The sequence below is a fragment of the Caretta caretta genome, chromosome 1 (genome assembly GCF_965140235.1).
Source record: "Caretta caretta isolate rCarCar2 chromosome 1, rCarCar1.hap1, whole genome shotgun sequence".
Classification (NCBI taxonomy): Eukaryota; Metazoa; Chordata; order Testudines; family Cheloniidae; genus Caretta; species Caretta caretta.
The window spans coordinates 121,017,712-121,297,030 of NC_134206.1; the positions used below are offsets into that span (position 1 = coordinate 121,017,712).

Genomic DNA, 279,319 nt, shown 5'->3' on the forward strand with positions numbered 1-279,319 from the left:
AGACTAAGCTTGATAAGTTTATGGAAGGGATGATATGATGGGATAGCCTAATTTTGGCAATTAATTGATCTTCAACTATTAGTGGTAGATTCGCCCAATGCCCTGTGATGGGATATTAGATGGGGTGGGATATGAGTTACTACAGAGAATTCTTTCCTGGGTGTCTGGCTGGTGAGCCTTGCCCACACACTCAGGGTTTAGCTGATCGCCGTATTTGGGGTTGGGAAGGAATTTTCCTCCTGGGCAGATTGGCAGAGGCCCTGGGGGGTTTTCGCCTTCCTCTGCAGTGTAGGGTACGGGTCGCTTGCTGGAGGATTCTCTGCACCTTGAAGTCTTTAAACCATGATTTGAGGACTTAAATAGCTCAGACATAGGTTAGGGGTTTGTTACAGGAGTGGGTAGGTGAGATTCTCTGGCCTGCGTTGTGCAGGAGGTCAGACTAGACTATCATAATGGTTCCTTCTGACCTTAAAGTCTATGATTCTATGATTTTACTCTAATCCTTTGCACTATATATGGGTAAATTGCTCCAGTTTAATTTAAATCATTTTAAAGATTATCTCATTAAATTGTGCAAATCCCTGTGTGGATGCTGTTATTTTGGTCCAAGAGCTGATTATTTCAGTTTAATAAACCTGTTTCCAATCATCTTAAGCTGTACAGTACTGTAAAAGGCTGTTCTTATTATTAGGAATAAGAGTGTCCACAGAGGGATTTGCGCTTGTTTAACGCTATGAGTTTAAAGTCGCACCTCAGGGTATGCTGGTGTTATTTTCCAGTGTGGATAAGGCAGAGACTGTCTATAGTTTGTGTATTGTATAGTGCTGAATATATTTTTAGTCTTGGAGAAATAATACATACATGAAGTTATATAACAACGTGCAAAAAATCGATCTAGTGTATATATACAGAGAGAGAGAGAGAGATCCCATGCTTCAGTATAATTTTCTATCATAGAAAAGTTCCTCTGTGGTCTAGTACACAATATTATAGAGAATTTGTGTTATTCACCCTTATCAGTCAGTAGTCTACTCTCCAGCATTCACTACTCACACAGAATCAGTTATCACAACCTGGGTTTTTAGTTTAAATATAATTATAAAAATAAATCAAAGATGGCAGAAATATATGTAACACAAAAATACTTGAGAAAATAAAATGTAATGATATAATTCCTCATGGCTGGGAAAGGCATTTAATCTACATGTGAATAACAATATTATGGCCTGGCTAAGGTATAATGGAAATGCAGAGTAGCTCCAAGTGTTTAAAAATCATGGAAATGTAGGGCTCGAAGAGGTAATCTTAGCACAGTGGGCTGGACAATAGCTGTTTGTCTAAAGTGTACATGAAAACTTCCAATGATGGGGATTCCACAAGTTCCCTTAGAAGCCTGTTCCAGTGCTTAACTATTCTACTGTCTAACCTAAATCTCCTTTGCTGCAGACTAAGCTGATTACTTCTTGTCCTACCTTCAGTGGACATGGAGAACAATTCATCACTGTCCTCCGTATAACAGCCCTTAATGAAATCTTTTTCATGTGCCCCCTCAGTTGTCTTTTCTCAAGACTAAACATACCCAGTTTTTTTCACTTTTCTTCAGGTCGGGTTTTTTTAAACTGCCTATCATTTTTGTTGCCCTCCTCTGGACTGTCTCCAATTTCTCCACATCTTTCTTAAAGTGTGGTGCCCAGAAGCAATAGGCCTCTGCTGAAGTATTGTGTCCAGTTCTGAATAGAGCAGAACAATTACCTCCCATGTCTTAAATACAACACTCCTGTTAATACACCCCAAAATGATACTTTCTCACAACTTTTAGAGTAGCAGCCGTGTTAGTCTGTATTCGCAAAAAGAAAAGGAGGACTTGTGGCACCTTAGAGACTAACCAATTTATTTGAGCATAAGCTTTCGTGAGCTACAGCTCACTTCATCGGATGCGTTCAGTGGAAAATACAGTGGGGAGATATATATACACAGAGAACATGAAACCATGGGTGTTTACCATACACACTGTAACAAGAGAGTGATCACTTAAGGTGAGCTATTACCAGCAGGAGAGAGGGGGTGTGGGGAGGGAGAAAACCTTTTGTAGTGATAATCAAGGTGGGCCATTTCCAGAAGTTGACAAGAACGTCTGAGGAACAGTGGGAGGTGGAGGGGGGGAATAAACATAGGGAAATAGTTTTGCTTTGTGTAATGACCCATCCACTCCCAGTCTTTATTCAAGCCTAAGTTAATTGTATCCAGTTTGCAAATTAATTCCAATTCAGCAGTCTCTCATTGGAATCTGTTTCTGAAGTTTTATTGTTGAAGAATTGCAACTTTTAGATCTGTAATTGAGTGACCAAAGAGATTGAAGTGTTCTCCAACTGGTTTTTGAATGTTATAATTCTTGACGTCTGATTTGTGTCCATTTATTCTTTTACGTAGAGACTGTCCAGTTTGACCAATGTACATGGCAGAGGGGCATTGCTGGCACATGATGGCATATATCACATTGGTAGATGTGCAGGTGAACGAGCCTCTGATTGTGTGGCTGATGTGATTAGGCCCTAAGATGGTGTCCCCTGAATAGATATGTGGACACAGTTGGCAACGGGCTTTGTTGCAAGGATAGGTTCCTGGGTTAGTGGTTCTGTTGTGGAGTGTGTGGTTGCTGGTAAGTATTTGCTTCAGGTTGGGGGGCTGTCTGTAAGCAAGGACTGGCCTATCTCCCAAGATCTGTGAGAGTGATGGGTCATCCTTCAGGATAGGCTGTAGATCCTTGATGATGCGTTGGAGAGGTTTTAGTTGGGGGCTGAAGGTGACGGCTAGTGGCGTTCTGTTATTTTGTTTGTTGGGCCTGTCCTGTAGTAGTTGACTTCTGGGTACTCTTCTGGCTCTGTCAATCTGTTTCTTCACTTCAGCAGGTGGGTACTGTAGTTGTAAGAATGCTTGATAGAGATCTTGTAGGTGTTTGTCTCTGTCTGAGGGGCTGGAGCAAATGCAGTTGTATCGTAGAGCTTGGCTGTAGACAATGGATCGTGTAGTGTGGTCTGGATGAAAGCTGGAGGCATGTAGGTAGGAATAGCGGTTAGTAGGTTTCCGGTATAGGGTGGTGTTTATGTGACCATCGCTTATTAGCACCATAGTGTCCAGGAAGTGGATCTCTTGTGTGGACTGGTCCAGGCTGAGGTTGATGGTGGGATGGAAATTGTTGAAATCACGGTAGAATTCCTCAAGGGCTTCTTTTCCATGGGTCCAGAGGATGAAGATGTCATCAATGTAGCACAAGTAGAGTAGGGGCATTAGGGGACGAGAGCTGAGGAAGCGTTGTTCTAAGTCAGCCATAAAAATGTTGGCATACTGTGGGGCCATGCGGGTGCCCATAGCAGTGCCGCTGATTTGAAGGTATACATTGTCCCCAAATGTGAAATAGTTATGGGTGAGGACAAAGTCACAAAGTTCAGTCACCAGGTTTCCTGTGACATTATCGGGGATACTGTTCCTGACGGCTTGTAGTCCATCTTTGTGTGGAATGTTGGTGTAGAGGGCTTTTAAATCCATAGTGGCCAGGATGGTGTTTTCAGGAAGATCACCGATGGATTGTAGTTTCCTCAGGAAGTCAGTGGTGTCTCGAAGATAGCTGGGAGTGCTGGTAGCGTAGGGCCTGAGGAGGGAGTCTACATAGCCAGACAATCCTGCTGTCAGGGTGCCAATGCCCTGAGATGATGTGCCAGCAATGTTCCTCAGCCATGTACATTGGTCAAACTGGACAGTCTCTACGTAAAAGAATAAATGGACGCAAATCAGACATCAAGAATTATAACATTTAAACCAGTTGGAGAACACTTCAATTTCTTTGGTCACTCGATTACAGATCTAAAAGTTGCAATTCTTCAACAAAAAAAACTTCAAAAACAGACTCCAACGAGAGACTGCTGACTTGGAATTAATTTATAAACTGGATACAATTAACTTAGGCTTGAATAGAGACTGGGAGTGGATGGGTCATTACACAAAGTAAAACTATTTCCCCATGTTTATTCCCCCCTCCACCTCCCACTGTTCCTCAGACATTCTTGTCAACTGCTGGAAATGGCCCACCTTGATTATCACTACAAAAGGTTTTCTTCCTCCCCACACCCCCGCTCTCCTGCTGGTAATAGCTCACCTTAAGTGATCACTCTCTTGTTACAGTGTGTATGGTAAACACCCATTGTTTCATGTTCTCTGTGTATATAAATCTCCCCCTGTATTTTCCACTGAATGCATCCGATGAAGTGAGCTGTAGCTCACGAAAGCTTATGCTCAAATAAATTTGTTAGTCTCTAAGGTGCCACAAGTCCTCCTTTTCTTTCTCACAACTGTATCACATTGTTGACTCATATTCAGTTTGTGATCCACTATAAAGCCCAGATCCTTTTCTTCAATAGTACTGACTAGCTAGTCATTTCCCATTTTTTGTAGTTGTGCGTTTGATTTTTTCATTCTTAAGTGTAGTTCTTTGAACTTGTCTTTCCTGAATTTCATATTGTTGAATTCAGACATTTCTCCAATTAGTCAAGCTTATTTTGAATTCTAATCTAGCAACTCCTCCCATCTTAGTGTCATCCGTGAATTTCATAAACTTGCTCTCCACTCTATTATCCTAGTCATTAATGAAAATATTGAATAGTACTGGACCCATGACAGACCACTGCAGGACCCCACGCTAGATAAACCCCCCAGTTTGACAGCAAACCATTAATAACTGCTCTTTGAGTCTGATCTTTCAATCAGTTTTGCACCCATTTTATCATAATTTCATCTAGACCACATTTCCCTAGTTTGCTTATGAGAATGTCATGCGGGACTGTGTCAAAAACCATACTAAAATCAAGATCTATCACATCTACAGCTACAGGAAATTAGGTTGGTTTAACCTATTCTTTCCCTATTTTGGTTTGCATTCCTTCCCCCTTGTTGTCAATATTAATTGTGTTAAGCATCTGGTTACAAATCAGCATTTTAGTGAAGACTGAAGTAAAATAGGGATTAAACACCTCAGCCTTCTCAATGTTCACTGTTATTAGCTCTTCTTCCTCCTAAGTAGTGATCTACACTTTCTTTCATGTATCAGAGGGGTAGCCGTGTTAGTCTGGATCTCTAAAAGGGGCAAAGAGTCCTGTGGCATCCGACGAAGTGGGTATTCACTCATGAAAGCTTATGCTCCAATATGTCTATTAGTCTATAAGGTGCCACAGGACCCTTTGCCACTTTTCTTCGTCTGTCTCTTGTGCCTAATGTATGTATAGAACCTTTCTTATTGCCTTTTATGTTTTAAATAAAACAACCTGATTGCTAATCTCCCATAAAGGCTTCTTTCATTACCAATGAATGTCTTTTGGATGAGATTCTGCCTCTAGTTGTTTTCAGAAATTTATCACCTCCATCCTGGCTGGCATGCCAGGAGCACTGGCATATTTTGATGACATTGTCATACACAGCTTCTCTGTATCCGTTTACAAGCAATGCTGCCAGTGTGTATTTCAATGTCCTTGACAACACTGTCTCAACCTGCAGAATTGTAGCTTTATTGGTTCCCCAAAATGAACCAGTTCGTTTCCATGTTTCAGATTGTGGACTACAGCTCTTGTTTCCCAGTGTCTAGGATGTTCTGAATCTTTGCACCCCAGAGAACACAGTTCAATTCCTTTGTTTCCTTGGAATGATGAAACTTTAACTTTATTTTATTCTGTTTTACTATCTGTTAACATACCCAGTAACTTATGACCATCACTGAAGCACATTCTTTAAGTCTCGGGCCCTTTCTGACACACAAACAATCCAAACTGTCACTACCTATTATCATTTATGCCATGGATACCCCTACTTGAATCCAATGTTCCATCTATTTATTTGCGTATGGGTGTGGAATGAGTGACCGTGAGAGCTTAACATTTAAAACTTACTAAATATGCTCAATTTATCTCACTCCCATTCTCTCCCCCTCATTTTCTACTCCCATTGTAATTCATCTACATGCTCCTTCCTTCCTTCCTTCCCTCTCCCTCCTTCCTCTCCATTGACTAAGTCTCTTTCCTCATTTGTTCTATATCTTGCATTCATTATGGTCTCATCTTCATCACTTGCTCTCTCTTTCACTGTCTCATTACCTTTCCCTCCATCGCTAACCCCCCATTCTAGTACTATTGATTTGCTTATGGTAGTGCCTACAATGTGCTAAGCATCTTCTAGACCTTCAAGCAGGGACATTCCTTGCTCTGGGTTGCTCCCAGCCTAAGGGCAGATAGATAGGTAGACACAGGCTAGGGGAAGGGGAAAAACAAGTAGGGAATTTTTATAACAGTCAACTAGGCTCACCCTGTGTGTGAGATACAGAGATAGACTGAATAGACAGAATAAAAAAAGGCTAATGCAGTGCCAATCTTTAAAAAAGGGAAGAAGGAGGATCCTGGGAACTACAGGCCAGTCAGCCTCACCTCAGTCCCTGGAAAAATCATGGAGCAGGTCCTCAAAGAATCAATCCTGAAGCACTTGCATGAGAGGAAAGTGATCAGGAACAGCCAGCATGGATTCACCAAGGGAAGGTCATGCCTGACTAATCTAATCGCCTTTTATGATGAGATTACTGGTTCTGTGGATGAAGGGAAAGCAGTGGATGTATTGTTTCTTGACTTTAGCAAAGCTTTTGACACGGTCTCCCACAGTATTCTTGTCAGCAAGTTAAGGAAGTATGGGCTGGATGAATGCACTATAAGGTGGGTAGAAAGCTGGCTAGATTGTCGGGCTCAACGGGTAGTGATCAATGGCTCCATGTCTAGTTGGCAGCCGGTATCAAGTGGAGTGCCCCAAGGGTCGGTCCTGGGGCCGGTTTTGTTCAATATCTTCATAAATGATCTGGAGGATGGTGTGGATTGCACTCTCAGCAAATTTGTGGATGATACTAAACTGGGAGGAGTGGTAGATACGCTGGAGGGCAGGGATAGGATACAGAAGGACCTAGACAAATTGGAGGATTGGGCCAAAAGAAATCTGATGAGGTTCAATAAGGATAAGTGCAGGGTCCTGCACTTAGGACGGAAGAACCCAATGCACAGCTACAGACTAGGGACCGAATGGCTAGGCAGCAGTTCTGCAGAAAAGGACCTAGGGGTGACAGTGGACGAGAAGCTGGATATGAGTCAGCAGTGTGCCCTTGTTGCCAAGAAGGCCAATGGCATTTTGGGATGTATAAGTAGGGGCATAGCGAGCAGATCGAGGGATGTGATCGTTCCCCTCTATTCGACATTGGTGAGGCCTCATCTGGAGTACTGTGTCCAGTTTTGGGCCCCACACTTCAAGAAGGATGTGGATAAATTGGAGAGAGTCCAGCGAAGGGCAACAAAAATGATTAGGGGTCTGGAACACATGACTTATGAGGAGAGGCTGAGGGAGCTGGGATTGTTTAGCCTGCAGAAGAGAAGAATGAGGGGGGATTTGATAGCTGCTTTCAACTACCTGAAAGGGGGTTCCAAAGAGGATGGCTCTAGACTGTTCTCAATGGTATCAGATGACAGAACGAGGAGTAATGGTCTCAAGTTGCAGTGGGGGAGGTTTAGATTGGATATTAGGAAAAACTTTTTCACTAAGAGGGTGGTGAAACACTGGAATGCGTTACCTAGGGAGGTGGTAGAATCTCCTTCCTTAGAGGTTTTTAAGGTCAGGCTTGACAAAGCCCTGGCTGGGATGATTTAACTGGGAATTGGTCCTGCTTCGAGCAGGGGGTTCATAGAATCATAGAATCATAGAATATAAGGGTTGGAAGGGACCCCAGAAGGTCATCTAGTCCAACCCCCTGCTCGAAGCAGGACCAATTCCCAGTTAAATCATCAATGGGTTGGACTAGATGACCTTCTGGGGTCCCTTCCAACCCTGATATTCTATGATTCTATGATTCTATGACACAGGGGGAGAGAGAGAGAGATGATAATGAGAGAGATGACTCATTACTTTGACTCTCCTCAGTGAAGAGATGGGGAGCCCAATGCCTCTTCCCTCCTTCCCCAGTTGAGAACCAAAAGCACCAGGAGTAGTTGGGGAAGGAAGAGTCCAGGAGACCTCCCATCCACTCCAAGAACTGGTTGTGGCTAGAGTGATTAAGTGAAGGGGAGTGGTGGAAGAACATAATGTTGGACCCCCTTCTCTGTTTGATCAGGTGGCCAGGAAAAGTCTCTATACACCTCTCAACTCAGATGTCTCCTGCTGAGTGATGGGACTGTCTCCAGTGGAGCCAGCCTTTATCTGTGTGTGAGATGTCCACCAGCAAGGTGCATGGTTGTGCAAGCATGTAGCTCAGAAGGAACAGTGCCTGGCTCATCTGCAATATATTCTTCCTGAGTAGAGCTGAACTAATACTTGCTTGTTAAGTTTGTGCCAAAACAAAATATCTGAAGAAAAAAAATTGGGTTCAATTTGAACTGATATCATTTTTATTGTTTTTGTTGAACTAAAAATTTGAAAAATATTAATTTTGAATTGACCAAAATGTTTTGGGTTGATTCAAAACAATTTTTTTCAAACTTTTCATTTTGTTTCAGCCCTTTTTGGGTGCTTTTCACCCTTTTTGAGAGGTTTTTTTAAAATTTGCAAACAAAATACATTTTTGAAATGAAAAAGTGTAAATGAAATGTTTCAAAGTGGAAAAGTTGAAACAAAATGTTTTTAAAAAGTAAAGAAACATTTTGAGTTAAAAAGCCAGCGTTACTTTTGGCCCAAACTCTTTGTCAAGTTTGACCCAAATTTGTGAATAGTTTCTTGAGTTTTGAAAAATTGTATTTTTCAGCAAAAACTCTGTTTTCTGAAATAATTGAATAATTTTGCCCAGCTCTAGTTCTGAGGCCAATCACATCATGAGAAAATGGGGAAAAAATATTCAGAAAGTAGAAGAAAATGGCACATCTATTATAGCACAGGGGTTCTCAAACTGGGGGTCAGGACCCCTGAGGAGGTCCCGAGGTTATTACATGGGGGCTCGTGAGCTGTCAGCCTCCATCCCAAACCCTGTTTTGCCTCCAGCATTTATAATGGTGTTAAATATATTAAAAAGTGTTTTTAATTTATAAGGGGGGGTTGCACTCAGAGGCTTGCTATGTGAAAGGGGTCACCAGTACAAAAGTTTGAGAACCACTGTATATAGCAGACCCTTTCATTATCGGGGGAGATGGATCTCTGCCTGCCATTTTCCTTGTGGTACCATGTATGTTACAACAGAACACTTCCCAATAAAGGGTAGTATAGTATCATTATGTATATGCTAATGCCTGGGAATTTAGAACTCTTTTTTTCAGGAAGTTCTTGATGAGAGAGGACTGTCTATGTGAGGAAGGAATAAAGCCTGACTACTGCATTCTTTTGGTTCTCTCTTGATGCTCACACACTAAAAAATGTATTATTTTGGTGCTAAGACAGGCGTTAGGATGGTATTTTTAAACTATCACTAGAAATAACTTATAAAGTAAACAGAGAATGGATGCTGCTGTAATGTAGCCTGGCTTCCTTCTCAGTCTTACTGAATGCAATCTGTTCTTGTGAGTGTATGTGTCTGAGTCAACAGGAAGTGTGACACTGGACAGTGCCTTGCAGGATGTGTCAACATTAAACTTCCTGTTGAAACTCACCTCTTCATAGCATACTAATTCGTAGACAGTGTCTGAAGTTTTATTATACAAAAATCTGTATCTTTAATTCATAAAATAGTAATGGCCTGATATTTGTGCCATGTGCCATGCTTGGCATACATAAAGCACTAGACTATATGCTAAGTCCTGTTTTCTTTACTTGAAATATTGGCAGAGAAATTGCTAAAGAACAAAATAAGAAATTTTTGAAATTTTGGGAGCAGGGAAGAAAGCGGAGTGTCCTTTCACTGTGGTTAAAAAATGTTCTTCCCTAAAAAAGAAAAAAGCAAACAGCTACAGGAAAAAAGCAGTCTATGACCAGCTTTAGCTACACAGAAATATGCTAAAAAATTTGGGTTGCAAAGTAAAACATTCAAAAATCAGGACAAACTAAAGTTATGGTTGCTAGTGAAGCCTTAACTCTGCTCCTTAGGTAAATGCATTATAATATATTTTTGAATTATAAGATAAATGATTTTGCCATTGATATTATAAACTCTTTTTCTACAGGACTCCTGCCTTGTTCAGTGCACAGGTCGGATGAGTCAGTTGTTCAATATTTATTTTTATTCTCTGTTCAATGAGTAAACCCCTGTTTCACTCACTGCCCACCATTTTGAGCTTTGCTTCATTCACTAGACAGCATCTGGGGAACCTTTTCCTTGAGAGGAGACTGGAAGAGCTTGGCTTGTTTAGTCTCCCAAATGGAGGCTGAGAGGGGATATTGATTGCTTTCTATAAATGCATTGTGGGGTAAATACCAGGGATGGTGAAGAGTTATTTAAGCTAAAGGACAATGTTGGCACAAGAACAAATGGATATAAACTAACCAGGAACAAAGTCAGGCTGCTAGATGTTAGATTTCTAACCATCAGAGGGGTGAGGTTCTGGAACAGTCTCCCACTAAGAGTTGTGGAGGCAAATACTTAATTAGTGTCAAGAGAGAGCTGGACAAATTTATGACAATTATATGACGGGGTTGCTTGTGATAGTAGGGGGAAAGGCCCAGCAACCCTGGGGCTTACTTCCAGTTTATGTTTTATGTTCCTAAACACTTATGCTTCAGGGTTTCAGCTGGCCACCTGCAGGGGTGAGGAAGGGATTTTTTTTTATCTCCTTCCTCTGAAGCATCAGGTATGGCCACAGCTGGAGATGGGACATTGGATGGGGAGACCCAGGGCTCTGAGGTGGCTCTGAGCATTCTTTCTTTCAGGTGCTGAACTGACTGGCTGAACTAACTGATTGCCATTTGTAGGGTCAAAAAGGAATTTCTCCGCAAGTCAGATTGCAAGTGACCTTTGTTTTTTCACCTTCTTCTGCAGTGTTTGGGTATGGGTCATTTGCCAGGATTATCTAGGTATATCTCACATCATCATGTCGCTGCCTCTGTGGAGTCCTCAGGCATTAGTGCACCTCAGTCCTTCCTGTTTTCTGCCTCTGACATATAATAGTTTCGTCTCCTGTGGCTGTAATACTTTGGTGTAATTTTGGTTGTTGGTTTAGTGTGTGAGTGCTGGGTGGTGTTAGTGGCCTGTAATATACAGGAGGTTGCGAGATGATTTGGTGATACCTTCTGGCCTTAGATTTTATGACACTATGACTCATTCTCTGCACAAGTTCAATGGTGTACTGTGAATGAAGCAGGGATGTATAGTGAAGTAGGACATGTTCATGTTTGCCTGGTGTGCAGTAGGGTGACCAGATGTCCTGATTTTATAGGGACAGTCCCGATATTTGGGGCTTTTTCTTATATAGGCTCCTATTACCCTCCACCCCCTGTCCCGATCTGTCACATTTCCTGTCTGGTCACCCTAGTGTGCAGTGAATGTCTTATTTGCTGGTCTTAGAGAGTTTTACCTAGGAATTGACAGCCAGAATCTCCCAGTTGATCTTAACTGTCACCATGGAACATAGGGTGAGCTCAAGTTAGCATCTCACCAGGAGGTACCCCAGTACTCTTTCACTGAATTGGAAAAGTCTTGCAAGTTCAAGGTAGCTAATATCTTTTATTCAACCAACTTCTGTAGGTGGAGAGTACAAACTTCCACCAAGAGAAGGTGGTCCAGTGAAAGGGATTACCTCACCTACCTTTTCTCTCTCATACCCTGACTACAACAACAGTGCAAACTCAAATCATGCTAAGAAATATTTTCTTTTTTGTTTAGTGTAGCCATGTCCAAAATTTAGGGGTTTTGACAGTCTACAAGTATGGAAAATTAAAGCACATTTAAATGCTTACTTAAATTTTTTTCACATCCTGCAATCACTGTATGTATAGCTATGTAGGTGTAACCCACAACCTCCTGAGTGTGGTGTTCTGTCCCATCTAATGGCACTGAGACCACTTAGAGAGAGAGATGAATGAGTCTGCTCCACAGCCTTAGCTAGGGGAGGGATAGCTCAGTGGTTTAAGCATTGGGCTGCTAAACCCAGGGTTGTGAGTTCAATCCTTGAGGGGGCCATTTAGGGAACTGGGGCAAAAATTGGGGATTGGTCCTGCTTTGAGCAGGGGATTGGACTAGATGACCTCCTGAGGTCCCTTCCAACCCTGATATTCTATGATTCTAACAGCCAGTTGCATGCACTAACTCCAAAGGCCCCAGGTTTGACCCTGCCAGCAGATGACTGGGGTTTGTCAGCCTTTCCGGGGGGGGGCTCATCCAGGATATCAACTGGGAAGTCTCTGACGCTCTGGGTGCGTTTCCTCAGCTAGGGAAAGTATGCAATCCCCACACCTCCTTGGTGTGGTGTTCTGTCCCATCTAGTGGCACAGAGACTGTTTAGAGAGAGAGATTAATGAGTCTGCTCTACAGCCTTAGCTAATAGCCATATGGTTAGCTCATACAGTAGAAGCTCATGTCTTTAGCTCCAGAGGTCAAAGGTTTGATCCCGTCAGCTGATGACTGGGGTCTCTCGGAGTTACATAGGTATGATTGTAGTTTTGACTACTTTTTGGTACAGTGCAGAGAAAATGACCTCAATAAACTTTCATTTTAGATCTTTGAAGAGAGACTTCCATTACTGAAGGCTGCAAAAGCAAAGCAGAAGAATGGACAGAATGTGTTTTTGTGCCTCTAGATCAGCGGTGGGCAACCTGCGGTCCGCTTGCGGCCCATCAGGGTAATCTGTTTGCCGGCCACGAGACATTTTGTTGACATTGACCATCCACAGGCTCCCAGTGGCTGTGGTTTGCGGTTCCAGCATGTCCCTGCAGCCCGCCACTTCCCACAGCTCCCACTGGCCGGGAACAGCAAACCGTGGCCACTGGGAGCTGCGGGAGGCCGTGCCTGCAGATGGTCAATGTCAGCAAAATGTCTTGTGGCCTGCAATCAGATTACCCTGCTGGGCCCCAGGTTGCCCACCACTGCTCTAGATCACAGGTTGCACTTTCAAGAATAATAAAGAATGGCTGAAACAGAAACAACATTTTTTCCCACTGAAAAACCTTATATTATGGTAATCCCAGTATCTAAAATAATCCACAGAACATTCAGTACTTATTTCTTTTATTGACATAATAGGAAACTTTTTCACGGCTGAGCACCTCTTCTGCCCCCAAGGGAACAGCTGTATCATCACGAATGACTTAGCATGTTCAGTCTAGTCTTTAAACTCTCAATTCCAAATATATGAAGAAAAATATAAACATAGTTTCCAACTAAGAGACTGGTAGTGTACATATTTGAACTGTACACTTTATAAGGAGATTCTCTTTTCCACCTTTGTTTACTAAGCAACCATGACCAGGGGTAACAAAAGCTACTGTGTCTTTGTTGGCTTTTATATTTATATCTATTAAAGTGTCGGTGCTTGTGGCCCTTTTGTTCCCTTTGATGTGTTACTAAGTAAATAAATGCGTTCTAATACTAGCAAGACACAGTGGATAAGGTAATATCTTTTATTGGACCTACTTCTGCTGGTGAGAGAGACAAACTTTTGAGCCACACAGAGCTCTTCTTCCTTTGTACGGCTCAAAAGCTTCTCTCTCTCACCAACTGAAGTTGGTCTAATAAAAGATGATATTCACCCACCTTCAGGGATGGCGAGTTATATGGGTCCGTGATGCCCGGGCTCCACCAAATACAGGACTCAGGGGGCCCGGCTCCACCAATGTTCGGGGCCAAGTCTCTTCCCCCAGCCCTGCCTGCTGCCCCCACACACCTTCCCTGAACGTCCCTGCCTGTCCTGGGCAGCAGGAGGCTGCCCCCTGCAGCTCTGCGCTGTGCTCCCTTGCCATCCGCTGCTGGCTATGAGGGAGGGGCGCCAGGGGCTGGCTGAGACTCCGAGGCAGGGGGCTTATCCTGGCTGGAGCTCCTAAGCAGCAGCCTGGGGAGGGCTTGGATGAGTGTTGTGCTGGGGTGGGGGGCAGAGGAGGGGCCCCCCATCCCTGGACCTCACTGCTGCCGGTGGGGAAAGGGCTAGGCAAAGTCCTCCTCTCTGGACCCCCACCCCAGCACAGCCTGCCTGCTGCACCCCAAACTCCTCATCCCTGGCCCAGCCCCACACCCTGTCCTACACCCCAACCCCCTGTCCCCACCCAGAGCCCGCACCCAGCACCTAAACTCCCTCCCAGAGCCTGCACCCTCCCACACCCAAACTCTCTCACAGAGCCTGCACCCCAAACCCCCTCCTGCATCCAACCTCCCTCCCAGAGCCCCTTAAGCAGGTGTGTGGGGGGTGGGACAGGACTTGGACTCATTCTAGGCACCACAAAAAAATTATACCAACCTTCTGCCCCTGCCCACCTTGTCTCTCTAATATCCTGAGACCGACACTAATACAATCAGCGATGATGACTTGTGCCGGGAGCGTGGAAGGAGGGGTGGGAAGCAAATTCAGTTTAATCTGGAACCCCAATAAAAGAAAGTTCTTCCCAGTTCGGGTGTTAAAGTCCCTGGTGCTTTTCGAACCGTCTAACCAAGAACCTCTTGTCCCGCCGGCGATCCATGAACAAAGAAATAGATCAAACGCGGTGCGTCCTGTAAATTACCAGCGCTCGTTGGAAGTCAGCTTGAGCAAGCAAAATACATCAGGGCACCCAGCTGGCCATGTAAACAGGCCCCCAGGAGTACACCCGGGCCCCCTGCACGGAGAGCGGGTGACACACAGGCACGTTCCGACTGGGTTACCCCGCTACCCGGGCAAGGGGCTGGTCGGTGGCGGGGGCGTGGCGCTAGCCTGAGGCATCAGCCCCGCCCCCGCTCCCCTTGGCCCCGCCTTAGCAACCCAGCTGTCTCCAGCGTCAACACTGGGGCGGCCGCGTCTTAGAACCCGCCGCGTTCGTCACAATGGGATGGAAGCGGCGGCGGAGCGGCCGCAGCCAGGTGAGGGGAGCCTGCAGGGGCCGAGCCAGCGGGGCGCCGGCAGGGGGCGCCGCCGCCGTGGCCGGGATGGAATGTCACGTTTCCACGTGGTGAGGGGAGCGGCCGGGCCAGCGAGCCCTGAGGGGTTAAACCCATATCTCCTTCCCCCCACCCACCCTGCCTGCAGCTGGAGCCCTCTCCCTGACCCCAGGACAGGGGTGCAGCTCCCAGGGGCCCCAGCGAGTTAAATGTTTATTGTCATTATTTTCCCCACCAGTACCCCTAAAGCCCCAGGCCCCTGAGCGCCATTGCTGGGCAACCCTTAAAACACCCAGGTTCCCGTGGAAAGAGAGAGGTGAGGGTAGGGTGGTGTAGCCCCAGTCATGCCTGGTTTGCAATGGGAGCTGTGGTCGTGGGTGCTCAGAAAATCAAGCTATGGAACCATAAATTCCCCTACTCCCGAGGGCATGTGTTTTCCTTCCCTCCTGCATTATCATTGGCTGTATTTCATGATACACCGGTTAGTTCAGTTTTGTGGCTTTCACACTTCTGCATGGCTCTTGACTTCTAAAAATCCCCAAAGTTACTTGCTGTAGATAGGTTTCAGAGTAGCAGCCGTGTTAGTCTGTATTCGCAAAAAGAAAAGGAGTACTTGGCCCACCTTGATTATCACTTCAAAAGGTTTTCTCTCCCCCCACCCCACTCTCCTGCTGTAATAGCTCATCTTAAGTGATCACTCTCCTTACAATGTGTATGATAAACATCCATTTTTGCATGGTCTGTATATAAATCTCCTCACTGTATTTTCCACTGAATGCATCCGATGAAGTGAGCTGTAGCTCACGAAAGCTTATGCTCAAATAAGTTTGTTAGTCTCTAAGGTGCCACAAGTCCTCCTTTTCTTTTTGCTGTAGATAACTCCCCATGGCATGGGTAGGTGTCAGATCTTTGACAACCCTTTCTGTGTTCTCCCTCGCCTCATAATCCTCCGACCCAGAGGTGGGCAAACTACGGCCCACGGGCTACATCCGGTCTGCGGGACTGTCCCGCCCGGTCCTTGAGCTCCCAGCTGGGGAGGCTAGCCCCCAGCCCCTCTCCCGCTGTCCCCCTTCCCCCCGCAGCCTCAGCGCGCCATGCTGCCAGTGTTCTGGGTGGCGGGACTGCGCAGCGGCTTGGCTGGCTCTGGCCGAGCAGCGCAGCTGCCCGTCCTGCTGCTCTGAGCGGCGTGGTAAGGGGGCAGGGAGTGGGTTGGATGGGGGGCGGACAGGGGGTGGTTGGATAGGACGTGGGAGTCCCGGGGGGCCTGTCAGGGAGCAGGCGTGTGGATAGGGGTAGGGGCAGTCAGGGGACAGGGAGCGGGGGGTGGGGTCCGGGGGGATGGTTGGGGCGGGGGTCTCGGCAGCGAGAAGTCAGGGGACAAGGAGCGGGGGAGGGGGTTTGGATGGGTCGGGGGTTCTGAGGGGGGCAGTCGGGGCAGGAAGTGGGAGGGGTCAGATAGGGGGCGGGGCCAGGCTGTTCAGGGCGGTACAGCCTTTCCTACCGGCCCTCCATACAGTTCTGAAACCCCGATGTGTTCCTTGGGCCAAAAAGTTTGCTCATCCCTGCTCCAAGCCCTTCCAGTCTCTCATCCTCCCCTAACTCCTCCCTCCACATGAAACAGCCTTCTGTCTTAGCTCTGTGAATACATGTTCCTTGCCAAGGTTTCACAATTTGTTGGGCTCTCATCAGTTCTATTCCAATTTTGAAATTCCTCAGGCTTTCCCGTGCTGTTCTTGTATTTATCAAATAGTCCAGTTTTCCCGGCGCAGATTAAAAACTCAAGATGCACAGTAAGTGAGGGTGCAGAAAACCTTTCTGTATTGGGCAGAGTGAAAGGATAAAGGTGAACTTTTATTGAATTTATAAAAATCTGTTTTGGTTCCGATTTTGGGCTCAGGGTTAGCTGGTTGCCTTTCCTTATATTTGAGGTTAATTTGATATTTATGTTGAAGCCGTTTCATATTCTTGTCAAGGAACCTTTTTTTTTTTCCCCTTCCATAAAATTCATTTTACATACAGATGCTGTTCAGACGGGGTGATCAGGAGTGGAATTTCTATTATAAAATGAAGGAAAATCTATAGTCAAACTATGGGAAGCTACAAAAAGGAGATGGCTTCTGGGATCCACAATTCAAATGCAGAAGACTGTGCAAAATACTGCTCAGTTTAGTTGTTAACATGAAGCTGCTAGGATAACAAACCTTTTAGTTTGTCTATTTCTGGTTAGAAATCACACAGACACATTGTCTTTGGTTGCCCAATAAAAGGCATTCTCTTTGAGTGTTATATTGACCCTGCTACTAATGTGTAATTTTATTAAGATAAAATAAAATTATTCTGTACATATAGTACACATTATATACATAACATATATTATCAGGTTGCAAAGAGGACTCCTTGCCTTTTTTCTTACCAGGGCCCATAAGAACTAAGGTTGTATCTGTGTTTAGTGTTGTTAGTGTCTTCCTAGATTATAATAGTTGATAGATTAATATACAAGAGATTAAAAATAACACTGTTGATTCTGCAAAGAGAAAGAGGGAGGAATAGTTATTCTTTTGTTACAGATTAGTTATATTGTAATTTATCCTGTCTCTGCAGTAATGCCCATGGTGACAGCAGTTAGGCAGGTGGCCTGCTACTGATTCATAAATATCTCTTCTTCATTCATTTTATTAAAAAAAAAAAATCAAATGAAACTTAAAAATCTTGAAGCCTCAAAATTGCACACTCAACCAGTATATGCAATCCTGTAGTCCTGTTACTTTCACATGTCTGACCCGCTACCTTTTTGTTCTATTCCCACCTGTTGTGTCTTTTCCACATTTAGGTCCTGACACTGCAGTCACACACATGTGTAATGTTATCTAATGGGACTATATGCATGATTAAAGTTATGCATGTATTTCTAAGATTGACCTTCTAGATGATAAATTCTTTGTGGTACAAACTGTTTTTTATTTTATACTTGTAATTGCCTAGAACAATAAGGTCTCAGTTGTGATTGGGCCTCTGAGTGGTACTATACTGAATAGCAAAAAGAAAAGGAGTACTTGTGGCACCTTAGAGACTTCTCTAAGGTGCCACAAGTACTCCTTTTCTTTTTGCGAATACAGACTAACATGGCTGCTGCTCTGTATACTGAATAGTGTTTGTTTGGTTTTAATTCTGCAGGTTTTTAAGAGGAAAACAAAGAAGGCCCCCAAATCAAGGAGTCCAGAATGATCGGAAATCTGTGTAAAAGAGTTGCCTGGAGTGACCGTGAGTATCTTAAGAAGTAGACATATTTTGCATGTATTCTTGGATAATTTACAATAGAAAGCTTCTGATGTGCATGTTATGATTGCCTATTATTTCTCCCAGTATTTGGAGTTAAGTCTCTTGTGGGTTCGAAGGGTTGCTTTCTGGCAGAGGGACATGATAGCTGGTAAACATATGGAATTGAAGGTGACTTTCCATAGTTAAGCACACTTTTCAGTAGAATGAGAAAAAGGTAGAGAGATAAATATAAAATATGCCTTGCAAAAGGAATGGTGAGACAAGTGATGGTGGGAGGGAATAAACAATTTTTTGGTAAGTTTAAACACTCATGTTTTTTTCTCTTTATAGAGGTTACCTTTGATATGAAACACAAAAGAGAGCAAGAAAAGTCAGATTCCGACATTGCCCACAAGGGGAAGTCAAAAGAGAAGGAAAGGAGACTGAAAAGCACTTTGTGGGACTTGGATGTACAGCCTCTCATCTCATCCTCTCAATGGCTTCAGTGTCATGGACTCAAGAGAAACAAACTATCCCTCTCTCAGATTTTATCACAAATTGGATTTCAGCACAGGGAAGGTAGGAGAGTAGCCAATGGTAAAAGCTAAAAGTTGACTTGGAATAGTCCAGAGCTTCATGCTCCTTTTTAGCAGCACAGTATATGGGGTGGAGCCTTTAAAATTGTTTCTTTTTTTTTGGTGCTATCTTAGAAAAGAGAAAGGGAAGTCACATTCCGCATCTTCACTTTAGCTTGGGAATATATCCCACATGGCTTCTCATCTCTTGAGGAGAGGGGGAGAGAGAGAGAGAGAGAGAGAGTATTTTTTTAAATCTGCACCATCATGTTCCTCACTTTAATTGTGATCTCAGTCTAGCTACATTTGTGAAATAACTTTAGATACTGAATGTTCCAGAATCCATACATGCAAACCTTTCCCCTGGAGCCCGAAAATGTAACTGCCACAAGAACCCTGTCCTTCGTGGACTGAAAACACAAAGATCCTCCTGAGCTCCATGCCATAAATTATTACTGTATTGTGCTTCCAGTTGAACATTTTGGTAATTTTTAGACAGGTAATTAATACCAGATTTAAACTCGGACTGTTTTTCTTGCAAAATCAAGCTCTGCAATATCAAAGACAAATTTGTAATTCGCAGTTGTGTAGCAGTTGGAGGAGAGAGTTTGTGAGGAGAAATAATAATTATAAACCATTTACATAATAAGGCTTTACAAAGTGCAGTAAGGCATTCCGTGACATGAAGAACTTACAGTTTAAGAAGTAGTAGTTGTAATGTATTAATAATTGTTTTATGCTGTTTAATTTAAGAATGCAGCTGGCTTTGACCCGTGGGTAATTGAGAGTCTAGCACTGCACATCCAGCAATACTGTATTCTCCTCTGCCAGGAGCCTTGCTTTCATTACTAGAAGGCTAGATAGAGGTTGCATACTCACTCCTCTCTGGATTAAGGAGGTAGATGATGCTGAGAGGAGTGAATACTTCTTATAGCACGGTTTTACCAGCAAAAAGCCAGTGAGTTAGCAGAGGAGCATGCTGCATAGAATAGCTGCTCCATGGCTCTTAAATATTCCCATGCTCTATGTTTTCCTGTCAGTGGAGTCCCAGCTATGCAGAGCTACTGCCAAGAAACTTTTGTTGCCATCAAGGGAGCAGAGAACATGCTTTTCCTTCTTCAGGGTATGTCTATGCTGCAACTGAAGATGTGATTGGCAGCTCGGGTAGGCATATCTGTGCTAGCTTTAATCTAGCTAGCATGACAAAAACAGCAGCATAAATAGAGTGGCACCAGCCTCACACAGGATGTACAAGCCCCTCTAGGGACGTACTCGCATTGCTAGCACATGCTGAAGTTTTTGCTGCCGCATCTTTGTTGTTGTTTTTAGTGCACTAGTTAGATAAAAGCTAGTGCTGCAGTTATGTTACCTGTACTGCAAATTGCATACCTTCAGTTGCAGTGTAGACATGCCTTCAGCTGCATTCACTTTTGCTCCTTTTCATATATGTCACGGGAGGGCATCATCCATCCACGATTTGTTTCTCTTTTGACTGACAAATATTTGCACTTGCTTTTAAGATGTAAATGGAAAATACAAAAGTTAAATTGCAGAAATCTAAAGTCCCAAGAAGTTTTCTACCAGTAACCAGGATGGTATGTTTTTTTATTCCCCATTAGATATAACTAGACATGGTTCTAGGAGATGAGAATAATTTCTACAACTCAACGTAAATAGAACCTTTTTAAAGCTCACTAACATCACATGGATAGAACAAATCCTCCCTTCCAGCTGCATGAACCTAAAGTCAGATAGTAACTTTTTTTAGGATCTATCCTGCATCATGTATCACTTGTTGGAAAAAATTCCCCCTTTTATCCAAAGAACCTTACTGTCTCCTCTGTAGAGGCATTATTGAATTGGGTTTGTAGGTTGCTGTAAAAATGTTATTTGGCTGACCAAAAGAAAAGAGTTTAGTGACAGTGCCATTTATCCTCTCTTCTGTTGTATATGATTTAGAAAAACAGTTCATAATGAAAATAATCCGTATAACTGGCAACCGTTTATAATCTTGAATGTAGATTATGTGTCCAGCTTGGGGAAATTTGTGGCTTCTCGGTATGCAGACGGTCTGTTTCCTCAATACTTGAAAGCACAAGACGGCAGAGTATATAATGTAAGTGCAACTGACTTGTGGTTCAACAGAGTAATAACTTTCCCCTTATTTAAAAGATAATATCAGTGTAACAAAATGTGACTGAAATGTCTCCTCTTCTAAAGAAATGCTGCAAGGAAACTGTATTTCCAAAATGGGAACTTTATCTTTTGATGATTTTATTTCTGTAGCGCCAAATGATTAATGATCTAGAAGTTGGGTTTCTTTTCTGAGGGCTAGTGATACTCCAAGCTTCATATGGGCTAGTGTATAGCTTTCAAGAGAAGGCTGAAATTTCTAAGTAACAGATTTACCCTATAATGTAAGGGAGAAGGTTTAAAAAGGAATAGGACTAAACTGAGTTTAATAGAGTGGTTACCAGTAAAACAAATGGCGGTACTCAAATGAAGAGATATAATTTAGTACCAACAGGACACAAAGGATTTAGTATAGTCTGTGAATAGCTTGATGGAACTCTCCCCAGACTTGTGCTCTAAGGAGCATGTTAGTAGTAGCTGCTATCTGTCCCATTATTTGAAAAGATGGATTCTGATTGAAGAGATCTCTGCATCAGCGAATAATAAAAAAGCTTATTCATAAGAGTAAAGACTTCAAAAAACAAATAGCATATCATCTGATATCCAGACTCCCTCTCCAGTTCCCAGGCATCCAGAACAGGCATCAGGTTAAACCTGGAGAAAAATACAATTTCAGGGAGTCTTATTCCATCATCTTTTCTGCAATCAGTTCAGTTTCTAACATCTAATCCTGTGTTAGCCCATCTGGCTGCTGTATGTTCCTGAGAAATGTTTTTCAGAACTACTGAGGCAAATCAGATAACATCAATAGATCGTGTAAGATCGGAACCAGACAAAGAAGGTTTGCAGAATGACACTCTAAGGGAGAGCTGAAAGTTTCTACTTCTGATGGAATTTTATTTGGAAAACTTCTAGTCTCCAAGCCTGTATGTTCACTGTTGGAAAACTTGTGGGAGATGGGGAAGTGGCATGCAAATGACTGTGCATAAATTAGCATAGAGTCAAATATAGTAAAAATCTTAAATGAATCAATCTGTAGCACAGAATCTCCATGGATAGAAATTCCATGCTTGAATAATGAGTAGGAATATACTACCGACCCCCTGACCAGGATGGTGATGGTGACTGTGAAATGCTCAGGGAATTTAGAGAGGCTACAAGCACAGAAAATCCAGTAATAATGGGGGATTTCAACTGTCTCCACATTGACCGGGTACATGTCATCTCAGGATGGGATGCAGAGATAAAATTTTTTAGACCCCATTAAAGACTGCTTCTTGGAGCAGCTGGTCTTGGAACTCATAAGGGGAGAGGCAATTCTTGATTTAGTCTTAAATGGCGCACAGGATCTGGTCCAATAAATCTAGCTGAACTGCTCAGTAATAGCGACCATAATGTAATCAAATGTAACATCCTTATAGTGGGAAAAATACCAAAGAAACCCATCAAGTAGCATTTAACTTTCAAAAGGGTAACTACACAAAAATGAGGAAGCTAGTTAAATGGAGATTAAAAGGAACAGTCACAGGAGTGAAATGCCTGTAAGCCACATGGAAACTATTTAAAAACACCATAATAGACGCTCAAACTAAATGTATACCCCAAATAAAATAAAAACAGTAAGAGGACAAAAAAAATGCCACTATGGCTAAACAGTAGAGTAAAAAAGGTGATTAGAAACAAAAAGGCATCTTTCAAAAATTGGAAGTCAGTTCCTAGTGAGGAAAATAAAAAGGCACATAAACTCTGGCAAGCAAAGTGTAGAATTAGGCAGCCAAAAAAGAATGTGAAAAGCAGCTAGGAAAAGACTCAAAAAAATAAGAGCAAAAAAATTTTTTTTAAGTACATCAGAAGCAGGAAGCCTGCCAAACAGTCAGTGGGGACACTGGACAATTGAGATGCCAGAGGAGTACACGAGGAAGGCAAGACCATTGCACAGAAGATGAACAAATTCTTTGCATTGGACTTCACTGCATAGGATGTGCGGGAGATTCCCAAACCCAAGCCATTCTTTTTTGGTGACAAATCTGAGGAAATGCCCCAGACTGAAGTGTCAATAGAAGAGGTTTTTGGAACAAATTGATAAATTTAAAGAGAAATAAGCCACCAGGACTAGATGGAATTAACCCCGAAATTCTGAAGGACCTCAAATATGAAATTGCTGAACTCCTAATGTGGTGTGTAACCTATTGCTTAAATTAGCTTCTGTACCAGATGACTGGAGGATAGCTAATGTGATGCCAGTTTTTAAAAGAAGGCTCTAGAGGTGATCCTGGCAATTACAGGCTAGTAAGCTTAACTTCAGTATTAGGCAGATTGGTTGAAAATATAGTAAAGAACAGAATTATCAGACACATAGATGAACATGGTTTTTTGGGGAAGCGTCAATATGTTTTTTTAATGGGAAATTATATCTCACCAATCTGTTGTCCCTCAAAGAATTCTAATAAATATGTAGACAAGGGTGATCCAGTGGATATAGTGAACTTGGATTTTCAGAAAGCCTTTGACAAAGTCCCTCAGCAAAGGCTCTTAAGCAGAGTAAGTAGTCATGGGCTAAGAGGGAAGGTCTTCTCATGGATCAGTAATTGGTTAAAAGACATCAAATAAAGGGTAGGAATAAATGATCAGTTTTAACAATAGAAAGAGGTAAATAGTGGGGTCCACCAAGGATCTGTACTGGAACCAGTGCTGTTCAACATATTCATAAATGATCTGGAAAAGGGGGTAAACAGTTATTTGGCAAAGTTTTGCAGATGATACAAAATTACTCAAGATAGTTAAGTCCAAAGCTGACCGAGAGGAGTTACAAGGGGATCTCACAAAACTGAGTGACTGGGCAAGAAAATTGGCAGATAAAATTCAATGTGGAGTCAAAGTAATCCACATTGAAAAATATAATCCCGACTACACTTACAAAATGATGGGGTCTAAATTAGCTGTTACCACCCAAGAAAGAGATCTTGGAGTCATTGTGGATAGTTCTGTCACAACATCTGCTCTTTATTTACCCCTTCACGTAACACAGGATCCAGGGTAACCCAACTAAATTAAATAGACAGCAGGTTTAAAACAAATAAAAGGAAGTACTTCTTTGCATGATGCACAGTCAACTTGTGGAACTTGTTGCTAGGGGATGTTATGAAGACCAAAAGTGTAACTGGGTTCAAAAAAGAATTAGATAAGTTCATGGAGGATAGGTCCATCAATGGCTGTTAGCCAAGATGGTCAGGGATGCCCCATGGTCTGTATATCCCTAAACCTTTGACTGCCAGAAGCTGGGATTTGATGACAGGGGATGGATCACTTGCTGATTGCCCTGTTCTGTTCATTCCCTCTGAAGCATCTGGCACTGACTGTTGTCGGTAAACAAGGTATTGGGCTAGATGGACCATTGGTCGATACCGTGTGGCCGTTCTTATGTACATGAGTCCGGGTAATGCCTATAACTTTGCCTAGAACCCTGGGGTGAATGTTATAAGGTCTAGAGAAGGTCTTAGGTATATTTCTCTTTTGTTTTATAATTATTTTTCTTTCTGGGGGTAGGCCTTGGCTTTGCTTAATTTACTGATGGGGCTGAGGCTTATGGGAAGTTAGGTTTTGTTTTTAATTTGCATTTGTGCCTGACATTTGTACCAAATACCTAAATACAAATATTTAGGCCCAATAGATACTGAATGTTGGACATCCTGAACAGAAATACAAAGAAACATTTTTAATTTCCTTTCAGCTGCTGTTTAAGGACAAGATTGAGATTACACTGCCCCAGGAAAGAACCGTACATCCCCTTATTGCCTGCACAGCATTTTAAGAGCAAGTCACAATCTTGTCCTAACTTAATAACTAGTTTCCAAGTGCCCCCAATTTATCCATCCATCTGCTCTGCAGTCCTTTCCCACCCCCAACACCCCCATTTCTTTTAAGTCGCTTACATTGCTCTGATCTTGTCACAAGCAAGTCATGCAAACTAGTTGGCACTGCCCTATGCTTGTTTAAATATTGCGGAATGCAATTAGGATAAAGTGCAGTGGCTTTTCCATTATATGTGAGAGACTCAGAGGCATTTGTCAAGTATTTGCTGCTGAAATAGTGGAAGAAAAATGGGTTGTTTCCATTGCTACCTTGGCTGGCATATCTGGCACATGGATCAGTCATTGCAGCTTTGCTGGACTTGGGACTGCTTTGAGTTATTTGTTTCAATCTTCATTTTCATTCTCTCTTGTATTTAAATAAAGCTGACAGCCAAAAAAGAGCTAATTCTTCATTTTGTGGACTGTCTAACTGGAGCTATTGAGCTGTACAAGCAGAGAATGGAATGGGTAACCAGTGAAAGTCGGCAGATATTTGGAGTGATTCTGGAATCGTGCATCACCATTGTTCTGGACTTTGGCACTGTGTGTAGAACTGAATTTGACCTGTGCCGTGATGCGCTTTCTATGGTCCTCTCACAGCAAGTGGCCCAGCTTGCCAAGTTTAACCTCATTCGGTAAGGGAAATGGTGTTTATTTTCTACTTTTTGTTAATGAGATGAAGAGAAGTACTGTAGAGTATAGATCTGTATTCTGATGATATGCTTACTGCAGTAGCAATGGTCATTTTTATTATTTGTATTATGGTAGTGCCTAAAGGCTCCCACCAAGTTCAGTGCCTCATTATGTTAGGCACCGTATGTCTGTACTGTTCCTACCACAAAACAATACAGATTGGGAGAAAGGAAGTATTGCTAGCTGCATTTTACAGGTGGGCCACTATGCCACAGAGAAATAAACTGATTTCCGCAGTGTCACACAGTAAATCACACAGTAGCAGAGGTGGGAAATGAAACCAGATGTCTCGAGTCCCAGTCCAGTGTCTTAACAAAGAGACTGTGTTCCTTTCCGAATATGAGTAAATTAATTCATACTCAGTGACAAATAGGCCCAGGTTTTCAAATTCATGTGCATGTGCAAACCTTTATTTATCCAAGCATATAGATGTTTGCACACACAAATCAGGATTTACATTTACGTAAGGATGGGAGTTTGTGTGCATGCAAGTCATGTGTACGCAAAGGTTTGTGAGCAATTTAATGCATACTGTTTTGAAAACTGGCTTCAGAAAATCTACTAAAAATTAGAATGTGACTCCTAAAGTCATTTTGCCCATGATTTATGCCACAGATCTGATTCTTGTGCCCTGAAGTGCTTAATTCCCCACCTCCCAATACACTTGAGGTTTGAAGATCAGAAGCGAGCTTACATGGCCTTTGAAAAACACACACAACACTTTTTTAAAGGTTTCAGAGTAGCAGCCGTGTTAGTCTGTATTCGCAAAAAGAAAAGGAGGACTTGTGGCACCTTAGAGACTAACAAATTTATTTGAGCATAAACTTTCGTGAGCTACGAAAGCTTATGCTCAAATAAATTTGTTAGTCTCTAAGGTGCCACAAGTCCTCCTTTTCTTTTTACTTTGTTAAAGGTGATCTGCAAAGTTATATCAACACTGAGGCACAAGAAAGTTAAGTATTTGCTGAATTTATCAGGCTGTGGTGAAGGATTTAGCACAAAAATACATTTTATCTTTTTTTAAAATTTCTGTGACAGTACAGTACTACTTTCCCAGATTTGCTAGAAGTTCTCCAGAATAATGCTTTCTGGAATGTCACAGAGACTAGAGCCACCTGTGTTTTTTTTTCTTTTCTTCTTTCTTTGTATACATGCACATGAGCACATGCTTTGCACTTCTGTAATGCCTTCAAGACAAAAACTTCAAAGCTTTTAAAATACTGATGAACTCTCCATCCCAACTTTCTGGTTTGGTAGGTAGGTAAGTATTAATCCCATTTTACAGATGACACAGTGGCTAAAAATCACTCATTAGTCACAAAGATGACACAGCAAGTCAGGGGTAGAGGGAGAAATAAAACCTAGGTTTTATGACACTCAGTCATGTGCTTTAAGTACTAGACCATTCTGTCTCCCCAGTTTTTAGAGAACATGGTCATTTGTTTTCGCTTGGCAACAGTGTTAAAATTATTTATTTCTTACTCTTGGAATATTTCTGTTCCCTCCCCACCACATCCCACCAGCCTGTATAGTCAGCTACTTCTAAGATAGGTCTTTTATATTGCTTCTTGCATGTTTAAGGGCAAATATGCTCTAGAAATTGTTCTTAAAGCAGCTATATTGCTTTAGTTATCTTAATTCTGTTTCGGAAACAACTGCCTTAGAAACTAATTTTCAGACTTGTGGTGCCTTATGAGGGTTTTATTTTACCTCTTTATCTTATTGCTAGTCTGGTTTTAGAAATGTGTATTTCAACTACTGTCCTATTAATGGAATACTACAACCTCAAGAGTTGGTGGTTTATTATTGTTAAAGGTCTAATACAGTAGATATATTTTGAGCTCTGCTGTAGTGTGTTGCCAGTGGCTCCTCATTACTTGTGAATAATCACTGATATTATTTTCAGCACTGCACGAGATCTTGTGAAGTGGCAACAGAAAGCCGTTCCTGTGTCTGAATATTCGGTAGAGTCTGCTGTTAAATGGCTCTGGAAGTTGGACCATATGCCAGCCATCAGCCACACCAGCTCCACTGAGGCTCTGTTGGAAGCCATACGTGATGAGACAGTAAGTTTATACATCTCTTCTGAAGTCTCCAGTAAACCCAAGAATATCCAGTGGGAGAATTGGATTGCAAGTTTTATCCTAATGAACTGTGGAGGGCTAAAGAGAGAACTTGTGGCTATCTAGAAGGTATTTCTTTCCGGTAGAGTTACAGCCCATATTTACCAATACCATATGTAAATGTATCAGGTTCTGAAAGCAGAAGCTTGTTTTTGTTTTTCCGTGGAGCATGAAAGGTAAATGTGTTCTGAAGTCATGATGGGTAAGATAAATATTTTCCCTCCAGTGTCTTCACCAGATATACTTTTCAAAATAATTTTTAATGAAAATGTTAATATTAAATATTACTCTAGAAAAGGACATAATTTTTATTCTGTATTGCTGACTGAAATATGCAAGAAAATAAAAAAATATATGTGAAGACTGTTTTAACTTAGCACTAGCTGACTCCAGGAATTCTTTAAAGTCTCCCATGACATCCAAATTGTAGCCTCACCAAGTGATTGAGCAACTCTCTTACAGTAGTAGTGCACAAAGCATACCAAGTATTTTTGCAGTTAAATTCTGTTTATTTTTATAGGGCCATATTTCTTTACTCATTAAAGGAAAGGCAAGGATATAAAAATATATACCATAATTTTAGCCAGCCACTCCATTCCTGTGGCAGAAAAGACACATTGGGCCAAAGTTATTGCTGGAGAAAATTGGTACAACTCATTTAAAGCTAAATTCAATAGTAAATTGTTGGCCCTCTGTGTTTGGACTGAGTTATCCATTTACACAGGAGATGTGCAGAGGGCCAGTGCAAGGTTCCACTTAATCCTTTCTTTGAGAAGTTATTTTAAGTGGGTTGTGAGGTGGTGCTTTGGCCTCGTGGTTCTCTACCCAGGGTGGATGTCACCCTGGATGAGTCTTGACTCCTGTGTAATTTGATATTAAAATTAAACTGGGTGAGGAGTTAATTTGTCCAAGGGTGACATTTTCTTATGTGTGATTTTTTAGCAATGTGACAGTCACTGCTTTTTGGGGAAAACATTACCAATTTGCAGTATGGTCTGACTGAAAAAAATCAGGCTTATCAGGCCTTGTAGGTCTGGGTCTGAAGAAAATGTTAAACAATCCAGCCAACTGGTAGAGAGCCTCACACATAAGCCTTATTATTATTTTTGAAGACACTGGTGGGATAGTGCACCATCCAGGAGAGTCCTTCTGGCTGTTGGTCATCATGGAACAGAGTTTAATTACAACCATTACCTTAGCAATGAAAATTCATTTAGTGTGTGTTCAGGGACGTGTAGCGTAGCGTAAGCTGGTGGAGTCCCCATGTGGCTCCAGGCAAAAGCCACACCTTCATTGTAGAGTCATAGAGTCACTCCTGGAGGCTGGCTTCGTTAATAAAAAAAATAATTCCACATTAAACTTACAGTAGCTAAACTGTTTCCCCAGACTTGGCTGCTCCTGTGGTTTCTTTACTTAGCCTAAACCTTCATCAGGGCCGGATTAACCTTTTGTTAGCCCAGCACCAAACATATTTGTGGGCCCTCATGGCAGGGTTGGTCCCCAGAGTAGGGCTGCCAACTTTCTAATGGCACAAAACTGAACACCCCTACCCTGCCCCTTCCCGGAGGCCCTGCCCCCGCTCGCTCATCCCCCCCCCTCCGTCGCTCACTCTCCCCCACCCTTATTCACTTTCACCGGGCTGGAGCAGAGGGTTGGAGTGCGGGTGGGGGATGAGGGCTCTGGGGTGGGGGTGTTGGCTCCAGGTGGGGCCAGAAATGAGGGGTTCAACATGTGGGAGAGGGTTCTGGGCTGGGGGTGTGGGCTCTGGGATGGGGCCAGGGATGAGGAGGGGGCTCATGGCTGGAGCAGGGGGTTGGGGTGTGTGTGTGGGGTGATGCGGAGTGTGGGCTCTGGGAGGGAGTATCGGTGCGGGAGAGGGCTCTGGGCTGGGGCAGGAGGTTCAGGGTGCAGGAGGGGGTGTGGGGTTCCTGCGGCGCTTAATGCGGCTCCCAGGAAGCAGCTGTCAGGTCCCTGTGGCCACTAGACGCATGAGCGGCCAGTGAGGCTCCGTGTGCTAACTCATGCCTGCTGGTGCCTCCCTTGCAGCTCCCAATGGTCACAGTTCCCGGCCAATGGGAGCTGCAGAGTCAGCACTGGGTCGGGGGCAGTGTGTGGAGCCTCCCTGGCTGCCCATGCGTCTAGGGGCTGCAGGGACCTGGTGGTCGCTTCTGGGAACCATGTGCAGATTGGGCAGGCAGGGAGCCCCAGACTTTGAATGGGCCGGTTGGCAGTGCCTACTGGAGTCACCAGGGTACCTTTTTGACCGGGCATTCTCGTCGAAAACTGGATGCCTGGCAACCCTACCCCAGAGCGAGGCAGGGGCCAGGGGCAAGAGCATAGCTGGGTGGGGTGGGCGTGTTGGTCCCCGAGTGAGGCAGAGGTCGGAGGCAAGCGCACAGTGGGGTGAGGTGAAGGGTTGGTCCCTGGACTGAGGCAGGGGTCGGGGCAAGCACACCAGGGTGGAGGGGAGGGGCAGGAGTGGACAGGATCCCCCCCTTGGGTGGCACGGAGCCGGTACCTACCTCTGTCCGCCAGAGCTGGGTCCTTGGGAGCCAGGTCTCTTTCTCTCCAGCTGAGCTGCAGCTCCTCCAGGCAGCAGCAGCTGCTTTTCCTGCCCTCCTGATGGGGAGGCTGATTGCAGTTACTCCTGCAACCAGACTGCTGACCAGACACTGCCAGGTCTGCTTTTTGACTGGACTTTCCGGTCGAAAACCGAACAGCAGGCAACAGGGGCCCCATAACTTTTAAAAGTGGGAGGGCATAGCCTTTTTTCCTGCCTTAAGAGCGAGTGATGGGGAGGAGGGGGCAGAGAGGACTGAGTGGCAGGCGGGGCCTGGGGGAAGAGGCTGAGTGGGGCAGGGCCATGGGGCAGAGCGCAGGTGGGACTAAGGTGGGAGGGGCGGAGTGCAGGCAAGGCCGCGGGGTGGTGGGGGGGCATGGTCCAGGCACCAGTGCCCCCCCACTCCCCCCCGATTTCCAGGTTGTTTCCAGCGCTCCTGCTTGGCAACCATAATTGGCACCTTCTGCATGTGGGCCCGGAGCAATGGCGCCATTGTAAACCTGGTATTGTCCTTCATCTCAGGCATAGTTACTCCCTAACGCTCCTTTCCTCTGGACCTACCTGTCTCAAATCCTAGGTCACTCTCCCAGAGGGCTATTCCTCCCTCCCTTACACTCAGGGTGGAACCTAATGAATCACACCTACCCCAATGGGTCAGCAGTATTTAATCTGCAGTTCCCAACACCTACTAACTGCGTGGGGTAGCTGGAGAATCCTGCCTCCTCTGTGCATGCAGTAAAAGTTGGAGTAAAAATGCCCATGTGTTAGTCTATTAGCTCATCTGGGATTCAGGGCACTGAGATGAAGACCCATTAAGATTGTGTCTATACATTGAGCTGTGGCTGTAATTCCTAGTTCAAAGAGACAGACCTGTGCTAACTCAGATTAAGCTTGCGTGCTAAAAGTAGTGTAACGGTGGCAGTGCAACTGGTGGGACAGGCTTGCCACCCAAGTACAAACAGCGGTTCAAGATGCTAGGTATCTACTCAGGGTGGGTAGCCTCCCGTTGCTTTGCTGCTGAGACTACACTCTATTTTTAGTATGCTAGCTCAACCAGAGCTAGCACAGGTATGTCTCCTTGAACTGGGAATTACAGCCCCCCACTCAAAGTGTACACATACGCTTTAGAAGGCAAAAATTGAAATACTCACTGGGTCTAATGGAGGACTGAATCTGCTTTACTGTAAGACTGTACCTCACAGCAGCATGAAGGCACGGACGTGGTTCCTTAATACCTTCTCATGCTCAACCAGTTTTATCTTCTCTTATTTTCCTTAGTGGGTGCTCCAGAGCTCCCTACTGTGTACGTGGAGAGTGGCTTCTTTTAAAAGTGATCATTTACCACTACTTACAGTGCCTAAGGTACTGCAGTTATTGCCATATTCTGTCTCAGATACTCGGCTGTGATAGCTGTGGGACTGATTCTCTTATCACTTCGACCAGTTTTATGCTAGTGTAACTCCACTGGCTCCGGTGGAATTACCTCTGATTTACATCAGTATAAGTGAGCCCTGGTCTACACTAGGACTTTAGGTCGAATTTAGCAGCGTTAAATCGATTTAAACCTGCACCCGTCCACACAATGAAGCCCTTTATTTCGACTTAAAGGGCTCTTAAAATCGATTTCCTTACTCCACCCCTGACAAGTGGATTAGCGCTTAAATCGACGTTGCCGGCTCGAATTTGGGGTACTGTGGACACAATTCGATGGTATTGGCCTCCGGGAGCTATCCCAGAGTGCTCCATTCTGACCGCTCTGGACAGCACTCTCAACTCAGATGCACTGGCCAGGTAGACAGGAAAAGAACCGCGAACTTTTGAATCTCATTTCCTGTTTGGCCAGCGTGGCAAGCTGCAGGTGACCATGCAGAGCTCATCAGCACAGGTGACCATGATGGAGTCCCAGAATCGCAAAAGAGCTCCAGCATGGACCGAACGGGAGGTACGGGATCTGATCGCTGTTTGGGGAGAGGAATCCGTGCTATCAGAACTCCGTTCCAGTTTTCGAAATGCCAAAACCTTTCTGAAAATCTCCCAGGGCATGAAGGACAGAGGCCATAACAGGGACCCGAAGCAGTGCCGCGTGAAACTGAAGGAGCTGAGGCAAGCCTACCAGAAAACCAGAGAGGCGAACAGCCGCTCTGGGTCAGAGCCCCAAACATGCCGCTTCTATGATGAGCTGCATGCCATTTTAGGGGGTTCAGCCACCACTACCCCAGCCGTGTTGTTTGACTCCTTCAATGGAGATGGAGGCAATACAGAAGTAGGTTTTGGGGACGAAGAAGATGATGATGAGGAGGAGGTTGTAGATAGCTCACAGCAAGCAAGCGGAGAAACCGGTTTTCCCGACAGCCAGGAACTGTTTCTCACCCTAGACCTGGAGCCAGTACCCCCCGAACCCACCCAAGGCTGCCTCCTGGACTCAGCAGGCGGAGAAGGGACCTCTGGTGAGTGTACCTTTTAAAATGCTATACATGGTTTAAAAGCAAGCATGTGAAAGGATTACTTTGCCCTGGCATTTGCGGTTCTCCTAGATGTAGTCCTAAAGCCTTTGCAAAAGGTTTCTGGGGAGGGCAGCCTTATTTCGTCCTTCATGGTAGGACACTTTACCACTCCAGGCCAGTAACACGTATTCGGGAATCACTGTAGAACAAAGCATTGCAGTGTATGTTTGCTGGCATTCAACCAAAATCCGTTCACGCAGTGGGAGGAGGCAAAATGCGACCTTGTAACGAAAGCACATGTGCTATGTATGTAATGTTAACAGCAAGGTTTACCCTGAAAGAGTGTAGCGACTGTTTTATAAAATGTGTCTTTTTAAATACCGCTGTCCCTTTTTTTTTCTCCACCAGCTGCATGTGTTTCAATGATCACAGGATCTTCTCCTTCCCAGAGGCTAGTGAAGCTTAGAAAGAAAAAAAAACGCACTCGCGATGAAATGTTCTCCGAGCTCATGCTGTCCTCCCACACTGACAGAGCACAGACGAATGCGTGGAGGCAAATAATGTCAGAGTGCAGGAAAGCACAAAATGACCGGGAGGAGAGGTGGAGGGTTGAAGAGAGTAAGTGGCGGGCTGAAGACAGGGCTGAAGCTCAAATGTGGCGGCAGCGTGATGAGAGGAGGCAGGATTCAATGCTGAGGCTGCTGCAGGACCAAACCAGTATGCTCCAGTGTATGGTTGAGCTGCAGCAAAGGCAGCTGGAGCACAGACTGCCACTGCTGCCCCTCTGTAACCAACCGCCCTCCTCCCCAAGTTCCATAGTCTCCACACCCAGACGCCCAAGAACGCGGTGGGGGGGCCTCCGGCCAACCAGCCACTCCACCACAGAGGATTGCCCCAAAAAAAGAAGGCTGTCATTCAATAAATTTTAAAGTTGTAAACTTTTAAAGTGCTGTGCTTAAAGTGCTGTGTGGCATTTTCCTTCCCTCTTCCACCACCCCTCCTGGGATACCTTGGTAGTCATCTCCCTGTTTGTGTGATGAATGAATAACGAATGCATGACTGTGAAGCAGCAATGACTTTATTGGCTCTGCAAGCAATGATTAAAGGGAGGAGGGGAGGGTGGTTAGCTTACAGGGAAGTAGAGTGAACCAAGGGGCGGGGGGTTTCATCAAGGAGAAACAAACAGAACTTTCACACCGTAGCCTGGCCAGTCATGAAACTGGTTTTCAAAGCTTCTCTGATGCGTACCGCGCCCTCCTGTGCTCTTCTAACCGCCCTGGTGTCTGGCTGCGCGTAACCAGCAGCTAGGCGATTTGCCTCAACCTCCCACCCCGCCATAAACGTCTCCCCCTTACTCTCACAGATATTGTGGAGCACACAGCAAGCAGTAATAACAGTGGGAATATTGGTTTCGCTGAGGTCTAAGCGAGTCAGTAAACTGCGCCAGCGCGCCTTTAAACGTCCAAATGCACATTCTACCACCATTCTGCACTTGCTCAGCCTGTAGTTGAACAGCTCCTGACTACTGTCCAGGCTGCCTGTGTACGGCTTCATGAGCCATGGCATTAAGGGGTAGGCTGGGTCCCCAAGGATACATATAGGCATTTCAACATCCCCAACAGTTATTTTCTGGGCTGGGAATAAAGTCCCTTCCTGCAGCTTTTGAAACAGACCAGAGTTCCTGAAGATGCGAGCGTCATGTACCTTTCCCGGCCATCCCACGTTGATGTTGGTGAAACGTCCCTTGTGATCCACCAGAGCTTGCAGCACTATCGAAAAGTACCCCTTGCGGTTTATGTACTCGGCGGCTTGGTGCTCCGGTGCCAAGATAGGGATATGGGTTCCGTCTATAGCCCCACCACAGTTAGGGAATCCCATTGCAGCAAAGCCATCCACTATGACCTGCACATTTCCCAGGGTCACTACCCTTGATATCAGCAGATCTTTGATTGCGTGGGCTACTTGCATCACAGCAGCCCCCAAATTGATTCCCAACTGACCGGTAGCTGTCTGGCGTTGCAAGCTTCCACAGGGCTATCGCCACTCACTTCTCAACTGTGAGGGCTGCTCTCATCTTGGTATTCATGCGCTTCAGGGCAGGGGAAAGCAAGTCACAAAGTTCCATGAAAGTGCCCCTACGCATGCGAAAGTTTCGCAGCCACTGGGAATCGTCCCAGACCTGCAACACTATGCGGTCCCACCAGTCTGTGCTTGTTTCCCGAGCCCAGAATCGGCGTTCCACAGCATGAACCTGCCCCATTAGCACCATGATGCATGCATTGTCAGGGCCCATGCTTTCAGAGAAATCTGTGTCCATGTCCTGATCACTCACGGGACCGCGCTGACGTCACCTCCTCGCCCGGTATCGCGTTGCCATATTCTGGTGCTGCATATACTGCTGGATAATGCGTGTGGTGGTTAATGTGCTCCTAATTGCCAAAGTGAGCTGAGCGGGCTCCATGCTTGCCGTGGTATGGCGTCTGCACAGGTAACTCAGGAAAAAAGGCGCGAAATGATTGTCTGCCCTTGCTTTCACGGGGGGGGGAGGGAGGGAACGGGGGGCTGACGATATGTACCCAGAACCACCCGCGACAATGTTTTAGCCCCATCAGGCATTGGGATCTCAACCCAGAATTCCAATGGGCAGCGGAGACTGCGGGAACTGTGGGATAGCTACCCACAGTGCAACGCTCCGGAAGTCGACGCTTGCCTCGGTACTGTGGAAGCGCTCCGCCGAGTTAATGCACTTAATGCACTTAGAGCATTTTCTGTGGGGACACACACACTCGAATATATAAAACCGATTTCTAAAAAACCGACTTCTATAAATTCGACCTAATTTCGTAGTGTAGACATATCCTGAGAAGGAGAACCCAGCCTCTATTAGCCTTGTGACCCTTGTAATGAGTCAACTCTACTGGTTTTTCTTTCCTCATGTCAGCACAGTGCATTGCTAGGGTAAATCCAAAGCAGCTATATGCAAAATAAGTCTTCCTATTGTTGTTTTCTGTTTAATAACATGCATAATGTATCTACCATAGGTTGAAGCTGTTTATTACTTTACTGTGGGTGATTTTCCAAAGGATATGAAGCAGCTACTCTTACAGAAGGTTTCTAACAGCCCATACCCAATCCACACAGTATCTTTTAATGCAAAGGAGGAAGAAACCATCCTTTTCCTAAAGGAGATGAGCCAACTGACCTCTGGAAGGTATGGGGAATACTACTAGTACTACTACCTGATTTCAGTACTTTTAAAGGACTGTACAGATAGAAACATGTGAATCCTTGCAACATGCCTGGGAGATAAGTGAGTATTCCCATTTGACTGATGATAAACCTGAGACAAAGAGATTAAGTAATTTCCTCAAGATCACAGAGGAAATCTTTGTAAGAGCTGGGGTTAAAACTCAGGAGTTTCTGTGCTCAGACCAAACCTCCTTCCACACCCGTGTTCACAGTCTCTCTTTAAGTCAGCTCACTATCTAAATAAGAAAAAATCTGTCAGCTCCTCCTATCCTTGGCTTGCAGAAAAAAAAACAGTAGGGAAAAGAGATGGATACAAAAATATGCTGAAACAGATGATTGATTGATTTATACTGTCTTGCAGTAACACCTGTGGGAAACAATAGGGAATTCAGAACCCTGTTGTATTAGGTATTGTACAAACGCATAGTAAAAAGACAGCCTCTGTCCCAGATAATTCACAGTTAAAGTTGTGACAAGACACAGCAGGTGGATGAAACAATGAAATGGGTGGAGTGGGGTTGGAGGAAGAGGTAACCATAAAGCAAACATCTTACTAACTTAATTACAATTCATAGCTTTATGCAGAGGCTGCAATGGTCATAGTTAGTTGTGCTAGAGATGTGTCGAAAAATTAATACGGCAAAATACAAAATGTCCAATAAGTTCTTGGAACGTACCAGTGACAATTTCTTGTTTCACAAGGTGGAGGAAGTAACTAGGAGGACAGCCATTGTAAACTTGATTCCAACTAAAAGGGAGGAATTGGTTGCTAATCTGAAGGTTAAAGGCAATTTGGGTGAAAGCGATCATCAAATGATCGATTTCATGATTCTAAGGAAAGGAAGGAGTGAGAGCAGCAGAATAAGGACAATAGACTTTCTTTAAAAAGCAGACTTTAACAAACTCTGGGAATTGGTAGGTAAGGTCCTATGGGAAGAAAATCTAAGGGAAAAAACCATTCAGGAGAGCTCACAGCAATGCTTAAATTACAGGAGAAAAGTTGTGTGTCACTGAATGTCAAGTGGCTTGCTTTCATTTAAACAGTAGTGAGAAGTAAGGGGGCTATAAGACAGAAGTGAGGTAGCCCCTAAAAGTAGTAAGGGGTCCCATTGTCCGAAGCTACCCTGTAATTCAAGCCTTGGCTGGCAGTTTCTCAAAGAGACAATATTAAATGTGCAACAGCAAACTATCCTGTTGCGAAAGAAAGATAGGAAAAATAGTAAGATGCCAAAATCGCTCCCTGAGGAGCTCTTGAATAACCTGAAAATCAAAAAGGAATCCTCAAAAAGTGGAAAGGTGGACAAATAGCTAAGGATGAGTACAAAATAATAGCACAGGCAAGTAGGGACAAAATCAGAAAGGCTAAAGTGCAAAATGAGCAGAACATTGGCCAGTTGTAATAACATGTTTGTGTCCCATACTGAAAATGTCCAAACCACGAGGTTATACAATATTTGCCTTCTCCACCCTTTGCAACCTTGGCTTGACCGTGTCCCCATTGCCTCATCTGTAATGTATTATTTTGGATTTCTTCATCCAAGGTGAACCCACATGCTGTACATCACAACAGCGTAAATAGGTACCATGCCTCTTGGAACAACATGAGGTAGCTGGGGCTTTCCAGACTCTCCCACCCTTCCTTACCAGTATCTGAGGATGAGTGACATGTTCCTTTAAGATGTAACCTGCCAGGATAGGTTCCAACAAACCTACGAACTGGATGCTATACACTGTTAATGCTTTACTTAGTCCTGTGGCTACTGGTACTGCTAGTACTATAGGAAGGATCCATGTGCACTTTTTCTCAGCATAATAGATCCCTGAATAGCACCTTATTTGTTATCAACCCAGGCACTTCCCCACCTTGAATTTCCTTTAGTCCTACCTGTAGCTCCTTTGTGAGAAAGCTGCCATACCACAAACAGGTAATCACCTTTGATACATTAGGATGGTTCATGATTTTTTGCATTTCATTGATTGCTGCTTCCACTTCCCTAAACAACTGTCCTGTTATTCTAGCATCCTGTAACTCTTTAAATCCTCCCCTATATCCTCATTCTATTGTTTATTTAACTTTTTAACAGACTTTGTAATTGAGCTCATTTTCTGATTTTCTTCCCACAATACTCTGATATGCATATGATTCCATGCTGATGTTCCCAATGCCTCAACTCCTTGTACTATTCCTGTATCTCTTTTATCTCTTTCCCTCCTCAGGCCACCAAATTTCCTCCAATTCCACCCCATCCATTGATTGTCTGAAATTTTGCACTACGTTTACTACCCTTTGCATATAGAAGCACACAGATTTTTCATGACAGAGCTGCTGTGGGAATGTAAAATTGTTTAAATTCAATACTACAGGTATCATTTGGTACTGTACATTATTATACATAATCTGATATTCACAACTTATCATTAGTCCATTGTCAGGTCCTGCTTTCATTTCTGGGCATGGTTCAGTGTGGGAAGTTTAGGTTGGATATTAGGAAAAACTTTTTCACTAGGAGGGTGGTGAAACACTGGAATGCGTTACCTAGGGAGGTGGTAGAATCTCCTTCCTTAGAAGTTTTTAAGGTCAGGCTTGATAAAGCCCTGGCTGGGATGATTTAATTGGGGATTGGTCCTGCTTTGAGCAGGGGTTTGGACTAGATGACCTCCTCAGGTCCCTTCCAACCCTGATATTCTATGATTCTATGATTCATCTTGCTTCAATTCTGGAATAGGAAGCATTGTTACACCAGTATGTTCAGAAGCAGTGGTGGTTGTCTCCCCATTCTTAGTCACATTCAGAGAGAATGTCAAAGCCTCAGTCACTTTCCTGGCATGGTAGGTGGACTCATGGGCAGTAGTTCGTTGGATGATATGCTAGAGTAACTGTAATATTTCCCGCATGTGTTAACTGCATGTTATAACCGGTTAGGTTAGCCATTACCATCCCATTTAAACACATGGCCCCTTTGGGTCCCCCAGTCCAAGTCCCTGCTCCTGAGAGTTGCTTGCGCTGCAGGATCTTCCATCTTGGCTGCAGTTCTGTCTGTACCAGAGCTTTGTAGGCTTTTCTTCATGATTACCTGGAAACCATAAGGCTAGGGTGGCTTTCTCCCCCTTGTGCACTGTCACCACCTTGTTCCTCTGCTCTATCATGAATACTACGGACCCCAATGCAGTGCATAATATACTTCCCATCGTGATCAACACCTGAAAGAGAAAGAAATTATTGTCCCTTCCTCTTTTTATATCAATAGATTCCTTCTGTTCTTCCCTCTGTATGGTTTCAGCTGCATAGCATACAACCATTGTTTCACCACCCCTTTTCATCCTTTTCCCTGACGAGGTATATGGATGGACTAGCCTTGTCCATTACATAGCAGGGACTCTCCCAACTGGCTTTTGGAAAGGGCCTTTTATTTGAGACATACTGCACAAGGAACTGATCTCTCACTTCATATGCCTTGCCAGAGACTTGGTCGTCAATTATTGTTTCATTTTTTTGTTGGGCCTCTCCCAGGCTTCGTGCCACCATCTTGTGTACCTCTTGTATGTGCCATACCAATTCCTTAACCTATTACTCTGTTATACTGTATTATGTCCATCCCTGGGGTAATGAATATCTCATCTCCCTTCTAGTCATAGTCTCAAAAGGGGTAACCTTCATAGCCTTCGCTATGCTTCTCCTTATGACCTTTAAAACAAGGTGTAGTTTAACATTCCAGTCTTTCCCTGAGCCGCTTACCACCTTTTCAGCATTGTTTTTATCAGTCTAGTTGGCTCGTTCCACAGTTCCAGACTCTGTGGGTGGCATGGTATATTGGAATTTCTGATCACATTGGAGTATCTCACAAACCTTCCTAGTCACCTTTCCTGTGAATGCTGGACCATTATCACTATCCACAGCCTTAGGAAGACCCCACCTAGAGAATACCTGCTCTGTTAGCACCTGAGCTGTGGTGATGGCTGTACAGTGTTGAGTCAGAATAGCTTCTGTACACCTAGTAAAAGCATCTACAGTTATTCCCTCTAGCAGTTGTAGATGATTCTCTTGTATAATCCACCTGTATTCTTTCCAATAGGCCTGTCAGAACTTAGAGCTTTAACAGTCTCCTCCTTTTTCTCCCCACTGGGTTACTTCTGGCACAGGTTAGACATGCTGCCCCATACTCCTCTATATCTTTTCCTGCTGTGGGCCTCCATCACACAGTAAACACTCGCTCTTTAGTGCTAAGTTAATTTAAATGTCCACCTGCTGTGCGTCTATTCTCATGAACTCCTCACTTAATCCAACTGGGACCTCCCCTGAATTTCGAGCCACAAGTAGTCCATCCCTGTGGTTTTAGTTTCCATTCATATAATACACCAGTTCCCCCACCTAATAATTTTAAGGGGTCTTGTATTTCCTCATTTTCCTTTTGTAGAACCTGTAGATCAAAATCTTTTTTCTGTCTCTGTTTCATGGCTGTAGTTGTCACTGCCTCTACCACAGTAGTGGCTGTCTCTCCTGGCCATATAACTCCACTTTTGAGTGCTTCCTTTACTGCCCTATCTGCTTCATCATGCCATCTTTTAATTTTTCCACTCTTGGCTTGTGCCTTACCCTTCATTACCCAGACCTCCATCAATCCCTTGTCTTGTGTCACCTGATCCAACCACTTTCACAAGCCTACATGCTTAATGCTCCTGCCATTACTCTTCTTCCACTCATTTTTTTTGCTCTCAAATGGAAGAAAAGCAGTAAGTGCATTACACACAGAACTCAAATCAGAGCATATAATTCCCTGGACACCAGCACTCCCCATCTTCAGGCCTCTTATAACCTGAACCAGTGCAGCAACATCAGCATATTGTGCTGAGGGAGTTTGTCTTGAAAAGAGGTCATGTTGGTCCTCTCCTGCATAAATCAAAGCTAAACCAGTAACTGGCTTTCCTGCCACATAGTAGGAGGATGTAAATGGGGAGTAATCCCCAATTTCATCAGGACCCAAAGCAGCAGCAGTCTTTGCTAGAAAAATCCCAGTCAGATTGTTTCCTGTTTCAGGGCTTGGCACACATTCATCACACTCCCCTGTGATTGTAAGCCTTTCTTTGAAGGGGAGTGGGGGCTGGATTATGCAGTTGGACTTCCTCTGTGCTGTCCCCCAAGAAGTGGGGACATTCTAGTGCTGGACTTTCCTGTCCTTAATCTTTCCTTTTGCTAAAAATACTAGAGGGCCATTAACTGAACACACACTAACCTTGCTTCCACCCATAATATAACAAAATTTCTGGAAAGGCCAACAATAATTCATAGCCAATATGGATTTTTCAAGAATAAATTTTACCAAACCAACCTAATTTCCTTCTTTGATAGGGTTACTGGCCTAGTGGATATGGGGGAAGCAGTAGACATGATATATCTTGATTTTAGGAAGGCTTTTGACTCAGTTCCACCTGGCATTCTCATAAGCAAACTAGGGAAATGTGTTCTGATGAAATTACTGTAAAGTGGGTGAAAAACTGGTTGGAAGACCAGACTCAAAGAGTAGCTATCAGTGGTTGGCTGTCAAACTGGGAGGAAATATCTAGAGGGGTGCCAAAGGGGTCTGTCATGAGTCCGGTACTATTCAATATTTTAATCAGTGATTTGGATAATGGAGAGGAGAGTATGCTTACAAATTTTTTGGAAGACACCAGGCTGGAAGGGGTTTTTAGCACCTTGGAAAACAGGATTAGAATTCAAAACGACCTTGATAAAGTGGAGAAATGGTCTGAAATCAACAAGATAAAATCCAGTAAAGACAAATGCAAAGTACTGCACTTAAAAAGGAAAAATCAAATGCGGAACTACAAAATGGGGAATAATTGGCTAGGTAGTAGTACTGCAGAAAAGGATCTGGGGATTATAGTGGATCACAAATTGCATATGAGCCAACATATGCATATGAGCCAACATAGCCAAAAAAGGCTAATATTCTGGGGTTTATTAATAGGAGTGTCATATGTAAGATACGGGAGGGAGGTAATTGTCCCACTCTGTTCAGCACAGGTGAGGCCTCAGCTCGAGTACTGTGTCTGATTCTGGGCATTGCACTTCAAGAAAGATGTGGACAAACTGGAGAGAGTCCAGAGGAGATTAACAAAAATGATAAAAGGTTTAGAAAACCTGACTTGTGAGAAAAGGTTAAAAAAATGGGCATGTTTAGTCTTGAGGAAAGAAGACTGAGGAGGGACCTGATAATGGTCTTCAAATACGTTAAGGGCTGTTTAAAAGAGGACAGTGATCAATTGTTCTCCATGTCCCTTGAAGGTAGGGCAAGAAGTAATCTGCTTAATCAGCAGCAAAGGAGATTGAGGTTAGATACTAGGAAAAACTTTCTAACTGTAAAGATAGTCAAGTATTGGATTAGGCTTCCGAAGAAGGTTGTGGAGTCCCCATCACTGGACATTTTTAAGAACAGGTTGGACAAACACCTGTCAGGGATAGTCTAGGTATACGTGGTGCCTCAGTGCAGAGGGCTGGCTAGATGGCTTGTAACACACAAAAGGAAGTGTCAGAACTGTTGCAATGTTACCTAATTTAAGGCAGGTCTTGGGACAACAAGAAGCAGAGGTGATGTTGTCCATCAGCTGTTATAGAGGGGAGCTTCTGCACTGTATCATGCCTCCCCAGAGTCTGTTTTGCCCCTCTGGACATATGGGAGTGGGGCAACCTGCCCCATCCTTCTGGGGAGCAGTTAGGTGACCAGCTCCACAGGGAGAAGAGGCAGGTATCAGCCTTCAGATACTGGGCAGGGTTTTTCCCTCAGCTGACTGAGGTTGAATGTGGAGAGGGTGGAAAGAGGGCCCATTGGGTGGGCAATGGCAGTGACATGCAGATTGGCTGTGTCCTGAACAGTGGCTGTAGGGTTGGATCAGCATGCAGCATCAGTTAAGAGCTAGTAGTATGCTTGATGCATTGAAATAGGTAACAAAATGATACAGAACATTTATGATAGTGTCTTCATATTGAAGAATGGTATGCCCTCTTCTGAAGTACCCCAATTTCTGGCCTCTTCACTGTATGGATATACAGTAACAGAAATCAATGAGTTCTACAGAAGGGCAACAAATATGCTCAGAGGTACATAATGAAGGGATAAACTAGGGATGTATTTACATAATTTACTTAGCGATGAAAACCCTTTTTATATTACAGATTCCATGCGTTTGCTGAGAGAACTGACCACATAGATATCATTGGACCTATACCAAAGAGTGAAGAGGATGGAGAAAGTCTAGCCACCCAGAATTCAAGAAAATTGAAGGGAAAGGTGCCTTTAGGTAAAAATAATAAAAGGATGTTCTTTCTTAAAACCTTCAGAATAACATTGTAATTAAGGAAATGTAGCCAAGTGTTAATAAAAATAAGCATGAGCAGTGCTCCCACTTCACCATCTGGGAGAGGGGGCAGTTCAAATGGCTGGCCTCTGGGTGGGAAAGGGTGGATACCATGTACGTGGTCAGAGGGGGAAGGAAGAAGGAAGAAATGGACAGAGCTTTGTGTGTATGAGAGAGATACAGAGAAAAGAACAAAATTGTTTTGTCTGGAAAGAGGGAAGGGTGTTTCTGTATGTATGCTCGGGGTGTGGTGGGAGCATTTCAGTAGATGTTGCATATCTGAAATTACTTCTATGCTACTGTTTCTAAAGATGAATGATGAGTAGCTTCAATCACCCAAATGTGCAGTAATTTCTTTGAAATGCATTGTGTGGTATGTCTTATTGCTATTATGGACTAGAATTTACAAGTTAAAAAGGAAGGCAATTAGCCTTATGCAATTACTAAGCATTATAGCCATGGTTATGACATCACTGACAACCAATCAGAAAACTCCAGTTGTGTTTAGATTCTAAATCCTTTCAGAGCAGAAAATATATTGCTGTGATTACTCTTTTCTTCCATGTCTGATGTCTCGTGTTTCATGGTGCCTTCTTGAATGATGCAGAGGGCAATAATAATAAAAATGCTGATTAGCCTCTAATGTGTTTTGAAAGTGTTTCTTGCATATGGGGAATAAACTACAAAAGCAAATAATTGGAAACTGAGGCCATGTCTACACCAGCGAGCTTACAGTGGCACAGCTGTACTGTTGCAGCTGCACTGCTGTAAGATAGCTTGAGTAGCTGCTCTGTGTCGATGGGAGAGAGCTCTCCTGTCGACATAACAAAACCACCTCCACGTACGGCAGTAGCTATATTGGTAGGAGAAGCTGTCCCGCCTGGCCACGCCTCCGCCTAGGAGCCAGAGGGGCATGTTGCCACTCCTCCCACACCCTAACTGCCTCCCGGAGCCCACACCCCAACCCCCTGCCCTAGCCCTGAGTCCCCTCCCACACCCAAACTCCCTCCCAGAGCCGCACCCCCTCCTGCACCCCAACCCCCAGTCCTGAGCCCCCTCCTGCACTCCAAACCAATTGGCCCCAGCCTGGAGCCCCCTCCTGCACCCCAAACCCCTCATCCTCAGCTCCACCCCAGAGCCCTCACCCCCTCACACACCCTAACCCTCACCTCAGTTTGAAGCCCCCTCCTGCACCCTGAACTCCTCATTTCTGGCCCCACCCTGGAGCCCACACCCCCAGCCAGAGCCCATACCCCCTCCCACAGCGCAACCCCCTGTCTCAGCCTGGAGCCCCCTCCCACACCCTGAACCCCTCATTTCTGGCCCCACCCTGGAGCCTGCACCCCCAGCCAGAGCCCTCACCTCTTCCCCCACTGCAGGCCCCTGCCCCAGCCCGGTGAAAGTGAGTGAGTGAGGGTGCGGGAGAGCGACTGACGGGGGGGTGGGGTGGAGTGAGTAGGGGCGGGGCCTCAGAGAAGGGACAGGGCCGGGCTGGGGCCTTGAGGAAGGGGTGGGGCAGGGAGTGGGGCAAGGGTGTTTAGTTTTGTGCAATTAGAAAGTTGGAAACCCTGTCCAAACCCCACTTCCTATGCTATGGAGAGAACCTCCATGGAGCCCGGCTCCATGGTAGTGGCATCAGCTGCAGAATTCACCTGCATAGCATCCCACTGGCCTTCCCCCCCAGTGGAAAGGAGATCAGGGTTTGCTTCTCTGTTATCTAACGTTCCAGGTATGTAGGCAAAGGCATCTCCAGTACTACCCTGTGTACCAGGTTAATTTTTGAAGGGCTGCCTTTAAACAGCAGCACTTTAAAGAATGCTACTGTGTTCTTCTGCCACACAGTGGCGGAGGCAGGGGTCTGCAGGAAGAAGTTAAATTCCCCATCTTGGCTTGTATGCAAAATAAGTTTGAGCAACTTAAAATGTCTAATTTTCTTGCATTTGTCTATTCTCCCTTTGTAAAGTCTGATCTGAGTCAAGCGATCACAGAATTAATTACTATTCCAGTCTCTTCTGTGACTTAATTTTCTTTCTTGGACTTTTAGAAATGTTGGTGCTGGTTTGCCAGTTTTTTGTTTTTGTTTAGTTTTGCTGGTGGTTGTAAGCTAGTTTGGTATCTTGGTTGTGAAATCAGGTGGGTTTGGAGTAGCTTTTGAAACAGGCTACAGGATGGGTATAGCTGCTGGGAGGTAAGACTGGAACAGAATGAGGTTTTTTTTGAGTGTGTGTGAGGATGTTCAGCGATTGGGAGGCGGAAAGGGGTGCTTGTTGCGGTGTTGTATGTTAGTTGTAGTTTGTTTATATGTGTAACACACACACACATGGTTTGATTCTGTACAGCAAAGTGGGCATGCATTCTACCAAGTTAAAATGATCCATTCGCAATTTAAATTTTTAGTTATTATTTCTTGCTCTTTTTCAGACTTTTAGCTATTACTACTTCAGATTGTAAGCCCTCTGGGCAGGAAATCCATCTTTATTTGTATTATGAAGTACATATCTGGTATTATAATAGGTAATACATAATTAGTAACAGGTTTTAAATGTCTGGAACCCAATTCTAAAATTCTGTTAATAATTTTGAAACATTACTTATTGTAAGGGTTTGAACACAGTTAAATAACTATTTTACTCTTCTAACATTGAGTCAGTCATACAATTTTAAATGTTAGCTAGGCACAAAGTAGAAGCTTATTGTGTAAAGGAAATAAGGGGCTTGATTTACCGCTGTGTTACTCTTGCTTAATGCTGGTGTAATTCTACTGAAATCAGTGGAGTTACATAGGCACAAAATTAGTGCAACACAGTGCTGAATCAGGCAGAAGAAAACAAACTTTAAGCTCAACTTTCATTCTTGCTGCTAGTGGAGAGTAAATATAAAAGCTGTAAGCATATTTATCCAGCATGTTGCCTGTTTCCATTGTAACCCCATGGACATCACTGAGTTCTTTTCCCTTTATGAAATGGAACTGTTGAGTTCTTCAGGTAGATCCAAGGAGACAGTTAAACTGACAAGCAGTTCAGTTGGAGTGGGTCAGTGCTTGATTTCCCCCCCAAGTAGATATACTACTTCCATGCTTGAAAATTGGGTAATTGCAATAAAAGTAGACACCAGCAGCAGTGCTGTTGAGGGCTGTTAATATTTAGTGGAAAAACGAATATTAGGACGAGGTCAACAGGAGAGCCGGCATCGGAGAGGAGGGCAGGAGAAAGGAAGGATGAGGAATAGGACAGTATGATTTGAGATCACTTGGGACACTGTATATATAAAGGATATTGATGTTTAATTTATTTTATTTGTGTGTGTGTGCGCGTGTCGGGGGGAAGAGGGAAAGGGAGAAGGGATTCTCTGGGGCCTCAAGGAGCAGTTTTTCTCTCCTGTGGCTTCTCAGGTGGAGGAAGATGACTGTGGGTGTGAGGATGTGCCAGATGTGGTGGGTGGGGCAGAAAAAAGGGAGAGATGATCCCGTCAGTTGGAGAAAAAGAGGTTGCTGTGGATGATGCTGGAGCAATCTCTGGAGAGGTTGGTCTGCTATGGGGGACTAGACCCGGGTAGGACCTGCTTTGACATCTTGTCCTTGGTTTTGTAAATCCGGGTTGTTGCCTGGGTAAAAAAAATATTGTGTTGCTTGACTGTGGTAAAATGCATTTATCATCTAAAGGATTTGTCACCAAATCCATCGGCTATCAAACAGGTATGTGATTTGATTTCACAATGCTGTGGCGTAAATTAAAGTGAAACATGTCAATAAATGTTTTATTGTGTAATATTGAATTCAATACATGTCCCATACTGGATACATTATCAGTATATATAGTAAGTTTTCAAAACATTTAAATTAGAAAGACCTGGAGAAACCAGCAGAACATTTAAAATGCTTCTATTTTTCAACTTTTCAGCAGAAACTTTAAAACCTTCACAAAATTAAACCTGGATCCCTTTTAGTAGGAGATGATGATTTGGGAAGGAAATATTTTTTTCTGAATTGCATTTGTCAGCACAACCTTTTGTTCAATACCTCGATAATACATATATGATTGATTTATATTTGGTGATTTTACTTCCACATCACTGTAGCTGGTACATGTTTAATAGCATGGTAGTTGTAGTTGATTGCAAATTTATAGTGCATTTATGTTCTTATGTAACTCTGCTACAGTTTTGTCAACTGTCATGTTTTAAGTGTGGTGTTTTTTAAAAAATAAAATAAAACTGAATCAAGTGTTTTGGTCAGAATATTTTTCTTGATCTTCTAAGGTCAATGAGAAACTTTTGACTTTATTCTTCCTTTTCAGTTTTATGCTGTGGAATGTGCCATTTTGCTTGAACTTTTTATGATTTTGGAGAGATTGATTTTCATGTTAACTTGTAAAAAGAAAAGGAGGACTTGTGGCACCTTAGAGACTAACCAATTTATTTGAGCATAAGCTTTCGTGAGCTACAGCTCACTTCATCGGATTGGCTAAAACAGAACTCTTGAAATACAAGAGGATACCAGGAGATGGCAGTGTACAGTAACACATTATAAAAGATTATGAGGAAAATTAACTGCATTTCACATTTAAAACTGTGTTGCTGTATTTACAAAATATATATGTATTGTTCATTTAAGGCAATTCTACAATGTTTATTGTACAGGCAAAATGAGCGGGTTTTGTTTGGTGTAGGTTAACTGAGGGTTTATTTTAGTAGAGATGGGCTTGAGTATATTATCAAGTATGGCATATCCTGTGATTGCTTTGGGTACATACACTGGATTGGATCAGCAGATGTTAAGATATAGTTGGACTAATTCAGTGTTGTAATATGTAATTCAGCATTAGGCTACTAATCTGGTTTTACAGAAAGGAGCACTTATGATTCAATCCTTTTACATCTTATTGTTCTAGTATGCCATTCTTCCAGCTGATCCATATTACAGTATTAAGTTCTCATAGACTACGCTACCTAATTTATTCACAGCATTGTGTAGACTTCTTAAAACAGAAGTACATGCTGTCTCCATTTTCCATCTTTGAACTTGCAGTTTTTGTATACTTTAATTCTATTAAAGACCAATTTTAAACTTTTAATCAAGGGCAGAGTATCTCTTGAATTTTTTAAATGGTCTTAGATATACTGTAACTTTGGGGTTTGTACTGAATAATCTATTTCATTGACACCTGTCTCCCTAATTGAAACCAATTTTACAAATTACTTAGGTGTCATTAGTGCCCTCATAATTAAGGTTTTGGTTAGTTATAGCGGGAAGGCAAATGTGTATTGCTAAAATCACATCACTTACTCTTAGGGGACTGTTAAAGTTGTAAGTACATCTGCTCAGTAGTTTTAGGAATTTGAAGCAACTGAAAATGTCAGCTTTTCTAGATTTCGGGCTTGGGCTTTCTCATGCAAAGGCTGGTTTTAATTAAAAAAAAAAGAAAAGAAAAAGAAAGAACAGATGGCTGGATTTCCCCCTTCTGCATTAAAATCCATAGGGGAATTCTATGAGAATTTCCTTGTGGAGTTTCCCCATGCTGGGAAGGAGGATTTGCCCCTCACCATGGGATAGACTATAACCAAAACGCACCACCCCAAACCCAGAAGGCTGTGTACCTCTGTTTTAGGGCCCAGAGGCCTAACCCCAGGCAGCGCATCTCAAGTGAAGCTTTGTTGCTGGTGCCTCTCTGCTCATGTATATTCCTTGAACTCCTTTTAAAGAGAAAAAAGAAAAGGAGTACTTGTGGCACCTTAGAGACTAACCAATTTATTTGAGCATAAGCTTTCGTGAGCTACAGCTCACTTCATCAGCTGTAGCTCACGAAAGCTTATGCTCAAATAAATTGGTTAGTCTCTAAGGTGCCACAAGTACTCCTTTTCTTTTTGTGAATACAGACTAACACAGCTGTTACTCTGAAACCTTTTAAAGAGAGGAGTTCCCACTGCAAAGGGACCCTATTTACAAGGTAATAAAACGGTACCTACACAGGCAACCCCATTGACTTTAGGATTGTTGAGCAGGTGTAGCGGTGAAAGAAGAATTTGTCTGAAAGCATTAAGGTCTGTGCATTATTCCTCCCACAGTAGCTGGTGTCAGAGAAGATGTCTTCATGATCTGGAAGGAGTCAGAGGAGGCCAGAAATGCGCTGATACAACTTCAGAATATTTTATCCGAGTCTCACCAGCCTATATCTGGCAAAGGTATTGTTTATAGTTCTTTCTAGAAAGATATCATTGTGCTCATGCTTAATTTGTTTCATTTGTGGGCAATTTTGATAAACTGCCAATTTAGGGATGATGTTTCTTTTTAAGACCATTTATTATATGCAGAGCCGTAATCTATCATTACGGTTGCATACGCTTACCTTTATAAGCCTCTATTTACAGTTGCTTTTAACTTCATTAAACTTTAACAGTTCTGGGTGAATTTTTCCATGCTTGCTTTTTGCCTTTTGGAAAGTTTCAGCAAAAACTATTCAGTTGTCTCTGAGAACAAGACTAGGAAAAACAGGTAATTTTACTAATGTTAATTTTTTCAGCTGTTTTTCTGAGGAGCTCAATCAGCTCTACGGCTTGAGGGTGGGACTTGAAACTTGGCAGGGGATAACTGTGCAGTTCAGATGCCCCACAAAAATTCATCCACATTTGACCAAATTATAAACCTCTGAAAATTGTAATTTGCTTAGGCCTTGTCTTCACTGCAGAATTAACTTGAGTTGTAACTCGAGAGATGCTCCTTACTCAGGCCTCATCCACACACTAAAACCCTTCCCTGGAATGTGGTTGTGACCCAGGAACCTCTTAGTGTCAATTGGAAAAGGACATAGTGTGTGTGGGGGGAGAGGGGCACAGGACTCGCCTGTGAAGGAGAAGTGTGAATGAAGGAATGAAAATGAAGGAGTGTGGTTTCATGCAGTCAGATCCCTATAGCTATAATTACTCCGTGATTCCGCTCAGAATTCTGGTCAACATTCTCAAAAATAGTTGCCTAAAGTTAGCCTCCTAAATCCATACTTAGGCAATGAAATTGCTGGCCTCATTTGTAAAGTCCTGGGCATCCCGCAGCTCCAGCTGGCTTCAGTAGGGTTTGTTGGATGGTCTACACTTTTGAAAATCAGACTCTTTATTTAGGTATCTAAATGGGGAGTTAGGAGTCCGAGGTTGGCCTTAGGTTTGTAAATTTTGGCCCACCTATCCTTATATCAGTCTTCTTTTGTAATAGCTTACAGAAACTCTTTGGTGAATTATGTTAAGTACAACTAGTTATGTATATTTTCAAATCAGCAACCAAAACTGATCCTCCAGTGCCTGAGCCAAAACCTGAGGATTATATAAATTCTAAGGAGTGGTTGCAGAAGAATGGCTTGAAAGCTCAGAAGCTGACGTTGTATGAAGCACTTGCTGACTGTACTTTTCGGCACGCTGACGGGGTGGTTGACATAAAAGCCAAACCAGAGGATGAATCTTTACAAACTGATGCTGTAAGTACTGCTAAGATTCCCTCGAATGTTGTGTCCTTTTCAGCTTCTTTCTGCTTTTCAGACTTACAATGAAACTTTATAGATGAGCCTTTTATACAGCATGTGGTCTGTTTGTAACCCCATTCTTATTTGGAGGATTATAATAAAAGCTTGTTAATAGAACAGGATGAAGAGGTTCATAAGTGAAATGGAGTGGAAGTGACCCTCTCTTTGCCCTGAAAGGACAGCTTTGCCTATCCTCCCCCATTCATCATGTAATCTGCTGCGAAGGATGGAGGGATGGTTTCAGCAACAACTTGTTTTTCCTCATCTTTCTGACTCCGTGGAATGGGGCAAAGGAATGTTTGTCAGTTTCTTCTCTATTCCACATAGTCTAGGAGATGTAGAGGCCCCAGGTGCTCTCATAGTACTGGGTTTTAAAGCAAAGTGTGAAGGGTTGGATTATTCTGTGTTTTGCTTGCTCTTCCCCAGCTCCACTAGAACACTTTTCTCTATACTTCTTCTCCTGTTCTTTCTAGCTAAGAGCAGGCCAAGGAGGACAGGGAAACAGTTTCTACTGATTTCATATAAGGAGCTAATGTCCTCAGCAGGTTTATAATCTGTGGCTACTTCTGCAGCTATGCAGTTGCAGCAGGCGTAGATCCCTGCCTTTTAAGTGTATTTTCCAAATGTTGTTACAGCATATTGCAAAGATCACATTTTAAAATATATCATTCATAATTCCTTGCTCCTGTAGGAGACGAATAAGAAAATAATCCATGCAAAATACTGTGATAAATTTGTGCACACTTACTGGAAAGATGGGTCTGTGGTTCATGTGTATGTCTCTACTGAGAAGTACAGGCAGTATGAAGAGAGAATGAAGAATGCGCTTGGACTAATGGAAAGAAGGTTAGTTTGGTTTCAAATGAAATCTGTTCAGATCTGTACTCTAATGCAGAAATGTTTAAAGTTTACAGCCATGGTAGACAGAAGCGGCTAGTAAACATGCAATAAAAATTATAAAGAAGTTGGACCTTTATGGGTAGGACCTCTTAGTATTCATTTACTAGGAAAGACTGATGGATGGATTGAACACAGTTTTGTAACCTTGCATTCTTCTGTTCGAGTGGAAGGAAAAATAGTCCATTTTCTGCAACCAGGAGTGTATGAATGCCTGTTATTGATCACTGAGGAGCATTGATGTAGGAAGTTGAAAAATTGTCTTTTAGTAAAAGGTACCAAGGTACTTTTAGAATTTACAATGAAAGTAGATTGGCATTTACTCCATTTATCTATGAGCTGGAAGTTTCTTGTTCAAATCAGATGCTACAATAATAAATATTAAGTAAGATAGATCATAATTCAAAATTGTTTGCACATATATAGCACCTTCCATCTGAGAATCACAAGTATCTCCTTGTAGAGGAGCCAGCAACAATTGTAATCCCTGTGTACTTCCGAGGACAGATTGCTCCCAGTTAGTACCCACTCCAAAAAAGAGGGTGGAGAGGGGGTTAGGCTATGGCCCTCTGGGACATTTTGGGAATCACTTAATTAGTAATGGATTCTGTCCAACACCTGTCCTGTAATCTTGGGTGCCTTAATAGTATGCAGCTATGACTCAGAGCCTGGTTACTCTTTGCAGCGTGCCCCCAACAGCGCGTCTAGTCCCAGCTCTCCCCAAATCCATCTCCCCGAGTTCTTAACTACCAGACACTTGGACTTTTCCCCTCTGATATGTCACCCCTGAAGGAGTGAAAACTGACCCCTGTTATCAGTTCACTTTGACACACACACTCCAGGCAGTTTGCACAACAGAGACCTGTTTGGAGTAGAATGAAACAGAAGGTTTATTTAATAGAAAAATCAGAGATTCAAAGACAAAATTGTGAGGAAAAGCAAACACATACAAGTCACACAGAAAATAAACATAAAGGTCAATCTCAGGCTTACTACTTCTATATTAGCTAAATTCCCTTTTCTAGTATAAGTTACCTACTGACTCTGAACAGTTTCACAGTGTGCCCCTGTCATAGAGAGGGATCCAGTGTTCCATGGACAGCACCCTGCGTAGATGCTGGCTCTCAGTTTTTGGATGTCCTTCACTTCAAACCCCCTCTCTTTTGAGGATTTGCAGATTTTTTTTTCTTTCTCTCAGATTCTGGTGATACATGATGGAGGAAATTCCCTTCTCTCTTAGTTTTCCAAGACTGGGGTTTTCATTTCAATTTCAAGTTGTTTCAATGTTTCCCAATTAATTCCAATATTTTCTTTTGCTGGCTGGGCAATGCATGGGTACTTGAAATTAGTTTTGTATGAACAACTGGTATGGACAGTGTCCTTCCTGCCTGATTGCTTCATCCCTCTGTTGTGATGTGTTCATAGAATCATAGAATATCAGGGTTGGAAGGGACCTCAGGAGGTCATCTAGTCCAACCCCCTGCTCAAAGCAGGACCAATCCCCAACTAAATCATCCCAGCCAGGGCTTTGTTGTGTTGCTGTGGTTGTACCACAGTTACAATGTTCTCAACATATATACATACTTATATTCATAGCCATAACTTGTAAACACCTCTCCTAATGACTATCAATGTCAGAACACTACAGGCTTTCATAGAAGACCTTTTTTTGACATATATTTATACACAATAACATTGTATACAACCATTTGATTCAATTGCTTATTATTTGGTGTTCAGATCCTTTGTACCCCCATTGGGGTGTCTGGACCCTGATTGTCACACCCTCCTCTCCACCCTAACTAGATCTGCTGGCTGGCCATTGAGAGGAGAACATGGTGCTCAATCCTAGGGGTGGCTCAGCAGTGGAGCTCCCCAGGAGCTCCAAGAGGCCTTTTGCTTCTCTCAAGCATAATCATTCCCAGAGCGTCTGCTGATGCAGTGCGGCTCTGCCTCACCCAGAGCTCAGGCATGCAATTAATAGGCATAACCTGGCTCTTATAATATTTGTCTGTTAGGAATTGCTCTCATTGTAACAGAAACAATTATGTTCAAGCATTTCTCTTTATAGTTTTTTATGTTTCTTCCCACCAATGGTATCAGTGCCTGAATATATTTAGCAACATCCAGGGTTTTGTTATTTTTCCTTGGTTTATCCTATCTTCTTCTTCTTCCGGTTTAAATTCACATGCCAGTGAAAGCAGGAAAGATTTGAGAGTCCAGGATTTTATATTTCAAATCCGAGAACATCAGCATAAATTTTGTATTTTAAATGGCTTGTCCATTTGTCGTGAAACCTTGGTAGAGTACATCACATGTTTTTGTGAAATACTTCATGAGAAAATGTCATTCAGCTGCAAATGTGACATGATTCTTTTATTTTTTTATGGCATCATTCTCTTTTAACTTGTATAGAGGTGAGTAATCTTTATCTCAGAGCCGCTGTACTGTTCGTTAATATCCCACACTGCAATACACGCAGGTAGTTACAGCTCTCCAGAGGAACCTAAAGTGGAACTGGTTCGGGGCTCTGAATCAGGACAATAATTCTGTTCAGGAAAGCACTCAAGCACACATTTAACTTTTAAGCCTGTGCTTAAATCCAGTTAATTAAAAATTAAGCATGTGGTTAAGGCTCCTGTTCAGTAAGGAATTTAAACATGAGCCGAACATTAAAGTTGTTTTAAGCGCTTAGGTTTCTTACTAAATCAGGGCCCTAAGTGTTTCCGTGAATGGGGATGGATTTTATCACGTGTTTAAGTGCTTTCCTGAATTGGGTCTGGAGTAAAGTCACTGAGCAGTAGGAACAGCTTGGTCGCTCACAGGGACAGATGGTTCAATCTAGCAGATTATTTAGGCTTTAATGTTACCATATTGCTTTATGCTGCCTGCCTGTCTCCAAAAGATTATTGAGATGTTGCCTTTCACACCATGTCCAGGTGACTTTTTTTCCCCTCCCCCCAGGGTTAAATGGCTCCAGCGAGGGAGCAGAGGACTCTTTGGGAATGTGCTTGAAGATCACATCTATATTCTCATTGATACATCTCAGTCTATGAGGGACAAACTTCCACTTGTGAAGGAGAAAATATTTCAGCTCATTCAGGTTAGATAAAATGGGGACTCCCGAAACTTGGTATGTGTAGCAGTACTAGCACTTAGAGCTGATTGAAGCTTTTTTTCCCTCCACATTGTTTTCAGTTAAAATTGGTAGCCATTTTTAAAGAAATGGAACGTTTTGCAAAAACATGTGATTTTCCTGAAAATGCTGTCAGTTCAGGTGCCCAATCTCGGCCAGCAGCAGCAGCAGAGAGGAGCAGTTGTAGAGAAGTCCTGCTTCGCTCTAGGCTGGAGCATGCCCTCTGCGGATGGAATCTTTGGAGATTTTAGCAACACTCTCTACTGAGCACGTGTGAATTGTGATTTTTCCAAAGGCTTGTAACTAGAGCTGGGTGACATTTTGGGGAAAAATAATATATTCACCAAAAAATGCATTTTTGGGTTAACCAGAATAGTTTGTGAATTTGTGTTGAGTTCACTGAATAGTTTTGACTGAACTGAAAGAAAAAAACATTTTGGTAATGTTGAAATGAAACATTTCATTTAAACCTGTAAAATTTCTTTTGGACTTTCAAGGCATTTTGACAAAAGCAAAATTTTTTAGTAAAAGTCACAAGCAGGACGTGGGCAATAAACAATACATCGCAGAAGTCTGAGCCCCGTGGTGTGAGGCTGCCGTTGTGGAGGTCACGTAAAATCACGGAATCCATGACTGACTTGTCATTTCACTTTACCCATGTTTAATTCCCCCCTGTGCCTGATGAGAAAAGGGATTAGAACTTGGGTCTCCCACATCCTAGGTAAATGCCCTAAATACCAGACTATAGAGTCATTCTCACTCTCTTTCCCTGGCCCAATGGCTATTTATTGTCATTCAAAGTGGCAATTCATAGTCATTCATGACAAAATTATAAGCAACTGAAGGATCTTATAATGGGAAATGTCAGGGAAACTTAATAATAGGTGATGCTACTATCTCCCACCTAACATATATGTATAAAGAATACTTGTCATTATTTATTGGGATTATACTACCAATTATACATGAATGAAAACTACTCTTGTTGATGTTTCTCTCCCAGCGTAACATGGGTTGGTCTTTTTTTTTCTTTTAATATTGAGAAAAATGCAACTGACTATCTCTTACAGGAACAACTGAGACACAAAAGCAGATTTAACTTTGTGAAATTTGATGCTCAAGCAGTAGCTTGGCAAGAGAAACTTGCTGAAGTTAATGAAGAGAATTTGCAAGATGCTTGGCTTTGGATAAAAGAACTGGAGGTAAAATAGAGAGAAACATATCAAGAAGCATGTATGAGCTAAGTTACATTTACATCCCCTATTGGTATAATATTATTCAGTTAATTGAGTTAATTTAACTAATAATGTGGCAAGTGTGACCATGAGGCGTTCTAGAAGGCACTCATATTCAGTAGTTATATAGAGTTTGTATTTGATTTTAGTGGAGCTGAGAGACAGAGTGTTGGAGCCTCAGATCAGGGATAGTCTTTTAACAGTGTTTTATATTGTTTATTTATTATATAACAGGAAAAGCATGTGTTTATGATACTAAAATTCTTTATATCTCCTAGTCCAGTGATTTATTTGTGGAGTTCCTGGGAGTGAGGAGTGGGCAAGGTGAAGAAGCCACATAAGGATTTTGAAGCTGTGAACTAATATAAAGAGAATGTCTTAATATATTTTGTAAATGGCAAGAAATCACAGAATAATATAGAGGGGAGGGGGAACATTGCTAAGCTCTGGGTAGGGAGTTACTGAATGTTTAGAATCAGGGAACAGATAGTTTAATGAGTATGAAATTGAATTTTCTGGGCTTCCTCCAGTCCCTGGAAATAAAGCACTGCTTTACTTAAGCCAGGTATGCAGTACAATATCATGCAAGACTGGGAATACCTTGAAAAGGCATCCATTTGGCATAATTTCAGCCAGTCAATGAGGAACATCCATTTTCTTTGTTATTCAGTAGAGCTGGCTAAGTGGGTGTCTTTATGAATTTCCTGTCATGCACTCAGCTCTACATCTTTTTGTTCTTGTGCAATTCCCTGTGCTTTTCAAACTACTGCCACGCATGACATCTGTTGCTGACCTGCAGTATATTTAAAAGAGCATGTGTGTAAGTCTTAAGATCAGAAGGTGGCTTTAAGAAGAAAGTTAAAGAGAACAGCAAATCACTAGGAATATTAATCAAAACAAATTCTTTGATATCATGTAATGCACTTGGATCCCCTTGGGGGGGTGTTTAAAAGGAGACAGGCCTGTAAAACAGTAACAGTTCTTGGAAAATTCCCTTACAAGTGGCAACACTTATATGGGATGATAACAGTATCATATACGAGGTATGTCAAATTTGCTAAAACTAACAGATAAAAATATCAGTGATGTGTTGAATACAGTACTGCTTCAGAGTTCTTGAGATGATGGAAAACTAGATGGGACAACTTCAAGTGTTTTCTTCACATCACTTGGATTACCAAGCAAATCTGTTTTTCCATGATGTGCTAGAGCATATTTTGTTTATTTCAAATTAGGTCAAAAACAAAAGAACCAAAAGATGAACAATTTAAACATGATGTATTTAGGATTGACATGCCCCTAATATTAGTGGCTGTGTATACTGCTCCCAAAAAAACTACATATACATATACTGGAGCACTACATATACTCCAATGGGAGCTGCGGCAAGTGGTGAGCTGCAGGGACACGGTGGGTGCTGCTTCCCGCAGCTCCCATTGGCTGGGAATGGTGAACCGCGGCCACTGGGAGCTGCAGGGGGCTGTGGCTGTGGATGGTCAACGTCAGTAAAATGTCTCACTGCCCGCAATCAGATTACCCTGATGGGCTGCATGCGGCCCGCAGGCCACAGGTTGGCCACCACTGACCTGAGTGTTGGTGGGATCCTCCAGTTCTGCAGGTACTGCGAAAGCCAAAGACCCTAAGTGGGCCATTTCTGAGAGGAGTGGCAATGGGGTACTGACTGAGCCAGTTAAACATCCTGCACTGAGCAGCTCAGCACATAGCACAGCCACATCGGTACCGGCAACTACAGCGGCACTACCGAAAACGTCCTCTTCGGTACCGATGCTCACAGTCTCGCAAGAATTCCTTTTCCATAAAGACTTGCTAGTCTTTGCAACACCGGCATCTCCCCTTCTAGGTACCGACGTTATTCCGGCATACTCGGTACTGTGTCAGTTTTCACCACCATCCGGATTGGTCCCACCCTTTTCCAGTGAGGAGGGTGATGATGAGAAAGGGGACATTTACTCCTCACACCACTCTTCACCCATTTTGGCAACCACAAGACCCGGTCCACCAGAACAACCCGGATATCATCCTGATGCAATGGCTTTATTGGGATCCATGGGCTGTGTACCGGCAACAATGTTCTAGGTCTCCTAGCATTCACAGGGAGAGACTGGGATGCTCCCCATCAGCCTTGGTAGGTGGTCCCTCTGAGCCTTTGGAGAAGACTTTTGAAGAGCATGAGGAGATTTTGGATTAGGAAGTTGTTGGGCTGGTGCCAAATTATGTTGAATTGCTGTGACTGATACGAATGAATGTGGCAAGCATGAGTGGTATGGCTTGGTATGTCTGAACTTGCTAGAGGATTCTGGGAGCAGGATTCTCTTAGCATTAGATAAATGATGTAAAATCACTGAAGGTGCTGGAACTGCACTGAAATGGTTAATAATGGCTCGATCTGTATGTATATTTCTACACCAAACTTTGGAATAGCAGCAGGGACAAGCTCACAAAGTAAAGAAAATGTAATATCCTGTGATCAGTGGGCTTGGCACAAGCTGACCTGGGTCAAAGTGACTACTTCTGATGGCATCACTCTGAGAGCTTAAGTGAATGATTGATGAGAAGGTAAATAATGATTGAGCTTTGGTCTGTGTCGGTGTCTGCTTCGCAGTCCCTTCCGAAATATTAATTAGAGTATACCAGTAATAAATGCTCACAAGGCATATTTCTGGGACGTGTGACTCTTTTGAGAGCAAAAGATATAAATGCTAAGCAAAGTAAATTAATTAGATTAGTTCCCCAATTAATATCTGAAGAGATTCGAGACTGTGAGACAAAGTCCCCAGGGTAACCTAGACTCCGCTTTGAGGGACCTTTGTGGAATTCTAGAACCAGAAGGGCTCAGGGTGACCTAGGCCCTGCTTTGGGAATGTTTGACAGACCAAGTACCTGAGAGGGAAAAGAAGAGAAGAGAAGAAGTCTCCATCTAGAATTGGTAGATATATCTGCTTTGTTTGACAATTAGGATACTGTGCAGAGATAACATAGTTACTGAGGATGTATGCATGGGGAGCTGAGGCTTATAGGAAAAGATGTGTACTGTGTAACCTTAACTGCTTGTGTGATTCTTCCTCAAATAAATTACTGTGCATGAAGCATATTGGTTTCTGAATTCTCATTGGTACTGGTAACATCCGCCCAGCCATGGGCAATTAAAAGATGTGTTTCAACAGAAGTCACCCCACCAACCAATATCTCTTCATCTTCTCCAGACAAAGCCATCATGCCTCCACTACCTACAACAGCTAATAACTTTAAACCATTCTAGGGGCTATTTAAAAGGATTGCTGACTCGCTCAGGACACCCTTGGAAGAAGTTGCAGAGTCTCAACACAAGCTGTTGGACACTTTGCAAACATCAACCCCATCAGAGATTGCGCTTTGAGGCACTCAGATGAGACATAAATGAGGCACTCCTAGATCCAGCAAAAACCATCTGGCAGACTAGACTACCCAACAATACCGCCCACTTGTAAGAGAGCGGAGAAGAATGACTAAGTTCCCTCTCATGATCTGGATTTTTTGTTTTCACATGCCTCACCGAATTTCTTTGTGGTAGAGTCCATAAATGAATGGCGCAGACAACACCACTTCAGAACCACCCCGTATGACTAAGACTGGCAGTGGTTAGACCTCTTTGGGCACAAGGCCTATTCGTCAGTGACTCTGCAATTCAGAATCGCCAGCTACGATGCACTAATGGCCAAATACAATCACACAAATTATTCTAAGATGTCTGAGTTTATTGATTGCATCCTTGATAACAACAAAAAAACAAAACAACCCAAAACAATTCAAAGCACTCATCTTGGAGGGTCACCTTCTTGCATGGATAGCCTTTCAAGCTTTGTTGCATGCATCAGACACAGTGGCATGATCCATTGCTATAGCCAGAGTTATGCAACAGGCTTCTTGTCTCCACCTCTCTGGGTTTCTGAAAAGTGTAATCTATGGTTGATCTTCCCTTTGAGGGCTTGAAATTGTTCGCAGCCAAGACTGATGAATCCCTCCACGCCCTAAAAAATACTAGGAGAACACTTCGTCTTTAGGCATTCACACATCTGCACCAAGAAGGAAGCCAGGGAAATACCACTCAGCACAACGAACAGGGCCTGCACCATACATCCAACCACAGAGACAATATGACCCACAAAAATGTAGACCGGGGTAGGCAAACTTTTTGGCCCGAGGGCCATATCTGGGTAGGGAAATTGCGTGCAGGGCCATGAATGTAGGGCTGAGGAAGGGGGTTGGGGTGTGGGAGGGAGTGCAGGGTGTGGAGGGGGTGGGATGGGCACACATTTTGGCCCGAGGGCAGGGGGTTAGGGTGCAGGAGGGGTGCTGGGTGCAGGGAGGCTTGGAGAGGTGTGGGGTGCAGGAGGGGGCTCAGGGCAGGTGGTTGGGGTGCAGGAGGGGTGCTGCAGGGGGCTCAGGGCAGGGGGTTGGGGTGCAGGGTGCAGAAGGGGTGCGGGGTGCAGCAGAGGGTTGGGGTGCAGGCCCGTGGGACATAGTTTGCCCACTCCTGATGTAGACAGAGGCCTACATAGACGCAGACCACTCCCAACTCAGCCATCAACATCCCAACAACCCTCCTGGAAACTGCAATTTTGAGTGTTTGGTCAAGGGCCTGAGACGCCTCCCCCATTTCCAAGTGCTGAAACCATCAACAACCGTCCATCCTTTCAGTGGTCCTCAGTCCCCATTCCACCCAGTATGACAGACCATCACCTCGGACAAATTGGGTATTAGAAATTTTCAACACTGGTTACTCAATTCAGTTTACCTCCTTCCCTCCTCACTGCTCTGCCTCCCTGTTCCTCAGGGACCCTTCTCACAAGCACCTTCTACAACAGGAAATAGAATCAGTATTGACACAATATAAAGGGAAGGGTTTTTATTCCCATTACTTCTTAACCCAGAAAAAGACTTGGGGATGGAGGCCCATTCTCGACCTAAGGAAACTCAACAAGTTCGTGAAGGTTCAGTGGTTCAGGATGGTCATGCTAGCAATGATAATCCCAGCACTGTAACAGGAGGACTGGTTCTCAGCCCTTGACCTCCAAGATGTATATTTTCATATCACCATACACCCATCACACAGGAGATTCCTCGTATTTGTTCTGGGACAAGATCACTACCAGTACAAAGTACTGCCTTTTGGCGTCTCTACAGCTCCCTGGGTGTTCTCCAAGGTTCTCGTATTGGTGGCAACCCACCTCTGCAAGCAAGAGGTCACGATATTTCCCTTCTTGGACGACTGTCTACTCCAAGTCCTCTCCTGGGAAGACACCTTTGAAACTACTCAAAAGATGATGGCTCTCTTCTCACAGCTAGAACTACAAATAAATATGCAAAAATCAATGTTGGCACCTGAACAAAAACTAGAATTCATTGGGGCCCACCTTGATGCACTGGAGCCCAAAGCCTCATTACCACTACACAGATTTGTCACCCAAGTTAATCTGTTTGTCATGTACAAAACAGTCTACAGATATCAGCCAGGACTTGCCTGCAATTATTAGATCATATGGCAGCAACCACGTTTGTTGTAAGGTGTGTCAGGCTACATATGCATTGTCAGTGCTGGCTCAGGATGGTATACATTCTGCACAGACATAGCCTGAACAAGAGTCTTACGATGTCACTCACAGTCAAAAACTCTACACTGGTGGACTCAACCCCACAACGAGTTCCCTTCACACAACCCCCTCTGTCAATGATACTTACAACAGATGTTTCTCCCCTTGGAGTAAACATTACGCATCAACTTACAGGAACTACAAGCAGTCTGCAATGTATGCTCACGCTTTTTACCGCTGATCAGGAACAAGACCATAAAGGTACTGATGGACAACATTGCTTGCATGTTTTATATAAACCTTCAAGAGGAAGCAAAATCACCAAAGCACTGAGATTATGGAGCTGCATCCATCACAATATCCACATATCAGCTACTTATCTGCTAGGATGTCAGAACACCAGAGTGGATACGCTAAGCGGAAAATTCTCTCAGGACCATGAGTGGGAAATAAACACCACGGTCCTACAAAATATATTCAGACACTGGGGTTTCCTGACTATAGACCTTTTTGTGACAGCCCAGAATGCCAAGTGTCCACAATTTTGCTCAAGAACGGGATTGGGGCCCTGATCTTGGGGCAGTGCTTTCCTCATCAAAAAGGATGTGCCTCTGCTGTACGTGTTTTCCCGTAGCTCCCCCTATCCAGGGTGATATACAAGATAAAGACAGAACAATCCAGAATCATCTTGATAGCTCCCATGTGGCCCAGACAAACTTGGTTCCCTTACCAGATGAAGATGGTGGTATGCCCACCACTCACTGTTTGCCCTCTTTCACGTCTTCTGTCTCAGGACGCAGGTCAGGTTCACCACCCAAACTTGGAGATCCTCCACCTGAAGGCATGGCTCTTCGATGGTTCCAGGACAATGAAATGAGCTGTTCGGAAGATGTAAGGGACATACAATTAAACAGCAGAAGGTAGACTACACATTATACTTACCTGCACAAATGGAAGAGATTCCACATATGGTGTCAGAACAAGCAAACCATGGATATTACCTCCCCCTTACCATTGGTACTAGATTACATACTGGAGCTAAAGAAATCAGGTCTATCCTCAAGCTCACTAGAGTACACCTTGCAGCCATCACAGCTTTCTGTCATGAAGTTGACAGGTACTCAGTCTTCATCCATCCTATTACTAAATGATTCCTCAGGAGTATTCGGAACCTCTATCCTGAAATATAAGCCCCCACCCAACCCTGGGACCTTAACCTAGTACTATGCTGTCTTACTGGTCCCCCGTTTGAACCCTTGGTGACATGTTCTCTTGTGCACCTATCGATGAAGGTGGCCTTTCTTGTCGCCATCACAACCTCCCAACAAGTAGGAGAACTAGGGGCTCTCGTGGCATACCCCCCATATACAATCCTTTACAAAGACAAGGTTACTTTAAGACCACATCCTAAATTTCTACCTAAAATGCTTTCCTCATTCCACTTGAACCAACCTGTCTACCGTCCATCATTCTTCCCTAAACCTCATGAGAACAAACTAGGCAATGGTCCATACTCTAGATGTTAGACGGGCATCAGCATTCTATCTTGAAAGGACAAAACCCTTCAGAATGTCACCAAAGCTATTCCTTTCCGTTATGGAAAGACTGAAGGACCTGCCATATCCAAGCAGAGGCTCTCAAAATGGATTTTTGGGTGCATTCACCTTTGCTACTGCCAACATGATCTGCAACCCACCCACCCCCCAGGCAATCGCACATTCCACCAGATCGCTCTCCAATTCAATAGCCTTCCTAAACAATGTACCCATCATAGACATCTGTAAAGCAGCCACTAGGGCGTCAGCCCACACGTTCATGGAGCACTACCCAACTGAACAACGAGTTGACCTCGAATGCTCTGTTAGGACTCTGTCTTATCCTCATTTGCAAAGCTCCTTTCTTCCACCAAGGGACACTGCTGTATAGTCACTAAAGTGGAGCATCCACAGGGATAGCACTCGAAGAAGAAGAAGAAGAGACGGTTACTCACCTTGTGCAGTAACTGAGATTCTTCAAGATGGGTGTCCCTGTGGATGATCCACTACTCACCCTCCTCCTCTCTACTTTGGAGTTCAGAGATGCACTCTATGGTGGAGAAGAAACTGAGGGCGGTTTGGTTGCACAACGCTATGTAGCTTCCAGGAGTGGCTTAAGACTGGGAGAGAGCATGTGCGGCCCAAACGGGCATTGTTACTGAAAGTCTCCGATTGCAGGCATAGGGACGCAGATTCGCCTAAAGTGGAGCACCCATAGGGACACCCATTTTGAAGAACCTCAGTTACTGCACAAGGTAAGAAACCCTCTCTTCCAGTCCCTTGATATCTAAGTTATACTTATTTGCACAGCCATTGAATACTGAATTAGTGCAAATTTTACTATTACCACTTCCATCAAATTTCTGACCAGCTGACGCTCAACATGTAATTTACACCGTGTCACTGCTTTATCATGAATTTGCTCCTGTAATTGCTAGAAAAGAGCTGATGGTCTATTTTTAGCAGTGTAACAGTATTTTGTGTATCCCCCCCCCCCTCATTTGGGTTTTTAGGTTGGCAGTTCCACAAATACGCTCAAAGCACTTCAAATTGCGCTTGCTGATAGTGACATTCAAGCCATTTATCTTCTGACTGATGGGAGACCTGACCAGGTATTTGTGAAACAAGAAAACAGAGATGGGGTAGTGTGATGATTCGGTGGTAGTAGTAGGATGCCGAAGCACAGCTTTAGGGATGAATAAAATATCCAGGAGGCTCAAGCTTGTGAGGTTGTCTGTTGCAAAGTTGATACAATTAATCTCTAAACTAGTGGTAGTGGGGTTTATATCCTTTACTCTCTTACGGCAACCCTGTTTTATCTGATTTATGGCATCTAATTTAATTCTATAGGAAGCTTTTTTAATCAGCTGGTGGTTGGCTAAAAGGCTGAAGGGATAGCTTAAAATCTAAGATTAAATAGTAAAACTTGTATATGAGGTAATATTAAGAGAAAAATTCTCATGAATTAAAAAAATGCAGAAAAATTGCAAATCCAACAGTATATTTGGATTTAAAGATTCCCCTTCAGTGTTACAACTGAAACATTGCAGTCTTGTGTGTTGCATGAGAACCAGAAAGTGAAAGACTAATAAGAAGATAAAGAGATGGCCCTCCAACTACAATACTTCCTTCCACCCCCAAATAACAAGTTATTCTGGGGGAGCAGGTGCAAAAAAGTAGGCATGTAGATCCTCTTCCATCCATTTGCTGGAAGTACATAAGGGCTATCCCATCTCTGGCAAATTGATGTTGTAGTAAATATTGTAGGCAGAAAATTAGCTGTTGACTTAAATTTATCATAGATTTTTTTTCAAGTATCTGTTCTATTGTAAACTGTTGTCTGTATAATGTAAAACATCTCTTATTGATAACATTGGGTCAGATTCTCATTTCACAAGGTATAGTTCTGGAATAACTTCAAACTCTTGGTTTATATAAGTGGAAGTAAGATCAAAATTTGTGCCAATATGTTTATAGCAGATGAAGTTGTGTTATTTTAGCACAAAATGGCCTGAGGTTTGAGAAGATATAATGCAGCAAACAAAAACTGAAAGGAAAGCACCTCTAGTTCAGCTACAAGTGCTATAAAAGAGACAAAAATGAAAATTTAAGTTATAGTTCATGGTGAAAACTGGCCAATATGCTGATAGAGGCATTTTAAAAATAATTCATTTACCGGGGAAAATTCAGCTCAGTTGCAACATCTGGCATTCAGCAAAGTCTAGATATTACTTAGATTAAAAGTTGAGTTGAATGATACCTGAAGTGTATTGCTCAAGCTCACATGATAAATCAGTGATTCAGGTAGTGTTATAAACCAGGATCCTCTTGGATCTTTAGGGAAAAGTGCAAATATTTTTCTTTTTCTTTGTGCCTTGAACAGAAGGGATTGGTCCTACAAGCAGTGCCATGGCTAGTGAAATTCTGTACAGTGTTTGTTAAATAGTTGTTTATCTGCAGCATATTTAACACTATTTATTATATTTTATTTTTTTATTTTTACAGCCACCAAAAACAATTCTGACCCAAATCCTACTTCGTCATAAAGTTCCTATTCATACCATATCTTTCAACTGTGATGATACAGAGGCCAATAAATTTTTGCATGAACTGTCAACTGAAACAGGAGGACGATTTCATTACTATAATATTTATATGACGGATCCTGAAGCTCCAGAGCCTATTGTGGTGAGTATTTCAAACTAAATATGAGAGTATGAATCTTCATGGCATGTTACGGCACAACAGAGCTTACATATATGCAGTTTGATAAGTATGTGACTTAGGAAAGAGGCTAATCACTTAATCACAGTCAGGCTGAAGTGATCTTAAAGCTCCAGGCCTGCCATTGCTCAGTGATAGAATTTTATTAGGTCGTAACAAACCTAAATCACAAATATCATTTAATGTATATGTGATGTTCCCCTCTGGTGTTTTCTGGACCGGTGATCTGCTAGGCCTCCCTAATCCTTGACTCTGGGAGCCAGCCTTACCCTGCTCTGCTGTGAGAGCCCCCACTCCTGGGCTGTTCACGCACAGCCTCTGGCATGTAAGCTGCTCCCAGCTACCTGCAAGCGAATGACACTAGCCAATATCTCTGGTCCCAGACACAACCCTAGGAACCTCCGTCTTGCAGTGTCCAGTAATGCCTGCTGGATGCTGCAAGTTTATATAAGTTAGTCAATTTAACAAAGAAATTGATATGTATCAGGCTTGTTCTCCCAAGGGAAGTCTCTGACATACTGCAAAGCAAACGCACTGCTTCAGGTAGAATAAACAAACAGATTTATTAAATATAAAGATAGATTTTAAGTGATTATAAGTCAAAGCATAACAAGTCAGAGTGGTTACCAAAATAAAATAAAATATAAGCACGCAGTCTGAACTCTCAACCCTGTTAGACTGGGCAGCAACTAGATTAAGCAGTTTTTCTCACCGCACTGAATAGTGCAGCCCTTAATCTACAGGTTTGTTCCTTAAACCTGGGCCAGTCTCCTCTGTTGGAGTCTTGACTTCTCAGTGTCCTGGTTGTTTGCAGCATAGGTGGGGCAGGAGAAGGGCCCAGTATGTGTTCACTCTGCCTGTTTTATACTCTCAGTCCATGTGCTTGTAGAACACAAGTCCAGGCATGTCTGTGTGGCATTGCTGAGTCTCTTCAAGCAAGGTTGAGCAATTGTCCTGTTGGGGCCTCCTGCAGGTGAGTCATTGTAGCTCCCTTGCTGGACAATGGCTGTTGATGGGTTGTTTGACACCCTGCCCGGGCGTTGGTTTCTTTCCTTGCTGTTGCCTCTGGGGAGCTAATATCTGGCTGATTCCCCAATTTACAGAATGCTTTAGTGACCACCATACAACACAATTCTCATAACTTCATATGCATTAATGATACACATATATGGATAGAGAAATGTTTTTCAGCAGATCATAATCTTTCCCCTGATACCTTACAAGGCATGCTTTATATGTGAGATCACGATTATATGAAAATGAAGAATATGGGGCTTACAATATGTTCCCCCAAGGTACAGAATGTTACAGTATATTTATATGGGTGTTGTTAGTTTAAAAACACATGGAGGTCAAATTCTGCCCGGAAAAAGCAGGTGTGATTCCTGGTGTCGCAAATGGGAGTTATGCTTACACCTGAACTGAAATTGATCTATGATTTTTACTTCAACAATAAATGTCCTGTTAATTAATGCAAGCATATATAGCTAAAGAGAGTTTCATGCCTAACGTTATGACATATAGTTGCCACTGGAGGGAGAGGGTACAGGAGGGAATAAAACCATATCCATAAGCACTAAATTTACAAAAACAGCACAGACCTACCAAGTGTAATTAATAAGCTCAATCTAAAAATCCCCAGTAGTAAATTTCTTCATGGACTTCCAGAAATAATCATGTTTTTTTTTAAGTATTCTTGTTTTGAATTAAAGCATACAACCAATTAATTAGTTCCCCAAACACAAGGAAAAGTGGAATAAGAACTAGCATAATTAGGAACAAGAGAGTAGTATGAAATTTTGAACATCACAAACCATAATTCAGAGAAGCAAGACTAGAAATAATGCAGTTTAAAATATTCCATAGGCTGTACTAGATGCCCTTATAGCTCAGCTGGTGTGGATTGTGTGAATCCAGAATGTGTTGGAAAGGTTGGAAGGATGAAGCTTGTATCATTCGCATGCTGTGCTCTTGCACTAGTGGGGCAATATTGGAGCCATCTTTGGAATTCACTCTGTATCCCATCTCTGGTCCAGAAGAGCCCAAATCTATTCACCTTCCAGGCATGTTTTGAGGTGCAGCTTTTTATCCCAAGTTTTGGAGATGCAGGGACATGATAAAGATGGGATTTTGGGTGTGGTGGGTATAGGGTGACCAGACAGCAAGTGTGAAAAATCGGGACAGGGGGTGGGGGGTAATAGGAGCCTATATAAGAAAAAGCCCCAAATAGCGGGACTGTCCCTATAAAATCGGGACATCTGATCAGCCTAGGTGGGTATTACTTCGGTTTCATTTTAATCTCCTGTAGGTTATTTACTTATTTTCTTTGTCTTAAAGTTGAGGAAAACTGCTGGTTTTGTCTCTTATATTACTGTACTTGTAATTAAATCAAAGGCACCTTAAGATAAGTATGAGTGCTTTCCCCCCCATGTACATTAGTTATAAACATAAACAATAATAATATTAAGGACTGTCTAATAATACTAATGACTGGTTAAGAGAATAGTACATAGTACAACCAATTTTTTTTAAAGCTGTCAATAGAGCTGATGCAAAATGTTCCTGAAGAAATGGAACAATGTACTATTGCCATCAGTAAATAATGGGCATATGACTATAGCAGCACTTTTCTCCAGTGATCATTTAGGATAGATTCTCCACTGCTTTGTACCTGTTGTAGTTACTTACCCCTGTGTAAAGTTGGTGTAAAATGCTACCATTCTGCACTGGTAATGTTTTACATCCAGTTTCCACTGACTCTGCACAGGTGAGATTACTACAACAGGCACAACACAGTGTGGAATTAGGCCCTTAATATATTAGGGTATTTGGGGCATTTAAAATATTATCAAACATGAACCTGATGTTTAGATGCGGGTGCAAAGTGTCAGGATGGGCATGAACGGGGTCAATAAAGTGCAGGTTTTCTATTTTTCCCTGTACCTCTTTTTGTTATCTTGTGGGTGCAGTATATGGTTTTCCTGACATGTTTAATGCTGATACAATCTCTTCATTTAAGTTCAAAGCCTTATTTATACTGAAAAAAGAAAAGGAGGACTTGTGGCACCTTAGAGATTAACAAATTTATTTGAGCATAAGCTTTCGTGAGCTACAGCTCACTTCATCGGATTTATATGGCTAGTCCTTACTCTCAGTCGTAGGTGTAACGCTGGCGTGAGATCAGAATCAGGCCTGTTTGATTGATATGCTGCTGTAATTGTTTGAAAAATAAAAAAAATGTATCTTTAATGTGTAACAGTAAAAGGGAAACCATGTCAGTTACTGGAGCTTAGCTGTAATATAATACCACCACTAAACATGGACAAGGGAAGCAAAAGGTATGTAACTAAAAACTTGGAGCAACAGGGCTATTCATGTCTTTTTTTGGAGTATGTAAAATTTTTCAAAGAGATAACTGGTTTGTGAGGTAATTGCAGTCATCTTCTTAAGAAAATTACAAAGCTTACATTGTCTTGCCAAATACACTTTAGTGCTATTTTTTGCCATCAGCGTGCTTGTCCTTTGCTAAAGGATATTTCTCTGTGGGAACATGAAATTACTGCCATCATCATTTCCCTCCCTTTTAATTTTATGCTAATAGTCAGTCTATGTTTGGTGTGGGACCAAAGCAAACTTTGTTTTAGAAATGAGGGAAACTCCGAGGAAAAAATCCAAACAATCCAAAATGTTATTCCCTTTTTCTACACCAAAAACTTATTTATTGAATTGTTTCTGTAAATGAATGAAGCATGTCTTAAGTGTAATTATAGTAACACATTCGATTTTCATTTTGGCAGAGTGAAGATATATACCTTTTAAAAAGAGAAATTGAACAGGGGGAAAGAGATCTTGAGAAAGTGCAAACCTTTCACACTGAATGTCTGATGATGAACTGGTGTAATGGAGAAAAAGATGGTGAAAATAAGTATGTTCTCAAACTGCCTTTATGCCTCAGAGTGCTCTATAGGTTACTCAAGCTACCCGTTAAATTTCTTGTCTTGTCTTCATTTTGCATTTTTCACCTCTAACATTCTCCTTAAGATATTTTCCTTTTGCAAAGAAAGGTTGAAAAATCTTTAATTAATACTATTGTAAGAATCTTTATGAAAAAAACAAGTCTGGAAGAAAAAGATGTTAAAATGTATTGCTTGGAATTGGAACAAAATGGTGTGTGAGCCAAGGTGGCAGCAGTAACACGGACTAGTTCAGATAGTGTAAAAAGAAAAGGAGTACTTGTGGCACCTTAGAGACTAACCAATTTATTTGAGCATGAGCTTTCGTGAGCTACAGCTCACTTCATCTAACACGGCTGTTCCTCTGAGACCACTAATTACACAGTTTCCATTTTATAGAAATTCAGAGGCCTTAGATCGCCAGGTATATCAAACCTTACAGGAGCACTAAATAAACAAAAAGGAGGAAATTATTTCACCTAATGCCTACTTCATTTGCGTACAACAAATAAAAAAACAAAAAAAATACATCTCAAAAAAGGATTTAAACAATGAAAACAATCTCCTGCCTTCAAAAAATGATCTGAATTCAAACAAAAGTTCATGATTTATTGTTATAGAGGATGTGCAGAATGATTTAAGATGCATGGTAGGAGCATGGTAGGTCAGCAGCTCGGTATAAAAAAAATATGTAAAGTGTTTATTTTAGGGCTTCTTCTTGTTGTTGTTGTTAACATTAGTAGAGACATTTATATCACTTATTATTTATAGGGTGGCTCACTCTCCTCCCTCCACCCTTGAGAATTCAAAGCAGCTATACTAGAATAGTCTGGTCTCAGTAAAGGATAGAGTATTTACATGTGTATCAGGGTTTTTTACGTGAACCTGTGAAAGTAAAACTAACAATTTTTAACCTATTTGTGAAATCAAGACCGTGGTAAAATAATGTGAATCATTTTGCAGTCTTGCAGAGCATTTGAAATCGGTATTTAAGTGCCATATACATTTAAACTTAACGTTTAAAAAGTGGTTCCTTACGAATGCATTTATACTCTTGAAGGTTATTCACTTGCTTGTTTCTTGTCTTTATCACTCATAAACAGGCATCACAAGCAGACTCTTACTGCATCCTCTGTAACCACACACATTCAGGAGCTGAACACCTCTCCTACCAGTAGGCCATACTGTGCCTCAGAAGAGCCATTGCTGACTTCACACCAGCGTACAGTAGATGTATGGCAAACTCGTTGTGACAGTCCAGTCAGAAGGAAGTCAGCACTGTATGCAGGTAACTATCTAAAATGAAGTGTGGATATTATTCAACAGAATTTATTCATCCACTGTGAAGTGATTCTGTCGATGATAAAATAAAAATTCCTTATCTCTGTTGCAAATAAAACATTTGATTATTTAAACAAAACATTATATTAAAACTCTAATTTATCTTCCATCGTTTTTGCATTTTGTTCATCTTGGACATTTACCCTAGACTGGTCAATGTCCAGTCATTTTCACTTTCTGGTACAGTGCTTTGACGGTTGGCTTACATACCCTGCAGGGGAATGCCTAATTTAAACTATTTTGATTTAAATTTTAAAAATACAGTGTAAGCAGTTCAGTTAATAGTCGGCATTTAACCCCTCTCTCTTCTTCATGCAAATAAGTGAATCATTGTTTGTGGTTATTATGAAGAGCTCACGTGTGTGTTTTATTAGCTACAGCATTAATTTTTAAAAAAACAAACCCTTGGGAAAGTACAGAGAAACAATTAGTGCTGAAGTATTGTTACCTGTGATGGCTTCTCTAAGACAGTTCGTTTAAGAACATGGGATGAAAACCAAATAAGTGTTTTCAAGAATTGCAGGCAGCCATTTGATATGTAGATTAGTTGTCCTTTTCTCTCTGTCTGAATACCTGCAGAGCAAACAAAGACTAGTCTGCTCAGGACCCTGGGCCATCGAGCGAGGTCTTATGAAGAAAGACCAGACGAGAGGATATCTCCTGAAAGAAAGGGTTGTTTGCTCAGAAATAGCTTTAAATCTGCAACTGTGTTTAAAGGCAAGTTATCACAACTGGGGGAATTTCAGTCAATTATTCTAATTTGTTTAGATCTGGTGGTAGCACATTTGAGATAGAGCTGAATTGTTGATGAGCTTGTAAACTGCAGTAAAAAGAATTCTGACTGGGTTTCACTGACCTGGTCAAGGAAGCATTTTCAGCAGGACGGTAAATTTGAGATATTAAAATATGATGGATACTGATTGAAAAATTGAATAAAATTTCACACATCTGTAAATAGCATTCAGTTTAGCATCATCTGCAAGGGAAAGAATGGTCTGTTTTTTTGGACGGGCCTCAAGATCCTTGCACACTGTCGATACGCTGTCTCTTTGGCAGGGTCATTTTCCATGAAGGTAGTGCAGAATACTTTCATTGAAGACTGCTGAAGGCACATCTGAATCACAGTTGTTTTTCCTGAACAGGGTGCACATCTAAGATATGCTCACTGTAATCAAAGAAACATGAAAATTGTATATTAGCTTAATGAGATGCCAGTGACACTAAGTTATGTTACTTGTGGCCTGAGTTGAGGAATAAGCTTGGTGAATCTTCCTTCTTGGGTAAAGGCTATAAATCTAAACAAAGGTTAAAATAATTTTGAAATGATAAAATTAGGGTTTGTCTACATTGACACTTTTGTAGCTAAAACTTGTTGCTTGAGGGTGTGAAACACCCCGTGAATGACAAAAGTTGTAGCGACGAAAAGCGCTGGTGTGGACAGCGCTTCACTGGTGGGAGCTGTGCTCCCGGCGATGAAGCTACTGGCCCCTCATCGGAGGTGATTTTATTTTGCCACCGGGAGAAATAGTGGCCACACAGTGCACCTTACAATGGCATGGCTGCACTTTGTAAGGTGCACAGTGTAGACACCTTGCACAGTGTAGACATAGCCCTAGTGCTTATCTACCTTTACATTTTTTGTTTTTATTAGTTCTTGTGAAGTGTGAGTGTTCAAGCACCACGACTGAAACACAAGAGAGATTAATTCTCATGAATAAATTTAGTAGCTGGAATAAGCATTATTATACAGCCTTAGTAGCACTTCTAATAGGCTCAGATAGAGCTTATGCTAATTACTTCATGGGGTGTGTGTGTGTGTGTGTTTGTGCAAAATCATTATATGATGCCTTTGTAAGTTTGTAAATGTTTTTCCACAGAGCTGAATACACAAAAGGTGGCAAAAAGAACATCTAAAGAGTATGTACATGTGTCACACACAAGTGGTAGTGGTTTATATTTATTTTCCGTAACTACTATATTACCAAATATGTTTCTGTCTGATATTACCTCTCACAATCTCTTATTTTTAGTTCTCTAGATACGTCTTCAGCTCATTGGCTAAAGACTCATGGTTTGGTTGCTAGACGACTCACCATAATGGATGCCTTAGCCCCTACAGCTGTTCCTCACAGTACTAAATACATCCCGGTTTTAGACAAACATGTTCTTTCTAAAGTATTTGATGAGGTAAAACTCTTATGCTGTTTCAGGGGAAGCTTAAAATTTACCATTGTTTTTATTTTTTATTTTATTTTTTTTATTATTCGTCTAGATAAATATTGAATAATTATGTCCTCAAGTGTCCACGGCAGAGTGTGGGTTATTCACAGTAAATGTACTGTATACATTTGGAAATATTTATTAACAACAGATATTGATAAAATAAAATTATTAATTCTGTTTCCTGCAGGGTGACAAGATAATAGAGCTTAATGCTATTTGCATTTGCATTTCTTGCCTATATACCAGTTGGTGACAGTGTGCAGCCACCAGGGGTTCAAAAATTGTTCATAGGCCATAGTCATTAATGATATTTGTTAAATCACTGGAGTTCTGAATTTTGGGCTCAGTTAGTCAGCTAGTAAACTGGTGAAGCTTTCCTGGATCACTAAGTTCTCAGAGCTACATGTTCTCTAGAGTGCTTTTATAAAAGAACAGAATGAAATGACCTAGGGTCCCATCTTGAGAGGTGCTGAGTCCCTCTTGTGAGGTTCTGAGGGTTAACAATTCCCACTGAATTATTTGTCATGAAATATGAACCTATGCCCTCCTCAAAGGGCAATCCATGTTGTGGAAGATTACCCCTGGAGGAATTCTTGTATTGGTGTATTCTCTATACATGCTGAGAATTTGTGCAGATCATTCTAAATAATATGTTTTTCAAAAATAACACAGCAGTGGAAAAGCTGGAGAACATGAGCTTAAACTGAATAATGAAGAGGTAAAGGCTTTGTGAATGGGATATGATGTAGACCTGAGTGAGATATTCATAACAAAATGTGAACCTGCACACAATTTAAGATTTTTTTTTAATTTCAGTTTTAAATTCCAACTTGGGTGCATTTTTAAAGTAATTTTTGCTGTGATATTCAGATTTTTAAAGCAAAAATAGGCTCACTATTTTAGTGAAAATAGCCAAAAATATCAAGCTTGTTTCTGATAGTAAAAAAAAAAAGGGGGAGGGACAGTTTTTTAAAAGAAAGATGTCTTTTTGCATAAAAACCTTGCATAAGTGTGCACATTTTCATATTTCATACGTGAAAATAGTCTGTTTGCCAAAACCGAATAAAGAAAAACTTGTGTGAACCTGCACAATACAGTGAATTTGGGTATGAAATGTCACATAACAGAAACTGTGAATTTCCACAATTCTAATGGGCTATTTCCTGGCAATTGTCACTACTCCCTATGCCCTTTTCTGGAGAGCCCTACCAGCTGTTCTCTTCAGGTCTCCCCAAGAGTCTCCGAAGCACTCCCTTCATCTTTCCAGAATAATCTTGAAAATTTGTTGTAACTACTGCTTGCAAGAAGCACCTTGTAAAAACTAAAAGCCTTCTAGAATAGTTTGAGCCACCTTTCTGCAAATGCTGTTTTAGAGAAGTATTTTATCTAGATATTATTGGGCCAAATTAATCCATAGGGGTGAATTTAGGCCATTTAGGCCATTATATTTGAAATGAATATAGTGGTATAGCTGTTAGCAAGCAATGCAATATTTGTAGGCATTTTTGGGTTCAAGGACATAATTACAGATAGAGCTGGGCAAATTTTTTTCTTATGAGAAAAAAATAGTTTATTTGCTGAAAAATGCATTTTTGGTCGACACAAAACTGTTTGCGAATCTGACCTGACAGTTTTGTTTGGGGGAAGGTTTTTCAGGGTCAGTTTGAGGGAAGTAAGAGTGTGTTTGTTCTACTTTGTATAAATACTTAAATATTCAGTGGGCCAAAGTGAGAGTGACTCTATAGTTGGTGATTAAAGTACTCACTTGGGGAAAGAGGGGTATGAGATGTGGATTCAAATTCCTCCTTTTAGTCAGGTGGAGGGAAGATTTGAATCCACATCTCCTAGGTCAGTGCCTTACTCACCAGACTATAGAGTCACTCTCACTTTGGCCCACTGAATATTTAAAGTAGTTAAATAAAGTGGAACAGCTTCAACAGGAGAGATTGAGAGCAACCTACCCAGAGTAGTCTATAGCCTGGAAGTAGATGCTTACCTGGCAGGCTGTGATTTGAATTCAAGTCCCTGCTTCAGATTTGGGATTTGAAACTGGCTCTCCCACATAACATTTTCCTAACCACCGAACTAAAGGTTATAAAGGGAAACATATATACCCGACCTGAAACAGACTTTTTCAATTTGTTGACAAATTCCAAACCTTTTTGGAAATGAACTGATTTTCCCTGATCTTTCAGTTTGCTGGCAGAACCAAAAAAATGAATTATTTGCCCAGCTTCTAGTTAGAACCAGTTATAAATTAACACTCCTGTCCTGCCAACTATTTTTACAGAGAACTTCCCCACTGATTTCATTAAGACATCCAATGAATAGCTTAATGGTAGGTTATGGCCTGAAATGCTGGAACCTGCATTATTGCAGGTCACAAATATGCTGTATGTAAAGGAAGGAAAGGAATTGAAACTACTAAGTGGAGTCAACAGAATTACCTTTATCAGCCCTGGAACCCATTCTCCTTTGGAACCCATGCTAACACTTGAAGGAAAAGCTGAGAATAGGGTGTGACTTTAATTATAAATAGGGCCCTACCAAATTCACAGCCTTGAAAAATGCATCATGGACTATAAAATCTGATCTCCCTGTGAAATCTGGCTATTGTAGGGGAGAGTGAGCTCCAGCTGCTAGTCCCAGCTGGGCTGGGAAGGGGCAAGACTTCCTATTCTCCCGCAGGGGCTGCTCCCAGGGCCAAGTCAGACTCACAGCTGGGAACCTCTCCTGGCTGGAGGAAGCTGTGAGACTGCTGGCTTGGGAGCCCAGCTCTGAAGGCAGTGCTGAGATAAGGGTGGCAATCCCGCGACCCTCCACTGCTCTTTTGGGTCGGGACTCCATGGTTACAACACTGTCAAATTTCAGACGTAAACATCTGAAACCATTAAATTGACTATTTAAAAAAACCTATAATTGTGAAGTTGACCCAAATGGACCATGAATTTGGTAGGGCCCTAATTATAAAGCTTGAGCAGGAATTGTGAGGTTGCGTTAAGAATCTTTCTTGCTCCTATACTTTGAAAGGCTCCATTCAGAATCATAAATATGTACACAATTGTTGGTATTCTTTCTCCTCAGATCTTGGTTTTGTTGGGGTAGAATGCTCCTTTGGTTTCTTAGAGGACAACATTTTTATTTTCATCCTCTACAAACATTAATGCACTAGCATCAGATTTATTTTGGAAATAGAGAAGCAAGCAAAAAGGTTACCATGGCAACTCTTCATTAACATCATGCTCATGTGCTCTTTCATTTTTGTGTGCCCTGGCAGTTTCACCTGAGCTATTTCAAAGAGATTAATTCATTACACGATCCATCAGTTTCATATCCAGAATAAAAGGTGTTCTGGCTGTTTAGCATAATGTGCAGTCCCCCTCTAGTAGTTCTGGAGGAATACTTCTCTGTAGATTCTTTTGTGTATCTGCTTTGAAGATTGTGGTGTCTTTAATAAGTTTAATGCCATAATAATGTATGTATTTTTGCCTATCCTTTGAGTGCCACTCAGACTATTATACCCATTCTTTGTGAAGTTATATTGAATTTTAATGTATTGTACTGTTCGGATAAAGGGTGGTGCTGGGGGGACACATTTCATTGAAAAGGGAGCCTACGTGGAGAAAATCCTGCCAGCCTCTTACCCCTTTTATATAAAGGGAACTGCAGCTTGAGCAAAACTGCTGATCTCAACTGTGGCAGTATGGGATTGGAAAACAGGTGAGGTCTCAAATAAGCAGGTCCCAGGCTGTTTAGGGCTTGAACTGCATCTGGAAATCCAGAGGCAGGCATTTCTCATTGAGTATTTCCCCATGTGCAAAGACTGATCTCATCTGTTTGGACAAAATACTCCGTTTATGAACAACTGAGCGCCACTTTCTCACTAGCTTTATCTTCTGAATGGATTTAAGGTGTACTCCATTGTGAAGTGCTTTGCTGTAGTCTATTAATAAGGTGACACAAATACATAAATCTCAGTGGAGAGGTCGTTCTCAAAAAGAAAAGGTAGTAACCTTGCAGATGGAGAAAAAGCCACCTGACTACTGCTGAAAGATGATCATCTAGCAATAACTGGGAATCCAGCCAGACTCCCATGATCCAGACACAAGTAACACATGGCAGAGACATACTTTCAGTTAGAGGCACTTTTTTTTTTATTGCATCTTCTGATCATTTTCTCTAACCCATCAACAGTACGTCAGTTTCATCAGGATTGAACTTCGGCCAGCTCTCTGTCATCCATGCTCCAAACTCAGCCGGACATTGGGAAAGAGATTTAAATGCACCATTTGAGACAAAAGACGTTTTGCAGAATCTGTGTTGGTACATTGAACACAGTAGTACCTTCCTCCTGTACCCCATGTTTCCTTGTGGTACTGTGCACTGGAGTTTTTCCAGAATTACCCTGGAATAGTTTAGTTGTTTGAAGGGTTGTGGGAAGATGGGTTGGGTAATGTTTTTGTTTGGGGGTTGGGAAGTTGTGGGAGGTCTCACTCCCCTCTTTTCTTTAAGATCCCTTATTAGGGTGTCTGGCTGTGCTGTTTTTGTAATGAAGTGTGCTTCTGTAGATCCTGTCATACACCTAGAGCCAAATTTTCAAAGATGTTTAGACACCTAAAAATGTAGATAGATGCCTTGTGCAATTTTCAAAAGTGCCTATGCAGGTGAGGCGCCTAGCTCCCATTGAAATCAATGACATTGGTTTCAGTGGGAGGTTAAGCATCTAACCTACTTTGATTTTTTGAAATCACAATGGGTACCTATCTGCATCTTTAGGAACCTAACTATTTTGGGGAATCTGCCCCTAGAGTATAAGATATGACATTTAAAATGTTTAAATAAGTAAATTCCCTATTTGCATGTTATGTGTAGAAATAGATGGCAATAAGCTGGTGTTGTATGCAGAAGTATAATACAATGATGTATTAAAACAATACAATATATAATATGTTCATGTTGTAGATCCTGTTTGCATCCTTTCTGTTCTACCCTTTATCTATTAGATTAAGACTAGAGAGAGTGCTGCTCATTCCATTTAGAAGTTAAATAGCGAGTTAGCTAGCTTAATTTCCCTTGCCTCATAAGAATTCATTTGTAGGGTTCCAGCATTTATTTAAAGGGGTCACAGTAGCTATAAGATTTGTGTACACGTAGTACAAGAAAATGATATCTTAATTCAGAAACAAATGTTATGTTTCAACCTCATTACCTTTGATCAGTATCAGTCTCATGGGTCTCCAAACACTTGGTCACTCACATCAAGTGCTTGGCTTTTTCTTTATGAAATCCTTTGAGATTTGCCTTGTATACATAAGGTTGGGGTATTCCAATATTCTGGTTGATAAAGAATAACACAATAAATGAAGTCTTTGTCCTTTTTTGTGTTGTAGGTGTTACCCCTGGCCCATGTTAGCAATGACAAGAAGCGGATCTCACTAATTAATCCTCAGGCAGTGAATCTTGATGCCTATAAAGAGAAACTGGAACAAGCAATTAAATCCTATGAAAGGTAAGTCTGCTCTTCAGATTTTCTCCATGCTGACAGACTAATTCCGTTTTTTCATATGATGAATTGGGTTCATTTTACATCTCTGACTGCCTTACCTATGCTTTGCTCACTAATCCATCTCCTCAAAGATGTATTTTAACATTCTGTACAACTGAGCATTTTCAAACAACCACCATTGTCTAAAAATGTATCCTGCCAGAGAAATGTTTTCTTCTTTTCTAAAGTGCGGCATTAAAAGTAAATGAGCAGTCAGGGACACCATAAATATTACACTGCACACATAATACATTATTCTTTTTAAGTAACAAAACTTCATTTTAATCTCAGCTATATTCTCAAAATGTTAAATGTAAAACAAAACCCTTTCTGAAATAGAAACAACATACAAATATAGCCAAGGTAATAAACAACAGGTGCCTAACATTAAGCTCCTAGATCCATATTTAGGTGCCTAAATAATTGTCCTGAGTTTCGCTATTGACTGCTTGGCACTCTTGAAAATCAGACCACTTTTTTAGGCTGACTATGGGTTTAGGAGCATAACTTTAGGCATTTGTGTTATAAGATATTGGCCCTTATTTTTATGGTTTTTTTTTTCCCCCCAGAAGAGTTGTGTTATGCTTATTGTTTTCAGAATCAGATAGGAAGTAAACATTGAAAGGATATTATAAATCTTAACTATTTCTTTCTTGGCTTTTAAGTTTGTGGTTTTTGAAAATTATGTGATGATTAGTAATCTTAGCAGGGTTTTATGGACAAAAATCTTTAATAAACTATATGTCTAGTCAAATTTTATTCTAATAAAATGTACAGATTTAATGACTAATACATTTATAACAGGTGAGTCTTCCTTTCTTGACTAATTGCTGTGTTGGCTTCCCAAGTTTTAGGACTTGTCTACGCTACAGAGTTTTGCCAACAATAGGCAGCTTTTGTCGACAAAACAGTAGATGCGTGTACACTATGATGTGACTCTTGGCAGCAAAAATGCCCTGCTTTGGCAACACAATAAAACCACCCCGACAAGAGGCGTAAGGCTTTTTGAGCAAAAGTTTTGTCGATAAAGTGCCAGTATTGACACCACGCTTAATTTTATTGCTTTAATGGCCTCCAGGAGGTGTCCCACAATGTCCATCCTGACTGCTGTGGTAAGCAGTTTGAACTCCGCTGACCTGCAGCCAGGTAAACAACCATCTGCCCCTCCCCCTTTAAAGCCCCAGGAATTTTTGCAGTTCCATTTCCTGTTTGTTCGGCGTGGAGAGGTCTCATTGCATCTTATCAGGTGACCATGGCAGCAAACGTTCTCCCACTTGGACCACTGCGGAGCTGTTGGATCTGCTCAGTATTTGGGGAGAGGAGGCTGTGCAGTCCCAGCTGTACTTCAGCTGTAGGAATTTTGATATCTATGGGTAGATTTCTGAGGCTTGTGTGAAAAGGGCTATGATCGGGACATGGTGCAATGCAGAGAGAAGATAAAGGAGCTGAGGCAGGTGTACCATAAGGCGAGGGAGGCAAAATGTCACTCTGGTGCTGCACCCAAGACCTGCCGGTTCTATAAGGAGCTGGACGCTATCCTTGGCGGCGACCCTACCTCCACTGCCAAGAGCCCCATGAATACTTCGGCGGGCCTGGAGGCAGCGGAAAGAAGACCTAACCCAGAGGATGAAGTTATTGATGAAGAGGTGGAGTTAGACGATGATGAGGAGCTCCCGGCAGGGTCGCCTGGTGGGGCAGGCAGCCAGGAACTGTTTACCACTCCAGAGGTTTCTAGCCAGTCTAAACAGTTGCTCTCCAGCGAGCAAGAAGCAGGAGAGGAGACGCCTGGTAAGTGGATGTCGTTTGTGTAGTGCTGAGGTGGGTTCAGGGTATAGAAATGCATAAGGCTTGATGTGTTTCTGTGTGCTAGACATTTCCCTTGTAATATAGTGCAACAGGATGTTGATGCACGCGGAGATCTCATGGGAATCCTCCAGAGAGATCTCTAGGAGGTACTCGGCAATCCTCTGCTAAAGGTTTCTTGGCAGAGCAGTTTTGTTCCTTCCCCCATTGTAGGAAACTTTCCTGCTCCATTCAGCAATCACTTGTGCAGGTACCAGAGTGGCACATGGGCGAGCAGCACAGGGACCAGGATAGAAACCACAAGTGTGTGGTAGATGTGCCATCGCTTCCCTGTTTACCCTGGTACCTCCTTTCCCACCATGCATATTGTGTGTGTGTGCATGCATGTGTGTTGTTTTTTCTGAAATAATCTTTATTTGTGTCCTACAAATTGAGATAGCAGGCACTATCAAGCCACACACAGGTAGTTTAATCATTTGCTTACTGGAATTTAAGGCCCAAATTTCACAATTGCTTCCTATGAAAACTAGATGTAATGTAACATTGCAGTATCAATCACAGAGATGTACATTACTGGTTTTCATTTTCAAAGTGTTGCCTCAAAGCCTCCCTGATTTGACTAGCCCCCCCTACCCGGGCCCCTCTGATAACCCTGGTATCTGGCTGCTCAAAATCAGCAGCGAGGTGGTCTGCCTCAGCACTACACCCCTGACCAAACCTTTCACCGTTAGCTACACAAATATTATGCAACATACAACACAGGACAATGATCATGGGTATAATACCCTCACTGAAGTCTAACCTGCCATAAAGGCATTGCCAGCGCGCCTTTAATCTGCCAAAGGCACATTCCACGGTCATCCGGCACCTACTCAGCCTGTTGTTGCACAGCTTCTTACTGCTATCCAGGTTTCCTGAGTGAGGTTTCATGAGCCGTGGTTGTAAGGAGTATGTTGGCTCTCCCAGGATCACTATGGGCATTTAAACATCCCCCACTGTAATCTTCTGGTCTGGAAAGAAAGTCCCCGCTTGCAGCTTTCTGTACAGGCCGGTGTTCCTGACGATGTGTGTGTCATGCACTTTCCTGGACCACTCTGCATTGATGTCAGTGAAACACCGATGGTCATCCACAAGCACCTGCAACACCATGGATAAGTATCCCTTCCTGTTGATGTACTCCGTCGCAAGGTGGTCTGGTGCCAAAATTGGAATGTGTGTGCCATCTATAGCCCCTCCAGTTAGGGAAACCCATTTCTGCAAAGTCATCCACTATTTCACACGCATTTCCCAGAGTCACAGTCCTTCGTAGCAGGATGCAATTAATTGCCCTGCACACTTGCATTAACACAGCCCCAATGGTCGATTTTCCAACTCAAGTCTGATTCGCGACCCATCAATAGCAGTCTGGAGTCGCAAGCTTCCACACTGCGATTGACAAACGCTTCTCTACCGATAGGGCAGCTCTTATTCTGGTATCCTTGCACCGCAGTGCTGGGGCGAGCGCCGCACACGGTTTCAGGAAGGTGGCTTTCTGCATGTGCAAGTTCTGTAGCCACTGCTCATCATCCCAGACCTGCATGACAATACGATCCCACCATTCAGTGCTTCTTTCCCAAGACCAAAAACAACAGTCCACCTTGTGCAGCTGTTCTGTGAATGTCAAAATAAATTTAAAGTTGCTCCTATCCATATCACACAGCATGTCAGGCAACTGGGAGTCTTGTTCAGTTAGGAACTTCGTGATTAACAACACTGCCCTCCACGATGTGTTAATGACAGTTATCAGAGCATAGGAGAGCAGTGCAAGCTCAATCCCTTCACTCGAAAATGCCGGGATGCACAGCAAACAAGGACCGTTGAAAAATGCCACAAAAGATGAAGTGAGCTGTAGCTCACGAAAGCTTGTGCTCAAATAAATTGGTTAGTCTCTGAGGTGCCTTTTCTTTTTGCGAATACAGACTTACATGGCTGCTACTCTGAAAGAAAGCTGGAAGCCCATGGAATGCTGGGATAGAAAACCATACATCATGGGACACTGAGCTTCTCCTGTCAGCACAGCTACCGCCTCTCAGGGAGGTGGACTTATTAAGCTGACGGGAGAGCTCTCTTCCGTTGGTTTAAAGTGTCTTCACCAGACGCACTACAGTGGCACAGCTGCATCAGTGCAGCTGCATCGATGTAAATTTGTAGGGTAGACCTGCCCTGTCTTTCATGGTCTTAAAATAAAAACTGATTTGGAAACTGTTTAACTTGTATAATATTTATGGAAATCAATTAAGATATATTTGTTTTTATTTTGCACTCAATAGATTGAATGTTAATAGGTCTAGGGGGCCTGATCCAATGTTCATTGAAGTCAATGGGAATTTTGTCCTTGTTTTTAATGATGGAAAAACTATTTCCATCTTGTTCAGTACTGTGGAATGTTGTTGGAAAATAACCCTGGTTGACTTTAGTGGAGTTGTAAGGATGAGAAAAATGTCTTCTGATAAAATATTATGTGTGTTTTACTGAAGAGCTAGAACACAGGACTGACTTTTAAAGTTCTATGCCTGGTCCCTCTGAAACTTATTGACATGAGTGATCTTTACTGATGCTAGTCCCATTGACTGAAGTGAGTCAGGATTACTAGCATCAATAAGGGCTTGTAGGGCTGGGTCCAATGTTTTTACAAATATGTGTCAAAAATAAAACTGCTTGAAGGCATTAGTTGTTATGAGCATTAATTCTAATGAAAATTTCAAAATGAACGTTTTAGCTGTTTTTCCTTTAGAAGTGAGTGAAAAATTATTCAAAACCAAAAATATTGTTTCTTCTGAGGTCATGAGACAAACTAACATGGCTACCACTCTGAAACCTTTGAACAAAACATTATGGTTGTTCTTTCAAAAGTTTACAGCTGAACATTGACTTAATATAGCTTTGAAACTTTACTATGCAGAAGAAAAATACTGCTTTCCTTTTTTTTTTTTTTTTAGTACTTTATGTTTAACACAGTATGGTACTCTATTTACTTTTTTTGGGGGGGTGGGGGTGGGGGTGGGGGGGTCTGTGCTGCCTGATTGCATACTTCCAGTTCCAAATGAGATGTGTGGTTGGTCAGTTCATAACTCTGGTGTTCGTAACTCTGAGGTTCTACTGTATATGCCTTTCCATGGTGAACTCCATGGTGCAAAATTCCATAAGCAATTTTGTAGATCCTTTATGATGTGCTAGAGAGGTTTTAGTTGGGGGTTGTAGGTGATGGCTAGTAGCGTTCTGTTACTTTCTTCGTTGGGCCTGTCCTGTAGTAAGGGACAAGAGCTGAGGAAGTGTTGTTCTAAGTCAGCCATAAAAATGTTAAAAAAATGTTTAAAAAAATGTTAAAAAAAATAATCAAAAAGGCTGACAAAGGAGGTGCTGTTGTCATCATGAATAGGTTGGAATATGAACAAGAGGCTGCTCGGCAGCTCTCCAACACGAGTTTCTACAAGCCATTACCCTATGATCCCACTGAGAGTTACCAAAAGCAACTACAGCATTTGCTCAAGAAACTTCCTAAAAAAGCACAAGATCAAATCCGCACAGACACACCCCTGGAACCCCGACCTGGGATATTCTATCTACTACCCAAGATCCATAAACCTGGAAATCCTGGGCGCCCCATCATCTCAGGCATTGGCACCCTGACAGCAGGATTGTCTGGCTATGTAGACTCCCTCCTCAGGCCCTACACTACCAGCACTCCCAGCTACCTTCGAGACACCACTGACTTCCTGAGGAAACTTCAATCCATCGGTGATCTTCCTGATAACACCATCCTGGCCACTATGGATGTAGAAGCCCTCTACACCAACATTCCACACAAAGATGGACTACAAGCCGTCAGGAACACTATCCCCGATAATGTCACGGCTAACCTGGTGGCTGAACTTTGTGACTTTGTCCTTACCCATAACTATTTCACATTTGGGGACAATGTATACCTTCAGATCAGCGGCACTGCTATGGGTACCCGCATGGCCCCACAGTATGCCAACATTTTTATGGCTGATTTAGAACAACGCTTCCTCAGCTCTCGTCCCCTAAAGCCCCTACTCTACTTGCGCTATATTGATGACATCTTCATCATCTGGACCCATGGAAAAGAAGCCCTTGAGGAATTCCACCATGATTTCAACAATTTCCATCCCACCACCAACCTCAGCCTGGTCCAGTCCACACAAGAGATCCACTTCCTGGACACTACAGTGCTAATAAACAATGGCCACATAAACACCACCCTATACCGGAAACCTACTGACCGCTATTCCTACCTGCATGCCTCCAGCTTTCACCCTGACCACACCACACGATCCATCGTCTACAGCCAAGCTCTGCGATACAACCGCATTTGCTCCAACCCCTCAGACAGAGACAAACACCTACAAGATCTCTGTCAAGCTTTCTTACAACTACAATATCCACCTGAAGAAGTAAAGAAACAGATTGATAGAGCCAGAAGAGTTCCCAGAAGTTACCTACTACAGGACAGGCCTAACAAAGAAAATAACAGAACGCCACTAGCCGTCACTTTCAGCCCCCAACTAAAACCCCTCCAACGCATTATTAAGGATCTACAACCTATCCTAAAGGATGACCCAACACTCTCACAAATCTTGGGAGACAGGCCAGTCCTTGCCTACAGACAGCCCCGCAACCTGAAGCAAATACTCACCAACAACCACATACCACACAACAGAACCACTAACCCAGGAACTTATTCTTGCAACAAAGCCCGTTGCCAATTGTGCCCACATATCTATTCAGGGGACACCATCACAGGGCCTAATAACATCAGCCACACTATCAGAGGCTCGTTCACCTGCACATCCACCAATGTGATATATGCCATCATGTGCCAGTAATGCCCCTCTGCCATTTACATTGGTCAAACTGGACAGTCTGTACATAAAAGAATAAATGGACACAAATCAGATGTCAAGAATTATAACATTCATAAACCAGTTGGAGAACACTTCAATCTCTCTGGTCACGCAATCACAGACATGAAGGTCGCTATCTTAAAACAAAAAAACTTCAAATCCAGACTCCAGCGAGAAACTGCTGAATTGGAATTCATTTGCAAATTGGATACTATTAATTTAGGCTTAAATAGAGACTGGGAGTGGCTAAGTCATTATGCAAGGTAGCCTATTTCCCCTTGTTTTTTCCTACCCCCCCCCCCCCAGATGTTCTGGTTTAACTTGGATTTAAACTTGGAGAGTGGTCAGTTTGGATGAGCTATTACCAGCAGGAGAGTGAGTTTGTGTGTGTATGGGGGTGGGGGGTGTGTGAGAAAACCTGGATTTGTGCTGGAAATGGCCCACCTTGATTATCATGCACATTGTAGGGAGAGTGGTCACTTTGGATGAGCTATTACCAGCAGGATAGTGAGTTTGTGTGTGTGGTTTTTGGGAGGCGGGTGAGGGGGTGAGAGAACCTGGATTTGTGCAGGAAATGGCCCAACTTGATTATCATGCACATTGTGTAAAGAGTTGTCACTTTGGATGGGCTATCGCCAGCAGGAGAGTGAATTTGTGTGGGGGGGTGGAGGGTGAGAAAACCTGGATTTGTGCTGGAAATGGCCCAACCTGATGATCACTTTAGATAAGCTATTACCAGCAGGACAGTGGGGTGGGAGGAGGTATTGTTTCATATTCTCTGTGTGTATATAAAGTCTGCTGCAGTTTCCACGGTATGCATCCGATGAAGTGAGCTGTAGCTCACGAAAGCTCATGCTCAAATAAATTGGTTAGTCTCTAAGGTGCCACAAGTACTCCTTTTCTTTTTGCGAATACAGACTAACATGGCTGTTACTCTGAAACCCATAAAAATGTTGGCATACTGTGGGGCCACGTGGGTACCCCCAGCACCCCTACTCTTCTTGAGCTACATTGATGACCTCTTCATTGTCTGGACCCAGGGGAAGGAGGTCCTTGAGGAATTCCACCAAGATTTCAACGATTTCTGCCCCCACCATCAACCTCAGCCTGGACCAGTCCACACAAGAGATCCATTTCCTGGACACGACAGTGCAAATAAGTGATGGTCACATAAACACCACCCTATACCGGAAACCTACTGACCGCTGTACTTACCAACATGCCTCCGGCTTTCATCCACACCACACCACACGATCCATTGTCTACAGCCAAGCTCTAAGATACAACCACATTTGCTCCAATTCCTCAGTGAGAGACAAACACCTACAGGATCTCTAGCAATCATTCTTAAAACTACAATACCCACATGTTGAAGTGAAGAAACAGATTGACAGAGCCAGAAGGGTACCCAGAAGTCACCTACTACAGGACAGGCCCAACAAAGAAAGTAGCAGAATGCCACTAGCTGTCACCTACAGCCCCCAACTAAAACCTCTCCAACGCATCATCAAGGATCTACAACCTATCCTGAAGGATGACCCCTCACTCTCACAGATCTTGGGAGACAGGCCAGTCCTCAGTTACAGACAGCCCCCCAACCTGAAGCAAATACTCACCAGCAACTACACACAACATAATAAAAACACTAACCCAGGAACCAATCCTGCAACAAACCCTGGTGCCAACTCTGCACGCATATCTATTCAAGGGACACCATCATAGGACCACATTAGCCACGCCATGAGGGGCTCGTTCACCTGCACATCTACCAGTGTGATATATGCCATCATGTGCCAGCAATGCCCCTCTGCGATGTACATTGGCCAAACCGGACAGTCTCTACGTAAAAGAATAAATGGATACAAATCAGACATCAAGAACTGTAACATTCAAAAATCAGTAGGAGAGCACTTAAATCTCCCTGGACACTCAATAACAGACTTAAAAGTGGCAATTTTCAACAAAAAAACTTCAAAAACAGACTTCAACGAGAAACTGCAGAACTGGAATTAATTTGAAAACTGGACACCATCAAATTAGGCCTGAATAAAGACTAGGGGTGGCTGGGTCACTACAAAAAGTAATTTTCCCTCTGCTGATACTCACACCTTCTTGTCAAGTGTTGGAGATGGCCAATGTCCACCTTGATTGCATTGGTCTCGTTAGCACTGCAAAAGAAATTTTCCCTCTCTTGATATTCACCCCTTCTTGTCAACTGTTGAGAATAGGCCACTTTCATCTTAATTGAATTGGCTTCATTAGCACTGACCCCTCACTTGGTAAGGGAACTCCCATCTTTTCATGTGCTGTGTATATATATACTGCTTACTGTATTTTTCACTGCATGCATCTGATGAAGTGGGTTTTAGCCTATGAAAGCTTATGCCCAAATAAATTTGTTAGTCTCTACGGTGCCACAGGGACTCCTCGTTGCTTTGTTCAAAGTTACTAGAGTTACAAAGATTTCAGAGTTATGAACAATCTCCATTCCCGAGGTGTTCGTAACTCAGAGGTTCTACTGTATGTACCAATTTTTAGTAAAAGCAGTTTTCTAAACTCCCAAATTCTCAAACTATAAATCCTTGAAACTAAGATTATAAAATAGAAACACTGGTATAATTAAACTATAGCATTGCAGTTGCAAGGCTGCAATGAAGATTTTAACAGTTTCAGCAAATGTCATTGAGGATGGGGGTGGGGTACATGTGAAAGGTGAAATCATTCCTTGCCTAGATGCCAAGTTTCGACCTGTAGTGGATGTAAGTGACAAATTATAACTCCACATTTCCATCTGAAACACCAATTTAATCATGTCTTTTTTGCTATGAATACAGTATTACATTTCTGATAATTGAATCTGCAAGGTTTACTAAGGTTCAGCTTACTGAATAGTCGCAAATTTGTTTTGATATCTATAAATTAGACAATATGTTAGTACATGCTAATTTCAAGAATAGAAGAAACCATCACAATAACCTCACCATACATAGATTTACTATTAGCATAAAATTGAGAGGTAGGAAAGTGATGGCAATAATTTAATGTTCCCACAGAGAAATATACTTCAGCAAAGGAGAAAAAAGCTGGGATCTACAAAGCATGTGTGGTCTTGAATAGTTACAAACATTTGCAAATTAGCTAGTTATGAATGTGCAGCGTTTAGAAGTGTGAAATAGACAGCTGAGCATGCCAAGAATGCAGAATATGAATGTACTAGTAATTTACATTCTGAAGGAGCTGGTTCTTGATTTCCTTGGCAGATGAACTGAATCAGTCAGAAACCCATGTTCAGAATCTAATTTTATATAGGCTGTTGGGGATTTTTTTAAGTGCAACAGTTAATTCACCAAGATTGGAAAAGGACACGTATTTGGAAAGGTTTGAGTCGTCTCTGGAATGAACTGATGCCAGCTCAGACATTTGTAAACAATAATATAGCAGAGTTCACTTTTCTATATGATGGCACCTAGGACCCCCCAGAGATTTGCTTCTGCACTGTGAAATAAAAGAGAGAGTTATGTGATGCCTTACTTGTTGGGATGTTGACATTTAGGGATAAAATTGGCTAGTAGAAACTTGTAATCTATGTCTTTAAAAAAAAAAAAAAAAGAAAGAAAGACCAATCATCTGCAACAAAGGAAAAAAACCTGAAGTGTTTTTAAAATGACAGCACTTGAGTGCTTTTGGGTAGGCAGTTCTGTTTTCACCACAGCAGCTTTCCTTAATGGGCAGAGTGGAATGAAGTAGAAATTTAAATGGTGTGATTGCATTTGATTTTTAAGTGGGGGAAAAAAATCATTAACATTGCTTCTCCAGTGCCTTCATTCTGAAGCTGTTAACTTGTCGGGGGCAGCTCTTGGCTGACATTAAATCAGCACTATTGCTTAGTTTAGATTACTGGGTGCTGGACAGAACTCTCCACTGAAATTCCTGCAGGAAACAGTAGTGATTGCCACTAATTTCTCAGTGACCCTGAAATAATCATGTTGCTACCAGATGGACGATGCTGTTTTCTTATATCCTTTTGCAGATGATAAATTCATAGTGGAATGATAAGAACACTGTTTGTGCTTTCAGAATACAAATCATGGTAGATATCTTTTAGAACTGTGTGTTCTGGTTTATTCATTGATATTATGATAATCAGACACACACTGACCGCATTCCCTCAGGAATTGTTTTCTTTTATTTAATAGGCGCCTAAATCTAATTATTTGGAGAGCACTATCTCAAGAGGAAAGAGACAAGTAAGTTTTCACCTTCTTCCTGTCTCAATAATTTAATTTTTGAAACATTTATTAATGGAATGGGAGCTACGGTGCTTAGCACCTTTTGAGAATCGGGTCATAAATATTTTACACACTTTTTTGGCTGCTCTTGTCATGGCCAGTTTATTTTATTTTCAAGTATTTTCTGTCTACACCTTACTGGTAAATAATTTTATGTGTGACACAGGGTAACATGTAAGCCTCAGGTTTTGGTTTGCCACCCACTGAGTTACAAAGTGAGAGGATTCCTTTCCCCCCTTGCTGTTCACTTTTGTAAAAGAGAATAGGCACTTCCCCTTAACAGTGTTACTCTATGCTCAGTGCGAGTGGCACGGGTTTGGGAGGGCTGGGACATCATCTTCTTTGGCATCAGCATAAACCCTTCTCTACTTAGCCAGTGAGTAGCAGTCCAAGGATTGGTTTGTGAGGGAATAAGCTATACTGATTATGAGTACCTTTACACTGGTATAACTGCACCTACAATGGGGTTTGTAGCACTTCAATCAGATCGGGTTTTAAATTGATATAGTTAGAATGGTACAAAAATTGTATGTAGAACAGCCCTAAGAGCAGTGAAGTTAGCACCTATTTACTTCACAGGGGCAGTGTGCTCCTTAATTACTTAACATATGTAAAGTGAAAATGAAAAACATTACAACGTATAATTGTAAACGGTTGTAATGTTTTTAAAGGTTTGAGCAGGAGGAGCCAATCTCGTACATGGAACACAAAGAAACTTTGCTACAGGCTTTAGAAAATCTGGGTTGGCCTGTTTCTTATGATGATGTGACACTTTTGGAAGATGAGATTTTGGCAGGGTTAACATACGTCCAACAAGCCTCTGATCTTCAGGAAGCTGCCAAAAAGGAAATTCACAGAACCTCTGTATCGCACATCAACCACAGTAAAATGGTAGGTTGTACTAGCAGGGCAATCAAACATTTTCTTTCAAATATTCTTCAGTGTGTGCTCCTAGGATAATTTCACCTGTCACTTAGCTACATGATAGGTTGGCACTAACCATAACTCTGTACAAACTGGGGAAGAACATGCAGACTGAGTTGCTAATCATGCTTCTAAAAAGAGATGAAGCTGTAGTGATCTCCTGCTATTTTGTAGAAAAGTTTGTTTCCCTATTGTAACTAGATCAGTAAGGGGTTGTGTCACCACCTGCCCTGCAACTCCGGGATCTTAAATGCTGTGCTGCTTTGGCTCACAGTCCAGACACCAACAGCCAACAGACAAGCATACAGGCCACACCCTGGCTTCCACTGCCCAATTACTTTTTGCAGAGTGACCCCAGTCCCTCCCCAGTCACGAATTTTCCCCAAACTGTCTGCCCTGTAGTGCCCAACCCTCTTGCTGAACATTCACAGAAGTTAAGTTCGCTGTTCCTTAAAGAGACAGTACCCAGCAGTTTACTAGCTTAACTTGGGTTAAGGTGATCACTCTATTTGAATCAAAGCACTAAATTGGTTTATAGTAAAAGTAAAAAAGTTTATTAACCAAAAAGGTTTAAGTGATACCAAGTATAAGAAATAAAGTTAGAAAGGATTACACGCTACAAACTTGAAAATCAGCTTTTAAGACTAAAACCTGATATAACAAACTAGTCTCTCTTGTTCAAAGAAGTGTTTCTCATCAAGTCTCTTTTCCAGCATGGCTGACCAGGCATTCTGGCCAGGATCTTTCACAGAGCTCAGAATGCTTGTTTCCGTTGTCTCTTCAGGTGAAGGATAACTTAGGGTTTTTCTTCCTCTCTCTTTATATTCCATTAAATCTTTGAAATGTATACTTTGAAGGATATCCCCAGATAAAGTTCCTTTGCCCTGCCGGGTATAGATGGTAGGCTGGGTGTAGACTCCAAGCTGGTTCCTTCCCCACTGCTGATTTTGACAAAGCAAATGATCTCTTCCTGCAACCTCCAATACAATAGAGTAGTCTGTTGAATTTGTCCACACCTGGTTTGAGGTGTTGGCCTCTTTCCTTTGTCTAGAGCCGGCGTGGGCAAACTTTTTGGCCCGAGGGCCACATCGGGGTATGAAAATTGTATGGTGGCCCATGAATGCTCACGAAATTGGGGGTAAGAGTGCAGGGGGGGGTGCGGGCTCCGGCTGGAGGTGGAGGCTCTGGGGTGGGGCCAGAAATAGAGAGTTCAGGGTGTGTGAGGGGGCTCTGGGTTGGGATGCAGGGGGGGGGGGGTGAGGGCTCTGGGGTGGGGCTGGGGATGAGGAGTTTGGGGTGTAGGAGGCTGCTCTGGGCTGGGACCAAGGGGTTCAGAGGGCAGGAGGGGGATCAGGGCTGGGGTTGTGGGGAGGGGCTCAGGGGTGCAGGCTGCTGGCGGTGCTTACCGCAAATGGCTTCCAGGAGCCGTGTGGTGCGGTCCCCAACCCTGCTCCCTGGCTGCAGCTCTCCAGCGGGAGCTTGAGGGCCGGCTTAAAACATCCTGTGGGATGGATCTGGCCTGCGGGCCATAGTTTGCCCACTCCTGGTCTAGAGAAAACCCATTTGTCAACTCCACCGACACGCTTGATCTAAACACATTTTAGTCACATATTTCCAGCACACCTGTAAAGTTCTTTGTGGGTTAAACATACATATATCACATGAAAATTTTAATGATCATTGAGTTATTAGTTTTCCAGTGAGATATTACATGCTACCTTTTGGGTAAATATAATAACTGTGTGCCATCTGGCATTGGGGAGTTCTTAGAGTCACACCTATACATGCAAATATATGCAAACACACATACCTCATGTTTCTTTTAATTAACAAAAGGTAGATTTGTTTCCTCTGAAAAAGAATACTTAAATGTAATCATTTAGGGTGAAATTCATGTCCCTGCATCATACTAAGCCTGAGTAGTTAGATTTTGTGCAGGGAACTCCATCGGGGTTGGACTGGATAGACTCCACCACCAGCCCAATCTGTTGGCTATCTGCCACCGTTATTCCAATCTATGAGGCTGAAATAGTGGCCATTGCACCTCCACATTTCCATTCGGGGTGCTTTTGGGCCATGTAAGTGCAGCAAATTTGAGCCCTTCTCTGGGTATGTCTACACTGCATTGTAAACCCAGTGCTGTGGGATCTGGGCTTGTGGACATGGTGTTTCCAAGCCCAGGCTGGAGAATCTACACTGCACGGTAAATCTGGGCTTACAGTTACTGGACCTGGGTCTCACAGCCATGCTAACACGTCCATTCTGCACTACACAGTCCTTCTGGCTCAGGCCTGTACCTTTCACTGCGTCCACATTGTAAAATGAAAGGGATTGGACCTGAGTCTCAGAGTGATTTAGGCCCTGACCCATCTCCCTAGCAGGGTTGTAGGACCTGGTCCTGAGTGCTTGCTGACCTGAGTGAGACTGCTTTGTGAGTAAATGGAAGCAGGGCTTTGGCTTAAACCTGAGTCAGAGCCAAAGCTTAGTATTCAGTGTAAAGATATCCTCTTTGTCCCCTGGCAGTTTCTCTGCCTGTGATCCTCCTAAACACAAGGCTAATAGAGAGCTTAAGTGGGCTTTGTGCAGGCCCTCCAGTCTTTGGGTGAGTTTCATTATTGCATACTAATGAGATTCCTGTAGGACATTTCTATGTCTTTATGTACATATAACATATTCTTTACATGTTTTTTCGGTAAGCTAAAACTTCCATTGCTTTGTAGATTGTTGGCAATTGCAATAACTTTATGGTCACCACTTCTCTATTCCAGCTCTTTAGAGGGCAGTTTGTAGAAGGCAAGTTCTGGGCTTGCAACTATTCTGAAGAGTTGAGTGTGTGGGGGGGGCATGGTTTTGGTGTGGTATGCAGGTGAAATACTAGCTGGCAAACTTGGTATATCACTTCCTTGTAAGTACCTGTGGGTGGCTGCAGCTACAGTATAGAATACAAGTATCTGAACTTGTTCTGTAGGAAGAGTCCAACCTTAAGGTTCATGATTTTACTCTTTCACTATCCCAACCCATGCTGAGGCACAGCGCCAGCCCTCACAAAAGAGGCACAGTGTCAAGCCTTCAGCTCTCCAACAGTTTTACAGTGGTGGAGGGAAGTAGATTTGGACTCCAAATCAATACTCCCTCCCTGTACAAATTAATCAGCCCCAAATGCAGGTCACATACATACAAAAGTTTACCATAAATCAATGAACATTTATTTCTAAGAAACAGCAGTTATGAGTAACTTGCCAACAGATTCCATTTTGGTTTGACAATATTATTAACAGATAATATTTGCCACTTAACAGTATCCCTAAAAAAGAATGCTGAAATTGAGATAACAAAAGTACAAAATTACCTATGGGTCAGAGTTAAGGACGTAGTAGAATGTTACATTTCTTTAGGCTTAACAAGAACAGTTTGTTTATTTGTTTGAGTGTAATATTTATGATATGCTTACATATTCTCTTTCTTGTTTTTGTTTTGTAAGTTTGTGATAGATAAATACATTTTTGGCCTTAGTCTTAAATATTTGTTGTTGGGGGGTTTTGTTTGTTTCTTTGTTTTGTTTTTGGAATATGGAAATTTTTTTTAGTATTTTCTTACAAAATGTCTTGAAGTCAATATGTGCATGTGTGTGTGTCTGTGTGTATGGTGGGTTTTCTTTTGTTTTTTGTTTTGTTTGAATTTAGAATTTCTTTACAAATATAAATATTTTTTAATTTTTATAAAAATGCATAAACAGCTTTTTAAAATAATTGTCAAGGCTAAACTGATTATCATTCTGATTACTTCTTGGAAAAGAATTTTCCTTCTCTAATTAAGATTTTTAAATGGATTACAATTTTAATTGATCTAATGCTTTAGATTCAAAATAACTTGTGTGATGAAATATTTATTGATCCAAGACAGCTACTTAATTTAGCAACAATTACATAGTATGAAATCTAAGGATAAACTTAAGGATGTGGCTGAACATCGAGAGACACTAGTGATCACAATTTTTAGAATGGCTACAGAAAACATTTTCCTAAGTTTCTCTCATTTTCATAGTAACTACAGTGCAAGGGCTTGGTGCTGCAAGGTGCTTAGTCCCAGATTGGAAATTAGGAACCTAAATACCTTTGAAGATCTGGTCCTTAGTGTTTTCACTTCCCTTTGGATTCAGTGCGCAACACCTCACAGTATCAGTATAAATCAGTATAATTCTACCGCTGCATAGTTTGGTTTCTAACATAACCAATACATGGTTCACATTAGTATTCTGTTAATAAAAAGCAGCACTATTTCCTGTGCTGGAGAGCTGATAGTTTTCAGATATGCAAATCCGGACAGTTGGGTTGTACAGTTTCACCCAGCAGCACATCAAGAATCTCATCTAGAATCTTAGGAACAGGTATTGCTCAATCTCTCTCTGTCTCTAGCAGATAAACCAGTTCAGCTTTTCACCTCCAAAAGTTTTCTGAATGCAGTTATGAGGGAGATTTTCAAAGATATGAAGGTAGTTAGATTTTCAAAGATATGAAAGCACCTATTTCCTATTGAAAGTCCATGGGAGTTGGACACCTAACTGCAATTTGTGGCTTCAAAAATCAAATTGCTTTTAGCAAGTGGAGGATGACAAGGGAGAAGAAGTTTGTATTTGTTGGGTTTGTCGTGGCTCCCACTTCCAAAGAAAATGGTGATTTTTTTTTTTTACTTTATTTTCCTGTCCAAAGATATAAGGAATAGCTGATGAGGCAAATTCTGCCCTTGGAGGTGCACATGTGGTTCTCTTTGATTTCAGTGGGAGCCATGTTGGTGTATCCACAGGTACAGTATGACTTCTTTAAATACTGCTTTTTAAATAAAAAACTCAGAGATTGACTTTAGCCTCACTGGTTGTGATGTTTCTGCTCTCTTTGACAATCACAATGCCTGTTGAAAGTGGCAGGTGAAAGATATTGAGATGAATGACAATCTTGATTGCCTGACAGAGAATGCTCAGTGTGTCAAATGCTGTTTGAAACTTGACAGCTCAAAGATTCGATGTGTTGCCAGTGCTGTGAGCAACCCATTCAGAAAGAAACATAAAGTGCACTGAAATATCTCTAAATGACTCAGTCCTCTACAAAGGTTCATGCTTACTTCAGATTTCCACTTCAAAAGGATCCTTGTGCAGTGCATTTGAACACAATTAAAGGTATAACAACAAGGTGCACGACATGTCAGCCTCAGAGTAGAATTTTGCTCTCTCCCAGTAGGAACATAAATATACTTACTACCATTAGTGCCAGCATGAATACAAAAAAGTCCTCAAAGAGCAGTAACTTGTCCTTAATGAGAGGTTGTAATCGGGATTCTCAAGCTGCATCTTCTTACAGTGTGCTTCTGTGTTTGTAGCTTTTGACAGTCCAAGAGCATTTACTTACTTACCTTTTCAGTGTATTGAAATTCATTTATCAAAAACTCTTCATGTTTTTCTTAAAACCACACACATAAAAACATAACTAAATTTGATAGAATTTTGATTAAAAGAAAATGCCCCAAGCCGAAGAAGAAAGACAGATCAATCTACCTTCTTGGGCAAGAGCCTGAAGGTGAAATTCACTCGTGCAGAGGGCCCACAAAAGGCCCTGTACACTACTTAAACTCTTAACATAGGACTTCAGTGGAACTTAAGTAATGAATAGGACATTGGATGTGCCTTATGCATTGGGGTACATTTTATCCTAAATTAATAGATAGACCTTGTAATGTGCCTGCATGGAGCTGTTGCTGGCATGCAGGATAGCATGGGTACCTCTAGCCCTTCCCCAGGACCTAGTAGGGATGTTAGAAACCCTGGTTCTGGGTTTCTCCGGGTGTGTGTGAGTCTGGTGCCAATGAGAGAGTTGCCGGTGCTGACTCTTTCCACTTTGGTGGCATACCAGGCAGCGACAGACCTCCTTTGCCTTTCGGTCCCAATCTCTCCCTTGGCCCAGGACTTTGTCCAGGCTGCATCAACTATAGCCCCTTTGACTGATTGAGCCATGGAACTCTCGGGTCTGTTGGCACTGCACCCCATTGTTTTCTTCCACAGATTGTGGAAGTGGGATTGGTCCTGGGATCAGTACAGGGGACTTTGGTACCAGGAACCTCCTCGGCACCACTGCAGTTGGCACCACAAATGCTTCTTGTGGCAGCTTTCACCGCCCTTGACATTGGTACCATCAGACACTCTGGTACCGCTGGTCACTTCAGGACTGATACCTTTTCCAACACCAGCATACTTTGTACCAATGATACTGCTTCCATCAGCAATGCCGTTTCCTACCTCATTCTGGGCGACGGACAAGTCAGACTGCCTACTTGCTGCCTCTGGTCTTGCTCTGCCCTTGTCTCCAGGATCCAAAGGCTTCTCTACATCTGAGTCAGTGTCATCCTCCTGCTCTCCATCGCCTGACCAGCGTCAAGGGCCATTGATGGACCATTATGGGTACCAGGATTGGTGCACATCTCATGATTGCGACAGAGGTCCCTGGCCTGGTGCCTCCTGGCTGCCAATACCTAATCTGTATCGTGGAGGTCTCACTCAAAGGCAAGATCACCAGCCAAGTCTGTGGTAGTGACGGTCCATTTGCTGCAGGCCCAGGCACCGGTGGTCCTTCTCCCTGCAGAGCCTCCAGAGTCATCCTGCCTGGGTCTGTCAGCCATGGAACAGGATCTGGCTTCGAATCAGTTAAGGGCCTCGTCTTCATCCCCGAACAATGCTGTGCTTGACTGGCTTATCCTCCCCTTTCTTACTGGAGGATTTTAAGGCGTATCTAGACTTTTTGTGGCATGTAGCTGCTTCCCTTGGAACCAAAGCAGAGTTCTTCCAAGAGAACACCCACAAATTTATGGATATTTTACAGCCATCTACTGCCCCTGGGAGAGTCACCCTCCCTATAAAATATGCACGCCTTGAACTGGCTAAAGCCCTCAGGAGCATGGCAGCTTCAGTACTGCCTGTGGCTAAGAACTTGGAAAAGTGCTCTTTCATTCCCATTTAGGGATTTGCAGGGTTTTACTTCCATCCATCCCCAAATTACCTAGTCATAACTGTGGTGAGCAACTGAGTCAGGCAGGGCAGGTTTAAGTCCACCCCCAAGGATAGGGACTTCAAATGATTGGACCCCAGGGGCGGGAAGGTTTATATCTCCTCTTCCTTACAGATGTGAATTGCTAACTAGCAAGTCTTGATGTCCATGTATAACTTTAACTGGACAGCTGTGTCAAGGTTTGCAGACCAGCTGACCAAGGCCTCATGGGAGGAGTTTTGAGTGTTTGTTACTGAGGGCTGCTTGGTGGCTACAGTGTCCTTAAAGACCACACTCAATGTCACAGACACGGTGATGGCTTTTGTGGTCACCACTAGAAGGGGTTCCTGGCTGCAGAATACAGGTATTGCTTCTGATGTCCAGCAAGCCATTGAGGATTTGCCCTTCAACGGCCATACACTGTTCTCCGACAAAACTGATGAGACGCTGCACCCCTTCAAGGACCCAAGGGCTACCCTTGGAGGTGTACATGCTGCCAGTGGAGAGGCACCACTCTGCTGTCTAACAGCATCAGCAGTACCCGCAGCACATATTTGGCCAGCCTTTCCCTCCTCTGACGCAACGAGACTACCCCAGAAAGAGGGACAGGTCCCACAGGAGAAAGCAGACAGGCTCAGGGTTCGGCCGGCCTACGTTCCCTCCCGCAACGCCTTCCAAGCGCCCGTTTTGACTCCTTGGTCCAGAGCACTGTTCCAGGCATTGCGCCTCACTCGTCATCTCCCACTCCGGGACAGGCTGGCCTACTTTCACAATGCTTGGGGCTCAGTCACTACCAACAGCTGGGTCCTAAGCACCATCAGATCAGATTATGCCATCCAGTTCCTCTCCAGGCCTCCTTCTTACTGTCCCTCCCTGTCCCTCTTCAGGGACCTCTCTCACGAGACATTGCTTCTTGAACAGGTCTGCTCTCTTCTGGCTTTGGGAATAGTGGAGAAGGTTCTGCAGGAACATTAGGGTCACAGTTTCTACTCCCGGTACTTCCTGGTACCCAGATCCAAGGGAGGGATAAGACCTATCCTCAACCTTTGTGACCTCAACAAATATATCGGGTACATGAGGTTCTGAATGGTCACTCTATACACTGTCGTCCCCACGTTGTCTCAGAATAATTGGTTTGCTGCTGTGGACCTACAGGAAGCCTACTTTCATGTGGCGATTTTACTGAGCCACAGAAAGTTGCTGTCATGGCTGAATGCCAGAGTCAGTACACGGTGCTTTCATTCAGCCTCTCTTCTGCCCCTGGGGTTTTTACCAAATGCATGTTTCGGAAATTTACTAAAGTTGAAAGTACTGAAGTGTGGTAAACGTTGATTTTTTTTAAACACACCTATACTGTTGGTGTATGTTGACACAGCAAGGGGAAATTGATAAAGATACCTGACCTTTGTACATAGCTAGGCAATTGTTAGCCAACGAGACTAATTCAGTTTCCATAGCAGACTCAGGTTTAAAATCAGACTGAAGGGGATAAAGGAAATCTGATGACTTTAGGTGAAGTCAGAATAAACTCTCACTATAACCTTCCCGGTAACCTTCCTTCTACAAGGAAGGATATAGACTGGTTGACAATTGATGAAACTCTTGCTGTCAAGAGAGGGTTTCTTGATTATGGGTCGAATGGTCTCTCTCATTTAAAGGATGCAAGAACTATATACTTTGAGACATTGTGGTGCAGGGGTAGAACCAAATGAACATTGAAGTGTAAGACTTTAAAACGTGTTTAAGGAGTAAGGCATCTACAAGTTTCAGAATCGCATAAGCTTTAGTTCAGTCTTGTTTAGTTGTGCTTTTCTTGTATTTACTTTGATTCCCCCCCTCTATTTTCTGTATTTAAATACGCCTTCTTTTGTTTATGCAAATTGGAATTGTGGACTGCTGCGTGTTCTCAGAGGAAGGAAATCCATTTCTGCTCTCAGAAGAGGCAGATGGGAGTCTGAGGTACCAGACTGAGTGCTCTAGCAAGGGCATTGATGGTGGTGGAAGAGGGGCATGCCAGAAAGATTTGGAGAAGCCACTAGCTATGAGTATAGAAACAGCCTAAAGACCAGGGGTAGTGTTGCATGCCAGGGATGTTGACACAATATGATTCACTTTAAATGGTTGTAGGCTGGAATGAATCTAAAGCTGTTGTGTATTCTATTTTTTTTTTATGTTCAACAGTACATTCAATTAGCAGTATCTTTGCATACACCCCTGAAAACAGGGTCTGGTTTGTTGACAGTGGAGACTAAGGATAAAATTTAAAGTTAAAAATGCTCTAGTGCAGTAATGCACAAACTTTTCCAGTCATGCCCCCCTTTATCATTCACGGAACTTGTCCCTCCCTTACTTTTGTGCTGCTTCAGGTGGTGGCGCTGCTTTCAGAGCTGGGCAGCTGGAGAGCGGTAGCTACTGGCTGGGGTGTTCATGCTGTTTGTGGGGCAGGAGGAATATTTTTTTAAATCCTGCTCCCATCCCGCCCCGCAATACCCATTCTATTTTTATCCTGCCTCTGCTATTATGGCAGCGGGTCCTGTGGGACCCAGGTTTTTTGCACCCCTTGAGTACCTCTTGTGCGTCCCCCAGTTTGTGCACCACTGCTCTAGCGCAATAGTCTTGAGAGGCATCATGCCATGTTGTCAACATTTTTTTGTTTATACCTCAAGTTCCTCAAAGCTTTATTTGTACTCATAAACTCGCAGAGCTTTGCTAAGACAACTTGCAGCATTATGAGCCAGATTGTCCACTCATGTAAAATTACACAATTTTATTGACCTCAGTGAGTCTATGCTGATTTACACCATCTTAAAATCTGGCCCTATGATTTTAACCTTAATGCTAAGCTGTCAGTAAGACAAAGAAATATCTCATGAGAATATACAAAGTTACAGCTTTCTGAAATGTCATTGAACATACAAATACAGAGTACATACCAGCTTTAGATTCACTGCAGTGTAACAGACATCTTCACTGAATCATAACATACCTCCTGTATGTAGAACTCTAGAGATACAGGAGCTCTGTGAATGGGCATAGGATGATTGCCACTTGGGAGCAGAAACTGAATGCTTGTGCAGCTATAAGAAAAATTCTCACTGGGAGTCTGCTGAGAATCACTTCACTGGTCTCTATGACCTTCTAAAATAAGCAGCATATATATGCTTTTAGTATCTTGATCAATCATAATCAGCATATGCTGGCATGTTTTTGGGAAGATTTGGATTGACAGCCAGTATAACCTATTTGCCAAGCCACCCTGGGTAGTTCTACACAGAGGTAAGAGAGTCCAAGCCCCACCAGCCTGAGTAATCTGACCCAAGCCAGTTGCAGGCTTTTTATCCCTATGAAGATGAACCCATTATGACATTGTTCTTTTATAATGTGGATAATTTGTAATAGCTGTATTGTTCATGTTCTTAAATTTGCATGGATTAATTAAGCATTCTCTTAAAGTAAGCAAAGAGCTTTTGACTCTGACTACCCACACAAACCCCTCTTCCTAGTGCGTACCTCCAAGGGGGGACAGGGCTGGGTCTGTGCCTTCCTCCTCCCACAGGTCCCCTGTGGTGACAGCTCCCATTCCCTGCCTTCTTTCTTTCTTGACTCCAGGCCTGATTCTCCTGCTCCATATTCCCTCTCCACTCCCAGCTCACTGGATCCCTGATTTCCCCATCTCCCCAACTTGCCCAGCCTTCTACCTGCCCCCATCTCTTCCTTGCCACCAATCCCCTTTGCTGTCTCTCTCTCTAGCGTATTGTTGGGGCCTGCTGCTGGGCTCAGCACTTCACTGGCAGATGCCAGGCTCCGATGCCCCAATCTGGAGAAACCCCTTCATTCCCAGTGGGAAGTGAGAGGAGCTGCCCAGTGCACTGGCCAGCTGCTTGGTGGAGATCAGCTCAAGCCTGCCACATCCCATTCCAACCAGCCCTCCTCCAGCAGTGGGCTGGGGAGAGAGATGGGAAAGGGGGTTGAGGATCAGGGAGCTGGCGCTGAAAGAGGGGTCAGGGATTGAGGGGGTCGTGGATCTAGTGAGTTGGGAGTAGAGTGGGGTGGGTATGTATGTTGAGGACTGGGGGACCTACAACACAGACAAAAGGTAGAGAATGAGAGCTGTCACCCCTGGGGACTTGGGGCATGAGAGTTGCAAAGATCCAGACCTGCCACTTTTAGGAGCTCTGCACTGGGGAGAGAGGTCTGTGGGGTGGGGTCAGAGTGGAAGTGGGGACAAATGGGGGCAAGGGCAGGCTCCCACAAGCCCCCCGGCACAGATTAACAGTTAGTTGGTTTTGTTCTAATCCCAGTGCAAAGAGGACTACACAGAGTGAACTAACGAATTAATATTGCGTGGCAGGAGGGTCCACAAGGTTGCTGAAATTACCAATCTTCTACCATGACTGTGCTGTGAATTATACCTGATCTTACTATGACAAAATCACATTCCCTGCTGACAGCTTAGCCTATGAGAATGGTGCATCTGAAACAGGCAAAGCCCATTAGGTGAAATTCACAGTGCAGGGGGTTCTTATAAGGCTCTATTGGTATATCCACACAGGAATAAAAGCCCTGCAGCCTGGCCATGTCTGGCCCAGGTCAGATGACTCAGATTTGCAGAGCTAAGGCTGCAGGACTAGAAATTGCTGTGTAGACATTTGAGATCAGGCTGGAGCCCGAGGTCTGGGACCCTCCACCCTCGCAGGATTTCAGATCTTGGGCTCCAGCTCAAGCCTGAATGTCTGCACCATGATATTTCATCCCTGGAGCCCAAGCCCTGCAATCCTGAGTCAGCTGACCTGGGCGAGTCACAGGTTTTTTATCCCTGTGTAGACATACTCTATGAACCATTTAGGTTCTTTAACATAGGTTTCAGTAGAGCATAGGACATTATGACACAGGACACAGTAGAGTACTTGAGAGATTTCCTGGAGAGATCAAGAATGTTTTTTAAAAGTGCTTTAATATTTTTCCTATGAAAGATGTTTCCATGCTCATTGTTGAGGTTAGAACCGCTGTTTTAAAATTCAAAATGAGAACTTTTTAAAATGCAAACAATTTCTCCTAAGTGAGTTATCTACTTTTTCCTGTAAAATCCACATCAGCTTCAAAAAGTGCTTTACTATTTGATGGAGCTGCTGACATTGGAAGATCAGCAGCAGACTTCTAAATTTTAATAGATCCTTACATTCTTTAGGCTGAGCTGTACTGTTAATATTCGATTAAATTCAACTGTAAATGAATAGGAAATCCTGATTGAGAGCCTTTAGGCACAACAAGAATAAATGCTTTAAAAAAAAGAGGAGAAATCATCTTCAAGTTCATACTTTATTTTTCTGCTTTTTCATTGCTTTATTTTTATGAGTGAGGGAAGTTATCATTTTAAATGAAACATTGATATAATGTGATTGGGCTGGATGCAGGAGTCACTGGAAGAGGTCCTGTTGCCTGAGTTATACAGGAGGTCAGGCTTGATGATCATAATGGTCCCTTCTGGTTTTAATAATCTATATGATGAAGTAATCTGGTTCCAACCAATGTGGGTGTTGTGAGGGTACCTGCACAGCTGTGAATTATCGGTATTTTCATAGTTGAAATGTCTTTTCCTTGTAAAGTATTTCAGGTAGTAGCACACTCTTCCTGATGCATAGTGAATGTATGAATAATGCCATTTTCTTGGTTAAAACTACAGGTTTACATTTACAAATAGCCCTCTGTTCAGAGATATATGGAACATAAGCCTCCTTCTCCCATTGAAGTCAGTGGGAGTTTTGCCTTTGACTTCAGTAGGAGCAGCAGCTGGCCTATTATCACTATTCTGTGGAGATTAGAAAATACAGTACAAGGTAATCCCCATATGTTTCATGTTGAGTTGGTTGGCTTTTTTCACAGTATAACTTTAAGATACAAAGAGCTCTTTGTATTAATTATGTTTAAATTGAATTGGCTATATATAATAACATAGGCCAATAACTTAATGAAAGAATGGTGCAGTATGAATCTCAAAGCTATTTCAGAGAGCAGTTTTTCCATAATTCAGAATTAATTTGGTAAAATGTATTGTGTCCTCACTTGTCTCTCGCTCTTCATTTTTGCCTTGGATGATAATCCTGGCATAGGAGAGATTTATGATTTGTAAAATAGCTATCAAAATTGTTATAATTTTTTAACGGACTGCCCAGAAGTAGGCTAGAGCTTTTTCTTGAAACAAGTTGTTTTGGCCTCACACATTGGGGGCACATCAACTCAAGGCACTGAGACTCTATACTGTGATAGATTATTGTGTTTTATAGAACATTTCTATGCTGTTTGAGCTCCCAAAATCCTGTTCCACCATACATAATGCTTAGCTTAAAAACTGAGCTGGGACTTGATGGGGGCAGTTTCTTCTTTGGGTATTCTGAAGGCCTGGTCAGGAGTGTGGATGTGATGTCCTCAGGATGTTACAAAAGAACTGTTAATGGCAATAGCACTGTCAGCAGTATGCAAATGTGTAGCGGCAATAAACTGCAATAATACATGCCTCACTTCATATTTTCACATTTGTGTTAAGTGTTTGGGAGGTTAGGAACAAGAAGTTTCTACCTTACCTCTTTTGCGTTAGTGCTCATGATGAAGTGACACTTGGGTTTGAACAGATATTTACATCTCAGAAGACATAAGCTTGGCTTTAAGGAATAAGGAATATATATTACTCTAATAGGAGGATCACAATCCGTTTCCTACAAATGTTGTTTTGAGAATGTAACATAGTTATCAGACTCTTGGATCTTGTTTTAAAAAACTTTTCAGATCTTCAAAAACAGACTTAGATTTATGTATTTTATTTTTATCTGGAAATATTAAACTGATAACGTAGCTGTTTGGATTATTATTTCATCTCGTTCCACATGAATGAATAGTTGACCAGTAGCAGAAACATGTTCATGTTTCATTTGCTCATTCTGAGTAATGTTTCTGCTGTTTTGAAGTATCAGTGTACGTTGCTAACCATGATATGATTAACATTGTGCAATCACTTATCCTGAGTCAACCTGCTGTAGGGGTCTAATGAGAGCACCATTTTCAGTAATTGCTAATCTGCAACTGAAAAGCTTTACGAGTGAGCGGCAGAAATGCAGATGTAATCAGAATTCCATTTATGCAATGCAAAGAAGTATAAAGCCTCTAGTCTTTAAACTGTTCAAAGGGTTGCTGTTTTTTTCCTAATTGTGACTTCAGTCCACTAAATGGATGTAAATAATTTTAACTGCCAGTTGAAATATATGATGGTAACTATCAACAGTTCTTAAATAGCTTGTGTAGTACAGAATGAAAATTGCCATAGTAGGAAGTACTGTGAATGATGGACAATCAAAACATTCTTTAAAGTCTGTTCAGCAAATAGACAAATAGTCTGATACTTTCTTGCTAAAATTTAAAATACAAACCTTTATTTTTAAGCATGGCTAAGTACCTTGACAGCTACTTAAAAGTAGTAGTAATCCTTTTTGGATGTCCTTGGTACAGCAGCTTTCTGTGTAAGCCTGCAACTGAATTAATGGTGTGGGTTATCCTCACTCTGTGCTTTGACCTTCTGTTGGTGTTGTATTCATGCTGCTGCTGTGTTGGTATCTGTGAAAGTATGCCTTATTTAAAGGGGATGAATTAGACGTCTGCATAGAACTATAGGAATATTGAAAACCTCTAGCTATGTTGGCTGTAGGTCATTTGGGGAAATGAGCAGACACATTTTATTACTTTAGTTTACAAGGCAAAAATGAATAAACCGTACGAAAGAAGATTACAGAGTACGAGCTCTATTGCAAGTTAGGTGAATTGTAGGGCTGGTGACCATTTTTTGGGCCAAATGCATTGAAAAGAAAGTTGATCCATTTAAATTTATCTTGGTTACATGGTGTAACTATTTGGGGGAATCTGTCTATGTACAATTTACTAAGTCTGTTTGAGATGATGAACCCCCTGTATGCGCCACGGGTGGGACTTGGACAGTCAGACCTAGTGGTTGGAGCAGGAGTTAGGGTTGGGAGTCGAGTCAGGGTCAGAGCCAAAATCAGGAGTCAGGAGTTGAGCTGGCAGTGAGAGCTGAAATTGGGTCAGAGCTAAAGTCAGAGTTGAAGGCTATATGCTAGAGCCAAGGGTTGGGGCCAGAGTTGGAGACCAGGGGCAGGGATCATGAACGAGGCAGGAACCAGCAGCAGGTGAGATCACATAATGGAGGCAGGGTCTATAGCAGCAGCAAGCTAGGGTCCACCTTTTTGTACAGACAACTTCCTGTGTCTTTCTGGTTTAATTAGTGTACCCAGCCCAATCAGGGACTCCGGAGCGCCACTAATTGTGTCCTTGTGGACGGTACCTTTACTGGAGTGTAAGGCCTTAAGGTTCCCAATTCTCCAGTTACCGCTACAGCTGTTGGATGGTGTTTGCGGATGCTGCAGTGGCCTTTGAGCCCATGGGCCTGGTTCAGGACCAGCAAATCCTTACAGTATGCTTAAACCGTTATGTTTATTTGTAGTGTGCTCTTGCCTTACACTATTTGTGCTAAGGAGACAGGGAAATGGCCCTTTCATGGCTGTCTATGAATAGGTTAATTGTTAAAGAGTATTGGCACCTGAATAAATTTAAAACACACAAGTAACTGCATCCTAGATTAAAAAAAAGTTTTTTCCAACTTCTCTGTGTGTGGGTGGGTGGGAGTGGGAAGGTGCTGAGGTTTGAGAGAATGGAATTTTTCCAGAAGCAGGAGGAAGAAACCATATAAAAACTAGCATATAAAAACTTAGAGGGACTCAGAGAGGCAAAGGAAACTTGGGAGCAGGAGAGAGGAACAAAGAGACATACTTTCTGGAGGAGATAAAGAGCAGACTCCATGTTCCAGAGGAGAAGCCATGAGGAGAGGGGTACAGAAGAGGAGACTTGGAATCTTGAAAGGACACTGACCCAAATCCTGAAGAAGACTTGAGTGGTGAAAAAGCAGACAGAGAATGGCATATAGGTATTTAGTGAGGGGGCGTGGCCTCCCTCCAGGCCTGACAGGGAGGAACTAACACCCCTCCCAGTGCACGGAGCCTGGCCAGCCACACTGCCCCATTGGAAGCAGAGGGGCAGGACAGGAAGTATAACAGGCAACTCCTGCGGCTCAATTTGTCTGGAGCTGGCGAAGGAGATAGATGCCTCCTACCCGCGGGAGACCTCTGCAGCACTGAGGACCTGAAGGGACTGCCAGAGCTGCCAAGGACACCAAAGAGCTGCTGGGACTGCTGCTAACTGGGTACCCCGGGGAGACACAGGACACCCATGAAGTGAAGGTATCCAATGAGGGGATCATAGGAACTAGCCCAGTGCTGTGGCCAGAATACTGGTCGATGTGTTGCGGTGGGATCCCTGCCAACCCAGTGATGGAGCCCTCTGCCACTGTTAGGGCCCTGGGCTGAGACCCAATGGAGTAGGGTACGCCTGGGTCTCCCTACTCCCTGCTGCCAACTGCACCACTGGGGTGGCAGACTCCTCACCTTAGGCCAAGAGGCCTGTGTTGTCGGCTGTCTGCCTGAGTTAGGACATCAGGCGAAAGATTTTTTGGTGCTCCGCCTCCCTGAGGGCCTGAGCCCCTAGACTGGTTGGTGTTAGGCCCTGCCTAGAGGGTTAGGGCCTCTGAGGCTGTTAATTCTCCTTTTAGCCAGTCTTTGCAGAGACGCAACAGCAAGGGGGCATGGCCTCCCTCCGGCCCTGATGGGGAGGGATGGACATGACCTTCTACAATGTGTTTTATCATTTTGTCTAGACCTGTTTATTTCTAGTGATGTCTAAAGTAAAGACTGATTGGTTTTTGGAACTTTCTGCAAAGTCTATTATGTACTTCAACTATTGCATGTCCCTGGAGAGGGAAACTGTGAAGCAGAGAGTCCACTAGGTTGAAGCTCTGGGAAAAGGTTGTATTTAAGCTACTGGGGAGTTTGGAGGAGCCAACACAAGTCTCAGGGCCCAGGCAGTTGGACAGCAGGGTCTCAGCTCTCGCAAGGGGCTGCTAGACAGAGAATATGCACCCTCAGTGTGTGCCTGGAAACCGAGAGACAGTGCCCTGTTAGCCTCCTCAAACTCAAGAAGCGTAAAGCACATGGGTCCAGCATGTTGGTGAGTATCTAGAAGGTGGCACTAACACATGACACATGGAAAACAAAGGTTTCAGAGTAGCAGCCGTGTTAGTCTGTATCTGCAAAAAGAAAAGGAGGACTTGTGGGCACCTTAGAGACTAACCAATTTATTTGAGCATAAGCTTTCGTGAGCTACAGCTCACTTCATCGGAATGCATCCGATGAAGTGAGCTGTAGCTCACGAAAGCTTATGCTCAAATAAATTGGTTAGTCTCTAGGGTGCCACAAGTATTCCTTTTCTTTTTATGGAAAACAAAGTGTTAGCACAGGTGCTAGCTCATCAATACAGCAAACATATTTTACTTAGTGGTAAAAATCTTGATCTCATCTAATGTTATGCAGGCAAGAATGAATATGAAAAAACAACACAAGCATTGTAGAGACAAAATTAGAAAATCCAAGGCACAAAACAGGATCAAACTAACAAGAGATATAAAGGGTAATAAGAAAACATTTTGCAAATACCTTAGAAGCAAGAGGAAGACCAAGGACAGGGTAGGCTCATTACTCAATGAGGAGCTAAAGACACTAACAGAAATTGCAACAGTGGCCAAAGTATTAAATGCCTCATTTAATTTTTCACCAAAAACATTAGCAGTGATTGGATGACTAACATAGTGAACATCAGTGTAAATGGGGTAGGATCTGAGGCTGAAATAGGGAAAGAACAAGTTAAGAATTACTTAGATGAGTTAGATGTCTTCAAGTTGGCAGGATCTGACGAAATACATCCTAGAATACTTAAGGAACTAGCTGAAGAGATCACTGAGCCATTCACGATCACCTCTCTGAGAGCTCTTTGAGGACAGGTGAGATCCTAGAGGAAAAAGGCAGATATAGTACCGAACTGTAAAAAGGGGAATAAGGACAACCCAGGGAATTATAGTCCGTCATCTTAATTTCAGTATCTGGAAAGATAGCGGAGCAAATAATCAAACAATCGATTTGTAAGCACCTAGATGATAATAAGGTGATAAGTAACATGGATTTGTCAAGAACAAACCATGTCAAACCAACCAAATATTGCTCTGTAATAACAAGGTAACAAGCCTTGTGGATGGGGGGAAGCAGTAGATGTGATATATCTTGGCTTTTGATACTATCTCACATGATCTTCTCATAAACAAAGTAGGGAAATATAGCTTAGATGATACAGGGCATATCAAGTGGGGTCCTACAGGCAGGGCTGTACTTAGGCATATGCAGCATAGGCGGCTGCGTAGGTAACCTGAAAATTTGGGGCACCCGTGGGTCTTAGTGTCCACCCTCCCGCCTCTTCCTCTCCCTGTTCTGACCCTTCCTGCAGGCTCCCACCACAGCTGGCTGCCGCAGCCTGGTGAGTCTTCCTCCAGAGGGGATCTAGTATTTAAAAAGAAAAGGAGTACTTGTGGCACCTTAGAGACCTTAGAGATTGTGTTTCTGACTGCTCTCTAGTAACAGGGTAAAATTAGAAAGCAGGCTTTTAATGAAAAGTGTGCCTGTTTGGTTTTAGAGACTAACCAATTTATTTGAGCATGAGCTTTCGTGAGCTACAGCTCACTTCATCGGATGCATAGAACATAGAATCATAGAATCATAGAATATCAGGGTTGGAAGGGACCCCTGAAGGTCATCTAGTCCAACCCTCTGCTCGAAGCAGGACCAATTCCCAGTTAAATCATCCCAGCCAGGGCTTTGTCAAGCCTGACCTTAAAAACCTCTAAGGAAGGAGATTCTACCACCTCCCTAGGTAACGCATTCCAGTGTTTCACCACCCTCTTAGTGAAAAAGTTTTTCCTAATATCCAATCTAAACCTCCCCCTCTGCAACTTGAGACCATTACTCCTCGTTCTGTCATCTGCTACCATTGAGAACAGTCTAGAGCCATCCTCTTTGGAACCCCCTTTCAGGTAGTTGAAAGCAGCTATCAAATCCCCCCTCATTCTTCTCTTCTGCAGGCTAAACAATCCCAGCTCCCTCAGCCTCTCCTCATAAGTCATGTGTTCTAGACCCCTAATCATTTTTGTTGCCCTTCGCTGGACTCTCTCCAGTTTATCCACATCCTTCTTGTAGTGTGGGGCCCAAAACTGGACACAGTACTCCAGATGAGGCCTCACCAATGTCGAATAGAACAGAACATATAGTAAGAAGATATATATACATATAGAGAACATGAAAAGGTGGAAGTTGCCATACCAACTCTGAGGCTAATTAATTAAGATGAGCTATTATCAGCAGGAAGAAAAAAAACTTTTGTAGTGATAATCAAGATGGTCCATTTCAGACAGTTGACAAGAAGGTGTGAAGCTGTAGCTCACGAAAGCTTATGCTCAAATAAATTGGTTAGTCTCTAAGGTGCCACAAGTACTCCTTTTCTTTTTACTCTGAAACTTAGTATTTAAAAGTGAAAAAGCCTTCCAGCCTGCCAGACCTATTAGCACAACACTGAAGCTGGTAAAGAGCCATTCAAGTGGTAATGAAACCATTTAACAGGCTTTTACCAACTCCCAGGTATATACTGACAGTTCCTGAATTTTCTGACGAAAATAGTTGTGCATTACTGTAATATTTACTCAGAACATGTTAGTCTACAGGTCCTTAGTTTAAAATTTGCTTTAAAAATATTTCATTAGTGTGTTGCTGAAGATTATAAAATCACATCTCTAAAAAGTCCATGCATAGATTTTTAGATGCACAATATGAGTATTCATCTTTAGCCTTAAATGCTTGGATCTTCAGACATATAGTTTTTTAAATAAATCCTTCAAAAGACCACCTTTATCTAAAATACACCTGCGAGCCCAGGCAGCCATCAGGCATAGGGGCACCAGTTTAATAATGCTGCATAGGGCCCCATAAATCCTAAGAACGGCCCTGCCCGCAGGGATCTGTCCTGGGTCCAGTTCTGTTCAATGTCTTCATAAATGATTTGGATAATGGCATAGGGGGTACACTTATAAAGTCTGGGAGGTGTTGGAAGCGCTTTAGAGGACTGGATTAGAACTCAAAATGATCTTGAGAAACTGGAGAAATAGTGTAAAATAAATAGGATGAAATTCAATAAGGACAAATCCAAGTATTATACTTAGGAAGGAATAATCAATTGCACAAATACAAAATGAGAAGTGACCTCTTAGGAAGGAGTACTACAGAAAATGATCCAGGGATTATAGTGGATCACAACTTTAAATAATCAACAATGTACTACTGGTGAAAAAAAAAAAAAAAAGTGAACATCATTCTGGGATGTATTAGCAGGAGTGTTGTAAGTAAGGTGACCAGATAGAAAGTGTGAAAAATTAGGAGTGATAACCCCTCTCCTCTGTCTTCTAAACTAGCCTTTGTTATCGTATTTTGCAGGCAGACAATTAAGGTAAGTTCTTTTGTGATAGACTATATCTGAAAAATAAAAATGTTTATAAAGCTCATTTTGTATTGTGTTTCTGACTGCTCTCTAGTAACAGGGTAAAATTAGAAAGCAGGCTTTTAATGAAAAGTGTGCCTGTTTGGGTTTTTTTCAGCATTACTTTACAGGAAAGAATTGAGTGGGGAAGTGTTAATAACAATTACAGGAAAACCCTCAGTGAGCAATTCAACAAAAAATCATGCCTGTCTTCTGCACCACCACTGTTTTCCAGGGCACTGTTGGCATTAATGCCAAATGTACTGCTATAAGGGGAGGGGCGGAAACTAATCAGGTCATGCGATGAAGGAGGAAGCTAATGGTCTCCCTTCTCAGCAGTATTTTGTAGGAATGTGTGGATTATATTTCTGTGCATAAATACAGTGTATAAAAACAGTGTAAATCTGTGGGAACCTACATAGAAGCATGCTGATTTCAAACAGTATATTTTTGTGACTTTGGAAAAGGGAACTTGCATATTATTATTTGCCAGATGTGCTGATGAATAAGTGCTTTAAGAATTATTAGGCAGGAGAGATTTTGATTTATATTTTATAATCTCTCACTTCCTCATGATTAGTGTTCAGATGCATTAGCTTTAGAAGTATGGAGAGAAGTATACAGTGCAATTCAAAAAAAAAAAGGAGTACTTGTGGCACCTTAGAGACTAACCAATTTATTTGAGCATGAGCTTTCGTGAGCTACAGCTCAAGTGAGCTGTAGCTCACGAAAGCTCATGCTCAAATAAATTGGTTAGTCTCTAAGGTGCCACAAGTACTCCTTTTCTTTTTGCGAATACAGACTAACACGGCTGTTCCTCTGAAACCAGTGCAATTCAAGAGAGACTTCCCTAGTGTAGTAAATGTAGATGAATTTTTATTGCCAATTATTAAAATTTACCTGTAAAATAATTGATTTGGATTACATGATTTCCAGTATCCAAGAGAACTGTTTTTTTTTCTGTTGCCTGTGAATATTGTTTTCATAACTTCTTCAGGAGACAAAAAACTGAATGTTTGATTTGAATGCTAGCAGATAGGAGAACACTAGTGATCCCTCATGGCAGTAGTGGGGATATGCAGGAGCAAACAGACCGATTGCTGAGCCTGCGGGAAAGGGAGAACTGCTCCAGGCAGATGGTGAGGTTTTGGGGTGACTGGATCAAGCATTGACACTCCCAAAGTCCTGAAGAACAAGGACCAGAGATCCCCATGTTTTTTCATAGATGCCATTCCTCATAACATCTTTCCCCCAATCTGTCTGTCTTGGGGGAGAGAGACCTTGGTGTGAGGAAACTGAGAAACTAACTCCCCATCTTCTCTCCAGGAAACAGCTGCCTTAAAGGGGGTGACTCCTAAACCTCACAAAATGATCTATAATTGCATAAAAACCCTAATCTCAAAAGAAGATTAATATTGTAAAATTGAGAACTCCGAATTCAGGAAATGCCATTTTAGCGAGAGTTTGATCAATAATTCTTTTTATCCTCCTCATTCAGTGTAGGGCCCGAGACCTTATTTACAGTACACCATTCAAACCCTGCACTGCATCCAGAATAATTTCATTCCCTATGAGCTTTTTATGGTGCTGCTCATCATAGCCTATTAGTGCTTCACAAGCATATTCACAATCCCTGTGACATAAGATGACGGTATTAGCCTCATTTTACAAATAGGGAATTGAGGCACAAATTGATTGAGAACAAAATTTTTAAGTGTCCACTAATTTTGGGAGCCAAATTTGAGATGCCAAAGGTCTTTAATTTTTCAGAGTACTTTGCATTTTATAGATGTTTATATATTCAAAGCACAGCTCCCATTGAATTCAATTGCAGCTGCATTTATCAGACAGAAATTTATCAGACAGAAATTTCTGTGTTCCCATTAATTTATTCCTAACACCGCCTAAAGTAAAACAGTTAAGTTACCACTGTTTTGGGTTCTGAAAACCCCGGGTAACAGATCTGGTGAGCCATTGCCAGGAGTGGTAGAGAGGAAGGGAATGATTAATACAAGTGGTTGGTTTGTTTGTTTTACAATGGGGGTGGGGGGCAGTGGAACAGGGTCGCAGCCTGTGAGTTGATTTATGGTCACATTCTGTTATTGATTTAGGGTTCAGGCTGAAATGTCTGGTTGTGTAAAAGGATATGTCAGAAAGACAGGGAACATCTGGAAAGAAATAAAAGCTGGAAATGGATTTGGATAACAGCTTGGCAGATTTCATGCAGGAGCATGATAATGTTTTTTTTGGAAGCCTGGGAGCTCTACCAGTCCTGGAGTGTTCTTGCGGTTCTGTAAGCAGATGGAAGTGATAAAGCAATTAAAGGCAGAAATAAAAAGTTAAAAAAATAAAATTAAGAAAGACAAAGAAATATCCAGCCTGAGGGAAGCTCAGATAGTGGCACTGCAGAAGCAGTGAGCGAGAGGGTAACAGGCTGGAGCAGAAAGCATCTGGATTAAAACAACAAAAAATTGGGAGTGAATCTGCTGTTTGAGCCTTACTAAAGGATTCCCAGGATAAGACCCAGGCAGATCATGGGGAAAGTAAGAGACAAAGTTGTGCTCTCAGAGCCATGTTGAGAGAACAGAAAGGAATAGTGGTTGTGATTCGTGGGAGTCATCGCCTAAGAAGGAGGGGTGAGTCAGAGGTGGATCTCTGCTTGTATCCTTCTCATTATGAGGATGAGAAGGATGGTACCTGTGAGCTTCCTTTTCCCTTGGACTCTTCTGGGCAGTCCCCGTATGGTCCCTTGCTTGAAACACTAGAAGAGCTGCAGGTGCCCATAGCCCCCACGGTAAGAAAGAGTGATCCCCAAGAAGGTAACCAAGGAGGAGAAGAATGGGTAGAGGTTAGGCCCTTCACCCCTGAGCTGGGTAGAGTGGCAAGAAAATTGGTTGGTCTGTTAACCCAGAGCACAGCCTTGGGATGGCTGGCAAGTAATCCACTGAACTTGTTGTGTATGTGTGTCTGCAGATCTTAATATTAAAAATATACAGTCTGCAAGGAGGGGAGCGTTGCCCCTGAATTTGACATTTCTGCATGTACCCCAGAACTTGACAGTACTGAAGTCAGTCATTTTGTATGTGCAGCCATTGCTAGATAAAAACCAAACATCACACAGCTAGAAATAAACTTCAGCCTTTTTAAAACAAGGTCAAATAGCTGCATATTTGCAGTTTATTAAAATAAAAAATATATATAAAAAATCTTAATTTTAAACATCCCGAATGTATTATAACTAAAAATACTGAAAATATTTTAAAATAATAATTTATAAAAATAACCCAATAAAATTATTATATTGACCCACTAAATCACTATAAATTATATATTTTATTAAAATTAACTATAAAAATTAAATAAAAATAAATATCTCAAAGCAGTCCACAAAACCTTTTCTTAAAAAAACACCTATCATCTAAACTCCCCATTGGCTAAACAAACAAAAGCCCCTAAAAATCCAGCTAGCAATTACTCAAAATCATCTTAAACTAAGTAACTATATCTAAAATATCTTAAACCTATACATACTTAATATCTAATAAATTATAGTTTTAAATAAAAGCACGCTTATTTGTATTAATCATTTATCAAACAAAAATTGCTGTATTCCCATTAATTTGTTCCTAACACCTCCTAAAATAAAACAACTAAATTACCACTGTTTTGGGTTCTAAAAACCCCAGGTAAAAGGCCCATCTCAAAGAACCTCAGTTACAGGGGAGTAACCGTCATTTTTCCCTAACTTTATTCTTGGAAATAAATGAACTGTTTTTTGTTGAGATTTTCCAAAATACTTCATCTGGAGGCAGACAAGCAGCATGGAAAGTTTCAGCTGGATAATTAAAGATAAACAGTACTGTGAGCAGCTGAAAACAGAATCTTACAATACAAAGTGCTAGTTAGGCTTAATGATGGGCATTGTTGCCAGCTCTGTCTATCATATAGTTCACCATATTCACTGAAGCCTCCCAGTAGTTACAATCATCCAGTTTATTGTTGATTAGCAACAGTATTAATACTGTACATCTATTCCATAGCATGAAATTACATGAATGCTTAATTCATTCAAAACGATAGACCTATGCTGATCGGGTTATCATTATCTTCCCAATTACAGAAACTTACAGAAGAGAATGTAAAGGCACAGTCTAAGAAAAGACAGAAAGGAAAAGTGTTTGAGACTCTCAAAGGCCAAAAGGTGATTGCAAGATCTGACATCACAGGATTTTATTTTCCAGGTAAATTGTTTTTGTGTGTATTTCAAATGTTTTTTTAAATCTTTAGAAAGATTACTGAATAAAGAGTAAAATTTACCTAATCTTTTTCACCTGGTTTAGTTTTAATTTGTTTTACTGTATATATTGTTGGATTTTTCATCTTTTCTCACCATAATGCTTCTAGTAAGGTACAGAAAACTCTGCAGGCATCCTACTGATAGGTCTGTTTATTTAAGAAGAAAGTGGTGGGAAATGTTTTGGAATAAAATGGTGTATTTTTTTAATTGGAAGACAGTGTCAATCTATTCCTTTTTCTTTCTAGGCTGGCTTATTTCCATTTAGGATTTAGCAAAGGCTGAGCCATTCGCTATATTCAGCATATTCACTAGATGTTTCTGTTGTTTTGTTGAGTTCAAAGTCAGAATATTTGTAGTATGAATTTGTGTCCAATGATATGGTATAGGGGAAAAAAATCCAACTAATCCACATGCCTTTTTTGTATGATTAACAAAGTATTCTAGGACAAAAAGGACAGAAGTACTTGTGGCACCGTAGAGACTAACACATTTATTTGAGCATAAGCTTTTGTGGGCTACAGCCCACTTCATCAGATGCATAGAACAGAACATATAGTAAGAAGATATATATACATATAGAGAACATGAAAAGGTGGAAGTTGCCATACCAACTCTGAGGCTAATTAATTAAGATGAGCTATTATCAGCAGGAAGAAAAAAAACTTTTGTAGTGATAATCAAGATGGTCCATTTCAGACAGTTGACAAGAAGGTGTGAGGATACTTAATATGGGGAAATAAATTCAATTTGTGTTATGACCCAGCCACTCCCAGTCTCTATTCAAGCCCAAGTTAATGGTATCTAGTTTGCAAATTAATTCCAGTTCAGCAGTTTCTTGTTGGAGTCTGTTTTTGAAGCTTTTCTGTTGCAAAATTGCCACCTTTAAGTGACCAGAGAGGTTGAAGTATTCTCCTACTGGTTTTTGAATGTTATGATTCCTGATGTCAGATTTGTGTCCATTTATTCTTTTGCGTAGAGACTGGCCGGTTTGGTCAATGTACATGGCAGAGGGGCATTGCTGGCACATGATGGCATATATCACATTGGTAGATTTGCAGGTGAACGAATCCCTGATGGTGTGGCTGATGTGATTAGGTCCTATGATGGTGTCACTTGAATAGATGTGTGGACAGAGTTGGCATCGGGCTTTGTTGCAAGGATAGGTTCCTGGGTTAGCATTTTTGGTGTGTGGTTGCTGGTGAGTATTTGCTCCAGGTTATGGGGCTGTCTGAAAGTGAGGACTGGTCTTCCTCTCAAGATCTGTGAGAGTGAGGGATCATCTTTCAGGATAGGATGTAGATCTTTGATGATGCGCTGGAGAGGTTTTAGTTGGGGGCTGAAGGTGTTTCTGACATCAGAGAACATCTCACAGATAATTTGACATCATTGGCAGTCTGCTCTCAGGAGAGGCACAAGAACTGAACAGCTGGGGTGTTGAGGATCGAAGTGCATTGGCAAAACCTTTTGGGGACGCTTGCTCTGTGCCTCTTTACACTACATCTAGCTTGTCAGCCAGTGCTGTTAGTTGCTCACATTCATGAACACTGAATCAATTAAAACTAAAACAAATTAAGGATATTCCCACAAAGACACTTATTGTTAGGACTGTTTCATGTACAGATAAAATATGGAGAAAAATTCATTGCGTCTGTTAGCTTGGCTTATTTTTTCTGTACTTTGATTGTCTGATAAGTTTTCAATTTAACAATCACAGGCTGAATTCTTTAATTTTACAGTTGGATCAGAAAATCATTTTGCGATTTATCTAGCTTTGTAACGTTAGTCAGTGTTGAGAATGGTCTGATGCTGCTGTGTATTCTTTGTCTAGTCACATAGTTGAAAGTTTCTCTATCCTATACCCAAATGCTAATTCAGTAAAACATCAAATGAGTGAAAGATAATGGCCTAAAATGGGGAGAGAATTTTTTCCTACCCTAACATGAATAAGACTATACAGTATAAATTTACTGAGATATTCATTTACTTTTTTTCTCAGAATGCTATAATTCAAAAGGTAAGATAGATATTGCAGTTGGTACAGTAATAATGGTACAGTAATAACAGTGTACTGAATCTCTTTAGAATTTGGTATGCTACTTTTCACATATTGGACCAGATTTTCAGTGACGACTACAATGGATGTGTTTGCAAAAGTGTTCTTAGAAAATCCTGCCATAGCTTGAACTACACAGCTGTTGTGCACAGAATTTGGGTAACTGCCTGCCTAGCTGCTCATTGCACACTCTTTTGAATATTTGACCCTTTCATTAAATGAAATAATAAATGCATGAGTGTCTCTTGCATCATGTGCCAGACCCCAAGTGACAGACACTATACCCAGTGAGAAGTCTGTTGCATCATTTTACCCCATGCAGATAATTTATAATAGTTATAGGATCTCAAAGTGGGTATTATAATCACCATTTTATAAATGAGCCTTTCTGTGTTTATTTCCTAAGTGTTGCTGTCAAGGTCACATGGGAAGTCAGCACCTTTATGAGTAGAACTTAGTTCTAACTTCCAGTCACCTGTTCTAATCACTAGGCAATTCTGCTTCTCTAAAAATAATTATATTTACCTTTTCAGTAAAATTAATAATAATTTTAGTATCTCTGAACCAGCCACACAAAAAAGCAAACTTTATTTGTAATGGGAATGAACTATTTGCACATTCATCAAGGCTCCGATTCAGCAAGGTATTTAAGCATGCACCTAACTTTAAGCATGTGAGTAGTCCCATTGAAATAATTTGTGCTTCTCACGGTGTTGATGTTAGGCTTATAGTTTAGTATTTTGCTGAATCAGAGTCCAAAGTAAAAGGGTTCTTATGGCTTCTACTAAGTTTAGAATCTTTCTTTTCTTAGTAGTTATTCTGTACTTGCATTGTTTTAAAATAGTAGTAATGTTGTTGTTGTTGTTTTTTAAATGCATCTTCTAAGCTTTTCCTTTCTGTGGGTCACCCAGTGTATGTTGTCTTCTCTATTTCTGCCTCTGACCCTGTCCTCCAAACACCAGTCTGTAGGGAGCTTTCTTCTGATGATGAGTTTTGTGAGATTGGGGGTTTGTTTGAAGTCCAGAAGAGGGGGTTTGTGAAAGATTTCTTTAAGGATGTGGTCCTCATTGAGTACGGGTTGTAACTGTTGCATGATATCCTGTACGGATTCCAGTGTGGGGTGGTAAGTGTCAACAAGGAGTATGTGGTTAGAGGTTGTTTTTTTTTTATTGCAGCTGGTGGAGTGTCCTTGTTTGGTGAAGGTGGTTTTAAGTGTGTTAAGTGTGTATCCAAGACGTTTTCCTTGGCGCATATTCTGTGATATTTGAGGGCCTGACTGTAGATAACAGATCTTTTGGTGTGTTTGGGGTGGTTATTGGACCTGTGAAGGTAGGTACGACGATCCATGGGTTTCTTGTATATAGTAGTCTGTAGGGTTCTGTTGTTGAAGGTGATCATGGTGTCCATGAAGTTGATGCTGGTACGGGAGTGTTCTAGAGAGAGATTGATGGGTGGGTGGTGGTTGTTGAAGTTGTGATGGAAATCTATGAGGAAGTTTAGGTCGTCTGTCCAGAAGATGAAAATATCATAGATGTGTATCACATAGATCATTGCTTTAATGGTGCATTTGTCCAGAAACTCTTCATCAAGGTGTCCTGTGAAGATGTTGGAATGTTGGGGAACTATCCTAATACCCATGGCTGTACCAATGGTTTGGACAAAGTGTTTGTTGCTGAAAGTAAAATTGCTATGGCTGAGGAGGATGAAATAGATGAGTTTGGGATGGATGTGTGTGTTTGGGATGGATATCTGAGTGTTGTCCATTATCTTGTAAATATTTGAGGCAGGCATCAGTGCCATCATTGTGAAGGGATGTTGGTGTATAGGGAGGTGACATCTAAGGTGGCAAGGGTGGTGTTCTGAGGGAGGTGGTTAATGTTACAGAGTTTCTGGAGGAAGTTGTTGTGTCCTGGAGGAAGCTGGCACTTTGTGGGTAAGTCATTTGAGGATGGTTTCTATGAGTCCTGATATTCCTTCAATAAGAGTGCTATGGCCTGATATGATGGGTCTGCCCGGGTTCACTTGTTTGTATGTTTTGGGAAGGATGTAGAAGGTCCTGAAGTGGCGGGAAGAGGAGTTGTGGGGGATGAGGTTGTAGAGTTTCTTTTGGAGTTATTTGGGCAAAGATTTGATGATATCCTTAATTCCGAGGTGAATTGAGGTGTGGGATCTTCTTTGAGTTATTTATAGTAAGTGGTGTTGGTTGGTTTTGTTGATGTAGTCATCACAGCTGAGAACTACAGTGACACCACTCTGTCTGCTGGTTTGATCGCTATCTGGTGGTTGGATTTCAGGGACTGTATAGCTGTCATCTTGGTGGTGGAGCGACTGTAGTGGATTTCAGAGTCCGTTTTTTTCCCAAAAGCAATCAATGTAATGGTCAAGTGTGTTGTTTCGTCTATTGTGGGGTGTCCAGTCAGATTATTCTTTTTTCTTATGACTTGGTGGGGAGGCGGTGGTTGTGGGTGGTGGAGTCAGTGAAAGAATTCTTTAAGTTCTCCATGTGTTAGTATTGTATCAGATTCTGTGGTGGAGCAGAAGTTTAGTTCCTTGGAGAGTAGAGATAATTCAGCTCTGGTAAAAGGTACTCTGGATATATTGATAATGTTGGGGTGTCATGGTTTATCCTGGAGTTTAAGTTCAGTGGGTTGTGAAGTTGTTGTAGCTGGTTCCACTTTTTCTTTTTGTGTTTAATGGCTGTCAGCAGGTTTTGATAGTTGCATTGTGTTTCTTACATGACCTCCAGGTCGTTTTCCTGATTTTTTTTTCTTTTTTGCATAATTATTTTGCAGAACTCAGGCTTTATATTATAAATTCTTCGAGGGCAGTGACTTTCTTTTTGTTGTATCTTGTAAGGTACAATGTACACTGTCAGTGCCTAGTGCAAATATTATAGATTCTACTGCAGAAAATATGGGGACATGTTACAGCCTACAGGATTTTTAGCATTCTTGCATATTGGCAAACATACTAAATGTAATTTTAATATTGTATTTTTCATGTTTTTATCTTAGGAACTGTGATAAAGAGTATCAGTTCCTCCCAGGCTCTTGTTGACTTCAGCCATGGAGAGACACAGATTGTACCAATAAAGTTCATTATACCTGTTGGGGGTGCTATGCCTTGTCCATCACTGCAGGTGAAAAACTATTACTTCTGAAGGCAGCATATGTGCATCACTAACTTTGTTCTGCCGTTCACATATGAGCACGATGATAAGTTATAGTTTGGTCATTTCTGTATTTTGGATAAATTTGTAAATGTTAAAGAAGATTCTGCATTCATAGTGAAATTTCCTTTGGTTCCATGCTATTTCCAGTATTTCTTGTGGTTGTCACTTGTTATTACATGATATGTGATAAGAGTTTAGAATCTTTGCTCTTTCCCTCTATAATAGTATTTTTTGGCAGTTCACTCTGCATAAGTGGTCTTACTGTTTCCCAACAATACACATAATTAATTTACATTCACAGCATTGGAACCTAACAGAGCCTTTTACTCACACTATAACATACAGCAGGCTCTAGCCATTCATTTTTCATAGTATGTGCTTAATCCAACAACAACAAAAAAACCTTTTACCACCCCCAAAGAACAATAATGAAAAAAAAATCATATTCCATTTCTGTATTTGTTAGCTAGCTAATTGTCTATTATCACAATTCTTCTTTCAAATCGGGCTTATTTTAGCAGAGACAGGGATGATGGGTACAAAAAGCAATGGTCTACCTTGCCTTGGTTACAATTAAAACCAGGGGCTTGAATCTTTCCTGTATAATGTAAGGAAATACTGCTGATATTAACAGTATGTCCCTGTCTTCTGTGTGGAGAATCCAATTCTGGAAGTGTCCTGTAAGATTTAATAGAAAATTATAATCTTTCTATAGGGTTTAAAAATCATTTTATATAATTCAATTAAAATTATGTCCCTGTTATAGAATTCCATATGGTGTTTCAAAAATGTAAACAAAATATAATTCTCTATTAAATTCTAAGGAATAAAAGGTTGGAATAATTTCTTTAGCAGCCTGTTAACTTGATCCCTCTGAAATTCTGTAGGACATTTCCATAGGATGCTGATGTGAGGTGCTAATCCAGTGGGAATTGAGGGTAGTCAGCACATGGCATGATTAGTACCTTTATATTTTCCTCTAGAGTTCCATTTTAAGCCATTGGAATGGATTAGCATGTTGTTTTGTACAGTAAAACCATCATTTAAAACTGGTGTGCTATGAAGCTCTTGCAACCTAACTCTTTTCTGGTACACAGGTAGGAGACTATGTATTCGCCAGAACTGGGACACACACAGGAAATGATTATTATATGCCTGCTGTTGTCATAGCAACACCAAAAAGAGTTGAAGCAGATGATAAACTCTACACAGTTTTGAAGTACAACAATAGGAAAGTAAGTATCCTGTGAAAGGATATGAAGTTTGCCATGGCATTATTATAATTCTGTTTTTGATGAGGCAGAAATAACTTGCCTGCCTAAAGAGCACATTGTTCCATTCACCCTCCCAGCTGACCAAAATCAAATCTAATTTTAGAGCCAGGTAATGGGCCAACATAATGGACAAACTGATGAAGAGTGTAGAATAATTTATCCTTAAATCAAACATTACTCTATTCTCCATAATCTATTTATTGGCTTTCACAGGCTCCTTACTGCAAATGTGGAGAATAAGGATTGTTTTTGATGGGATAAAATAAAACTATTTTTAGTGTGTTTTGTTACCTTTGTTTGTTGGAGATTATTATGGTAATTTTATCTTTTTTCTCATTGTGTATTATAAAGAAATTGTACTTACCATTAGGAAATTGTCATCTTGGTTTTTCAGATGCTGCTTATGGTTGTACCAAAATGTCTGTTTTCTTTATGTGTTCCTTTATTCTTAACTGCTGCTTCTGAGGTTTAGAAGTTACTGATCTAAGCTGAATTTGATTGTGTTATTGCAGAAACACTGTATACGAAGTGGGCTTATTAAAATCAGCCAAACAAAGTATGCCTGTTCCTGCCGTTATATAAGAATGGCCCATATGGTGGATTGCCTGCTGTGAGTATGCTTGAGCTGATATATGTAAACTTTTGGTTATATGCATTCTAAAATATAGGGGGACAGAGAAGCATATTTTGTATTCACTATTGCTTTAGATTTTCCATATCTAGTACAATTACAAGTAGCTTTTAAAACTAGATCAGGGTTCATCCAGGTCGGGTGGTCCTGGACACATCACCAAGTGTGTCTGAGCCACTAAGTGTTTGGATGTGAAAGTTGTTAGCTGTCTACTTCATGCTTTTGTTCACTGGCATGGAGCTGCACTGTATCAGTCTTGGAAGGACTGGTGGGAGGTGCTAGTTTGGTTCTTTTTAACTGGAAGTTCTAAGTAAGGAAATGCTGGAAGATGGATTGGAGATAGTGCTAGTGATGGGGCTGATTTTTATTTTAAGATGTGTTTTGTGATATAAACTTGTGCTTCAAATTATGAAATGTATTTAGAGTACTTAGTGTCTTATTGGACTTAAGTCTGGGGAATGGCTTGGAGAGGGTGAACTTATGTAGACCTCGACTGATGTTTGCTGGTTTGAAAAGAACATGAACTTATATTGGTTTCCAGGTAAATCCGATGAAGTGAGCTGTAGCTCACGAAAGCTTATGCTCAGATAAATTTGTTAGTCTCTAAGGGGCCACAAGTACTCCTTTTCTTTTAGGTAAATTTGGGTTTCTGTTTGGCCTTTACACAGCCTGAGCCATGAACCCATTTGAAGTATCCCTGAGAAGTGATAGATTTCAGAGTTCATTAGCAGGCTGTGTGTTGTGTGGTAGAAACCCTGTTCTGGGCTTTAAGCATTGAGGCAGTGGCTCCTACTCTCCCCTCTCCAAAGAAGAGGGAACATGAAATCCCTATGGAATATAATAAACCTGATCAATGAAGCAGGAGAGATTCATTCTTTTTTATGGTTTCAGATATGTTTGGGGGAAAGTGGTGACCCCCAACAAAATCCAGCCAGAGAAAGAGGAGAAACCAGATAAATCAAAGTGTTAATACTTCCCACCCAAAACCAGAACAGAATTTGTCATCCCCCTTCGTTCCTCCTTTGAAGAAGTTATTTAGGGTGGAGTGGGAAACACCCAAAGAAAAGACTCACTGAGCAATCCCTCATATTATATAGGGTTCTAGAACCCAAAGATTCCATCTTTATCTCCTCTTTGGTCAAAGCCATGGTGATGTTGCTGATAAAGAACATGGTACAGTAAAAGCTGTGTTTTCCAGCACTGTATAAACTGGAAAACTCTAGAAACCGGCATTTTGTGGTGCCGAATCTGAGCGGTGCTCACCTTGGTGGCTCCCCACAAGAAGCGACATATTCCTGCTGTTCCGCCCACAGGCGCTGCCCCTGCAGCTCCCATTGGCCACAGTCAATGGTTATAGTAATCAATAACACTTAACTCTTGTATAGCATTTTTCATTCATAGATGTCAAAGCACTTTACAGAAGAGGTTAATATAATTATCCCCATTTACAGATGGGGAAACTGGCACAGAAAGGTGAAGTGACTTTCTAAAAGTCATCCAGCTGGCCAATGACAGAGCCAAGAATAGAATCTAGGTCTTCTGAGTTCCAGTCCAGTGTCCTAACTACTAAGCCACACTGCCTCTGTCAAGGTTCCTCCCCCACTCTGAACGCTAGGGTACAGATGTGGGGACCTGCATGAAAACCTCCTAAGCTTATCTTTACCAGCTTAGGTCAAAACTTCCCCAAGGTACAAAATATTCCATTCCTTTGTCCTTGGATTGGCTGCTACCACCACCAAACAAATACTGGTTACTGGGGAAGAGCTGTTTGGAAACGTCTTTCCCCCCAAATACTTCCCAAAACCTTGCCCCCCACTTCCTGGACAAGGTTTGATAAAAAGCCTCACCAATTTGCCTAGGTGACTACAGACCCAGACCCTTGGATCTTAAGAACAATGAACAATCCTCCCAACACTTGCACCCCCCTCCCTTTCCTGGGAAATGTTGGATAAAAAGCCTCACCAATTTGCATAGGTGACCACAGACCCAAACCCTTGGATCTGAGAACAATGAAAAAGCATTCAGTTTTCTTACAAGAAGACTTTTAATAGAAGTAGGAGTAAATAGAAGTAAAGAAATCCCCTCTGTAAGATCAGGATGGTAGATACCTTACAGGGTAATTAGATTCAAAACATAGAGAATCCCTCTAGGCAAAACCTTAAGTTACAAAAAAGATACACAGACAGAAATAGTTATTCTATTCAGCACAATTCTTTTCTCAGCCATTTAAAGAAATCATAATCTAACACATACCTAGCTAGATTACTTACTAAAAGTTCTAAGACTCCATTCCTGGTCTATCCCTGGCAGAAACCAGCATACCGACAGCCACAGACCCTTTGTTTCTCTCCCTCCTCCCAGCTTTTGAAAGTATCTTGTCTCCTCATTGGTCATTTTGGTCAGGTGCCAGCGAGGTTACCTTTAGCTTCTTAACCCTTTACAGGTGAGAGGAGTTTTCCTCTGGCCAGGAGGCATTTTAAAGGGGTTTACCCTTCCCTTTATATTTATGACAGCCTCCCTTAAGGCTGGTTGTTTGTCATGGATAAAATAAAGAAGATCACGGATTCCACTCAAGATTCTTATGGAATTCTGTTTTGTCTTTCCCCATAAACATCATTAATTCCATCTTTCTCTCCTTCACATCCACTCAGTCATTCACTCTGAGTTGGCTGGTCTCAGTCATCAAGCCAGCCAGCCACAACCACTCCTAAGCACCTCCATATTTTTGCTACTCACCACTCCTGTTTGCTTTGCTGTATTGAATTTTGCTTTTTAGATGAGGATGGGAAGAGAAGGGAAAATTATGTGCTGGCAATAATATTTGTTGTTGTCTTTCCTCTTCTTTCATGCTACTCATCTGTCCATCCCTCCTAAATAATCTACATTTTTATATACATATTCATAATTCTGCTGCATTTTTAGTCTGTTTTATGAACAGGTTGGAGCCTGGCTAGATCTGTCTCTTGTGGTTGAGTTTTTTCCTCCTTTTTCTTGGTAATGTAATACCTAGCTCTTAATACAGCGCTTTTCATCAGTAGATCTCAAAGTGATTTACAAAAGAGAGCAGTATCATAATCCCCATTTTACAGATGTGGAAAATGAGGCATATAGCAGTGAGGAGACTTGTCCAGGTCACCCAGCAGATGAATAGCAGAATAGGGCATTGAACCCAGGTTTTCTGAGCCCTAGTCCCTAGTGCTCTATCCACTAGGCAACACTGCCTCTTTGATAGCTGGAGCTTTACATCTCATAGAATTGTGTTTTCTAGGATGGGAGACGGTGGCCTCAGACGAACACAGTTATTAGTTCAGAATTTTCCCCTTTTGCGAGTAACACTCTCAGCTACAGTATTTTATTGTTTTCCATTAAGATATTTGTAATTGGAATAATGTTTTCATGGAAGTGTAACAATTTCTCCCATCTTATTTAACACTTTACTTTTATATCATGTAGATATGCATCCTGTCCTCTGCCAGGCATTGACTAACTTAATTCAATGATTGAATCATAAAGATTCAGCACTGTCCATGACATTACTTTATGTTAATCGCTTTTTGTAGTCTAGCACACAGTATCCAATGAGTGTTTTCCTCTTTTATGAAAAACTGAGCATTAAAAATCATTAGACAGTTGTGTTTCATTAGCTGCACATTAATCAGTACTAATGCTGGCTGTGCCATTTTCACTGCTTGAATAAAGATTGTGTCAACGTTTCTATTATAGCCCCTGGCATCAAGGTGGACCATGCAGTGCATGTGTTCAACGGCCATTCAAGTATTGTATTGTATCATTTTGTCTAAATCTTAGATTTTAGGCTGTCTGGCTGGGGCAGGGACTGTCTTTGTGTTGTTTGCCTGTACAGCATATAGTACACTGAGGCCCTCATCAATGTATAATCTATTCAGGTACTTATCTGACCCTCATCCTTGTAGTATCTGAACACTAGTATCCGATTCCTGTTTGAACTCCTTAGGCACTATCACAATGGAAATACATAATAAAATAATTGTGATAAGACAATCCTACCCAAAGTGTAATTATCCATATCAAACTAAAGCGCCGGGAGCACTGAGTTTAGTTAAAGGAGTTTTCCTTTATATTGCTTGATTGCGTTGGCCAACTTTAGGAGCCTCTTTGATAGGTTGTAAAGAGAGTATCTACAGCATGATGTGAATTCCTGGTGGAAATTTTTTAGAATTGAGATTCTCAGAGACCAGAGGATCTTTCTTGGAAGAATACTCTCATATGATAGGCATGTGACAGCTACTGTACTGCATAGTTGCAAAATCTATAGGAAGCTTCCATGGCTCTGGTGTGGGCTGGCCTTTATTAATTCTTTTGTTACTTCTGATAAGTTAGGTTGAGTCAGAAAACATTTGAACTCTGGCCACTTCACAAGACTACTGCCAGCACAATGAGTCTTTTTCTTATCAACACTGTGACAGGTAGGAGGTGGGGAAAGATGACATACAAAGTGTTAAAATAATAAAATAAAGATGAATGTTTTGAAATAGCATGATATACCACATTTACACACACAGATGTATATCAGTAACTCTTCTCTTCTGATTTCTAGCCCAAATGTACAGGCTGAGAAATCCATCCAGAACTCATCTCCAGAAGAAGAAGAAGAAAAGGGGAAAAAATTGAAAGAAGATGGGGGAAAAAAGAAAAAAAAAGGGAAAGTAGAGAGCAAAACGCATCCCAGGGAGAAGACTTCAGACTCTGATGATCTTTTATTTACCTCCAGGAAGGAAGTAAAAAACAAAGAAAAGAATTCACTGCCTAGTGACAAAGAGGAAACTGAAGGTAAAGAAGTGGGGAACGAATGATTTGATTCAAGTCATAAAATCATAACGATTAGAGATGGATCTGACCTGTTGGGTCATTTAGTCCATTCCCCTGCCACTACAGAAAGGTCCCTGCAGTATATTTTCTGGAGGTTTGTCCAGTCTAGTTTCAAATGTTGCAATGTTCCACCATTTTCATTGGGAGACTATTCCACAAACTAGCTAATTTCAGCATCAGGATGAGATTGTTTTCTTGATTTTTATCTATTTATACTAGTTATGTCCCTTGGTATCAGTCTTAAGCAAATTTCTCTACATCCTGGGTATTTACTTAGACTCTCCCGATATTTATTATGTTTTCTCCTCAGTCATCATTAAGTCAAGCTATTTGTATGTTGCTCTTCTAATCTTTCCTCATAAATCAGTACTCATCTTTTGTTGCTCTTGTGTCAATTCCATCCAGTTTGTCTACATCTGGCTGGTACTGAAGTAGCATGATACTGCAGTACTGCCCAGGTTTCTCAACATCCTTGTAGAAGCACAGCTTCTTCAGAAGCCACGTCATGATTGGCTCCCTGCCGTTATATGTCTCTGAACTCCCCAGTATTCCAATTTGCAGAGGGTAAATGAACATGAGATCCCATTAGCCTCTTCTGTTACTAATTCCCTGCAGGTTGAAAGAAGGATGAATCTGAGGAGAGTGGCTATCACCTTGGCCCATCCTGGCTATGCCTTACCCAGATCTGCAGAGCCTTGGCCACCTGAGTCCCACAAAGGAGATTCTTCTAGGTGGCATGAGGTGGAACATGCTGCAGAGTCCCCTTTTTATGGCACCATTGGCTTTACCATTTATTTATTTTTTGCAAACCTCTTTGTGTCTCAGAATGGATGGAAGTGTAGGAGAACCTCTGATATTCATACAGTTAATAAAGATGTTATATAAAACTGGTCCTTACACTGATACCTACAGGATTTCTTTGGATGCATTCCCACAACTTGACACATCGTTGAGTATTGTTACTCTTTGTTTGCAGGTGTTCAGTCAGTTTTCAGTGTATATGATAGTGCTTATCATAGCCAAGAAAATTTGAATTAATTTTGCAAATAAAAATTTGTGAGCCAGTGTCAAATATGTTACCAAATGCCAGACATACTGCATGTAGTTTATTCCATACATTCACTATTTATTTTAACTCTATTTAAATAATTAAATAAATAATAAAAACCCAAGTTTGCCTGTTATTATTGTTTTTCTCATGGGCCAGATCCTTGTCTGGTGTAATCTGGCATTTTACAGTAGTTGATAGTCTGGTGCTATATGTGCTGCTTATTCAGATCCCATCTTTGCAACCCTCACCCATACTGATGAGCACTTAGACAAATGCTCCTGTTTAAACCAGTGGGATTACTTGCATGAGTAAGTACTCATCAACATGAGTGAGATTGCAGAGCTGTGTCCTATGAATGCATTGTTCCATTAATCTCTAGAGACTAGATTTTAAAGGCCTAAGCTCCTGTTGATTTCCTAGGCACCTAGTGGGATTTTTAAAAGTGCTTATCTGCATCTTTAGGTGCCTATATACCTTTGAAAATCTGGCCCTAGATATTACATTTTTTCCTAACCCTTTCATTCTGGAATTGTTTGCTACCTCATGAAGAATGGATCACATGTGTCTGTTATGTGTTAGGGAGTTAATATTTGTTCCATTATTTTACTGAAGTTTGAAGTTAGACTTACCTAATACTAGTTCCCAGGATTACTCTGTTTTCCTTTTTTGAAGTTCAGTACCACGTTTGCTTTATTAGTTAGGCACCCAATCTGCTTAGGTACTTTTGAACATCCCACTAGGTGCCTATCTATATCTTTAGACACCTAAATGTCTTTTTAAATCTGGCCCTTAGCATCTTAAAATGGTGGTCATACAAAGCCTTTGATTTATATGTTCAAACTTTCCAAGTGTGCTCTTCATTGCTCTTCGCCGTTATTTTTCAAAGTCTTCAGTACTTCTTAATTGTTCTTATTCAAGGCAGATTTTAAAATAAGTTCAACATCTCAGCAACTCAAAAGAAATTTTTTGAATAGTTGTAAATTCCTTTAATAGTTAAAAACAGACGAACAACTTATAATAGCCTGAATACATCCTACTGTAATGAGGTTACACTTACTGCTTGATTGCTTGATTTCTGAAGCCGGTCTGTTGGTTTATTTAAAAGGTTTATAGTCCTCCCACATAGTTTCTAATACCTGAGTACTTTGAATGTCTTTTCATTTGTATAAAAACAAATTACTCGATACTCCTGATTGTTTGCCTGTGGTATGAGAACTTCCTGTTCATAATTGTGCAGCATATTTTCTCTAGCCCATTCACGCTTGTGTAATACAGGAGAAATATGTAACACCATGAAAAAGTGCCTCCTTTTAAAAACCATGCCAGCCTCATCATCACTGGTGATCCCTCGATTCAAGGATGATCTCTACCACAGATTTACATCTATGTCCTGAGATGACTCAGGAGTCCAATTCTGGAACCACAGATTCACCCGCAATAGGTGCAGACATTTCCTGGTGCGTCAGCTGCCCGCTGGAGAAAGTTCTTTCTTTTTCCTTCCTTTTCTCTCTCTTTTCAGCTTCAAGGGCAATGCGTTTCTCCTCAAAGCAGGCCACTGCCTGATGCCTCCTGTGGCACCATTGGGGTCAGTTAGTGCTTGCTTCTCCCAACTTGTGGTGTCCACATCATTTTTCTTGAGATACACTTTGTGTGTCTTTGTTGCTAGCCTACCCAGTCCTCAAATGTGTGGCTTTGGTTGATCACTTCATATGTTTTCTCCAAAAGCTTCTTAATATCATAGAGCCAGAATGTGCAACCCTTGCTTGTGCTGGTGAACACTTGCTCACATAAGCAGTCCCATTGATTTCATACATACATTTCAACATTTCATAGATTTCAGTGGGATTCTAGAGGGAGTAGGAGCTCCCTAGCATGAGGAAGAGTTGCACAATATAGTTCTTAATTTCTTTAGCTAGTAAGGTAAATTTATTCAACTGGCAAATCTACTTGATGAAGCCTAATATATTCACTGCTTTTGGGTCCTGTATGAATGTACTAAAGCAAACTTGTTAGAGGATTTTGAAATGTCTACAAGCCAGCATACTTTCAGCTAAAATATTCTGGAATGTTACCTGATTGCATGTAATCAGTGGCCCAGGCCTGTTCTTACTCATGAAAAACATCCATTGACTTGAATGAATATGTACTGCATGATTGGGCCTTGTGATGGGGCATCTGCCCCACACTGGCCCATAAGGAGTTAGTAGAACCCTAGGGAGGCTGTGCAGCAGGCAGCCAATTAGAAAGGACCCTAGGGAGTCTGTGCAGGAGACAGCCAATTAGAGAGGGACTGTGAGGAGCAGCCAATCAGGGCCTGGTAGACCCATATAAGAAGGGCTGCAGGGCATAGCAAGGTCAGTAGCTGCCTGGAGCTCGAGGAGGGAAGGTCAGGCTCCTAGCAGGAGTGCCAGCACCCTGGGCAGAGCAGTGCTGCTAGCAGCAACCGAGGGATGGGGAAGCTAAAGATGGCTTCTTGTTGGCTGCAGGGATTTGCAGGCTGGGGTCCTGAGGCAAGGGAGAAGAGGTTGCTGGGGGCCATGGGGAAATGAACTGAGGAGTTGGAGGGCATGCAGTAAGTGACAGCCATCTACAGGGTTTCTGGGCCAGGACCCCCATTTAGGGAAGTGGCTGGACAGTGGTCTGCAGTTCTGCCAAAAGGAGAGAGAATAGAGTGTGATGTGGCTGAAGGGCTGTGCCCTGCAGAGGACGCCATGGTCCTTGGAACGATACGGGTCCAGGAGCAGAAGTGACGGTGGGCGAGATAGCACCAGAAAAGGGCGTACCGGCTAGCAGAGCTAATCCCTGGGACAGCCAGCAGGAGGCACTGTAGTGGTGAGTGAACTCCATCAGGAGGGTCCTACCAAATTCACAGTCCATTTTGGTCAATTTCATGGCCACAGGATTTTAAAATTGTAAATTTCATGATTTCAGCTATTTAAATCTGAAATTTCAATGTGATATAATTTGAGGGGTCCTGACCCAAAAAGGAGTTGGGGGGTGGGGGGTCACAAGGTTATTATAGGGGGTGGTTGTGGTACTGCTACCCTTACTGCTGCAGGCGGCGGTGCTGCCTTCAGAGCTGGGCAGCTGGAGAGTGGCGGCCACTGGCCGGGAGCCCAGCTCTAAAGGCAGAGCCACCTCCTGTAGCAGCACAGATGTAAGGCTAGCAGGGTATTGCCACCCTTAGTTCTGTGCTGCTGCCTGCAGAGCTGGGCCCTCAGTCAGCAGCTTCCACTGTCAAGCTCTGAAGGCAGCTGTGCAGAAGTAAGGGTGGCAAGGTATGGGCTCCTGGCCAACAGTCGATGCTCTCTGGCCACCTAGCTCTGAAATCAGCGCAGAAGTAAAGGAGGAAATACCCATGCCACCCTAAATAATCTTGTGACCCGCCCCGCTTGTAACTCCCTTTTGGGTCAGGACCCCCTATATGAGAAAAGCTGGTTTCGCCCATGGAATCTATAGAGTATAGGCTAAAAGCACACAAAAGACCAGATTCACGGGGAGAGATCAGATGTCATGGTCCGTGATGTGTTTTTCATGGCCATTAATTTGATAGGTCCCTACCCATCACAGTCGTGTATAAGTTAGAGTATAATATTATGCACCACTGTTATTGCAACCTCTGTCTTGAACTGCACTATGCCTCTTGTTCCTATTTATACCCAAAACTGTATTCAGTACATTCATATTTTAATATATGCTCCTCTCATTCCTCTTCCTTAGTTTCTCTTGTTATGTTTATGTAGCATGGGTGGAATCCTGGCATTGAAGCCAATGGTAAAACACCCATCAACCTTCAATGGCGCCATGATTTCACTCAATATGACCAATAAAACCCAAGTTTTATTAAACTATTTAATAAATAAAATAATATAAATAATAAAACAAGATTCACAAATATATAATAATACACTTATTATTACTGTGATTGCTTCTATAAACACTTTTAAAATAACATGCAGCTATTCACATGCATTTGTTTCCACAGGTAAATGCTTCTCTCTGTCTTCCCACTACCTTTTTTCTCTCCTTCCCACCCCCAAAAATGCCTAGAATTATTTATCAATTTCATGTGGTAGTCGTGTGAATTAACCCAAATGGTGCCCTGGTAAGTCACTTACAGGAAAGGAGAAAATAGAAACTTTCTAGAGAAGTATAGATATGATACATTTCAGTGCAATTATATGATGCAATAGGTGACGTGTTAGTGAATTATAGACAAAAATGTTCCTTTTTATTTTGTAATGGGGTGGGATTTAATGTAATGTAGCAAAGCTATTTGAAGTACTTGGGAGACCTTTGAAAAGGTTAATTGTATTTCCCCTTCCACAACAAATCCAGCTGATTAAAGTATATAAGAAACTCTTCAAGAGGGAAGCTGTGACAATTGGCAAGTTAGTGGATGGGCTTGTTTCCCTACTATTAGCTATTCATATTTCCAGGGAGATGCTTGTTTCCCTTTCTCATTTCCCAGAGCTCATTTAGCATTTGGATAATGTCATTGTAATAAAGCAGAGTGCTCCCATCTGTTGGTCACGGCTTGTTTAATTAGCAGTTGATGTCAGTTCATCTCAGCTTGAATCTGTCATTTAGTGCAGCTGTGTATCGTAAAGGGCTATTGAGAGGCCTCTGGATTGAGATTTTGTTTATAGGCTAATGGCTCAAAAATATTCTCACCCCTGTCATGGCTCTCTATTCACCGGAAAAAGAAGTGTGTTAAACCAGTAGTCAGCTGTTTTGCCATAGAGAGTAGAAAAGGCAGATATGCCATGGAACAAAGTGTAGATCAGTTGATATAGTAATGTGATTTTTATCCAGTCTCCTTTCTGCCCAGATTCAGGTAGCAAGAGACAAATGGCTTGTTTATAACTTTTTTGAGAAGGTTTCTGGAAGGTCTGTGCACCGAGTAAAGAAAATAATATGATGTCTGTGAATAATATATCGTAGGGAATACAGATTTGACAGCATGTCTTCAGTTTGTTCAAGATAATAGCATATTTGCCGTAGCTTTCACTAATTTACCAACAAACTTTGTTCCTTAGACTGCACTATATGATCAAATGCCTTGAACTTTCCAGGGTACAGTTATTTCTCTCACTTGACTGATATTTGCGTGGCAATACACAGTGGAGCTTCAGATTCCTGACTCTTAGCTTTCACAAGAAGAATCAAAATGGCCATTTTGTGTATCTAGGTGGTGACTGGTATATATATTGGCATGGTTTTCGGAAGTGCTGAGCTCCCGCAGGTTCAGTTCCAGTGTCTTTAGTGGCAGCTACAGAAGCTCAGCACTTTTGAAAATAGGGCCATATACTGTACATCGTATATTCTCCTCTTCGCCATGAACTCAGTCTGCATGTTGACAGTCCCAGGTTTACTTTGGCGCCATGGCACCGGGCCCATGCTCAAAAAAGCAGCTGCAGCCTGGCACATTCTACAGCTCGGGGCTCAGTGCAAGTGGACTCCTCTCGTCCGTTCAGCCAGCTCAGAGTTTCTCTCCACCCCCGGCCCCTGCTCACAGGCTCCTCCACACCCTGTGTCCCCTCCCCTCACCCGGTGGCAGAGAGGAGCCCACAGCTGCTGCCACTCCAGTGACTGTCTGCTGTGGGCCCCCTGGGGCCTGCTTCTCCCCGCTGCTCTGCAGAAGCGGCAGGCTGGGCAAGTCAGTGGCTCCCTCCCCCTCTGCTTCTGGAAGGAAACGCCTCCTCCACCTCAGGCACCAGCACTGGGCAGGTAGGGCTGGGTGGGGCTGCTCTGTGCTCCCGAGCTTCAGCTGTCTTGCCCCTAGCACTGTGCTGGGAGGGAGGATGCTCTGCGGTGGCTCAGCAGGGCCAGTGAGTGCACCTGGGGGTCGGGGAGTGGGTCTGTGGGGCGGGTGCTGGACTGTGAGGAGTGGGGGCGCTGGGCAGTGCGGGAGGTTTGTGTGTTTTGGAGTGCTAGGTAGTGGGAGGTCTGTTGTGGGGGCACTGGGTGGGGTGGGTCTGTATGGGGCAGTGTGTAGTTGTGGTGGTGGGACTGTGGGGAAGGACACTGGGCTGTGATGCGTGGGAGAGATCTGTGTATGTTGGGATGCTAGGGAGTGGGGGTACTGTGTGGAGTGCTGGGCAGGGGGGCGCTGGGCCAGAGTGGTGGTATGCATTTGTGGTGGTGGGTTTCTGGGGGGGTGGCACTGGGCATAGCAGGTCCGGGGGGGGCGCTGGGCATAGGGAGTCGGGGGGTGTTGGGCACGGGAGCTGTGTGGTGCGGCACGGACCCGCCCCCAAGGGGAAGTTGGCATGCTGGCAACTTAGGGCCGGGCAGGCCAGTGTCTGCCAGTTTGTAAAAGTGCTTTGCACTGGGCTGAGCAGAGTGAGGCCATCCCCTATTTCCCCTGGCTGGCTCCTAGCTCCAGGGACCAACCTCCCCACGCCATGCTCCATTGCTCCCATAGGGGCCCACAAATATGTGTGGCACTGGGTCCACAAAAGGTTAATCCGGCCCTGCATGTTGATGTCCTCTCTTTCCCTCCCCTGGAACTCCCTATCTCCAAGCTACTATGCTTTCTCTTTTCCATTTTTACCTTCATATGTTTTTAGCCTACAATTAACCCTAATCCACAGTCACTTTTTCCTTTCTTTCCCCGTTAGTGCGTGTGTCCATGTCCTGTATTTACTCATCAGTTCAATTTGTTGGCAAGTATACCTGCATGTGGAGGTGCTCAGAAACGTTACTGTTGGGCATCATTATTTAGATTGTAAGCTCTTTGGGGCAAGAACTGTCTATGATTCTGTATTTGTAAAGAGCTTAGCACAGTGGCAATTAGGCACTACATTAATAAAATTACTTAATAAGTCACTAAGGAGCTTCTGTATCCAACTCTAAATAATATATCTGTGGTGTGGCTCACTGATATATTTTGTGATTTTTTTTTTTTTAGAATGCTGTTGTAGCTCAAAATAAATTATATACAGAGAAATGTATTTGTGGAAACCCTCCTATCGAGGACAACATGCTTCATGGAGAAAGTAAACTGTAAGCTACTGGGAAAAGGAAGGTTTTTACAGGGAGATTTCCAGAGATGGAGTGTCTACAGGTCTGATCCACTTCCTACTGAAATCAGTTGGACTCTCCCATTGGCTTTACTGGGACCTGCAATGGAGCTACTCCGAAAATGGACTGGGGGGAGGGGAGAGATTCTGTGGAAAAGGTTGATGAAAATGAAAAAAATCTTTTCATCTAAATTTTGCATGGAATTTTTTTTAATTTTTCAGTAAAAATTCAAAACCAAAAAATTTTCAGCTCAGAAATGCTACTGTGGTTCCTCAAGGGAGTTGTAGTTCAGATACCTCTTGCTCCGATGCTCTTCTATAGGCTGGGATCCCTGATCGGATTACTTCTACTCTCTTACCTCTAGCAGCTCCCATTGCTATGAAAGAAAGAAAAGTCTTCATGGGAACTAGGGGGGTGCTGGCCATATTTGAAAATATGGCCACTACATTTAGGTGCTTAAATGGGAATGGAGTTTTTTTTTTTTTTTTTTTTTAAAGTAGGCCCCATTTGTGGGTACTAAGCATTTTTTAAAAATCTGGCCTAAATGTGTAAACCCTATGGCATACAAAAATTGTCTACAAATGAGTTCTGCACACACATTTTGTCATAAATAGTTGAGTGATACTGTGTAAAATAACTGCACATACAAACACTTGCATGTGCAAACTTGTATACCAACCAAAAGCTGAAGCCCCTTTGAAAACTTGGCCCAGGGAGGAACTGCAATTTTCTACTGGATGTAATCCTAATGTGTGAGAAATATTAAATCAAAATTACAGGTTTCAGAGTAGCAGCCGTGTTAGTCTGTATCCACAAAAAGAAAAGGAGGACTTGTGGCACCCTAGAGACTAACAATTTTGTTAGTCTCTAAGGTGCCACAAGTCCTCCTTTTCTTTTTATAAACCATGCTGGAGTCTTAGAACTGGAAGTGTAATCAATGTGTTTGGGGGATGATAGGTCATAAAGGGCTGCTCATAGATCTTTGTTGGCACTGTAGACAGAAGCTAGTTTTTAAGAATGGATTTATTGTAGAGACATGGAAAGTGATACATGATCTTCCCTGTTTTTGTCTTAAGGGTCCACATTGTTGTTCCTTTCTGGGTCTGTAGTTTGACCCCTCAGATCCTCTCAGGGGGTAACATTTATTTATTCTACCTATTGCGATCCCTGAAAGATTTTCTGTCAATTTAGTTAAACTTTTTTGTTTCATTATTTCTCATTAAGTCTAGAAACTGTCTACATGATTTATACTGTTTTATTGTTCTGGCCAATTTAATCTGCATGTTTTGAGTTCTGAATTGGGATTCACACAGCACTGAACATGTACAAGAGGATATGTTTTCATTTGTCACCTTCTTTCTACTGATCTGTGATAAGAAGGCAAGTGTTAATATGGTGCCCTTTCAGTAAGATGTTTCTCAATCTCCCTTGTGTAATTCCCTGCTGACCATCAGGATGTTATTCACTGTGTATGTTCCTTCCTCCCTTGCTGTTTCCCTCTGATAAGAAAAAAGAATCTGAGAAAGAAGCTGTCACATTAACCTACCTGCCTGGAACATACTATAGAATTTGTCATTCTGGATCAGATCTTTGATCCTTCAAGTCAGAGATAGTGCCCAATGCCAGTGGCAGTATCCATCTACTGATGCTTCAAAGGAAGGGGGGGAAAATAAGAAGATTACACCAGGCTACTTCGTAGAACCATAGAGGCATGGAAGAAAAATGCTTACCGGTAACCTAGCATTCAGTTTGCAGAACTGTGATTTCTAATGAGTATTCTTCCCTTCATGAAAAAGTGGCAGCTCCATGAAAGAGGGATCTGCAGGAAACTTTGACCCAGTCCCTGAAGATATACAGAGGGTCTTTCCCTCCACACTCCATTCAGTTCCCTATCCCCAGCAAATGGCAAACTGGCACCTTGTTTGCTAAGCTCTAACTGGCTTGGTGACTGTGACTGAACTCCAATTAGTTACACGCCTGACCCTTCTAATGGGAGTCACGTAGCATAGAAAGTGATGTGATACTGCTCCGAGCAGTTAAACTAAACCTGTTCTTTATATGGACACTGGGCCACCTACAATATGCTGCCATCTGGATAATGTGACTGGATTGTCTCTGGTTGCATCAGGGCATGACTCACTCAGCTGCAGCTCTCCATTAATAGGTCACTGTTTCATGCAAAGTCTGAGGTAGCAGTGTGTTGGCCGTCCAGCCAAGACAATTTTCAGCCCCACCCCTTTCAGGGTGGTCTGGTCCAAAATAAATCAGGAATAGAAAATTACAATTCAAAACCAGGTTTCCGAGTAGCAGCTGTGTTATTCTGTAACAAAATACATTTGTTAGTCTCTAAGGTGCCACAAGTCCTCCTTTTCTTTAATTCAAAACCAGATCATCTGATGAGACTTCAAAGGGACCCCACCCTTCTATTTACAGCTTGCTTCAAGCCGTCTGTGCTGCAGCTGATCCCCCCAGGATCTGGTGAGCCCTTCTAGCAGGCTCATCCAGCCAGCAAACTACCTCAGGGTACATCTATACTGCAGAAAAACACCCATAGCAGCTGTCTCAGAGCCTGGGTTTACAGACTTGGGTTTAGACATTCCTGCTCGAGCTGGAGCCTGGGCTGTGAGACCCCTCACCGTTTCTGGGTTTTACAGCATTTAAGACTTGCTGCTATGTGTTGTGGTTCTCCCCCCCCCCCCAGTGTAGATGTATCCTATGTCTCTGCTTCAACCAGGCTTGTCTCAGATCAGGAGAAGCAGAGCTCTCCTCTCCCCCTGAGTAGGCCTGAACTGGGCTAGATCTCCGACTTTTAACTCCCCTCTTTCTCTATGCCTGACACTGGCTGCAGGTGTAGTCGGGTGGGGCCAGGTGGGTCCATAGGCTTTCATTAACCCTCTTGTTTGCAGTGTGGGGCCTATCTGCCCCATCACACTGCCTCATGTGGGTGTGTTGAGACTGAAGTCTTAAATGTGTGTGAGGTGTTATTGCAGTGATGAGTGCCATAGAAATACCTATAGATAAATACAAATAGGTGCTTAGTCCCTACCTCTTTATCCCTGTTGTCTGTCACTCCCCTATTTCCCACATGATCTGTTAGCTCTGAGGGGTTGCGGAGAGGACAGTGGTTGCTAGGGACACCTCCCACATACGTTATGTCTGCTCTATGGAGAACTTTGAATAGCAAAACACCTACCTTAACACACAGTTAAAGTTGTGTGGTGATATGTCATCCCTTTACAGAATGCTGAGTTGAGCAAAACTCAAACTTCTGAAAACTAGGATATGCCCAGTTAAAGTTCTCTGTGCAAGCTTAACTCTGCCCTCTTTCAGCAATGCCTCAATCTGCCCTGTTAACACACATACCTTTACTCTCCCAACCCCACCCTTGATTAAATGTACAAGCTCTTCACCTCCTCTTACAAGCCATTCACTCTCACGCACAGGATTCCATCAAACACTATTAAAAGGAGGAAAGAAAGGTGGTCCATGTCACCTTCCCCATGTTCCCTGGGAGCTGGCAGTAGCCAATGGGAATTATTTGCATACACTGCGTTAGGTGTACCTACACTACATAGTGGAGGCCGTATTGGGCCTGCTTGGTAAAGTGTGTTTTGTGATAAAAGGATGTGTGGATTACTTTGAGGTATGTGACAGAGCTGTGATTATGATATGAGGAGGATATGTTTTGCACCCTCTGTGTGGTGAGGAAAGGGAAGAGGTGCATGTATACCCTCAGGATCCAACAAGCATCATTTCAACACAGAATTGTGCAGGTTATGTCAGTAGCAGTGGATTGGCATTTATTACAAAGGATATTGTCAGCAGTGAGATGGAATAACAACTAGTGCTTTAATGATGCCTTAAAGTGTAGGCAGTGGTGGATTACCACAGGGGCCAATGGGGCCTGGCCAATTTGGGACCCTCAGAAAAACCTCCCCCCATTGAGGTCCCAGGGCTGGAAGAACTCTCACTCCCTGCTGCAGCCCTGAGGGCAGGGCCATGGGTGGGGCCACAGAGGAAGGGACAGAACAGGGTGGGGCTGTGGGTGGGTTGCAAGCACAAGGGGTGAAATGGGGTGGAGCCACAGGCAGAAGGGGTGGGGTGGGGTGGGGTGGGGCAGGGCCATGGTTCCAGAGGCAAGGGCCCCACACTTGCTTTGAGTGTAGGTTGAGATGATATCCTGGGCATAAGTGGAAAGGGAGTTGTAAATGGCTGCGAAGTGATTCTTAAATTGTACATGTTTCAGAGTAACAGCCGTGTTAGTCTGTATTCGCAAAAAGAAAAGGAGTACTTGTGGCACCTTAGAGACTAACCAATTTATTTGAGCATGAGCTTTCGTGAGCTACAGCTCACTTCATCGGATGCATACTGTGGAAACTGCAGAAGACATTATATACACAGAGACCATGAAACAATACCTCCTCCCACCCCACTCTCCTGCTGGAAATAGCTTATCTAAAGTGATCATCAAGTTGGGCCATTTCCAGCACAAATCCAGGTTTTCTCACCCTCCGCCCCCCCCCACACAAACTCATTCTCCTGCTGGTAATAGCCCATCCAAAGTGACCACTCTCCTCACAATGTGTAAACCTGTATTTGTGCTGGAAATGGCCCACCTTGATTTTCATACACATTGTGAGGAGAGTGGTCACTTTGGATAAGCTATTACCAGCAGGAGAGTGAGTTTGTGCGTGTGGTTTTTGGAGGGGGGTGGGGGGGTGAGAAAACCTGGATTTGTGCTGGAAATGGCCCACCTTGATTATCATACACATTTTAAAGAGAGTGGTCACTTTGGATGGGCTATTACCAGCAGGAGAATGAGTTTGTGTGTGTGTGTGGGGGGGGGGAGGGTGAGAAAACCTGGATTTGTGCTGGAAATGGCCCAACTTGATGATCACTTTAGATAAGCTATTACCAGCAGGAGAGTGGGGTGGGAGGAGGTATTGTTTCATGGTCTCTGTGTATATAATGTCTTCTGCAGTTTCCACAGTATGCATCCGATGAAGTGAGCTGTAGCTCACGAAAGCTCATGCTCAAATAAATTGGTTAGTCTCTAAGGTGCCACAAGTACTCCTTTTCTTTTTACAAATTGTACATGTTACTCTTTCTGAATAATTGGCTAATTAGTGGGTGAATGTGAATGTGTGCGGCTGTCCGGAATCTTATAGTGCTAAGGACCAGTGATTGAGACATTGCTCAAAGGGGATAGAGGGAAGTGTGTGAGTGAGAGTGTATGGTTTGTAAAAGGAGGTGAAGAGCTTGTACATTTCAGCAACTGCGTTTGTCAGAGTAAAACTATGTTTATTAATGGAGTGTACTGAGGCATTGCTGAAAGAGGGTAGAGTTAAGATTGACTACTAACTTAACTGTGCTGTTCCTGGTTTTCAGAAGTTTGAGTTTTGCTCAGCTCAATGCTCTGTGAGGGGATGACATGCCACCCTATGTAGTTTGTTGTGATTGAATTTCCTAGCGTGTGTGTTTTGGTTTTTTTAATCACAAAAAATTTAAAATTTTTTTTTAAAGAAAAGATTTTTTTAACAGGAAAAGATGTTATTGGTAGGAGTTAGTAGTCATTTAGGCAGCTGTATATATCATGTCCTGCAGTTTGCATTCCTCAAGGGGTCATGAGGTTATTATGTGGGGAGTCGCGAGCTGTCAGCCTCTACCCCAAATCCCGCTTTGTCTCCAGCATTTATAATGGTGTTAAATATATAAACAAGTGTCTTTAATTTATATGGGGGGGCGGGTTGCACTCAGAGGCTTGCTATGTGAAAGGGGTCACCATTACAAAAGTTTGAGTCACTGATTTATATCAATGATATTGCCACAATTGCAACAAATCTTGTACAAAAGTATGTCATGTAAGGTATCAATGGAAAAGTTATGATTATCCTGTTTATATGCATGTGTCATTTTTGTATCTGCAGTTATGAATGTTGGCTATATAACCATGTCACCATTGTGTTTGTTTCTGGGATAACACCCACAAGGTAGTTTACATCCAGAATAGCCAGCACATTGAGAATGGACTATTCAAGTTGATAGCCCATCAAGACATTTAACTCTCACAGTGGGCCCACAGAAGAAACTCATTCTGCCCAGATAACTCTTCCTGCAGCCTTTTTAGCCTCCAAGGAGCCAATGACTATCAACTGTGAGTCATCAAGCTTTGTAAGGACATGTGACATGCTCATGTCACCCTGGACTCCATCTTGTGCCAGTAACTTTCCACAGATAGGGGCTGTGGGCTTTGTTTGGGACAGTAAAATTCCAAGCACATGGCAGAGGGTATAAAAGATCTTTGAGACATCTCCATGGTGCCTCTTTCCTGTTCTGATTTACAACTAAAATGAGCCTGTGGACTGAAGAACTTCCAATCTTTTGGAAGTTACCAGTGGCTTTACAAGCCAGCGGTCTATAACATTGATACAAACCTGATATAAGAACATTGCCATTATTGTATGTATATGATCTATTAACCATTTGTAACTCTAGTAACTAAAATCGAAAGGTTATTAATAAAGACGAAAGGATTGGCAGCAGTGTGACTGTTGGGTAAGATCTGAGTTATATATTGACCTGGCTCTATGGCTGATCTCTTGAGATCAGAAGAACCCTTTGTTTGATGAAACTGGTTTTCAGTAACCACTCATCGTAAAATCTAGTGCCTGGTGGGTGAAATAGGGGCTGAGATGCCTTAGGAGACTGCATTTTTGACTTCTTGCTAACCAGTGTGGTGAGACAGAAGTTTACTTTTTGTTACTGGTTTGGTATGATAGAATAACCACTAGTCCAGGGTGAGTCTGCCCTATTTTCTTAGCAGTTTTGTTCTGAATCTGGCATTCTCAGCTATGACCCACTGAGATACGGTGACAAATGGTGTACTCCTTGCTGTCCTGAAAATTCCTGCAAGCCTTCTGATTCAGGAAAAGCCTAGAATCCACATGTTGTCAACCCTTGGAAAGACACACATTTCTTTTCCCTCTGTGGTCAAGGTTCTATCAATTCCAAACCTCCATGGTGTGTCTTTGGAAACAACACATTAATCTGCCCTGAGCTCAGGAAGTAGTCACTTGTCCCCCACTTCCCTTCCCCCACACCCCCCATCAGGCTACTAAAATGAAGATTTTTTTCTCAAACAACCAATCCAAAGCTAGCCATCCTCGTTTCCTAATCCCTCCTGTCCATGTGCAACCCCTGTCCATGTGCCTCCAGCCCTGCCACCATAAAGTCCTCTGTCTTCGGCTCCTCCCTACCTGAAATAATAAAGAGTTTGGTTAAACCAGCTGCTGATTGTTCTGCTACAGTCACAGTAAACCTCCCCATAAAATAAAAACACATTCTTCTTTGAGTGCTTGTTCGTGTCAATTCCAATCAGGTGTGTGTGTGTGTGTGCACCTGCACGGCAGCTGGAAGATTTTCTCCATAGCAGCATCGGTTGGGTTGGCCTAGGCTCTCCTTGGGGTTGCACCTCCATGGTGCTCAATATAGAGCCGACCTGCCACCCCTTCAATTCCTTCTTACACCAGTGACGGTTAGCTGGAAGGTCCTATAGCTCATTTTAGCAAGCGCCTCTATCCTTTGAGTTTGTTTATAGTTCTTCTGCAGTTAGTAGTTTAGAGTTAGAGCGTGTGGGGGTTCTCCCCACCCCCCCGCACTCCCTGGAGCCGTGGTAGGCCGCAGTCCCCAGAGTTCAAAATGTGTGAGGTCTGCGCTGAGTGCATGCCAGAAAGTGACCCACACACCACATGCTTAAGCTGCCTCGGTGAGGGTCACCGAAAGGACCATTGAAGAATCTGCCATGAGTTTTGCCCTAGAACTTGGAAAGAGAGGGAGCAGCGGCTTAAATTTCTGCTCATGGAAGCAGCTCTGCAGCCCCACTCAGACCCAGGATCGGGGGACCCCGCGCCCAGCACCTCCTGCTAGGTGCGGAGCGCCCTGGCGCCATCATCCCAGTGCTGAAAGAGGATTTGGCACCGCACGGGAGAGAGGGGATACTCCATCCAATTCTGTCCACCACCCCCTGCCCTTCCATCCCCCCTTTCCTGTCCCTCTTCAGGGACCCCTCTAACAAGCAACTCCTTGTATGGGAGGTGCACTCACTCTTATCAGTAGGGGCAGTGGAAGAGATTCCTCAAGAGCAGAAGGGCAAGGGCTTCCAGTCCTGATATTTCCTAATACTGAAAGCCAAAGGCAGGCTCAGGCCCATCCTAGACCTGTGGGAACTCAACAAGTTTATAAAGAAACTCAAGTTCTGCATGGTTTCTTTGGCCTCCATCATCCATTCATTGGATCCAGGAGACAGGTATGCCACCCTTGATTTGATGGATCCGTATTTTCATATTGCAATCATTCTGTCCCACAGAAGGTACCTCAGGTTTGTGGTGAACAACAACCACTATCGGTTCACAGTCCTCCCCTTCAGCCTCTCAGTGGCACCTCGAGTGTTCACCAAGTGCATGGCAGTCGTGGCCTCATTCCTGCGCAGATGGAAAGTACAGGTGCTCCCATACCTTGACTATTGGCTTGTCAAGGGCCACTCCAAGGCTCAAGTGGAGGTACAAGTTGACTTCATAAGAATGATGTTCGATGAACTGGGCCTTCTCCTGAACGTGGGGAAATCTACACTGTCCCCATTCAGTGGATAGAATTTATAGGGGTGGTACTGGACTATACACAGGCCAGGGCATACCTCCTGGAAATGAGGTTCCGGGCCCTTGGCGACATCATTCAAGGTCTTGGGCAGTTCACCACCACCACCGCAGGGAATTGCCTGAAACTTCTAGGACACATGGCCACTTGTACCTGTGTGGTGTAGCATGCCAGACTCAGACTTCGACCTCTTCAGTTGTGCTAATGTCTGTGTATTGATCAGTCTGGGACAGGTTGGACAGGATTGTAACCCAGCGTCGCCAGGTCCTTGACTCCCTCCGGTGGTGTCTCGACCCTCATGTAGTATGTGCAGGGGTCCCCATCACAAGCCCTGAGCTAACTCTCTCCCGCTAGTGATGAATGCGTCAGCACTGGGCTGGGGAGCACATCTGGGAGACCTCAGGACTCAAGGCCTCTGGTCTCGAGTGGAGCTCACTCAATGTCAGAGAGCTGAGAACAGTGCACCTGGCATGCCAGAATTTCCGAACCCACTTATCAGGGAAATGTGTATCAGTAATGACAGACAACACCACAGTGATGTTCTATATCAACAAACGGGGGTGCACACTCCTCTCCCCTGTGCCAGGAAGCCCTCACATTGTGATTTCTGCATAGAGCATTCAATACACGTGCAAGCATCATACCTCCACGGGGTACAGAACGAGTTGGTGGACTATCTCAGCAGGTGTTTCCATGGCCACAAGTGGTCCTTATGCCTGGATGTCATGAACTCAATCCACCAACGGTGGGGCTTTCCCCAGATAGACCTGTTCGCCACATGACAACAGGAAGTGTCAGCACTTTTGCTCCTTCGTGAATCACAGCCCGGGCTCCATTGCAGATGCGTTCCTCCTCCCATGGGGAGGCCATCTCCTTTACGCGTTTCTGCCCATTCTTCTCATTCACAAGGTACTCCTCAAAATACGGAGGGAACAAGCTTGGTGATATTGATAGCTCCAGCGTGGCCTCGCCAGCACTGGTACACATCATTCCTGGAAATGTCTGTGGAAGCCCCAGTCACCTTGCCGCTCTTCCCAGACTTATTAACCCAGGATCACAGTCGTCTCCAGCACCCGAACCTCGAGTAGCTACACCTCACATCATGGAAGCCCCATGGCTGAACACGATGGAGCTTTCCTTTTTGGACCGGTCAGACAAGTCATCCTTGGCAGTAGAAAGCCCTCCACCAGGACTACCTGCCTGGCCAAGTGGAAGAGATTCTCAATCTGGTTGACGCAACACAGTTAGTCACCCACACTCACCTCTATTCCGCATATATTGGACTCCCTTCTCCACCTCAAGCAGCAGGGGGTGTCCATGTCTTCAATAAGGGTTCACTTGGCTGCTATCTTGGCCTTCCATCCAGGTCCTGAGAGCCAGTCAGTCTTTGCCAACCCTATGGTTAGCTGTTTCCACAAAGGTCTTGACAGACTATATCTGCATGTCAGAGAGCCAGTCCCAGCCTGGGACCTCAATCTGGCCCTTTCCAGACTGATGGGGCCGCCCTTTGAACCACTGGCAACTTTCTCCCTGCTTTGTCTCTTGTACAAGGTGGTGTTTCTGGTAGCGATAACCTCAGTCAGAAGGGTGTCTGGGCTCAAGGCCCTGACATCAGAACCTCCTTACACCGTGTTCTACAAGGACAAGGTTCAGCTCAGGCCATATCCAGCTTTCCTCCTGAAGGTTGTCTCCCAGTTTCACATCAACCAAGACATCTTCCTCCCAGCGTTCTATCCTAAGCCGCACTCGAGCAGCAAGGACCAGAGGCTTCACTCTTTGGATGTCTGCAGAGTGTTAGCCTTCTATATCAAGAGAATGAAGCCATTCCGAAAGTCCATTCAACTGTTTGTGGCCGTGGCAAACAGGATGAAAGGTCTTCCAGTCGCCTCCCAACGAATTTCATCATGGATCACGTCCTGCATCCAAAAGTGCTACAACCTGGCAGGGGTACCTGCCCCTCCTCTCACAGCACACTCCACCAGGGCGCACACTTCTTCAGCAGCGTTCCTGGTACAGGTTCCCACTCAGGAAATATGCAGAGCAGCAACATGGTCCTCTATACATAGTTTTGCTGCGCATTATGCAATTACCCAGCAGGCCAGAGATGATGCGGCCTTTGGAAGAGCAGAGCTCCAATCAGTGGACAGCTCCGACCCCACCTCCAGAACTTGGGCTTGGTAATCACCTGATTGGAATTGACATGAACAAACACTCGAAGAAGAAAAAACGGTTACTCACCTTCTCGTAACTGTTGTTCTTCGAGATGTGTGGTTCATGTCCATTCCAATACCCACCCACCTCCCCTCTGTCGGAGTAGCCAGCATGAAAGAACTAAACCTCCCCACTGCAACTTGAGACCATTACTGCTTGTTCTATTATCTGGTACCACTGAGAACAGTCTAGATCCATCCTCTTTGGAATTCCCCTCCAGGTATCTGAAAGCAGCTATCAACCCCCCCCTACCCCCCATTCTTCTCTTCTGCAGACTAAACAATCCCAGTTCCCTCAGCCTCTCCTTCTAAGTCATGTGCTCCAGCCCCCTAATCATTTTTGTTGCCCTCTGCTGGACTCTTTCCAATTTTTCCACATCCTTCTTGTAGTGTGGGTAGAAGTAGTCCACTCAGTCCTACTTCTTGTTCAGCAAACCGCTAAGACAAACAAGTTTGTTTACATTTACAAGAGAATGCTGCCCACTTCTTATTTACAATGTCACCAGAAAGTGAGAACAGGTATTTGTGTGGCACTTTTGTAGCCGGCATTGCAAGGTATTTACGTGCCAGATATGCTAAACATTCGTATGCCCCTTCATGCTTTGGCCATCATTCCAGAGGACATTCTTCCACGCGGATGATGCTCATTAAAAAAAATGTGTTAATTAAATTTGTGACTGAACTCCTTGGGGGAGAATTGTATGACCCCTGCTTTGTTTTACGCACATTCTGCAATATATTTCATGTTATAGCAGTCTCCAATGATGACCCAGCACATGTTCATTTTAAGAACACTTTCACTGCAGCTTTGACAAAACGCAAAGAAGGTACCAGTGTGAGATTTCTAAAGATAGCTACAGCACTTGACCCAAGGTTTAAGAATCCGAAGTTCATTCCAAAATCTGATTGGGACGAGGTGTGGAGCATGCTTTCAGAAGTCTTAAAAGAGCAACACTCTGATGCAGAAATTACAGAACTTGAACCACAAAAAAAGAAAAAGAACCTTCTGCTGGTGGCATCTGACTCAGATAATGAAAATGAACATGCGTCGCTCCTTGCTGCTTTGGACTGTTATCATGCAGAACCCGTTTTCGGTATGGACGCAGTTACTCTGGAATGGTGGTTGAAGCATGAAGGGACATATGAATCTTTAGCTCATCTGGCACGTAAATATCTTGCGACACTGGCTGTAACAGTGCCATGAGAACGCCTGTTCTCACTTTCAGCTAACATAAACAAGAAGTGGGCAGCATTATCTCCTGCAAAAGTAAACAAACTTGTTTGTCTGAGCGATTGGCTGAACAAGAAGTAGGACTGAATGAACTTGCAGGCTATAAAATTTTACATTGTTCTATTTTTGAATGCAGTTTTTTTTGTACATAATTCTATGTTTGTAAGTTTAACTTTCATGATAAAGAGATTGCACTACAGTACTTTTATTATGTGAATTGAAAAATATTATTTTTGTTTTTTTACAATGCAAATACTTGTAATCAAAAATAAATATAAAGTAAGTCCTGTACACTTTGTATTGTGTTATAATTGAAATCAATATATTTGAAAATGTAGAAAACATCCAAAAATATTTAAATAAATGGTATTCCATTATAGTTTAACAGTGTGATTAATCATGCGATTAATCATGATTAATTTTTTTTAATCATGCAATTAATCGTGATTAATTTTTTTAATCTCTGGACAGTCCTATCCAAACCATTCACAAACTTTGGCAAAATTTTCTGTGGTCTTGGATGAAGTTTGTGTTCATAATTAAACATGACTCCAGATGAATGTGAGTTGTTTCAAGTTTTGTAGTATCTAAGGTGGGTAAACACTATCAGACTTCCACTTGTCAAGCTCAGCCGTCTCCGCAGACTAGATTGTTACAATCTGCTCTATTTGGAGTTACGCCTGAGGAACACTTTGAAATTTCAGTTGATGCAGAATGTGGCTGCCTGAGTACTTCTCATGAGAGGCCTGTTATACCTGCGCTCCAGAAACTGCATGGCCTCTTGGGGCAATTGCAAGTGGTGGTTTTGATCTACAAAACCCTTTATGATTTGGGTTCCTGTGTATTTTAGAGACAGCCTCTCTCCCTGTGTTCTTGTCCAGTAGTCGAGATTAACTAGGACACTTGAGCAGTTCCCAGATGTGTTTGGTGGGATCTAGCAGAAGGATGTTCTCATTGGTGGCCTGCCACTCCTGAATTTACTACCCTCCAGGATGCAATAAAGCAGAAGTCTGATGTTAAGTTTCATTGTTTACCAAGGCTTTTGCAAATGGTGTGGCGTGAGTTCAGGCTGCTTATGCCACGTCGCCTAAAACGATTCTGTTTTCTGTATACCGCACCTTCAATTTTTGAGATCTCTGCCTTTCTGCAGAGATAGTCGCTATTTGTTCTCTGAAGCCTACTGAAGATATGGTCCATGCTGTGCCATCTCACTCGGGGGTACTCTTTTTATTCTTTCTTGTTTTCCTTGGTCTAAAATAAGTCTGGTCAGATAAATGTGACATTTGGGGCTTCACCCAGGCCAGTAAGGGGTTCAGTCAGTGTCTACCTTGTGACTCTGGGTGTCTTGTGACTATGCAGCTTTGGTTCAGAGCTCTGACCTCAATAGCCTGCCAGTAGCCAACAAGCCTTACCCTGGCTTTGCCCAACTTGGATACTTCTTGCAGGCTGATCTTAGTACCCTTCCAGCCCTGAATCTGCCACCCTGTAATCCTCTTGCAGGGTCCAGTTCTTCTCACTGGATCCTCACAGAAAAGGTATTAGGTTTGCTGCCTCGACAGAGACAGTACAGCATTCCAACCTGCTTAGTAGAAGCACACACTTTATTGAACTTACCTAGCACTGATGATTTATGATGAAAGCAAAACTAGTTATTAACAAAAGAGCATGGATTAAGTGATACCAAGCTTTAAAAAAAAAACACAGGCAGAGATGGCCGGGACCCACCCCAGAGATCAGATTGCTTGATATATGCATTTTCTTAAACTGAAAGTTCAAGATAGAATCTCTGTCCCTTATATTCCTAAAGTAATTGTCTTTGTTCTGTAACCCTTCTGCCTGTCAGAGTTGGCAGCAACAAGGGCCGGGTTCAGTATCTAGGGGTTCCATTCCAATAACACAATGCAAAACTGGCTCGAGCCCCCACCCAGTGACCTGGGACAAATATATACCACCCCCGCTGGGTGCCTCTAAGAGGCAATACTTCCCCTCTTGCAAGCACATAGTCTGAGTGTAGCAAAAAGCCTTTTAATAACAGAGAGAAACAATGTGGCATTATATTGTGGAAACACCACCAACAGGATTCATAACACAACCCATGAGCAAAAAATCCCACTCCAAGCAAATTGGGGGATGTCCTTTCCCTTTGGCTCTTGAGTCCAGCAACCCAAAATCACCCAAAGTCCCAGAAGTCCAACGACCCAAAAGTCTCTGTCCCTGATCAGGGCAGCCCCAGACTTCAAAAGTTTATCTGCAGAGTTTTACCTCCCAACCTGGGTGGAGATGGGGGGGAGGGGGTTTTGAGGGGCACCTTACATGGTCCAAAGCTGATGGCTCCACCTCTCCATGGGGCTCCACTCTGCCATCCACCCCATGAGCTGCTCTAGGCATCCAACAAACTGCTCTGCTCCACCAGCCGCTCGGCTCGCCGTCCCGCAAACTGCTCCACCATATATCTTCAGGCTCCCCCACTACTTAACACAACACTCAGTGATTTCAACTCTTAGTAAGTTTAGCTGTTTTGTGATTTCAGCTTGTAGTAGGGGAGCCTCAGTGTTGGTGCACCATTAGCCCAAAGTGAATTCAGCTCAACAGCCTGTAACTAGACTCCTAATGGAATCAAAATTAGCTCTGATATTCCACAGTGGAGAGAGGAGGAAGTGCAATTCCACCAAGTATTAATACCTGTCCCCAACTGCCTCTCTCAACTCACAGAGTTTTGGGACCTATGTCCCTTGCCTAGCAAGTGCTACTTAGTTGATGGCAAGTCCCTCCATCATAACAAAAGGCCAAGTACAGTTCCACTGTCCTTGATTCCCATAATCAGGGTAATAATTTATTCTTCATGTCCCAATAACAGAGACACTGGGGATCCCACAGCAGCCAAAGTGACCATTTGGGCAGCTATGGCCTCATTGTAGGCGGGGTGGGTGTGCCTATGCAAATGAGATCAGCCCCTGAAGTTCTTTTCCACAACTTGCCACACCTCACCACCAGACGTCAGGGTGGAGCTCATCCTGACTCTGCTTACAGTCCTAAAAGTCAGGAAGGCCTCCTGGGGATTCAGTCTCCTCTGTCTCTGGGGTGGGATGGGGGGGGTGGGGTGAGGAACCATATTATTTCTCTGTCTCTCAAGTTCAGTCTCAGGATAACCCCCACTGGTTTAACTTGAGGGCTTTGTTTACTGCTAATATGTAAATTGAGGTAAACGGAACCCACATTCCTTTGTCTAGGACAAATCTGTTGGTCACTTTTATCTAGGCTAGGCTATCAGGTCTTAAACATTGTTCATTAACATTATACAGAGAGTACTTAACTTCTCATATAATGTAACAGATATTTCACAACGATATTATTGACCAGTGTGGTGTTAGTTTTCAAATGATACCTCACAAAGCATATTTTGTACAGCTGGTATTGCAGTAGTGTGAATATAGGGATACCAAGGGTCACAAAGAGTTTGACCTTCTGTGTGCAGACATAAAAGTTGGAGAAGCTTAGTGTGCTTTTGTAACAATCGCTATTGTGGGATGTCACTGAGACCTCCAGTCCCAAAAGTATGAGCTGCTTCTCTCTGAGCCATGGATGGGGGATATAATAGTTCAGGGAAAGCTAAGCCTTCCCTGGTGCCGCTGCTGCCGACCCACCACTGGACACCTGGGCTGCGGTGGCCCTGTCCCTTTCCTGAGCCCCCAACCATCTGCTGTTGCCTGCCTGCTGCTGCTCACCGTGTCCCTCCTCCTCCGGGGCAGTGGGCTGAGTCGCCTCCAGGACGCAGAGCTGACTGTAAAAGCTGGGACATGCAAGGTGGGGATGGCAGAGGTGTCGTACCTGGGCCACAAGGTGGGGAGCGGCTGCCTAAAGCCAGAACCAGCCAAGGTGGGGGCTATCAGAGACTGGCCAGCTCCCCAGACTAAGAAGCAGGCCCAGGCCTTTTTTGGGGGTGGTGGGGCACTACCAGAGGTCTGTGCCCCACTTTAGCTCTGTGTCAGCTCCCAACACTGAGCTATGCAAGAAGGGTAAGCCAGACAAGCTGTTCTGGACTGGGCAGTGCAGAGGGCTCTCTGCACACTGAAGGAGGATCTGATCAAGGGCCCGGTGCTGGGAAACTCAAACTTTGAAAAGACATTTATGGTGTTCACCGATGCCTCACACACAGGGCTGGGCTCTTAAAAGGCTGCAGCCAGCTCTATTTGGGTGGCACTTCACTGTGTCCCCTGACCACTCGCCCTGCCATGGCTGCACCAGCTGAGAGGGGCCAATGCCAAGCTCCTGAGGTGAAGCCTGTCCTTCCAGGATTATGAGATGGAGGTGGTCCACACTAAGGGGAGTGCAAATGTTATAGCTGATGCTTTGTCCCAAAGAGGGGGGGCTTGAATGTCCCCAGTCACTGGCTAAAGTGACCCTACTCACTTCGGTCTCAAAGGGGGAGGGGGGGTGGAGATGTGATGTAGTGGGGACTTTCCCTTGTTATGTTGTATGTGAGCCTATGTGAATCTTACCGTTTTGCATGAATGCTGTGTGCGCCTCAGTTTCCCACTGTATTGCATCAGTGTCTAGGTGGTGGGAATAAGGTGGTGTGACTTTTGTGGAGTCTGCTCCAGCTGCCTGCACTGATGCTATAGCTGCCCCTTCGTAACCTGAGACTCAGGAAGAGGATGCGACCAGGTGACTCTTGGCCTAGGAAGCAAGACAAAGACTGGAGGAGGAGCAACGAGCAGGGCAGGGGCCAGGCAGCTGGAAGCGGGTCAGTCTTGGCTGGCTTGGTGCTCGGGGGAGAACCAGAGCCCTGGCTCTGGGCTCCCTTCCCCCAAGATGGACTTGGCTGAAAGTCACTGATTTCTGTGCTAACAAATTCTGTCCTACGTTGTGTTCCTGTTGACTAATAAACCTGTTTTACTGGCTGGCTAAGAGTCACGTCTGACTGCCGAGTTGGGGTGCAGGACCCTCTGGCTTCCCCTGGAGCCCCGCCAGGGTGGACTCGCTGCAGGAAGCGCATGATGTGGAAGGGGATGCTGAATGCTCCGAGGTTGGACCCAGGAAGGTCGAAGCTGTGTAAGCTTCTTGCCCTAGAGAAAGTCTGCTCAGAGAGAGGAGGCATGGTCCCCCAGAGTCCTGACTGGCTTTGTATGGAGTAGTTACAGAGCACTGACCCAGTAGGAGGGAATGCGGCAAGCCAGCGGTGGGTAGAGGGTCTGGTGGGGAGGGAAGCGGCTTGCTCGGCCATGTGCTGGGCTGGCCAGGCATGGGGGGGGGGGGAGGGCGGTGGCTTGGCGGGGCTGTGGCCAGTGGCTTGGCCCAGCGCTCAGCCCATCTGGGGTGCAGCTCAGCCTGGCATCTCGGCACGGGGGACCAGCAGCTCGGCCCAGTGTTCAGCCCCTCCAGGAGGCGGCTCGGCCCAGGCGCCAGCATGGCTGGGGCTGGCCCGGCAGCTCAGGGGGAGGGGCAACAGTTTGGCCTGATGCTCAGCCTGTCCAGGGGGGCTGGTGGCTTGGGCGGTGGCTCGGTCCAGCATGGCTGGGACTGGACTGACGCTCGGGGGGTGAGGAAGCCCAGCATGCCTGGGGTAGCAGGCCACAGGCCTCCCTGAAGTGCAGGTTCATCTGCTACCCATGCTCTGAGCTAAAGGAATAATCGTGCTACCTGTACCAGCTAGAAAAGTTATGGACCAACCACCCAGGTAGGGTGTCTAACACATTTCAATGCTTATATTTGTTGTTATGTACACTGCATAAACACAAAGAAATGAAATGAACATATAAATTATCTTGCTGAACGGCTGCAAAGTATCACTACTTTATTTTTTAGAATTCAGAATGATAATGTAAAAGAATCCCAAAACAGACAGAGACAAAGCAGACTGCTCCCTAAGGCATGTTGGGATTCCCTCCGAGACTTCTTTCCACTTGGGTTCCCAAGAACTCAGTTCAACTCCAGAGTTTGTCACTCGAGTATCTTCATTTGGCATACAGCAAAGCTATGCTGACTTGGTCAAATTCCAGAGTAGGGGGTGGGTGTAGGGTATACCACACATTCAACTTTACACAGCAAATCTCTTCCTTTATATACATTACATTGCAGTTACATAGCATTACACATTTTTGGATTTGCTTGGTTACATTATAGGAACCAATCCCTGTATAGCATGCTCTGACCTCTCCTTATCTTACATTTAGGCTTATTTACTAATACCAGGCTGTTCCCGCTGATCTTAGCTAGCCATCCTGACTCCAGCACACTGCTTGTTATGGCAACTCAACCTTCCATTCACCTTCCCAGTTATGGCACTGTCAAGGCTGATTCCCCACTCTGGCCCTTTGAGTGCAGAAGCTGGGGGCCCACAAGGATTCTAAAAGTTAATACTGGCCACTCCAGGCTTGTAGTACACTCCCAAGGCTACAGCTTTTCTCTGACCTTGGATTGGTAGATGCTGCCACCACCCAAGTACAAAACCCCTTTGGGAACCTAGGAAGGCGCACTGGGGAATTCCTTCCTGGGGGGTACCCTCAAGCCCTTTCACACACACCCCCCGGGGGAAGAGCTGAGAAAGAAAAACAAAGGAAATCAGATGTTGCCATGAGCTAATTAAACAACATGTGCACAAACCTCTTAGGACACAGAGCTCCAATCCTGTTCTTAAAAAAGGTAAATTTTATTTAAAAAGAAAGAAAATACATCTGGGAACTCAGGCTATTGCTAGATTTAAAAAGAGCAAATATAAGAACTGAGCATTAAAAATAGCTCTTTTGAGGTCTAGCTTAAAGGTTACAAGCAAAACAAAAGCATTTGGGGTTAGTACAGAGAAGTCCACAAGCCATAAAGAAATAAAAGGAGATTAACCTGATTGCATCTTCCTAGACATTTCCTGATCTACTTACATATCTGGGGTTTCAAATGAGTAGTTTCTAGGTATGATACTGAGGATTTTTCATACCTGGCCCCAACCTTCTTACAGCCTCCTTGCAGCCCTGTCTGCCTCTCCCCAAGAACTACAATAGACAGGCAAAAGGGGAGTCTTGTTTCCATTTTAATAAGTTCTAGCCTTCTCATTGGCTCTTTTGGCCAGGTGTCCACTCATTCCTTTTATCTATGCATAGCAGTGAGACTTTTAACCCTTTACAGGTACAGCAAGTAGAGAACAGCTACTAAGCTAGCTAACTGGCTGCGTGGGTCCATAAAAGGGAGCTACCCTCCTCCCCCTTCATTTATCACAGCCACTAAGAAATGAGTCAAGTTATTTATTTCAAATTACTTAAGTCAAGCCAGGCCTACAAGAAAGAGAGGCACAGCTCAACCCACTTTGTTCAAGCCAGGTTTTTCCAGACTCATTCTGATTGCACACTTCCCTAAAGAGCCTTGTAGCCTGCAAGCAGGAGCAGGAAACCCCATGAATCTTAAAGTGATAATTTACAATTCCAACACAGTCCTCATTACATTGCAGACAGTATTGTAGCTCTTTTGTTGAGCATAGCAGATTTTATGACCTCTCAGGTCAGTTTCTCATTTGAGGTTGAAAAATTGGTGTCTTGGAGTCAGGCTGTTTTCTTGGTGTAGTTTGTACACGTCCTACTTCCAAGAACTGAAGTTCAAGCAACACAGATAATTGCTTTTTGCAGAAACTTCAGGTAAAGCACTGCTGCCTTGTCCTAAAAAGCAGCTGCCTTGAGATTCTCTTGCAGGTCTCACACACAACCAATTGCTTAATATACAGTTTTCACTTCCTGCTCCAGTTCCTGAGCTTTAAACCTGGGAAACCCCTTTAGCTCAAAAATTCTCCCCTGGGATCACATGGTCTTCAAGGATAGAGCTTGGGCATCAACCCTCCTTTTGTTTAGGAAACTCAAGGCTTGGCTACACTTGCGAGTTAGAGCACATTAAAGCAGCCCCGGGTGCACTAGCTCACTACCCGTCCACACTAGCAAGACACTTAGAGCGGTCTGACTCCACAGCTAGAGCACTCCTGGTACTCTACCTCCATAAGTGGAATAGCATTTGCTGCGTCTTGGCTGAAACACCCGGGCGTCAGTGTGAATGAGGTGTTGCATTACTGCGCTCTGATCAGTCGCCGGAAACGTCCCATAATCCCCTTAAGTGAAGTGGCCACTCTTGTCATTGTTTTGGAATTGCTGCAGGAATGCGGATATGCCCTTTGAAAGCTCCGTTTCTGACAGCCAGCTGCTTATCTGCTCTGAGACAAAGCAACTATTAGTGTGGAATGCTGTGTGTGAGAGAGAGAGGGTGGGGGAGGGAGGGTCGGGGGTCTGCTGCTGTCTGAATTTATAAGACAGCATGCTGACATACTCTCAGCCCCCCACAAACCCACTCTCTTTCTCCCCACATACACACAACACACTCCCTGTCACACTCCACCCCCCCCCCCACATTTGAAAAGCACATTGCAGCCACTTGCATGCTGGGATAGCTACTACAACGCACAACTCTCTGTGGCCTTTGCAAGAGCTGCTAATGTGGCCATGCCAGTGTGCTGGTAGCTGTCAGTGTGGACAGATTGCAACGCTTTCCCTACTGTGCTCTACGAAGGCTGGTTTAACTCAAAGCGCTCTACATCTGCAAGTGTAGCCATGCCCTCAGACCTTTAACTACCAGATAAAGGAAAGTGTTTAATCCACACAATCTTCTTAACAAGGGTCTGGGTGCTTATAAGTCTTTTGGCATAAGTTTTTTTTGTATGTATGTATTTACAGACAATTCAATTGTGAATACGACTGTAGCACCAGTGTGTGTGTTTAAAAAAACGTATTAAATAAATGTCTAAATGTTGCATATTGGCTGATGTGAGTGACTGAGTCCCTGGTGTTTTCTGTCAGTCCACATGGTCTAAATGGCAAATCTATGGTTACACACCAGTTTCCCATATAATCCATCACTACATTTCTGTAACCGGGTACTGCCGCCGCTGCCTTCTCCCCCTCCTCTCCCTTGTTCATGGTATTGATCCTCTGCCGAATTGAACATATATGAGCAGCAGAACAACAGGGAAGAGATCATGCACCTTACAGCAACAGGGCAATGGGTTACACTTCCTAGACTGCAAGGTGAAATGGTTGTTTCTAGCAAGGAATGAAAAGCCCTGCCATCCCTTGCAGTTTGATGGCTCTCTAGTCTCTCCCAGGATGGACTCCCAGTGTTTTACACAGGATGGAATCTGTTTAGTTTCTTTCTCAGTAATGAGTTTTGTGGGTAACAAATAAGCAGAGCTTTTTCTGCCCAACAAAAATGTATTTTTTTAAAACTGAAGAAATCAATGGTTTAAAAATTGTGTTTTGACCAGTTTAAATAATAAATAATCCTTGTGCCATTTACCTGTGAAGCTTTTAAATTCATAACATGCAGAGACACTGAACAGAATTCCTAATTTTTTTCCGCCACAGACTACACCTTCCCCAAACTTCTCTGCTCCCAACCTGTATGTGAACCTGTCTGTATTTGTGTTTTACACGCTCAGGCAAGCTGCAGCGCTGTAGCTTCTAACAATTCAGAGGAATGAAAAGAGGTCAGACATATTTAGTTACAGAAGCTGGCATAGCCACTTCTGAGAACAGTTAGGTAACGGCTAATACAGGACAGGAAATAAGTGTGTAGCTCAAAAGGAATAGACATTAGGAATTATCTTCAATTATACACTGTATAACTGTGTGCATGTTTGTCTATAGCTTTTTGTGTCTTTTGTCAGTTTATAGTGTGAATTCTTTAGGACTGTCATCTTATGTGTTAGGTTTCAGAGTAGCAGCCGTGTTAGTCTGTATTCGCAAAAAGAACAGGAGGACTTGTGGCACCTTAGAGACTAACCAATTTATTTGAGCATAAGCTTTCGTGAGCTACAGGCCACTTCATTGGAGGCATGCAGTACAGTATCTAGCTCAAAGGCGTTCCAATCTTGAGCTCTTCATTGCCACAGCGACCACAAATAATTATTTAGGGATACATTTGAAAAGTAGTGGAAAGGAATTTATCCAGGTTCATGACTCCCATTAGCATCCATAATATTCCTGTGATTTTATCTCTGCCACTGATTCGAAAATGTATCTTATTTGTGATGTAAATGCCACTTTGTGATCTGAAATGCATGAGAACAGTTAATACTGTATTAGCTACTCTGGGAAGTGTGTGTGTGTGTGTTTATATCCACAAACATGCATGACTTGTAGCAGATGAATGCCTGTGTATCTAGGATCCAACTTAGCCTCTAATTCTAGTTAAAGGGAAACTTCAGTGACTAGTTATAGTACCATAGAAATATGGTACTATATATATTACAGAATTTTTAAAACAGCTTTTCTTTTCAGAGCTACAGAATTAAAATCAAGACAGCCATTTCCCTCCACTGAATGAGGCAGGTGTATCTCAGGGGAAGATTGTTAATATTATGAGAAGAGAGCCTGTATGACTATGCAAGAATTGAGAAGAATCAGCTTTGCCTTTAAATTTGAAAATTAGGGGGAGGGTTTTTACTAGCACGTGGGTGTCTTAGAGAACATCTACACTGCAAAAAAAAAAAAACAAAAAACCAAAACCAAACCATCACAGCAGTCAAAGTGAGCTGTAGCTCACGAAAGCTCACGCTCAAATCAATTGGTTAGATTCTAAGGTGCTACAAGTCCTCCTGTTCTCATCACAGCAGTGAGTCTGAGAGCCCCAGCGTGGGCTTGCAGGGCTCTTGCTACAAAGCTAAAAATAGCAAGCAGATGTTCCTGCCTGGGGAGGGGCTAAGGCTCTGAGGCTCATCCCTTTCGCCAAATTCCAGAGCCAGAGCAGGAACTTCTATGCTGCCAGTTTTAGCTTCATCGCATGAGCCCTGTGAGCCAATTCGCTTGACCTGGGCTCTGAGACTCACTGCTATGGGGTGTGGATTTTTTTGTTTTTTTTGTTGTTGGTTGGTTTTTGCAGTGTAGATGTACCCTTAGAAGCACAAGTCTCTCACTGAAAGTTACTAGGCCTCTTGCTTCAAGGCCCAAATCCTCAAAGGTATTTAGACCCAGGCATTAAAATAAATGGAAGTTAGGCACCTAAATACGTTTGAGAATCTGGGCCCAAAGTCACTTAAATGCTTTTGAAAATCACACTCCAGAAAGTTACTGAGCTGCTGTAGGGAAAGTTCTTTATTTACACATTCCTGAGGGATTAATGTAATAGTCAATTTAATTCAAGCCTAGAAATGGTTTTAAATTACAGAACGTATTGTAGAATAACTACTTTGAAACTTTGTGATGCCAAAGCCAGTTCTTTCAGTTTTACGTTAAATTGCTGAATTATAAAGACAGTACTTGTGGCCCCCAAGAGACTAACCAATTTATGCATCCGATGAAGTGAGCTGTAGCTCAGGAAAGCTTATGCTCAATTAAATTGGTTAGTCTCTAAGGTGCCACAAATCCTCCTTTTCTTTTTGCGAATACAGACTAACACGGCTGCTACTCTGAAACCTATAAAGACAGTGGCTTCTTTCTTGCTGTTTAGAGTACTTACTCTCTTCAGTCTATATTGCCTACTCCTACTGCTGACATCCGCAGGGCATTGAGAATCAGGCTCTTCAATGCAATTTTACTTTGAAAATACACTATGTAAAATATCTTCTTACTCAGCAGATATGCTTGTTGTGTGATTTCCAAATCGTATTTGCTTATGTTAGTGACAGAAATAGGTCTTTATTGCATTTTGCTTCTATTAATACAGCAAAGCCAATGCAGTTAAGAGAGTGAGCTGGATTCTGTCTGCTTAGGGTTCAGTCCTACAAGGTGATGAGTGCTCCTGTGATGTGCTCAGTGCGCCAAAGTTATGTAGGCACCTAAAGATGCAGAGAGGTGCATTTAGGTGCCTAGCTCCCAATAAATGTTAGGTGGTAGGTTCTTTTGAAATCTGACTAGGTGACTAGCTGCATCTTTAGGTGCCTAAATCCCTTTTAAAAATCTGTGTGTGGAAGTGTTAATCTCCCACTGGAGCCTTGGGAGTTGAGGGTGTTAAGAACTTTTTTAGGAGAGCGCTGTACTTTGCAGGATCAAGTTCTAGTCAGACCCATCTGTGCAAACCCACTGAAGGCAAAAAGGCTGCACAGTTGTCACTGAGTGCCTACGTATAACTGAAGACATGATTTGCACTGAAGAAGCTTTACTGTGGATGAAGAACTATGAGAAAGAAAGAACCCAGTCTGACTCTCTCAGAGGCTACGGTGAGTTTGTAGGGTTAGCAGTTAGAAATTGTTTTTTTAAGCTGGAGCACATCTATCCATGAACTGAGATAAAACAGACCTTTTACTCCATAGTGTTGTTTTTACTGATCCACTTCTGAGTAAAACTGTACTTCAGAATTTTTTATAATGATTTACTCTTTGTAATTAGTCATAGTGACTAGAATATGTTCTCTAGTACACTGGAGTTTTCCTTTAAGCTAACACCCTCTACTGTTCATTCCTGTATGTTATGCATAAATAAAATCTAGTCACAATGGAAAAGGCTCAGTGACTTGCATGATGTGCTGTTGTCCCCTGAATTGTTATTGCCCTGCAAAGAGACTTCACTTTTTTTTTTTTTTTTGGACTGAACTCTCCTAATTAATCTTTTGAAGGCTAATAGCCCTCCTGTAGGGCAGTGATCAGTGAGCTGAGCAGCTTGGTGTGAATTCTTTAGAGAAAGTAGCATGAAATGGCATTGTTTTTAAGTAGTTCTAGTTTAGAATACAATCTTAGGGCTTGTTCCTGAGAGGTGCTGACCATTCACAGCTCACAGTGAAGTCCAGTTAAATAGGAGTTTGCTTTATTTGAAATTCTTAGCAAGGGTTGGATACAACTCCCATTTTAGTCAGTGGAAAGACTCCATGTGCCTACAATCCTACCACCTACTTTGATTTTATTCCTCTTGCAATATGTATTCAAGCACTTAACTTCCGCCTGCTGAAGATTAGAAGCACCCACTCTTGAAACCATAGGGCCAGATCCTTGGCTGGCATGAATCAACATAACTCCATTGACTTTTGTGTAGCAATCAGCCTCTTATGAAGCTGAGGATCTGGCTCACAGTTTCCTTTTATCAAAGCAGTTGATAGTTACATGGATTCTATTTGTGAATGATGGTTGTTTGTGTAAATTATAGGGAACCCAGTCCATTTTAAAAGATTTTGTGAGAATTTTTCCTCCTCCTCCTCCATCCGCAGTGAATTGAAATGATCCAGATGGATGAGTTATGGATAAGAATTTGTATTGGCATATAGCATAGGCTTGTGGGCTTTAAGTGATTAGGTACTTCTGAACTGCAGAAGCCTGCATACAAATCTCTCTCTCTTTCTCTCAAAGTGCTTATACAGTGCTACAGCCACATCTATCTGTCTGTACCATTCACATTGAGAGTGAAGTTGTGGAGAAGATGGGGAAGATGGAATTTCCTGAAAACCAAAACTTTGTTTTTTAACTGGTGTGGGATGAGGGAACGGGCACTGAAAAACTATGGAACTGTTAGTTTGTGAGGTTCTTTGGGTACATATCTCCCCTGGAGAGTTAGCTTAGAGCAAAGGCAGCAGGAGAAAGGTGTTTCCAGTGGACTGAATAGGGGACTGGGCAGCAAGACCCATGAGTTTTAATCTCACTTCTGATAGTGGTTCACAGTGCAGCCCATGACCAGTAAACTTTCAGTGTAAGTACCTACATCGTTGCCTCATTCTTTCCATCTGTGGAGAAAAACAAGTAGAATACTACTTCCTACCTACTGCCTGTCAGGGTGTCGTGAGGGTCCATCAATTATTGTATGAAAAGCACAATATAAATGCTAAGTGTTGCTGAAGAGGGAACTGCACAATATTAGTACTGTGGCCTCCTGGCCTGAAGCTTTCAGTTTTGAGACAAACCCCCTCTCCCTTGGAACAGAGATCTGAAGGTTTTAGGGTTGCCCCTGTTGAGTTTTTCTAGGAAAATGAAAACTTTGCTCTAGGCAATGTGGGGGAACTAATGACCTTTCCATAGAAAGAATTTTCCCCTAGAACCATGCTCATCATTAGACTAAAGCCAGAGTCAAAATTAGCCAACTTGCCCAGTAAATCTAGGAGGCAGTGTTTTTTTTTTTTTCTTCCTAGCATAGGTAGGTGCAGTTGGGGTTAATCCTTATCAGCTAACCATGTTTTTGGTGGGACTAGCCCTTTGTGTTCTTTCATGTCACTACCACCCTCCTCATCAGGCTCTTTTCAAACTCACTAGATTTACATGTGGTTCTTTCTTTTGTTTACTGTCCAGCATACCTTTGTTAACTGGGGTTCCTCTCTGTTTAAAGCACAGCACTGCCCTGAGAAATCTCTCGCCCCAGAAGTAGCTGCACTGCCATTTCTCTTTGACTTACCAACGGTATCAGAAGATTAGTAGCAATCTCATTGCAAGCTGCTAATCCAGAGATCTGTACCACAACACTACCGTGGCTTATTCTGTCCCCACATCTGAATGTGATAATACCAGGAATAGAGAGAGAATAAGCAAAATGAGTGCGTTTGCTAAAGAAGTAATCCAATTGACAGAAAGACAGGTAAAAGTATGAAGTAAGGAGCTGAAGCAATTTTTTTTTAAAGGCAGCAGATGGCTTTTTGTACAATAGTTGATCACTACTGTAATGTAATACAGTGGGACATTTGAGGCAGCCTCTTATTTCAGTACATGCAGTACATTTTAAAAAGGCAATCTAGCACCTTTAGTATGTCAAGTTCGCATCATCCAGTTTCTGTTACTTTTGTGGGGCGGGTGGGTTGGTCATTTCATATCGTGGTTATATTCCAAGTGCTCTGTGTGTTTAAATGGACTGTATGACAGCACAGTCAGATTGTTGCTGTCACAGACTATAAAGCCAGAAGGGATCGTTTTTGTACTTCATGCTTTGTTTGTGGGAATCAAATAAATGTAAGTATTGTCATGTAATCAAAGAATTAGTAGGGAATTTTAGGCACTAGGGTAAGATTGTGCTTTTTATTTAGGTGTTGAGTGCTCTGTATCTGTTATTTTTAAATTTAACTTAAACTTTCTGGTGGCTCTGATCTAAATCAGTTTAATTTCTTATTAGTGACAAATAACCTCCACCCTGAGCTTCACACATCTACCGTTTGAAATAAAATGGCATTGGCTAAAACAAAACAAAATGGAAGGGTCCTGTCCACTTTCTATTTCATCTTTGCTCAGTGAGTGGCGTACATCACAGCTTCCTGTTTTATTGCTGAGATGGGTTATCGTAATGTTTGCTTATGAGGTGAATACAGCAGGTGACTACTTAGATTTATTAACCCGCTTTAGCTTTCAGATATACCTTCTTATTTGAGTTCCTCCCAGATTTAGTGCAGTATTTATAGGAAGCAGCTGCGATTCATATGTGCAGATATTTCTGTCAGGGCACTAACCAACTAGTAGTCTGTTGTTGTTACTGTTAGAGCCAAGGAAAGGAATTTACGAGTTCATGAAGGAGATGACTTTAATCTGTGATTAGCAACATTTGACTACGGATTGTCAACTGGATTTTCCAAGACTCATTAGTGAGGCTTGGTGCTGACAGTGACTGTCTTCATAAAACATGATGGATTGGAGCCTTAGGGAAAAAGCTTTTATCCTTGCTCGGTTTCTTTCTTCTTCTGCTTGTGTGGTAATGGACCACCCATTAAGTGGCTTAAATTAAGTGCTGATTTATGCTGTTTGGAGCAGTCCTACTCTGTACCTCTTCATACACCTCAGACCTGACTGGCATGTTGCTGAAAACCTCCTAGATAGATTATCAGGATGGGTGTCTTTGCAGAGAGAGAGGCAGGTTTGTCATGAATGGCAAGTTATGAAATAAACATGCTCCTGGGGTGCTGTAGTAACAGCAGAGGCTCTTTTTGTGTTGAGAGGAGAGGTACAGTAGTCAAACTGTAGTGTTGCCAGAAATCACCATTGTTAACCCATCAGAGTGATATCTGTTTGTCATTGCTGACCCCTCCAGAGACTGTTTTCCTCCTTCCCCTTCTGAAAACTCCACAAGTTAAAGCCTCATTCTCCTCTGTGGGGAACTGTTGGGGGTCAAATTGCCTTCAAATTGTGAAGTCTGAGGATCCACAGGGAAATCTCTGCAGTTCTGTGGGCATCTGCAAGGACTCACACCACCTCTGTATGGTTCACTGGGCCTCCTGCCCCCTGGCTCTCTGAGTGACTCAGGAGATTGGAAGGCATAGGCTAACCACTACCTGCTCTTTGTGGGGAGGGTCAACAGCTGTGGATTAGGATGAGCAACATTAAGTCCTGTACAGATCTTTGCTTGGAAATGTGCCAAACTGGGAGGCGAACATGCAGTGCACAGTGGATGCGCCCAGTATTCACTCACTGCTCCCAATATTCTCCCCTTCAAAATCCACACACACACACTGCCAGGAGGCACCCCCAGGCTGTGAGGGTAGGAGTGTATGTCATGTTGGTCTGCAGATTCAGGTCCTTTTGTGCCCTTCTGCTTGTACTGTACTTTGCTTCCCTTTGGACTGAGTAACGGAGGGAAGCACAGAACCACAAAGAAACAAGAAAACTCCTCTTTACTTCCCTCCTGCTTCCCGCAAGGGAGGGCCTGAGGGGAAGCTATTCCAAGCCAAGACACTCTCCTCCTAGTCACTGAGCACCCCGAAAAGCCATAGAATGAAAGCCTGACACAAGGAAGAGTACTCGTGTTTACAGCATAGCAGCGCAGACCATTCCATTAGGCCACATGACAGACGCCTTTCTCTGTCCTTAGTGGAATGTGTCTGGAAGACTCTCAGCAGAACCCACCTGTAAAACCACCCTGTGGACTATGGTTGGAGGAATTCATTGTGCAGTCGCATTGCCCTGAACACCACGCTGACGTGGCTTACAAAAGCCAAACTGAACACAAAGGAGGCAGCGTAGGAGCCCCATTCCCAGCTCTGCCACCCACCTGCTGTGTGGTCCTGGGCAAGTCACTTCACCTTCATTTCCCCATCTGTAAGAGGGGATAATAAAACCTACCTTCTATTGTAATGTGCTGTGAGATGTACAGATGAGAATTGTTATGTCAGGAATTAGGGCTTGCAGTTGAATGGGGACCAGCTAGCTCCACCTCCCTAGTGAGCAACAGAGGGCTCACAGCTGAATCACCTGACTGGCCAGACCATCTGATAGGATGGAGGAACCAATGTGGGCTTAAGCCCAACAGCACTGCAGCCTTAGGCTGAGGGTTTTTCTAGCTCTGCCCACATCCTGGTCTGTGATCGCTTCTTTTTTCTTATTTACTGCCTTGAAAAGATGCCAAAAGGCTTGATTGTGATATGCTACTATTTGAAAATGGGACTTTGAAATTTTAAAAAGCACCTTTAAAGGTTTTTAAAAGTAAAGTTTAAAAACTATGCAACCGTTTTTTCCCACTCCCTCTCAGCCCTCAAACCACCCATTCCTTAACTAGGTGCTGTGTGTTCCTCATGCCGAAACAAGCATAGGTTTTGCATTCTTAAATACCAACATTTGAGTAGCATAAAACTAATAAGCAAAATATTTCTATTTCTGTCAGCCTTTAGGGAAAAAATTAGATTTTCTTTCACCAGTCAACTAGATCTCCATTTCATTTGACATCTCACCTGAAAATCTATCTTCACTCTGTAACTGTCTTATTCATCCCCTCAACATTTGGGGGGTATTTTTATGGTATTTTTTTCCTGAATAAAAAGGAAGAATTAGATTTTCTGCTGTGTAGTGGCTGAAGCTTTCCCTCTATTATTGTGAGACAGTACCTGTCAAGGTTCCTTCCCAACGCTAGGGTACAGATGTGGGGACCTGCATGAAAATCTCCTAAGCTTAATTTTACCAGCTTAGGTTAAAACTTCCCCAAGGTACAAACTATTTTACCCTTTGCCCATGGACTTTCGCTGCCACCACCAAACGTCTAACCGGTATTATTATTATTAGGAAAGAGCCCGTTTGAAAACGTCTTTCCCCCCAAAATCCTCCCTTTCCTTTACACCCCCTTTCCTGGGGAAGGCTTGATAAAAATCCTCACCAATTTTCATAGGTGACCACAGACCCAAACCCTTGGATCTTAAGAACAATGAAAAAGCATTCAGTTTCTTAAAAGAAGAATTTTAATAGAAGAAAAAGTAAAAAGAATCACCTCTGTAAAATCAGGATGGTAAATACCTTACAGGGTAATTAGATTCAAAACATAGACAATCCCTCTAGGCAAAACCTTAAGTTACAAAAAGACACAAAAACAGGAATATCCATTCCATTCAGCACAGCTTATTTTCTCAGCCATTTAAAGAAATCAGAATCTAATGCATCTCTAGCTAGATTACTTACTAAGTTCTAAGACTCCATTCCTGTTCTGTCCCTGGCAAAAGCATCACACAGACAGGCCCAGACCCTTTGTTTGTCCCCCCCTCCAGCTTTGAAAGTATCTTGTCTCCTCATTGGTCATTCTGGTCAGGTGCCAGCGAGGTTATCCTAGCTTTTTAACCCTTTACAGGTGAATGGGTTTTTCCTCTGGCCAGGAGGGATTTTAAAGGTGTTTACCCTTCCCTTTATATTTATGACAGTACCAAAAATACTACTTAAAAAAAAAATCAGCATCGCTGAAACTTTCTCTGAAAAAACAAACCTGTTAATGCATTAAAGGAATCCACATTTTGGTTCTTGCATCAGTAATTACCAGAGTATTTCCTGCAATTGTCATTTTGATCGGGGCCGGCCCTAGAACAAATATTTGTTTAATATTTTGCACCTTCCCACCCTGAGCACCTCCCATATCCCTTCCCACTCCTCTGGGCTCTTTCCCTGGCTCTTTAACAGCTCCCTTTTTCTCCCTCACCCAACAAAGACTTCATTCTTTCTGCCACCCTCATGTTCACAAAGGCCTCCTAATCAAGCTCCTTTCCTGCCCCTCCCTTCAAAAACTCACCCCCCTCCCTCACTTATTCTATGAATTATTCTTTGTACAATAACTATGCATCACTTGGTGTTTGCTCTCCATTCCATTGAATACTGCTTTGTCATCCTCAGGTTGTAAACTCCTTGAAGCAGAAACTTCTTATTTGCTTTGCTGTACATTGCTCTGCAAACTGGTGGTGCTATAGAAATAATATGATAATACATCTGAGCGCTCACTTGAAAGTTCCTGATCTATGACTGCATGAGGTTGTTCTTATGCAAATATATTTTTGTGTTGGCAGTATGTGTCAGCAAGAGCACCACACAGCATTACATGCTTAAAATACATTTTCTGAAAACGTAGCCCACAGTGGCTTGTATTGTTTGACTTTACTTTTAAAATGAATGACTTCAAGAGTTACTAAAAGATTTTAAATTATACATTATAGGCCCAATCCTGTGCCCACTCAAATCAATAGAATATTTTTCATTGACTTCAATGGGAACAGGATTGAGCTGCTGTTCATTTGCTATTTTTTGGAAAGCTTTGTAAACTCACATTTTCCTTTGAAATTACACAGTATTTCCATATGCCTTTTGTAAACAGAAACTGCATATTGTCCTGCTCCCTAAGGGTTTAATCTTGTGAAAAGCCAAGTACTTTCAGCTCCCACTGCAGTTGAGGGTGTTTAAAACCTCATAGGATCAGGCTGTAGTGGAGCTGTGCAAAAACTCTGTCCTTTAGGTTCCTGGGAATCTTTTTTCCTTTGCATTTCTGTGTTTGAACAAACCCACAATCTGAACACAAAATTCAGCGGAACCCACTAAGTGACACTTGGCTTCCAAACTATAACGCTGCTGTCCAGGTTCACTGAAAGGAGTGTGAATGTTGGCGGCCCTTTAGGAACATCTGGCCAGGTTTGAGACTTGATAATGCAACCAGATGAGCTTCCCTGGCTTTGGATTTTAGTTCAATTATTTTAGAGAGCTGTGCATGTTCATGGTAAGCAACCTAACTGGGGCAATCAGAAGAAAAAGGTCAAAGCGCCAGTGGAAACGTTGAAAAGAACTGCAACTATTAACAAGCTACATTCTCCCTACAACAGAGCTTGTTTGTTCTGTAGCCACAGCAGATCTGCCAGAGCAATTTGCATGATTTAAATGTTCCTTACTGCAGATGTGTGTGGGCAAATCCTCAGCTTGTTGATTTCTCTGGAACTACATCAGTTTACACCAGGTGAGGATTTGGAATTCAGTGTAATAAACAAGAAGGCCTTCTTAAAAGGGTAAATTATTACTTCTGGGACATATTGCAGATTATTTCTTTAATCACCTAAAAGATATAGGGGAGGACTTTAAAGGGCACAAATTACAGGTAAACAGCTAACTCCCATTGGAAGTCGATGGTAGTTAAATTCCTAACTTCCATTTATGTCCTTGAAAATTTTCCCTATAGAGCCTGATTCTGTTCTCACATTGATTTTACACTGTGTAACACTACTGACTTCAATCACATTACTTGTGATTCACACCACTGCCAGTGGGAGAAGGATCAGTTCACTGTACACAGATGTCTAACATTAAAAATTGGTCCTAAACCCTATCTGGTGTGGAAGCACACTTTCTCAGTTTAGATTTGATGTCCATTTCCCACCTGTGGTCTGATCAGCACCCAATAAAATTAAAGTGAGCTGTTGGAGGAAGTGCTCTTTTGTAATAGTTCAATGGGCACTGAATTTTCTTCATCTTTATCATAGAATCAATCAAACCAACCCCATACTGAATCAATGGACCAAATTAATCTCCAGGAAGTCATTTAAGATTTTATTGGAGATTAATTTAGCTTTAAGAAGTTTATCTATTTTCTCCTCAGAGATAACTACATGAACAAGTCACATCACATGTTTCAAGAAGGCTCAAATGTAATTCTTGGTAATTCTTGGTATACAATTCACTGAAATTCAATCTTTTCTTTGGTGAGGTATTTACAGAGAGAAAATGTATTTGAGTTGGAGTCATTCTTTGTCCTTTCAGCAAGTCATGGAAGCATACTGTTCAATGTGTTACTCCTTTTAGTTTCAGATTAATCTTTTCAGACAGGTTGTGGCTATAGTTGCAATTGTTTCTCCTTAAATCAATCAAATTTGAAAACTTATTTTCATTACTCTTCCACAAAACACTGGAGTTGATCAGTAATTACCTCTCGCTGCCAACTACATTTTATAGAGTATAATGAAGCGATCTGGATTCAGAAACAAGTAGTGCCCTCTGATTGGCTGTCATTAAACATCATACTGAGATTGTATGGAAAGAGAACTCAATGCCAAATTGCAATTTACCAACCTCAGCCATCTTAGCTGTAGCCATCATAACAAAATTATGATTTTATATGCACAGTATATTGGCAAAAGTATTTTATTTCACATTTTCAGTCAAAAATACAATGCTGATTTTGCTCAATTAAAAATCAAATGACCATGGGACAGAGATCAAGCTTTGAAAATTTCAACCGAAAGGGTGACTGTGAAACACCTGAGCATCTATAAATAGAAGGTTATAATGGAAACTGTTTTGGAAACTTAACTATCATGGTCACTACCCACGTGCCAGTGTATTGCAGTTTATTATCACTGGTGTTATGAAGTTCCAATAGCATCTCCTCCCATCAGCAAGTTATCAGCCAGGGTGACCAGACATCCCAGTATTAGGGGCTTTGTCTTACATATGCCCCTCCCCTGAAAAAAGTGTCCCGATTTTTCACACTTGCTATCTGGTCACCCTGTTAGCAACAGAACTGATACAAATGTCTCTCTGTGAATTAGGGTCATATAGTAAAATGTGGGCCTCTCCTTTGTGATTATGAGCACATCACTTTTATTACTCTGATTTGTAGCCATGCCTCCTTATCCTGTGATTGTATCGGTTCTCACTGCGCCAGGCCAAGCATCTAGGAGTGGGAGTGGGATTCAATAGGTGGCACTGTTCCTTTTAAGTCAGTGAAGAACCAGTGCCCTGACGTGGAATTAGGAGGTGCTTTGCTGCTGGAGCAGCTGCCTTTCAGCTGAGCTGTAAAACCAAATACTGGACAGTTTGTGGTCCTCAATCCCATCACACTTTTCATAAACATGGAGATTAACCTCTGTTTTCTGGCCAGATTCTAACGCGGATATTAACACTTTACCTCCCTGCAGTTTCAGTTGGATCCAATATTTGATCAAATTTTCTTTACTAAACTATTGTATAGTTTGTGTTTTCTGTGTGGTATTATATAGCTCCCTCTTGTCTCTCTGGAGTTGGCCTGGTTTCAGTTGTTGGTGAAATGATGACTATATTTTCCTTTGCCTTTCCTCCTTTGGAGTAATGTTTTTACAGCACTGTCAGATCATTGAAGAAAAAGTTGGGCAGACGGGGCCAAGTATTAAGATTATTATTAGGGTAAAGGCTCAAGTGGAATCCTAAAGCTTGCCCTTGAACCCAGGTGCTCCAATTAGTAACTTTAGGACTTGCTATTTGGATCTATAAGTCACCACTGAAGTCAAACGTAAATCATGTGATTGAAATTAGAAGCAGCAGCAGCCATGTTTCAGTTCTGGGGCATATCTGTGTTTACAAGTATTTTTTGTATGGCTCACTGCAGCAGCAAATAGATCAATTCCAACATCATCATCTTTTAACTAGTTAATTTTTCAGATCTCTAAAAGGGGACAAGCTCTCTTGCCCACAGATCTATGCTGCAGAGCCCAGGTTCCATTGCTTGGAAGGACAGCAACTGACCCAGATGGGGTAAGTAATGCAGGTGGGCTGTGTGTATTGGGGGCACTCCCTTTCTGAGGTTTTGAGAATTTCTGTTTGGTAAAAGTATCTAAAAGAATTTAGGCGCACCAAAGTGCAATAGGATATACCATTATTTCTTATTTGTATTACTGTAGTGCGTACGAGCCCCATTCTTGGACTAGGACCCCATTGTCTTAGGCACTGTATGAACACTGAACAAAAAGACAGTTCCTGCCTCATAAAGCTTGCAATCTAAGTATAAGACTATCTTAAGAGACAACAGATGGATAGAGACAGATTAATGGGACAAGATTGGGCCCTTATTCCTAAACCACTAAAACAGTCTTTGGTAAGTGTCATATTTTGGAATGCAGTCCAGACCAGTAAGGAGTTGTCACCACCTCCCCAGTAACTCTGGGTGCCTTAAATGCTCCGCTGCTGTGGCTCATAGCTGAGACACCAACAGCCAGCAGACAAACATGCAGTTCCATGAGTGTATGTGGTGTCCAGCCTGGTTCAGCTCTCTGACCCCAGCAGCCTGCCTACAACACAACAGTCCCACCCTGGTTTTCACCAGCCTTGGTAATTGCTTGACCCTAACACACTCCTAGTTCTGAATTTCCCCAAAACTGTCTGTCCTGATGTATCCAGCCCTCTCCTGGACCACTCAAAGAAATAATAAGGTTTGTTTGCACCTTTAAAGAGACATTATGCAGTGGCTTGCCACATTAATTGGAGTTACCAATTACTTCAGTTCAAACACAGCACTGGGTTGGGTTAGATTAAAATAAAATGAGTCTAACAACAACAGGACATAAGTTAAGTAATGCAAACTAAAAGAAATAAAGGTAGAGATGGTTACAAGTAAATAAAAGTGAAAAACACATCTAAAACTTATCTAGCAAGGCACAGTCTTTGTCTAAGATGGTTTTGCTCACCAATTACTCTTTGTCCAGCATTGCTGACTGTCCCTCAGTGAGCACTTTCCACAGAAGTACAAGGGATGCTGGTTTCCCTTGTCATCTTAGGTGTTCCTTATTTTCCCAAATAATTGTCTTTGATCTCAAACTTAGTAACCCCCCACCTCCCCATGGGATTCAGTCTCCTGTGTGTCTCTGGGGTACAGGACCCATGTTAATTCTCTGTCGCTCAAGTTTAGGCATAAGACATCCCCCACTGGTTTGCTTGATAGTTTTATTTATGGCTAATATGTAAATTGAGGTAAATGCACATTCCTTTATCTAGGACAGACTTGCTTATCACCTTTACCTAAGCTAGGCTATCTTCTTACAGTTAGTCTGTCTCTATCCATCTGTTGTCTCTTAAGATAGTCTTATACTTAGATTGCAAGCTTTATGAGGCAGGGACTGTCTTTTTGTTCTGTGTTCATACAGTGTCTAGGACAGCAGAGTTGGGGCTATCCAGCTTATTTCACTGAATGCAGCATGTACGATTACTGGCCTTGTGGGTATGTGGCATGTGTGGATGCAGTACAAGCAGTTCATGGCCTGCAGAGACACAGTACTTGCTCTTGATACCCGAATGGTTGAACTGGAGGATCTAAAGGAGACTGTGAGGTACTGAGATGAGACTTTTAGGGACACAATAGAATGGTCCCACCCCTAGTCTGACAGCCTGTATACTGTTAACTCTTGGGGAAGGAGAACAGCAAGCTGAAGGGGAGGGAAACAATCATATAGTTGGGACTCTCCTTCCAGTTCATGTCATGGTATCCTCCTGCATGGAGGCTATCCCTTTTGGGGAGGGAACCCCAGTCATTAGGAAGAGGCAGGTAATAGTAATGGGGGATTGCATTATTAGAAATATAGAGAGTTGGATTTGTGATGATTGGGAGAACAGCATGGTAAATACCTAAGACCTTTGCACCTTGCAGGATCTCACAAGAGAGCTAGACAGACTTACGTGCAGTGCTGGGGAAGAGCTGATGGTCGTGGTACATGTAGGTATCAGTGACATAGGGAAAGGTAGGATAGAGGTCCTGGAGGCCAAATTAGGGTTGCTAGGAAAAAGATTAAAGCCCGGGACCCCCATGGTAGCATTATCTGAAATGCTTCCAGTTCCATGCACAGGGTCTAGAAGACAGGCAGACTTGCAAGATATTGATGCAGAGATGAGACCATGGTATAGGGAGGACAGTTTAGGGTTATTGGGAACTGGGGAACCTTTTGGGAAAGGAGGAGCCTAGACAGGAAGGATGGACTCCACCTAATCCAAAATGGAACCAAACTGCTGGAATGTAAAATTAAAAAGGTTGCAGAGGATTTGTTAAACTAAGGGCTGGGGGAAAGCTAACCGATGTGGAGGAGCACACTGTTCGGGAGACATCCTTTAGGGATGAAATTATTAAAGGGGCAACTCTATATCTTGATAAAGAGGGTAGGAGAGAAGTTGGTAAAGTACAGTGCTCTGACTCTGAAATGATTAGGGGCATGGAACAGCTTCCATATGAGGAAACTGGTATTGTTCAACTTGGGAAAAAGAGATGACTAAGGGGGATAAGATAGAGGTCAATAAAATCATGAATGGTACGGAGAAAGTGAATAAGGAAGTACTATTTAACCCTTCATGTAACAGAAGAAACAGAGGGTGAAATTAATAGGCAGCAGGTTTAAAACAAACAAAAAGAAGTATTTCTTCACACAGCGCACAGCCAAACTGTAGAACTTGTTGCCATGGGATGTTGTGAAGGTCAAAAGTACAACTGGATTCAAAAAAGAATTAGATAAGTACCTGGAGGATAGGTCCATCAATGGCTATTGGCCAAGATGGTTAAGGATGCAACCCCATGCTCCTGGTGTCCTTAAGCCTCTGACTGCCAGAAGCTGGACCTGGATGACGGGGATGGATCACTCAATAATTGCCCTGTTCTGTTCATTCTCTCTGAAGCACCTGGCATTGGCCACTGTTGAAAGACTAGATACTAGGCTAGATGGACCATTGGTATGACCCAATATGACCATTCTTATGTTCTTATAGAAGAGTAGCCCATTCTGTTCATGTACTCTGTGGCAAGGTGGTCTGGTGCCAAAATAGGGATGTGCGTGCCATCTTTCACCCCAGAGCAGTTTGGGAACCCCATTACTGCAAATCCATCTACTACGTCCTGCACATTGCTGAGAGTCACAGTCCTGCATAGCAGGAAATGACTAATGGACCTGCACACTTGCGTGATAATGGCTCTTCTGTGGATTTTCCAACTCCAAAATGATTTCCTACTGATTGGTACCAATCCAGTGTTGCAAATTTCTGGTGTGTGATCACCACTCGATTCTCCACTGTCTGTGCAGATCTTATTCTGTTGTCCAGGCACTGGAAGGCTGGGATGAGCGCTACACACATATCCAGGAATGTGGCATTTTACATCTGAAAGTTCTGCAGCCACTGCTTGTTGTCCCAAACCTGCATTATGATTCAATCCCACGAGGCAGTGCTAGTTTCTCAGGCCCAGAAGTGGGGCTCCACTTTTTGCAGCTGCTCCATGAACACCACCAACAAACCTGGATTGTTTTTCACTATGTCCCTTTTTAAACTGTCCTCAAAGAAACCATCATGTCCCCCATTGCTGCAGTACTTCCTGCAGTCTGCAAATACAGAAGAATTGTGCATCCTGTATTTGTAACATTCATGAGAATAGTGCAGAGCTCTGTGGACTCTATGCTTCCGTCAGAGATGGTGGAGCTGGAAAAGTGCTGTGTGGGTTTGTAGGATTTTATGGTGTGGAAATTATGGGATATGGATGCCATTAGGGGATGGAGAAAGTTGCATGCTGGGAACCTGATCTCTGCTCTCAGAGATCCCTGGGTGAGTCACTTCTATCTCACAATGCATTGCAAAATCTCCCAAAGGGCATTGTGCCGGATGGTAGCTCATGCACACTGGGATACCTACCTGTAGTGCACTGCACTTTGCATTGACACAAGCAATCCTGATGGGTACATGTGGTGCCAATGCTCAGCACGCACCTGAGCGCTATACAAACATGAAAGTGTCTCCCATATTGTAAGTCTAGCTTGCATTCTTTGTTCCAAGATGTGTTACCTTGAATTTGGTGTATTAAAATCCATTTTTGTTGGAATGTGAGCATTTAACCAGGAGATTCAGATCCCTTTGTAATAGTAACCTGTCATCCTCACTATTTACTACTCCATCAATCTTCTTGTCATCTGTAAAATTTACAAGTGAAGATTTTGTATCATCTACATCTTTGAAAGAAATGTTGAATAATGTTGGACCAAGAACCAATCCCCATGGAAACCCACTAGAAATGGCCCATTGGTGTCTCTCCATTAACAACTACATTTTGAAATCTGTCAGTGAGCCTGTTAATTCCATGTGATGCAAATTTTTTTAATCAAGATGTCATGTAATGCTAAGTGAAATATCTTCGCGAAACCCAAGTATGCTTCAGCAATACAGGTTCCAGAGTAGCAGCCGTGTTAGTCTGTATTTGCAAACAGAAAAGGAGGACTTGTGGCACCTTAGAGACTAACTAATTTATTTGAGCATAAGCTTTCATGAGCTACAGCTTATGCTCAAATAAATTTGTTAGTCTCTAAGGTGCCAAAAGTCCTCCTTTTCTTTTTACAGCAATACAGTTGCCTTTATCAACCAGACCTGTGATCTTGTCAAAAAATATAACAGGTTTGGTTGACAAAGCCTAGTTTCCATGAAACCCTGCTGACTTGTATTAATTATATTTTTAGCCTCTAATTCCTTGTTGGTTGAGTCCCGAATTAACCATTTCATTATTTTGCTCAGTTTTGACAAACTAACCTCTTTGTAGTTTACTGGATCATCTCTTTTTAACCTTGTGAAATATTGGTATTACAGTGCTAGTCCACCCATCCTTTGGAACTTCCCCAGTTTTCTAAGATTTATTAAAAATTAACCTTAGTGGTTCAGAGAACTCCTCATCTACTTCCTTTAAGATTCTTGGGAGTAAGTTATCTGGGCCTGTTGATCTGACAATGTTTAACTTTCTATTTCATCCACATCTGCATATGGGATGAACACATCTTCCGGTTTTGTTCCAAATATAGAACAGTATACTTATTTATACTACAAATAAATGCACATGATTTAGACTGAGCTGTGTAATCTTATACATGCTATAAATTTTTATAGAGCTGTGTCTGGGAGAAGGGGCAACCAAATATTTTCTGCTTGAGTTTTAGCGATTGCTCTCTAAGGGTATGTCTGCACTGCAATTAAAACCTGTGGCTGGCCTGTGCCAGCTGACTTGGGTTCATGTGGCTCAGGCGAAGGGGCTGTTTATTTGCGGTGTAGACATTCAGGCTTGGGCTACAGCCTGGGTTCTAGGATCCTGTGAGGAAGGAGGGTCCCAGAGCTTGGGCTGCATCCCAAGCCCTAAAATCTACATCACAATTCAATAGCCCTGGAGCCCAAGCTTCGTGAGCCTAAGGGCATGTCTACACTATAATCTTAAGTCAACCTGTATAATTACTGCGGTGGCTGATGTCCATGATACCCTCCTTCTGTCAGTGGTGCGTGTCCTCACCAGGAAAGAAAGTAATGTGGAAATTTTAAAAATGTTGGAAAGTATGAAGATTCAGTATCTGAGGCTGATAATTTGTCCACTTATGTTTAGCAGTTCAGAAAATGGAAAGCAACAGCAATTCTTCTCTTCGCTGTGTAACCTTTTATACCTAAGCACATCAGCATAACTCTTAGTTAACAGCTGTGAATAAATACCACCTGTATTTAGAGTTGAAAAGTGGTGCAGAGTTTAACCAGAATACTCAAGGTGACTTTCTACTTATTAATACATAGTACTTTGATCACTGATATTCTCAAAACTGCCACTAAATATTTTTGTACAATATTCTGTGTTCACCTTACTACAAGATCCAGTATAGTCAATTACGCCCAAATCCTGAGAGCAATGAAAATTACAGGTTCTCAGCACATCTATGAATTTTGGCTTTGGTCTTTTTAAATAAAATTTAAGACTGTGTGTGAGTGTGTGTCTGTGTAGACAGACACACACAAACAGACCAACACCCAGACACATATACACAAAATCTTAAATTTTAGTTTATTTATTCCTAGCTAATACCATTTGTGCAATGAAAGGTTAACAGAATGTTAAGAACTATTAGGAAAGGGATAGATAATAAAATAGAAAATATCGTAATGCTGCTGTATAAATCCATAGTACACCCACATTCTGGATGAAGGGCTGGTGCAAGATATCAGAAACACTTCACGCCATAGTGAAGTTGTACTGGGAGAAATTGGTGGAGTGACTGTTGTAACCTTAGATTTATGTGTTCCCAATTAGTAATTTAAAAATAAGGAATAAAAGCAAACTGAATTATTTAAGATAATTTAATTCAGTGAATGACAATGAGTGATAAAATTAAAAACTTTAATATAAATACGGCTAAGAGTCCTGTGGCATCTTATAGACTAACAGACGTATTGGAGCATAAGCTTTCGTGGGTGAATACTCACTTCGTCAAAGACTCTTTGCCGCTTTTACAGATCCAGACCAACACGGCTACACCTCTGATACTTAATATAAATAGTTAGTGAAGCAAACAAGCATTACAATATAACCAAACATTGCATCTGTATTCACATTCTAAAATGAAATGATGCACTTAGGGATGATCAGTCCCTAAATCGGGAGAATGGGCATAATCCTTTTTCTAACAGTACCTTGACAGGGGATGGATGTGCCTATCTAAAATCAGCATATTTCCCTTTTTATAACTACTTATAGCACCACCCCTTAATTTAATTAACATTAAATCTACCTTTTTTACCATAACTAAATATTTTTTTATTTTTACTTTCTCATTGGCTATTTAACATTAATATTAAGCTCATCTTTAATTAACATCTGTGTAAATGCCATACCAATAACTGTCAATATAGATACCATTTTCCAAAACATTAACATTTTATCTAAAACTCTTGTAAAAACCAGCTGGGACCAAAACATGTTTTCAACCTGGGGTTATGCCCTAACTTGTCTCCAATTTGCTTCTGAATTGTCTCACTTCATTTTACTCCTATTTTACCAGGCCTCACTTGACAATTGTCAAGCCTGTTTGTAGGAATAGATTTTGGGCTTACTTACAGTTCAACACATTTCTACAGAAACATAAGCAAGCACAATTTATATAGGCTACACTGCTCAGAAAGGTACCCTGTACCACCTGTATATTGTATAGGTGGCTCCCTGTGCTAGATCCACATAGGTAAGCATGTAAGGGGCTTTTCAGTGAGGTATGTGGGTGGGCCACTGAATCTAATTTGTGCTGGCTATCAAGGGTTGTCTAGGGATTGCCAGAGCACAATCTGCTTAATTTATATCCCCTTCCACCCTTTCACATCCTCAGCACACACCCTTGAAGTATGGTGGAAAGGAACTGTATTAAGACTGAGGATCCAGCCCATACACTTTCAGTTCAATTCACTGCCATTTAATCAGCCTCTTTCTAATATCTGAGAAAGGATCTGATTCTACCATCTTTATTCATATAGAGTATCACCTTATTCCTGGAGTATCCCCATTGAAATCATACCCCATGTGAGCAAGGGTAGTAGAATTCTATCATAAAGTTGTGTGCTAAAGCATTGTGCAATAATGGGGATGCAACGTATTTTGTATTAATATGGTAAAGAGGAGGACAAATGATCTTGTAGTTAAACCAAAGGCCTATGAGTGGATGTTTGGGGTAGTAGTATAGTATTACTTAGAGGCCCCAACTGAATTCAAGGCCTCATTGTCCTGGGCACAGAATAAGAGACAGTCCCTGATGCAAAGAGCTTACAGTCTACATAGACAGGACAGAAAAAGGACGAACAGAAGCACAGAGAAGTGAAGTGATTTGCCCAAGATCACACACCAGATCAGTGGCAGAGAGAGATTCTGTAGCCTGGTGGTTAGGCCATCCACCAGGGTCCAGTCCCTCTGCTTTAGTGACTCTTTTATTATTTATCCAGAGTGCAACAGCTTCAACAGGAGAGATGGAGGGAGCCCTGCATCAGAATATCCCGAAGTCCATTGGTTAGAGTCTTCTCTTGAGATGTGGTAGAACCTGGTTCAAATCCCTTCTCCCTCTCAGGCAGAGGGGAGAACTGAACCTGAGCCTCCCACATCCCAGGTGAGTGCTGTGGGTGAGACAGGTGTCTAACTCATCTTCATAAAAAACAATTTAGGTGCCTAAGCCGCCCGACTCCAGGTGGTGGGTTCCAATTTTTGTGGAATGCGAGCAGAGATAGGTGTCTCCCTGCAGCCCAGACTTAGGTGCCTATCTCCATGAGAGGGATGGGGCTTAGAAAATGCCCCCCACCCCTCCGCATCAGCATCTCCCATTGGCTAGCTTAGGCACCCCTGCCTGGTGTGCTGACTTTTGGAGTGGATTTTGGACTTGTGGATCTCTGTCCATTCATTGTATAGGGAGCCTAGGCACCTAACTCAGGCTTTGTGGATGGCACTGTTGGTCCTGTGGTCTTTTAGGTGCCCAAAAATCCTTTTGTGGATCTGGGCCCCAGAGCCTAACTTTTCAGGTGTGCTGAGCACCTGCAGGTCCCAATACCATGAACTGAACCAACAGTCTTGAATTTAGCCCAATGCATTTTAAATAAATTAACTTTGGTCATTAAAAACTAATGTATTCCTTTATCTTCAATTATACTGGAAGAACATTGTCTTACCAGTAAGAGCGAGTGATACTGTAGTTACTGACTGACAACTGTACAGTTATGTCTCATTTACCTGCACTCTGGTTGAATACTGCCCTCAGAACTCCACATCCGTGTGTCTATAACAAACATGGCATCCTCAGCTTTTTACATGCTCATGTTCTCCTCACCCACCCCCTACCCAGAACAGCTCTTACTCTACCTCAGCTTCCTTAGCAGCAGCACTGATGAAAGGAGAATCCAGTACCTTCCTCCAATTCCTCTTTTTTAAATAATTTCAAATGGGATAAATACTCATTTTCGGCAAGGTGGAAGAGGAAGGTGAGAAGAAAATGTGGAACTTTTAAAATAAATATAATATAGAAAATATACTCATGTTGCACAGGGAGTCAATCTTCCCAATGCAGCAAGAGGGTTGTGAAGTATAGAGGTGGGAGCCTTTATAGTAGGGCTGTAGATTAATAACAGTTAACTCATGTGATTAACTCAAAAAATTAATTGGGGTTAAAAAAATTAATTGCAATTAATTGCAGTTTTAATTGCACTGTTAAACAATAGGATATCAATTGGAATTTATTAAATATTTTGGATGTTTTTGTATATTTTCATATATATTGTATTCTGTATTGTAATTGAAATCAAAGTGTATATTATTTTTATTACAAATATTTGCTCTGTAAAAATGATAAACAAAAGAAATAGTATTTTTCGATTCACCTCATACAAGTATTGTAGTGCAATCTCTTTATCATGAAAGTGCAACTTAAAAATGTAGATTTTTTTTTGTTACATAACTGCACTCAAAAACAAAACGATGTAAAACTCCACAGCCTACAGGTCCACTCAGTCCTACTTCTTGTTCAGCCAGTCGCTAAGACCAACAAGTTTGTTTACATTGACGGGAGATAATTGCTGCCCATGTCTTATTTACAGTGTCACCAGAAAGTGAGAACAGATATTTACATGGCATTTTTGTAGCCAGCATTGCAAGGTATTTACATACCAAATATGCTAAACATTCGTAGGCCCCTTCATGCTTTGGCCACCATTCCAGAGGACATGCTTCCATGCTGATAATGCTCGTTAAAAAAATAACATGTTAATTAAATTTGTGACTGAACTCCTTGGGGGAGAATTGATATGTGGACACAGTTGGCAACGGGCTTTGTTGCAAGGATAGGTTCCTGGGTTAGTGGTTCTGTTGTATCCTTGCAACAAAGCCCGTTGCCAACTGTGTCCACATATCTATTCAGGGGACACCATCATAGGGCCTAATCACATCAGCCACACTATCAGAGGCTCCTTCACCTGCACATCTACCCATGTGATATATGCCATCAAGTGCCAGCAATGCCCCTCTGCCATGTACATTGCCCAAACTGGACAGTCTCTACATAAAAGAATAAATGGACACAAATCGACGTCAAGAGTTATAACATTCAAAAACCAGTCGGAGAACACTTCAATCTCTTTTGTCACTCGATTACAGACTTAAAAGTGGCAATTCTTCAACAAAAAAACTTCAAAACCAGACTCCAGCTAGAGACTGCTGAATTGGAATTAATTTGCAAACTTGATACAATTAACTTTAGGCTTGAATAAAGACTGGGAGTGGATGGGTCATTACACAAAGTAAAACTATTTCCCCATGATTATTCCCCTCCTCCCCCCCGCCACCCCTGCTGTTCCTCAGACGTTCTTGTCAACTGCTGGAAATGGCCCACCTTGATTATCACTACAAAAAGGTTTTTTTTCTCTCCTGCTGGTAATAGCTCACCTTAAGTGATTACTCTCCTTACAGTGTGTATGGTAACACCCATTGTTTCGTGTTCTCTGTGTATATAAATCTCCCCACTGTATTTTCCACTGAATGCATCCAAGGAAGTGAGCTGTAGGTCACAAAAGCTTATGCTCAAATAAATTCGTTAGTCTCTAAGGTGCCACAAGTCCTCCTTTTCTTTTTGCAGATACAGACTAACACGGCTGCTACTCTGAAACCTCTTTTAATTCTGTAATAACTTTATCCTGAGATGATAATCACCTCATCCTTCTGTTTTGAAATGTATGTAGCTAAGGTACAGATATTACCTCATAGATTGTTTGAGGCCAGAAGGCACCATTATGACAATCTTGTTTGACCTCCTGTGTAACACAGGCCATACAATTTCACCCAGTGATCTCTGCATCAAGCCCATATGTTTTGGCTGAGGTACAGCATCTTTTAGACATCCAATTTTGACTTCAAAATTATGGAGAATCCACTACTTCCCTGTGGATGTTACTCCAATAGTTATTACCCTCACTGTGAAAAATGCTAGTAATTTCTAGCCTGAATTTTGATCTTGGTATTCTCTTTAAAGAACCATATTGTTATTGCCTTTAAAGAACCATCTACTGTGAAAATAAAAAGGAAGCACTTTGCACCTCTGTCTATTGATCTAAGCACTTGTGCCATATACATCACCCTGATATCTGAACATCCGAATCCCCTCAAATTATCATCTAATTAGATGTTGTGACTTCATTTGATCATTATTCTATTCACTATGTTACATGTTACATCATAACCATAAAACATTTCCACTCTGTTTTTGGTCCCTTCTGGTACGGGACCCTTCATAGATTAGAAGTGTAATATCTGCTTTCAATAATGATAATTGTTTTAAGGTCACAGTTTCCTGCATATAATTAAAAACTTGTATTGGAAAGCACCTCTGCATAGTTAAACTTTTTTTATCAGGAAAATAAGGATGATCTCTATACTTTATTTGCCTGGTTTTCAAAGTTGTTGTGGCCCTGTTTTTCTTATTGACTTCATTGGGACCTGAGATTATTAAGCACCTATGATGGGGTGCCTATCCCTCACAGGCATAAAAAGGGCCATGCCCTGCCCCAGAAGGTGCAATAGAGGTCAGTCGTCCGAGCAGCCCAGAGAGGCTGTATGAATCACAGCCAGTCAGGGAGGAGTTGCAGGGAGCAACCAATCCAGGCCTGGCAGGCTCAGATAAAAGGGAGCTGCAGGGCAGAGTAGGTGAGTTACTGCTGGAAGCAAGGAGTCTGTTGTGGAGGGCTGAGAGAACTGTAAGCACTTTGGGCAGAGTAGTGGCTGGTTCTTAGGACTGAGCAGCTGAGTGCCCTGAGGAGAGGGCAAAGAAGGTTCTGGGGCCATGGGGAAGTGGCCCAGGGAAATAGAGCAACATTGACAGAGGTTACAGAGGAGCAGCCGGAGGATTCTATTTATTAGGGTCCCTGGATTGGGGCCCAGGGTAGTGGGTCCCCCCACACTTGCCACTGGGGAAGTGGCTGGACTGTTTCCAGAAGGGGGAAACAGAGATGATGAATTATCCAGAAGGCTGAATCACAAAGAGGATGCTGTGGTTCTGGGAGGTGAGAGAGGAGCCATAGGTGGGACCAAAAACAGAGTGCCAGTGTGCAGACTGTGGATGTGGGCATCAGCCTCGAGCTAATCCCTAGTACTATCAGAAGGAGGTGCCCAGTCTGGCAGTGAGGGCTGCACCCTGTGACAAGGCTATAGTATTGAAAACGACTGACATAAAACCTCGTAAATAGGTAAATATTGTTAAGGCATACTGGATGTGTACATATGGATATTTAGTATTTCAGCCATTTTTTAAAAAGGCAAATTTTGGAAAGAAAAAATATGAATTCATGTAACTTAATAACAAACGTTGTACAGTGAATGAAATGAATAATGTTAAAATCTATGTATATGTAAATGTCATAGAGTCCAATTATTCTAACAATGGAAGAAGCATTACTAACTTTTACAAAGTGAGAATACTTGAGACACAGGACCCAGTCTTACATCCCTTACTCAGGGCTGCAAGATCAGGCCGAGAATTTGGGTTAGAAATATAACTTGGCATGTGGATATATTTTTAGTGACGACTTATTATTGGCCCAGATTTTCATAATTTTGGATGTCTCCATTCTTGGGTACCCAAGCTGAGGTAGTTTTTAAATGGTGGTTGTTCAGAACTGTAAAAATATTCCCCTTTAAAGTGTCTTAAGCAGGGCAGCCAAGAATGGAGGGATCCAAAATGAACAGTCTCCTTTCAATATCTTGTTCATTATTATTGTAGAGTCTAGGATCAGGGTCTCATTATATTAGGTGCTGTGCAGACAAATAACAAAGAAGATCGTCCCTGTCCCAAAGAGCCTACAATCTCATATCAGAAAGAATGCAACAGGTAGATGAATCAAGCAAATGGGTGGAGGTAGGAGGACAAGGTAATGAAAGAACAGAGTTTAGCAGAAAACAAGAAGTCTCAAAATACATTATTCTATGCTTTACAGTATTTTTTTAATCACTTCATTTTAACTAGGCTTTCATATTTAATTCTCTTTTTTCGGTCCAGAGAGCACAAGCAGAACAGACTTAGTATTCATCCCCTGAAGCTACTGCCCTGTTCCTATAGACACAGACATTTCACTCTAAATCTGTATGGTTATATCAGCAAAGGAACACACAATTCCCTCAGAATGAGGTACTTATATGAACCACTGAGTCAGGGGACAATGTCCAGATTAACCAGGATGTTAACACCTGAAACAAAGCTGCTAGCTGAGATTTTATGAAGATTTTGGTTGAGGTAAAGAAACATGTTCGCCTCCCACACAGGCACAATATAAAATCTTTTAACAAAAATCACTGACAGACTATACAAGAGATTTCTACGGGCCTGCTAGCATCTACCTGCTCACTTCACCTGTTGCAGATTCTGCATGAACCAAGATGCTTTGGGGTCTCGCTGTTGAAGATTAAAGGCCAAAGATCTTTATAAAATCCTACCCATCCATTAATAGTATCTGTCAGAGAAATCATAATCTCCTTCAGTACCCTTGGGATCCAATAACCTCTTAATGTGGACTATCCAAACAGTAGGAGTAGGTGGAACCCAACCTCAAACCACAGGAGGCAATGGCCATTTTATGACATGGGCAGAATTTACTCTTGCCCACCTCTAATTCAAGTTCAAACAACTAGCCGGATCCAGTTTTGGGTTGGGCAATCTCCTTTATTACAGGTCGGATGCAAACCGAACAGCCATGGTACTACTTCAGCTATTCCTCTTAGCTTCATGCTTTACCAGATTTTCTAAATCAGTCTAAATCAGTGCAGCAGTGTTATCCTATGAATCATCAGTAATACACCTAAGATCAGGCCTTGTTCTTTATTAAATCATGGATGATTTTTCCACTTACTCTGCATTCACCAGCATTAATTTTTGAATAGTACCTTTGTCTACCAAGTTTCAGAGTAGCAGCTGTGTTAGTCTGTATTTGCAAAAAGAAAAGGAGTACTTGTGGCATCTCAGAGACTAACAAATTTATTTGAGCATAAGCTTTCGTGAGCTACAGTTTGCTTCATCGGCTGCATTCGATGAAGCGAGCTGTAGCTCACGAAAGCTTATGCTCAAATAAATTTGTTAGTCTCTAACGTGCCACAAGTACTCTTTTTCTTTTTGTCTACCAACACTCCCAAGCTCCTGAGAGCAAACTCTAGGCTAACAATGAAGCCTTAACTCCAGTAATGTTGGTTACAATACCAGTCACTTACAAGATACTACAATGAGGAGTGGTATGGAAAGAATATTCCATATATATTCCACATATTCTTCATATATTTTATGCCCCATGCTTCTGGAACTGCCCTCATATTAATCTAGAATAGCCTGAGTCTGTTGACCTTGGCTTGACATGCCGCAACAACCATCTGTTTGCTAGAGCTTTTGGAAAGGGCTGAAGGGTTTAAGTGAGATATCATTTAGGATGTGGGTGGCATTTTTGTTTTTGCTACTTAAATTACTGGATGTTAATCTTATTGTGTGTTGGGGCTTTGTTATGATGCTGGGCAGTTAGTCTTTGTTATTTAAAATAAGTGTCAGGATACCTAGAGCTGTGGGTAGCTGTCTCATTTTATTTAAATAATAATAAACAAATGGGGTCCCTACTGCACCTGGCACATCCTTATGTTCAGTTCATTTGAATTAAGATTCTCTAGGAAGTTGCAGCTGAGACCCATGCAGCTGTGCCTAAGCCTCTTTCAGTGTTGAATTGAGTGGCTTTTGTCAGCTCCTTTTCCAACCTGAACGTTAGTTGTATGGAGTTTTTGTCCCTAATGGTATGATCGTTTGTTAGCGGCTTTCAAAGTAGTTTGGAATGTCTCTTGCGGGGTTAAAAGCCTTGCAGAATCAGCGAGTATAAGATAACGTTCAGAGGAGCATGAAAGCCTGCCGGCCACTCACGTATGAAGCCCACAAAAACTTGCAAAATCAAGGCAGCAAGAGTGGCAGGTCCTCAAGGAAGCCCGTTCTCAGCGCCGGGGCTGAACTCTCCTCCGCAGACAGAGCGTGGAGGTAGCTTCAGCGCACGGGCTTTCCTGTCGCGTTAGACGGTCCCAGAAACTTTGCACCGGGGGGTGGACACCGCGCTGCAGCCTCCCCGTGAGCTGCGGGCGAGACGCCCTCTCCAAGCAGCCCCAGCCCTCAGGGCCGCTGCCGGCGTCGCAGGAGGGGAGGCTCAGCCAGAGCGCGGTTCACTTAATTTCTGACCCCTCCCCCCGCAGGCGCCCCAGCTAAGCCGCGCGCGGGCGAGCGGGGCGGGGGGACTCACTTGTCCCGGCCCAGGGGAGTTGCCGCCGGCGGAGAGCAGCGCGCAGCAGCCCCGGCGGGTTGGCTGGGCCCGGGCAGCGCGCCCCGGCTCCCCTCGCTCTGAGCGGCCCCTTCAAGAGCAGCGACGTGAGCGCCGAGCCGGGATTGGCGGGGGGAGAGGCTGGGCGCGGGTTTCTCGCGCTGCTGACCCGCGGCGCCTCGGAGCTTGAGGGCAGCGCGGCGAGCCCCGCGCCCCGGCATGGGCTGTTGGGGCGAGGCTGCGAGCCTCCCGCCGACCGGGCTCCGCGGCGGGGCAGGGATGGGAGCAGCGCGGCGGCGGGCACTGTGAGCCGGCACCGGGCGGAGGCGGCGGGGCTCGCTCAGCGCGGGCGCGGCGCAGGCTCTGCTGCCCGGGCTGCCGCGCCTCTCTCCGCCCCGCCGCACGCCGGGAGATGGTGACCCGCGGAGCCCCGGTGCGCCGGCCGGACACCCCCAGGTAGGAGCTCCGTGTAGACACCCCGCGGAGTGGGGTGAGTGTGGGTGTGTGCGAGAGCGCTGGGTGTGGGTACAAGTTGCCCCCGGCTTTCCTAAGCAGCAAGCGCGTGACAGCGGCTCCCCGGCGAAGCACGCTCCCGCTGCCACGCACTGGACAGCGCCGGGCACGGCTGGTGCTGTGGCGAGGGGCTCGCTTCCCCGGGGCACTGCGATCGTGACGAGCTGCTAACCCCTGGGGCTGGTTCACCCTCTCCTCGGGGTGGCCAGACCTGTGCCTCGCACAAACCAATTGCTTGACGGTTTGATCCTTGGAAAGAACTTAACAGGATGTAAAACCCTAGAGCTCCTTGGTCGTTTAGCCGGGTTTACGCCTGGGCTTTCTCTGTAATCTTAATGCGCCAAGCCCTGGGGCTGCCACGCGGGGCTCTTCCTCGGCCTCCTCTCGGAGCAGCGAGCGAGCTCCCTGCCCCAGCAGCTGCCAGCTCCGCGCCTGCCTCTCTGCGCCCCAAGGTTTGCATAGCCCGCGCGGGATCTTGCAGCCCCTTGCGCTTGCCCCTGCGCGTCTAACTTTCCATGGGACTTCTAGGCTACATGTAAAGTACGCAAAAAGAAAAGGAGTACTTGTGGCACCTTAGAGACTAACCAATTTATTTGAACATGAGCTTTCGTGAGCTACAGCTCACTTCATCGGATGCATACCGTGGAAACTGTAAAGTATGGTATTTGGATAATCGCGCGCGTGTGTAAACCTAGCCAAACCTGCCTTGAGGGAACCAGGATGCATGCTTCGGATGGCAGCCTGCAAGGTGCAAAGTACATGCAGCATTTGGGTGGGATTCTGGTCTCATCACCCCGTCCTCAGGATGAGTAGTAGCTTACTTTGCAGATAGTCCTATTGAAATGAAGGAGTCTGTTGCTTTCCATGGGAGGTGAGGGCACTGAGCACCCTACAGGGTACGCCCTGTTTTTTGTTTGTTTGTTTGTTTGATTTTTAATGAAGTGGACTCTCTTTCCTAGGGAGTGCAGTTTTATCCCCATGCAATTCTGGCTTTCTTTATGCTCAACAATAGTGTCTTAAAAGCAAATGGGACCTAATGAAAAAGACTCCAAACTCAAACCCTTGCCCTGCAGAATGAACACTCTCTCTCTCAAAATAAACTGTGGAAGAGGTTTTGAAAGTTTTGTCATTGACTTTAGTGGGAGCAGGAACACCTTAAAATGTAACATAATAGTAAATGTAAAACAAACACTCCCACCCAAATAAAAACAAACAAAAAACACATACCCTTCTAACTTTTATTTTTAAGGACCTAAAACTGGATTTGAATTCTTCACCCCATTACCCACATTGACAGTACATGGCATCCGGAAATGCCACAAATAATGTATGGGCACACTCACACTACACATAAACCTTGTCTATCAAATTTTGGAAAAAATTTCCCAACTACTGCCAAATCCAATTCAGCTTTACCATCATTAGCAATGTTAGGAGCCTTAGTCTAGATCAGGGCTGGGCACATCGGGGAATAGAAATTGTATGGCGGGCCATGAATGCTCACAAAATTGGGGTTGGGGTGCGGGAGGGGGTGAGGACTCTGGGTGGGGCTGAGGATGAGGAGTTTGGGATGTAGGAGGGTGCTCTGGGCTGGGAACGAGGGGATTGGAGGGATCAGGGCTGGGGCAGAGGATTGGGACGTGGGCAGAGGCTCAGGGGTGTAGGCTCCGAGCAGCACTTACCTCAGGGGCTCCTCGAAGCAGTGGCATGTCCCTTCTCCAGCTCCTACCTGGAGGTGCGGCCAGGCGGCTCCGCGTGCTGCCCCATCCGCAGGCACCATCCCTGCAGCTCCCATTGGTGCGCTTAGGAGCCAGAGCGGGGCCATGCCACGTCTTTTGGGAGCTGCGCGGAGTGGTGCCGGAGCAGGGCCCAGCTGGGTTGTGCTGCCCTGATCCTGCGCCCCGGCTGGAGCACCGGAGCAGGGCCGAGCTGCTTGGTGTGGACCCCAACCCAGCACCCTGGCTGGAGCGCTGGAGTGGGGCAAGCCCTAGACCCCACTCCCTAGCAGGAGCTCACAGCCAGTTTAAAACGGCTCACAGACTCCGGCCGTGCACCCCTGGTCCAGATAGCCTGCTGGCAATTGCCAGTGTTTTAAGCACTGCATTATCAAACCATGCTCAGAACAGCTCTAATCAACATGGTCCTTGAAACAGTGATGTCATCCAGTGGCCCCTTTACACTAGAGTTCCAGTGTTGCAGTGAAACTGCTGTGCATGTTAACTGATGTATTAACAATGATGAAATATTTTTGCAAAACTTCCCTAGTGTAGAGAAGGTTAAGGTACATCTGACAATATGCACTATACAATAATTATAATAATCAGTGCATTTATTTAATATACAATACGCTCATTTTTAAAGGCAAAAGCCAAGGAAACTTGGGGCCAGTTTATTTGAACATTCATTTTGTAACTGCTTGAAGAAATAAAAATACTAAAAATAAATGTCAATATTTTCTAGTAGCTAACAGTTGTTTTTATTCTTTCCTTTCTATTTCAGAGAGTTTACACTCAAAATAAATAGTAATAGGGATACTGTATTTAGAGCTCTGTTATTTTCATGGCTACAGTTGAGTAAATTGTGATTTCAAATATTATAGTCTTTGAAACAACTCAAAGATAACTTTGACTTCTATTGGCATGCTTTCATTATTTCCCTTCTTGATGTTTTTGTGTCACCTTCATTGAGGACTGAGGGTAAAATCACCCTTTATATATCTCCTATCTCTCTTCACAAGCTGATTAGGAAAATGAATCTTTCATGTAGTAGTGGGATTGTCATGGTGACCAATGAAGTATAGTAATCATGGTAAACAAGCAGTACACAATTTGTGAGAGGGAGCTCATCAGCTTTGAAAAATTGAACATCATGCACATTTGCTATGTCTGGAACATCCTCCCTTGTATGACCCCAGATTATGTCATCCAGTTTGCACCTTGGCTCTGTCATTTCAGGTCAACACATTATCTTGTACCATTCTCTGATACGGTTATCTCTTTTCATTAATGTCTTTTTAAATCCTCTTCTACCGAACACCTTGCTACTACGTGTAAAATGTGATACAAATGAGCTCTTATGTTTTTCCTTCCTAATCAAGATGCACTTGTGTGGCAGTTAAATAAAGTATGCTAAAGCAAATTTGAATGAATAATTTAAAAAACCATATAAATATTCACTCAAATAAAATGAGTTTGCTTTAGCTGAGTTCATGCCCCTTTTGTGTTCACTTTTCACAAATATTCTAGCAAATAAATGTATTGTCAGAAATGTTTGCAGAAACAGCAATTTTTAGGCAAATGTTAGAGAATCTTTGCCGAAAATTAATTTTGAACAAGTAAACATGATAAATCTGCTTTTAAGTGTTATGCTAATCCAGTCATGGAACAGAAACAATCCCATGTAGTCTGGGTATCCAGTCAAACTAAACGCATCTTTGAATTTGAATTTACAATATTGTGTTGACTATTTATAACTGACTGCTACTGAAAAATCTACTATCCAATAATTATTCATAGAAATTATCTAGCAAAATGTCAAATGGTGAATAAATCTTGAATAAAATTGAAATTTGATCAGAGGCAATTCAGGAACAGAAAAAATCAACCCGATTCAATTTATCTAGCAAATTATTTGCTAAGGACTATTCACTCAGCTCTAGCTAAAAGTTAGCAAAAATCCAGCAAAGGTAATGGTTCGAGGACAATCCTGTGAAGTTCAATCCAGTAGCTCTGCTTTACATTAAAACTCTATGTGTACATACATACAAACATATATACATACAATAGTGTATATACATATATTTTCAAGCACTCTTGATATTACATATATGGGTTTTGTTTAGAGGCATATTGCTACCACGGTTAATAAGAGATGCACATATAAATTCTTTGGATCTTAATGGGATAATGACCCCAGCGATGATAGAAAATGTCATACTTGGTTAATACTAAAAAGAGTTTAAATAAAACATTTATTTAAATAATCTTCAAAGGAATAGTTCAAATTACAGTTTTAAACTATTACCTTAATAATTCAAAAGGATAGCACCAGAGGTCTAAGTGAGACAACCTATTTATTACTCTTTTCATCTTGCTGGGCTTGATCCAGTAGCCTTTACACAAACAAACCTGAAGTCCATGAGAGTTTGCAGAGTTGGGACCATAAGTTTTTGCACAATTCCCCAACTCAGCAAAGTATTTAAGCATGTACTTAAACGCTTAAATAGTCCAATTGACTTTAGAGCTTAAAGTTGCTTCAAGTTAAAAGGCCAGATTTTCAAAGGTATTTAGGTGCCTAAAAATGTAGATAGATGCCTAGTGAGGTTTGGAGTTAGGTTCCATGTGAGATTTCCAAAAGCAACTAGGTGCCTATCTTTAGGTGCCTTAAAGCCTTTGAGAATTTGGCCCAATGTGACTTCAAATATGTAAGGGTAGGCACATGCTTTGCTGATGCAGGGACAAAGTGTTGGGGGGTAAAATATAGTTTAGGTCACGATTGAAATGGATATTTTTAGTCTCTTCCTATATCTAATGAGTTCATCAACACCACAAAAATCAATTAGGCAAGGACCCTCAACATAGCAGAGATGTTGCATGTCAGGATTAAAGCAAATTGTCAAAGCTGCTTGAAAAAATAAACAGACAGCCCATCTTTGTTATTTTTTCTGATAGCATGTACAATCAGACCAGTCTTTCCATGAACACTAACGTTCCCTCAAATTTTAAAAAGGTAAAGTATATTATTTTTATCCTTTTTATTACTTAATTTAGTACAGCAGAATCGAGCAGATATAATACCAAATCAGTAGCTAAGAATGTAAGATTAAATTGCCTTGGAATTGACTGGAAATAACATATTTGTTATTAATTTATTTAGTTATTTTTCTTATAGTTGAAGCCCTGATCCTGCAGTGAGATACTCATTGACTTTAATGAAGCTCCACATGGGCACAGAGGATTGCCGTCATGGTTTTCACTTTAGGATTGGGGCCTAAATTAGTGTTTTCTAAAGAACACAACACAGGATACTTTCATTCTTCTCTAGTTCACTTCCTTCATTCTAATTCCACTCCCGAGAGCCAAGCATTTTGAATGCTCTAATAATATGCTGAATATTATAATATTTTAAATTTCTTAAAGCCCATTGCCCAAATAGCCTATAGGCATGAAATTTAAAAAAACCCAACTGATTATGAAAAACAAGCAGCATACTATAATATTCCAGTAAAAGCAAAGATGAGCAAAACCACTAATAAACTCCCACCATGCCTGCACTATAACAACAATCAAAGCCAGAACAACAACAAACCAAAATTAAAGTGAAAATAAAAAATATCTTGAGTTAGGGAGAGAGAATTCTAGAATCATGGAGCTTGATGGAAAAGGTTCATCCTTTTGCTGCTCTGAGGGCACAGTTTTACAGTTCTTTTTGAAGTTGGAATATGTATATGAGAGAGAGAAACTACACACTTTACACACTCAAGCCAGTGCAAATGTTGTTCAAGTAAAGGCTAAGATTAGTTCACACACAGCTGCCAAATCTGAGGCTGCAGGTGGCTCAGGCCAATAACTGCTAGGGTGCTCTTTATTGCTCAGCATACATTTCAGTGCTGTGAAACAGCAGCTGTTTTGTGTTGACGAAGAGTTCTGTGGGGTAATAACTTGAGCCCCTGTGGCGGGGAAACAGGGACCTGGTCTTCATTGACTTTACCTTGTGTGGTTGTTTACCCTTGTGCAAAGTATAATTAAATCAAATTTTTCCCTTTATTTACAGAGACATTAGTTTCCACAACCATGACTTGGACACATTGCAGGTTCCCTTCCTCTTTAACAGGGAACTTTCATCCAGTATTTCCCTTACATACCAGTTTTAAGTTTCAGAGTTTGACACAGCAGGCTAGGTTGATTCACCAGTCCATTACTGTTATAACAGTTGTTATACTAGTATAAACCCACTGTAAGAGAGAGTGCTGACTCAGGCCCATTATCCATCCTTCCTATGAGGAACCAAACTTCCTTGACTCTATCCCTCATGAATGGCATGGCATAGGCATTTAGGTCAGGTCACTTAGTGAATTCTGGGTTTTGCAGCTTGGGGAGGGTGAGCATCTTTGCTTGAATCAGACCCAATAAGGCCAAGGAAATCAGGCCTTCAGCTGTATTTTTGGATAATCAACTGTTCCAATCCAGCTATTATGATGCTGTAACAAGGATAATTACATGGAGGTCAAATGCCAAAGTATAAAAGACTTATCAGAGAGATAGCGGATTGGAGCCTGTCTTATGTAAACGATGTAGGTAAACCTGTGCACAGCGTAACTGCTGCTGGGAATCGGGATAATAAGTCAAATATTTACAAAATCTCTTATGTTATTTATTATTTATCATGTTTATAAGGGGTAGGAATTAGTAGGCTTGCATTTGTGTGGTTGGTAAAACTGCCTTCTTTTGACAGTGATAAATACTCCACCTTGAAAAGTTGAATTTGAATTGTGCAGTTTTTCTGCAAACAGTTCTGATCATCTACATACAACAGCTTTTGGAATATTAAATGCTCACTCTGGTAGAACTCCTGTTGACGTAGGATGCATGTATTGAAACTATAGTGCTACAACAATTTTTTGTTCTTCTAGAATTTTTAGAAGTACACAGTTCAAAACAAGCTCTCTCCAGGGTGAAGTATTTCTCATAGTTACAAAAGAAGAAAGTTTCAAATGTTCATTGGGTAATTGTAAACCGTATTATTACTACCCTTTTTCAACTGTATTAATGGTAATGGTACGTCAGTGTACTCAACTTTCAGTTGTTTCTAAGTACAGTAATACATTTTATTTCCAACAGCAATATCATCGTCACTTTGAGTAATTAGGAGTTTTACCCGAAACAACCAAAGGATTGGACTTTTTTGGTGAAACTATGAGCCAAATTCTGATCTAATTTATTCTGATGTAAATCTGAACAACAGAGTTTCTCCATATTAACACTACTGAAGCTGAGAACAGAATTGGTATTTGCTGTTTCTGCTTAAATGATTAAAAACCTATTTTCAATTAAAACTATTTATTACAATTATATATTAGTTAAAAACTTCATAATGATTTATATGACCATGCGTACTTTTCAGTAAAATGAGGAACACTGTTTAAAAATAGAGGGCCTGATCTCATCTACACTAAGGCTACCTTGTGCCACTTTAGAACTGTAGAAAGGTCTTAAAGTGGATATAAATATATTTTTCTTCTGTTCTAAGTTTGCACTGCCAGAGTGGTGTAAAATGGCACTTGTGTGAATGAGAATCAGGCCTAGAGGTCAATAAGGAGGCAGATTTTTATTTAACATAAATTAAAATTTCACAGTATTTTTTGTTCATTTAGCATGTTTTTTGAATTTTACCTGTCTGAGTTTTGACTATATCTGAATTTGGGACATATCAAAACTGTATGGGCCTGATTAAGCACTACCTTATCCTTGGATTTCAATAGAGATACACTTGTGTAACTATTATTTGTTTGTACTGCATTAGTGCTTAGGAGTCCAGCTCGTGGACAATGACCCCATTTTTCGAGGCATTATATAAACACAAACCAAAAGGTGATCCTGTAAAACAGTAGTGAATGAAGCCCCAAGTCTTTAGTGGTCACATTTGTACAGACAGATGAGCAAAACCTTTTCTTCCAAATTAGCAAATGCTTATCTGAATCTGAAATTGTCAGATCTCACCTGAATCCATATTTGTTGTCAAACACTTGACTCAGTCCTACATAAAATGTATCTTCTATTATGTTCATTAATGTCAAACAACACATTAGTTGCTGTTCAAATCCAAAAGCAAGAAGGATGAAAAAGTACTTATATAAATTTTTCATTTAGCCCAAGTTTTTATTTAATGATTAATGTATGCAGAAGCAACGCTCTGGGATATGCAATTATTATTCAACCCTTTCAGATTGCCATAACTGACTTTGAATGTTAAATTAGTGTCCAAAAAAAAGTAAAAATACGGCTTAAATTGATGTTAAAGATGCCAGACTTACAAGAGCCAGAGTTGTTTTCAGCTAGAACAGGGTTTCTCAGACTGGCGTCTGCTAACCCTTGGGGGTCTCTGAGGGTACTCCAGGGGATCTGCGAGTCATGAACAGGGACGCCGGCGCCGCTGATCAACTCCTCCCCCTCCCTCCCAGTGCTTCCTGCAAGCCATGGAACAGCTGTTCAGTGGCCTGCAGGAGGCGCTGGGAGGGAGGAGGAGGAGTGGGGACAGGGCGAGCTCGGGGCAGGGGGTGGAAAGAGGTGGGGAAGAGGAGGGGTGGGGTGGAGTGGGGAAGAGGAGGGGTGGAGTGGGGCCTAAGGCTGAGTGGGGGCTTGGGGGTCTGCAAAAAATTTTAAATCAAAATGGGGGTCCTCAGGTTGCTAAAGTTTGAAAACTGCTGAGCTAGAAGATTTTGTTTTGTTGTTTGACACTGGGAAATGCTTTGCTTCTATTGAAAAGTATTTAAGCCTGAGACAGTCATGTTTTCCATGAGTGAATCCTTGACATACTGTGCTTAAAGACAAATCCCAGACTTCTGAAAATTTGAAAATTGCAGCAATAAATTGAGGGCCCAAATTCTAAACTTGGGTGCCTAATTTAGGCAACTAGATTCAGATTTAAGGGACTAAATACACATTTAGTCATTTTAACTGCCTACTGGCTAAATACCTGTTTTAGGTGTCTAAATATGGATTTATCATAGTTGCCCAAGTTTAGATACTCAAGTTTGATGACTTGGCAGTACTTTTCTAGCTCTCAGTACTCAAAGTGGAAAGGACCCTGAGGAGACAGGATATTTCAGTGACTAAACCCGCACACAGCGCTTAAAATATTAGAAACTGGTGTCAGATGTCTACAAAGATCTAAGACAAAGGGACAGACAGACAGAGGCCAAAATCTGGTCCCATTAAAGTCACTGTGAGTTTTCCCACTGATTTCAGTAGGACTAGGCTTTGTCCCTATAGGTATACAATTCTTTGCCTTTATAAAGAATGAGAATACTGCGGGCTTGATTCTCCGCTGCTCTGTACTGGTGTAGTCATTTACATCTCAACAAAATGGGTGTAAAGTGCTACCATTCTAATCTGAAAGTGGTTTATCTCCATTAAGCACCCACTTTGCCCAACTGTAAATGACTCCACATGGTGCAAGGGAGTGGACAGTCAGCCTACAGGGAGTAGAAAGGGGCCAGGGTCCTAATCTTTGCCATTGAAACCAGTGGAAAAACTTCTAATGACTTTAGTGGAAGCAGGATTTGGCCCCAAGGTTTTCATTCTTCTCTTTCAGTGGTATACAGGGTAGGGAGGGGGGAAGGTAGGAACGTATTTAGTCCTAACACAGGGTAAACAGCATGAATAAGTCCATCACTAATTACTTTATATGAGGGTCATATTCTATCCTTTTCCCCTACATGATGGGACTTTCATTCTGTACAGCTGAGAGTAAATTACATTTACATTTTCAATTCTTTTAAAGGTTTTAGAACTCTAAAATACTGACCAAATCTCAAGAGAGAGAATGAAATATGGAAAACAGTCTCCTAAGTGTCACATAAGAATTTTGTATGTGTATCATTAAACACATGAACCTTACATGCTATTTACCACTGACCCATAATATTATTTAACTTAAAGTAGTACAGTCATCCCCACAGGCCTAATCTTATTCAGCTGTGTTCATGTGATTAGTCCCTTTGATTTAAATGAGCCTATTCATGGGAATAAGAATTACTTAAGGGAGTAATGACTGCATGTCAGAAAGTTGTCTTTCATTTTGGTAATGCATAAGCATCATTGTATACCTTTGCTGTAGCAAAGTGCATTTTGTAATAACTTTTTGCACAATCCTATATCCCTTACTAATCTGAGTCTCTCTCATTCACACTGTCATTGGAATATTTTCATGAATAATTGCTCATCAGAAGAAATAAGGGTTTGCAGGATCAATCCCTATAAATAAGTTACTGGATATTTGATCATAGACTATTACAATTTTATTTTCTGTTATTTATTTATTTACTCTAGATTTTGACAAGGTTGCTAGGTATTATGATTTTTCCACATTAGTTTTCTATGTGGTATACCCTTTTCACATATTTTCTATTTTAATATCCCTTTATAATAGGTATTAGCAGTGGTCATTGATTCTGTGAGATGATGAATGCCCTCAATTTTGATTGGGCCCAGAGCTATTATATAATATAGGGTGGAATTTTCAGAAATAGCTAAGGGACTTAGACGCACCAATTTATTTAGGTGCTTTTGAAAATCTCATGCTCAGTGTTGAGGATTATTAATTAAATTAAAGGTGCAATGACCTGTCGAATGTGATACTGTACAGATACACAGTGTGATTTTGCTGTCTGGTCAAAGTGTGTGTGTGCGCGTGCACATGCATAAACATACATATAGCTGGAGGACTGGAGACTTTTTCAGGGAATTGTTACTATGTTATGGAGCTTTCCAACTCAGTGTCTCTGGTTTACATGTAGCTGTTGGGCTTGGTTCACCCTCCATTAGTCCAGTTGTATGCCAGCATGACTGTTGATTTCAGTGGAGTCACACCAGTCTAAACCCTAGTGATATAGTGATGAATCAATGAAGCCCCAGGCAGATACTGGCAGGAAGTTGTTTCCATCTGATAGTCGTTCAGTGGGCTTTATGAAATTAATTGGTTTCAGTCCAGTGTCTAGGGGACAGATATTCACATAATCAAAATTATCGTTACATTACACTACATTATCACTACACTAATTGTTATCTCTGCTGGCTATTTAGGTTGGTAGTCACCGGAACATAGGAACGGCCTTACTGGGTCAAACCAATGGTCCATCTAGCTCTGTATCCTGTCTTCCAACAGTGGCCAATGCCAGGTGCTTCAGAGGGAATGAGCAGAACAGGTAGTCATCAACTGATCCATCCCTGTTTGCCCATGGAACACAAAGGCTAGGGATGCTTCAGAGCATGGTTTTGCATCTCTGTCCATCCTGGCTAATAGGTCCATCAATGGCTATCCATGAACTTATCTAGTTCTTTTTTTGAACACTGTTATAGTTTTGACCTTCACAACATCCTCTGGCAAAGAGCTCCACAGGTTGACTGTGCATTGTGTGAAGAAATGCTTCCTTTTGTTTGTTTTAAACCTGCTGCCTGTTAAGATGTTGCCATCTGATGGCCGCTCAGTCATATATGTTCAGTACTCAGTGAGAGAGGTGTCTTTATCACAATTGGCACACATTGGCTGTCTCAACAGAGAGGCTAGGGACTGAATGGACAGCTGAACAGACTTATTTCCTTACTTTTAGAGGTGTTCCTGGCCACCTTCTGGCTTTGTGGAGATTGTGGGAAATTTCTGTATTATTTTTAGGAAAAATAGTCATTACTTGTTTTCCTTGCTCACTTTTGTTTTGTTACCAACTGGGATTGGAGGGGTTAATTTCTTCCCCGGGACAGGGGACTGGGTAGGATGTAGGCAGGAGGCATACTGGTCGGTCTGAATGAACTATTAAGCACTATTAACATATGTGTAGTCCCCCTCTCCACCTGGTTACCTCCTTTAATGCCAGTCTGTTTACAGTTTTGATGGGCAGGCCTGGGTTCTTCTGGGTCCTGCCATCCACTTGGTCGGGTGTACTTGCTTTATTTTTTTCCCATATGAATGTATGGGGCAGTGCCTCCACCCCTCTCGCTCCTTCCTGGCAAGGTCACCAGGGCAGCTTGGGAGGAAAATTCTAACCACAGGGTAAGCCCAACTTACTTGTTAAATAGTTGGATACTCCCAAGAAATAACGCAAATACATACAATATATTAAACACAGTAATTTTATTAAACAGGAGATCTATATAACAAGGTAAAGCACTATTCTCTTGATCACTGGTGCCCATGCTGATAATATCCGTGAATTTCCCCAGTCGCATGACCTGGTATATGGGATAGCAAATGGAAAATTAGTGAACTGTTGGTACATGTACTTTGTTGGGGCCCTTGATGACCTATGACCATTATCTGTGCAGCAGTTAGCAATGTGGCTGACTGGTTTCAGTACAGCCCAAAGGACTCACAAGTGGGATGAGGTGTTAAGTCCCTCCTCAGGTTTCACAGGTAATAAAATCCCAAAATTGGAGGTAATAAAATCCCAAAATCCTGACCCCCCTGACTTGAGGATACAGTTCAGGGAGTAGGGGTCTCCCAAACAATTTCCCTGACTAATTAACTAAAAGATAGTGCACTCACAAACTCCATGAAGAATCCTCTGGTTCAGAGATGACTCTGGACTCCTCAGTCAGTTCAGAGGGGTTGATGGTCTCTGCTGGCAGGCATCCCTTCATGGAGGAGTCAGACTGCTTCTGCTCCCAGGATTTCCCCTCACCACCTAGGGGTGCAGGACTCAAGGTGCAGATTACAAAACTATACTAAACTCTTAACTTTAGTCTCCCACCACAGCGCTCAGATACACTCACAGCAGGCAGCAGCCCTGGACTAGCAGCCAGTGCAGAACTGGCTATGTGGTGACTGATCTCCATAGGGAGCTGGAAGGCTAACTTAGCCTGGCTGGGAGAAGTTTTCCCAGGAAAATTCTACAGACCGGGAGTCACCTAGAAGAAGGAAAGGGCCAAGCTCAGGGACCTTGCTTTCAGGTCCCCAGAGGCCAGTTCTTAGTGAAAATCCTGCATCCTGGGAGTGTGGACAGGGGTATGGGGGCTGGGGCTGCAGCGGGGGGTGGGTCTGGGGCCAGGAGCGAGGCCAGGAATGGAGCCTCAGGACCAATGACCAGACATTAACTTCATGATTGTCAGCCAAGGGAGGCAGAACATATGAAAACAGCATGACTATAACTTGAAACAAGACCAGAAGCATGAGCAGACTGAGTTAAGTAGACTGCTGCCCAATGCAGTGAGAGAGATTTGAATCCTGGACGTTTGGTCAAGTGGGGTTGGGTGGGCTTCCATCATAGATGTATATATAAGCTTTGCTTTTCCATTCTAAGCTAAAGACCCTACTTGACTAATAAATTCTGGCTTGTTTTGAAAAGGCTGTCCTGTGTCACTGTAAACATCTGCTGGCTGTATGACTCCCATGACTCAGCTACACTGGGAGTTATTCTCGAATTGCTATTTCTGATTGACTATTCCTGATTAACTCCATGTGTGGATGTCCCTATTCCGGAATAAGAGTGCCTTATTCCAAATTAGTGTTTTCTGCTTTGGCAGTGGTTTAAGCTTTTGAAGTAAGGTAGTCTTATCCAGAATAAGAGTGTCCACAGATAATCAGGAAGAATTAATCCACTTTAAATTCACACTCCCCCTTATTCCAGATGAATTTTAATGTGTAGACAGCCCTAAATCTTTGACAGAGGTCTACACTCATTTTGGCCTGCTGGAGGAACCACAATGAGAGACAGCAGTGCTGAAGCCAGGGGGACCAGTCTTGGAGTAGTGGAGTTGTGGGTCTCCCTTTTGCGAAAAATTGTAGGCCCAAGGCTAGCACTAATGGAGTACACTCATAGAGAGAATGCATAAAAATCAAAGGCACAATGTGCCCTGTGGATCTGTGCAAGGCATGTTGGCAAGACAATGTGGGGATCAATGCACTCATTTTAGTTGTTCTGTGGATAAATACAAAATTTTGATCTAAGGTCCTGAGATAACATTTTTGTTGTCACAAACACTAAATTCAGTCCCTAAGTATCTTCTAGGGCTGTTCTACTTTATCCACAGATATATGTTACAATAAATCTTTTTTAAAAAAAGCATATAAGATACATGAATAATGCATTTTCTGTTTTGCACTTTCCTTGTTTGATTTTTTTCATTATCTGCTGGGCTCTAATGGATTGAACACAAAACTAGGAAACAAGAAATCCTAAGTTCTAGTCTAACATTTTAAGTGCTGTGTAGTCTTGGTCAAGTTACTTAACTTTTTGGTCTCAGTTTCCCTATCTGTAAAATGTGGATAGTAATATGTACTTGTGCACCATATAGAGATGTTGTGAAGATTAATTAACATTTGTATAGCAATTTTAAGATATGGGCCAGATCCTTATTGATGTTTCTTGGTATAAATATATTTATTTCAGTGGAACCTTACCAATTTACACTAGCTGAGATTCTGGGCCATGAATGTTAATTATAAATAATATTGCTGTGTTGTCTGTTTGGGGCGAGTGCTACTGGCACTTCCTTTTGCATTTTGGTACGGGAGGAGATTTCATACTATTACCAGAAAATCTAATGAATATTATTAAACACATGCCATTATTTTCTGGTAAAGAAAAAATAGCAAATATAGGCTCTGATCCAGCACCATTAGAGTCAATGTGATCTTTGTCATTGACTTCAACGTAAATAGGATTAATCCCACAAACAGCATTTATTTACACCCCCTAATAAATTTAGCAAATAAATAACAGCTTAGCAACAGTATTAAATCTTGATGAGTTGGAGAGCCGCCTCTTTATTAAATGGTATTGGAAAAAGCCATAAAAGTATAATGCCACAGCATGCTGATGTCCTGAAATGTTTGCATCATGAAGTTGTATTCCCCACAATTCATGGAGTGTATTGTCACAATGCAAACATAGGATAGCCGTCTCAGGATTTCATACCATGCAGGATGCTGCCAAGAAATGCTGCCAAATCTGTAGCTGCATGGAGCCTCTAGGACCTGGCCTCCTACCAAACTATTGAGTTATTTGTTACTCACACTCCAGTGCCTTGTCTTTCTGGGTCAGAGCACACTGCTTAAAAATTAACTTCCATCTACTATTCATCTAACTCCTTCCAAAAACACAGACATCATTTCACATTATTTATCTCCCCTTAGTGGGACTGGACCTCCCTACTATCCTGCCCCTCTGAGGCTAGCACAAACTGGAGTTTGGGGCAGGTTATAAATTGAATATTGAGTTCTGCAGCTGGGGCTAATGGGTTCTGAAATGGGCTCCGACTTTACTTTTATTATGTCCCCACCTTTCTAAGGTGAACAGTCTCCATCTTTTCAATCTCTCTCCATATTCTTTCATGCCCTGGATCATTCTTGTGACTCTTTTGTGAACCCCTTTCGAGTTCTGAAATATCCTTTTTAAAGATGCAGTGACCAGGACAGCACACAATTTTCCAGATGAGGCTGCACAGCTGATTAACACACTTCGCTTTCTAGTCAATTTTTGATTCATAACAATGTTTTGCCTCTAACCCTGTGACTACTTAGCTTCTTTAGTAGCCTCTTGTGTGGGATAAGGCCTTCTGGAAGTTCTAAATAAATTATGTCAACTGATTCTTCTTTATCTATTGCTTTATTGACAAGTTCAAAGATTCCTAAGAGATTAGTAAGAAATAATTTTCTGTTGCAGAAGCCATGCTAATTTCAGGTGTTTGTTGTTCTGTTTTTAATTGCTGTTTCAACCAGTTTACCAGGTACAGATGTACAGTTTACAGGTCCTGGATCACAGCCCAGTTTAAAATACAACATTTTGCTACCTTCCAATTTTTGGGTGGCTTTTCTTAATGAGATATTATTTATTATTGTTTGAAGCACCTGAGCTGCTTACTTATGCTCCCTGGGCACTCTTGGATGTATACCCTCTTAGGTTGTTGACTTATTGAATTTTAAATTATGCTGACCATGACTTTGCAGCCAGTGTAGATGGACGAATCATATTTGTCATCATGCCAACTGGGTGGTGGTAAATATCAACTGCAAAGGTGTGGTCAGTGCCATGTTAGTTAATATAACTCCTCAAGATTTTATCCTAACTTGCTGTAATTTTCTAGTGAAGAGATCCTTAGAGATATGTGCATCAATTCATTACTAATCCTGTTAGTACAGGACAAGGAGTAATGGTCTCAAGTTGCAGTGGGGGAGGTTTAGGTTGGATATTAGGAAAAACTTTTTCACTAGGAGGGTGGTGAAACACTAGAATGCGTTACCTGGGGAGGTGGTGGAATCCCCTTCCTTAGAAGTTTTTAAGGTCAGGCTTGACAAAGCCCTGGCTGGGATGATTTAGTTGGGATTGGTCCTGCTCTGGGCAGGGGGTTGGACTAGATAGCCTCCAGAGATCCCTTCCAACTCTGTTATTCTATGATTCATTCTGTTTCCCCATCACCTATTTTAAAAAAAAAAATTAAACGAGAGCAAAATTAAAAATAGGTTAGGGGTGCTGGAGGATGGTAGGTGCTACTGGATGAAAGGGTGTCAACTTAGCTTACTTCTCTCCCCTGCAGTTTGCTCTGCTCTTCTAAAGCTGCTTAAAGAAAGTGGCTTAGCACTAAGAGCAGGGGGGCCATAGACAGCAGCAGAATCCAGGCAGCTGGCAACACTATGAAAGATGCCTTTCCTAGAGCCTAGTACAATGCAAGGAGATGGAAATGAATAACAGGTGCTAGAGAGGCTGCAGGAGCAGATCATTAGCAGGAAGAAGCAATTTTTTCCTTCTCTCCCTTACTCTCCCTCTTTGTCCAACAGTTTGCCAGCAAACAGGCATGTTGTTTTGTTTTTAAATGGAGAGATTTTGGCTGTGACACCATGGCCTCTTCCTTGTTGCCCATCTGGGGCTCATGACCCCACAGATGAAAATCATCAGAGTGTGGCAGAGCATAAGTCACAGAATAGATCTGCAGATTTTAGTAAACTGAACTGTGAAGCAATCATTGAAGACAACAAGAGGGTTCAAAATGAGGATGACATTTTCTCACCACCTGAAATTAACCACAAATTAACATTTTGAGAAATGACTGTTCCCAGAATTCTTGCAATTGAGACAAATTAATTCATGTAACAAACAAAAATAATCACAGTTATGTCTTCATATGTCTATCCATGGTTCTGTGCATGATTGTGAATGTATGCATACTTATGCATGTGTGTATATGCTAGAAGTGGTCAAATAATTCAGAAATTGATTTATGAATATTTTCATAATGGTGAGTTATTTATGGGGTCATATTTTGGGCGGGGTTTGTGAGTATTCCGCTCACTAGTTAATTTATGAAAATGTTTGAATCCTGAAGGTTTGATAATTTTAGCATAACCTCTTCTGAAAATTCATACTGAGAATGCATTATTTGTTGTTCTCTGTTATTTGCTGTTCATTAGTGATTGATGTTTCAGGAAGCAGAAGCAATACAGTATGACTTAGGTGACCAAACACATATCAGGGATAATATAAAGTGAAGTGAAGAGTTGAGGTGAGCATTAGTAAGTAACTGATTGTCTGAAATGCTTTGAACAAAACATTTGGTTACTTTTTATGAATAACTAATAGACTCATAGAAGTCAGGTTGACAAATGGTTTGTGAACAGATAAAAGGGATACATTTGTCAGATAATTTATTCTCAGTTAAAATTTCTACTAGTGTTTACATGTATATTGGCATAAAACTATCTCATCTGCACTCTGTGAATGAATTCATCTCTGTTATTGGAACTTCTAAAATTTCAAATCTCTGAGTAGATTCAAAGAGCCCCCACGTTGGTTTTTTCTGTGTTTTACAGCAATCAGCAGATTTTTTTCCCTGCAAAAATTACATTGGCCAAGTGTTCCAGGATGTACAAGATTCAGACTGAAATGGGGGAGAGGGGATGGCCAGGAGGCCATGGCCCTGCCACTTTTTACTGGCCATAAGGGCAAGCGACCAGGGGAGAGGGGGCAGAATGGAGCAAGCAGGGGTGGGGAAAGAATCATAGAATCATAGAATATAAGGGTTGGAAGGGACCCCAGAAGGTCATCTAGTCCAACCCCCTGCTCGAAGCAGGACCAAATCCCAGTTAAAGAGGCAGCATGGGACCGGGGCCTTAGGGGAAGAGGCGGTGCGGGGGCAGGGTGTCAGTGGGAAAGGGCAAGGTGGGACCGGGACCATGGTTTGGGTGCCTGTGGGCCCCCCCCCCACTTTTAGGGCACTTCTGCCACTCCTGATAGAGGTAGAAATGGGATGTTTACATGAGCAGAGGGGGAAATTGCCAGGTTTCCAAGAAGAGACACAGGAGTTATTTCTAGACCTGCAGGAGCCTGTGACGTCAACATTTAAATATGTGGCAATTTTACGTTTAGAGGTATATTAGGTCGTTTTTGAAGTTCTACGTGACTCCCTTCAAGGGTAACTAAGGCATCTGACTTTACAAGAAGAGGCATACATAAGTAGCCCCAAACACGGTTTTTGAAACTCTTTAAAACATTTGTAAAATAGCAATACTGTAAAATCTGTGGCACATACGTAATACGTTAAGGAGAGGTGTAATATAGAGATACTACTGATGCTCATTCACTTTGCCACTGGTGAACAATGTAGCAATTCTTGAGTCCTGCCAATTAAAACTTTATACCACACCACCACGTGTTGCCTGATTATAGGCAGCTCAGGTAGTGCTTCCTGTAGTTAAAGTTGTCAAACATGTTCCATTATAAGACCCTATTTTCTGGGGCTTATAACTGCCAAATTGTTTGGGCATGCTGGGTGTCTGCCTAAGGCTGATTTTTTTGGGGGGAAGTTCCTGCTGAATTGGTTCAGCTGTTTCTGAGAACAAGAAAAATAGTGTTTAGCCCACATAAAAAAACATGACAAGTTTAACTGAGAAACTGTAGAGCCTCCATGCTTTGGAGCAAGGGCTTGAAATTGGGCAGTGGGGCAATCTGTGTCAGGGATATGCCTCTTGCCGTTCCTGTTATAATTTGGCCATATTATAGGGCCTCCAAAAAATCTCAGTTGCCCATGCTCAGTACAGATGTGAGAGTTTGGCAGCTAAATTCTCCAAAGATTCTGTCCGCACTGAGCATGCTCCATCTCCTCACCACCCCTACAAACCAACCGGACTGTGCATGTGCTATATCCACAGAGTGACAGAGGATTTTTCTTCTGAAGGCTACAGAAGCTGAGTACACCTTTCCCTGCAATTGCTCTTCCTGGCTGCCAAAGGCTATTTTGGCACCAGGCACTGGTACTGAGAGCAGGGAGACTGTTCCTCCTGTGCTTCCAGAGAGTGTGGTGGAGAAGGAGGAAGCAATCTGACCAGAATGCAGAGAGATGGTGAATGGGGCAGGGGAGGAGAGGGAAGGTTGCGGGACAGAGTCAGGAGCTCACTGGAAAGAGGGGAGCAGGAGCCAGGATCTGGAACAGAAGGAGTGAAATTGTACTAGGCACTGGGGACAGGGGCAGGAGCCTGGAATGGGGTTGGATGGGACTGTGTCTCTGTGTGTGGAGGGGGAGGTGGGCAGGAGACTGGGACATGTGTTGAGGAAATAGAAGCAGGAAACAGGGGCAGGAGCTGGGGAGGGACCAAGGTATAGGAGCCGAAAGGCATACAGAAAGGTTGGGGAGGGGAGGGGGTGCAGAAAAGTCTGTAACCATTATGGTATACTCCCATTCAGAATCTGGAATTGAACACAGGAGTTCTGAGTCTCAACATTCCTTTGCTGTCTAGCAAATATCTATGAAACCCACCACCCAAGTGTGTGCCTCCATCCCAAAGGTATTTAGGTACCTAACTCCCATTGATTTTCAATGGGAGTTAGGTGCCTAACTACCTTTGAGGATTGGGGTCTAAGACACTACAGTGAGAGCACCATCGAAAGGCCCATGAGGAAATGAATAATTTTTCATTCAGTGCTGGGTTTGGATTGTGAAGAGTAAATAATGCATAGTGCCACATGTTGAATGATGAGGATAAAAAAGAAATATTGACTAGCTACCCATCAGTGAGCACTGTCCATCCTGTGCACTGAATGAGATGTGGGTCTTGTGGAAAAAATGATATGTGAGCATGTAATTAAAGACTGTGTCATAATGAACAAAGGGGCCAAATTCAGATTGCACAAGTAACCTTAATTCAGACATTACCTGACTTTTTTGCTTGATTTTGCAACCTAAATGTTTCTTTAACAAGATTTTTTGAATGTAATTTTATTATATAAAATATGTATGTCAGTGAGTATTTGTAGAAGCTAGAGGCTGGAAAGGTCTATTAAATCATCTAGTCCTTTTCTCTGCCAATGCAGAATTATTCTTTGTTGACATTCACTAATGTTTTGCCCTGTCTAGTTTAAATGTACCAAGTTACCACATTACATTTATAAATATCACTGGCCATTTTACAAACTACTAATAGAGGGTTGTTGTTTTTTAATAAATCACTTTTTAAATATTTACACATTTTATCTCTATTGCAATCTTTACAGTATGTTGTTTTTGTATTTTAGCTGTCATTTGGATGCTGATATGTAAGCAAAATGGCTAAAATCAACACCCAGCACTCCTACCCTGCTATGCACAGGCTGTCTGTTAGGACCACTGATGAAGAAATTGAAAGAATTGAAAATGGCTTTAGCAGGTAATATGTTCCTTTCCTCACAGTCAAGAGGACAGAAATGACTGTAAATATTGAGGCACACCTGTAGTGCTATGCATTACGGGAGTGCTTGCCCACACAGTCTTTGACCCAGTGCAGTTAACTGAGTTTCAACTGTTAGTAGCTGTGATGAGCACAAGGCACAATAGTTGGAAAGCTACTATCATTTCTGCTTCTGGAGCTAAATCCTGCATTCCTTGGGTAACAACACTATTGACTTCAGTGGGAAGTATAAGTGCTCAAGGAAAACCAAATCTCATTCACAGAATACTCCTCACATTTTTGGGCTCTGTACTGGGATGAGCTGGAGGGGTTAGAGAAGAAGGGATCCTCTCCCTATGCCATGCTACTGCTTCCCCAGGGGGAAAGGCTGTTGAATCTGCATAGTTGCAAATCCACTGGCTCTAATTATAGGTCATCTCTCAATCCTCCCTGCAGTCTGGGGCAAAAGGAGCCCCTTACAGGACTGTGGGTTCATAGGAGTGGTGAGTTGCTTTGCAGGCTCCTCATATCTTTCTCTCGTACAGTGTAATTGTACCAGCTACCTTTGCACTCGGGGCTCTCTGTGGCATGGGTAGACTCGGAGAATGTGTGGTGTATATAATGTATAAACAAATGAGTTAATGTATTATAAAACACCACTCATTTTCCAGTTTAGATGAGCCCCATGCCTGTAGGGAGGGGAGGAAGAGTAGGATTTACTCTGAATGTTCTGCAGTGCATTTACAGCAGCGAAAATATGGCTTGGTTTGTTCTCGCTGATGCACACCATCTCAGTCAAGCTTGCCTCTTTTTAGGGGCAACCACTGTGGGTTGTTTTTATCTGTGCTCTAGGACTGGAGAAACATGTTAGCTTGACTGGATTTGGTTGTGTGAATAATGGGTGTGGGATGTTGAGTAACCAGAAGGGAGCCTGGAAACACCCACTTCCCCCTTTTGGGTCCACTGACTTTTCCTTTTGTATAGAGTGGGCATCTTCTTCCTGCACTGGGCTATATATGGCTGCTCATAGCTGCATAATGAAAGTGGAGTTGCCTTTATTCCCTTTAGAAGGGCCTGTTTGGGGAGATCTGCAGCCACCATGACTGCAAACCCGTGCTAAGATCTGCATCAGTGCACAGTGACACCACTGGAAAAGAGAGAAAATGTGTCTGAAAGCAAGGATCAGTCTTTCCTTCTTTCCTCTATGTCCTTTTACTAAAGGATAGCAGTGATTGTCAGTTTGCAGAACAAAATTACTGATGCAGCTGTGAGTGCATTTTTCTAAAGGTTTAAATGTATACCCGAGTCACTGCATTCAGTGACAATATCTGAGGTAAAGACTTAATTATGACAGCTAATGGGGCTTAAATATACATGTATACCACATGAATTACACTCTCTCAGCATGAGGGTAATCCTGGAAAAGCATTTGTTTCAAACATTCTGTTTGCTGTGGCCAATACTGATTACAAGAATTTACAGATGAGTGAAAAAGATGTAATCTCCCTTTAAAAGAGATGACCTATTAAAGGTAATTGGATTAGATATTCTTGTGTGTGTGTAAGACAAAGAGAGAAATGTTGTAAGATGATTGCTAGAAAATATAAAATACCCTTGGAACATCAAGTAGCAGTCTGAAACGATATACAATCATTGAGATATATTTATCAAGAGACAACGTAGTTTGGCTTAGTCAGCCTGTGAGTAAGAATGTAATTCTAAGCAACGAGACAAACTTGTGAATTTTTTGTTACTACTGAAGCACTCTATGAAGCTCATGCAATTGTTTGCAAAAATGTTACGAATGTGATTGAAATGAAAACAGGAAATATAGCTTATAACCTACGTGTTTGTAAAAAATTTCAGGAAGTTTGGAATTGTGGCAAAGAGAGTAGGTGTATGGAGAACTTCAGGAGTTCATGTGCTGTGATGCATTGTTTCATATGTTGTCTTTCACAAATCTCAAAAGGTGGTTCTTATCCCCAAACCCACATTAAGGCTTTTGTTATAAACGGTGAGTCATTATCATAGATAAGTGGAAATCCACATCACCGGTTCCCTTATGTCTCTCGTTCTCCAGTTTGAGGAGATAGGAGGGGAGTTAGAATCCCTGCAGCATACTGGAGAGAGATGGAGGATTAAGAGGACTAAAAGAATTCTTTTTAAGAAATTGAAAACTGAGATTCTCATGTAATAACAGGTCTCCAAGAGCTAGGGCTTTAAGTTAAACATCAAATGTAGTGAGAATTGTCAATACTGGCAAGAGAGGTAGTCTCTGCCCCACACAACATACATTGGAAGCTTTTTCTCTGTAACTCACGGGTGTGATTGAGAGCGAAAGTGTGCTACCAACCTAGTCCACTGTACCAAAAAACTCTAGCTCTGATTTTTAAAATCCAGCCTCCCATAATGTATGGGTGCGGTTGACATAACAGGGATATCAAACTAGTTGATATGGAGGCACAATCGAGTAGTTAGATGTCTAAATGGCATCAGTCGCTCAAAAGGGGACATTAAAAGTTGGGTCAGATCCTTGAAGTGTTTCCATTAAATCAAACTGTCTTTTGCAGGTGAAAATGATTTTGTTTCGTTTTGCTCAAAGGCCAAATATTTGCAAAAGCAAATTTAGGGCCAGATTAGGGTAGGCCTTCCATGGATGCATTAAGAGGGCAAGATGAAGCCTCCACACCTGCACCTCCTATGCATGGACCAGGGTAAGCATTGTCCAGACTAGCTCTGCCAGATACCCAGAAGGGATGGGAGGAGGTTAAAGCTAGATATGGACAACTGCAGGTGGGCTTGCAGACTTCACCCCCCTGAAGGGTGGAGCAGCAGTTGATTTACCATTGATTCTTTCAGAGGCCTGGTCTATGCTGATGGAAGAGGGCATCCATCAACACGGCTAAATTTGTTCAGGGCAGTGGTGTTCCTACACTGACAGAAAAACCCCTTCTGTAAGTGCTCCTACTCTAAGGGGCTATGCCAGCATAGTTATGCCAACACATAGTCTCCCTAGTGTAGACATACTCTGAGGCACAGTGCCGTAGTTCCCACTGTGCTAGTATGGCTGTTTACCGTGTCTAACATGGTTTGGGCCTAAAAGGCACAAATGAGCTAATAAGAGTTTTTGTTTTTTAACCTATTGTCTTTTGTTCAGTGGCTCCATAGTCTTCTCTCATATTGATTTTTACACCAGTGTAACTCACTGGCTCAACAATAACAATAATAATTATTATTTTAATATTACAGTGGCAACTGGAGGCCCTTATGAGGATTATGCCTGGCACTGTATAAAACATTGAAGAGTTTGCAACTAGAACACTGAACCTGCGACTGGCTCCTGTAAGCTGACCTTTGTGCCTGGATAAAGCCAGTTGCAGGATCTGGCCCTAAGAGGACTAGCAGCATGCATAGGGCATGGGAGAGAAAATCAGGAAAATACTAATTTATATACATCTTTGTGTTTTTATAGGCAATGGAGTTCATTTTAGGTTTACTCTTGATTTGAACTTTTATAAATGAGTGGAATCAGGTTTAATTTCTTTGCAATTACTTCGCCGATGTTGGAATGACACTTTCAGAAACAAAGATATCTGATAGATTCTTAAGGTTTTTTTTTTTTTTAATCCAGTTGTAAATGTAGAGAACCCATTTCTGTGAGTGTGGAATGTCATCACTTCAGTACAGCCTTCTCACAAGGGTTTTATTTTTCCTAAGCTACAAATCCACATCATACATGCCTACGGAGCATATATTTATTGATAAAATAAGCTCATAAAGGGAAGGGTAAACCCCTTTAAAATCCCTCCTGGCCAGGGAAAAGCTCCTCTCACCTGTAAAGGGTTAAGAAGCTAAAGGTAACCTCGCTGGCACCTGACCAAAATGACCAATGAGGAGACAAGATACTTTCAAAAGCTGGGAGGAGGGAGAGAAACAAAGGGTCTGTGGGTCTGTCTATATTCTGTCTTTGCCGGGGATAGACCAGGAATGGAGTCTTAGAACTTTTAGTAAGTAATCTAGCTAGGTACGTGTTAGATTATGATTTCTTTAAATGGCTGAGAAAAGAACTGTGCTGAATAGAATAACTATTTCTGTCTGTGTATCTTTTTTGTAACTTAAGGTTTTGCCTAAAGGGGTTCTCTATGTTTTAAATCTCATTACCCTGTAAGGTATCTACCATCCTGATTTTACAGGGGGAATTTCTTTATTTCTATTTACTTCTATTTCTATTAAAAGTCTTCTTGTAAGAAAACTGAATGCTTTTTCATTGTTCTCCGATCCAAGGGTTTGGGTCTGTGGTCACCTGTGCAAATTGGTGAGGCTTTTTATCCAACATTTCCCTGGAAAGGGGGGGTGCAAGTGTTGGGAGGTTTGTTCATTGTTCTTAAGATCCAAGGGTCTGGGTCTGTAGTCATCTAGGCAAATTGGTGAGGCTTTTTACCAAACCTTGTCCAGAAAGTGGGGTGCAAGGTTTTGGGAAGTATTTTGGGGGGAAAGACGTTTCCAAACAGCTCTTCCCCAGTAACCAGTATCTGTTTGGTTGTGATAGCGGCCAATCCAAGGACAAAGGGTGGAATATTTTGTACCTTGGGGAAGTTTTGACCTAAGCTGGTAAAGATAAGCTTAGGAGGTTTTTCATGCAGGTCCCCATATCTGTACCCTAGAGTTCAGAGTGGGGGAGGAACCTTGACAGCATGTGTACAACCATTAATATGGTTAATGACCTTTTTAGAACAAAAGTCAGGCACCAAGAACAAAACACAAGACCTCCCAAAATACAGTGACACAGCAATTTACCCACCCAGCACCAGTCCCTTAGCCAAAGCCTGAGGAAGGAGCTGGGCCTTGTTCCTTTTCCTGAAATTAAGCAGATTCTGGCTCTGATGGAGCAGCTTTGGAGGTAAATTCTGGAGTCAAGGATCCTACACTAAGAATACCTGATCATGGGGAGAGTGGGGGGGTGGAGGAGGGTGTAACTCAATGTCTCCTGAGTCAATGGAAGTCTTTCCACTGATTTCAGTGAGCACTGGGTTGGATTCTAGGTGATTAAATCTGGTGACTGTTAGCTTGAGTGTTCCATCTGATCTCAACTAGGTTGAAAGTTGATCATTCAAATAGCGGGACTAAAACTATTTAGCTTTATAGATCAAAATCAACACCCAGACTTAAATACAAAGCTCATGCAGCTGATGAAGAGCTGGTTAATATGTTCCCTGTAGCTAACACTAGCAACTGGATGGGTAGTTGCATGCTCCCCAGCTGAATCTGCAGAGTCTCAAGGGCTCTACTGAAGTGCAAAGTGTGATTATATTATACATGTTTAAGCCATTTCAAGCACGTGGGGGGAGGGGGACAATAGACTGCAGATTTCCAGTTTCTGAGTGGGCTCCAGTGTACTGAAGAGGCAACCATGGACCAGAAGGCCTCGCACAATAGATCTGTCTTACAGATTTCAGAGTCATAGCTGTGTTGGTTTGTATCAGCAAAAACAATGAGGAGTCCTTGTGGCACCTTAAAGACTAACACATGTATTTGGGCATGAGCTTTCGTGGGCTAAAACCCGCTTCATCAGATGCATGGAGTGGAAAATACAGTAGAGAGGTATAAATACACAGCATATGAAAAGATGAGAGTTGCCTTACCAAGTGGGGGGTCAGTGTTAACAAGCCAATTCAATTAAGGTGGAAGTGGGCTATTCTCAACAGTTGACAAAAAGGGGTGGAAATCACTTTTGTAGTGCTAATGAGGCCAATGTAATCAAGGTGGCCCATTTCACACAGTTAACAAGAAGGTGTGAGTATCAGCAGGGGGAAATTAGTTTTTGTAGTGACCCATCCAGCGATGGGTCTTACAGAGTGGGACTTTGTCCGCTGCTTACTTAACTCCTTATCTAACACCAGCAAATATTAAGATTAGGGCTGTCAAGTGATTAAAAAAATGAATCATGATTAATCGTGTGATTAGTCACGCTGTTAAACAATAATAGAATACCATTTATTTAAATATTTTGGTTGTTTTCTACATTTTCAAATATATTGATTTCAATTACAAGACGGAATACAAAGTGTACAGTGCTCACTTTATATTTATTTTGATTACAAATATTTGCACTGTTAAAAAAAAAAGATAGTATTTTTCAATTCACCTAATACAGGTACTGTAGTGCAATCTCTTTATCATGAAAATTGAACATACAAATGTAAAATTATGTACATCCTCCCCCCTGCATTCTAAAATAAAACAATGGAAAACTTTAGAGCCTATTAGTCCACTCAGTCCTACTTCTTGCACTTTCATGATAAAGAGATTGTACTACAGCACTTGTCTGAGGTAAATTGAAAAATACCATTTCTTTTGTTTATCATTTTTACAGTGCAAATATTTGTAATAAAAATAATATAAAGTAAGGATTGTACGCTTTGTATCCTGTGTTGTAATTGAAATCAATATATTTGAAAAGGAAAAAAAATCCAAAAATATTTAATAAATTTCAATTGGTATTCTATTGTTTAACAGTGTGATTAGAACTGCGATTAATCGTGATTAATTATTTTAATAGCGGTTGATTTTTTTTTGTGTTAATTGCGTGAGTTAACAGCGATTAATTGACAGCCCTAATTAAGATATAACTGTGCTGGCACCAAAACCCAGGTTGTTGAGAGAGTTTTTATAGAAATCATAGAAACGCAGGGCTGGGAGGAACCACGAAAGATTATCTAGTCCAACCCTCTGCACTGAGGCAGGACTAAGTATACCTAAACCAACAGGTGTTTGTCTGACATGTTCTTAAAAACCTCCCATGATGGGGATTCCACAGTCTCCCTTAGAAGCCTGTTCCAGAGCTTAACTACCCTGATATGTAGTTAGAACTTTTTCCCTAATATCTCTTTTGCTGCAGATTAAGTCAATTACTTCTTGTCCTACCGTCAGGGGACAAGGACAACATATTTTAATCATTGTTCATTTTGATTCTTGTATAATTGCCAACTTTTCTTCTGGGATTCCTTATATTAAGTTTCCAGGTACATTAAGGGTACGTCTGTACCAAAACTTACACAGGTTTGTCCTCATTTAAATAAATTGCTTTAGTTCAGTGGCTCTCAACCTTTCCAGACTACTGTATCCCTTTCAGGAGTCTGATCTGTCTTGCATACCCCCAAGTTTCACCTCACTTAAAAACTGCTTGCTTACAAAATCAGACATAAAAATACAAAAGTGTCGCAGCACACTTACTGAAATAGTGGTGGCAAGAGAAGGCCTCTGAGATCCAGGGTTTTGTAGACCAGGATGACATGAGAAGCTTCTTTCAAGCAACAAAAGCTATATATGGGCTAAGCTCCAAAGGCCCAACCCCCTTATGCTCTCAGCCTCCTCAAGGATAATGCAGTCATTAAACAATGCTGGAAGGAGCACTTTGAGAGCGTACTAAACTGCAAATCCAAGGTCTTTGAAGACACCATCGAGTTTATTCCACAGCGCTCGGCAATGGAACACTTTGCTGATCCCTCAACTTCTGAGGAAGTCCGGCATGCCGTCACTCAGACAAAAAATCATAAGGTACCAGGCCCAGACGGCATCCCAGATGAGGTTTTTAAAACTGGTGGAACAATGCTCCAGCACAAACTTTGCCAACTCCTTGACAAAATCTGGACCTGTGAAGAAATTCCACCTGACGTTAAGAACATCAACATTGTTACAATATTCAAGAAAGGGAACAAATCTTTGTGCGGGAACTACAGAAGTATTGCCCTCCTCTCCATCGCAGGGAAGATTCTTGCCTGGATCCTACTAAACTGCCTCCTCCCCCTTGCCGAGGAACTTCTCCCTGAATCACAGTGTGGCTTCAGGCCATCCCGAGGCACAACCGACATGATCTTTGTGGCACGACAGATTCAGGAGAAGTGCAGAGAGCAACACCAGGAACTGTTCATGGCATTCATCAACTTAACCAAGGCCTTTGACTCTATCAATCGTGATGCCCTATGGAGGGTTCTGGGTGGGTTTGGCTGTCTAGAGAAATTCATTTCCATCATCAGACTACTCCATGATGGAATGACTGCCACCATTTTGTGTAACGGCGCAGAGACAGAACCATTCATCAGTTGCACTGGTGTCAAGCAGGACTGTGTCATTGCTCCAGCACTTTTCTCCATTTACCTTGCCGTGATCCTGATTCTCATTCGTGACTGCCTTCCTGACAGAATCGGGACTGAGTATCGTATGAATGGCCAACTCCTCAATCTTTGACATCTCCAAACAAAATGTAAGATCACGAGAACTGGCATCACTGACCTTCAGTATGCAGATGACTGTGTCATTCTTGCACATACAGAGGCCGACCTGCAAAGCACCCTAAATCTTTTTGCAGATGCCTATCACAGCCTGGGTCTCTTTCTCAACATCGGGAAAACCAAGGTATCCTGCCAGCCCTCACCTGCACAAACTACTCTTTGTATTCTAGAAATCACCATCAGTGGAGAACCCCTGCAAAATGTGGACCATTTTCTTTACCTTGGCAGCCACTTCTTCCAAACAGCTAAAATTGACACAGAAGTCGAATACAGGATCCCCTGTGCCAGCACGTCCTTTGGAAGACTGTTCAAAGGAGTCTTCAGTGATAGGAATCTGCAAACAGGTACGAAGATTTTGATTTACAGGGCAGTTGTCATTCCCACCCTTCTCCATGGGTGTGAGACCTGAGTAACCTACAGACGACATCTCAAGCCGCTGGAGTGGTTCCAGCAGTGCTGTCTCAGGAGGATTCTCAGGATCAGCAGTCAAGGCAGCGCAGAAATAAGGGTGGCAATACCCCAACCCCCCACAATAGCCTTGCAACCCCCTTTTGGGTCAGGAACTCCAGTTTGAGAAACACTGACTTAAGGGCTTTGCATGTTTATATTTTTAAATACATATTATTCATTTGTGACAACATCGTGAAATTTAAGATTTAAATATCTGAAACTGTGAAATTTAAGATTTTTAAAATGCTATGACCGTGAGATTTACCAAAGTGGACCATGAATGTGGTAGGGCCCTACTTATATTGATGTAGCTTACATTAATTCCTTCCAATTTAACTTCACCATTACAAGTTTGTGTATAGACAAGGCCTTACAACCCACTGACCTTTCTCTACTCTTGGTTTGACTGTGGTTAGGAAACAACTCTCTCTGTGCTCTTTCATTCAGTTACATTTCCACATCTCCCTTTCATTCTACAATCGGATATCTTTCTCTTTCTCAATATTTGCAAAACTTTTCTTTGCCCTTTTCTCCCACCATGGGAAAGGGCTTCACACACTGTTGTTGACTTGCTTGGTTATACTGTTTCATCTGCTTGCCAGCAGCTAGGGTGTATTCATACAACTGGGTTCTGGTAGACCAACTAGCTTTGTGGGATAGTTGGTCATCACTGCTGTTGGCTATGGTCATAGTTACCAAGATGGTATAGATTTAGCCAAAGGCAAATACTCAAATATGTCACAGGCTGAGGTCTATCAGGCACCCAGCTGTTGGGTGGCTGTTCTTGTGTATACATCCTTGTGAATTTTAGGCTATTTCCTCCTTAGAAGGGCGAAAGAAAAAGGGCACAGGAAAACAATATGAAGTTCAACAGAATGCACTTATAACCCTTCAGCAGTCACTAAACCCTTCTCCCCACACCACCTTATTGGAAAAATTGCCCCTTTGAAAAATGTTCTTTGTCCCCATATTTTCCATGGCTCTCCCTACTTTTACCCGAGTCCTAATGATCTTTTCTGTCTCTCTGCTTTTTTTTTTTTTTTGCTGCCATGCTCCTCCCCTTACCCTTGTTCTCTCACCCATACTATCTTCCTTCCTGAACCTTTGGTTGATGTTTTCCTTCTGCTCCTCATGATTTCCTGTTTTTCTGTTCCCTGCTCCATCCCAGTTCCTTTCTCAATTTCCCCACTTTTCCTCTTCCCCACATGAAGCTTCCCTTATTTGTTCTGTTTTCCTAATTGCTACCTCCTCTTTCTCCTCCCTGTGGCTGCCTGCTCTCCTCTCTGTCCTATATCTCTTCACCTGTGGATGCGTCCCTTCTCTCCCAAGAGTATCCTCTGGCTCTTTCACCACCTTCTTTCCACCCAGGGTTGCCTGTCCCACAAAGATTGACCTGTGTCCAGTGCAGGCTCTTTTCCTAGCAACAGTTCAGTAGCCTTTTTCTTGCTCTCCCCAGCTACCCTTTTCCTCTCTCTCGGAGCAGCCACTTCTACCTCCTGGCTGCTGAAAGGTTGTATAGTCACAGAAAAGGGATTCTCTGTGTAATGAGATCAGAATTAGGCCCTATGAATGTGCATCCAATATTAATGGCCCAGTCCCTAACCCAGACTTTCCAAACATATGTTCCTTCTGAGATCACATGCCCATCACTGAGGAGATGTGCCATTCTGAGGTATGTCTACACTAGAGCTGGAAGATGTAAGTTCTACTTCGAGTTGACGTACCCACATTAGCTCTGATCAAGTTAGCAAGCTAAAAATGGAAGTGTAGCCACAGTGGCACAAGTGATAGGACAAGTTAGCCACCTAGGTTCTCTGATGGGATGATAATCAGGGCAGCTAGTGACCCACACTGTTCGTGCTGCTGTGGCTACGTTTCTATTTTTAGTATGCTAGTTTGATCAGAGCTAGCGAGGGTTTGTTTATCTGAGCTGGAAATTATACCTTCCAGCTCCAGTGTAGACATACCCTTAGTCCTACTTTTCAGGAACAAAAAGCTGTGGTGGTTGTAAAAGATGAACAATATGCCCTTTGATTCTGGAACGAGAAATCTTCTGTCTGGAATCATTTGTCCTTCTACCCTCAGTATATACAGGTCTGGCTTTCTTGGACATCTGTAGGATCTGTTTCTCTAGAAGACATTCTTTTCTCACTCTGCATTTCTGTATCTTAGAGTTATTGCTATAAGAACTCCCATTCCACTCTCTCCTTAAAATTATTTGTAAGACTCATAAGAAAAAAATGTGAACAGTACTTACAATAACATTATAGTACTAATGGTACCTAAGATCGCTGTGTATATATAAAATACTAAACCAATAACGGGAGGTCTGAGTCAGATTTATACAGCCTTTCCAACATGAAGCAGAATGTATGTTATCTCTTTGTATCAGGAAGAGAATAAGAAGAAAACAGTCAGCATGGGGAGAATCCCAATAGTTTTTGGAACAATTTGGTAAAAGAGTTCTTTTCAGACTGGGTGATGAAGAGATGCTATATTAGTTGTAAGCGTGACTGCTGGTGCGAGTCATTTTCTCCACTGAAAATACACCCAATTTAGTTAACTAATTTCCTCTGTTGGGGTGTTGCCAACTCTTGCAATGTTATTGCAAGTCACATGATATTTGGTGTTTTCCATAAAGCCCCAGATTCTAGAGTCATGTGATAATGTGAGAATCTCAGCTTTCATTAAAAAAAAAAAGTTTCTAGCCCTCTTGGTTGCAGAGAAGAGTTTGAAAATGTGAATCCTAAGGAACCAAGAGGTAATGAAAAAGAACCCAGAACTTATTGGATGAGATGCAATTCTGGCCAATTGAAATCAATTTTAAAACTTCCATTGTCTTCAATAAGAACAGGGTTTCACCACTATTTTTAAAATCTCATAATCTTAAAGCCAATCTCATGATTTTTTGGGGTGGTGGGCTGACTCATAAATTTTGAGCTCATGTAATTGGCAACACTGAACCCTATTCTGTTGAAGTAAATTCTGTATTATCTTTGAACTGTGTATTTATCAATAAAAAGTCCACTTTTGTGTCTGCTTTCATCAATAGCAGAACTTCCATTGACTTCAGTGGGTGCAAGACTGCGACAGAAAGTTAGTAAACTAGGCTTGTCATGTGTTCAGTTTGTACCTGGCTGCAGTAGCCTTTGTGATGGAGAGAAGAGTATTGCTCCCCTCTCCCCTTTATTACGTGAGAGGAAGAATTGAATGAGTGGCAAATTAATTGTAGGCTGAATAAAAGCCTTCTTTTTTAAAACTGATTTTGCAGGACCCATTCACTGTGTGAGGACACTTCTTCAGAATTGCAGAGAGAGATTTCCATGGAGACAAGAGGCCTGTCTGAATCCCGCAGGAGCTCATTCACAGGCACTGGAGCAATGGCTAGGTAACTGGCTAACTAGCGTAACTTCGAATAGTAAAGGATCTCATGTCTGCAAAAGATTGTTGAATGTGGGAGGACAGGGATGGTGGTCATAGATTTACTAGAAAATGAGTTCAATCCATCTGAAAACATGAAAAGCCTATAATGATCATAAAATGGAACAAAAGATGCTTTGACTTTAATTTTGTACTTATAGCTCAGTTTTTAGTGTGCTGGAGTTGGCGAGTGGGCTCAGACGGAAAAGCACATTCTAATTCAAATAGGAAAAAGGTTTAATCAACACTGAAAATAAATTGAATATGGAGGAAAAATAAGTAGTAAAGTCAAACAGTAAGGGAAGGGACAAATAAGAAGTTTCTTTTCAGACTGTTAACTGGATATAATCTTATGTAATAAGAGTGTAATAACTGTTCCCTCCCAGTCTTGATGATGGATGGCTCTGACGAGAAAGCAGACAGTAGACTTTGAGAATACAGGGATTGCTGGATATTTTTAGGATTAAATTATGTCTGTGATGCACTTGGAGCCTCAGTCAACAAAGGTTGGAGGTGCTGACTTTGATCCAGATTTAGGAAAGCACCTCTCTCCAGGACAGCACTTAAGCACGTGCTTATATTTAGGAATGTGCTTAAGTCCTATTTAGTGCATTGGAAATTAAGCACATGTCTGAAGTGGAGCCTGGATTTAAGTGCATTTCTGAATAGGGGCCTCTGTGCCTGACCTAAAGAATTTCAACTGAATTCAGAGCTCCGTTTGTCTTCTGATATAGTCATTAATTATAAAAAGAAAAGGAGTACTTGTGGCACCTTAGAGACTAACCAATTTATTTGAGCATAAGCTTTCGTGAGCTACAGTGAAGTGAAGTGAGCTGTAGCTCACGAAAGCTTATGCTCAAATAAATTGGTTAGTCTCTAAGGTGCCACAAGTACTCCTTTTCTTTTTGTGAATACAGACTAACACGGCTGCTACTCTGAAACCAGTCATTAATTATGTGAGGGACACTTTCAAGTTAAATGTCACATGTTTAAAAGAAACAATGATTATTAAAACTGAAGTCATTTTACAAATGTAGTTTATTATTCTCCATTTCTTTCATCATGGACAATGGAAAATAAACTACTCAGTTCCCTTTTTGCTTCTAGTTACTTCTACTTTCAGGTTCTCATGCAATAACACAGTGCTGCAATGTGTGGGGTGCAAATTCTGTTGGTGAATGGTTTTCAGTGGAATTAAAATATATATTAGGAACTTTTTGACTGACCTTAGGTTTGTAAAACTGGTGCCTAAAAGAGTTGACTCTGCCTCTTTAAAATGTTCTGCTTTCTAGTGTAGTTAAGACCAACCAAATGAATCATTTTCATTATCTGTGCAAACCACAAACTGTAGCCTACCAGACAGGCACAAGGATACTGGACCTTAATTTCATATTTTGTCAATGAGGTGAAGGCTGTATCATTTATTCTGTGGCCTTGGTGAGGTTTTTGTTTTGTAGTCTTAGAATTACATTCTGTCCCGTAATTAATGTAGGCTTTAGATTATATGTATGATACTGACCCAATGTGGAAACTAATAAAGAAACAGGAATGTGAAAAACTCTCGTCTGATTTCTATGTTCCTTCCTTTTTTATCCTTTGCAACTCAAAGGTAAGATATTCTGAGGAAAGTCTGTCAGAAGCTAGGTTTCAGAGTAGCTATTGTCTTAGGCCCTTGAGAATTTGCAGTCAAGTGGCATATGTACTGTACAGTAGCATTTAAATTGCTAAAGTACAAGTGTTTTCATCACTGTGTTATCCACCTTGTAGATTCTGGACAGATGTAATGCAAGCTTATCTGGAGAAGTCTAAAGAACTTTCCTTGAATATTGCTGGGCCTATCAAAGAAGTTCTTCTCTGTTCAGCATTTCAGCACGTTGTTTGCTCAGGGCAGGTCTAGGAAGCATGGAAGTGCACAGCACCTGTCCGACTGGGCTGCCATTAGAGGAAAATAGTCTCCTCTGTGGATTATTACATTGATAAACTGTTATCACTGCTGGGGATTTCAGTCTCAAATATTGTCATTTGGATACATTTTAGAAGCAAAATACTCACTTTGCCACTTTTACAAAGAACAATTATTGTCCTTTAAGAACATGTAACTTGGGGTGGGAAGAACATAAAGAGAAACTATGCAGCAGTGATAAAACTTATTCAGGTATCATGAGTGTTTGTTTATGTTGTTCTAGTGCTCCATTAGGATTTTAGGATGAGGAAATGCTAGGTTACATGCAACAGGCAATTAGTGGCTTTCATATTAGGGGCTAGTCCAGTTATCATAATAAATTATTCATAATGTACACAGTATGTTAGACACCTTAGAGAACATACATATAGATTTATTGTCTGCCCTGAAGTGTTTACAATCTAATAATTGTCATGACACAACAGGCCAAAACTACAAACAGTAGGAAGTGAAATAGGAAGGTAGTTAGATGATGTCACACTGTCTGGAGTGGTTCACGATTAGGGGTGCCTACCTCAGGGCAGACTGGGAAAAACAGGGCAGACACCCCAAACCGATGGTATGTTCTATAAATAGATTTTACCAAGCCAATAACAAATGTGAACTCAGTGATCACTGTAACAATCTTAACACAGAGTCACAGACAGTCCCCTTATATTCTCCAGCCTATTGTCACTCAGACAAACTGGGCTTAGTGATAAATGGTCACTTACACTAAAAAATCACACCACATTCAGGTTGCTTCCAATTTCTAGAGACCAGTCACTTATCTCAGATCAGTGGATTCCCTCGATCTTACACCTAAGATAAGGCCCGTAGCCAATCCTGTAATAAACTATGTAAAGGGTTATTAACTAGAGGGGGGGAAAAAGAGTTATTTACAGGTTAAAGCAAGCAAACACACAAATGAGTTACCATCTAAATTCTAAGAATGACAGAGCTGGAGAGAGATCTGTCAATTCAAAACGTTTTTTCGTGTGGACCAAGAAAATAATCTACATTTCCTCTAAGCTGCGCGGCTGCATGGTCACGCAGCTGCCTATTAAGCCCCATGCAGGGGCTCAGAACTGCAGTGGGGAGAGGCACCTCTCCCCCACCATGGACCTGCCATAGCGGGGAGAGGTGCCCCTCCCTGCCGGGTTCAGTACTGACCTGCACTGGCGGGGAGAGGTGCCCCTCTCCAGCACAGACCTGTCCTGGACTTGCCGCAGCTGGGGGAGAGGAGCCCCTCCCTTGGCCTGGCTCAGGCCCGCTGGAGCTGCCGTGGCCGGGGAGAGGCACCTTTTCCCCAGCCCCAAGCTGTTGTGGTGAGAGAGGGCTGGGGGGAGTCCTCTCTCTTCACTGCAGCCCTGGGGCAGCCTGTACCCCAAACCCCTCATCCCCAGCCCCACCCCAGAGCCCTCACCCTCCCCACACCTCAAGCTTCTGCCACAGCCCTGAGCCCCCTCTCACACTCCGAATCCCTCGCCCACCCACACCACATAAATTCTGTTATGTGCACCCATATGAAGGTGATGTGTGACACATCACCTCCATATTGGTGCACATAACAAAATTCATTCCGCACATGGACGTAAAAAATTAGAAAGAACACAGGATCCTTGGGGATCTCTGGCTTCAGTTTGGTTTCCCTGGCCCTGTGAGAGAGCAAATAGCAAAGAGATGAAAAATCTTCACATCAACTATCTTTATTTCCCTCTTCCAGCATTCAGAGCGATGGGATGAGGTCTTCTGTGTGTGCTTCCCCATGGGTGGATGAGGCAATTAACAAAGCTTTTGTCTTGTAATGGACCATTTAAATTTTGATGGTCCTCCTGGAGGGGTGAGGAGAAGGAAGGGAGGATTCTGTGCCTGGGTTCACAAATTCAGAGCAAACATTTTCAAAGTTAAAAAGCAAAACGTACATGGTTTCTGACAGCATGGAATACAGACATTACAAGTGAGATTCATACACACAGCAACTTACAAGCAATTCCTAGAGTCTAAACACAACACATTCTTATAAGACTAATACCTATTTTGAGCAAATCCAGCACACACGTGAACTCTCTGGTCTCCAGCTGTGAGTTTCTCAGTTCTTAGCTAATACCTGCAGTCTTGGCAAGAGCTGGTACCTGGTTTGCCAGTGTCACGATGAGATTTACAAAATAAGGTTGCACAGTTACTGATAAAATTCATCCACGTTCTGAACCCACTAAAATATGGTTAAAGGGAAAGTGTCCCCTTAATCTGAGTCTCCGGCCTCCACCACTTTCCAGCAATCTCTTCACAACCCATCCTCCTTCACCATCCAATCACCCTCTTCCTTACTTCACATGGCATCCTTTGGGTAAGTCATCACACAAGGATTCAACATCTCCCCCCTTTCCTCAGCACAGGATCTCTCACCTCTTTACATTACTCCTAATGTCAGAAGCTTCCAGAGCTCTAGATGATTTCCAGTCCCTCCCCCCTTGGCAAGCTGCCTGCTGATCATACAGCTAGGGAGGTCTATCGGGCTCCTGTCCCATGTGGTGCTGGTGGGGGACACTGAGGCCTGGTGAATAAGATATCTTCCTGGTTCCTTTACCATGTCAGAGGATGGAGAGCCCATGATGTGGAAGTTGTTGCAGGTGCCTAGTATTATACAGCAAAATGTCAGACTCCAGTGATGTGACAGGGATCCAGGGGCTGTGAAAACCCCATCTGGGGTACTCTCCACTCAAGCCCATTGATGGAGAAGTTCTAGCTGCTACTGGGTGTGGCTCTAGCCCGGCAGGAAGCCTTGAGCCATCTGGGATTCTTGTCTCTTCAGACAGCACGGCGTGTCTCTTCCTTGCAGGTTATCCCGTTTCGTCTCCTCTCTGAGATCATGGGTGACCCGACATTTGCATCATGAAGACCAAAGGCCAGATTCTTTCCTTGAGCGTATCCGAGGGCCAGAGCTCAAAGAGGCGTCCAGTAGGGAAAGTAACACTCACTCCAATTTGAGCAACTATGAGCAGCCAGACAAAGTGAAAAGGTATGTTGATCCGATTGTCCTTTAGTGGGAGAAGAGTGGTCTTGGAGTAATCATGTTCTTTCTGTGAATGGGATGTGAGCATGCTTGGTTTTATTTGAGGACAGGAAATGAGTAGGGTAGCTAATACTCTCCAGAAACTTCCCTGAAAGTAATTTAAGTCCTCCAACTTCCAAGAAAACTGGAGAAAGCAACAGTGAGTACAGTCCAAGCTGAGGCTTCCCTAATTCTCCGGAAATCAGCATATCCAATTACATGAGTTTCAATAGAGTAGAGCTTAGCCAGCAATGGAACAGAAATAAGATAGAGCTGCTTAATAACTTTAATTTCTCTAGGGATTGTCATGCTAGGGTTTTTATACATAATTAGCTGAAGGTAACCATTGCTTTGGCAGGTCTCCCTAGATAAGCAGTGGAGGAGGGCATGATTCAGTTTGAAATTGTAGCTCTGTGGTCTTTGGCCTCACAGATGGAGGCACAAGCTCTCAGTTGCAGGTAGCTTGCAGAAGCACTTAGGTAAATAATACATTTTCCCAGCAGCTGATATAATATGGGATGCAACATGCAGATGATGTTGATACTTCTGCTACAACTAATGCATTTCCGGCTGCTTTTGTTGGCAGTCATTGTGCTTGCTAGCAAATGTGCAACCCCAGCTTAGAAAAGCTATTTCTGTATTTGTTCATCGGTAAGAGTAACAAACCCAGTTCCTGAATGGAGAAAATAAATGCTTTGTCCCCTGAACCTCTGGTATGCCCCAGTTTCCTCACTTTTTCCCACTCTGCAGTGAGAAGCAGGTTATAGTGTAAACACCTATACTACACAATCCTATTCAAGCACTGAACAAACCAATGGTGTGAGCCTCACATGAATGATGATGATGAACACTATTTCCTTAAAATGTTTTCTTCCTCAAAAGCATGTTGGCAAGGGTTTCAGTAGTGACGTTTTTAGCTTACATTGCTTATGATATAACAGTCCCTTACACCTGGACTTTATTCTGAACTACTTGGAAGGAAAATACTTCCCAAAAGAGCACGTTGACATATGGTCAGCTTACCTGCTCTCACTCTGCTGCCCTATACTGGGGATGAAAGCAGTTCCCAGTGCAAAGACATTTAGAATCTGGATGTTAGCCTCTAGTGCAGGGGTGGGCAAACTTTTGGCCTGAGGGCCACATCTAGGTGGGGAAATTGCAGGTAGGAGCATGGGGTTGGGGTGCAGGAGGGAGGGAGCACGGTGTGTGGGAAGGGGCTCAGGGCAACCGGTTGGGGTGCAGGAGGGAGTGTGGAGTGCGGGAGGGGGCTCAGGGTAGGGGGTTGAGGTGCACAAGGGTTGTGGGGTGCACGAGGGGTCTCAGGGCAGGGAGTTGGGGTCTCAGGGCCGGGGGTTGGGGTGCAGGATGCAGGAGGGGTTTGGGGTGCAGGCTCTGGCCTGTGCCGCTTACCTTGAGCGGCTCCGGGGTGGCAGCAGTGTGCAGCGGGGCAATGGCCGGCTCCCTGGCTGCCCTGGCCCCACGCCGTGCTGCTTCCGGAAGTGGCCGGCACCACGTCCCCCCGGCCCCTGGGGGAGGGAGAGCAAAGGGCTCCACCTGCTGCCCTCGCTTGGGGGTGCCTCCCCCGAAGCTCCCATTGGCCGCAGTTCCCTGTGCGGAGCCCTCTGCCCTGACCCCCACAGGGGCTGCAGGGACGTGGTGCTGGCCACTTCCAGGAGTGGTGCGGGGCCCACGGCGCCACGGGGGTGGCAGTCCCGCCGGCCGGATCCAAAGCCCTGACGAGCTGGATCCGGCCCGTGGACCATAGTTTGCCCACCCTTGCTCTAGTGCTTGGAAACTCCACTACAAGTATTTGTGTAAAATGCAGTAACACTTAATCATACCCACTCAAATATACACTGTCAAATCACTGATAGGCTTCTGGTCCAGAAATCAGAATTTTTTTTTAGCTGAGTTGAGTCGTTAGAAGATGTTCGCTTATCTAAAATCTTTTTTTCAATAAATGAACGAATGCCTTCAAGCGAGCCCTTCTTGTGTTTCCAAGCTTTCTACTTTGCAAATGAACATAATACATGACTTAATTTTGTGGTGTAGACATGCACTAAGTCAACCTAACTTAAGTCAGCATACAGCCACTGCAGTAATTACATCATTTGTGTGCATCTACACTTTACTCCTTCTGTCGGCGGTGTGTGTCCTCACCAGGAGCACTTGCACCGATCGTACTGTCAGTGTGGGTCATTGTGGAATGGCTGCTGAAAGCCAGTAACAGTCGATGTAAGCAATACAGCGTCTACAACCTTTCCAGACTACTGTACCCCTTTCAGGAGTCTAAGTTGTCTTGCGCACCCACAAGTTTCACCTCACTTAAAAACTACCTGCTGACAAAATCAGACATAACAATACAGAAGTGTTACAGCACGCTATTACTGAAAAATTGCTTACTTTCTCATTTTTATCATATTATTATAAAATAAATCAATTGGAATATAAATATTGTACTTACATTTCAGTGTATAGTTGGTAGAGCAGTATAAACAAGTCATTGTCTGTATGAAATTTTAGTTTCTACTGACTTTGCTCGTGCTTTTTATGTAGCCTGTTGTAAAATTAGGCAAATATCTAGATGAGTTGTTGTATCCCTTGGAAGACCTCTGCGTACCCCCAGGGTACGTGTACCCTGGTTGAGAACCACTGATCTACACTGACGCTGTATTGACCTAACTACATCAACATTGACTATGCCTCTTGTGGGGGTGGAGTTATTAAGTCGATGTAGTGGGGCAGTTACATCAGCAGGAGCGAAATTTTAGTGTAGAAACTTACATTGGTCAACGTAAGCTACCTTGCATCGACTTAACTCTGTAGTGTAGACCAGGCCTTATTGGCCTAAATTACCCCACACAGCTGGCTAAAAAAAATGTTGCGGTTTGTTAAAACACAGTGATGGAACTTAACTTTTTGGCAGGCTCATTACTTTGAAGCTCAGGCTCACCTAGTTTGTGGCACAGTCTGAGATGGGTAAGGATTTTAGTTTGAATTTGCAGCTGGTAATTCATATTATAGTGAACATCACACAGATTTGCGGCAGATCGATACAGTTCCATCTTTACTGAAACTGCTTCTCAATAATTCAAGCTTGGAAACCGTGTATTTCTTTGCATGTCTAATATATTTTGTCTGATTAGTCATGCTACTATCTTCTAGTCACTCAAGTCAACAGCCAAGAGATTTTCTGATTTCTGCATCAGGAGCCCATTAGTGTTCTGATTCAAAGCCATTAGAGTGGAGAAAACTGGTCTTGTGCCAACAATGTTATTTCTTTAGATACCCAGTCTCCCCATCTCAGATTACACTGCTGTTACCATGTGACAGCAGCTCCGAATTGTTGTCACATTATGGAGAGTTAATTTTGCAGCAACAGTAGGCATTTCTGCTATCTGTCCAGGATTCTTGGCACTGCTTCTGTAAAGAAGACTTGAAAGGCTTGAGAAACACACATAAGAGCAGCCAAATGGGAACGCTGCTATAAATAGCGAGATTCATGCTGTCAAGCATTAATACGCATGAGAGTATGCTAAAGTGCTTCACACATCTGACATGGTCACAAACGTGTATGTTCTGCACGTGATCAAGGGCAATTGGTGCCCTGAATAGTTATGCAAAGGGGCTTACAGCGGCGGTCAAAGTTGACCCTCTTAATCTTTTCAGAATGTGTGTAGACTGAACTGCTGTTCCTATCATGTTGGTAAACCTGTGCACAAAATGTCCAAGGCTTTCATATTGTTCCTTTACTGTGCTCTGTTTAACTTGCTACAGTCACTGGTCCCTGGCCAGATTTAATGTCAACAACAGCAACAACACCAATGAAGAGTAAGTACATCACTGCTTGCTTCATGGTACCTACTTGCTTGTGATGTGTCAGCTTCTTACCCTCTTCTCTGTTCAAAACATGTTAGTGACAATTGTAGCTATAGACTCCTGCTTATCTTTTTCCAAGCACCTTCCTGATATATGGCTGTAGAGAAAGATCTAGTTTTGTAGGTCATGGAAATATCCCTGTGTTTCCAGGAGAATTCTTTGTGTGCTAACTTGAAGGGCAGCTTCCCTCCTTTTCCTCCACCCAGTCCGAGCAAACAGCTCCCTAGCCCCCTCCTCTTCAAATTCAGGCTGGCTGATTTTGCAGCTTTGTTAATGGGTTTGTTAACATTTAAACTTATGAATGAGAGAACTGTATATTCTTTTTTAACAGTGTTCTCTTTTTTATTGACACACGGGGCTTTGCTTCCAAATCAAATGTTCAAGTACCTTCAGGTTGTCATCTGGTTAAAAGTTGATATTGAGCAGGTTATGCGGAAGTTCTGGATGCACTCAGTGTAAATCAGGATGGAATGTCTTTCTAAAAGATATGCTTTAGCTAAACCAAAAGTCGTTGGGTAGGTGCAGGAATTGCTTGGTGAAATTCTATGGCCTGTGTCATTCAGAAGGTCTTACAGAAATGATCACAACGTTTCCTTCTGGCCTTGAAATCTGTGGAAGTGATAGGGAATAATAACGCTTTAGATTTCAGAGGCTAATTAATTCCTTCAAAGGAAGAGAGCTCTAGAAAATGTGTAATCTGGAATCACTCCACCCTGCTGTTGATAATGGCTCTTGCCCTCTAGCTCTGGGAATGGCACAGCATCCAGCAGCAGTTTTGTTCCTGCCATGACGCTAGTCTAGTTTTTCATTTCCTCCCTGGGTAAAAACAAAATAAAAAATCCCCAGGACCAAAAGGGAATTCTTCTGATCATTTTAGGCCATATTAGAAACAGAGGAAATTGCTCCTATTCCGCCAAACAATTAATTGTTGAGCAATACACTGTGAATTTAAAATGATAAATTCTCTGAAAACTTCTTTCCAATTCAAAACCCCGTACTTACACTTGGGAGAAATTCTTACTTCTCTTTCAGTGATTTTTTTTGTTTGTTTCTGTGTGCTCGATTTAAAAATAAGTGTCATGTGTGCTACAACAAAGCCCCAAATCCTTAGTATTGGGGGCAATTACTGTAGAACAGTAATCGTAGAACTAAAAGTGCAAAGCATGGTTAGGTGGTCAGGGCACAGGACCGAGAGACATAAATTCTGAATTCTGATCCCATTTCTGGCCGTGACTCATGTTGTGGCCTTGCACCTGTCACTCAACTATTGGTGCTACAGGTTCTCCAAATGGAGACAATGCTTACTTACCTTACAGGGGTGTTGTGAGGAAGAGTTAGTTGATATGTAGAGCAGTTTAAAGGTGAAAAACATTATGTAAGCATTGCATTTTATTGATTACTATAGTAATATGATTATAATGGTAAAGGCTGGCAAGTCTTTCCCAGACTGCAGGGACGTCTGTTCCCTCTATATTCAGGAGAAACTGGCCAAAAGACCTTTCCATTTCCTTTAGTCAAAGGGAATAGACATGAATATCCTTTCAAATGATTACCTGAATGCTGCTTCAGAGGAAATAAACTGCAGGTGTTGTTAACGCTCCATGTTTGTCAAGATGGAAGGGGCAGCAGAGTGCCCACTCTTGGGGCAGTGGAGATGAGGTCTTCAAATCTGCAAGTATCCTGCAGGGGCTGTGCTTGCTCTCAGGATAGAGGAAAGGAGTGGCCTGTCCTTTCCTTTGACTCAAGTGGCGAGCCTTTAGAGTGCTTTTGCATTGTGCTAACATTGCTGTAGCAATAGCTGCTGTGTTTTAGAGCAGGGAGATAGATAGAGCAGTGTCTGAACAAAGAGGTGAGTGAATCCAGCCCCCAGTGAATACCTGTAGTAAATGGATAGGGTCAGGGGAAATTCCATCCCCAAATACAATAAAAACAGCCATCTGCTGATGAGTGGGTTAACTACTGATTTTTGTCAAAGCACCCTCTCCATGGTTCAAAGGCGCGGATACATTTTGGTTGCTTAGCCATGTCAAATGAATCTTCCTTGCATCATCAGGCTCATAAATGTGCAGCAGCACAGCTCTTTGAAAAAGAAACGTTCTGCCCTCATTATACAATCACCCCTGGGAGCCAAACACGTGGAGTGTCATGGACCTGTGCGTTGATACAAGTAGTGGTTATGAATGGGGTTCATGTCATACACAAAAGCATGGTAGCTTGCTTTCAGAATGGATAATGTGATACCCAAGAGTGTTTCTGAATGGCATAGAGCTTTGTGGGGATGGCAATATTTCAATTTAAAATGCAATCACACAAGATCAGGAGGCTAATGGTAAGGAAAATGAACTTGTGAATAGCACCCTCTGCTGTTGTGCTAGCCCTGCTAAGGTGGGTTGACGTGCAGCGTCTTATTTGATTGGCCTTATGTTTAGGAGCCCTTTTGATTAGTCAGACAATCAACACAAAGGCTAGTTTTGCCCTATAGTTGTGCTCCCTGGATTTTCATGGGCATCAGTGAAGTTTCACTGTGTGTGTTGACTATGCTTAAGCCTGGTTTGATGAACATTTAAAATAACCTCTTGGAGAATGCAAACAGGGATGGTTTTAGGATTTTCAATCCCCCCAGCAGCATAAGGCAGGGGTCTTCCAAATAACACTGCTCTGCTGCATCACAATGGGGGTGTGGTGGTAGCAGTATCAGGGCTTATGTTTATTACCATTGGGTAAGGCCTATTTCCAAGTCAATTGCACTTATCTTAAAATTAGTGAATATCTCTTCACACTGTCGTCCTGTCCCTTAAAATACTGTAATCTCGCTAAAATTGGTATGTTCTTAGGTAACCCTACAAAGCGCAGCATAAGCTTTCTCTGCTGTGAGAGGCATACACAAGAACATGTGGTGAATAAACGTGATGTGAGCTCATGGCATTTTTCCCTGCTGTGCCCATTGGCTAAGATCCTGCAAGTAGGATTTTTCTACATGCCTCTCTGTTAGGTGATTCTGCTCTCGTATACTCTAGCTTCACACTGGAGTGATTCAGTTCACTTGAATAAATTTACTCCTGATTCACACTGGTGTGAGAGCAGAATCAGAACTAGGGCTTGTCCACACTGGCAATTTACAGCTCTGCAACTTTCTCGCTCAGGGATGTGAAAAAACACCCCCCTGAGTGCAGCAAGTTTTGGCGCTGTAAAGCTCTTGGAGATGGGGTGGTTTTTTTAGGGCACTGGGAGAGCTCTCTCCCCGTGCTCTGAGGTGACCACACAAGCCACATAAAAGCGCTGCCAGTGTAGACTAGTTCCTAGTGTGTGCAGATCAGAGTGGAACAGACAGCCACCCTGGGAGGAAAATGTTATGTCTGCCACCCAAGCCACAGCTTGTATGTAGAGTTTTAGACTTGCAAGGGGCCCATTTACATTGAACTGTCAGGGATATTGATGCTTTCCTAACTGAAGCATGGGGACACTGTCTACTTCAGGGGGTGGGGAGGGGGGGAATCTTAAATACAACATTGTATGTGGAAATTTTGGGGGGCAAATTCTTTGTTGGTATAAATTGATACAGTTCCATTAACTTTAGTGGAGTTTCACCATTTACACACAAAGAATTTGGCCCCAAATTTAAAGATAGATCAAGTAGTGGCAAAATTTTAGCAAATAATTTCCTTCCAATCTGAAAAAGGTTTCTTTGTCTCTGTGGTAAATGGAGACATACCACCACAACCTGGATTTGAACAACCCCAGACTTTGGTTGCTTCCTCTATACTGGGCTGAAGCAGAGCCCCAGATCTGAACTGTACAACAGTTTGTATCTGGACCAGAACCTTGCAGCTTGGGTCTACCTCTTATGCTGTTGAATGTCAGGAAATAACAATGTGAAGAGATAGCAGTGGTAGAATGTCATTTGTTTATTTACGTTTATTTGTCTATGAAACAATTAATAAATGTGAGGTGAAAACCTGGCCCATTGAAATAAATGACAAAATTCCTATTACTTCTAGCGGGTCAGAATTTCACCTTTCATGTTCAGATTTTGAATAACATTGCTGTGCTGAATAGACAGCACAAGCTTGTTTCCACGTTTTGGTTGGCTTTGTTCAAACATTGGCTATGGCTCTCCTCTTGCACTAGTGTCAGTCAGGAGTAATTTTAATTGGAGTTACACAGGTGCAAAACAAGTGTGAGAGGAGGATCTGACCCTTTTTACTTAATCACCATCACAGCTTTAAACAGGCAGTCACTGCTGTTGGGGTTAGAGTATGTCAAAGGACCAAGCAAATCTTGAGACTGTCAAACCATTTCAAGTTCTAATGCCATGAAATAGAAGTTTTTGACTGCCTGAATTTTAAAGAGTCAAGCAAACGGGAAACATTTCACTATAAACAAAGAAAACACTGTTGTATTTACTTGCTTGATAAAGCATGGGTTAATCTCTCACAAAATCAGCCAAGATGATTTAGTACCACGCTACTGTTAATTCTGGAGCGTAGACCATATAATACACGTCCCATTTATACCAAATGGGTGGATGGCCTACTTGAGAACCCCTGCCCGCTCCTCTTCTGTAGGAGCAAAACCCAGCTCTGTAGCCTCCTTTATCCCACCTCAACTTCCATCCTCTAGCCTAGCTTAGCCTGGTAAACTGGGAACATTGCTAAATAATATGCTATGTTACACAGCAAGAATAAAGAAAAGAAAGAGGCTAAGGAGGAGAAAAAAGAAGAAAAAAAGGAGGAAAAGAAAGAGGAGAAAAAAGACGACAAAAAAGACGATAAAAAAAAAGAGGAGTAAGTATTACTAGTGAAAGTGTGGTTGTAACACACCTTCTGCACCATAGAGCCTTACATGGAGTAGTTAAGTCTTCAGAGCAAGGCTCCTGCTACAGTCAGTGTTTCCCCAGGCCGCAGGGGTGTTCTTGAGTCAAAGCTATAATAAATTTCCAAATTTGAAACTGTGCAACTGCTCAAGGAACTTGCAGCATCTTCCCACGCATACAGTCCTGTCCTTGGCACCTTCCTAATGCTTTGTTGCACTAACTTCAGACCAGGAGTAGTGGAAGCTCCCTAAAAGGGGGAAGGGGCCACCAGTACCCGAACCATGGCCCCTCCCCCACACTGCCCCTTTTTCCCAACGCCCTGTATCCACGCCGTCTTTCTCACCAAGCTCCCGTCTTTGCGCTGTCCCTTCCCCCCAAGGCCACGCCCCCATCCTGCCTCTTCCCCCAAGACCCGCCCCCTGCTCGCTCCTCTCCACCCCATCGCTCATCCTTACATCCGGTAAAGTGATGGGGCCATGGCCCTCTGCGCCCACCCCCCCCCCCACCTATTCTGGCACTCCTGCTTCACACTCAGCAGTAAAGGTAATTCAAATGATCTCTGATCACGTGAGAAGGCAAGAAATTGCCTTCTCTATCAGGCCGTATTAGTTAACAGCAGTCTCCTTTGTAAGTCTGTACAGGCTTGGTCATGGTTCATAATATCTATAGGGTCAAGTTGGGGCACAGAACAAAAACATTATATTTATACAACTACAGACCAATTCAACATCTTCAGTTATATTTTCCATTATTTACCCTACTGTGAGCAGGAGCAACAATGTGGTTGTGATTTCTTACATCAAGCAGCGCATTTGGAACGTAGTGTTAAGTAAATAGACAATTGTTCCCTAATTAGCAATTTATAAACTCTGTTCCCATTGATCAGGGTTGGCTTTAGTTCAATGCCATGTAAAGAAGAAAAGATGGAAAGAGAATGAGTGTTCAGAATGAAAGCTGGTTTTGAGGGGTGTGGTATAATGAATACATCACAGATGTGTGTAGAGTATGCTGTAGGTACCATATTACTGTAGTATCCCTAGTGAAGAATGCCACTTCTGGATGGATTCTTTCTGATCCCAGGACATAGATTCTTCTCTCTTAACCAAAACTTTGTTCTAGAGGAAGCTCTGTCTACCTCCCACAGTGGGGTGCAGTGGGGTCTGTCCTTTCACACAAGTCTAAGGTTCTTTGAAACAAACCAGAAGAGAAAAGAATGGGATTGACTTATATGAGAAAGGGGTATTCTTTTGAGAGTGCAAAGTAGGCAGTGACCTCTTTGACTCAAGGAATGGGGTTATCACAATTTTGTTGTGGCTTTTAGAAGAAATTGGTAAAAATTCATGGCTGGTGGGAAAGGTAAATAGGTTGATTTTCAGTTTTAAAAGAAGGGCGCCCATACTATGAATGTGCAGAATTGGGGTTTTTAATGATAGCAAGGGTTTCAGATATGTTATTTTGACATCTGTGTACATTTTTCTAGTTCCTTTTGATTTCCATGGAATTTGGGCATGGAGGAATAGACTGATTCAAATGAGAAAAGCTTCAGCTGCTGTACTGAGTAATATCTGGGATGTCGGCAAGGATGGCACATCCTTTGGTGCTATGCCTTTGTCATTAACTGAGCTGCAACCATTACGATCTACTAGAAGGGTGTTCAGCCTTGGAGATCAAAAACGTGACCTCCTTATGGAAATAATTTCCCCCAGTGTACCTCTGCATGTTTTACTTTTCAGGAAGAAAAAGGAGATCTTTGTGGTTGATCCTTCAAGCAACCTGTACTATAGGTGGCTGACCATAATCGCAACACCAGTATTCTATAACTGGTGTATGCTAGTGTGCAGGTATGGATTTTACATTTAATGGTTCTTTTAGGCTGCAGAAAGGGTGCCTGGCATGTCTGAAACTGGAAAAGCCCACCTGATTCTTTTATTTTAATATAGTGCCCAGACTTTTTCTTCCCCATTACTGCTGCTGCATTGCTCATTCCCTAATTAGTTTTCTTGAGGATATGCGCTTTTTTTAAATTGTTTAGGGTTATGTGTCAGACATCTGTTCCAAATCGTTTATTCTGGTTTCTGTTCTTCTAAAGTACATGTATATAATATACATACACACCTACATATGTACATCACATATGTGGAAATGATATCTATGGGATAAAATTAAGAGTCCCATACATATATCATGTACTGTACTTTGGACTGCCTGCACTCCGCTCACTAATCTGTCCCCCCGAACAGATTAAAACAGCTGCCATTACCCTCCACCTCCCACAAATAGCCCAACAAGCCAGATAAAAGTTCTACTCCTCTCTCTCGGGGTGCAGAACAAGTGAGCACTGCATCAGTGACCAGATTATGCTAGGAGAATTTTGCCACCAATCATGGCTATGAACAGGAGCTCTATACTGGTGATGAGAGGAAATTCCAGAAAGATAGAAATTCTTGCTGTGCCTTTAGCCTAAAAGGCCCCAAATTCCCTGGGCCTTAAAATCCTGATATTCTGTATAAAAATGCTATTTTAGGTGATTTTTGAAGTGTTTTTTTCTCTCTCCACGTCTGTATATTTGGACTCATGATCCTAACGAAGCCTGTTGTTCCAGGCAGAGGGAGCTGAAAATATTAACAATAACATTTAAGGTATTTTCTTAAAATAGTTTTTCTGTATTTTTTTAAAAAAAAAAGTGCCCCTCCACACACTGGATGGGGCACTATCAAGATTTTCTCAGCGTTCATTTGGAGTTACTTGCAGAACTTACTGCTAAACTCATGCTGTTAAAACCTTTATACCACATCACACCATTATGCATTTTCTTTCTTTTTCATTTTGTACAAAAAACATAGCATTCTTGTTAAAAGCTGTTTCTTCGTTATGCAGTGTAGTTGTAGCCTTGTCAGTCCCAGGATGTTAAAGAGACCAGGTAAATAAAGTATTATCTTTTGGTGATATCAACTTCTGTTGGTGAGAGAAATAAGCTTTTGAGCCACACACAGCTCTTTCTTTCACCAACAGGAGTCGGTCCAATAAAAGATATTACCTCACCCTCCTTGTGTCCCTTTTTTGAGGCAGCTTTAAAAGACTAACAATCCTGATACTATATTAGATTGCTTAATGTGGAATTTAATTCCTTCATAAGAGACCAGGCTGGGGACAGGCATGACTTGGAAAATACTGAACCATTAATGGTCTTAGCATCTGTGAGGGATGGTCTAGGTTTACTTGGTCCTGTCTTAGGCCAGGGGGCTGGACATGCTCTCTCAAAGACCCTTCCAGCCCTACATTTCTGTGATTCTATGATAGGTTGAGAAGACCCCTCCATTCTCTTTTTTTCAATTCTAAATCTCTGCTTTTGTGAAACAAAAGCTGAGAATGTGCATTTCATGCTTTATGCATTTTCATCGGAGCCCAGAGTGCCTGTCATTGAAATGTTCTCTTCCTTCCTGGGACAGAAGTTTGATGACCACTTGCTAGGTGCCATCAGGGGCAGTTATAGCAGAAGATGCAGTTTTACTCTTACAGATGAGGGGTTGGCTGGTAGTTACTGGACTTTATTCCAGTTTTATTTTCTCATTAAAGGTAGCATTTAGAAGTGTCCAATTTTGGTTAATTCCCCATTGGATCATTCTATTTCCCAATAAAATTTCTTGGGTAACTTTGCATAGAACCCCTTTGTATAGTTCATTCATACATCTTCTATATGAGATAAGATTTGTGGCCTGATGATTTTTGTGTCTCTGCCTGAAAAGTCTTTGACTTGCAGCAAGCATTCCCAAATCTGTGCCTGCAGTGGCATCTGTGTGCCATCTAGTGGCTACAGTACAAGGTGACACTAAGCCAATGTATTTCTCTAGTCATTGTTACCATTTATGGAGAAACTTATGGTAGTCAATACAGGGATAGATAGGCTGGGGGATGGCAAGCAAGATGTGGGAGTAGGCAGAGAAGAGTCATTTAAAATTAGTATGAGGAATTTCGACATAGCTTTTCCTCTAATGGCAGGAAGATATTACTGGAGTATGTGAAATGGACAATGGGACTCAATGTGTCAGATCACTTAGCCTCTGGGAGGCATGTGAGATGGTGTGCCCTGTGTCACTCAGGAGCAAACGTTCTTCCAGTTGATCCAGGAATTAACTTGATGGGATCCGAATGAATTCTGTACAGTCCTCCTCTGCTTGCAGATCTGATGCTGTGATGTGGGATCTTGAGGATCTGTGCTGAGAGGGCTGATGCAGAGTAATGTGTGTGGGATATGTGTATATATGTGAAATTTGTCCTTACCGTGTAAGACCTTTGGTTTCAGAAATATCCCATTATGTTAAATCACGACATTTAAGTTCACAGCAAATACTCCAGTGCAGACATGATGCCCACAGCCTGTGCAGTGCCAGCAACAGTTGCTCAAATGCTTTTAGAATATACATACAGTACTCGCTGCGCCTGCTCGTACCAGAGGAGTGAAATCTTCCATGCTTTTGTGTTTGTGTAGAGCCTGTTTTGATGAGCTACAAACTAAGCATATTATATTATGGCTGGTCTTGGACTATAGCTCAGATATCCTCTACATACTGGACACGCTCGTCAGATTCAGGACAGGTGAGTCCTCTTAGAATTTTACATTGTTTTCAGACCTAACATGGGTTATGCCCTACTGGATCAGTATGCCGGTGGCCCATATAGTTCAGCATCTTGTCTCCAACCGCATCCAAAACTCTATGCTTCTGAAGAAAACACAGGAAACTCTGAAGTGGGAAATTATGGAATAACCTGTGTTTAGGGAAAGCTTTTCCTAACGCTCCTCAATTAGAGATTGATTTATTCCCTTCCAAATTTAAATAAAAACAAAACAACCCTATATACTATAATAGTGGGTTTTTTTTAATCTATATAAATGTTGAGTACTGTCTTTTAATCCTGCTAATGTCTTGGCATTAATGATAGTTTGTGGCAATGAATTCTACAGGCTAATTATTCTCTATGTAAAAAAGAGTATCCTATGAGGCGACGGAGCCAGTTTGCCTGCAAAAGTGCTGTGAAAGCCTCTGCTTAGAACTTTCCTCTTGAAGTGGGTTGGAACCAGAACGGCTGTGTGCAACCAAGCAAATGACATCAGTAAAATGGTGACCACCGTTGCAGGGGGGAGGTAAAATCTGCTGTTGCCTTGGGAGACATTTTAAACAAGTCACAGCAGAAAGTAAACTCGTAGCCTCCTTATCGTTTAAATTTAGCAAGTAACTTATTTAACAAATCAGTGTATCTCAGATAGATATCTGAGATATCCTTAAGACTTAGATTCATTTGGCTTCACCTTATTTCCACAAGAGGCCAACCATACCCCAAAAGATTCCCTTTTGCAGTGATTTCTAACAATTGAGGAGAAGATGGGAGTTCATTAGTACTGCACAAGGGATACAAATGCAGTCGTAGACTTTGCATGGGACTATTCTGATTAGGATTGTAAGGCTATCAAACCACAGCTAAAATGCTGACTCAACAGTCCTGGGTTGGGATTGCAGAAATGCTATTGTGAGTCATTTAGTCACTTCAGTGCAGGCATCTGCAGTGGTTTTTGTGAAGTGGTAGAATGTGGAAGTGTTCTTTTAAGTGCTGTCATTGAAAAAGGCCATTCTAGGAGTGCAGGGCCATGGAAGGAGGAACATACTTTAGAGAGCACTGGAGTGGTTAATTCAAAGTACAGCTGACAAGGAGAGGACAACAGGGTGGTCTGGAGGAATCAACGTGAGACTGGAAGCCATTCATCTCTCTGCCATATTTCAGCAGTCTGTGAGATAAGGGAAATAATGCTTAACCACTTACCCCAGATGGTGTTGGGAGTATTAGTCAGTCAACATCTGTACAGTTCTTTGACGGTACTATATAAGTGATAAATATTATTTAAAATAACTTTGACTTCCGGCAGATTGAACCTGAACTACTCAGACTTAATACGTTACTTTGTGGTGATTTATAATGGATAGACAGACTCCTCATCGCTCAACCCAAGACCTGTGTTTGAAATATAAATGGTACTAACAATAACAACCTTTTAGCTCAAATACTTCAGCGGCTGCTTTACAGATCACTGTAGTGGCAGATTCCTAACAGACAGGAATTACCCTTCTATGAAAAGGGCTGAAAAAATGCTGCTGTGTGCACCACTAATTTACTGCAAGGGGACTCAAGCAATATTTTTATTAGGTGTATAAGACTATCCTATCTGGTCAGATCACTGGCCCATGTACTCCTGTTTCCCACTGCACCCGGTATCTGATCATTCATAATGCACGTAGCCAATTGTGCAGTGTAGTAGAAGAGGAGATCCCCTGATCCTCGCACGTGATCCTCTTTGCTGTGAAGAAATGACTTGTACATTTCTAAAACCTTCCAAAAGCTGCTATACAGGAAAGGTGTTGCTGTACTATCAATAGGATTTTCCCCCTGCAGGGGCTAGTTGAGAATCATCTGGATGTGTATTCTCCTTGCATCTTCAGTAACCACTACGCAACTCAACTGTGTTTCTTAGATTCTGATTGTGTGTAGTTCCCCTTGGAACACTGTTGCAATCTAGGTCTTTCAGAATTGACAAATAGCCCTGCAGCTGTACTGCTGAGGAATCCTATTACTGTAAGAGTAGAGCTGGCTTTTCAGGTTCTCCCATTCCCCAGTACACAACTGCACTGATTTTAAAGTTGGTTGCATTTTCTCATATTTCTTAAAAATTTAAATGTTGCTGTAATCTTTGGTATAAAGAAAAGTCAGTATTTGTATATATAAATGATCTGATCAAAAGATGAACCAAGAGCAAGAAGCCAATAAAGGGGAATATTACATGGGTTGAATCTTGTCAAATATTTATTTGTATCTGCAAAATACAGGTTTTGCATGAAGAAAATCAATAAAGTAAGATAATTACCTTAAGGCACCTTATAGCATGGCCACTGATTGTATCTAAACACTGAGGCCCAGATCACCAAAGGTATTTAGGCACCTAACTCCTATTGTTTGGGAGTTAGGCAGCTATGTACCTTTGATGATCTGGGCCTGACTTCTCGTTGGCTGGTTGGGTATTTGGAGGAAGGGGGGATATAATTGTGTTTAAACCCACAACTGAATCACATTTACGTACTACATTTATGCACATTTATGCACAATAAATATCTGCATGAGGAACAAATATTTAATAATGGGCTGTTCAATTGAGCAGAGAAAGGTATAACACAATCCAATGGCTGGATATTGGAGATAAGGTGTAAATTTTTAACCGTAAGAGTAATTAATCACTGGAACAATTTACCAAGGGTTGTGGTGGATTCGCCATCACTGTCTATTCTTAAATCAGGGTTGGATATTTTTCTAAAAGATCTGCTGTAGGAATTATTGTGAGGAAGTTCTATGGCCTGTGCTAGACGGGAGGTCAAACTAAATGATCACAGTGGTCCCTTCTGGCCTTAGACCGTGTGAATCTATAAGTGTTTATTTTTGGTAGAAAATGCTCAGTGAATCATTGTAATAGTCTAGTTGGCACTGGTTGTTCAGAGAGTAATAATAATACGTAACTCTTTTATATAACACTTCTCATCAGTAGATTTCACAGAACTTTACAAAGGTCAGTATCATTTATCTCCATTTTACAGATGGGAAACTGAGACAATGAAAGGCAAAGTGACCTAACTGAGGTCACCCAGCAGGCCAGTGGCAGGTCTCCTGAGTCCCAGACCAGTGCTCTGTAAGGTCTGTAGGAAATAAATAAATCTTCCCTGACTGGTTAGAGCATTAATTTTAATTAAGATTTCATTTAAAAAGTTACATAAAGCCATCTTCAAATGATGTCACTCAAATTACCAACATCAAGACTATCTCACGTATACTTTAATGGACCAAATGTCAACCCAGTAGTTTCCATGACTGGCTCTTTTTTTCACTCATAATTTTTTTGAGAGATTGTAAATGTCTCACTGAAACACAAACAAAAAAAAAGTCATCTCCCCAAAAAGAAAAACACTACCCCACCTTAATCTTTGGTACAAGAAGAAAATCACGGATAATTAAAAAAAAAAATCTATGCTGTTATGTTAGGGTCTCACTAAATATTGGTTGCATTCTACTATATGCTGCGTATTCTAAGATTTCATTTGACAACCTTAAAGCCCTGATCCTACAGACAATTACACATGTGAGTAGTCCCACTGAAGTCAGTGGAATTAGTCACATGAATAAAGTTAAGCATGAGTTTGCAGGATCAATTTCCATCCTTTTTTATTGCAAAGATACAGCCATCACAGCATAAAGGAGACATGCTGCTGCTCTGTAACCCAGCCATGCAGAAAGCTGCCCAACAATAAGAGGGTTAACCCCCTACCGTGCCTCTTCACCTCAATTATCGTGAGCTTCAAAAACTAACTGGGGCTGATTAAAACAGGGTCAATGTCTTTCTCTTTTCTTCAAACAAAACTGTGAAAATTAAACGCAAAAACTACATTCAGGCCACATTCAGTTAGAGCAGTTAAAATCATAAGAAGTCAGAAAATACAAAAGTTGAGGTAACCAGAGGAATGTGAGCTTAGCCATGTTACACATACATAGTAGTGTCTAGTTCCTTATTTTCCTGCTTAAATGTTTAGCTTAATATCTTATTGTTTATGTTGTATACCATAAAACAAACTGGATGCACAACATGTCTGAAGCATTACTTCAGATGGAACATAATGGTTGTCTGGCTTTTTGTGATCTTTAACTGTGCAGCCACACCTTAATATTGATGTAACTTTGTACATTTAGTATTGAAAACAAGTGGGAAGCTCCTGCTGAAGTCAATAAGGGAGGCCTTTGTGTATCCAAGGAGCAGAATTTGATCAGCTATTTCATATTATATATTTAAGTACTATAAATATATTTAAAATATAGATTATTTTTTCATATTGTGTCACGTATTTGTCTGCATCACTAAGCCCAAGTTATTCACTTAAATCGGGAGAGGAGTATTGGTCTTGTGGTTAAGGCTAACACTAGATTGCAACTTTCTAGAGTGCAGTTCCCAGTTGTGCTGCCGACTTGCTGTGTGATCTGGAGCAGGTCGCTTAGGGTGTGTCCACACTGCTATTAAAAACCTGTGACTGGCCTATGCCAGCTGACTCAGGCTCATGGGGCTTGTCCTCATGGGGCTGTTTATTTGCAGTGTAGAGGTCAGGCTGGATCATGGGCTATCGGGTCCTGCGAGGGGTGAGGGTCCCAGAACTTGGGCTCCAGCCCAGTCCAAGCCCTAATGTTTACACTGCAATTAAACAGCCCCCTAGCATGAGCCCTGCAAGTCCAGCCATGGGTGTCTAATTGTCTAATTGTAGTGTAGACATACCTTTAGACACTGATTTTGCTATCCTTACACTGAAGAGCATCTTAATCCATAGACTTCAGTGGGACTAATCATGGAATAAAGTGCTATTCAACGTGAGGAAGAGTATCAGAATCTGGTCCTTTATCGCTGTGAACATCAGGGGGTAATAATGCTCCCACTCCTGGTGTGGCTTATCTATTTGGACCCTGATCCTGCAATGAGATCTGCACAGATAGAACCAACACCCACATGGAGCTATACTGACTTCATTAGGGCTCCATGTTTCAGTGGTCCAAAGGATTGTCTCTGTGAGTTTGCGGGCCTTTATACTGTAAGCTCTTTGGGGCATGTACTGTCTCTTAGTGTATATCGAATGCTTATCACAATGGAGCCCCAGTCATGGTTGAGGACTCTGTGCTTTTGTAATTTTTCTACTACTACTAAATATAAAGCTTATACAATATCTTGTTATGAAATATACCAGAAACCTATGGAAAGTACACTAATGTCCATATATATTATGATAAGTTTAAAATGTAATAATGTCTTCAGTATTTGCAAGCAAATAAGAATCCTTCAGTCATATGCTGCTGGCTGTTTCTGACTAATTGTAGGTTTGTGGCCCAGCTTTGTAATGTATTCTAACAAAAAACTGTTGTTTTTTTATTCTCTTAAGGCTTTCTTGAACAAGGTTTACTAGTCCAAGATGAAAAGAAATTAAGACAACATTACACTACAACTGCACAATTCAGATTGGATATACTCTCTCTGTTACCAACAGACCTGGCATATTTAAAACTAGGGTTTAATTACCCTGAACTACGGTTTAACCGCTTGCTGAGGTTTGCCAGGCTATTTGAGTTTTTTGACCGCACAGAAACCAGGACAAACTATCCAAATATGTTTCGGATTGGAAATCTTGTCTTGTACATTCTTATCATCATCCACTGGAATGCATGTATATATTTTGCAATTTCAAAGCTTATTGGGTTTGGAACTGACTCCTGGGTCTATCCCAATGTGACCCATCCAGAATATGGACGTCTGTCCAGAAAGTATATTTACTGTTTGTATTGGTCAACACTGACACTGACGACAATTGGAGAAACTCCGCCTCCGGTGAAAGATGAAGAGTATCTCTTTGTGGTCATTGACTTCTTGGTGGGTGTGCTGATCTTTGCTACCATTGTCGGTAACGTAGGATCTATGATTTCAAACATGAATGCCTCCAGGGCAGAGTTCCAGGCCAAAGTTGATTCCATAAAACAGTATATGCATTTCCGAAAGGTGACAAAGGATTTGGAGGCCAGGGTCATTAAATGGTTTGATTACCTCTGGACCAACAAGAAAACAGTAGATGAGAAGGAAGTTCTTAAAAACCTTCCTGACAAACTTAAGGCTGAAATTGCTATTAACGTCCATCTGGACACGCTAAAGAAAGTGCGTATCTTCCAGGATTGTGAAGCTGGGCTTCTTATTGAGCTGGTGCTGAAGCTGAGACCTACAGTCTTTAGTCCTGGAGATTATATATGCAAAAAGGGGGATATTGGGAGAGAAATGTACATCATTAAGGAGGGGAAGTTGGCTGTGGTGGCAGATGATGGCATAACACAGTTTGTTGTCCTAAGCGATGGCAGCTACTTTGGTGAAATCAGCATCTTAAACATCAAAGGTAGCAAATCTGGTAACAGGAGGACAGCCAACATCAGGAGCATTGGTTATTCCGATCTATTCTGTTTGTCCAAAGATGATTTGATGGAAGCCCTCACTGAATATCCTGATGCCAAAAAGGCATTGGAAGAGAAAGGGCGGCAAATTCTGATGAAGGACAATTTAATAGATGAGGAGGCAGCAAAAGCAGGAGCTGACCCTAAAGACTTGGAAGAAAAAGTGGAAAGACTTGAAAGCGCTCTGGACAATCTACAGACTAGGTTTGCTAGGCTCATGGCAGAATACAACTCAACCCAACTGAGAGTAAAGCAGAGACTCACTAGAGTGGAAAACAAAGTGAAGAAATATGGTAGTGATTCCTTATCTGATGGAGGGGAAGAGTCTGTAAAAACTGAGGAAGTGGAGAAAAAGAATTAATAGCTCATTTATATTTCTCATTTAATCTAGAATATTTCAGCATGGAAAGCCATAAATATATATAAAAACATATTATATATGTGAAAACACTCACACACATGATTATTTTTATATGAACTCCAAGAGAATGGCTTTTAGAGTTGTTAATTAAAGGAATATTTTCTTGTAAATAGGAAATTGTTACCTTTTATCTTGTTTTTAGGAAGAGACTTTGGATTGCTATTTGGGTCTTTTTTTGTACTGATGACGACATGTTACTTACGAGTTGTGCTCAGATTATCTTTAATGTGGTATGTATAGATCTTGACACATTTAATTGTTGTTTATGCTCTTGTTGAAGGAATCATGTGTAAAGTAATGGACGCTTCCAGAAAGAGGAGACAAATCTGTATTAATAATTAACTATGCTATGTCCACACCATCTACCTTGGTAGCCTAGTAACCTACTAAATACATGTAGTAAATCCAGACTACCCAAAATCTATATTCTTTCACAGCAATGTGAAGGAACCTATAGGAAAGGCCTGTCTTGGCTATATAATCTGTTACATGATATGAAATACCTAGGTACCTGAATGCCACGGATCTCGAAATGATTCCTTTCTCCTGTGCTGTGGTCATTGGAAAGTCCTTGTAGAGCACTCAGTGGTGCTTAATTTGCTCTCAGTGCAGTTCTTCTATGGTTTCTCCACTCCACAACTGTTATATTAACTGTACTGCATTAACTTGTTCCTAATCCCTTCCATGCTGGGATAATCCTTGCATGAAGAAAACCCCTAAGGGGTAGTCAGTCCTGGCAACAGGGCTCCATTAAAGCTGAGAAGAGACATAGCATCCTCCCCCGCAAAGCTTTCTGCTTTTATATAGAGGGCCTATTCTCCATCCCCTGGGATTTCATCTGGCTTTTGGGGCAGAACTGCTACCTATAATGCCTGGGGCCAACCCCTATTGAATCATTTGAGGAAAATTTTGTGAGGGGGAAGCAGATTTTTCTGCTCTGATCCTCCACCCAGATCTCCATCTGCAAGTATTTCTGCAGGGGAGGAAGATCCTGGCTCCTGTTAGGAGGCCTTTCCTGATATTAAGGCTCAGTTTTCTTTCTCTTCATTTTATTTTATTACTCCTGTTATAACACCTCCTCCTCCCCCCCGTGCCAGCCTAAAGAATTCCTCTGCCTTCTTGGAATTTACAGCTTTTGGATATCTGTTACCATGGCACCACTTTATCATTATTGAGCTAAGCTAGACACGATTTACTCTTAATTTTCCTCAAGACAGCCCCTTCAGGCCCCTAACCATTCTGTTTGCTCTTCTCTGAACTTGCTCCAGGTTGTCACTTATCATTCTAGTAAATTTCTGCCCTGAATTGAATGCAGCATCCCAGGTGCAATCACATTAGCAGGCAAAATTATATTGAGGATTTTTACTGCCACATCACTAGGGCCCTACCAAATTCATGCCCATGAAAAAATGCCTCATGGATCATGAAATCTGGCTATTGTAGGGATAGGGCACTCCTACTGTGTGCTGACCTCCTGCTGCTAGCACCTGTGGGACTGGGGAGGGACGGGACTTCCTCTTCCCCTGCAGCGGCCACTCCCAGGACCAGATCAGACCCACCTCCAGGAACATTCCCTGGCTTCAGGAAGCTCTGTGGCTCCTGGCTGGAAGCCCAGCTCTGAAGGCAGTGCAGACATGGAGCTTCCTGCAGCCAAGGGACAGTGGTGGATTAGCCACTGGGCCTATGGGGCCCATGCCCAGGGACCCCAGAAAAAATCTGCGGCCAGGATTTGGAAGCCCAGAGTCCTGGATGCCGAGCGGGGGAAGCCCTCGTGCCCCAACCCTGCTCTGTGGCAGCAGGACCAGGGGGGCAGGGCAGTGGAAGGCCCCCACAGCAGCCCTCGACCTCGTCAGAAGCTGTGGGACAGGGTAGGCTCCCTCCACCCCAGCAGTCCCCAACCCCATCCCCAGCAGAATCTGCTGGGGATGAAGGAAGCCCCCCACCCCCAGCGACAGTGTTCCCTCTAATTTTTCCCACCCACGTGTGGAAAGAATTTTGTTATGTGCACCAATATGGAGGTGATGTGTCACACATCAGCTCCATATCGATGCACATAACAAAATTCAGGTGGCGGGGTGGGGGCCAAGGGATTTGAAGTGTGGGAGGGGCTCAGGGCTGGGGCAGAAGGTTGGGGTGCAGGGACGTGAGGACTCTGGCTGAGGGTGTGGGCTCAGGGGTGGGGCTGGGAATGAGGGGTTTGGGGTGCCATGGGGCTCTCCAGGGCTGTGGTGGGGAGAGAGGACTCTCCCCTGCCCAGCTCCCTCCCCACAGCAGCACCTGGGCTGGAGAGGAGAGGCACCCCTCCCCCATCCCTGGCAGGGCTGGGCTGGGTCAGGGGCGGGGCGCCTCTCCCCCAGCTGTGGCAGGTCCAGGCTGGGCCAAGGGAGGGGCTCCTTTTCCCCGGCCATGGCAGGTCCGGGGTTGGGCTGGGTCTGTGTCAGGGCTGGGGGAGGGGTGCTGTGGCAGGTCCAGGGCTTGGGGAGAGCCATCTCTCCCCACTGCAGCCCTGAGCGCCTGCACAGTGCTTAATCCTGGCTGCACAGCTTAGTCCCTGGCAGAAGCCACAGGGTGCCAGGGGAAGCCCCCATGCCTGATCCCACTCTCCACTGAAGCACCGTGTGGGTGGGTGTGGTGAAGCCCCAGCAGCCTCACCCTGGTCCCTCGCAGAAGCACAGGAGTGGCAGGGAAAGCCCTAGCACCAGAACCCCCTCTGTGGCCCTGGGACTGGAGGCGGTCTCACTCCCTGCTGCGGGCCGTGACGAGGACAGAGCTTCTCCGGACTTGGGGCCACAGTGGGGCGGGGAGCAGAAAGGAGCAAACAGGGCTGCAGTGGGGAGGGCAGAATGGGGGGGACCCTGGGTGGAACCGGGGCACCCCGGGGAAGAGGCAGAAAGGGGTGGGGCTGTGGATGGGACCACAGGTGGAAGGGGCAGAACGGAGGTGGGGTCACAGGCAGAAGGGGTGGAGAGGGGCCCTGCCTTTCTCTAGCCCAGGGCCCCAGGATATCTTAATCCAGCTCTGCCAGGGGACGTACCCGGAGGTGGATCTAACCCGGCTCTGGGAACAGTCCCTGCAGAGGAAGTCCCATCCTTCCCCAGCTCTGTCAGAACTAGCAGCTGGAGCCCGGCCCATGGTAGGAGCCCCCAGCTGGGGCACTCACTGCCCTTCCCCTCCCCAGCTCTGGGCCTAGCACTTGGGGGCTAAAGGGGCCTTGGGCTGGCTGGGGTGGGAGGACCACGATGTTCCCCTGACCATGGGGCACCGGGTGGTTGCCCACCTGCCCAATCCTTCCCCCTCCAAAGTGATGGCCCCCGAGACCCTGCGACCCTCACTTGTGTTCTGCTGCTGGCACCAGCACTGGCTGTAGAGCTGGGCACCCAGCTAGCAGCCACCGCTCTCCAGCTGCCCAGCTCTGAAGGGAGCTCTGCTGCCAGCAGCAATGCAGAGGTAAGGGTGGGAATCCCGTCACACACACACCCGCCCCCCATAACCCTTTTTTGGGTCGGAACCCCTACGGTTATAACACTGTGAAATTTCAGATGTGAACATCTGAAACTGTTAAATTGACCACAATGAGCCATGAATTTAGTAGGGCCCTACAAATCGCATTGCAAACTCATGGCTAGTGCCCTACGCTGTGTTCCTCCCCTTGAGCCTCTTTTAGCATTACTACTTCTCAGATTTCTCTCTCTCCCATTGGGTGTGTTTTGGATTATTCCCCCCAAATGCATTAGTTTGCTTTTCTCCCTTTAGTCTTGTTTTTGTATTTTCTGCTCATGTCCTGAATATGTCTAGTTTTCCTGCATTATTTCTCTGTTCTCACTGCCATTTGAAGGCCCTCCAAATATAATGTGAAAACTTGTCTCCACTGAAGTTAATGGCAAAAGGTCTTTACTGAACTCAGGATTTCATCTTTAGTGTTATCTGCAGTTTTATTTACATGCAGTTTATTTATTCCCCAGCTTCCTCTCAGCTCTAAATCCCACTGATTAGACAACCCATTGTGGTTTTGCCATTATGTCTCAGATCTATTGAATTTCAAATAAAAGCAGTTGACAAGATAGGTTCTGTGCTCAGTGAGATGCCTATCTGTTCTGTCATTCTCCATAAGTTGGTTCAGGGGAGACTAGGGGCAGGTCTACACTACTGCTTAAGTCGATCTAACTTACATTGTTCAGGGGTGTGAGATGTTCTCCCGCCAACATAGCTTATGCTTCTTGCCCAGGTTGAGTAATTACAGCACCGATGTAGTGCTGTAGTGTAGACTTGCCCTAGGAAAAGTGTAATAATCATTATTCAGAGAACTGAAAACTTTCCCTTCTGCCAGGCAAAACAGATTCCCTGACAGATCAGCCAGGCACCTTGAGCATTGCCACTGCAGCCACAGAAATGTACTGTCTAATGCTCGTAATAGTTCAGGGCTTCCTCTTCCTCAGCTCTTCAGTTGAGACATTACATTTAGCTTGTATTATTCTCTGCTTATTTTAATAGCTGTGGCATGAAAGTGCTTTCAGCTTCAACCATGTCTATCTCTGTGTTGTTACTGTTCCATTAATGCTTTCTCTCTCTGACATGCACAGCTGTGGCCCATAAAAGTTTGATTCTTTAATACATTGGGGTGCTAAAATCCATTTTGCTTCATGTTGGAACAAATGTGGCCTCTGAAATCATAATAAGAAGCTGTTACTCTTTCCTTTCTTTCGCCTGATGAATTTTATGGGGCTGTAGGAGAAACATCACACATATTGCCTCTTGTGAACTCGTTCAGTGTCACCTTAATGAAGCTGGCCAAACATAACTCTGAGGTTCTACTGCAGTAAGAGGCTTACTTTATTTCTGGTTCTAAGTGAAGAAACACATTTTATAACTCTACATCCTTTTGCAAATTAGAAGCAACTTCATAACCCTTGTGGAGGAGTGAGCTAAGCTTCTCAGTGCCCATGTGGGGTGTCAAAGTTCCCAGCAGAGCTGTGCCAACCGTACAATTGCTGTAGCTGATCCTGAACTGGGGTGGAGATTGCCCAGACCAAACTAGGCAGAGGAAGTCAGATTCTTCAGCGTCTGGCACACTGTGTAAATGACTACACAGTGTAGTCATTTACACTTGGACAAAGTGGATGTAACATGCTACACCTCTGAGTTGACAGTGCTTTATGCCCACTTTGTCCAAGTGTAAATGACTACACTAGGTGCAAGGCAGTAACAAGCCAGTAACAAATGTAAACTTCTGTCTCACCACACTGGTTATCAAGAAGTCAAAAATGCAGTCTCCTAAGGCATCCCAGCCCTTATTTCACCCCAGGCACTAGACTTTATGATGAATGGTTACTGAAAACCAGGATCATCAAACAAAGGGTTCTTCTGATTTCAAGAGATCAGTCACAGAGCCAGGTCAACTCAGATCTTACCCAACAGTCACACTGCTGCCAATCCTTTCGTAACTAAAGCTAAAGGTTTATTTATAAGAAAAAAGAAGAAGAGAGTTTAAAATGGTTAATAGATCATATATATACAATCATTGCAAAGTTCTTGTGATGATACAGTCTGCTGACTTGTAAAGTCGCCGGGAACTTCCAAAAGATTGGACTGTCCCTCAGTCCAGAGATTGGAATGCTCCTTAGAGTTGTAAGTCCATAGTCTAGAGAATCAGAGCAGGAAAGAGGCACCATGGAGATGATTCAGGGGTCTTTTATATCCTCTGCATGTGGATGGAATTTTACTATCCCAAACAAACCCCCAGCATAGTTCATGGCAAAGTACAAGCACAAGATGGAATCCAGAGTCACATAACCATGTCATATTAGCAGGCCGCGTGCCCTTACATCGCTTGCTGGCTCACAGGGGCAGCCACTGGCCACTTGGAGGCTAAAGTGTCCACAGGATGACATGATGGGCTGGACAGTTCTTCTATGGCCCACTGTGAGAGAGAGAATTGTCTTTGGGGGGCCATCAACACAAAGCTGTTGGACTTCAATGTGGATTCTACCTGATAGGTGTTACCCTAGGAACAAATGCTTTTGGGATATAGCTATATAGCCACTATTCATAACTTCAGGTACAGTGGTGATACATGGATAATCATCTTTAGTGAATCATCACTTTTCCATTGACACCTTACCTGATACGTTTTGTTACAATTGTCTAACAGTGGCAATATTAATGCTATAAATGGTCATATTTCCATCATACAGCATCACCCTGATCAATTCCAATATTCCAAGAAATGTTCTAGCCATCAGTGGGCAGAACCGTATTGATTTTGATGGAAAATCAGAAGGGGGAAATGGGGGACCCATAGGGCCCCCCATACTTGGTTAGTAAACCCATCAAATTTAACCTACTCTGTAATCATCTATAGATCAAAACAACAAAAACGGCTGACAGCACTCATGAACAGTCATGAACACCTTCCAGAATGACAGCCCCTAGGTCAGCTCTGCCCATCAGCCACATGGTGTACAAAATGTTGACATTCTGGATGATTTATCTTCCACACAGGAAGAAAAGAAATAAAAATGGGGGGAAGGAGAGATGGGGTGGGGGCAGGAAAATCAGCACGTGTAGGCTCCACTCCTAAAAATTAGGAAATCTAGGCAGCCACCCTAACAGGAGTCCTGGCTCGCACTGGTATAACAGAGGTAGGGTTGCCAAGCGTCTGGTTTTTAACTGGAATGCCTGGTCAAAAAGGGACCCTGGCGGCTCCGGTCAGCACTGCTGACTGGACCATTAAAAGGCCAGTCAGCAGCACAGTGGGGCTAAGGCAGGCTCCCTGCCTGCCATGGCTCATGAAAGCCGTGTCATGTCCTCCCTACAGCTCTACATGAAGGGGCAGCCAGGGGATTCTGCATGCTGCCCCCCCCCCACCCCTACGTGCTAGCTCTGCAGCGCCCATTGGTTGGGAACTGTGGCTAATGGGAGCTGTGGGGGCGGCACCTGTGGACAGGACAGCACGCAGAATAACCGGGCTGCACCGCCATATAGGAGCCAGAGGGGGGATATGCTGCTGCTTCAGGGAGCTGCTTGAGGTAACCACCGCCCAGAGCCTGCACCCCTGAACCCCTCTGCCCCAGCCCTGATCCCTCTCCCACCTGCTGAACCTCTCAGTCCCAGCCCAAAGCACTCTCCTACATCCAAACCCTTCATCCCCAGCCCCACTCCAGACCCTGCAGCTGGAGCCCCCCCCGGAGCCAGCCTGTTGAAAATGAGAGAGTGAGGGTGGAGAGACAGCGAGCAACGGGGGGGAGGGGGGAGAATGGAGTGAGAGGGGGTCAGGGCCTCAGAGGAGGGCGTGGGCAGGGCAAGAGTGTTTGGTTTTGTACAAGTAGAAAGTTGGCAACCTAAACAGAGGGCAGGCTGTGGACTGGTCTATTTCTGTTAATGATCTAGCACACTGGACGGGGGGGGCAACCATGGAGCAATGTCTTTGTGCCTGATGAGCCAAAGCAATAAATTACCAAGTGCAAAACAATGGTAATGAGCTATAAATGGATGTGTGTGTGTGTGTGTGGGGGGGGGGGGGGCAGGTTTGTAACAGAGAAGGCTGGGATGGCCACACAACGTTGACTTAATCCCAGGTTGACCCTCCCCCCTTCTTTGACAACAGTTTCATGCTGTGTGATTTCGCTCCCCACCCCCACCCCTGCCCCTCAAAAACACTGTGATTAAGCAAAGAGCCCCCCCCCCCCCTCCCCGGGAGGATACTGCTGTTCATCCCAAACCCTTATAGCCTTAACTACAAACCCTCGCGCTTTGCGGCCGTGCTGCATGCATCGTCCCGGGAGGCCTGTGGCTGTGTTTTTGTTTCCCTCGGTGACATCAGGCAGCGCCGTGCCAGGCTCGCACGTGAAACACGCCTCCCTGAGTAGAGGGGTGCGAGCATTGTATGGCAGAGGCCCTGCCCCTCCCCTGCCAGCTGTTGGTGCTGCTACATAGCAACAAAACATTCGCTTTCCATCCTTTCGGTGTTACCCAAAGCGCTTCCCGAGCTGGCCTCCTGTGTCAGGAGGAAATGTTATTTCACAGTGCTCTGTGTCACACTGCCAGGATCACACTTTCTGGCTGCACCCGACGGAGATAGACCTGACTGCACCCTAGGGAGGCTTATGAAATAAATTAGATCTAATAAGGGGGAATAACAAGAGAGTAGGGAGCAGTGTGTGGACAGATGAATGTTTATGGGTAGAGCCCTACCTAATTCAAGGTCCATTCTGGTCAATTTCACAGCTGTAGGATTTGAAAATTAGTCAGTTTCATGTATTCAGATGTTTATATCTGAAATTTCAGGTCCTGTGACTATGAGGGTTCTAACCCAAAAGATGGTCGGGGGCGGGGGGATTGCAAAGCTGTTCTAGGGGGGTTGTGGGATTGCCACCCTCACTTCAGCACTCTACCTCCAGCAACCTCCTGCGAGTAGATACCCAGAGGTGGGACTGATCTTCCCTCTAGCATGGCCGTGCAGGGGAAAAGGAAGTCCTGTCCCTCCCCAGCCCAACCAGGACTAACAGCTAGGAGCCGCAGCTGGGGTGCTCCCAGCAGCACGGGGGGCTATCAGCCCCACCTCCACCTCTGCGAATCTGCCGCAGCTGCAGGAAGCTCTGGGGCTACTGCCCAGCCCTGGCAATTCCTACAGCCAGCATAGGGACCTGGAGGTGGGGCTGATGTCCACCCCAGAGCAACTGTGCAGGGGACGAGTAAGTCCTGACCCTCCCCAGCCCGGAGGGGACTAGAAGCTGGCACTAGGGGCATGGTAGGAGCCCGCAGCTAGGGCCCCCCCCCAGCCCTGTCCCTCCCCTCCAATAGCTCAGTTTTACAGGAGGCCTGATTTCATGGTCCATGACACATTTTTCACGGCCATGATTTTGGTAGGGACTTACTTATGGGATTGCTCACAAGGGCTAGGGCACACCATCATGTTGTGAAGAGGGTGAGTTTTTGTTAGTTGCCTGATATTTTGCGTACCTGTTGCGGCAAAAGCAAGTCTTAAGTAGAAAACACCCAAAATTCCTTCAGCCCAGTTCCTTTCCTGTGAGGCAGTTTCCATGAATACCAGCCGTTCATTATTCTAGGAGGAGAAAGGCCTTTGCTTAATATAGCATCCCCTCCCTCCAGGGCCATCCTTGGAATTTATGGGGCCCTACACAGTATTATTAAACTGGTGCCCCTATGCCCAACAGCAGCCCGGGATCACAGCCCCGGGGCAGAGAGGGGTGAGGGGGCGGGACGAGGCAGCAAAGGATACTGAGCCGCCCGGCCTGCCTCATGGTGGCGGAGAGTCACAGTTCCCCACAGAGACCCCCCGTAACTTCTCCCTCACGCAGACTGCGCAGCCGTGGCGCATTCGGCTCTGCGAATACGGCCCCTGCCTAAGGAGACTGCAGTGCATGCTGGGTATGGAGGATCCGACCCGCTTTTACCTGCTGTCATGGGCAGTGGGTGAAGTTGCTGATTGGGGAGGCTAGCTCCTCAGCCCACCTCTTCTGCCTGTGGCCCCACCCATACTCCATCCCTGCTCCGCCCCAGGCCCTGCCCCCCCAGTACAGGCCCCGCCCCTCCCCACTGTCTCCTCCTCTCTTCCCGCCCCCCCTCCCTGCTCACCCCGTTCCAGCCAAATCCCTGAACCCAAATGAAGCAAATTACATTAGAAAGAAATCGCAGAAGAGTGGTTTTTTTCAAAAGAAAATGGAACATGTTTTCCATGGCATGCCAGAAGGTGAAGACTGGACATGCAGAAGGTGCCGAATTAAAAGCACTAAATTTAGGAATAAAAAGTGTCAGTCACTGGTATTTTGATATCCTCTGAAGTTTGTCAGAGATTTATTTGCACAAACTTTGTAGTCAGGGCGAGTCAGCTGCCCTGCTGAATACAACATGAAATGTTATGGAATACATCACCCCGCTCGTCTCTGTTTTACAGTTTCTTCATCAGTATTTCTAAACTGATTTTATATTTTAAATGGACTCTTAAGCCTTCATAAAGTAACCATTCCAGATGACTATATATTTAACTCACTGAACCAAAGACATTATTTTAAATTAATCAGTCACAGAGGTTTAGTGTGTTCATAACAATGTTCATTGCTTTTAGAGAAAGGGAACGCTAATTTACTTTGTGTGCTCTCTGTAACAACAGACATGTTTATGAAATTTCACCAACTTTATAAAAGATGTTTCCAAATATTTTAGGCATAACAAAGGATTTTATATCTTACTAAGGTACTGATTTTGCTGGAAGGTTCTCTTAAAACTAGTTCATCAAATAGTCAGAAGTAAAGGAAGGGACGCTCGTTTGTCCAGCTTATCTGGAAGGAAAGGGGTGTTGTCCCTTTAAGGGCTAACTTCTCTTCAACAGGTGGGTGAAGGGAGAAAAGGGTGGACAGAAAGGAGAGGAAGACTTTGGAAGCAAGTTTTTTTGTAGTATAGTCATTAAAATAAAATATGTATTTTAGATAAGAGTGGTCTTTTGAAGGATTTATTTTAAAAACTGTATGTCTGATGCTCCAAGCACTACAGTAATGCCCAACTGTTTTTGTCAGTAAATTCAGAAACTGACAGCATATACCTGTTAAATGGCTTCATTACCACTTGAGAAAAGAACGAGGAGTCCTTGTGGCACCTTAGAGACTAACACATTTATTTGAGCATAAGCTTTCGTGGGCTAAAACCCACTTCATCGGATGCATGCAGTGGAAAATATGGTAGGAAGATATATATATATATATTTATACACAGAGAACAAGAAACAATGGGGTGTTGCCATACACACTATAACAAGAGTGATCAATTAAGGTGAGTTATTATCAGCAGGAGAAAAAAACCTTTTGTAGTGATAATCAGGATGGCCCATTTCCAGCAGTTGACAAGAAGGTGAGAGTAACAGTGGGGGAGAGGGGGAATAAACATGGGGAAATAGTTTTACTCTGTGTAATGACCCATCCACTCCCAGTCTCTATTCAAGCCTAAGTTAATTGTATCCAGTCTGCAAATTAATTCCAATTCAGCAGTCTCTCGTTGGAGTCTGGTTTTGAAGTTTTGTTGTTGTAATATTGCCACTTTTAGGTCTGTAATCGAGTGACCAGGGAGGTTGAAGTGTTCTCCGACTGGTTTTTGAATGTTATAATTCTTGACATCTGATTTGTGTCCATTTTGGTTACAGTGTGTATGGCAACACCCACTGTTTCATGTTCTCTGTGTATATATATCTCCCTACTGTATTTTCCACTGCATGCATCTGATGAAGTGGGTTTTAGCTCACGAAAGCTTATGCCCAAATTAATGTGTTAGTCTCTAAGGTGCCACAAGGACGCCTCGTTCTTTTTGCTGATACAGACTAACACAGAGGCTACCACTCTGAAACCTATTACCACTTGAATGGCTCTTTCAGTGTTGTGCTAATAGGTCTGGCAGGCTGGAAGGCTTTTTCTCTTTTAAGTTACTAGATCCCCTCCGGAGTAAGAGTCACCAGGCTGCAGCAGCCAGCTGAGGTGGGAGCCTTTTTTGAGAATTTTGACAGACAATGCTAATTTTTTTGTTATCAATTTCAGTGTTCACTGTAGTGGGTAACTATAGGTGGGAGGTCAGACAATAGTTAGTTAATGACAGGAGACATCGAGAGTCAAAAAATTAAAGCTTTATAACTGTTAAAACACAAACTGACAACCTCACATTTATCCTTAAATCAAACTTTAATATGTCCCCAAACTGATATTTCCTGAGAAAAATCTAACCCTTCCACACCTGAATACGTTCAGCAGAGTAATGGGACAGAAATTTGTATTTTTTTCTTGAGTGGATCAAAATCATCCCTAATGCAACTGTTCTTGTTATGCTCTTAGTGGTTCCATCCTGGAACAGACAAAAGGACTCTAACCCTTTAAAAGTATCCGTGGCTGTATAACTCAGGGTTCATAGAAACACGTACGTCCTCCTTTGGCTACCTTTACAGGCCGGCAGCTACAGTGGCAGAGCTATGGCGCTGTAGTGTGCTAGCATAGAGGTTTCCTACATTGATGGAAGAGTTTTCCGCTGCTGTAGGTAATCCACCTCCCCAAGCAGTGGTGGTTAGGGTAACAGAAGCATTTTTCCATCGACCTAACTGCATCTACACTGGGGGTTAGGTTGGCTTAACTAAGGCACTCAGGGAGGTGAATTTTTCATGTCCCTGAGCGCCTGAGCTAAGTGCAGACCAGGCCTGAGAGTAATAAGAATCACTCACTAAATGGAAAACCCACTCCTTCTCCTATCTCTTCCATGGCAAGCTAAATCACAGACATTTCAGCTATTCCAGCCTCCTTGAGGACAGCGAGCAGTTTTAATTCACTGGGATGGGGGCGGGGTGGGGTGGGGGGGGGAGGTCCATTGAGGTTTCTCTTGCTAGCCTTCCTGGAATATCGTGCTGCATTGCTGGAATGGAGGGCAAAATCCCCCAGGCAGACTCCATAATTGAGGGTGCTTGTAACACTTCTCCCTCCATTCTGCTTTACACAAGCAGAACTGATAGAGACCTAGGTAAGCAAATAAATACATAAATAAAGGGGGTAGGGGTGGGGGATGGGAGCAGGTGAGAGCCCTAAAGGACAAGGGTGGCTAGTAACTAAAAATGGTCTGGTTTGCTTCTGTAGTTATGACTTTGCACTTGCTTCCATAGCAAATTTACTCAGTTCACAAATCCAGACATGGATTCTTGTAAGTGCCAGGGCAGCAACCAATAATCGCACTGCCTCTCCTGAAACATGAGATGCTTCGTTCAGACCAGTAGCTCTCAGGTTTAATATTTTAACCACCTAAACAGACTGAAATTCCCTTGAATACAGGAAAGGGTGGGTTTAATAGACAGAAGCGCTAGTCTAGTCTGACCTCCTGCATAACACAGGCCATAGACCCTCACCCAGTAATTTCTGCACCAAGCCCAAAACTGCCATTTGACGGAGAGCGTCTCTTCTAGAAGACATACGGCATTGAGTTAATGACTTCAAGCGCCTTGATTTCGCAATCCAAGCTTCTAATGAAAAGCACCTGGAGAAGAAGTCAAAAGAAATGGCCAGGGGACGACTGGAGAAGGGTGAAGACACAGGCATCTGCTAGAAGGCTCCAGGGCGCAAATTGTCTAACCATGTCGGATGGCAAGTTAAAGTGGCTCATTCTGCACAAACTGCCAAGCTTTAACAAGACAAAGGGGGTACGTAGCTGCACCCTAATGCACACCCGGAGGCTAGTGGACACAGCTAGTGACAGCAGCAGGACATTGTAGAAAGCCGTGCCAGTGGATACAGTGTCCGGCCACACATCCTTTTATTATCAGGCCTCATCCCGGTTTTCTCTCACAGTAGTTAGGATCACGCCAGTCAGTTCGAGCAGCTAAACTGTGTTTATACTGTAGATAGTTTACTGGCTGTGATTGGAAACTGAGTATTGAAACAAAGCCTTTTAATGCTGGAATATGCGTTAATGGCCGTCACCAAGCAGGTCTCGGAGGTACTGGCAATCACAGACCTTGTGACAGCTAATGGCTGTGCTAGCCACATAATTCTATGGCCTGTATTATACAGGAGGTCAGGCTACAATAGATGATCACAGTGGTTCCTTCTGGCCTTGGAATCTATAAAGCCAATGGAAGAAGCAATTAAGCCCCTTTTAGGTAGTGATAAGTGGAAACAAGGCCCTAGGCTGCATGAAAAAGCCTGAGAAAAAACTCACTCAGACAGACGCAGAGGGGTTTCCTGGCCCTGGCCCCAAACAGAGGCAATGGAACGGTTTGACAAGCATTGTGTGAGAGAGAGGCAGCAGGCAACAAGAGTACCAGTAGTGAGCGGGGTCCCAAAGGGAGTAGTCACAGAGCTCCGTGGGGCACAGGACTGGCTGGGGAAGCAGGTTTGGAAATTGTGAGCAAGGAAACTGCTTGACACTGTTTGAGTCCTACTGTATTCAAGGAAACAGGACTTTGTGTACATTCTTTGCACCAAAGAATATACCTGACTCCATCATCAATTTCGCCTCCGAATGAAAACAACTTGGCTTGGCCTTGTCTGTTGGCTACCTGCTTGGGCTGAAGGGACAACATTATAATCAAAAACATGGGTGCACCATCTTCCTTTTCAAAAGTGTTCAGGACACACTTCCAGAACTCGAGATTCTATGCCTCTGCCTGCTGTCAGAAGGCAGCTCAACCGCCATTTTTACACCTCCAATCAGTCCCATCACCACGCACAATCAAAAATTCTCTTTTCAGAGTTGGGCTGAGTTAGCGGCATTTTTGCTGACGACTCTCCTTCTTTTTCAACACTTTTAGCAGCTGGTGCCAGTCTAGCTGCAATATTGGACAATATTTGGTCAGTAAAAAAAACACACTAAATACTTGAGCATGAGAGCTCTATTCAGAAGGTGCGGCAGCATGTTCTGGGATGACCCTGGCTCATACAATTCTCCAAAGAATGGTTTTATATCTTATATGTGTATACATAAAATGGTATGAGTCAAGATCAGCCCAGAACATGACTCCATATTTTTTGAGTAGAGCTAAGATATCAGCTTCCTCAATGCTTGTCTATTTTAACACATTATATTTAACTCGTATTAACAATTAAATCGTCCTGCAGAGCAAAAACTCCCCATCTTTCATAATTAATGTTCATTGTAGTGCCGCCCACAAACAAATATTTTTCGTTTCAGCAAAGCAATCGGCCCACCGAACTAACTCCCCTATGTATTGAGTGGTTTACTGCAGCTGGTTAACAGTAGGCTAGTTGGTTATTAACAGCCTCTTCAAAAAGGGATGATTACTGTTCTAAATGGTGTTACATGAGTTAAACAGCACTGGCTTCTTAAAAACACTGTGGGGCTGATGAAGGAGGAGAGAGTGTGCTGCAAAATCATGCATTCGTTATTGGAAACTCACAACCAGGCTCTCAACAGTTTTAGTACTCAGTGTTTTTTAATCCAGCCTAAATTAAGGTCCAGGTCTGGAAACATGTATGCATGTGAATAATGACACAGATGAGTATTGTCTTAGACTCACAGACTTTAAAGCCAGAAGGGACCACCATGGTCATCTCATTAACTTCAATGGGACTCTCATAGGTGCAAATTACAAAGCAAGCTCTTACAGAGCAGGCCCCGTGTGTTTGTTGGGTATTTGGACAGTGCCTAGCACAATAGGGCCTCAATTACAGTTAGCACCCTTAGGCACTCCCACAAGCTAAATAAAGGAAAGGAGCCAGAAGAACATAAGAATGGCCATACTGGGTCAGACCAAAGCTCCATCCAACCCAGTATCCTGTCTGCTGACAGTGGCCGTTGCCCGGTGCCCCAGAGGGAATGAACAGAACAGGTAATCATGGAGTGATCCATCCCACGTCGCCACTGTTCCCTCTAAGCTGTGCGCGTGTGCGCACACACACAAATGTTAAACCCTGCACACACAGTGAAACACTGCGTGCACTCCGGCTTTTTTTTTTTTGCTTCAGCAGTGGCGCAGAAGAAATTTTTTGTGCACGCAGCCTGTTAAAAATTAGAGGGAACAGTGCATGTCGCCCATTCCCAGCTTCTTGCAAACAGAGGCTGGGGACACCATCCCTTAAAAATATCTCTTGACTCTATTTAAAATACGCACAATCTGCACCCTATCTCTTACTACTACTTTCGTTGCCTGACGGGTGTATGTGTGAGGATTAAATAGCTAGAAAACAAACTGCTACATAAAGTGCCCTAGGATTTCCATTAAGATGGTTGCTGACAACAAGGTGCATTTACTTTTCATCTTCTTCTTTCTGCTTGTTTCCCAATGCACTGTTTGTAGACACTGTGCGACTCCCTGCTGCAAAATAAATTTACTCAGCTGGAGGTGGGCCTGTTCCTGGGACTACCCAAAGCATCAAACCTATCATTTAAAGGTACAGCACACACCTCCTCTCTCCGCCCTTGGAATAAAAGGTTTTAGTCTTTCCTTGACAACGTATAATGGACCAAGTCATGTCAACAAACTCAGGGTCCCCGGTGTAGAATTTCAGGACTGACAGATTTAAAAGCCTTTATGCTAATACTTAACAACAGCAGCAGTGCGTACAGAAAACTAAATGTGAGCGAGTGTGGAAAGGGAGGACAGCAGAAAAACCGAAGCGCTTGCTAGTAGCAGTTTTAAACTGCTCTTTCATAATGGGGGAGAAAATGCAGTTCAAAGGAGCGACATTCCACTTAGCTTTGTCTTTCAACTGCAAAGAAGAGACCCTATTAAAGAGGAAACTCACCATCTTGGATTCCATGAAAAGGCAGGCAGCAAACTCCCTAATGCTTGATCAGAAAATCTTGTACAATTGATTCACCACCAAGTTGAGGAGGTCAGAACTGGCTCATGCCAAGCTGCATGGCAACCGGGCCTTTGTCAAACAGCTCACCCGGAGTGCATTTTCCACTTTCCACACCACCGTGACTGACCATAGTGAGAACGCCATGAGAGCCATTTTACTGCAGGGACAGCGCACCAGAGTGACTTCTGCTCCATGCAGACTCCAGTCTCAAGGGGCTCCCATCTCATCTGCTGGGCAGAAAAGAGGTGGAGACTATCAAGATGAGGAAGGAGGGAAATGGCCAAGGGTCTCAGAGAATGAAATAAAGCTAGGCGTGGGAGATCTAAGGAAGAACTGGGCAAAAGAGTGTAATCCAGGTACTAAAAGCTTTCCAGCCTCTAGACAGTGGCGTGGAACTGACATTTTGATCACCCACAACCCCACACTACTAAAGATGATAAATCTGACAGAAGGCAGTTTGGGGGTGACTGTACACCAGGCATGTCTTCTGTGTTAATCACCACACAGCACCAGCACCCAGAAGCCAACAACGCTGAGCTTAGTGCCCCGGTGTCCCCCAAAGGAAGAGCAGAGGGCCGGAGACTGAAAGGAGAGTTCCCAAGATGCCCCTATAACAGTGGCGGCAGCAGCAGTGGGAAGCACACACTGAGACCTAGCTCCAGGAACCCTTTTTTAGGGTTGCGTGAAACACCAGTGGAAATGCCCTCCTTTGTCAAGGCACAGGTCATGGCCAGGGTAGAGGCTGGTTTTAATGACAAAGTCAAACTTTTTGTTCAAAAACTCAAAGCTCTGAGGCAGCAGCAGGGCTCTCTTTTAAAAGATTATTATTCTGAACGACTGCTGGACAAGTCAGAGAGGAAGCACCGTGCCAACCAGGGCTTACTACTGGACACGCAGCAGGAGCAGAGGAAATGGACCCTGGTAGGTGCAGAACCCAACCACTGAAGTATTACTGTCAAGAAGCTGGATAGGAATTTTATCAGAAAGGACGTCCCTGCAGAGCTTTTGATTTGGGACTATTACAATGAGATACTCACCAAAGAGAACCAATTTGAGAGAAACTGGCCAAACAACAATCCTTATCACATGATCGCACAGAAGTCTTTGGCTTTGGTTCAAAAGGATCTTGTTGAGCTGGTAGGTCCAAAACATGACCTCCTCTTTTGGTGGTGTATTTATTTTTAAAATTTCATGTGATTCTTCGTATGTGTTTATTAAGCTTCAGTACTCTTATTTAATTTTTTTTAAATATCAAAACTAGTAGCCCACTGATTAAAAGTAACCCTACAGTAATGAACTAGTGCTCACACCTAATAAAGGAAAGCCAAAATTTGGGTAAGGAAGTTGATTTAAATTTTGAATTTCCACATTTAATTTTTAAAACACTAAGGTTAGTCAATTATTTTAGGAATTATGAAAATACCTCAATTGTATCACGTTAGATCACTTCCTTCGTCTGTTCTTGATGAGAGTGTTGACATCACTGAATCACTCAGCCTTTCCAGGAGGTCTGACTTGAGTAATGCAAAGAACTGTACAGATTATAGCACAAATGTCTATGTAATAACTTCCTTTTACATCAGTTATTTTTGTGTGTATGTCACATTGTAATGATATCTGATATGGAAACAGGAATGGTGTAAAGGAGCAGGGGGAAAATACTGCGCTCAAGAAGAATGTACCACTACTAGAATTTGACTGTAAAGGAATTTTGATTGGCACTATACAGAGGCACACAAGAGGGCCTCTGATAAAAGCATGAAAGATGTATCAGCCAATAGTTCTCAGCCAGAAGCCTTCTAATCCACAAAGAGTTCTTCATATCTTCACAGGCTCTGTTACACTGCGCAACATTAATGAACAACTTTTCTAGAAGTATTATTGTACACAATATATATCCGGACAATTGTCCATGTTCCACCCAAACATCCCTCCTTCTTCAGTCAACAACAGCTATTGTAAAACAGGAAATGGTGCATTCTGATCCAGTATCTATCGTGATATATTGGTCCAACATTCAAAGTTGGTTCCATTTGAATTTACTAAACTGGGTCTCAAAACCATTCATGTGCTTCCTCAAATAACGACTCCTGATCAGTTACAATGGAGTATTTTCTAATGCCATTATATAGTTTTCCACTTTTTAAAATGTAGCAATAATTCTTGCCCTCCACCTATATCTCTGTTAGCCTGGTTCCAGAGATGGATTAAAGTTTCATGGGTCCCTGGGCCACAGCAAGTGGGGGGATCCCCCCCTTCTGCCTGTGGGCTCACCCCTGTTCTGCCCCCCACCCTGTGGCCCTGCAACCCATTTTCTCCTTTCTGCCCCCACCACTATGGCCCCCCAAAGTGGAGCAGCTCTGTTCCCTCCCCACCTACCACAGCCCCAGGGCAGTGGTGTAGAGTGACAGCTCCCTCAGCCCTGAGGCCATGGCAGGGAGCAAGAGCTCCTTCAGTACCAGGGCCGCTGCCGGGGTCTGGGTGCTGCAGCTTCCCCTACCACCCTGCTGGGGAGCAGGTCAGGGCACAGGGCACCCATTTTTCTGGAGCCTCCCAACTGGCCACTGCCTGGGCCTTTAAACCATAAAGTCTGTGCTAAAATATTTCAGAATAAGCCGTGGACACCTATAAAGACCAGCTGCCTTGACTCTTTTACCAGAAAGACTGAGAGTGGCAAATTATGTTCTAGTAAATTACCAGCAAATATTGCACACCAAAGAAAGGCTCTAACTGCCTTTGTTTATTTCCTAGACACATCTAGCTATCTATATAAAACTACTCTTCCCCGCCTTCCCCCTTGTTTTCGCTTCCTCTGTGGTCTCAAGCTTGCCTTCCAACTCTCTCCTTTCACTTTCTCTCCTTCCCAACTCAAAATCTCACCTTCCTTCCTTCACCCCTTTCAGTCTCTCCCTTCTCTCTCTAATCACACCGTCCAAAGCCGCTGTCTTCTCTATCCACCATCTCATCCCAATCCATTTCTTCTCCTTTTTTGTCTCCACTTTTTTGCCTGGCAGAATCCATTCTTTCATTTGCTTGTCCTCCTGCTTTTCCAAAAAAAAGTTCATTCTCTGGTGTCACTCAATCTATTAGCTTCTAGTCCAACTGCTCTCTCATAAGTTTATCAGTTCTCTCCTTATCAAGCCATCATTTGTGCCCAGTGCCCTCAGTTTCAGGTTTGTTCCCTCCCTCCTTCAGTTCTCAACTTCCCTCCAGTGTATCAGTTCTAGACTCCTCATTTCATCAATTTTGACCCTCTAGTTCATCAAGTCCGTTTTGTCACTTTCTCCAAATTCCCAGTAGAAGGCAGCTAGCAGGTACACAGGGGTGAAGCCAATTGCCAAGTGGTGTGTGTGTTGCGTGTGTGTGTGTGTGTGTGTACCCAGGAAATTAATGCCTTAATTGAAGGTGCTTTCAAGGGATCTGAGAAGGTGGAAGCCAGATTTGAGTGGACCAAGGGAAGAGCTGGAGGAGAGGAAATGAAGGCAGAGAGAGAAACACAGCATGCTCACGCATCTTTAAAGGCAAAAGCAATAAGGGGAACAATGCTAATGTATCTGGATCGTGGGCAGTGTTTTCCAAGACAGGAGCAACAAGAATATGTCTGATGGGAAAAGTTAATGATCTAGGGGGTGTTATAAAAAAATTGAACTCTACAGGATTTCTCATAACTCTGTAGGGAGGCGTGAAAGTGAGTAGAAAATCATTACGATTTATGAACAATATCAGTTAAATAACGTCTCTAAAACTACCTCCCAATGGATTCTCATGTAAAGAATGCAACATTTCCTGGGGCACCACACAAAGAAAAAGAAACCAATAACATGTGACAGAACAATGTGAAGCAGCAACATATTAAAATATATATGGAGGGAACTCTTCTCAAAATGGCAAAATCTTAAAATAAAACTTGCAGAGTCAAATGAGTTTGGCGGCCTTAGGGCTTGGAAATAGACATAAACAACGATAGGCCAAATCTGGCTTCCTTGCTGGACGTCAAATCTAAGCTACAGCAATGGTGCAGGGATGCTCAGTGTGTGCTTTGTTAATTCCCTGTACAGCCGCAAACTGAAGGCTACCTGCTCACAGACTTGCCAGTCACATACCAGATGCTGACTGTACCCAAGCACATTATGGCATTCTGTACATACATATGAACAGGATTAGGAGAGGGTTGCCTGCTATAGCAAAGGACTGAACTCAAAGAGCCAGGAGGCCCCTTTGATCCTAAAATAAGTCTCAGGCTGGCCAACAATATTGGTAAGCCATTCAGCCAGCCATTTGGACACTATGTGAAGATGACAGACTGTGCAACAAAGCACAAGGGTAGCACTGACAGCGCACACATTGTTTCTGGTGCCAGGTTTATAAAAGAAACACCCCACAATGCACTTCCCTGCAAGCCACAATGTAATCACAACTGCCGGCTACGGCAAGAGCTGGTTTGCTGCTCCAGCCATGGTGAGTAAGGCCACGAGGCATGGGCGAGAGGTCTCGTGCGGCAGCTTTTGTGAAGACATCCTTGGGATCAATAGTTGTAACCTCAGCACAGCCCCCTTTCCCATAGCAACCTGGATGGTGCTTGTGGACAAACACCAGCGTAAAGCCCTGCGAGTAGTTTGATTGTTACAAAAGCAGCACCGGATTGGGGTGGAAGAGAGACAAACAGGAAGCATCTCCCCCCACCCCTTTTTTTTTTTTTTAGTGCTGGCTGCAATACACAGTGATCCCTTCCAACCACAACCAGGGCATGCTCAGGAAACTCTGGTTGTGTGACCCAGAATTCACCAAACAGGGGTGGATTATTTATCGAATTGCTTGTGGTTTAAGGGCTAGCATTTAAAACTTCCTGTTTCTCCTAGGTGACCTTATGTGATATCACTCTCCTGAGGGTAACAGAGGTGGAAAGGGAGCAGATGCTGCAAGCGTCTGCATACAGACCTGGTCCTTATGCTGAATGCTGTGTGCTGCAATCATGCCAGAAGAGTTAATACTGGAGTGCATGGGAAAGTGTCCTACTGCAAAGGATTGCAGAGTACCTCCATGACAGCTTCCTAGAGATCTCAAGGGAGGGTACCTGGGCCATCCCCTGTCACATAAACAGTCTTTTTTGGAGAGCATGCTCTGTGTAGCTGGAGTGGCTGCTTATAACTGCTATCCCAATTTTTTAATTCAGATTCAACATTAAAAATAACAGCATGTAACCCCTACGGTTTGGTAATGTGTACTCACCAGAGGTGTCTTCCCTAGCATCACGCGCCGCTAACCATTGATCCTGTGAAGGAATGGGCTCCAGCATTAAAAAAAAGTTCTTGGCTGTCGGGGAGAATGGATCCTTCCCTTGCCTGCCTCATATTCTCCTCCTCTTCCTTGTCAACAATGTCCTCCTCATTGTTGTCCAAGGTCACCCAGGGCTCCTGGGAGGTATCCATGGAGCGTCTTGGGGTAGTGGTGGGGTTGCCACCTAGAACCACACGCAGCTCCTCATAGAAGTGGCATGTCTTTGGCTCTGAACCAGAGCCACTGTTCACCTCCCTGGTCTTCTGGTACGCTTGCCGAAGCACGTTTATTTTCACACAGCACTGCTGCGTGTCCCTGGTGTAGCCCTTCTCCCCCATGCCCTGTACAATCTTGGCATAGATGTCAGCGTTTCTTCTGCTGGTTTGGAGCTCTTCCTGCACAGACTCCTCTCCCCACACAGCAATAAAATCCACCACCTCTTGTGCACTCCATGCTGGAACCTGTTTGCGGCCTTGAGCATCCATTGTCAGCTGTGCTGACGAGCTCTCCATGTTGATCAAACAGGAAATGAAAATTCAAAAGTTCCTGGGGCTTTACCATGGGAGTGTGGCGGGAGGAGGAGGCAGCTGTTTCTTGTGTACCTGGCTGAAGTGCACTGGCATTAAAAGTGCTCTCCAGAGCGGTCACAGCGGAGCACTGTGGGACACCTCCTGGAGGCCATTTATTCGAATTACATAGTGCAGTGGCTCCACTATCCCCATGTCGATATGTGGATGTCAACTGAAGCAGTACACTTCTTGCGGAGGTGGAGTACAGCCCTTTACAAGCCCTTTAGGTTGGTGGAAGGGACTCATTAGTGTAGACGTATACATTATTAACTCGGCCTAACACGGCATATGTTGACCTAACTTTGTCGTGTAAGACCGGGCCTATGATAACCGTTCATGTGAAATCAAAGCTACAACCAGCCAACCAAATGTAAGGGATCCCAGTTACTATAAATCTGTTGGCCCTTCCGTCAAGGTTCCTATCAGCGACAAATTAGTCTGTTCTCTCAGATTTAGAAACAGAGCTTTCCTCTATAATGCAGTCTCAGGAACAATAGAACTTTGCATTTATGAGGTGCAAGCTTGGGGCAGGAAATTTACTGCAATAGTGTTGTGAGCCAGAATAGGATGTTGGAGTGTTTTTTTTAAAGCAGTTCATAACATCTCTGTAGTCAAGAAACACTTTTACTGACTGACTAGGAATCTACTTGTAAAAAAATTCTCCTTCAGTAAACTAAACATGTGTACTATACATCTGACTACATTTCTTATGACTCAGAACTCTACCCAAATGTGTGGGCCTTCTGGTTTACCTCTTCAAGGGGCCATGTGGTAGGCATAGCATATAACACATACAGACTTTGCACAGGAGTCAAACAGCATAGCTCTTCAAAAGCATGAGAAATACACAGATCTATACAAAAATAATAAACCCTACACTCATTTCCCTGCCTCCATTTCCTCAGCACTCCAGAGCATTCCTTGGGCTGTGGTCAGAGTCCTTTGGACGATCAAGAGTTCTGCTCCAGTGCATGGTTTGTGTTCTGAAACATGGAGCTTTCTCTCCTCAGCATGCCTTCTGTGACCTTGGGTATCCATCTCTTTCCCAGCTCCTCCCAAACTTCCTGTGTTCTCCTCCTCATGTGTTTCCTTTTTACACCCCTGCTTTGGCTCATCTGTCTCTTTGGGAACTTTCCAGTCTTCTACCCATCACCAGCCACCAGAAGAGGGAAGGTGAAGAGAGCTGGATTCCCTTAGGATACTCTTACAAGTTACTCTTGTTTTCTGCACATAAGACCTATTGCATCCGATGAAGTGGGCTGTAGCCCACAAAAGCTTATGCTCAAATAAATTGAATAAAGTGAAGTGTAGACCAAGCCTTAGGCACTTCTGAAACTTTTACCCTATCTGTATTCCAATTGTCTGCTAGGTACAAATCGGGTCTCTGGGTAATTTATCATGAACCTTAGTGACTCCCATATTCCAGCTTCAACACCCCACAACAGGGATTGATCTTTTGACACATTGCAGAGTGGTGCAATCAGCCAATTTTACAAGTAGGAGAACACATGTACTGCCAGGCTGTGCAGGTAGGACACATCTACCCCTCCAGCCATTCTGTGAAAACATTTGGCACCAATGGTATCCCCAAAGGTAACATGAAACTAGTACAGCAAATCTTCCAGTGTTTGGGGAGCATCCCCATGTGCATGAAGGTGTCCACCTAGGGATACACATGGCCTTCCACTTTAAAAATAAAAAAACTAAAGCAGTATGATGGCTCAGGGTGACTATCTTGAGCTTTTCTTTGATCAGATATTCATTCATTTCTGGAATAAGACTTCATCTTGTCTGGTAAGAGAGGCTTGATGACTTTTGGTGCCAGGAGTGAATTGCCTGCAGCGTCTGTTCCTGTTACTGAGAAACATGGGAGCATTTTCATGGGTGGGGCAATCTTTTGATCTTGTACCCTCCCGTCCACCTCAAAGAATACTCAGCAGCTGTGTTTGAGGAGACCAGCTGCCCGTGCAGTTTTAAAAAGGTCCCTAGTTCTGCCTCCATCAGGCAGGGCACTGGTAATGGCAAGGTGGCAAAGCTATGGAATCCCCAAATACTCTAGATTTGCAAGTACCAACATTAGCTGTGTCAGAGGCCTGAGTACTAGAGGTACCATTGGTGAAGCCAAAGTTTTCTTGTGTTGGAAGTGCTGACTCTAAGAATGTGTAAACTTGCTGCACTGAGATCATAACTCTGCTGACCTCATGGAAGAGGAGTGACTCAAGGTTGACACTAAGGGCTTCATGGCATCCTTGAAAAGGACTAGGAATGACGGCATGTCACTTACTATAGAGTGATACTAGGAACGGATATCTCTCCTCCTTTGTATTCACTGCTTTGAAGCAGTCAGGAAACCTCAATACAAGCTGCTTTGAGTCTGGGGTACCTCAGGGAGCTGCTAGCCCTCTTGGTGCCTGCCTTCTGTATATGTGATGAGTAGAGGTCAGTGTGACACTGCCCCCCCATATTCTTCATAGAGATTTTATTATATGATTATGACAATCGTAATTATTTTGTGCAAGATAAGTCATGTGATGTGTCATAGGTAAGGGTATGATTTACTGAATATTGGGACAGGATCATGCCAGATGGCTACAGGAAAGTGATTTTTTTTTTTGAAGCAGAAAAGAATTTTATTTGTGTAACACTTACAAAGAATCACCAAAAAGGATAAAGCAAAACTATGCAACAAAACAAAAGCAAACACAAATAACACAGCAGCCTTTAGGAGGGAGAAGTGTTCAGGCTAGCCTGGGACCAGAGCGGGGGGGCTTCCTCGACACTCGTGGTCTTCCACCTCCTCGAGTTACCTAGTGCCACGCCCAGTGTCACCAATTATCCCTCTCCTGAGAGTACCTGACAAGATGGGCATGGCTGCGGGGTGGGCGGTCTGGGGGTTGGGGGGACATACACCACGTGTGATAGGACCCCTCCTAGGTGACAGTGATGATGGTATCCACAGTGGCAACGGCTGGGGCTGGGGTCTCTCGCTCTTCCCCTCAATCAAAGGGTCAGATGGAGGGAACCGGACGGGGTCACCGAGCAGAGAACCTTGGACAGCGCCCACCACTCCTCGAAGGCGTTAAGGGAGTCGGTGGACGCCGCCCAGAGGAACTCCGCCTGGATACGTGAATGTACTGAGGATCGGAAAACGGCCCTACAATCGCAGGACGCCTCATTAGCCAACCTCCCCTCTCTGGTTTTATAAATGGCTGTTTTAGCTAGGGCTAGGAGGAGGTTAACCAGGAGATCTCGCAACTTTGTGGGGCCACGGATGGGGAGTGTATAGATAAAAAGGTGAGGGGAAAAGTGTAGCCAAAAGCGTAATAAAATATTTGTGAGGAGCTGAAAAAGGGGCTGCAGCCTGGCACGTTCTAAATATACATGCGCCAGGGTTTCCCTCACGTTGCAAAAAGGGCAAGTATCCGGGATGGGGGTGAACCGCGTCAAAAACACGCCCATGCTCACAGCTCCGTGAAGGAGCTGCCAACTAAGGTCCCCCGAGGGGCCTCGGGACCAAGGTGGAATACAGGCTGGCCCACCGGGGTTGCTCACCCTCCAAAGGTGGCAGGAGGTCCCGCCCCTTTGTATCGGGGCGGGACACCAGGGTGTGGGCGTGAAGGGTGTGAAGCGTGAGTGTGTATAGATATTTCCGTGGCGCAATTTGGAAGCTGACTGGCTGCAGTTCATGCAGCTGGCTTGCAGTGAAAGGGTGAGGGGTTTGTTGGGATCTACGGGGTAGGGGCCCAATTGAAAGGTCCGGCAGGCCTGGGGTAGAGGGTGGGCGGGGTGCACCCTCGCGCAGACCTCAGTTGAGATAAGCCCGAGCAGCGGGTGTCAAGGTGACCTTCACCTCCTGAAGTACGCGCCGGGGGTATGAGGTCTAGAGAGCCCCATGCGCCGAGCGAGCATCAGGGGATCCAGCCAGTCTCCCTGGTTGTAGTCCAGGAGGTCTTCAACCCTCATGACTTCCACCAGGACCAAACTCTGGCGCACCGAGCGGGACTCCGCTGCCTGCACACGGAGCTGGGGGTTGTGTAGCAGGGGCTCCGCGAGGAGATCTGCCCCCTCGGTGGCCGCCATGGACCTGGTAATTAAAAACCCATTTCCAGGTCCGGAGGAGGTCCTGGTAGAAGACCGGCAGCCCGGAGAGGTCTCGCGGAAAACCTCTCAGACAGAGATAAAAGAGCTGCCGGTCGTGTCGAAGCCCTTGGAAGCGGCGCAGGAAGGCGTGCGCCAGTATGCTCCACGTCGAACTACGTGCACTATAAAGGGCCTGGAGGCGGAAGACATGGACCTGAGTGTGCAGACACTTCAGACCCTGCCCTCCTTCCTTCAGGGGTAGATGAAGAACCCCAACAGGGGCCCAGTGCATTCCTGACCAAAAGAATTCTAGAATCGTTGTCTGGAGGTGGGTCAGGAAACCCGGGGCCGGGGCCAGGGTGTTGAGCCGGTACCAGAGCTTGGACAGGACTAGTTGGTTAAGCACCAGTGCTCTCCCTCGGAGGGAGAGACATCGGAGTAGCCTCATCAATTTCCGGAGCCGCTCTATCACCCCGCCCTCTAAATTTTGCCAGTTCTCCAGCGGGGAAGGGTGCGTGGAGGAAAGGTAAACGCCGAGATAGAGAAGTGGACCCGCACTCCACCGGATGGTCTGAAGCGCGGGTGGGAGGGAGCTCACCTGCCGCCAGTCCCCCACCGCCAAGCCAGAGCTCTTGACCCAGTTGACTCAGGCGGAGGAGGCTGCCAAGTAGATGGCCTGGCAAGCTTCCACTCGCGCCAAGTCGCCCGGGTCCTGGACCACGAGGAGCACGTCATCGGCGTACGCCAACAGGACCAGCCGCAGCTCCAGCTCCCACAGCACCAACCCTGTCAACCTCCTGCGGAGGAGACAGAGGAAAGCCTCCATCGCCAGAGCGTACAACTGGCCCGAGATGGGGCACCCCTGCCGCACTCCTCGCCCGAAGCTGACCGGTTCAGTCAGGGTCCAGTGAGCCTAACCAAACACTCCACGGAGGCGTACAGCACCCAGAGAAAACTCACAAACTGAGGTCCGAATCTGAACACCTGCAGAGTGCTCAGGAGATACTCATGGTCTACTCTATCGAACACCTTCTCCTGATTGAGAGACAGGAGGGCGAACGACAGACCGTCTCTATGCCCGAGTTCCAAAAGGTCTCGGACTAGAAAGAGGTTGTCAAAAATGCTGCGACCCGGGACAGTATTCTGCGTGGATCACGTCTGCCATCACGGACCCTAGCCGCAGTGAGATTGCTTTTGCTACGATTTTGTAGTCCGTGCTAAGGAGTGAGACGGGACGCCAGTTTCGTAAATCGCGGAGGTCCCCCTTCTTCGGCAGCAAGGCGAGCACTGCTCACCTGCACGAAAGAGGGAGGACCCCGCCCTGCAAAGACTCAGCCCAAACAGTGGCTAGGTCTGGGCCAAGGATGTCCCAGAATGCGCGATAGAACTCCACGGTCAGCCCGTCTATGCCCGGAGATTTATTGGTGGGCATGCGACGGAGGGCTTCCGAGAACTCGGCCAGGGTGAGAGGCAGCTCTAGCAGGTCTCGGTCGCCCACGCTGACCGTGGGGAGTTCCTCCCAGAGCACCCTGCAAGCGCGAGGATCGGTTGGATCCGGGGAGAAAAGGCTTGTGTAGAAGTCACAGGCCCTCCCACACATCTCCACCAGATCCGTGAGGGGGGCGCCGTCTTCTGCTAGAAGGCAGGTGACGTGTTTCTTGGCCCCCCTCGTTTTCTCCAGGGCGTAGAAGAAATGGGAGCCGCGATCCATCTCCTGAAGGAGGCGGATGCGGGATCGAACAAAGGCACCTCGGGCCCGATGGTCCTTGAGGGCCCGGAGCTCCTCCCGCTTCTCCCGGCATGCTCCGCAGAGGAACGGGTCCTCGGGGCTGGCGGCCAGACGCCTCTCCATCTCCAAGACCTCCCGTTCCAACTGCTCTATCACTGCATTCCTCCGTCGGCTGGTGCCCCGAGTGTAGTCACGGCAGAAGAGCTTTGCGCGCACCTTCCCTAGATCCCACCATCGCCGCGCCGAGGGAAAGGCACGCTGCTGCTCTCGCCAGGCCAGCCAGAACTCCCGGAAGGACGTCACGAAGCCCTCATCCTCCAACAGGCTTTTGTTAAAGTGCCAATAGGCCGGCCCCGGCCACTCTGCACGGAGGGAGGCTGTTATGGTGGCTAAATGATGGTCGGAAAATGGGGCCAGCCGAATGTTGGAGGAGTGGGCCTGTGAAAGATGGAAACGGGATAAATAAATACGGTCCAACCGAGAGTGGTGTGACCGATGGGCCTCCACCCGGACACAGGTGAACGTGGAAGTGTCATCTGGGTGGTGGTCACGCCAGACGTCTACTAGGGAGTGATATTCAACTATTTCTCAGAGAATGTTCGCGGCGGACGGGCTCAGCTCGGCCCTTGAGTGGTCCCATTCCTCGAGGGTGGTGTTAAATTCCCCTCCCAGGACTAGGCACTCGTGAGAATCTAGGGTGCTGAGGAAGTCGGACACCTGCTGATAGAATTGTGGCCATTTCGGGCTCGTTGTCGGGGCATAGATATTAACAAAGTTGACCACGAGCCCCTCCATATGGACTCGGCGATGCAGCAGGTGGCCCGGCACGGCCTCAGTGACCCCTAGCACCTGGGGCTGTAGGTTGGGGGAGAACAGGGTCGCCACTCCAGCTTGCCAAGTCGTGAAGTGGCTAAAGTAGACCCCGTCCCTCCACTCCAGCCGCCAGCTGTCCTCGGTGGTCGGATCCGTATAGGTCTCCTGCAGGAAAACTACAGAGTACCTCCCTTCCCGAAGGTAAGAGAGCACCTGGGACCTGTGAAGAGCCATCCTACAGCCCCTGGTATTCAGGGTTGCGATAATGAGAGGCGTCATGCGGAGGGCTGGGGGTGTGGGGGTTCCTTATTGGCGGGGGTGTTCGCGGCCCTCAGCGGGTCGCGCAGCAACCCATGACCCATCCCGTGAGTAGATCATTACGGAAGCCGCGGGCCCGCCCGTAGGCCGCAGCACCGTGCTTTCCTTGCCCTCTACCCTCCTTTATAAGAGCCCTTGTGGCCTGGAGGATTTGATCAAAGTCCCCCCATAGCTGGAGAGCCAGCTGTACCCTGTTGCGGGCGCCCCGGATGTTTTCTAAAAACTTCCGCAATGCATTTCGCAGCTCATGCGGGGGTGGGGTTGCGATTTCCGGGTTGTTCCCTGGTGGGGTTCTTGATGCAGTCTCGTGGTCCGCTAAAGCGGGCATGCAGGGTGTGGACCACCGATGGGGCGTCTGACAGGCTGGGGTTATTAAATTCATCTCACACCTTGGGGTAGAGGGGGATGGCAGGGAAAAAATTGCAACTCCTAATGGGTAGCGACTAGAAAGTGCAAAGACTGCTCCCTGGGGGTAATCTGCGAAAGGCGGGAAGGAAATAACCTCAGGGGCGGCATTAGCATTGCAGGAGGGGGGGAATTGGGCACGGACAGGGGTGGGGGCAGGGGTAAGGCTCTGGGGTTCAGGAGGCAAGCAGCTAAAGGAAAGTGCCTCCTGAGCAGAGTCAAGGGTGAAGGGGTAAGGGAGGGGGCTTCCAATAATGCTAGGCGCTGGCTCCGTGGTGGTCTTGGCGGCCATGGCATCAGGTGGTGGACCACCTTCTGCAGGGTGCTCGCCCGGGAAGGCAATTAGGGGGAGGGAGCATGGGGAAAGGGGGGTTGGGGTAAGGTTGCCCAGCTCAAGGCCAGCTGGCAGTAGATCATCCTCTCCCTGGGTGACCGGGGTCAAATCTAGGGCATCAATCTCCGCATACACGGAGGAGAGGCCAACTCCTGCTACCCCGGGGGCCTCTCCTCTAGGGCCCGCCTCAACGGTCGCCTCGGGGTCTGCGGGGGGTTCGGGTGGTGTCTGGGCAGAAGGGGAGTCCTCGGGAGGGGAGGGTCTCCCGCCCTCCAATGCCAGTCTGTCTTCCCCTCCCGACACCAGCGGATGGATCTCACTCGTGGCCGTAGCGGGAGGCTCAATATCAGTGCCTCCTTTCCTGGTCTTCCGGGGGGCTTCCGCGTTGGATGGATGCAGCGGAGCTCGAGCCTTCCACTTGCCTCGCTTCCCCTGGACTAGGGTCCAGCCCTCCATAGTGTCGTCTGGGGGTTGGTTAGCAGGGGTCATGTCGGGAGGCGGAGGCGATGGTTCAGGGGTTCGGGGGGGGTAGCGGTGAGGCAGCATGAAGGGCGGGGGGTTCTCCTTGGGGCGGGCCCTCTCCTATACCCGGTAATATCCTTGCCAAACCCTCCTCCATAGGCTCTGCCAGATTGGTAATAGCAAGGGTGGGACTCTCTTGCTCGCCTGGGCGTTGTAGGGAAGGTATCTCTTGGGCCCGGACGGGAGCAGCGATGGGTCAAGTAGGAGGAAGGTTGGTTTCAGGTGCCGGGTAGCCAGGGGCGTCGGCAACGACGGGGCTGATGTCCTGCCGCGTCTCGGGTGCCCCTCCCCCCCGGGCCAAAGGGCAGTCTCTGTGGACATGCCCCCTGAGCGGCAGAGGTAGCACCGGGTCTCTCCGGTGGAGTAAAAGACCTGATAGCGGGCTCCCTGGTAGGGGACTAGGAAGGACCCCTCGAGTGCCTCTCCGTCACGCGCCCCCGCCGGCAGTAGAAGCTGCACTTGCCGGTGGAACGAAAGGACGTGAGGGAAGGTGGGGTCCTTGCAGCCCAACGGGAGAGGGCTGATGACAGAGACAAGTTTCCCCAGGGTGGAGAGAGCAGGTAACAGGGCAACATTGGGTAAAAAGGGAGGAACGGAGGTGAGGACGAGGCGAACACCCAGGTCTTCTAGCGGCTCCAGGGGGACAAACACCTGCCCCCACCGGCAGGCCCCTCTCCACCGCCTCCTGGGCGGCAGCCTCCGAAGCTAAGAAAAAAACGACCTTCCCATACATCTTGGAGGCCGCCACAATAGCCGTGGGTCCTACCACCTTCGCCAATGCCTGCACGTATGTCTCCACGTGGGGCGAGGCGGGCACCAGGAGGCAACGGACACCGTGCCTCCTGGTCAAGGTGTGGAAAGGGCCCCGGCCACTGGTGAGGGTAGCGGAGGAAGGGGGTGGGCGAGATGATGAGGCGGCAGGCAGGGGGGAGCCCGTCACCACCCGGGCATACGTCCTGGGGGCCGCGGAACATTCGCAGAGCTGGTGGAAGGAACAGCAGGGAGGGGCGCCACGGTCGATGACGAGGCCACAGCTGTGGGGGCAGCCCCTGCCATGGAGGGCCTAGTGGTTTTAGCGGGGCCCTTTCCTTTCTTCCCGCCCTGGCCTTTCCGGCCGGCTGGGGGGGGGGTTCCTAGCATCTGGGGTGGCGGTGGGTGCAGCAGCAGCAGCGATCACCCGGTGCCTCCTGCTGCCGGTGCCCCAGCAGGGGAGGTGGCAAGTATTTTGACAATAGTGGTGGGGGGGGACCTTGGGGGTCGGGCAGGGGGGGAGGTGGGGGAGGAACAGCTGATTTTGTTAGAGGGGCCTTGCCCCTCTCATTCCCCGCCATTGTGAGCAGGGAGAGACGGGGAGACACCGGAAGGAGGAGGGGGAAGCAGATTAACCGCTCCTCCCTGCTGGGCTGCAGGCGGGGGGGGGGGGGTGCTAAATGGGTTGGACTGGAAGGGGGAAAAAACAAGAACCGGGGTCCGGTGATGGGGGCAAGCTGTAAAATAAACAGTCCGGGGGTGGGGGGGGGGTGGACCCACGCACGTTTGTCCAAAGAGTCTCGTTTGGTTAGCTGTTATGTCCGGTCTGAAAGGCAAAGTTCAAAGCAAACAGCTGGATTCAAAGGCAGATGGCAGGTTGCCAGCAGGTACGAATGGCGGGGGGGCCGTGACAGTTGTAGTAATGGTGGGGGGGGTTAGGGGCACCGATGGATCGGGGGGCAGCTCCGTGCCACACCCCCTTTGCCACCACAGACGCAATTAAAACACAGTCAAACTTCCCCCCACGAGAGTATAATTCAGAAAATTACTCAGTCTTACGGGCCCCTTCACGATGATTTGTAGCTTCCCTGGGTTATTTGTCCTGTCTTCTGAAATCTTCTTCTCCAGCTGTGTTGGCTGTGTTCCAAGGCTTCCGGCAAGCTGAGAAAAATTACAGAAATAAGCTGACAGCAAAACGGCTGGGTCTGGGGGCTTCCACTCCCCCCTCGGGATAGCGGGTCGGCAATCTTCCCCCCCTCCTTTGGGGGTTTCAGCTGAGGCAAGTAGCTGCGCCCGAGAGCAGGCGTGGGTGCTGGCGGCAAGCTGGCAGCCGACCAGCACTCAACGGCAGCAAAGAAAAACAGCAAAAAAACAAAACAAAACCAAAAAGCATCTGGCCCGGCCGGGGGGGTGGGGGGGGGGAACTAAGGCAGGGTCGAAAAGTAAGAAAAATCCAGGCCAGGGGGCTTTAGGAAAGAATAGAAAGCTGATAGCTAAGGAACAAGCGAGGGACATCCCGTTTCCCAACAGGGAAGGTTCCAGAACAATTAGGAACTTTCTGGAAACAATTAAGGCAGACAGGCTGATTAGAACACCTGCAGCCAATCAAGCTGGCAGAATCAATTAAGACAGGCAGGCTAATCAGGGCACCTGGGTTTAAAAAGTAGCTCACTTCAGTTTGTGGTGTGCGTGTGAGGAGCTGGAAGCAAGAGGCACTAGGAGCTGAGAGTGAGCACACGGACTGTTGGAGGACTGAGGTGTACAAGCATTATCAGACACCAGGAGGAAGGTCCTATGGTGAGGATAAAGAAAGTGTTAGGAGGAGGCCATGGGGAAGTAGCCCAGGGAGTTGTAGCTGTCACACAGCTGTTCCAGGAGGCACTCTAGACAGCTGCATTCCACAGGACCCTGGGCTGGAACCCAGAGTAGAGGGCGGGCCCCGGTTCCCCCCAAACCTCCCAACTGCTGATCAGACACTGGAGGAGTTGACCTCGACTGTGGGTTCACAAAAATGGCCAAACTGAGGACTGCTGTGAATCTCCGAGGCGAGCAAATCTGCCAATAAGCGCAAGACCCACCCAGCTAGAGGAGGAACTTTGTCACAATGATTATCCTGTTTGTATGCATGTATCATTTTTGTATCTGAAGTTGTGAATATTGACTATGTATCTATTACAAATTTGTTTACACATGGGGAACACCCACTAGACAAAAGACTCTCAGTCTAGAGGGCTGGCTGGGAAGGGCCCATTTAAATTAATGAACCATTAGGAAGAACAATTGCCCATAGATGCAGCTTATTTCCCACCTGGGGGCCTTCCTGAGGATGCTACAAACAGGCTCTGACTCATGTCTGCTGTAACACCACAGGGACGTGTGACCAGGTCACCTGGTGCTAGACTCCATCTTGGAATTCCAGTGTTGTTTCATTGACTAGTGTGGGAATCAAGCTTTGAGACCAAGGGTTCCTATCATATGCAAAAGCTATATAGGGCATGGAAATGACATCATCATGGTTCTTCGCTGACTCCCTGCCCAAGACGACTCCTGGAAACACCTGAGGAACAAAGATGAACTGGAGGGAGAAGTGCTGGACACAGGCTAAAGTGATTTTTAGCCTGTGAAGGGAACTGGGGTTTCTAAGCTGAAAGCCAGCACAGCTTGCCCCTTAAGAGCCTGAAGCCTGCTTGCATAATCATTTAGGGTGAGAATTTGCTATTCATATCCAATCTCTTTAGCATGTTTTGTTCATTTGCTAGATAATCTGCTTTGATTTGTTTGCTACCCTTTATAATCACTTAATTTTTTGTAGTTAATAAACTTTTTACTTTGTCTAAAACCAGCATGTGGAAATCATAACTCATGGCAGAAAGCTGTTGTATATTTCCTCTCCACACGGAGAAAGGGGGGTGAATTTCATGAGCTTACACCGTGCAGTGAAAGATAAGTTTTGGGTTTATATTATACCCCAGACGGAGGAGTATACCTTAGTAGCCAGGAAGCGCCTTAGCTGAAGCCTTCCCATCCAGAGCCGATCACAGCCTCCACATATAACTGCAGCTAGGTGTGTCCCTCTGTACGTGTGATGGTAAAAGTGCAGGCTGTAGCCTGGGAGAGGGCTTGGCAGGCTGGTCACAGCAGTACAGTGTAAAGGGAGCCCAGGCTGGTGGGCCAGGGAGGCTCAGTGGTACTGCAGTTCCAGGCACCCATCACTGTCAGTAGCACCGCCTTCAAGCTCCATGTTCCCAAATGTTGCGTGCCCGCTGAGCAAATGGTTGAAGCACCTGAGCAACCTTCTTTCCTCCCTAAATGCCATGCCTGAAATAAATGGACCATAGATACCTGGGCACTGAAGGAAGTGCTGGATGTTGAACCAAATAATTGATGAGCACTAAACAAGGCATTGAACCAGGCTACATGCTCTCACTGTAAGGTGTTCAGGTGCCTAAGATATTAAGGGGTCAGTGTGCCGAGGACAACAATAATGGTAGAGCTCTGTGAACCTAGTAAAAACAGCAAGGTGCTGGCAAAAAAAAAATAAATTCCAGAATGCCACCCACACCTTTACCTTGGGGGGAAGGTGTGCACCAAAATGCCTAGAAGCAGGCATTAAGGTGCTGCACAGGTGTACCCAAGTTCCCAAGCTCAGTTTTGTAGGCCTTTGACTGTACCAGGGAGATAAGTAATAGTGAAGCATATTCAGTCAGGGTTCCTAGAAATCCTGAATAGCTGAAGACAGAAAAGTCAGTCCTTTGAGGGAAATGCTGCTTTCTTGATAGGATCAGTAAATGAAACTGAGTGGAACGTTTCAGGGCAGTATTTACAGCGGGCAGCTGCCAGTAAGGGTTCTGGCTTACTACCGCTACTTCTACCCTTCAAGGGTAAAAGAAGTCTTTATGTCCAGAGAATTCCATCAGTGCTGTGCTAAGGAGATAAAACACAGGCCTAAGGATCCAGTGTAGGTGGTATCTTTAAATCAGAAGTCTGGTAATTCTACAAAGTTCATATGTATCTGGTAATGCCCCCACAAAAGCAATTCATGCTTTTTGAAAGCTAGTACAATTACATTATTTTAATGTTACTTTTTCTTCTGTAGTATAAAGCTCTCATCCATTTAGAATGTAACAGACGCAAAGCAAGAACCATGTATTTTTACCTGACTGCGAAATGCCTAGCACACTTTTGGAGCTATATAAAAATAAGTCACCACAAATCTTAC

At 43.3% G+C, this 279,319-nt stretch overlaps 3 protein-coding genes across 13 annotated transcripts; all 3 read left to right on the plus strand.

The window, feature by feature from the left end:
• Positions 1 to 14,843: 14,843 nt before the first annotated feature.
• VWA3B (von Willebrand factor A domain containing 3B) lies at positions 14,844 to 136,533 on the plus strand. Of its 6 annotated transcripts, none has more exons than XM_048858653.2 (29): positions 14,844 to 14,965; positions 18,158 to 18,244; positions 18,593 to 18,820; positions 20,838 to 20,932; positions 25,185 to 25,435; positions 27,400 to 27,559; positions 35,662 to 35,831; positions 43,041 to 43,165; positions 49,286 to 49,402; positions 50,486 to 50,682; positions 51,419 to 51,573; positions 54,589 to 54,727; positions 55,831 to 55,962; positions 64,135 to 64,233; positions 65,627 to 65,809; positions 69,643 to 69,770; positions 70,902 to 71,086; positions 71,719 to 71,856; positions 73,017 to 73,056; positions 73,170 to 73,326; positions 78,753 to 78,871; positions 89,811 to 89,861; positions 90,575 to 90,794; positions 115,503 to 115,623; positions 120,747 to 120,871; positions 122,002 to 122,139; positions 122,691 to 122,788; positions 127,386 to 127,618; positions 135,622 to 136,528. In XM_048858653.2, exons 2-29 carry the CDS (start codon positions 18,205 to 18,207, stop codon positions 135,642 to 135,644), a joined length of 3,867 nt encoding a protein of 1,288 aa, XP_048714610.2. In that variant the 5' UTR covers positions 14,844 to 14,965; positions 18,158 to 18,204; the 3' UTR covers positions 135,645 to 136,528. The 6 variants fall into 6 exon arrangements, with proteins under 6 accessions (XP_048714610.2, XP_074986836.1, XP_048714621.2 ...); XM_075130735.1 differs by having other exon boundaries at positions 49,289 to 49,402; XM_048858664.2 differs by lacking the exon at positions 135,622 to 136,528 and adding an exon at positions 128,273 to 128,829.
• Positions 32,183 to 33,617, plus strand: LOC142070134 (uncharacterized). The gene is made up of 2 exons (XM_075123371.1): positions 32,183 to 32,623; positions 33,029 to 33,617. The coding sequence occupies exons 1-2, from the start codon at positions 32,218 to 32,220 to the stop codon at positions 33,547 to 33,549; spliced, it is 927 nt and encodes a 308-aa protein (XP_074979472.1). The 5' UTR covers positions 32,183 to 32,217; the 3' UTR covers positions 33,550 to 33,617.
• Positions 136,534 to 185,464: 48,931 nt separating the features above from the next.
• On the plus strand, positions 185,465 to 244,413 carry CNGA3 (cyclic nucleotide gated channel subunit alpha 3). 6 transcript variants are annotated; one of them, XM_075130759.1, is made up of 9 exons: positions 185,465 to 185,543; positions 206,546 to 206,676; positions 218,689 to 218,805; positions 223,622 to 223,801; positions 227,612 to 227,665; positions 232,390 to 232,497; positions 234,260 to 234,367; positions 237,016 to 237,122; positions 242,534 to 244,413. In XM_075130759.1, exons 2-9 carry the CDS (start codon positions 206,576 to 206,578, stop codon positions 243,943 to 243,945), a joined length of 2,187 nt encoding a protein of 728 aa, XP_074986860.1. In that variant the 5' UTR covers positions 185,465 to 185,543; positions 206,546 to 206,575; the 3' UTR covers positions 243,946 to 244,413. The 6 variants fall into 6 exon arrangements, with proteins under 6 accessions (XP_074986860.1, XP_048714665.2, XP_048714643.2 ...); XM_048858686.2 differs by lacking the exon at positions 185,465 to 185,543 and adding an exon at positions 185,671 to 186,273; XM_048858694.2 differs by lacking the exon at positions 185,465 to 185,543 and adding an exon at positions 185,671 to 185,924.
• The last annotated feature ends 34,906 nt before the right edge of the window (positions 244,414 to 279,319 follow it).

Excerpts from the sequence above, each read along its gene's own strand:
- VWA3B (XM_048858653.2), top strand. The coding sequence starts at position 18,205 with ATGATCGGAAATCTGTGTAAAAGAGTTGCCTGGAGTGACC. Across the intron at positions 25,436-27,399 it reads GCCAAGTTTAACCTCATTCG|CACTGCACGAGATCTTGTGA; the intron begins GTAAGGGAAATG and ends TATTATTTTCAG. Across the intron at positions 50,683-51,418 it reads AATCTTTACAAACTGATGCT|GAGACGAATAAGAAAATAAT; the intron begins GTAAGTACTGCT and ends TTGCTCCTGTAG.
- LOC142070134 (XM_075123371.1), top strand. The coding sequence starts at position 32,218 with ATGAAGGACAGAGGCCATAACAGGGACCCGAAGCAGTGCCGCGTGAAA. Across the intron at positions 32,624-33,028 it reads AGGCGGAGAAGGGACCTCTG|CTGCATGTGTTTCAATGATC; the intron begins GTGAGTGTACCT and ends TTTCTCCACCAG.
- CNGA3 (XM_075130759.1), top strand. The coding sequence starts at position 206,576 with ATGGCTAAAATCAACACCCAGCACTCCTACCCTGCTATGCACAGGCTG. Across the intron at positions 232,498-234,259 it reads GACGATAAAAAAAAAGAGGA|GAAGAAAAAGGAGATCTTTG; the intron begins GTAAGTATTACT and ends TTTACTTTTCAG. Across the intron at positions 237,123-242,533 it reads GCTCGTCAGATTCAGGACAG|GCTTTCTTGAACAAGGTTTA; the intron begins GTGAGTCCTCTT and ends TATTCTCTTAAG.